This window comes from Ambystoma mexicanum, chromosome 11 (genome assembly GCF_040938575.1).
Source record: "Ambystoma mexicanum isolate Mex_15411 chromosome 11, UKY_AmexF1_1, whole genome shotgun sequence".
Lineage (NCBI taxonomy): Eukaryota > Metazoa > Chordata > Amphibia > Caudata > Ambystomatidae > Ambystoma > Ambystoma mexicanum.
The window spans coordinates 640,266,014-640,554,371 of record NC_090934.1 but is presented as its reverse complement, the minus strand read 5'-3'; the positions used below and the strand labels follow the sequence as shown (position 1 = coordinate 640,554,371).

General features: G+C 44.6%; 1 long non-coding RNA gene across 1 annotated transcript; it reads left to right on the top strand.

Moving 5' to 3' along the window:
- The first annotated feature begins 196,802 nt into the window (after positions 1 to 196,802).
- Positions 196,803 to 197,571, top strand: LOC138504755 (uncharacterized). The gene is made up of 2 exons (XR_011279948.1): positions 196,803 to 196,873; positions 196,978 to 197,571. It is a non-coding gene; the product is annotated as an uncharacterized lncRNA (long non-coding RNA).
- The last annotated feature ends 90,787 nt before the right edge of the window (positions 197,572 to 288,358 follow it).

The window sequence follows — 288,358 nt, the reverse complement described above, 5'->3', positions numbered from 1 at the left end:
TGGGCCTCATTACGACCCTGGTGGTACGGAGTGAACAGCGCCGTAAAAGGTGCCAGAGCCATTCACTCCATAACGCTGCATTACGAGTTCCCCTCGTGGGACACGGTAAGCACGCCTGGGAAAACCAGGCATGCTTACCGGGTCCCGCGAGGGGAAGAGGGAGCAAACAACGGGCCATCTCGTAATGGCCCGTTGTTTGCTCCCTCTCCCATTCCCATTCAGCCCTATGGGGGCTGAAATGGGAATGGGGAAGGACCGTGTCCGGGTCCTTGGAGGGAGGAATTACCGGGCCTTTCCGAACTCGGAATGGCCCGGTAAATCCTCATTCCGAGTACCCGGACCCCGACACGATTTCGGCGGCAGCCATGCTGTCAATAGCGGCATGGTTACCGCCAAACTCATAATGAGGGCCTTTGTGTCTGCTCGTAAAGGTCAGGCTTCTTTGCAGAGCTGAGCGGGTGTGAGCCGTCGCCGCTAGCCCAGACTGCTGTTTCCAGCCCAGCACGGTCCCTGGGCCTCCAGTGAGTGTTTTTGATTATTTATTTTATTTTTGCAAGCTCCACGCTCTGAGCGCGTTGTTTCTCCACATCCCCTCTACCCCTGCAGCCACTTCCTGGTCCTTCACTCCCTCCCGCCTACCTGCCTCCCCCCCGATCTGATTGGTGGCTTCTGGTGTCCCTCCTGGACTAGTCGACGGCTGCTCTCCCGCTTGCTTTTTTGCAGAGCTGAGCCGGTGTGAGCAGTCGCCGCTAGCCCAGACTGCTGTTTCCAGCCCAGCATGGTCCCCGGGCCTCCAGTGAGTGTTTTTGATTATTTATTTAATTTTTTCAAGCTCAGCGCTCTGAGCGTGTTGTTTCTCCACCTCCTCCTCCCCTTGCAGCCACTTCCTGGTCCTCCACACCCTCCTGCCTACCTGCCCGCCCCTCCACTCTGATTGGTGGCTTGTGGTGTCCCTCCTGGCTTGTGCTGCTCTCCCCGCTCGCTTCTTTGCAGAGCTGAGCGGGTGTGAGCAGTCGCGGCTAGCCCAGACTGCTGTTTCCAGCCCAGCACGGTCCCCGGGCCTCCAGTGAGTGTTTTTGATTATTTTATTTGTCAAGCTCCATGCTCTGAGCGCGTTGGTTCCTGACCTCCCCCCGCCCCCTGCAGCCACTTCCTGGTCCTCCACTCCGTCCCGCCTACCTGCCCGCCCTACCTCCCCTCCCTCTTCTCCCTCCCCTTCCTCCCCTCCTATTCGGTGCTTTCTCTGGTTTAAACTGTCCCTTTTGGGTAGCCTCCCTGCCCGGCAGCCCCCTTGGCTAAGGGCCCCTTAGGCAAAGGGTGGCTCCCTGAGAGGTGGCTCCTGGTGGTGTCTGCAGGTGTCCGCAGGGGACACCTGTTGCCTATTGCCACCCTGCTCAATGGTCTGGGCCCCCTGTCAAATGTGTCAACCTGGTTTGACCAACTAACGCAGCTGTGATGTCACTTGTTTCAACTATGCACTGTCACCATATTTAAAGTTGCTCTGTGAAACCTAGGCCTTTTTTCTCCTTCTTTAGGATTCTCAAATTTAGGTGGGATTTTTACCTTTTATAACATGCACTGTCACCGTATTTTGGTTGTTCTGTGAAACCTAGGCCTTTTTCTCCCTCTTTAGGATTCTCAAATTAAGGTGGGATTTTTACCTGTTAGAAAATGCACTGTCACCGATTTAAAGTTGCTCTGTGAAACCTAGGCCTTTTCCTCCCTCTTTAGGATTCTCAAATTTAGGTGGGATTTTTACCTGTTAGAAAATGCACTGTCACCGATTTAAAGTTGCTCTGTGAAACCTAGGCCTTTTCCTCCCTCTTTAGGATTCTCAAATTTAGGTGGGATTTTTACCTGTTAGAAAATGCACTGTCACCGATTTAAAGTTGCTCTGTGAAACCTAGGACTTTTTCTCCCTCTTTAGGATTCTCAAATTTAGGTTTGTCTTCTTTCCTGTCTTAGAATGTCCTGTGCCTCTCTTGTGCTTGCCTCGTAAGTACCGTCGTCCTGTGCCACTCTCCTGCTCACTTGCCTCTCGCTGTCTTGTCTGCCTACCGCTGGCACCCCCTCCTCTCCCACCTACTCTATGGTGCTCTCTGTCTCCCCCATCTTTTCAAACTGTGTCACTATTGACTATCCTGCTCTCCTCACTAAGTCTGGTAGGAAAAAGTTTAAAAAAGACATCCTGGTCTCCAACCCAGGCCTCCCTATCACTGACACCTACATCAGTGCCTCCTCCAAGGAAACTCTCACCGACATCCTCGTTCCTTCTCCAGATCTATGGACCCCACATATGGTCTCTGTTCTCTCGCCTTTCTCCTCTTCTCCCATTAATGGTGGTACCCTTTCCTCTAAGGTCATCATTAGTGTCTACTCTAATGGAACCATCTTGGTCCAAGGCCCTCAGGCCAAACATCATCTCTTTGATAGATGCTTTCCGCACCTCATCAACTTCCTTTCTTCTCCTGCTGTCCCCTCCCCCCTTTCCTTGGCTACCTTGCCTTCCCCCTCCCTCTCTGCCCCCTCTCGGGCGCTTTCTACACCTCCGCAGGGCGTACCTCTGACCTATACCCCTCCCCGGAAGTCCTTCAAGGAGGGCAACCTTCTCCACATTGCCACTCTTAACTCCGGCTCCGCTGTCAAACACTCCTCTGATATCTGCAGCCTTCTTGAAGAACTTGACCTCGATGTCCTCGGTCTCACTGAGACTTGGTTTACGGCCAGCTCTGTCACCAGCTTTGACACGCTCCTACCTGATGGCTACAAGATCCTCGCCGCAACCAGGCCCAACCGATCTGGTGGGGGCGTAGCCCTTATCTTCCCTGAGTGGATTCCTGCCTCTGTCATTCCTACACAGGCCTGCTCCTCTTTTAAATGCCTCGTCTGCAGGCTCTCCCTCTCGCCTAGCCATTCCCTTACTGTGGCTACTATCTATCGGCCACCTGGTCAGGTTTCTTCCTTCCTCTCTGAATGGGCGGACCTCTCCTCCTCACTCCCGGCCTCAACCACTCAACTCCTCCTTCTCTGAGACTTCAACATCCACCTGGATGCCTCCTGTCCCCCCTCTGAACTCTTTCGCGACCTCTGCGACTCTCTCTCACTCACCATTCTCCCCTCTGGCCGATTCACTCTGCAGGGCACACTCTCGATGAGCTGATCTCTTCAGACCTTCCCCTCTCTATCCCTCTCTCTGCTCCTCTATCCTGGAGTGACCACTTTCTCCTATCCTTCCACCTCACCCTCCCTACCCCACAGGCCAAGCCACCGCCACCTTCTCGGTCACCCGACCCATGAAGCGCGTGTCAGTTGAGGCTTTCGCTGCCACCTTCTCACCACCTCCTCCCCCCCTGGCTGACTCTCACCCTGACACAGCCCTCTCCACTCTCTACTCTGCTATATCTCATACTCTTGATATCCTTGCCCCTGTCATGAGAATCCGCCTGAAGCCCAAAGCCAAGTGCAACTCCTGGTATGACTCAGACCTCGTCAGCCTAAAACGCAAGTGTAGGGTTGCCGAGAGGAAATGGCGTGCTTCAAGTTTATCCTCTGACAAACTGGCCTGCCGCCTTCTGCAAAGGCAATACCAGCTCTCCGTCCTCACCAAGAAGAGAGCTCATATCCAAGCCTGCGTCTCTGCGGCATCTAACAACTCGGCTGAACTCTTTAAAATCTGGAAGGAACTGGCCAATCCTGCTGCAGTCTCTACCTCTCCTGTCCCTTCCCAGGCCGTCTGCACGGCACTGGCCTCTCACTTCATTTCTAAAACTCAGGACATCCTGTCCTCACTCTCCTCCTCTCATCCCCCTCCCGCTATTCCCTGCTTTTCCTCTGGCCCTTCTGAAGCCACCCCTCCTCGCTCCTTCTCTACCTTTCCCCTTTTCTCTCCAGACGAGGTTTCTAGACAAGTCCGATCTATAAAAGTCTCGTTGAAACAGGTTCACCCCTGTTCCTCCAAAACTATCAAGGATCACATCGACTCCCTGGTTCCTGCCCTGGCGGATTTCTGCAATCACTCCTTCGCCACTGGAGTCTTCCCTTCCCCCTGAAGCACTCCCTTGTGCACCCTCTTCTTAAGAAACCCTCTGTCGACCCCTCCTGCCCGGCTAACTGTCGCCCAATCTCCATAACTCCCTTCCTGGGCAAGCTCCTGGAGAAACTGGCCATCTCTTAACTCAATCCCCACACTGAAACTGTTGGTTGTGTTCATGACCATCAGTCTGGCTTCAGAGCTGCCAGAAGCACGGAAACTGCTCTCCTGAAAATTTGTGAAGACCTGCTCTCCAACCTCAACTCTAACACCCCTTGCGTTCTTATCCTGCTTGATCTCTCTTCTGCCTTTGACACTGTCAACCATGCCATCCTGCTCAACCGTCTCTGTGATAACCTCAGTATCTCTGGTCAGGTTCTGGCGTGGCTGACTTCTTTCCTCTCCGACCGACCCTCCCAGGTCCAACTTGGGTCCTTCCTCTTAGATATCTTTTTCTCTACCTGTGGTGTCCCCTAGGGATCTAACCTCTCTCCATGGTTGTTCAGCCAATAACTGGCACTCCTTGCCCACCGCATCGCCGCTCTCTGTCCCAACTTTCAGTGCTATGCGGATGATACCCAGCTCATTTTCAGGCTACCATCGGCCTCCTCCTCCTCCTCCTCTCCTTCCCTCATCTCTGACTGTCTGTCTGCCATCCAGGGTTGGTGTGCCGCCAACAACCTCTGCCTTAAAGCCAGTAAGACTGAGATTATACTCATCGGCACACCCACTCCCTCCATCCCTGCAGCTATCTGGCCGGCCTCTCTTGACCCCCCTCCCTCTCCCACCTGCAAGGCAAAAAACCTTGGTGTCATCTTCGACTCTGCACTCTCCTTCTCCCCTCACATCTCTGACATCTCTAAGAGGTCACACTACCAGCTGTACCTCCTTAGAGGTATTCTTCCTTTCCTATCCTTCCCCCAGAAGCTCACTGTCTCCAGAGCCCTGGTCCTCTCCAAGATGGACTACTGGAACAGCCTCTATCTAAATCTTCATGTCTCCACTCGCCACCCCTGAGAACCCTTCACACCTTTTCCCTGGACAAAGGAAGCTTCCCCTGCCCTTGGCCAAGAGATTGACAGGCTGGTGTGAACAGGAACTAGCAGAGGCACCCTAGCCTGTTGCTCTCAGTCAAGACAATGGATTCTTTGGAATGAATAGGAATATGCTAAATTCGGGTGTAACTGTCAACAAAGTGTTGGCAGGAAACAAGACATGTGACACTCTGAGTCAGCCCAGCTCTAGGAGGCGGACCAGACTGAGATGTGAATTGAATTGAAAGCAAATGTATGTTTTATAAAAATGCTTATAACAAATTGTACCAAGCTGACAAAAATGGGAAACTTTGAGGTTCTTAAAATGGAAAATTCCCTCACGATTTAAGACTAAGCTGGACGCCGTGTGATGTTCTGAGACCAAACCCCAGAATGTATTCATATTGTGGCTGCTGTGTTGTTGCTATGAACATAAGAAATTACAGTAATATGCCCAGAGAGGATATAAATGCCTGTCTAAAAATGTGTGCAGAAATAATATTGGGAAACCCACCAAAAGCGCAAAAAGTGGTCATTTCTGAACCTAAGCTCGTAGAAACATGGGATTTGAACAGAACGGTAGTTTAAGCAATCTGCCATGCAATTTAGGTAGCATTAACAAGTTGTGTAGATTGTGAATATGTGTTTTATGAAAAATCAGATATGCTGGACAGACACAAAGGGGAGTGTTTTCACCTAAGCCATAAACATGACATCCGGTGACACGCTGATCCTTTCTTCAGTCAGGGGACAGGAAATCCTCTGACCAATCACATCCTTAGAGGGTTGGGCATAGAGAATCAGCCTCCCCACCCACTTTGGAAATACATAAATAAGGACTGCAATGACAGATAGGACACACACACATTTTTCCACTACTCAACCATCCTTGGCAAAGCACCCTGCAGGAAGACTCCAGACTACAGATAGATCCAGAGACCAGGCTCTAGAACCAAACTCTAGAACTTTGAAGCAGAAAGGCCTAATTCACAAGCTGAACCCTTCTCAGCAGGCCTGCAGAATCTAGCAACCTGATTCTAACCCCTAAACTCCCTAGGGGCTCTCACCTTCAACAGCCGGGCTGTGCTGTTTTCTTCTAGCCAAGAACCCTGTGCTAGAACCAAGGTCCAGACCCAGAAAGCAGAGCTGTATCCAGAACCCACCAGATCCAGTCCAACAGGCCATCCAGACTGCCGTGCAGTGCTGAAGGCAGAACCCAGAGTGCCTGAGACCTGTCCTGTGGCGAGAGAACCCAGCCAAGCCCTTGACCAGATCTTGACAGGGCCCATTCCATTCCAAAGCCTAGGAGTGAGTATTTAGTCTAGAACTGTCCCTAGTCATCTCTTAGTTTAAAGTAATCTTATTCCATTTCAACCTGTCCAGAACTGCATTACAGAACCTTTTGTCTATCCTAAACTCTTCTCTCCTCCACATACGTCTGTGATAATTGTAGCAATAATCATCTTTGCACTGATATTTCTGAAGAGGGAAAAGTGTTTTGACGGACAGAGATCAGAGCGGTGGCGCCGCTGTTCTGGTGGCTTCCCGTTGAGTGTCTTGCTTCTTCATAGCTCCTTAGTCTAAGCCTATCCTTGTTGGTAAATCTTTAAAGTGCATCTGTCATTTCTGAAATCTTGATTCTATTTCTGAAAAATCTACCTTCACAAAAACCTCCATAACTTTTGAACTGCACGTCCTAGAACCGAAATGTAACTGTCATTTTGAAGCTAAGATCCTAAGCTTCCCAGTAGTTTTGCCGTAATTGCGTTTCACGCACGCAGAAAAATTGCTGCGAATTGCCATTAGCTCCATTTCAACACATGCCAAAATAGCTGTTTCTTCTTTACAACTGCTGAATTTCGTTTTCCATCTGATAATCATTCATGAATCATTGCAAGTGTTGACTTGTACCAATCCAAAGTAATTTTCACTAGTGCTGAATCTCCTTTAGTGAATTAAAATCATTTTAGCATATTTTTCACCTTCATTGCAATCACATTCAAAGGTATTTTGCCTGTTTAAAATCATACCTGTTTTCTCTAAGCTTGCTGGGGGAACTGTAATTGAACTGCATTGTTGATTAATATTCCTGAAACCTGTGTGCCCTCATTTCCATCTCTTCATATTGCATAGTGGGGGGAGTGAGTAGTCACAGGGGAAAGAGTGATCATATTGTCTTTTGATTGAAACCATATCAAGTTTATTTTTGTGTTGCATTTTCCTCTCATTGCATTTCATTGAACCCATACCAAGTATTCTCTGCTACCTTATCCTTTCTATTCCTACTCCTAAGTGATTAAAGAGTTGCTGATATTGTGATATTACCCATTACTGATTACTGTTCATATTCATAAGTGTGCTATTCAGATATTATTTTATTCATAAAAGTGTGATATATATATATATATATATATATATATATATATATATATATATATATTGTTCAAATATTCAAATAAACCTTTTAATTTAGAAAACAAACCTACTTCTTGGCTCAGTGAGGTCGGGGAGATTCGAAGAGAGGGGCGTTATATAAGGGTTCATCATCCAGATTTAAAGAACTTTGACATACAAATATATAAATAAGGGCTTCCATTGGGCATCGCAGATCAGGCATTGATTTAGTTGGAGTGCTGGATTGAAGTCACTTACAGATTGAAATCTCTGCACTGGCTCCCAGTGGCTGCGAGGATTAAATTCAAAACCCTCTGCATTGTACACAAGGCCTTCTGGGAAGTGGGGCCGCAATACCTTCAACTCTCTCTTCCTAAATATCTTCCTTCTCGAGCTCTTCGCTCATCTGCCTCCAACTCCCTCAGGGTCAGTCGCTTCTCCAGCCAATGAGTTGGTGGCAGATCACTCTCTTCGGCAGGGGCCTCTCTCTGGAACAGCCTTCCTGCCTCCCTGAAACTCGAGGAAAACCATCTCCGGTTCCAGAAACACCTCAAAACCTTCCTCTTTGCTCCTGCTTTCTCTCCTCCCCTCCCTTGCTGAATTCCTGACTGAAATTGCACTGGTTACCTGTCCACCCTTTTCTGATCTCTGGCCCAGGCCCTGTCAACTGCCCACCTGCACTGCCTCCCTGGCAACCTCTGCACTAGGGGATCGTTTTCTGTATCCCTGCAGCCCCCTTTCCAGCACTTTGTCTGCACTTCCTTGCACTTGCCACCAGCTGGCTGTTTTATGTGTTTCATTTATCTTATTTATTCAACTTCACATGTACTGCACTTTCCCCTCTCCCTTCCCCCCTCGCAATTTTCCTTTCCCCCTTCCCATGCACTTGTGCAATCTGAATGACACCTGGCCTAGTAGGATCGCTGTCTGCCCTCCCTTTCTTCCCGCCCCTTGCCTCGTCGCGCCTTGATGCACTTGTGTATAGGCGCGTTATAAATGCCATATCATATCATATCGTATCATATCATTACAAAGGATTTTTTTGGGTTTATAGTCAATTGGTTTGTAAGTAGATAGCTCTCCAGACCCAAAAAATCTATGTAGACCTATCTCCATTGAGTCCACCAAGACCAAATCGTTGGCGTAGGTGATAATATTTGGCCTAAGGTCTCCCCATTTGGGTGCGTAACATTTGCATGATTTACATTCCTCCCATAGATCTGCGAGATAAAGATTAAACAGTGCAGGCGCAACGACATATCACTGCCTTACACCTTTGAAAATTGGGATTGACCTAGATACATTTCCCTGCTTGTTTAGTCTAACTTTTATTGAATTTTCTGTATACAGAAGTGTCATCATACGAAGAAGCCCCATATCGATGCCCCATAGTTTCAACTTGTGCCAGAGGTATTCAATGTCTATATTATCAAAAGCTGCTTCTAGATCAATTACTGCAAAATAGATTAATTTCCTAATGATCCCACCTGTGTTGGAGGTACTAGCGTGAAGTGCTTGGTCACACAGTGTGGTACCAACCCCTTTACGGACTCCTGTTTGGAGAGGTCTTAGCACCCGGGTGGCCTCCGCCTAGTGAGGTCCTTTAGGGCCAATTTAGAAAAGATATTTGCAGCCGAATCTAAGAGGGCGATGGGTCGATAGTTCTGGGGTTGTGCTCTATCACCTCTTTTAAAGATAGGGACTATAACTGCACTTCTTGATGAGGTGGGACAAGGTCCTCCTTTTGCAATATGAGTGAACATTTTGAATAATCTTTTTGAGCATAGTGTGGGATTCTACCTGTATATTAGATTGGATATCCCATCTAGAACTGTTTAGAACTTCAATAATCATGGATATATCTAGTTCATCAAATGAGAAATCCCATACATCCTTAACATTATTCCTCCACCCTTAGATGTCAAATACCCCTTTCTCACCTCGGACTTCTTTGTGAAGTACTCCACCCAATCCCCTTCTGAAACACAGCATGGCTGTAGGTTTGACCATTCAGGATCCCCAGATAGATCTAGAGTCCTTCACAATGATGTGCTTAAACAGTATCTGATTTTTAGGAATGCATGTTTGTATTCTCTATGTCTTAAGCCATCTCTGGATACCTGTTTTGCACTTAGTTTCCCCTTTATTATTTCCGTTCTAGATCATTTTGAAGTCTGGGTGGACAGTGCTTTTGATAGTGAACCTTAGTAACTTTTTCCTTGCATTCATTTTGGGCAACAAAGATATTTTGATGCACCGGGACAAACCCCCTGAATACTGTATTGCCCAATTAGGTGGAATTTGCATTTTGGAGAGCAGTGAGAGAAAGTTGCCTGCCTAAGTTACCTTGTCCTTATTGTCATCTGATAAAGATTCCCACCAGACCCCTAATCTGATGTTTGCTTTGTGGGGGTTTCCAGTTTTACTTATCTTTTTGTTTTTCCCAGTTACTATGAGGTTGGTTATGCCCCCTTTTTCTGTTATTGTCTCAGAGCCTATTTTGTCCTCTAGACTTAACATTGCGTGATCACTCAATGTTGTTGGTATAACATCAAATGTGTAAACATTCTCAGGGTCTACATTCTTCAAAAGAATATTATCAATTGTTGAGTATTTACCTCCAGCTATGTACTGAAAGTAATACCTCCACTTTACCTTTGAGGTCTAAAGTCTGTGGAGTGGGAAGCTGGAGGTAATGTGGCTGTAAATCTGTTGATGCCATTCAACCACCATTCTTCCTGTACTGATGTTGTTGTAATGAAGCCCATTCTGCCCACTTCAAAATACATTATTTCATTTGCAGAGATAGTTGTATCCCTATGCACCCTGAATGTGCCTGCATAACCTGCATTTCACTCTGTGTCTAGATCTGATTGCACAGGTATGTTGTTAGGGTAAGGCAACATTTCATACTGGAAAGCATTCACTACAGCAACTGAAGACAGGTTGTTGGCCCTTAACTTACTTGAAACAGAGGAAAGAAATCTGCAAGACTACTGGGTACTTTGAAAGCATTAATTGCCACGTTTATCAGTCCAGAACTAGTATTACTTTCACTTGTAGAGTTTTGCTGGACTATACTTTCTAAGAAATAGATGAGCTGGGAGCAGTTGGTACCTACAAGACTTTTTTTGTATCTAGAATAAAGAGACTCAACTACCAGGTTTTGAACTGGAAATGAGATGACCTATCACGTCCAACAATTCCATCTCTCATTGGACATGGATGGAAAATAGTGGACAAAGAAATTGCTCCCATTCTCTGTGAAATGTCATGTGCTACAGACCCCTTTGTTCAGTTGAGGAGATAGTTCATATGTGAAGAACATATGTAATCAACTGTGTAAATGGTTAGCAAACATCCTACATTGTACAGTCATGCAGGTGTGGAGGAAACAATGGACTATGAGCCAATAACCCTCACTCTCTACCGAACTTAACAGACTCAGACAATTAACATGCTTTTTTAAAGTTAATAGTGTATTGTAGTTACTATTATAACTTTTCACACTGATAAAATGCTAATCCGTACCAATAGAAAAACATAGCAGGAATATAATACATAATTTAAAATAATATTACAAGCTTTTTGACTAAATGTTATATAATAATGTAAAAATGCATATCTATTTGGTATTACAGCCATGCAAAACTGCCAACAATTTATAAAACAGTAGAAACGTAGCCAATCAAGAAAAAACATCCGTGCCCACAAATGCAGATTCTCCGGAGGGGCAATATATGTTTCCCCAGTTGTAGTTCTATTTCGTTTAAAAATGCTATTAGTGCTAATGACAATGACAGTTGACCAGTGTTCATTAATCTGTGCCATAGTGCATCCAAGCGAACCGCTGCCCTAGAGTGAATACATTTATCCAGATGTAAGAATTAGGTCACATAACGTCTCAGAGGTCCCAGTGTCGCATGATCTACATGTGTGTTGTTCTAGCGAAATACTCAAGCAGGGACTACCTACCAATCGCCAATGTATGTTACAGATTAAGACGGAACCTGAGGAGCCATTGCCTGTGCGATGGTGAAGGGAAGTTGATGATATATGGCTTGTTAACATGCTTTTAGCAAAGAGGATGCTGATCACATTTAGTGACCTTCTGAAGTATGTTCTTATACGTATCACATGTTGGGTAATTTCAACCGGTCAGACCTAGTATATAATCATAATTCATAAGTTAAAAACAAAAAAAAATTGTAAAATGTCCTATTGGTAGATTTCATTTCCTATGGAACATCCAATTAAACACTACAAACGAGTATGATTATGAACATTTTTGAGACACTGGCTGCAGTTGAAATGCTGTTAGGGCTACGCTTTTATACCTGAAATATCTTTTGAACATGATCTTATAGCTACACAATCCGCCCACCATGGGGTCTGGTCATCTAATTGGTACTTTCTGAGCTTTCCACAACTAAAACTGCCACAAACTTACACATGCTCCATTTCTACAACGATCAAAATGTCCTAGTAATATTGTGTTATGGCACACATTTCCCAAACCTTCCTGTATGCATGCACACCCCACCCAATGCATTTGACAACCATTACCAGAGGTCATGTGTCCTCCTTTATAGATCTGCAAACATTCAATTTCAGCGCACTTTCTCATTTACATTACATGCCATTTTCCCTTTCTCTGACATGTCTCTTTTGCGCATGAACATATATAGGGCCTCATTACACGGACGGCGGTGGACCAAGTTGCTATTAGCACCTTGGTCCATGCCGGTAAAATACCGGCACCGCCTTGGTTGAAAGGGGAATTACCGCCCTATTCCAAGGTTGGTGGGGCGGTAATTCCCCGTTCCCCCATTGCCCTTCCCCATTCCCATTTTTGCCCCATAGGGCATAATGGGAATGGGGAAGGTGCTAATTACGGCACAGCAAATTGCAGTACCGTAATTAGCTCCCTGGTCCCTTTGCGGGTTGGTTTTTAACGCCTGCAAAAAGCAGGCGTTAAATTCTCCAACCCGCAAAGGGACCTCGTAGTAAGGCGGTAAGGTTTTACCGGTACCGGTAAACCCTTACCGCCGTCCGTGTAATGAGGCCCATAGTGAGTTGACAATTATAGTGCTTCATCCGCCTACCATCTGGCATCACCTTGAAGGAGTGTGGACTACTTGCACTTGTGTAGCACATGTACAGCATGCACAAAACACATCTGTAAGAGTGTATGTAGGCCTTTCTAACCCAAAGTATGAGCCTCATTTCAAAGATGGGCAAGTTGCACTTATGTATGATAGGAACCCCATTTACCAGTAAGAGAATGCAATGCACTTCTGGATCATAGTTCCACGACAGTGCTTTACAACCCAGAAGGGACACAGAAAGCACATTCACACAGTTTAATCATTTCTGAGTCAATCTAATATATAAGGTATATAATGGCAGAGGTAAGCTCTAGGGACCACATTGCTAGTTGTGCAGAACTGAGATCAATACTGTAAGCCAGGATTCCATACTTGACCAAAGTATGTCATCATAAGCACATACAATTTCCTACTTGTTGCTCTGGTCCCTGATCTCATCAAATTGGGAACACTTAGAAGCATGCAATGACCCCTTCCCCTTAGACCCCCTCCACACAACCCTGTACTAAGAAACACATATAAGCTGCATGCTTACATTTTAAAAAGAATAAGACCATATTTGTGTTTTGGTTTTCATAGTATTGCAATTTTGCATGCACCGAGTTTTAAAAACAGAGGGACTCAAAAGGTCTTGTCCCAAAATACGTTACCAGGAACAAGTCTGATTAGCTCTTGATATACATATGCATAGGATTATTGGTTCACAAAAGACGTTATTCACTCACTCACTCTCACCTTGTGCATAGTAAGCCAGGAGTAAGTCAGAGTTAGTATGAGGAACAGGCTTTTGTGAATCGAATATATCTTTGCAGATATAAGTCAGAAGTAAGTCAGGTTTATTCCTCATAACGTATTTGTGAATGGGGCACTAATCACATATGTACTTTAAATATAAACAATCTATGAATGGAGAGAGAGTATGAAGAAATGTTCTGTTTTCGATATGCTTTGGTTGAAGTGATCTAGAAATATTCCGAGAAGGAAAGCCAGTCAGTGTAGGCCTGCGATGACCTGCAACTTCAGTACATTTCTCCCAATTCACAAAGACTACAGAAGTCCAGCTACTCAAACATTTTCAATGTGGTCATATCCTGAAGTGCGGGCTCAAATATTTTCTAACGCGCCCATAACACATCAGGATGGCCAGCTCCCCACCTACGGTTGTAACCACCCACTGCTGTTCACCATGCTGTCATATTTGGGGTTAAACTGCAACTCCCCCCAGCTTAGTGTGGTTGATGGATGTACTCACTACTGCAGATGTGTGATTTAGAAATACCAATCAACATACACATTAAACAGCATACTCGCTGTGTCTTGGCATGAGGCAAATGTTTAAGTGTGACACTTCATCAATCACCATTTACATGTTGCTCTGATTCGATAGGTGTTTGTTATGTGACTGGCAGTTAAAATAATAAAGTTACCAAAACACCACATGATGATCAAGCTTAGTCTGAGACAGCAAATGCCAGCACACAGAAATAAGTGCCAGGGCTGAGCCCTGACAAACACCCTCACAAATTAAGCACTGGATGTTCCTCTATTTATTCCACATCACACCATGTGCATTTTCACGTATGTTTTATAATCACGCTACTTTGAATTCCATATCAAGAGAACACAGTCACATTACGCCCAAATTAATGTACAATGCACTCTTTGGCATAATGAGAGCGTGGCATTCAAGTATGCCGGCAAGATGCATCAATTAGAAAGCCTGGTTAAAGCGATTGGCTTATCCAAGTTAAAAAAAAAGGCAGCTAGAAAAACAAGAGTGTTTCTAAATACAGGACAATGCTCCAGACCGTATGCCATCGAGTTGTTTTACATGCAATAATTGCTAATCTTGTTTTCGCAAGGGCATCATGTTTTTCTTTCTAAAACCAGGACACTATTTTTCCTTTTGGCTGGGTGTGCACGCACAGTGACTTTCTACCAACGACTTGCAGGAGTATTCCCTCTCACATATGCACATAAGGGTGGATGCACCTGTCAGCGTTCAGTGCTGTGATGAGACCAGTGCAGAGAGTCCCCGCCCACTCATGTATTCGTACACATGGATTTCTATATGTTGCGCGAGTCCAACATCACACTGCAAACAAACAGGACTTACCCCACGGTAGCGAGCTTGCAGACTGCAGCTCGATAAAGCAGCTGTCGGCGTCTGCTTCACTGATGTTGGAGATTAAATCCTCTTTGGAAAGTTGCGCGCACTCGATCTCCTCTACCGACATATTATCCAGTTCTGACATTATGATGTAAACTCAGCCAAGACTTTCAAGCCCTGCAAAAAGAAAGCAGCCGCCTCATATATGGCAACGAAGCCAAGTTCAAAAACGCGAAGTCTCTTGCTGTGGGAGGCACCGCGACGGTATATTTATAGAATTAAGGTAGTTAAGAAATGCTTCAGTCGTTTTTTCTAAATCCCTTCTCCAAATGGCTTGAACGTTTAGTACATTTACTTAGGCTTTCTCAATTTTTCAGTTCGGTTCTGTCTTGCTTTCTCTGAATGCGTCGGGACGTAACAGAGCTGTTTCACACTGCTGGTCTTCACCGGCTGCCCTTCGAAACTTCTGACTTTTGTGTATAATGGATTACCTGGGTGGGGCTACAGAATAGCGGTGTGGCAATGTGATACCGTCTGAAGATAAACAGTTTGGTGCATTGACAAAAAGCATGCCAGCACAATGTGCATTAGCTAACACACGCCCTGCCGTATCACGTGGGAAGTAGTTGTAACAAGATCACAACAGTGTGTATTGTTTTGTGGCAAACCTCGTCATCGGTGCCCCGTCCGCATTGATGTCTGGTGTGCTATTCTACTTTTTCAAGAAATGTACTCGAGGATTCCGCTAATAGTCACAATTCTGTTATCCAAGGGGGACTACAAAAGCAGAGTGTTCAATTGATTGCTTAAACTTTGCGGTTCCGCTTTTTAATCAACCTCTATCTTAAGCATGGGATTCTTATTTTAAAAAAAGGCCAATGGAGGCACCCGCTGGTGGTGGAAGGGGTTGGATATCCATCACCAAAAGTGGTACCAAAAATAAAAGTAAAAAAAAAAAAACATTAAAATGAAAATATAAAAAGGATGATTTTCATGGGAGACCCAACTAGCCAATGCAATTTCTGCATTGCAAACACAGGAATGGGCCGCTTCTTTGCCAATACTAACACTTCTGTGCCTTCCTCTCCTCCTTCTCTCTTATCACATTGGATGAGGTTTCTAGGCGTGTCCGCTCTATGAAGGTCTCTTCCAAATTGCCCCCACACACCCCCGTTCTTCCAGAACTATTAAGGACACCATTGGCTCCATTGCCCCTGCACTTGCTGATTTTCGACAATCACTCACTTGCTACTGGGTCTTTCCTTTCTTCCCTGAAGCACTCTCTTGTGTGCACCCTCCTTCTGCCGACTCTTCATGTCCAGCTTACTATCGCCCCATCTCTATCTCCAGCTTCCTTGGGAAACTCCTGGAGAAATTGATCCTCCCACAGCTGACTCAGCATACTGAGCTGGTCGGTTGCCTACTTGACCATCAATCTGGATACCTTGCATCCAGAGGTACGGAAACTGCTTTCCTGAACACCCATGAAGAATTGTTCGCATCTCTGAACTCTAACTCTCCTGCTGTTCTCATTCTACTTGATCTCGCCTCTGCATTTGATACAGTCAACCACTCCATCCTCATAAAAACGACTGCATAATACCCTGTCCCTGCAAGGGTATCTTGGGCTCTTTCATCTATTCCACCTCTAGTTTGACCAGTGGTGTCACTAAGGGCTCCAACCTCTCACCCTGGCTCTTTAACATCTATCTTGCTCCATTTTCTCACCTTATTTCCACATTCTTCCCCCAAGTGCAGTGTTATGCAGATGACACCTGTTAGGGAAAATTATCCAGAATGGCTAATTTCCCTTACCTACTGAGTTCCTCAGCAGCTTTGCTGGATTTCTAGGATTTTTTTTTTCCACCTGGTAAGAGTGTGAACCTTTTTTCCCATTCTTAGATGTGTTTTGCTGTGTGTTTTACATGTTTGTGTTCATAGACTGTGGAGCATCACCTATTCCATAGGCATCATCTTTTTACTGTGTGTCACACAGAACCTTTAGTGCAGTGACACATGGTTGTCTTTTTCAGACTTCCCACTTTAAACTCCATTTTCTGGGACTGACTACAGTCTCCCAGAACATGTACAGTTGCCATTGACTTTATTAGTCAATTTAAATTCACAGACCCAGTACAACCTATCTTCCATAGAGTACTGGAAATGGCTAATAGTTATCCCTTGTTGTCTGCCTCTCATGGAACACTATTTCGTTCCCCTTTCTTTAAGATTTGGCTGGTGGCAGTGGTATCTACCATTTTTTCCCTACCACGGTCTATGAAAATAGCCTTGGTACTGTTTTAGGCTAAGTTAGTAGCCTCAAACTTTAATCCGTTGGACCCCTTTTAATTTTATTTGTTTCCGGCTGGGCTTATTTGCCATTTATTTTTGTAAAGGTCTTTCTCATGTTTTACTCTGCTTGCCAGGTTTGGTTCCTTTGTCCCCCATCCTTTGGCAGGCCTCTGCACAGAAGTCCTCCTTAGGTCCCTGAGAGTCTAGGTAGACAGCATGTGAGGGAGGGGTTTTAAGCCCCCTGCACAGGGTCTCCTTGGAGACTCAAGTCAGACTCTTGTTTGATTGACTACCGTGCTGTATGATTGACAGACAGGCTGCGTGAATGGGAGAAAACTGCATAAAAAGCAGGTCTCTGGGACTTGGAAGTCAGAGTCGCCACTGGATCGAGAGAACTGAAGAGAAGCAGAAGGAAGAGGGCGACTGCAACTACTGAACCTCCCGGTGAAGCGCTGCTGCGGGTCCGAATCTCCTGAACTTCGACGACAGAGAAGATCTTCAAGGAATCTTCTTCCCTTGAGCTGGTGGGACCAATCAGTTTGCCAAACTCCAAGCAAGGCCTTCCTCCCCTGGTCGAATTTGCTGTGCTCTGCTGCAGTGAACCGGATAGCCAGGAGGATCGGACCCTGTTTGGGTTTTAAGGAGTGCACCTTTTATTTGTTGCTTTGCTCTGCTGCTGGTTTCTTCCCTGGGCAGTGCAGGACCCTCCAGTCTTCCTCCTTCTTGTTACTCCGACAGTCGCTTCAGGAACCGTGAGCCTGCAGGACCTGCCAGGAACTTGTGCCTCAGCTACAGCATTCTTCTTCTACTAAGGTACTGTTCAAATCCGGTCGTTCGTTCCGTCCGACCGCGGTGAAAGAGTTTGAAATCTTTCGCTAATCCGAGGGCTTGTCCTCCTCTACTCTTTTAAATAACTTTTCTTCCGACCAACTTCATTTCAAACTTTTGGCAAAGACTTAACCGCAAACTACTCTAACTGTGTGATCCTTTGCAAAGACTCTGAACCATTAACATTGGCCCAGGCCTATTGATTTGAATCCTAGTTGTAGTAAGCCTTTTATAGATTGCCCTGCCTACTTACTTGTTGGTGCTGTTTGATTTTGAATAACCTTGTCTTTCCCTCCCTTTTTAAATTGCTGGAGTGCCATTTGGCTCACACTTCATTTTGAGCTTAACTTGTCCAGAATTCATTGGGTGATGTGTAGTGTATTAAGATATTGATTTTCTGGTGCTTTATATTAGTGAACTGTTTTACAAATGATGGTGTAAATAAATGTATATTTTTTCACTCAGAAACCTGAGTTAGTGTTTGTTTGAACCATAGCAATTGTTGTCCTTCTGATACTGCTCACTTTACTCTTGCGATGAGTCTGGCTGCTCAGCCATCGCTACCACTTTACTGTGTAGTACAGGCTTGTACTAAAGGTGACTTTGTGCTTACACTTGTAGTCTTAATTGTATGTGGTGTTCCCAGAGGGTACTGCATATGATTCTGCCTAACAACACCCAGCTCTTCTTCTAACTTCCCTCTGACCCTCTTGCTACCTCCTCTACCATTCCTGACTGCCTTTCCACTATCCAGTCCTCATGTGGCTCTAATAACCTCTGCCTCAATGCCAGCAACACTGAGATCCTTTCTCTCGGGATTCCTGCTCCTACCTTTCTCACTTCTCTCTGGCCACCCTCTGTGGGCTCCCCCCACCTCCTTCATCTGAATCCAGAAACCTCAAAGTCATCATCGACTACTCTTTCTTTCCTCCCTCACATCATGGACTTTGCCAAGAAGTTACCTCCAGAAAGTTAATCTCCCAAAGTTTTTTTGTCACAGGGGATCAGTTTCTCGAAACAAGAGAACAGGAATAGACTAGCTATACAAAAGTGAGAAAACAGATTACCCCGCCATATGTCAATACGGATCAAGGCTTGGTGATAAATTGTACTATACCAGGCTTTAGTACATATATGTCATTTGGGTAGCAAAACAAACTTATTTACCTAGTACCACCTCAGGAAACTAGGACCACATTTCTATATCTTATAGAACCACATATCTATTAAACACTTAGAGATTCATGAATCAATCCATACATTTTTATTCAATATATCAATATAAGAAAAATAATTTGAAAATTTTAAAAAAAGAGAGAAGGATTTTTATACATGTATGCAATAAAAAACAATACATAGGTGGTCATTCTGAGTTGGGCGGTAAGGGTTACTGGGCACTGGTAAGAAGACCGGTGCCGGTAAACCCTTACTGCCCAATTCCGAGGTCCCTTAGCGGGAACCGCAAAGAACGTGTGGTCTGAACACACGTCCTTTACGGGTCTCGCTAAGGGACCAGGGCGCTAATTACAGGTCTGCTATTCGCGGGCCCGTAATTAGTGCCTTCCCCATTCCCATTGAACCCTATGGGGGCTCAAATGGGAATGGGGAATGGTTGGTTGAATGGGGGCTTACCGGGTCCGCACAAGTCGGAATGTCCCGGTAAGTCCCCATTCAACCAGACCGGATACAGACCCAGTATTGGAGGCAGCCATGGTGCCAATAGCACCATGGCTACCTCCAATCTCGGTATGAGGCCCATAGTCTTATCAACCAATTCCTAAAAAACAGTATCATCTGTAAAGGGGTTAGATAAATCAATGTGTTTTGTATAAGACTTCAATAGTTCATAGGTCTTTTGTCAGTTGTCAACATGTTTCGCCCCTACTGGAATTTTAAACACTATGGGCCTCATCACAACTTTGGAGGTAGCCATGGCGCTATTAGCGCCATGGTTGCCTCCAAAATCGTGTCCGGGTTCCCTTAATGGGGATTTACCGGGCCGGTCCAAGTTCGGAGGGCCCATTAATTCCTCCTTCAGGGAACCCTGGCCCGGTTCTTCCCCATTCCCATTCGAGCCCCCACAGGGCTCAATGGGAATGGGGAGGAGCTAACAATGGGCCCGTCAATTACGGGCCCGTTGTTAGCTCCCTGGTTCCCTTGAGGAATCCGCTATGGACGTCTGGAAAAACCAGACGTCCTGAGCGGGTACCAGGAGGGGACCTCGTAATAGTGCGGAGCGGGTTTAACGGCGCCGGCACCATTACCGGTGCCGTTAAACCCATTCTGCACTAGTCGTAATGAGGCCCTATCTCTAGTGTCCATTCAAGCGTTAATTTCCGCTGCCTTCTTCAGGACAGACAATTTATTCAGTGTAGTAATTAAACTTTCATATGCCCCATAACAGGTTTGACAATATATCCAGTGCGGACATGAGCACAATAGCAGCACAAGTGTCGACAACTGACGAAAGACCTATGAACTATTGAAGTCTTATACTAAACACCTACAAATTGGATGTAGTTTGTTTTTCGTTGATTTAACTAACCCTTTAAAGATGATACTGTTTTAAAAAATCCTTCTCTCTTTTCTAAAATGTTCTAAATGTTTTCTTATATTGAATAAAAATGTATGGATTGATTCATGAATCTCTGAGTGTTTAATAGATGTGTGGTTGTATAAGATATAGAAATGTGGTCCTAGTATCCTGAGGTAGTACTAGGTAAATATGTGTGTTTTGCTACCCAAATCATATATATGTACTAACGCCTGGTATAGTACAATTTATCACCAAGCCTTGATCCGTTCTGACATAGAGTGGGATAATCTGTTTTCTCACTTTTGTATACCTTGCCAAAAAGGCCAATTTCCATCCAAACCACCTCCGAGGCATCCTTATTTTCCTCCCTTTCCCCAGAAGCTCAATGTCTTTAGAGCCCTGGTACTTTCTAGGCTGGACTACTGCAAGCGCCTCTTCACTAATCTGCCATCTTCCTCTCTCCACCATCTCCAGCGTATTCAGAATAATGTTGCAAGACTTATCCGTGGTCTCAAGCCCAGGGACGGTATCTCTCCAGCCTTAAAATCTCTCCACTGGCTCCCTGTTGCTGCAAGGATCAAATTCAAATCACTCAGCATCATCCATAAGGCTCTCTGGGACCTGGAACCATGCTATCTACAATCTGCTCTCACCAATTACTCTGCCTACAGGTCTTTATGTTCCTCCAGCTCCAGCTCTCTGTGTGTCAAGTGCTTCTCTAAGCAGTGAGGTGGAGGCCGATTACTTTTCTTGGCTGGCTCCCTCCTTTGGAACAGCCTTCCCCTCCCTCTCGGTCTTGAGCCGGTTTTCCTCATATTCTGGAAGCGCCTCAAGACTTTCCTCTTCACCTCCTCTTTCCCTCTCGCCCTCTCATGCTAAACCCAACAGTCACCAAGATTGGCCATGGTCTGTATGTGTCCTCCTGGGTCATAGCCTTCCTCCCAATTGCCTTCAGCCCCTCCTGCTCCCTGCAGTTGCCCTTGGGACCCCACTGGCATGTGTTCCCTCAAAGGACTGCACTTTATATCAGCAGATGAGCATTCTTACTATGTGACCTCTTCCAAGCACTTTACCGGTTCCTGGAAACCTGCTCCTTGACCCTTCCCCCTCTGCACTTGCATGATCTGAATGCTCTCATAGGCTAGCAGGACCAGCTAGTAAGACCAGCTCTATCCTGTTCATTATTGCATTTTGTTGCCTTTGTCCCATGGTCTCTCCCTTTGCCCTGTGGGTGCTTTCAAACACAATTTCTTGCTGTATAAGCGGCTTACAAATGCACACAAAAATAAATAAAATAAAAAGCATTGACAAAGTCAATAGGTTTTGGTGTTTACTACTGTTCTTTGCATTTTGTATTTATAGTCACCAGGATGTAAGGAGGAGAGTGCAAAGTTTCAAAGGAGGATTTGATTAGGAGCGTGGGTGTATAAACACATGACATATTGATACCAACAGGTTAATCCAGAACACTCCAATTGGGGATCCCCTTCCCTTGTCTTTACTATAATCTTATTGTGACCAAGAACCATTTTTAACCGAAACACAGTTATCACATTTATTATTAAAATAAATAAAAATGCAAGTTTAACAAATTATAGATTCAAGTTGTGTGATTTTCTTCACAATGCACTCATATTGAACTACAGACCTCCCATTTTGTGTTGCCAATGATCTTGATCAACAACCAGCAACTGTCTCGGATGCATGCTGTAGAAGCATACATAGACAGTGGAGCAGTAGGGAACTATATGGACCAAGATCTTGCAGCAAAGATGGAGCTTCCCTTATGCCCAAAGTCGACCACAGAAACGGTCACCACTGTTGATGGTACGGAAAAAGCTTCCGGTCCAGTATCCCAATGTACAGCAGTCTCAACCCTTCTGTGCCAGGATGGACACCAGGAATCTATGGCTTTCAACTTCATCAAGGTGCCTCAGTTTAGGTTAATCTAAGGGATGCCGTGGTTGGTAGCTCACAATCCTCAAATAGATTGGCGTGCAAAGAAGTTGACCTATTCCAATTGTTGAGCTCTCACTTGTTACCACAGAGAAAAGCAGCAAACAGACACAAGTACACCTGCCCATGGAACAGCGGCAATCATTCTGGGCGTAACCGGTACCCTACCAAGTGAATACCAGGACTTTCAAGATGTATTTCAGAAAGAACAAGCTAATACCTTACCACCGCACAGGCCATATGACTGTCAGATCGACCTGGTACCCGGTGCACAAATCCCTTGTGGTGGAATCTATACACTCACCGAACCAGAAAACCACAATTTGAAGTCTTATTTAGATCAAAACCTGGCAAATGGTTTTATCCGCCCATCTAAGTCACCAGCAGCCTCTCCTCTATTCTTCGTGCCGAAGAAGGAAGGAGATTTGAGGACTTGCATCGACTACCGCACATTAAACCAAATCACTGTAAAGAATCTCTACCCATTCCCACTTATTCCGGAACTGTTAGATCAAGTCAAAGACGCCAAAATCTATACTAAAGTGGACCTTAGAGGAGCGTACAATCTCATTCGAGTAAAAAAAGGGGATAAATGGGGGGACAAATGGAAAACCGCCTTTCGTACCAAATATGGCCTATACAAATACCAGGTAATACTCACCAGGTAATGTCCTTTGGGCTTTGCAATGCTCTCTCTGCATTCCAGTACTTCATGAACGACGTCTTAAGAGAATGAATCGACGTGTGTGCTCTACTCTACTTTGATGATATCCTGGTCTATGAAGCTTCAAAACAGGACCATGTCAAACATGTTCGCTCTGTTCTTGCAAAACTTCGCCAACATCAAATATATGCCAAACGGAAAAAAAAATTCATTCCATGTCGCCGAAGTGGACTTCCTCGGTTCCATCCTCACCCCAAAAGTAATCCGAATGGACGTGCACAAAGTAGATGCCATTCTTAATTGGCTGTCGCCAAATTCATTCAAAGGAACCCAGAGCATGCTGGGATTTGCAAACTTCTACCACCGATTCATCCCAGGGTTTTCTCAGATAGTGCATCCGATCACATCATTATTAAGAAAAAAAGATAAGAAATTCCAATAAACAGAAGAAGCAGAGAAGGCCTTCCAAGAACTCAAAGTGAGGTTCACTTCTGCCCCGATTCTATGACATCCTCGTCCGGATCTCCCTTACGTGGTGGAAATGGATGCATCATGCGTGGCAATGGGAGTTGTTCTCTTGCAAAGGGACCCCAAAACTGGTCAACTGCACCCTGTAGCATTCTGGTCATGTAAGTTCTCACCACCCGAACTCAACTACGCTATCACAGACAAAGAACTTCTAGCCATCAAGTCAGCCTTTAAGGCCTGGCGACATTATCTCTTAGGTGCCAGGCATACAATCACCATAATAACTGACCATGGAAACCTACAATACCTGAAAAAAGTGAAGGCTCAGTCTTCACTTCAACTATGCTGGGCCCTCTTCTTTGCAGAATCTGATTATGTAATAACATTTTGACCGGGAGTCAGAAACGGACCCGATGCCCTTTCCCGTATGGGTATTGAGGAGAAGGTGTACATGACCCCAGATCCAGTGGCCATCATTCCAAGTGACAAACTCCCGGGCTTTACAGCAACAATGACTCAGAGCGAACTGAAGGAGAAGATTCAACACTTGATGAGTCCTGAGCTATTACAAGAGAGGAGTACACAAGGAGAATACCCTACAGACCAACTACAGTATTTGCGGAACCGTTTATACCTACCAAGTAAAGAATTACAGGAACAAATCATCTCTGGCTATCACGACTCTTTAATTGAGGGTCATCCTGGAATTGCTAAAACTCTAGCCAAAGTAAAACGAAGCTACTGGTGGCCCACTTGGTGCAAGGATGTTATTCAATTCATCCTATCCTGCGCGGTGTGTGCACAAAATAAATCACTGTAGCAAAAACCAGCTGGATTCCTTCGACCATCGGAAATTACACCAGCACCATGGCATACATTGTCTCTCGATTTCATCACCGACTTATCTCCCAGTCAAGGATTCAACACCATTCTATTAGTTGTGGACTTATTTTCAAAAATGGCACATTTCATTCCTTTTAAAAGTCTCCCGAATGCATCTAGCCTGGCAAAGGTATTTCTTGAACATTTCGTGCAGCTACATGGGTTTCCTTCGGTGCTGATCTCAGACCGAGGTACTCAATTTGTGTTCAACTTCTGGAGGAAGTGCTGTTCTATGGCCCAAATATTCGATTATCGACTAGTCACCATCCCCAAACGGATGGTCAAACAGAAAGAACGAACCACACACTCGAACAATACCTATACTGTATGCTACATCAAGTGGAAGGAAGTTGGAAGGACCTGTTATGGATAGCAAAAAATGCCTATGCCTATAATCATTCTTTACATACCAGTACTGGGAAGACTCTGTTCTATACCATATATGGCAGACATCCACCACTTCCGAATTAGATGTTCAAACTACCCTGGAAATTCCAGCAATTAAAACCTTACACACGATCATTTCTCAAACCTTCAAAAAGGCAGCCGAACATTTACTCCAAGCTAAGAACCGACAAAAGAAATGTGCTGACCAGCATCGTGGAAAGGCTCCCAATTACCAAGTTGGAGACGAAGTCTGGTTAGCATCAAAACATGTGCCCATGAAAGGAACCTGGACCTTTCGCCCATGATACCTAGGTCCTTTTACCATCAAATATGTAATAAATCCAGTAGCTGTTAAGCCAGCCTTAACATCCAATATGCAGATTCATCCTGTATTCCACATATCTCTTCTGAAATCTGTCCAACCTGGGACTCGTGTTACAACACCACCAAAACCAGTAGTGATCAACGGAGAACCGGAATTCTAGGTTAAAGACATCTTGGATTCAAAGTACACCAGATCTAAGCTATACTATCTAGTAAATTGGAAAGGGTACAGCCCGCAGGACAGAACGTGGGAACCTTGTGAATATATCCATGCTCCACGCTTGATAAGACGGTTCCATCAGAATCACCAAACCAAATCAGGACCGGGCAGAAGAACTACCGTGAGAGGGGCCGTGGGGGGAGTGCTGTCATGATCGCTGCACCCAACCCTCATAGGCAAGTCACTGGAGCCAGGCTACAATTCTCCATTATGGCCATAAAGGCCTTTCCACCTCATCAAAGACTCTCCTGGAGTCATTAATGGCGCCTTTGGCGCCAGGCTCAGTCTCAACGTGAGGATGACAGGGGATCTGGACTTGTTAAATGAGCTTTTGTGCAACATGGAGGCGCCCACATGGCTTAGTTCTACGAACTGTGCTATGCGGTCTAGTGTTTTGGGTGTGGTCAGGCCTTGGAATACCAGGGGGCTATATAAGCCACGGCCAGGCAGAGGAACATGCTTTGCGTTACTCTGCGGTTAGCAGCGTGACGTTCACCATGCTCAGCTCGGTCTCCTGAGTTCCTTACCTGCCTTCCTGGAGCCGCGTACCTGAAAGAACAACAAGAACATCTTCAGTGTGATACTTACCTGTGTATCCTGTTCACAATCCATCGCTCTCCCAGTCTTGTGAACACAGCATCTCGACGTTACATCCATCTCCGGAATGCCGCAACCTGGAAAGAAGGGAGCAAAAACAGCATTAGTAAGCATTTCCATATTTCAATATTTTAATTCAGAAATCAGCAAGAACCATCAAACGCTTACCTGAATTCGAGCCGCTCTTGGTCAGCACCCGTTCCGGAACCTCACAACGATCTACAAAAGAGAGGAAACACAGGTTAGAAGTCCAGAAGGTGCTGCGCATCGCGCATTCCCTCACCGCTTAGTACTCTCTCAGTCAGCATCCATTCTGCGACATTACAGTGGCCTACAAGAAAGTGGAGAGACACAGGTCAGCACAAGAAAAGACAAATAGCACTGCACATAGCACCTCCACTCACCGCCTCGTGCTCAATCCCAATCAGCACAACAATAACCTCTTTTTGCACTTAGGGGAAGAAACAGAGACATTATCAAGGGACAAGAGAAAGATAGAGGGACGGATCATCAAGACTGTAAAGAAACAGCACACTTATCTTAACAGACTGGCGTCACAGCAGGTCTGGACTCAAACAGGGCCCACACCAGTGAAGCAACTAGGTTGTGACGAACCCACACCAGCTACGCGCCCCTGCACCGAGAAGCAGGACAGAGAGCACATCATACAGAAAATCAAGGCCCAATCCTCGACTGAACACATTCCAAGGGAGGGTTTCGAGAGTGGAGTGGTCCAATCAGGGCTGCGTTGCGTCCCCGTGGATATCAGGAGAGCGTTACACATTCTTATTTACTCTCTTTACGCAATGCTCTATGTGCATGCATGTTGCTCAAATACACGATTTGCCATGCAGCCAATCCCTGATGTTGTCTAGCTATCTCTCGACTTCCTCACTTCCACTATTGATCATAGACCCATCTATGAAACATCTATGTAATGCCATCTTAGCTCATTTGCGTATGTGTACACTGCATCACGTTAACTTAGCAAGCACTATTGACGTGTGCAACAGTTTCCCATCAAAGTAACAGATCCACATGTGCCCAATCGTGAGCATATCTTTCCAATGTATCACATGCATAACAATATCTATTTCTTCACTCTAAGTTATCCTGATTAATCTCCCTATTACACTAGAAAGTACTACCTGCTGTGGTGTGCAAGAGAATGTGAAGGGAGGAGAATAGAGGAAGCTATAGACAGAGGGTTCCCTTGATGAGGATCAAGAGGACATCTAAGCAAACAAAGGTTAGGATTGAGAGGCTAAGCAATGAAGCAAGAGTTTGAAAGGAAGGGTGAGAGGGTCTAGGGAGTGGGGGGGTGGAAGAAAGCATTTGGGTAGGGTTGGTGAGATTGAGAGAGTGTGGGTAAGGTGGGTGAGGATAGAGACAGTGGTGATAGGATGGGTGGATGGGGTGGAAGGATTGGTGATAGGGTGAGTGGTTGGGGTAGGAAAAGTGGAGGTAAGTTGGGTGGTTGGAGGTGTGAGAGTGGAGGTAGGGTGGGTGGGGGTAGAGAGAGTGGAGGTAGGGTGTGTGGGTGGGGGTAGCATGTTTGGAAGTAGAGTGGGTGGGAAGGGGTAGAGAGCGTGGAGATAGGGTGAGTGCGTGTAGAGAGAATGTGGGTAGGGTGGCTGTGAGTAGAGGGAGTGGGGGTAAGGTGGGGTTACAGAGAGTAGGGGTAGGGTATAGACAGTGGGGTTAGTGTGGGTGGGGTAGAGAGAGCTTAGGTAGGGTGGGTGGGTAGGTCTAGAGAGAATGTGAGTTGCATGGGTGAGGGTAGAGAGAGGAGGTGAGCAGGGTGGATTTGTAGAGAAAGTGGGGTATTGTAGGGTGAGTAGGGGTAGAGAAAGTGGGCTTACGGTGGGTGGGTTTGGGTAGAGAGAGTGGGGGTCGTGTGGGTGGGGTACAGAGAGTGGGGATAAGGAAAGAGTGGGGATACAGTGGGTGGGGTAGAGAAAGTTGGGTTGGGGTAGGTTGGGTGGGTGGGGGCAGGGTGGGTGGCAGTAGAGAGCAGGGGTGGGTTAGGGGAGTAGAGAGAGTGGGGCTAGAGAGAGTGGGAGATTGGGTGGTTGGGGATAGAAAGAGTGAGAGCCTAGGGGGTGGGTGGTAGTACAGAGAGTTGGTGTAGGGTGGGTGGGAGTAGATAGAGTGGGGTACGGTGGGTGGGGTAGAGAGAGTGGTGTAGCGTGGATGGGGTAGAGAGAGTGGGGATAAGGATAGAGAGAGTGGGGATAAGGTGCGTGTTTCAAGAGAGAGTGGGGCAGGGTGGGTGGGGGTAGAGCGAGCAGGTTTAGAGTGGGTTAGGTAGAGAGGGTGGGGATGGGAGGAGTGGGGTCGAGGGAATGGGAGAAGGGTGGGTGGACGGGGTACAGTGAGTAGAGGTAGGTTGGGTGAGGCAGAGAGTGTGGCAGCATGATGGGTGTGTGGGGTAGAGAGAGTGGGGTAGCATGGTTGGGGTAGAGAGAGTGGGGATAAGAATAGAGAGAGTGGGGGTCGGGTCAGTGGGTGGGTGCTGCAAAGAATGTTGGGGGTGGTTGGGTGGGGGTTGGGTGGCTGGCGGTAGAGAGGGGGGTAGGATGGGGGAGTAGAGAGAGTGGGGCTAGAGAGAGTGGGAGATTGGGTGCATGGGGATAGAGAGAGAGAGAGAGAGAGAGAGAGAGAGAGAGAGAGAGAGAGAGAGAGAGAGAGAGCATAGGGTGGGTGGTAGTACTGCTAGTGGGTGGGGGTAAGTTGGTGGGGTAAAGAGTGGGGGAAGGGTGGATGATGGCGGTAGAGAGAGTGGGGGAAGGGTGGATGTGAGTTGATAGTGGCGGTAGGGTGCAGGGTGTGTGGGGGTCGACAGAGTGGGGGATAGCATGGTGGGGTAGAGATAATTCTTTTGTGGAAAGAAAAGAGTGCATTCAGTAATTGGTATGGGTGAGCAGCACATAAAGCATTGTCTAGTGGCTACCAGTACTAGGGAAGAGAACATCCTTATGACAATCTTGTGTAACATGCATGCATGTAACATTTCTGTCACTGGAAGGAGAAATATTCCCATTTTGAAAACATTTTTGGAGCTCCTAATGTTTGTCTCAGAGAGGTGGAGGAATATTGTGGGGGCCTTTTTAACATAAGCTGCAGATGTTGCTTTGTGCACAAGGCATGCCAGAATTCAGTGTAGCAACATGGCAGTTTCAAAGTCCCTTTAAGCATCATATCCTGCTCAGAAGACAGTAGTGCTTACTTAGTTATGTGCAGGAGGAGGGTGAGGTTATCTTTATTGTCTCTGGGGCATAAAGGGAGAGAGGTGCAGATTGCATCCATTGATGAACCAGAAAAAAAACACACGGAATGTAAAGGAGCTGAATATGGGAAGTTCATCATCTGCAGCATTACCCATATTTAATGTATCTAACAATGTAAGTAATAATGATAATAGGCTAATTATAGATCATAACCCATCTAGCTCTACTTGTCCACTCTACTACAGATACTCCTCCACTCTAGTACTACTCCTCTACTCTATTACCACAACTCCCCCCTCTGCATTACTATACCCTCATCCACACTTCTACACCATCTTCAACACTACTATTCAGTTGCCCTCCTTTCACACAGTATCATATGCTTCACACTCACTGCTTACACTGACTCACCTAACCCCACTTGCCTCGCTATCAAACATCGACATTGATGCATTTGATATTATCTGCCTCCAGGCTCCCATTTTGGAAGGTTTTACTGTCCATGTTAACCCTGGTGTGAAAGGAGACAAAGGGAGGACTATGGCTGGCTTACTGAGTGCTGTGAAGCAGGACACTGTCTTGGAAGTCTGATCGGCTGTGAATATCAATCCTTACATCCAGGTGCTTACGATTGGGAGCAGGGAAGGCCAGTCAATCTCCTCGAAAAATGCTGACCCTAATTAACCTATATTGGAATACCTCTACCCATGAGTGTACTCAGTTCTCAGAACTAATGACAGATCTTTTGGATGACGCCTTGGAAGCTTGGCTAGATCCTCATATTATAATCTGTGGAGACCTAAATTTACATTTCTTCGAAAACAGAAATGCATGATCGAAGATACTACACCGGTAATAACTGAAGCTGAACTCAGAGGTCTCAGGTGGCGTGAAGACCTTCTACTAAGGAACATCCATGTGCTTAATGGAAGCACAAAGGTGTAACCTGGGCTAAGGGTCTTGATGGAAAAATCCTAGACTATTTCTTTCTTTCGGATAACATTCTAGGACAATTTTAACAGCTAACGGGTGTAAACACGAATCACCCGTGTTGAAAGTAGTTTGCTTGGCCCAAGCCACTAAAACCCCTGATTATTATTCAGCAACTTTGAATGTGACTACGAGGCGAAATCAACTTGATATCAATGCAGCGAGAATTGATCTCATGACCAGGACACTGAAAAATCAGGTGTTCAGTGATTGATCCTTGTTCATTGAGCACGTCCTGGACTATTGGCAATTTATGTGGGATTTTGTTGAACATAAAAACGAAACTCCAAGTCGATCATTCACGTCATTGCAAAGTTTCGACAAAATAGTGGCAGCCAAGAAGAAGTGCCTAAATTCTAAAATGAGGCGCTTAAAAAAAACAGGGCTCCAGTGAAGCAATAGTGAGCTGCAGGAAACTAAAACAGACTTATCTTAATTAGATCCGTGCACACAAACATGTGCAGATGAAGTGTAAAGGGCTTTGTTCCTATGCCAGTCTTTGCGCTTTTTAATTCAGCTGTCCTCACAGGTTGCCAACTTATGTAATGATTGTGAGGTACGCACTTGTTAATGTTTTACATACAATGTTTGCACTTTATTTAATTTGTTTTACTTTCAACTCATAAACGCAGGTTGCTTCACCTAGTGCTTGCTCAAATTGTTAAATGTTCATCATTTAAGACACAGGTTGCTTCACTTACTATATGTACTTCAGTTATTTGTGGTGACTTTTCTTGGTGGGAGAAGTATCATACTTTAAAAAGCATTTGGGCCACTGAAAGATGTGTCATTCGTTACAAAATCCGTTGTGCTAACATTTCTTTGCACATGTAATTGTTTCTCCCATCCTGGGGCTTTATCAAGGCACTTTATTTACTTTGTTTTGTGTGTTACATAGTTGTACATTGGTGATTCACTGAGGTGCCTCAGCTTTGCGTTCTCTTTGCAGGTTTCCCTTTCCCACTTCGGATCACAGGATACTGGGGCAAAGGTTGTTGATAAATGAATTTCAACTTACCCGCTATGAATGTAGGATGCTGGGTTTTCATTCTGAGGTTTCCTCTAGTTGCTTGGATCATATGTCTCTAAATGAACAGTAGAAACAGTGGCAATCATCTTGTACAGGGGGCAGTGGTTGAGACAGGGGTGTACTGCTGAGATTCATGCTGGCAGTAGGGAAGGCTTCAGCAATTGGAGCCATCTCAACTGCCACTGCCCTCAAGGTTAGGACTGCCTAGTACTTCTCAGTCGGCCTTCCGAACCTGGCTAAAGGGGAGCTTTTGTCCCCTTTTGACAAGGATAATGTACTGCTTTACCACATATATCAGTGTACACTACTATATTTTGACGTTGAAAAGCATATATATTAATATGTTCGCTTGTGCAGCAGTTTACAGATATGTAGAGAAATATATTGTTAATTGCCAAGATATCTTTATCCATTCTGCCTGTATGCGCACACTTTCAAAATGGAAGCTTTCTTCAGCTGCATTAAGCCAAATACTAATAATGCATTTTGGTCTTTTTCACACAACATATGTTTTGCAGTTATATTAAATTAACTTACAATTACATTTCCCATCAACATTATCATTGCATATATGTTCATGTTTACCTGAGAGATCCCCCTTGAGGCAAAGCATCATCTAGTGGCACACTGTTAAATGTACTGAATAATCAGCTCTAAGAAGCAATTATAATTTTAAATATCTTCCGCAGTTTATTTCTTGAGCTGTGAAGGGTGTCATGAGCTAAAATGTGGTTGTAGACTCTAGTGTAAGAAATTCCATAAAACAGGGTATGTCACCCTTATTCGTTCTCATTACAGGGGCTCACACACTCCTTTTCAATTTTGTAAAACTTTGGGTTTCACCCTAGGTAACTAAGGGTAATCCAGATGTGGACCCCTTTCTTATTGTACCTTAGAGAGGCTCAGCTTTACCTCAATGAGGAGGCCCAACAAGGCCAAAACATGTGTCTGGGGTTGCTGATGGCACTCTTGCTCAGAGGAGAATTGCCTAGCATGTCAGTGCTCGATTGTGCTTGAGGGTCGGACAAAGACTGATATGAAAATGGATATGTCTCCTCTGTGAAGGATGCAGTGAGCTAAAACATGTTGGTAGAACCTCCTGAATGGAAGATATTCCATAGAACAGGATATTTGACCCATGTTCATTCTCAGTAGAGGGGATCCCACGCTCCTTTTCTATTTCTTGAGATTTGACTTGTCCTTAACCTCCAAAGCATTCACAGTGCTTTTCACAGGCTACACATCTGATTAGTAGATACACGAACTGCATAAAACTGCATTGAGAAATGTATAGAAAGAACCATTACGATCCCATGAAATATAGAAGCTCCCAAAGATGCAATTAAATCAGTAACCAGGACCAAAGACCCCAATCATTGTAAATGTTCTTTTTTATGAAGTATAGCAGCAGATTTAAAAATATGAGTGATCATATTTGTGAGGTTCTCTCCATAATTTGAAAATAAAGCAGAGGATTATGACCTGCCAAGGGCACACACTCTTCTGTTTGAGGCCATGATGTCAAATGCCAAATGACTTTGCCGCATCATAGTACGCACAGCCAGTTGTTCATCGTTCATGTATAAAACAGATGGTGACGTGTTATGTGCCACCTTTTCTAACAGTTGTAATAATTTAAGAATTCTGTCACAAGTAATGTGCACACTGACTCCAAGCATCATCAATTGTCTCCCATCCTGATTCTCTCACATCTCTTATTACAATCTAGTAAAGTGTATAAGAGCAAGTAGGACAGACCCCATATTACACCTTCTATCTTAATACATTGGAGGCTAGTTAACAATTTAAAGTCCACATTTGAAATAGGTGGCATGGTAAATTGCAAAAGCGGATTACGTATTAAGTCAAATATTGGCTTCTATGGAAGTATATGCTGTTCTGCACAATAACACATGCAATAGAGCTGAGATAGTGATACACATGACAACAGATCATGGTCGCTGCTCAGTTGCCATGCCACGCTCTACACCATTGAGAGGCAGTCTATATCCAAGTTATGAAAGAAGACATCTTTATATATACATAAGGGTAAAAAGGGGAAACGCATGACAATATCCTGATGCCAGTTTAGGACATCTAGAAATATGGTACTGGAAAGGGGACTAGATGAGTGTCTCTGTCAAGAGTGAATGAATCCTTTACGAAAGCCTCTGGAACTGGGGCACCTTAAATGAGTGTGGCACCTCCACCAGAGAACCATGAAACTGAGGCAACCCGAGAGAAAAGAAATACAGTCGTCACCAGAGCCACATAAGCCAGGACGTCAGAACCGTGGATGAACAAATGAATCAGATTTGTACACAGTGAATGTACAGACAAAACAACTCTTTCACACAATCACTTTTCAGCACAAGTACAGGCTTCTCTCCTGCCAGATCTACATGACTGCCTATTCTCTGTTATATGTGGTGGGACTTAAAGAGTAATGTGAGACAGTCCACCAGTTTTGAATTGTGCAAATGCAGATTATATACATGTTTACTTTAAAAAGCACTCATACAAGAATACTGACTCCCTACACAAACACTTCTAAACGTAGCAAATGGATTCAAATGCACAATTCACCTGATACAATGCACATCAGCAGTTGAAAAAATCCCATGCAACAATTAATGAAAGCATGTAGTCTGCAACACCTGCATCCAACATCATCTTCTGCAGCTCTTTCCTAATCCATCGTTGATTAGGATCATTTGTACAGACACCTTTGTAAAAATCAAGATTGCTGGAAAAATGTTGAGGCCACTTCAGAAAGAGAGTGGGAGCTGTTTACAGTAGCATAAAGAAACACATAATGTTCAACAGTAGTTCCTGGCATGGCATATTCAAAATAAATATTGTCTAGGGAGCTGTATTACTATAGAGTGTGTGTGTGTGTGTGCATGCATATGTCTTTGTGTCAGCATTAAAATTGAAAGTGCTACTTAGAAAATATGGTTCTAAATAGATATATATTTTATATTTTGATGTTGATGGTTGCCCTCTATACACAAATGTCAAAAAAAGTCTATATCATTGAAGTGCACATTCTAATGTCAAATTGCCTCCTGTGGAAAATTGCATAGAATACGGGATGGTGGGGGTGTTTCTGCACATTTCAAATAATGTCCTGAATTCAGAAATTGGATGAACTGTAAAATGCATAGCAATGAAACACATCTCCCTGTGGCTGTTTGGAAGGGCTTTCAGCATTCGCTCCTTTTGCAGATATAGTACAGAGACCGCCAGTACGCCTCAGGGTGAGGACTGTAGGGTATTTTGTGGAGATTTGGGGCCTGACGGTATTTTATTACCGCCGGAAAATAACTTAGCAATAATCACTCTTTGTATTCAGATTTGGCCATGTGCAACAATAATACAATGGGCATGCATTATTTCAGCACCCAGACCTGCATATTTGGTATACGCGGTTGGTGGTATTTTGGTGAGCATAATTCCCTTGTTTTATTTGTGGCCCCAATGACCAGAATCCCTTATCTTCGCTTAGATTTTTCGTGTGATCACTAGAGAGACCTCAGACCTGCATTCTAGGGATACCACATTTTCCAGTGATAGTGTTGGTGCGCCACCATGGGCAAACTCACTGACTTATTTACGACAGAGAGCTATATGTGGTAGTTTTGTGGTAATTTCCACTACCTTATATACGGTAGGGAGCTATGTTCAGAGAGTCTCTCTTCCCGTTGGCTCATGTACCTCCAACAAGTTATACTACAGTCACTCACAATTATTCATACTGATTCTGACATGCACACATCTGTCTTAAAATGACCATTGCACTGTTTAAAAATCTCCCCACATCATTGGCATTGTAATGGTAAATAGAAAATAAACCACCCGTCTGTTTTCAAATATTTTCTGTATTATAAAAGTTGCATTTAGACATGATCTCATTCTTTACAGAAATAAATAAAATGGTACAGTAAAAGCATTTTCTATGACACACTGCAATTATAGTGGCGGAGAACAGAACTTAAATTGCAACATTAGCACTTGATTAAGACACGCACGGGACTTTCATTTTTCTACACTGACTGCATATTTCCGTGCACACACACAGCTCCCCCAGTTAGGTAATTACCTTATCTGTTCAGAGGCTTCTCTCTGTGAATGTGGCTCTCTTGGATTAACTCCAGCAAAAAGGAACGCTTGCCTTCTCAAGCCGGGGTCATTGCCTGGAATTCTCAGCTTTTTCAGATAGGAATGCCTCTGCCAGTGGAAAGGTTTTTCTTTCAGCTTTCCCCAGTCTCGACTGCAGCAGGACACCGGAATTTGCATTCAGTCAGGACCCCACAGCCAGGTCTTCTCCCCAGTAGTGCAGAAAGATGTCTCCCTGTCTTTTTCCCTGCTACTGCCCACTAAAACTTTCCTCTCAGCCCTCTTTATGACGTGTCCCAATGAAATTCATCATCTCTCATCCTCCTACTCTTCAACAATAGCTTCGCTTATACATTTGCAATTGTTGCAAATCTGACTTCCTCCTTCCTGCAGTTACTGTGCACAACAACACGGATAATCAGGCAGAGAAGAGAAGAAAAAAAAATCTGCACACTCATTTAAATGGTTTTCAGAGTATGCCTAATTCTGCAGTAGAGAACACATTTTATTAGTGGGTTATATTAAAATAAGGTTTTATTAGTCAGGTTAATGGTTAATAGGTTAGCTGTTAATTTTCAAATGTGTCTCTAGCAATATAGGCATTTCAGGTGAAAAATAGTGTGCATTTTTAAATGAACACGTGTGCTTTTAACTGTAAAAATAGCTTTGCATCTTGTATGTTAAAATCGTTTTTGACTGAATAGCCTGTCTTTCCTTGTTAATCTGCTAACCCATATAGCAATGCACCGCACCCTTGTGGTGGTGGTGCTGCAAAAATTTTGTGCTACTTGTGCAGTATTGCTGTACTGTGTACTGTAACACGCCAAATATCCTTACATATACCCTCCTTTTGTTTTTAGAACTTGGCTATAATCCAAGCCAATTCCTAAAAACAACTTGTTCTATTTTTTTTTTTTTACAATATAGCAATCCAACAAAATGAATATTCATGTGCATCAATGAAAATTTGCAATCAACATTTCACCTGAGTCCATCAGTTCATAAAATGTTCCACATTTGCCTTCTCAGTGGAAGTGGCATTACTTTAAGTTTAAATTTTCCAAGTCAATTAAAAACAATGAAATAAAACAACTAACTAAAACAAATAAGTAATATAACAAGTTAAAATAAATAATTAAAATAATAAATACGTGGAACTTCATATGCCGGAACTTTTGCTTTGTCTCTTTTGGTATGTCCCGACCAGCGATGTTATTCGGTTCATTCGAGTACTCTTTCATCTTGGCAATCTTGAATCCACAGTAGTCATCTCTTTTGGCATTCCGGTTATTTTGTCTTCACCTCCACCTGGAGGCAGGCATCTTTTGGTCTTCATCCAGGGGACTCCAGGACTCCATCGTCTCCCGTGGCCTCTGATCCCGGAACCTCCGACCAAATAATGTTAATTGTCTAAATCAAAATAGAAAATAAACAGATTAAGTACATAGCACAATACTAACTTCATCCTTTTGCCAAAAATAAAACATGCTTGGTAAAAATACTTCGTTTTTTTTTTTCTTTTTTCTGAAATTAAACACAAGTTAAAAGAAAACAAACACATATAAAACAGCATTCAATATTTAACACACTTTCTCTCTGCACACCAACCACGAGCTTCCGTTATATGTGCATTTATTTATTTATTTATTTATTTATTTATTTATTTATTTATATTATATATTTTCACATATATTACAGTGTTTATGTGCCATCATAACAATCAACTTTTTTTTAACTTCTTTGTCACTGCCTCCTGATCACACCCATTTATTTTCTCAAGGGACTCTATCCGTTTCCACATGCTCAAGCTGCCTGATCTCATGTCTGGGATGGCATGGTTTGATTTGATTTACATGGACAAACTGCTCTATTGCTGTTTCACCTTCATTTTTCAAAATTTTATACACTACAGGAGAGACTTTATCTATAATTCGAAATGGCCCCTGCCAGGCTGCTAGAAATTTAGAATTTTTCTGTTTACTTTTTCCAAAATGAAACTTGTACACCTGATCCCCTACATTGTATTCCTTTACTGATGTCTTTTTGTCATAATATGACTTAGCACTGTCAGCAGCTCTTTCCAGATTTCTCTGCACAAAAGCAAATGCATGTTGCAAATGCCTCCTCAGTTCATCAATATATTCATGAACTGTGGATGCACTCACTAGAGTTTGCTCATGTGTTCTGTATAGTAGGTGTTGTGGTAACACCATTTTCCTACCTGTTAAGACCTCATGGGGGCTAACACCTGTTGCTTTGGCAGGAGTCGACCTGATTGCCATCAAAACCAATGGTAAACGCAAATCCCAGCTGGAACCTGCTTCTGCCACAAATTTCTTTAAAATATCCACAACAGACCTATTGCTTCTTTCAACTGTACCTGAAGACGCCGCCCGATATGCGATATGTAGTTTCCTTTTCACACCTAGTATTTGCCATACCTTACTCATTAGAGTACTTGTGAAATGACTTCCTCTGTCTGACTCAATTCTTTGTGGCAACCCAAACCTTGAGAACACATGGTTCACCAGCAATGTGGCTGCTGTTTGCGCACTACAATCTGGTGCGGGAATGCACTCAATCCACTTTGACATCAAACATACCACACTCAAAATATAGCGGTGTCCCCTGCTCGACCTTTTTAAAGGACCTACATAGTCTATTTGCAAATCTGACCATGGGAGAGTTAGGCCTCTTTTCATCAATGGTGCTCTATGCATTGGTGAAGCAGGTTTAAATTGGGCGCATACTAGACATCCTCTAGTATATAATTCCACATCTTGGGACATATGTGGCCAGTAAGCATAATCTTTTAGTATTTCTAATGTCTTTTGTGAACCCCTATGGCCTGCAGTTATGGCATCATGTGCATGGTGTAGCATTAGTCCTCTGAATGAAAGGGGTACTACCCACTGTATTTGCCCTGTTATGGACTCTCTAATCATGAGCCCATCCTGTAATCTAATTCGTGTTTTGTTCTTTAATAACACCCTCAACTCTTCTTTTCCCATACAATCATTTTCTGTTAAAGGATTTTGTTCAGGATCTATCAAATGATTATAATAGATTCCCAAAATTTGATCATTCTTTTGTGCCTCAATCAAATCTTGGTCTGGCGTGTCATGACTCCACTGCACCACCGGTTGATCTACCTCCTTTGGTGCTTTAGAACGTGTGACTGCATCAATTTGTATTTCACCCATTAAATAATCAATAGGTAGCAATTCTCCCATCACAGCCCCAATCTTAGCCAGATGGTCTGCCTTATCATTTCCCTCCTTATCCTCTCCTGGTGTTTTTAAATGCCCACGAATTTTTCTCCAGTATATTGTTAAATTATTTTCTGACACCAATTTGTCTATGGCTTGTATCATTTTTCCATGTTTAAGTGGCTTTTTGTTGTATGTAACCATGCCTCTTGCTTTCCAACCAGGCAAATACTCCACAAAGCTATTCCGTGCATAGTCAGAATCAGTCACCAGGACAATTTCACTGAACTTTTTATCAACTGCAGTAGCAATTGCTTTATAGATGGCTGCCAATTCCGCCACCTGACTGCTCCTATCTCCAATCCTCATCCCTATACTAGGAACGCCTTCACATTTCAACCAGACATTTCCTATTCCTGCCACTAATTGTTTATTACTGTCATTTTCAATGTGAAAAGCACAACCATCCACATATACAGTTGGCAAATCCTTGCATGTTTTTTCATCAAAAGCTTTGTGTGGTGATTGTTCAAATCCCTGTAAACTAGCTTCCACATCCATTTCATTTGTTATTTGTTCAGCTGCACAGTCATGTAAGTCAGCTAACCCTTGAGCAATTGGGCTCTTTTTATTTTGTCCATATCTTACTTCTACGGGAAAACCTTGTAATGCCAGCGTCCATGAAGTGATTCTGGATTGCGCTAGATTGCCTGATCTAATTCTTTTACTCTCTAAAAATTGCAAAGGTTGATGATTTGTTTCAATAATCACCTTTTCTCCCTGAACAATGGGGCGGAAATGTTGTAGCGCCCACACAGTGGTTAATAGGGCCTTTTCGCATTCATTAAATTTCATTTCAACTTGGGAAAATGCCTTACTTGCATATGCAATGGTTTTGTGATTCAAATCGTGTTTTTGTGATAACACTGCTGACATACAATGTTCAGAAAAGCCTATTTCTATAAAGAAATCCCTGTCCTTTATGGGGTATGCTAAACATGGTGCCTTTACAAGACATTCCTTCAATCTAGCCACTGCATCAGACTGCTCTCTTTCCCATCTCCAGGGAGTATTTAGTTTAAGCAGTTTAGTCAATGGTTGAGTGATTTCTGCATAATTCTCAATGAACTTTCTGTTATAGCCTGTCATCCCTAATAAACTTTTTACTCCTTTCACATTTTTAGGATCTTTTAATCTTTGTATGGCCTCTATTTTCTTCCTTTGTGGATTTAGCCCATGTTCAGTCACTTCATGCCCTAGAAAGTTCACTTTTTTCTTGCACCATTGTGCTTTTTGCAAAGATACTTTGGCGCCTGCTTTCTGCAATTGGCCAAGCACATGTCTTATTTCATCAAAATGGCTTTTAAGGTTTTCATTTTTTATCAAGACATCATCCACATAAACTATTGTTCCTCTTTCCGCTGCATCTGGCATGGCCTTTCTCAAAAATATGCCAAATTCACTCCCACTATTGATGTACCCGAACGGAGCTCTAAGCCAGGCATATTGAGTCCTGTCAAATGTAAAGGAAAATAGGTGTTGTATCTCCTCTGCCAATGGCACACACCAATATCCAGATGTGAGATCTAACGTGGTAAATACATTTGAACCATGTATCTGAGCTAGGCCCTGATCAATGAATGGTAGTGGCCATCTAGATACTGGTACTCTTTTATTTAACTCTCTTAAGTCTGCACACAGCCGCCATTGACCATTTGGCTTTAACACACCTAAAATAGGCGTATTGGATGTGCTATGAATGGGCCTAATTATTCCCCGTGATTCCAAATTTTTAATAATCTCTGCCAATGATTCTAAACATGCCAGCGGTAGTCTATACTGGCGTACAAACACTGGATTTCTGCTACAACCTTCTGGTAGTGTGGCCACATGTAAATCAGTTAAACCACAATCATAAGCATCTTTTGCAAATACATCCTTAAACTCCATAAATATTTCCCTCAGATTGCGTCGATCCTCATCGCTGTCACATGCATCCGCTAAGGAGATCTGCTCTTCTACCATTCTGGAAAATTCTGGAAACTCTTCTGGTAAAGGAATCTCAGCGCTTTCCTCTAACTGTGTGGCTGTGTCTTTTTGTAGAGCTGCCACTTTCAAATATTTTGGCAGATCAGCTTCCACTTCAATGGGCTGATTTCCTGTTTCATTTTCATTTAAATTAAATATTATGCAATCCTCTTGATGGCAGCACACTGTCTCATTTGAATCATAAGGATACACAGAATGAATTTTAAATATTCCTTTGGGCTGAGAGTCCAGGTGTTCTGGCAACTCGCCCTTGGCATCTACATATTTTTCAGGAATATTCCCAATCACCATGTTATTTAAATCTGCCGTATAATGTGATTTTTGTATGGCCATTCCTAATGGGGAGTTTTCCTCTAAATGAATGTCCTGACAACCTTTATTATTTACCATGATTTTTACAGATCCTTCACCAATGTCTACCAATGGAATGTATTCATAATCCAGGCCTTGCTGTTTTATGGATTCATTCAGGCATACAAATGCATCAGAGCCTTTCATCTGCTGTCCATTTTTGCATTTCAGTGTTATTGCAAACTGTTTTGTAAATGCAGGAACAATAGTATTTTTCCTCATTTGTAATTCGACTGCATAAGGAACTAGTTGTGCACAATGATAAGCCCTTCTTTTGTCTTCAAATTCAGGTGCCGGACCACCTAGGCGTGACCATATTTTTTGATTAAGGAAATCTAACACCATACACATTCTGTGCATGATGTCATTGCCCATGTAAAATTCATGTTGTGCTCCATTCACTATCCATACATTATGGTAAATTGTTTTCTGCCCAATGCTAATTTTAAGCATGCATCTGCCTGTAATTCGGTTTTCAAAGTCTGGACTGTCCAACCCAGAAACATATTGGTTTTTAATCCTAAATTTCGGGATTTCTTCCCTCTCCATAATTTTTTGCAACAATTTCTCATTAATGAAACTCCTTTCATGTTCAAGCGCTAAAGTGGCTTTTATTGTTTTAAGATAATCATTTATACCAACGTGAACCCATGGTTGCTCATCTTCCATGTGTATCTCTGCCAGAGTGGTAATGTGTTTTTCTGAATCTGTTTTAGGAACAATATTCTGTTTGCATGTATTCTCTTTTAAGTAAAAACGTAATGTGTGCTCATCTATAGCAGTCTGCCAATCTTTCCTTGGGTCCAAGTATATTTGTACAGGTAGTTTTTCATTGTCGCTCTGATCTTTGTCTTGACACATTAATATAACAGTGACACTAGGTATGCAGCTATTCTGGAGATATACCTCCACAGCATCATTTGTTTTGGCAACGGTGTGACATTCTTTTATATTGCTGTTTTGTGATTTTAGTTTCTTAGGCCTCAATGGTTTTTTGGTTAAGGACCACAGCACTCCATTCACCCCATCTATGAGAGGAGACAATCTTTTCAGGCAATCTGTCCCCATCAGAAATGGAATTTCACAAATAGATGTGATCAATACCTCTTGTTTCATTCTGTGCTTTCCTATTTTTATGTCAACCTCAGTTACACCTATGATGGGCACCTCCTCCCCATTAAAGTTATGCACTGGGCCTTGATTTGCCTTCACTGTGATCTGACTCTGTGGAGGCCTCCCTTCATTGATACTCTTTACCAGCTCCTTGGACATAATTGTGGCCTGTGCGCCAGTGTCAATCATAGCAAAGGTGTGGCATTTTTCTTCTACAGTGATGGGTGCATAATATCTGTCCTCAACTTCCTCTAATACACATAAGAAATGTGAATTCTTACTGATTTCAGGGCTCACCTTTCTCAGGTCTTTTTCACTTTTGGCTAAGCACATTGGTAAATGAAAAGACATTTTTCCCTCCTTTTTACCCATTTCTGTGCGAGATATTTTATTCATTTCTCCATGTTCAGAGGTTTTTTGGAGTGTGGCCACCGTTCGCCCATCCATCTGGGTAACATCAGAGACCACATTACAACCTTCCAACTGAACATGTGTAACAACATCATTCAGCAATTTGTCATTTTTTAATTCTGTGCATTTGTGATCATTTAGTGTAATACCAGCCCTTTCAGCCTCTTCAAAAATATGTGGCTCAAAGAATTTTTCAGGTGATAGACTTGTACCCTCCTTGTGAGTATTTCCTTTTTCTGTCTGTGTTTGGTCATTGTTTTGCTTGCCCAGGGAAGGAGCTATGGCATCCCCACTTACTCCCTGTTCACTGGTATTCCCCATGCATGAGTCATTTTTCTTAAATCTGTCCCTTTGTTCTTTTGGAATTCCTAATGTTTCTTTTTCATTTGTGCAAATCTTTACTGTTTTATTTAGCTCTAAGTTAAACCGTACCTCTTTTTTAGAAGTATTTACACTTTCTATCACAATTTCATTTACTGGTACTTTCATTTTTAATCCATTAGTCATCTCAGAGTCGTTATGCAAAATTATATCAGAGCAATCTGTCATTTTGGCACTGCAGTTATCATGAGTACTTAGTCACTTTTCGGAAGCCCCCCGGTCATTGCTATGGCCATCAGCCCCCTCTTTGGAAGGTTGTTTTTGCGCTGTATAGAGCTTTCCTATTTGCTCAGCTAACATTTTCACTTGGGCCTCAAGGCACTGGAACCTTTCCATCTCTCTAGGATCCTCTTTCTGTGGCCTAGGTCGATATTGGTTGTTTTCCCCCTGATTGGATCTATTCTGATACCTCTCAGGTGATTGATACCGGTTGGGATGGTTTCTGAACTCTTGATTCATTTGTGGAGGGGAGCGGGTTGCACCCATCCTTTGATTATAGTCCCTTGGTGGGGAATCATCGTACTGGCGTGGACTGTAGTTCACGTTTTGCCTCATGTCCTGTCTCTCAGATTGTAGGTACTGGCCCCTATGTTGATTTCCATTATCAGTAAATCGATCCACATATCGGGGCCTATCCTGATTACCATATATCATGGTGCTGGGATCAAATCTGCTCTGTGTCCCCAATGACTGGTAGGGACCATCATTTCTTTGATCTTGATTTTGTCTCTGGTTATTGTTCATACCTGCCATATCAGACCGGTATCTTACCCGGGGTCTATCTCCTAAATATCTAGGGCTGATGTAGCTCTCTCTATTACTAGGATCATGTGATTGGAACATTGGTACAGGAAATGGCGATCTTTGTTGATTACCCCTTTGTTCAGGTGTCACATTATTTTTACCTTGGCTTTGAGCAGACTCAAGGGACATTTTGGCTGACCTGATTTCCATTACTGTGGCTGAGGGTTCTTTAGATCTAGGCCTAGTATCTTTCATTTTATCACTTTCTCTACCCTGACAATAGAGTACCTCATATAGCTTGGTGCTTTGATGTACAATCCATTCAAGGGACTTGTCACGGTCAAATTCACGGACCAATTGGGATATGATGTCTTTCTGTAGCCCATAGAAGTATGCGGTTTTAAACTCATTGGAATTTGAGTCAAAAGATACATCAAAGCGAGAGAATGCTCTTTTTAAGTCTTGTAAAAATTGGCGAGGTGATGTATTAGGTCCAGCAGTAATAGTGTACGCGACTTTCTTTGCCTCCTGCAATGACTGAAAAGGAGAAAAATGACGCCTAATTTCTTTTTCAAACTCCAGCCATGTCATATTTTGCTGTTCATTTAATCCCCTTATGATGCTGGCCGTCGGGGCATCTAAAGTTAAATGAAAATATTGTCTGTACTGTTCCTTAGGTATCTGGAGTGCTTTAAAAATGTCATGCACCGCTTCTAAGTGATCCTCAATGCAGCATTCACCTCCCTTTTTAAATGGTTTGATCAGGGCTTTAATGGATTTCATTATTTTTATGGGGCTACTTGTTGCAATGCATGGAATTGCACTATTTTGTGATTCAATCCTGTTTTCAGGTGTATGAGATTGGTGGCTGCCCCCAATGGGAGTATCAAATCCCCCAAGGGCGCTGCAACCAAGTTCAGTCACCGGCCCAGTCACTGGGGCATTAGCTCTTTGGGCAGAGCTAGAATTCACCTCCACTCCATTGAATGTGGTACCCTGCCGCCTCTCTTGGGACCTGGGAATGCACATTTGCTGTTCTAAGTCCTTACACTTTTTAAGGAGTCTAGTTGCTTCATTCTGCAAATAATTATTTTCATCGCTCATTTTATTAATCGCCTCCTGCATGTCGCACATTTGCATTTGGCATTCATTGAACTCTTTATTTCTTTTGTCTCTTTCTTGAATCATTTTAATCATTTCTTGTTCTGCACTCTGGAGATCACCTTCTTTTTCACAATGTTCTTTTTGTAAAATCTGCATTTCTGAAATAACCTCATCTTTATCCTGCCTAATGTGATCCACTAATGCTTTTAAGTGTGTCAATTCTTGCTCACTATCTTCAAATTGTTTCTTGCTTTTGGATAACTGAGTATCAAAGTCTCTGCATTTTAATTGCATGTCTTTTTGGCATACATCCAATTCTGCTCTCAACATTTCCTGATTTTTACTTGTCCCATCTAATTCAGTCTTTAACCTGTTAATTAGCTGAGTATCATTCTCTTGCATTCGCAGGGACTTGTTTAAAATAAACCATATTTTGCCGCATAGCCGTATTAAACAGTCTTTCTCTGCACTTTTATCGGCTGCATTCAATAATCTTGTAAGGCAGACCTGAATTATGCTGCCTTCTGCAAAAATATTGTCTAGTTTTTCTTTCTGCACCTCACCTTGAATGCGGTTACTCCATTCTAACGTGGTATTCGAAGACCAATTCCCATGTGCAAATAACTTTGCCTCTAAATATTGCACTAGATCTGAGAATGTGGTTTCCCTTTGTGACATTCTGAAATTCGTTTTTAGTGGCACACTGCTATTATAAAATGGGTTCCCTTTAATGTGCAAATGGCAGTGTGAGACACGCTTGCCACGCCCAGTAGGTACTCTGTGATCACTTTCCCGGCCAACGCACCATAAATATGTAGGGTATTTTGTGGAGATTTGGGGCCTGACGGTATTTTATTACCGCCGGAAAATAACTTAGCAATAATCACTCTTTGTATTCAGATTTGGCCATGTGCAACAATAATACAATGGGCATGCATTATTTCAGCACCCAGACCTGCATATTTGGTATACGCGGTTGGTGGTATTTTGGTGAGCATAATTCCCTTGTTTTATTTGTGGCCCCAATGACCAGAATCCCTTATCTTCGCTTAGATTTTTCGTGTGATCACTAGAGAGACCTCAGACCTGCATTCTAGGGATACCACATTTTCCAGTGATAGTGTTGGTGCGCCACCATGGGCAAACTCACTGACTTATTTACGACAGAGAGCTATATGTGGTAGTTTTGTGGTAATTTCCACTACCTTATATACGGTAGGGAGCTATGTTCAGAGAGTCTCTCTTCCCGTTGGCTCATGTACCTCCAACAAGTTATACTACAGTCACTCACAATTATTCATACTGATTCTGACATGCACACATCCGTCTTAAAATGACCATTGCACTGTTTAAAAATCTCCCCACATCATTGGCATTGTAATGGTAAATAGAAAATAAACCACCCGTCTGTTTTCAAATATTTTCTGTATTATAAAAGTTGCATTTAGACATGATCTCATTCTTTACAGAAATAAATAAAATGGTACAGTAAAAGCATTTTCTATGACACACTGCAATTATAGTGGCGGAGAACAGAACTTAAATTGCAACATTAGCACTTGATTAAGACACGCACGGGACTTTCATTTTTCTACACTGACTGCATATTTCCGTGCACACACACAGCTCCCCCAGTTAGGTAATTACCTTATCTGTTCAGAGGCTTCTCTCTGTGAATGTGGCTCTCTAGGATTAACTCCAGCAAAAAGGAACGCTTGCCTTCTCAAGCCGGGGTCATTGCCTGGAATTCTCAGCTTTTTCAGATAGGAATGCCTCTGCCAGTGGAAAGGTTTTTCTTTCAGCTTTCCCCAGTCTCGACTGCAGCAGGACACCGGAATTTGCATTCAGTCAGGACCCCACAGCCAGGTCTTCTCCCCAGTAGTGCAGAAAGATGTCTCCCTGTCTTTTTCCCTGCTACTGCCCACTAAAACTTTCCTCTCAGCCCTCTTTATGACGTGTCCCAATGAAATTCATCATCTCTCATCCTCCTACTCTTCAACAATAGCTTCGCTTATACATTTGCAATTGTTGCAAATCTGACTTCCTCCTTCCTGCAGTTACTGTGCACAACAACACGGATAATCAGGCAGAGAAGAGAAGAAAAAAAAATCTGCACACTCATTTAAATGGTTTTCAGAGTATGCCTAATTCTGCAGTAGAGAACACATTTTATTAGTGGGTTATATTAAAATAAGGTTTTATTAGTCAGGTTAATGGTTAATAGGTTAGCTGTTAATTTTCAAATGTGTCTCTAGCAATATAGGCATTTCAGGTGAAAAATAGTGTGCATTTTTAAATGAACACGTGTGCTTTTAACTGTAAAAATAGCTTTGCATCTTATATGTTAAAATCGTTTTTGACTGAATAGCCTGTCTTTCCTTGTTAATCTGCTAACCCATATAGCAATGCACCGCACCCTTGTGGTGGTGGTGCTGCAAAAATTTTGTGCTACTTGTGCAGTATTGCTGTACTGTGTACTGTAACACGCCAAATATCCTTACAGGACCCGGCTCCTTCCTCTTCAGTCCCGTCCTGTGAACTCAATCTGGCGGAATGTTTATATTCTATTCTGTTGCTAGAAGGTCTGTAAAAATCTGCTTTACAGCATCATCAAGTTGAGATCTAACACTGATTCAGGAAGATTTTTTAATTGAATATTAGAATGTCTAGGACGGTTTTCTAGGTGTTCATATTGGATTTCCAAGTTCTGTGTTTTCCTGGTAAATTCCTCAAGAGCAATATCCGATAGCTTGGTATCCTGTACTAGTTCCTCAATGGCTCGCTCTTTGGAGTCCACACAAACTTCTAAAGAAGAAATTTCTTTGCAGAAGTCCACCAAGGAATGTCTTTTTTCAGTGGTGAACGTGGTGAACTGTGTTCTTGTGGGGTAATTAATATTTGTGCTTTGGTTGGTATTAGTTTGGGATTGTTGTTTGCCATCCAGGTTTTTATGTTGGTGATGCATTTATTGTTGTCTGGGTTTTTGCCGTTAGTTATCTTGATGAATTGGGTTGTGTCTGCGTAGATGAAGGCTGTCAGTCCATGGGTTTAAATGAGTCTCATTAGGGCAGTCCTATGGATGTTGAAGAGGTACAAGGAGATGCTTGTGGTAAAATGCATGTATTTATTTTTTGTTTTCAAAGTGAATGCTGGAATGTGTCCTCTTTCTGTTTGGTCAGTGAGGAAAGATGTCAGCCACAGTAATAGTATACCTTTATATTTTGGATTGCTTAAGTCTCTTCATTAGGATTGTCTGATCCTATCGACAGCAGCTGATATGTCCAGTAGTTTGAGGACCAATTATATTCCTCTCATAGGTCTAAAAATGACCTGGAATTTGTCACATATTCCATTGCTTTCTACATCTCTTTCTACATGATTCAGTAGTTCTTTGTGCATGTGAATCCCCAGGACTTTCACTGGGAAAAGTAGTTTTGAGTTGGGCCTGTAGTTATTAGGGTCATCTGTACTTCTCATATCATCTTTAGAAAAGGTTTGATGTACGCTGATTTTAATGACTTTAGTACTATTCCAGCGTTTAGTGATATGTTCATTGGTAGTCGGATGTAGAGGGCAGGTGTTTTGTGGGAGAGTAGCTTATTGTAGCTATCCGTAGCACATAGGTCGCTGTGTTGGTATTTTTTTAAAGGTTCAAATTGTCTGAGTGTTGTGTTGGTTGTTGGTTGTTGAAATCTAATTTCGATTTTTTTTTTTTTTTGTTCAGTTCCCTTAGTTTCTCTCTGGGCCATATTTCTTCAATTTTCTTTTGGTCTGCATTTGAAGAGCTTTAAGGGTGTTAGTTTGTCTAAGACATCTGTGATCCAGGTATGGATATTCTCTTCAACTGAATGTGGTGTTATTTCATGAAGGTGGAAGGTGTCTGGTTTGGTAGTTTCTAATATTTTTGTTAAAGTTTCAAGGTCAAGTCTTTTCCAGTTTCTTTTGCTTGTTGCTGACAGTTGAGTGTTTATGGGCACCATGGAGCTCAGGACTTTGACAGTGAAAGGGATCATATGATGGTCGTTGCGTATGATTGGAGGGGCAGCGGTTGAAAGCCCATCCCTGCAGAAAATTGTGTGCAGCTCTGTGAGTGGGTCCTTTCGGGCTGTTTGTTGTGGTTTCATTTTCTCTTTCAAAACACATGTTGAAATCTCACAGAACAATTATGCTATGTGATGGTGATTTGTTGAAAGGTTAGCTATGGCATCATTGAGATTTGCAGTGAAATTAGCAATATATGTGGGTGGCCTGTAAATCAGAAGGAAGAGTATGTTGAATTGGACGTTGAGCTTGAGGTTGACTAGGAATGATTCACAGTCTTATATATCTATTGAGGGTAATGGTGAGGAGCTCCTCCTCTTTCAGTTTCTCTGTTAGATTGTAATAGTTTGTAATTGCGGGGGATGGCTTCTTAGGCAATTACTTGTAGTTGTCTGAGTGACATGTTTCCGTGAAGAATAGAGCATCCATTCCTCCTTCTCTTTGGAGGTTATAAATATATGTTTTGTACTTTGCCATAGATCACACATTGAGTGAGCTGCAGTGTGTGTGATTTGGCTTGTTTTCATTAGGAGTTATTTCTGGTGTTTCAGTAGATGCAGCGTTCACATGTACTGCTACTGACGGGTTGGCCTTTTTTTTGTTGGGTGTGCTGTTCTCTCATCTGTCCCATCGTTGAGGAGTCCCATCAGGTTGTGCAATGGGTTTCTTCATTCCAATTCTTTGCAATTAGATGTTTGGCTGTCTTTGTGGTCTTTTTTCCAATCTCTAGTTATCCTAGGTTGTGGTTGGTAAGGGATTCCAGACTAGCTTTGTTTCTACTAGTTGTCTTTCTGATACTGTTTTCTCTGTTGCTGGGTTCTGTGTGTTGTAGTTTAATAGTATACAGTGGTCTCCTCTAATGTTCCCTGGGTCCTTACTTGTCAGCTGTTGGATTTCTGATGTGGCAGGCCTGTAGGTGGAGAGTTAGCAAAAGATGTATCATCTCTTTGTTTCACGCTCTGAAACACCTGTGTATGAGCGCGATATAAATAAAATATCATTATCATTATCATTAGTCTTAGTACGGATCTTAAGCCAGTTTAGTGGGAGTTGGTGGTGATTTAGGGGTTTTGTGAATTCCAGTATGATGTTTTTGTTTTTTGGTGGGGGTGTGGTTTCTTTTGTCTTTTTTATTCTGTATCCCATCCAATGAAACACATTGTGTATAAGCGCTATATGAATAAACTATCATATTGTATCCTTGTTCATTTGTCCTTCTTGTATTGGGACATGTTTGTAGTTGTGGATGTTTCGTGATTTTTATGGATCAGTGGTCTATTGATGTTGTGGTTGTGCGTCAAGCTGTTCCAGTTGTAGGCCTCCTGGCTGGGTGGGGGTTGCTGAGTCCTGTTGGTTCTAATTACACTGGTCATGCCTTATTATTGGGTATATACTAAAAGGCATTGAGCACATTTGTTAGTTAAAGACAGCAGCAAATGCAAACCTCTGGTTATAGAATGGTGGAGGCCTGCGTTTGTCAGGGCCTCAAATGCTTTTTGGTTAATGGGCGTCTGGTGAGTTGTTTCTTGGTCTCTGGAGTTTTCTGAGGTTTGTAGTAATACGCTTTGGAAGCGGTTGGAGTCGCAATGGGAAAGCTTGTTCTGCAGGGGCACAGGTCCAAAGTGTTTAGGTTCAAGGTGTCTGAATTCAGAGATCATGAAGATTAAGAAAGGTGATTAATTGAAAGTCATAGAGGTCATTGTGGCTAAATTAGAGCAGGTATAATTCCGGGTGTCAAGGTTCAGAGGTGGGAGGGTTTGAGCAGTGACAACTCAGTGTTTGCATTGTTAGTATTAATAAGGTTTGTGGGAACGGATGAAGTAGGGGTTGGAAGTTGGATTCAAGCACCAGAGCTTGCGGTAAGTAGGAACATTCAGATCAGAGAGGTAAAGATTAACAGTCTCAAAGTTCATAAAGGCTAGGTTCACAAGGTAGAGAAATCAAGTGACAGGATTTGATATGGCAAACTTCAGATTGTCAGCGTTGAGGATGGCTTAGTTCAAAAGCAACAGAACACAACAATGCCACAGTTCAAAGTGGCACAGTATGCAAAGTCTCGAACCTTGCCCACAAGAAAAGTATTTGTCATGTATATTACACATTTTGGGAGACACATGTTGTGCCTTTTCCTGCTAAACCATAGCCTGCATTTTGACAAGCCACCTATTACACTTTCTTGACCCTTGCATATGCCTTACAAAAGAGAAACTGGGTAGCTCTCCTATATCTATGTAGTGGCACTAGTCAGGGCAAAGAGCTTGGCTAATGGGCACATATTTAGCAATATCCAACCTGCACGATTATCTATTTATTACCTGCACCACAGGCACAGAACTGTCGTTCCAAAAATGTCATGCAGTGATTCCTCATATGCATACTTCATACATGTTCATATATTGCATGGCAATGATAACTAGAGCTTTCATAATGCGGATTTGATGACACTGAGCTTTGAAAAGGAAGCAGCCACAGAGCTTTGGTTACTGCATTTGTTTTTCTTTTTCAAATCCTTCAACGTTCTTAGGCAACACAAAAAGGACAGATGCAATGTTCTAAACTTAAATCACACAATCTTTTATACTGTGACAAATTAGCATTGAAGTGATTTGATCGTACGGGAGCATGTCTGGATGTTTGTTTATGGTACTCCCATTTGGGCTATCCAGTCTGTAGTGCATGGAGGAAAAGAAATTCAAAGGGATGAAGTGGTGGGGTAAAGTGGGTCAAACAAAACAAACAAGGGTGTTCAACTAAGTGGCACAATATTGAAACATTGTTACTGATGTTTTTAAACTCACTTAAAATCCTCATCTGGCATCTGGATTTTGTGTGTGGATGCCAGACGAGGGCTGTGGCCTCGGTATGAGAGAGGACCCACTATGGAACAAGGCATATACATATGACATTGGGCAACACTTACAGCTGCGGAAGAATGTCTAAATTTTGAGGAATGTATGAAGTACATATTGATGATCTCATCTAGCTCTTCTACTCAGGGCAGTTACTGCACTTCAATATAAATCTGGAAACCACAATATTTCTCACATAAGCCACGGAATGAGATTGTGATTGCAAATGCTGGAAACTTTAGATTGAATAAGATGATCTTGGACACTATTAACGTTTTGCCTTGAAAAATACCTAACTGGTCGAAACACGTGTCGGCAACTGTAGTAAAATCAATATGTTGATACATTTGGGAAACAAACATTGACTACTGTAGAAACACCAATGTGCTCAAACGTTTGGGCAACTGTAGAAAACCATTGTATTGTAACCTTTCAAAATCAATATCTTTTTCAAATAAAATAAGTTAACATTGCTAAGAACATGAACTTTTTTTGATGAATGTGGTAATTATAGGATCATATTGGAACAAGCACATTGAGCTTTGCACAAAAGTTGTTCACTTTTATAACACCATATGTAGAATTACCATACATTTAGAATTATATTGTTGGTGAAGTCATTCATATAATGCCACATTAACATATTTAAAGTAGTTAGTTTTATGGTAAACTTATTTTCAGAGATTCAAATGAACATACATCAAAAATAGCTATCATGCTGAGTTCAGGGAAAATGTGTAAGATATAATTTGAATAATGTTTTAATGTTACATGATGTCAACACCTTGAACTAATGTCCACTTAATCATTCAGTCCTACCACACAATTCTGGGCAAGAAACAGGGGATATAATCAAAACTCAAATTTATTTTAATAAAGGAAATACAGATGAAATGACTGCAAAAGTGATCTCCAGCTGTATGCAGGGAAAGTCAACACATTATTACACAATCATAGACAGCTGATCTACACAAATAACATGACCTGCCTGCATTGTTCTCAGTATTTCTCAAACACAAGCAAGTATTCCCATAATGAATTCTATATACACATTGAGGTCTGAAAAACAAAAACTTTCTAATTGTGACTTTGCCCCTTACTTGCCCTTAGTAGATGGGTCATAATAATAACAGGAACCTTGAAAATATTGTACTTTCTCGAGTGGTAGCATCTTTAAACTACACACACAGTTACACTTACATGTGTCCCAGGAGGATAGCTCAGCGGCAACGAGCAAGACAACACAAAGCAACACAGGTTCGATCCCTGGGTCCACTCTTAGAAACCTCTGTGTATTTAAGCGCATTATAAATATGCAACTAAGACTAATAACTACGCAACTAAAACAAACCATTCCTGTAACAGCACTTTGATGCCTGAGGGCTGTGTGAGCGCTTTAAACATGCAAATAAATAAATATAATACATAGGGCTATTGCTTTCTCATATCTTACCAACAAACGCTGTTATCAAGGAACTGTTGCATGTCTCCCTTTTCCAATGTAAATGCAGTGCCAAGGTTGGTTAATAATTGTTTGCTATTTAAAATAAGCTTATAAAGAATGGCATCACAATCGGGCATGTATCTGGTTACGGAATCATTGTCACCGATTTACCAGCCATACAATTTCAGCTCTCTCACCCCAACCGGGGATAAACATTTTTTTTTTTTAAAACATATAAGTTTTTCTTTCCTTTACCCTTCAAACAGTAAGTGCTACTAGCACATGATTATTTTTCTGTACAATGTGTTCAATTATTAGGTGTTGCATGAAATGTTCTTCTCACTCATTTTCTAGGTGAATAGAAATGACATAATTCAACTTGTTCTCACTTCTAAATGTAGTTTGAATAGCTGCAACCTTCACAAAACACACATTAAACAATATATCCTCATTAGGCTCTGCTATGACCCTCTTCAGATCACAGCCCAATTTTAACTAGTGCAGTGAAAACAAAACAAAACAAACTGAAATGTAATGAGATTATGATCTTTAAAGAGTGGTACGCCAGCTGCACAAAGCGTTATCTATTTCATTCTGCACAAAACTTTTAAGTTGGATTGAATTGCATCTCACTTAGTATTGCATGCATTGAGATTGCACATTGTATCTACCAATACAAATCAATGTATTTTGATATCTCCTTTCCAAAAACACCTCCCGTATATGCAATTTAACAAGTACAATATAAACAGTGGTTAGAGAACAAATATCATTTCATTTGGGGAATTGTCATATATACTTTTCAGAAAAAGTGTTCCGTTTTAGGAGCAGCCTGGGTGCTTTAGATTGGAAATCTCCCAGTTAGCAGGGCTCCCCCAGGTCTGCTCCCGTTAAGTCAGGACTCCATCATATTCTTCTTTGCATGTTCCATTGTGAACGGAATTTGTCCCCTGTAACAGAAATCTTCCTTGCTGTAACCCTTAAATTGGTCTTTCTCTGATGCATTTATTCAAAATAATCATCACAGGTGTTGTTCTTTGCTGCTGCTTTTCCAATGTCAGAATGCTCTCCTTCGTGCTCGCACACTATTTAAAGTGTCTTAATTTCCCATGCTTATATCAAAATATTGCCTCACTACGCTATTGGTCCATTTTCCATTGGCTTGACTCATTGTTAGAAACTGCAATTGAATACACACCCCCAATTTTCCTTGGATGATTACCATTTCTCTATGTTTGACATGAGCAAAGGAGGGGGCTTATTTCACTACTACACTTCTGAATGCCATTTTGTTCTTCTTCCATAATTCATGACTACAATATGCAAATAAAGCTTTATGGATTCTGTTCTTACAGACACACCCCTCGGTATGTGACACACCTATTTTGCATATTGCTTCTATAGTTAAGCATTTTTCTCATGTATATTTCTGATTAATCTATACAATTTGAATGTGTTCTAAAATTAAAAAGGAGACTCTTATCTTCTCTCAGACTCATGTTTTTAAGAATTTTAATTCCCGACGTATGATTCATATTGACTTCTGCATATACAGTCATAGACAAATGATCTGTGCTCTTTTAAAGCAGTGAAATACATGATCAGACATTCTGTGTAATTTAAATTGGGGCATCATGCTCAGCACATGAGGTATATGTTAACAGCGTCTGTGAACCCTTAATGTTAGATCAGGCATTTTGACAGGCTCCACCCTCCTGTTTGCATTGATTCTAGCAAATGGCTTCTTCAAATGAGATCGAGGCTGAATGGTGATAGCTAATGGACTGTGAAAAATGTACTTCTGCCCTGCAAGATTGCAAGAATGAGCAGAGGCTGACACACCTAAAAAACAGGCACAGTTAAGATATATAACTCCCTTGCTTTTTGTGGTAAAGCGGGCAGAGGGAAGTGAAGGAGGCTCACCTAGGTAGGGGGCCCTTGGGGCTTGGGGGAGTAGCACCCGATGGTGAGACATGGTATCTCCCATTTCCCACAACTCATGTAATCCCTAACTTGGTTTATTTTGTGGAAAACTACAGCTCCCATAATTCCTCCCCACTTTGCATTGACAAGACTAGGAAGATGGGGAATGAGGCCAGAAATATTACCTCTACTAACTTGAAATGGCTCTGTCCCTGTAATGAGGTCAGGCAGAGTCAGGCATGGTTCCTAACTCTGCACACCTGCAACATGTTAACACTCCCTGTCAGGATAAAAGGTGGCGTGCACAGGCACACTCTGAGCAAGGCTGGGTACGAGAAGGAACAGCTCTTTCGGGGCTCATGCGAACCAAGCTATGGAAGATGGAAAGCCAAGGGGCTGATCGGCAAGTGCAAAGAACAAGAGAGAGCTAGGTGAGAATGCCACACTTTCAGGAAGCCGTAGGTATTCCAAGATTGAAACCAAGAGAGTGGCAGAGAGAAATCTTCAAGGTGCTTTAAAGCGGTCCATGACCCTCCCAGGTGAAGGGCAGTGTTGGGGAGGAACAGAGGCGGCATTGATAATAGCCTTGACTGCAGCATGAAGAGCACTGATGAAAGAAGGCCAATTAATACGACCAGTGAGTTATCGAAGGCAACACAATCCCGGTTTGTGTTAAAAGCAATTGTAACCCAAAAGTTTAAGGTTGTGCTTGTGTTGGTAAAATGTGTAATGGAAAGGACAATCACTGAATTGTAAAAGGAAAGGATACAAAGTAACAAGGTGGTCCTGCGAGGTGAAATCACACATTCAAAAGTCTCTGTAAAAGGTTTTGAGTTGAAATTCCAAGAAGTCAAGAGGGCAAAGCAAGGAGAATAAGAAACTACAGATTACAAGGAGTATTTGTGTTGCTTATGAATTTTGAAAGAGTCCAAGAGGGCAAAGTAAAGAGAATACAAAACTACAAGAACCAAAAGGCATTGGTGTTACACAATGAGGAAGATTGTTGATTTTAGAATTGCTTAAAGAGAGGTTGAAGTGGTCATGCAGAGTTCTATGGAACATTCTTGCAGTTTCGAAGATCATTGACAGTGAAAAGACACTTAAGACAAAACGTGGGGAAGGGGATCCCCACAAACTGAATAGACAGAATTCAGCCCAGCAGAGGAAAGTCTGTGCAGAACTGTGTGATAAAGTGAAAAGGTGAATAGACAGGCTCAAGCCCAGCAGAGGGAAGCCTATGCAGAACTGTGATACAGTGAGAAAGTGAATGTGAAATGAGAGGCAGGCAGAAGGAAGCCTGTGTTGAATTGTGGGAAAGTGAAGGTCAAAAGTAGAACTGTGTATTTTTGAAAAGACGCACAAAGACTAAGGACGGGATTGAACTGCAAGAAGCCACTCCCAAGGAAGTGATTGAACTACCAGAAGCTTGGAGCCCAAACATGAACAGTTGAATTGTACCAGTAAGCCAAAGGGCCTCATTACGAGTAGCCCGGTAAAAACGGGTTCATTACCGGCATGCCGGTAAGAGTGGGTCCATGCTCGTATGAACCCGTAATAGCTGGTGATTACGAGTGCGCGAGCACGCGCAAAGCCCCATGCCGGTAATGGTAATACCAGCATGCCGTTAAAGGCCCTCCAACCCCCCGATAGCGGCATCACGGGACCCGCCGATACCGGCACCGCCTCAGAGCAACCCCTAAATACCGGCCCAGTAATACCACCATGCTAATACCAGGTTAGCAAAACCGGACCCGGAAATTACGTCATCGTGCAGGAACGTGAAATGGGCCGGCAGCCATCTTTAAAAACACAATCCATTGCCATCCTCCCTAACCACAAGTCTTTCGTGTCATGCTGTGTTGGAAAACCCTGAGGATGTCCAAGGCCACACGGAAGACGACCACCCGGCTGCAGAAACAGCGTTACTCAGATGCAGAGCTGACCATGTTAGCGGACACTCTAGCTGCACATGCAGACATAATCCAATCCCACGACAAGAAGCGGGAGATGCAGCAACAAAAGAGGCAAATCTGGCAGGAGGTAGCCCGCAAGGTATCAGCCGTAGGTACCACCCCGCGCAGTGTGAAGGACTGCAGGAAGCAGTGGGATGACCTCCGGTTGAGGGTACGCAATATCATGTCCAACAATCAGAGGGAGGCCATGGCCACAGGCGGGGGTGCCCACTCCCCTGCCAAATTGATGCCCTGGGAGAAGACGGCTAGCAGTTTCATCAGTCCTGAGTCCATCAAGGGATTTGGCGAGATGGAGACCGGTGTGGCATCAACCGCGAAAGGAGGTGAGTGACCCTGCATATCCCTGTAGGGGAAACCATGACATAGCACAAGTGATGTGGTAGAGAGTCTAGGCAAGGCAATGCATGTCCCAACACCCACATGACCATATCGAAGTCCAGCTGGCGGGCCAAACGTTGCCACACTGAAATGCAGGCTGAGTGCCAATCCCATAACCAACACACAGCCAACACACCTGGACCTTGCCCATGTAATACATCATACAAACCCCAAATCAACGGCATGCCACCTGCCATGCAGTGAATGCTAACATGCCCCCTCTGAATACCCTGCGGGACACAGCTGTAAGACATGAATGCATGATCAAATGAATAATGAACAGTACCATTGTATGCCTCTGCCATGTCACACAATCACTGATGCCCTGCATCGCTTCTACCCCCCAGGCACCGATGAGGAAGATGCAAGCCAGGAGACCACCGCAAGGGCATCCACCTCACACCCTAAGAAGAGGGCTACCACCACCACCACATCCGCTGGAGGCAAGCAGGCCACATCCACTGCCAGTGTGCCTGTGCGAGCTGGGACACAGCCAGCAACACCTGCTGCCAGTGTGCCTGACACACTACAGACGCAGCAGGCCACACCCACACCTGTCGAAGGGGAGTCCCTGGAAGCACACGCCTCCACTGTGGATGAACTGAATGCCAATGTGGAGCCGGAGGGAGTCACCGAGGTGACACGTCCACCCACCCTGAGCCCCGTGCCCACCCCCTCGGCCTAAAACCTGCACTCATCCACCTGCAGCGAAGCTGATCTCTGCCTCCGTGACTGTGACCTACCCATCTCTGAGGAGTACAGTCCCGAAAATGCTGTCCCCGTGACTGCACAACCCACCACTCCAGCTCCCTCCAACATCCTGGAGACACGATTGGCGACGGTGGAGGCCCGACAGGAGGCCATGTTAGATCTACTCTGCCAGTACATAGTGGACGGGGAGGAAACCAGGCGGGGTATTGCCACAGCAATTGCAGGGACCACAGCGGCCATCGCAGCCAACACAGCCGCTGTTAATGCATCAGCTGTGCTCATGAGGGACTGCCTGGGGGCGGTGACACAGGTGCTGACTTCCATGCTGCTCCATATATAGCGGCCACGTCGGTGTCCAGTCAACTCGTCGAAAAAAAACTGGTCGACTGCAATTTGGTCGACGCAATTTGGTCGAAAACCATTTCGTCGAATTTTTTTTTTTATTTATATATTTATTTTTGGGTTTTCGTTTTGTTAAAAAAATGGGTTTTTAGAGAAAAAAAGGGGGTTGGGGGGGGGACCCCCCCAGAAAAAAAAAAAAAAGGGTTAAAATAGAAAAAAAAAAAAATTCGACGAAATGGTTTTCGACCAATTTGATTCGACCATTTGTCTGGTCGACCAATTTTTTTCGACGAATTCACTGGCAACCGCCACGTCTTGCAGGAGGTGTGGAACCTGCCACCGACTCACCTTCAACCTCCACACCAGCTTCATCTGTCCCCACCAGCCCAGTGCGCCAGACACGTAGGAGTGCAAGGCACACTGAAATGCCACCTCAGGACAGGAAGAAGTCCCGGAAGTAGTGTGGGCGGACAATGGGAGTGGGACAAACGGTTGAGGATGAAGGGGTGTATCTTGTGGAGTCTACTGGAGGTTATTGGTGTTGGTTGGGGGGGTTTGGGAGTTTGTTGCGGGGGTCTGGGAGTTTTTTGGGGGGGTTAGGGAGGGGAGAGTTGGCTCAATTTTTGCTGTTGGAAATAATACACACGTTGTGATAAGAAAAATCCATGGCTGGACATTGTTATTTTCGTGTGCATCCATTAAATGTGTTACGGTGTTCAGTGTCCAACTCCCAACATTCCCTGTGTGCATGTCCACATTGGCCCAGTGGCTGACTGACATATGTCTTTCATAGTCCCTGTGGGTCGGGAGTATTCGTGGATCTGTGCTTGGCGTACTGCATGGCCATCCCATGTATCACGTAGTGGCAGGGGGGCTACTTCACCTCCGTCTACATCATCATCATCCTAACCCAGTGCATGCATGTAAATGTCAGGTGGCAGTGGGACATGTCCCCGGGCGCACATGTTGTGCAGTATGACACAGGCCATGGTGTTCTTTGCCTCCTACTCAGGCCCATAGAGGAGTGCCCCACAAGACCTGAATAGGCAGCGGAAACGCACATTCAACAGGCCAAAGGTCTGCTCAATCACAACATGCATACAGGTGTGTTCACTAATTTACTCCTCTTCATGGCTGTACCGTGGGTTCCGCAAGGGGTAGGTAGCCACGGCGTCAAGGGAGGTCCTCCATCATCTGCACTGCAGGTGGAAACGAATGGGGTTGTGTCACTCAGAGCTGCCACCTTCAGGAAGCACAGTGATGGCCGCACCTATACGGTGTGGACATGCACATGTCCCTGTACATATGCAAGGATGTTACCACGATGCATGCTATACTGCTATGAGGTGTGGTAGTCTGGATGGCGCTCAATAGATGATGCAGGGTGTAATCATGCACGCTGAGGCGGATGTAATGTGGTAGTACGACAATGTTTAGCCTCCCATTCAAGCAGTAAATTCTACACTATGCATGGTCAAACTAGCCACATTGGCACAGTTGCCATCGTGTACAGTCATGCATTGCTTGCCATCACCATGGTGGCCTGGTTGAGCCTCCTACTTGTTGTCATCGATATGCATTATTTGTTTAATTTGTGCCAGTGATGTGTCATGTTCCGTTCGGGAGGTTCAGGTCTGGAGTGTTTAGCTCTGCATGCATTCTCCAATCACCAACAATTGCCACCCAGGTGGAGTATGCTTCCCCCCCACCTTTCCCATACAGGTGGAATATGCATCCCTACACATCAGTACCCCAAAGCACTGCCATGGCCCAGTTGTGCAACTCACCAAGCAGCCAGGCACGTGGTCCAGCATGTCGCTCCATGTGACGGGGTAGGGTGGAGTTGCGCAGTACCATGGCATCATGTGTTGATCCGGGATATCGGGTGCAGCAATGTGTGATGAACTTGCTGGAGTCACATGCCATCTGCACATTGATGGAGTGGTATTGCTTGCGATTGCAGTACACCGCCTCTATGGCATGGGGGACTACCAGTTCAACATGGGTGCAGTCCAGGGCACCAACACAATTGGGCATGCCTGCCAGTGCATGGAAGCCTACTTTGGTGTTGGCTATCTCCTCAGCAGTCCGTGGTAGGGATATGTGGGTGCTTGCGTGCTTCAGGAGGGCATCCAGCACTTGGTTCAACATGCGTGAAAAAAGTGGTTGTGAAATGCCCTGCAGCTGCCCCACTGTGTGTTGATAGGTGCCTGTGGCCAGGAAGTGGAGCACGGAAACCACCTTTAGTAGCGGGGGGATGGCAGTATGTATTTCTATGAGGCTGCCTATATCGTTGTGTATCATGTCCACTATGTTGGTGATGGTGTCCCGGTCCAACCGGTAAAGGGCGTGGATCTGCTCAGGGGCTAGGGTGAATGGGCTTGGTCTGGTGTGAGGGATTGGTGGCTGCGCTGGTGGTATTTGCTGGGCCTGTCTCACCCTCCTTCTCCTCCTGCATCGCCTCTGTGCTGCCTGTTGTTGCTGCTGTAGTTGTTGTTGTAGTTGGTGTTGTTGCTGTAGTTGTAGCAGTATTGCCATGTCCTCCAGTGCCATGATTGCAACAGCTAGTGGTGGCATTTTGGTGTTGGAAGGGGTGTGGTGTGTGGGTGTGCTCATTTAATACTGTCCAGCCTCCATTGACTCCACCTGTGGGGATTGTGTGCACCTGTGGCAGTTGGCTTGTTTACTGATTGCTGTTTGCGGGTGGTCCGCTATGCCTGTATGGCCGGCATTGTGCAGCCCGTGATTACCGGCTTCGCGGTGCCGGTATTTGCATCTCCGCGTGGGGTGGGATGTCCCCCTTTTACCGGCATGTCGGTATTTGCTCCCCGAAGGGGCGCGTGTACGCTCCCATGCCGCTATTAGCGGCACCGTTATTTAGGTTGCCGGGTCAGAATACACCAGATCGGTAAGCAATATACCGGCATCTTTTTCGCTTACCGGCAAACTTGTAATGAGGCCCAAAGTGTGCAAGACTGATAGAACTGATCCATCCACCTATCCTTTTTAAGAAACTCTATTGACCCTGTGGTGCTGAATGTGGGGAAGGAAGTTGTTACTTAAGCCATTCTGACATTTCTTTTGAGACACTATTTTCCTTTTGTATTCCCTTAACATAATTGTTATTTTGAGAAGGAGAGCAAGGTTTGTTTTTATTTAATATAGGCCTTTTTATTTTGACTAGACTGACTTGGACTTGTTTGTTATTTATTTAATGATCAAAACGACTCCCATTCTAGAGTTAGGACCAGTTAGGAATTCTTTCAACCCAACCAAAATAGCAAATAAAGGTTTCCAAAACTTGTATCTATTGTGTCTGTGTCTACTACCTGATACCATGCCTTCCTTGCACAACACAACAAGCGAAGTATAACAGTTCAAAATAAAGGAATGTCCAATCAAGGTTCTATAATAAGGGACGTTATGGTTAAGTTGCACTACTAAAAACCTATGAAATTCAGTAAAAAACTTGGTTAAAGGAACGTTATGGTTTCAGGTAAAAGCGAAAAAACCCTGAAATTCGCCAGTTATGGTAAGCTAAGCAACCATAGCTCACACCACCACCGTGCATTGCTAAGACTAACACCCAGGACATCAAAGATGACATCACAACTGTCATTGATGACATCACTGATGACATCACATGTGCATTTACTTTTCATTAAAACTCTGTACAAGAGATTGATATTATAATGTTGACAAAAAAGTATCAAGGTTCATTGGAATAGATGTCTTGAGCTATGTAGTGCATTAGGAAATGCATTGATATAAATAGCATTCTATTATGAAGTTCTTTACAGTACACTAAGTACACGACAGTACACTAAGCTACTCATGTATAAATATAAGCATTGTGTGCAGCATACATGATGGAGGTGCAATATTCATAATCTTCCCATGTTGAATAGTAAAATGATAAATGATAAATGCTTTCTTATTACAGTTTTTGTGTACTGTGTAAAATGTAATAAGTAGCTAATAAAACCACTTACTGCATCATTTCATTATTACATACAAAACACAAAGACACAACAACATATACAAATATGAGTATATATAGAGATAGTGAAGTATGCAAAAAGGCAGCAGTAGAAGTAGAAAGTGTTCACAACCTAAATGATTATCTTTATGCACAGAAAGTATTGCTCTGCTTCAAACATACTATTTCCCTATGTACACATATCACAAGATGTGACTGAACCCTAAAAAAAGTAATGCAAATACAAATATGAGCACATCAAATAATAATAAACTATCCAGAGAAAGTACAGTAATTAAAAAACAGCAGAATCATAAGAAAGTGTTGATAACCTTACTGATTGTCTTCATACACAGAAAGCATTGCTATCTTTTAAGTGTCTATGTATCTTATGTATATGTTTCATATGCTGTGAGTGGACCCTAAATGAATTATTGTAAGAACATATTTCAAGTATAAGTCTACAAGTATTGTACTTTTTGATTTCTTTGTTCCTAACTATTACTGTCTAAGCTATATCACTAAAGGAAATAACAGAGAGTCAGACATGTGATGTCATCAGTGATGTCATCAATGACATTTGTGATGACATCTTTGATGTCCTGGGTGTTAGTCTTAGGAATGCACGGTGGTGGCGCGAGTTATGGTTGCTTAGGTTACCATAACTGGCAAATTTCATTTTTTTTTAAATTTTTACTTGGAACCATAACATCCCCTTAACAAAGTTTTTTTTTACTGAATTTCCTAGGTTTTTAGTAGCGGAACTTAACCATAATGCCCCTTTATCAAAGTTTTTTTTACTGAATTACATGGACGCAGTAGCATCCATGTAGTTATGGTTAAGTTGGTGTTTCCATAGGGAGAACATTTTTTGGGCGGCTTATAACTTCGCTCCCTCTGGACGAATCCTCACCAAACTTTGCAAATAAAGTATATGGGCCACTCTGAATTTATTTGCAAAGTTTGGAGAGGTTTGGTCCAGGGGGGAAAAGTTATAGGGGGGTCCCAAAACTTTTGTTTTTTCCCATAGACATAATGGGAAAAAACTTTGCGCTTGCCTACAGCCCAAACCGCGCGTCAGATTTTTGGTGGCGCCTGACATCTTGCATTCGTGGACAACCGCGGACAGCGAGGTGAAACTTGATTTAAAAATTGTATTTAGTGGAGTGTGTTGGTGTGTAAGAGTGTTTGGGGAGGGTGGGGGAGTATGAGATAGGTGCAATGTTGTATTTTTTTTTATGTGCTAGATGCTTTTGTTGTGTTCGATTTGTCTGCGGACAACACGGCTGTTCTGAAATGTTTGTAAATAAGCAGAATGGATTCGGTGTCAAGTTGAAAGTGTTCTAAGAAGACTCGTGGGGTCCTGGAATGTTCACAGGGGGTGTCCTGAAGACGTTGTCTGTATTGTTCATTGTCAAGCTGAAAGTGTTCTAAGAACACTCGCGGTGTCCTGAAATGTTCGTACATAAAGAAAATGGGGGTGTCCTGAGGACGCTGTCGGTATCGTCCTCTGGCAAGTTGAATGTGTTCTAGGAACTTCCTTGTGTCCGCGGACATTAAAATGGTTGCAATGCTTGAATCTATGGGTGTGATATGCTGCGGTGGTTGTGGCCAGGGTATAGAATGTTGGGTGCATGGCCATTTGGCCATGCACCCAAGACTCTATGCCCTGGCCACAACCACCGCAGCATATCACACTCATATGCCATGCACCCACGTGTCTATGCTCTGGCCACAAGCACCACAGAATATCACACTCATAGTGGCTTATAACTTTGGGTCAAAAACAAATTTATAAGGAACATTGTTATAAGCCATATGGTTGTAATATGCTGCGATGGTTGTATTTATCATGTTATACTTACTATTTGGTTTAGTAACGGGAGTCATGTTTTTCTTGTTCATTTCTGTGATAAAAGAAAATATCATGTTAGTATTAGTATTTTATAAAGACTTATTACATTGTACAATCAACATTTTCTTCTTTTTTTACTCTCATATTTAGTAGATGACAAACCAGAGTACTGTGCAATTTGCTCAGTTTCTGTGTTTGTTGCTAAAATCATTGGGTCTGTGGGAGAAAAACCTTTTTGTGTTATGCTACAGTTTATTTGTTTGTTTGTTTTCAGTGTTTACATGTTGTTTCTGGCTAATGCTTTATACATTGGATTGTTCCAGTTTTTGGGAGCAGTAAGATATTAGGTATTTGTTTGGATATTGTAAAATTTTGGAGCAGTTAGATACCAGTAGGCGTGTTCTAACTGTTTATTTTTTTATATAATTTCGTGGTATTGATTTATCTGTTTGGATATTTCTAAATTTTGGGACAGTTAGATACCAATTGGCGTATTCTAACTGTCTGTTTTTTTCTCTATTTGAGTGGTATTAATTTATCTGATTAGTTGTTGTAGCATCTTTGGGCAGTTAGATAGCTTTTGGAATATTGTGACAGTTTATATTTTTTTACTACAAGTGTACTTAAGGTTTAAGTACAGTTTAGTTATCAAATTTTGGTTTTAAGAACATTGCATAAGCATTTGTAAGATTTGCTGGTAATCTCTGCTTTAGAGTAATGGTACTATCATTACATTCAAACCATCCACATTTCTTTTTTATATATGCAGTGTAGTGCCCTGAATTGGTTGTGGCTCCTGCGTGGAAGAATATACCTATTGTTGTGAAGGTTTTCCTACCAAGTGATATTTGACCATGTGTGAATCCAGTCAGCTTGCAGTTGTTTTTGGTACCATCTGCATTGTAACGTAGAAGCATTAGTATTACGTATTTACTATGTGTTTGTGTTACTAACGTGGAGCGATTATCTGAATTGCAGGTCGAACATAATATACCATGGTTTGCATTTTGTACAAGTTGCTGAAATGGAACAGATGCACAATTAGGTGTTGATATATACACAAAGCGTTCATTGGGGATTTGTTCTTGTGTCACATTGTTGCAGAGAGTGCATGTATGTTTCCACATGTATGAAATCTGGAAGATTTCATTTATAGGTATGTTTTTGTTTTCCAGTACTAATAATAAGTACATTAGAAATTCTTGTGGATCTTCCTGTGAGTTTATAGTGAATTTCACCATTCCAGCACAGTAGTCCAATTGTTGTCTTATTCCATAAACACTATACGTGTTGTCAGGATTGTTTGCTGCATTTCTGTGAAGTCCTAACATTTGCAAACACAATGGGTTTGTACCGTGTAAGTAAATGTTCTCAACAATTGGTGGTAATTGAAATAGAATATTCATTGCTACATTTGCGTAGCAACTTACACCAACTATATTTGAGAGTTTAAATGGACCAGGTAGTTCTGTATCTGAGTGCTTTTTTTGTTTGTCTTCCTTCTTTGAAGAATTACCTGGTTTACTTTCCCTAATTGATTCTTTTTTGCTTGTGGCACTTGATGAAGTATTACTTTCTGTTACTCTCTTTGGAGGATTTGCAGTGACATCCTGTTGCTTTTCTGTTTGATTTATTTTTCTTTTATAATGTTTTACTTTTTGTGGAACAGAATATGTGTTTAGATGGGGAGTGTATAGTGAACAAAGTCTATTGTATTCTAAAATGCAAGGAATATCAGCATTTATTTTACTTGCATCAAAGTTGATTAGAAATAGTCCGTCAAGTGTACGTAAGCTTGATAGTGCTACGTAGCTCATGCATTCTTTAAAGACTGTGTTACCAATGTCTATCATTGCTTTGTCTAGGGTAAGACCTTCTGATTTATGAATGGTGACTGTGTATGCAAGAGTTAGAGAAAATTGTTCTCTGCGTACATACATTTCTTTGAAGAGAAGGAATCGAGCTGTTGAGCATCCTATTCTTTTTACCTCTGAAAGTTTGTCAAAGAGAATATTTACAAACTGAATTTTGTTGTCACGTGGGTTTGTTTGAAAGCCAACAACTGCACCCAGTGCTCCATTAACTAGTCCTTGGTCCACGTCAAGGTTACGTTTCAGCATTACTCTGCAATTTAAGCATAATTTTAATATCTTTTCCAAGCCTGCTGTGTTTGAGATTGATTTTTCTAAACTATTTAGTCTTGTTGTGGCTTGGTCACACATGGGTAGTGTCATTCCATATACATCTAGTTTGTCTGTGGCGCTAATTTCCATTATTGGTTGCATTTCTTTACTTAACATTATTTCATTGAATTTGAAACAGCTTGCAAGAGTTGGCTTAAGGCCATACAATTGACATTTTTGTGGGCTAATTGTTCCATAACATCTGTAGCACATGCTTTATCACCATAAAATGCATGAATGTGCCGGGCTTTCAATATTGCTTCTGCTTCTTTAGAAAGTATACCAACTCTGATACTTTTTAAGATGTTGGCATAAGGGAGATCTGCAGATTGGCGCATGTTTTCTGTTAATTCTCTGTATTGGAAAGGTTGCCAAAGGTTGCATTTCCTATGCTGCCAACAGTTTTACGGCAGAGTTTGTGTCCTAATGTTTTAAAAATAGGCTCACCTTTTACTGGTGTCAATTGAAGAAGATCTCTGAAAACAATAATGTGTTTTCCTATAAAGAGCTCTTCATAGTTTGTTTTGAGTACTTCTTGTAATCTGAGGTGAATCAAAGCCAACATTAGGTTGGACACCATGCTCACTTCATCTATTAGTAGCATTTTCATTTGTTTCAGTACTCTGCATTGTTCCACTGCAGCTTCTGCAGAAAGTTTGTAATAATCTAATTTGTTTCGGTGTTCTATTGGCAGGAGTAGTAATCAGTGTAAAGTGACACCACCTATGTTGTAGGCAGCTAAAACTGTGGGGGCAGTGACAACAGCTGACAGTTTGTTGTTTGTCAATTGTTGAAGGAACTTACTGATGATTTTGATTAGGAATGTTTTGCCAGAATCAGCTTCACCACTGACATACAATACTATAGGTTTGTAATTTTGACAGGTGCATTCTTTGTTTTCATGTTGTACACCATGTGTAATTTCTTTTGTGACTTCTTGAAAAATGCTACGTTGCTCATTGTTTAGCTTTGATTGTAGTATAGTTAAGTCTTCTTTATCTTCATACCGACACATGGTGTTTTCTACTTCTATAATAGTTCATTCTGCCTCATTTGTTATTAGTGGGTCATCCAGTGGTTCTTGGCTTCCTGTGACAGAAGGTTGACTACTGTCAGGAATGTCCTTATCTAGTTGGGCCTAGATTTCTTCTTCGTGTTGCTGTTCATTGTGCAACATTGTTTTGTACTGTGCAAAGTTTACATCAGTTATACTGCTTTCATTTGCTTTGAAAGCATCTTCATATGAGTCATAGCTATCTAGTATTTCTTCTTCTTTTCTCCATGGTTTAAAGAGTTGTAGCAGGGACATGTAATATACCTCTTTATGTTGAGGAGTATTTAATGACAATTTGATATGATTAATTAAATTTGGTTTGGTGAGTTTTCCTAAGCTGCCTTCACAGTTTGTCACTTTGTATTTACGGTTTTGTTCATCAGGTTTTATATTATTTTTGTATGTGTAGTTGTGGGCTATGTGGTATAGACACATGATTTCCAAAGTGGTACTCCTGTTTGGGTAGTATGTGTCCAATAAATTGTTTTTTAAAATGTCTTGGCTATTGGGATCATGTTTGGCTATTGTTTATATATTTTCGTATGATTTTAGAACTCTTTTTCTAGATTTAGCTGGACCAAGACTTAGCCATACTATATTTGCAGATTTGCCATACAATGCAGTACCAGTTAATCGATCAGCTGCTTCATAGGATCCACATTCTCTATGGGACAGCGTTTTTATGCCCAAGCTGCATAATTTCTGGGACACTGTTTTATCTGATAACAGGTCATTCCAGAGGTCTTGGAGCTCTGTCTTTTCTGATTTGGTTAAGTATGCTGTGACATATCGTGCAACTGCAGTAGAATTGTCTGCAATGTACTGCACATCTATGAAATTATTGCATTGTAATCATTTATATATTTTTCTTCTTTTCTTTTTATGCAATATGTATTTTTAGGTGACTTACCTTTAACACTATCTAACTGAAGACATGAGGTTGTTCACTTGACCTGTATTTGTAACTGGTCTAGGGAAACCAAATATGCATTTGGTGTAGTATTTCCCTTTGTTTTTGTATTTGCGACAACATTTGCTACATTTGTGTCTTTGGAATTGTAATATTTTTGCATGAAGATCACTATTTGTGGATTCTGATGGAATTTCACAAGTGACATATTTTTCAATAAACTGTAAAACAGTGGCATCACTGTCTTGACCAAATTTAGGAGCATCTTTAATCCATAAAAGCATGTGGACATGTGGTGCTCCTCTGGCTTGGTATTCTTTTCTCCAAAAGAAGTGTTGCACTTCTCCAAGGGGAGGAACAGTTTTATTACAAATAAAATGTAGCATAGCAATGAAGCGATGTTGAAAATATCTTGAAACATTAACAGGATCCTGAGAACAATGTTCTCCAGGTGTTAGTATATCTATGTTTGTTTTGTTTTCGTTTGATATGTGTAGGATAGCATGTAAATCTTCCCATGCATATTCTACACAACTTAATGTAACAAACCAAGTGGGTGGGCCAAGTTTTCTGATCATACAACCTACATCTCCATGATGTCGAAATCAGTACTCTTTAGTACCACGCATATTTGCTAATAGATTTGTAAGATTTGCTTGTAAAACCTTATCTTTTTGTTGAACTTTTTGTAATAATTGTGTAGCTGTCATATTTTGAAAGTGTGATCCTGATTTTAATATGTGTGTAACTCTGTAACATAAAGTTGCTATTTCACTTTCAAAGAGTAGGTGGAATATGTATTCCACATTTTTTCGAAATCTGGGATCTTTAGAATCAATTCGTAATGAGCGATATTCTGATGCTGATATTTGAATAGGTCTATCATCGTATCTTCCTCCTTTGCCAGTCGGAAAGAGTAGAGGAAAAGCATATGCTTCTATACTTTTTTCCCATATGCCGATTGATGATCCTTTTGTTTGACGCATTTAATATGTTTCCAGAGCATCTTCTATGGTGTCATTAGAGTGCAATGGATGAATTGTATAATGGTCTAAAGTGTTTGATATTGTAGCAGGATCTAGGAGCTCAAATTGACCAGATTCTTGTGTCTCTTGAATTATTTCAGTTGTATCTTTCAAGTTTTCTTCAATATTAATTTCTTTGTAATAGTCATTATTCTCTTTAAGATATTGCAGGGCTTCTCTAACTTTATGTAAATCTACCAGTTGTTGCCAAATTTATTTGTCTTTTGTAGGTACTCCATTTACCAAGATAATTAAAGATTGTTGCATTGGACGTTGCACTCCTAGAGGGTGCACATTTTCTTTTAGATCTAATGGTAAATACACTACTTTTCCACGAATACCTTTCACTAATTCAGAGGGAGGTAATTTTGCAGTTTTTGGTTGAAGGCGTATTATTGCTTGAAATGGGTGCACTGTTTGAATTATGATGCTCTCATATAAATTAAGGTGTTGAAGGGGTTTTGGTAGTGGATATAATTCCAAGTTATTTGTGATAGCATGTGAAGGAGTTTGGTTGTTGTCTAGTTTTGTAGTGCACTAACTGCAAAGTATTATGGGGTCAGTTATTTCGTATTTGTTTTCTGCTATAAGGTAGAGAGCTAATTCAAACCATTTAGATTCTTCATTGTCTTCTATTTTGTATGATAGGTCTACAGTTCTTGTGTTACTTTTATAAAAAGTTCGGCGGAAACATACACACACGTGGTTTGGTACTTCAGGTGAAGTACTTTCAAATTTTAGTATGTCTTTTTTGTATGTGTGTAGTGAAAGGTTGCCATGTGCATAATTGTTACGAAGTTGGTTTACAGCTAATTCATCTTGTAAGTGGGTTTCACTTCCAAAATATTTTGTCTGTATATAGTCGATTTCTTTTAGTACGTCTTTTGCTGTACCATGTAGAAGAATGTTATTTAAATTGGCTAGTGCTAAATCAGGACTTTTAGCATAGTACAGTTTATAAACTAGATTTCTTATACTTGCATGATGTGTTGATATCCTTTTGATATCATGGAAGGTTGTTTTGCAAGTAGGTCGTGTAATGCAGGCCAATGAATGTCCTTGTAGTCCTGTGAACTTGCGTACTGGACAAGCATCCATATTTTGCAGTAGTTTAATTTTGATTTTGTCTTTGCTTTTCACATATTGATTGAGGAATTGGCATAAAGACTTGAACATTTTTTTGGGAATGTTACACATTGACGTGCATGGCCATTTGTACACTAGATGTTCTGATTCAGTTGAATGGAGGGGTAAATCTACGTTTTCTGGGCTTATTTTTGTAAGGAGTTCTTCTAGTTCCATTATGGTATTATTAACGTGTTCATAACCTCGACCACTGCTATGTATGGCAATTGTATTTGTTTGCTTTTGTTTGTACGCTTCTTCATTAAAGTATGGTTCTGTGCTTGTAGTGTGACTCCATTCACCTCCACAGATATTTAAGAAGTTATTTCTGTTGATATTTCGTTTATTGAGAAGTATTTTTTGTAATTTAGTTATTAGTTTTGTTAGTGGTTTTATTCTGTTTAACACTAAAATAAATAACTTTCTTTTGAGAAGAATTGCACTGTCTATCTACGCTTCTAAGATTACTTTTCTACGATAGGTTTGTTTCATAAGATTTTGAAGGACCTTGTGACAGAACATTTTGGCTAAAATACTTTTCTTGGCATGCTTACTTTGTACTACATCAAGATTTATAGAATAAGTTTTATTTGTAGTGATAGTTGATTTTCTGTTAATTGTTTTTTGGTTTGTTTTACTTTTTGACAGAGGAGGAAAAGTTTTTGTACTAGAAACGTCTTCTGTTTCACTACATGATTGTATTAGTTGTTGTGTTTCAACTTCTTTTTACAAATTCTGCTATAGATGGATTTTTATGTTGGAGAGTTTTCTTTTCATTTGCTCTACTTCTGCGTTCCTTTCTACGGAGTTGCTTTTTGGTAGGCATTCTTTAGGGTCTGTTGAAAAAAATACAGAAGGTATGGGTTGGGGTGTTCTGGAATGCATGTGTGTTGTGTGCATGAGTGTTTGAGTAAGATGATAAAGATGTATGTAATGGTGTGTGATTGTGCTTTGGGAAGTACAACTACTAGGGATGGGTATTCTTGAATTAATGTGTTACTAAACTGGGGTTCTGATGACAGAAAAAAGTAAGCCAGTGGTTTGGAGAAGTATAAATAGGATATCTAAAGCTATACAATTAAAACAGTTGTTTGTTCTACAACATCTACATTCTAGCGGCTGAGTTGGGTAATTTGTGTGTTGAAAAATAGGTAGTTGTGTGCCATTCCGCCAGTAAATCACTGTTTAAGACGGGGGGATTTTTGTTCAGAATTGTGCAGAATCTCTATTTTTAGGCACAGAAATAGCATGAATTAACCTTACAGTGTGTTTTAGTAATAATTCAAATATTATGGTAACATTTTACTTACTTTTTTTCTAAAATGAGCAATTTGCTTCTTAGTTGTTCTTTGTACTTCAAATTCGGCTGCTTCTTTTCTGGAGAATGGTCTTCAATGTAATTGTAAAAGAAAGAAATTAGTAATTTGGTTTGTATATAGCACTGTTTTTAATTTAGACATAGATTTTGAAATGCTCAGCACCTTCCTCAAAACCATTAAAACTATCTTATGACTAACTGTAGGAAAGAAAATATCTTTACTATCGCTTGTGAAATTCATAATGTAGCACTGTATACCACTATTCCTGTAACTAAGCTTTTCCACGTAATAGTGAGTCAATGTCATAGCCTGCTTTTCCACATAATAGTGAGTCAATGTCATAGCCTGCTTGTCCTATTTAAATGTAAGTAATTATATAAATTGAAAAAATTAAAACCAATTATGTGTTTGTACAAATATTATTTTTTGAGATTTGATCATAGAGTGTGCATGTAATTTTGTTTGATTATATGTAGTCTATATATTTTATTTTAAAAATGTTGGTTTAACATTATTTGCGTGTGTGTGTGTATGAAGAAATTAAATGGTATAAAGGTATGTAAGTCACAGTTCATTTTAGGACAATCAAAAAAAGATTGTAGATTCATTTTACAGATTATACAAGGTAAAAGTCGGTTAGAAAATGTGTTCATGTACTGTATAGAAAATATGCATACCTATAGTTTGTGTTCATGCATATGGATATGGACGAAGCTGCAAGTAGAAATCTTGGAGACTTGTATAGTATTTCTCGTAGATTGTGCTTGCCAATGGTATGAGACTTGTACTCCGAGAGATTCACCGTACATTTGCAGTGCTGATCTATGATGATGCAGTTACATGTAGAGGTCTTGGATTTGATTGGTGGATGGTCATGTGATTTCTTACCTACATCCAATGAGGGAATGGTACAGAGTGTGAAGTGGAAATGGTAGAAGTGATGTCAATGTTACAATATGTTCGCGGACATGGCGGTAGTTCTAGGACACCGCGTATTACATCCAGGGAATTTGGGGTGGGGAGGCATGCAAATGAGAATGAATGTAGCAAGGGATTGGTCAGTAAAGTTTAGTGAGTGTGTTGTGCTAGGAGAGGTTTTCTCAGATATTCTTTTTGCAGAGAGAAGAACAGATAGCTATGGCTGAGTGCTTCAAAAAACAGATTGTGTGGATTTTGGGAGACTTGTGGATACATTGGTTAAAGGTGCATGCAGAAAGCTGTGGAGTATCTATAGATCTTGGATTCCCACATGTGGAAGTGCACTGGCATGGAGTGCGTGGAATGAAGTGGTTGGACTTGCTACCTCTCTGTGCAACTTTGAAGATAGAGGAACATCCAGACATAATTGTAATTAATTGTGGAGGGAACATATAGGACATGTGTCTGGAATTTCTTTGCAATTTGCAATGAAAGAAGGACTTCAGAAGATCATGGACATGTTTCCAAACTCCAAAGTATTTTTTTCACGGATTGCGCAGGGACAAATGTGGCTTCGTTCTTTCTCATGTGGTCCACAAATGGAGAAAGCAAGTCGTAATGTCAATAAGGCTGTTTGTGCCTTCGTAAGAGATTTTGGCATGTCCTCTTTTCACAATCAAAATATTATGTTTCGTAGTACATACATTTTTCGCAGAGATGGAGTCCATCTTACTTATGCTGGCAATCAGATTTTTCTGAGAAATGTACAAAATGCATTGCAACCTTTTTTAGAAATACAGCATCCATTAATTATTATCAAGTATTTATAATTTTTGACATACAAACCCCTCCCAAAGGCTCTTTTCAGAGCCACCACTTGCTCCCAGAGAAAAATGCAATGGTTACAATAGGGTAGCACCCCAATTTTTTTAATGTTTTTTTAATGTTCGCAAACTTTGTATATTAAGATATACAAAGGGCCCTGCTTTATTTATCTTCACTTCTATTTTTTAACTGTGAAAGGTGTCTCTGAAAAGAGCCTTATTTTTTTATGATTTTTGTTATTTAGTATTTTTTGGGTTTTTTTATACACGACACACTAGGAGAGGAGGGGAAAGGAGGGTAAAGGGGGGAAACCAACCACAGGGATAAGAAAGGGCGAGCTGAGAGAGGAAGATGTAGAGAGGGTTTTATTTGGGTAGTGAGCAGATCTTCTCGTGCTCTGAGACGATAGTCTCAAAAGCGCTCCGAAGTCGCTCCCCCCTGCAGAGTACTGTGTCACAGTACATACATACAACTGTGACCCTCGAAAGGTAAGGGTCATCAGAATTCTGTATGGCCTGTGAGGCAGCTTGAGGAAGACGCTGTCCCACAGGGGTGTTCCTTGTGGTGACAGGATCAGAAACGGAGGATGAAGTAGAGGCAATCAACCTACTACGCTCTTCGCAAGGTACAACCTGGCGAATGGCCCCAGTGTGGAATGAGTTCAGGTGTCGCTTCATGGTCGTGGTCCCAAAGCTGTACGCACCATGCCTCCCGCAACTGAGTACCATTTTGCACTCATTGCAGGTGACACGGTTCGCACGAGCCTTAGGAACATTCCCATGAATGGTAAACAAACGCCACACCCAAGAATCACGCCAAGGGCGGGTAGTAGGGATTTCCTCTACCTCATTCTCGTCATCCTCTTCTTCCTCCTCTGTATCCTCACTCCTGTTCCCCTCTTCAGGCCCTTGGAGAGATGGTGGTGTTGGAGGGGGTGGTGGTGATGCTGAGTAATATGTAGCACCAGGTGGCAATAGTGGAGCCATGGATGTCATCGTCTTGGAGATGGAAATCTCAAAATCTGCAAAGTATGCAGCAAAATGCAGTGTGCTCTATGGAATAGCCAGAAACACAATGAGAATGAGCTCTAGGGCGTGGTCTTTTATAGGGGTGCTTGTACGCGCTTCGCGGACATGTGCGCCATCCGCAAGACAGATCAAACACCAAAAAAGGTTCAAAAAGTCACAAAAACTATGTGGAAATTTAGGATTAGTATGTGGGATTTGTGGTATGGTGAGTTTTTAATGAGAAATATTGTGGATTACTTGGAAATGTACTTTTAAACTGTTCGGGGATACGAACAGTGTCCGCATTCAGAACACGCGATCAGCGTGGGCGCGGTCACATGATTGCTTCGTTAACATGTTCGCTAAGGAAGCGGCCGTCCGCAGGACATCCAATGTACGGACATTGTTTTGCGCATGCGTGTTGGTGTTCTACGGACAGTGTTCGGGTCCTGAACTAATTAAAAGTGCGTCACACGTAAAACGAACAGTTACGGACAGCCATTTGTTCTTAGCACAGTTTAACTTACTTGCGAACAATACGGACAGACATGGCGACCCAGCACACCTCCATTTTTTCATTTATTTATGAACAATTCAGGACACCAGGAGTGTTCTTAGAACAGTTTCAACTTGCTAGCGAACACTACAAACAGGCATAGTGTTCTTAAGGACACCTCCATTTTCGTTTATTTACCGACATTTCAGGACAGTGCGAGTGTTCTTAGAACAGTTTCAACTTGCATGAGAACATTACGGACATGTGTCCTCAGGACACTTACATTTTCGTTTATTTTCGAACATTTCCGAACAACCGCGCTGTCCGTGGACACCTAAATTGGTTTTAACACAAATAACTGAAAGTAATTACAACACAATATAAAAAAGCAACTTTATTTGACATATATAAACAATTTATGACTGAGAAGGTGGGGCAGAAACGGAAACAAAAACAGGAGAACTAGGGATTTCAACATAATTGGGATCAGGTGAAGAAGGGATGGAAATTTCATCAAAACGTTTTGGTCCATTGAGAGGGTTTGGGGTTAAATGAGTGGGATATGGTGAGGGGGGACATGTACAGGTGGGACAATGGTATGTTGTTGGTAGTTTTAGGTGATCTTCCACAAAGTTCTTTAAATCGTTAAAATTTGCCATAAGTTGGTCCATTTTTTGGTTAATGTGTTCCAGAGTGTTATCCACTGCTTCTTTTTCTGTGGTAGTGGCAATAGTAAAGTGTGTACCATTAGGTGCACTATCTTCTGACATTTCGTCTTGTGGGAAATGCTCCTCTAGCCACTCCAGAGTACTACACATTTCTGTGAGAAAACAAAAAAGTAATATTTTTTTTATATCTAATGCAGAAAGTTTATAAATATATGAGTAAAATGAAGTGCACTTACTATTTCAGGAAAGTATGTGATGAGTAGTCTGTACGTCTGGTCTTGCTCTTAGTTGTGGAGTGTCTGTGAGGTAATTATGTTGGAAGCCACTTTATCTTCTTTTGGTATATTCCATTTTAGAACATATTGTATTTAAATGAATTGTTAGTGTGTTACATATATGGGTTACATTTCTTAAGTATTACTACATATACTTTGTACGTGTGCTGCTTTGTGAATTTGTTAAATGTTCCTATGTTATGATATAACAATTACACATACCCCGCCAGAGTTTTTAGGTAGTGGTACTGTTGTTCGAACATGTCCGCGGACAGTCAAATTCAGTAGAAAGGGTTCAGTATGTTCCATATTACATGTACATAAAGTCAACGTTATTATTGTTAAGTTGTGCTACTAAAAAACTATGAAATTCAGTAAAAAAACTTTGTTAAAGGGACGTTATGGTTAAGTTGCGCTACTAAAAACCTATGAAATTCAGTAAAAAAACTGTGTTAAAGGGACGTTATGGTTAAGTTGCGCTACTAAAAACCTATGAAATTCAGTAAAAAAAACTTTGTTAAAGGGACGTTATGGTTAAATTGCGCTAATAAAAACCTATGAAATTCAATGAAAAAACTTTGTTAAAAGGGACGTTATGGTTAAGTTGCACTACTAAAAACCTATCAAATTCAGTAAAAAAACTTTGTTAAAGGAAGGTTATGGTTCAAAGTAAAACCGAAAACCCCCTGAAATTCGGCAGTTATGGTAAGATAAGCAGCCATAACTCGCGCCACTGTGTACTGCTAACACTAACACCCAGGACATCAAAGATGACATCACAAATGTCATTGATGACATCACTGATGACATCACATGGCTAGCTCTCCCGTTTTTCCCTTTACTGACATATCTAAACCACATAGTTTTCTTCAGTAACAGTCAGGAAGTAAACATTGAAAAGGTACTATATTTGTAGACTTAGGGTCAAGTCATATCATATGAAACATATATATAGCGGAAGACACAGGCTTGAAAGAGAGCAATCCTTTCTGTGCATGAAGATAATCATTAGAGTTATCAGCACTTTCTCATAGTTTTATTTTTATTACTATACCTTCCCTGTATATGCTCATATTTGTATACATTGTACTCACACTCCTTTCCTTACGGTTCACTGACATCATTTGATACACATACATACAGTAAGTAGCAGCTTTGAAACAGAGCAATCATTTCTCTGCATAAAGATAATCAGTTAGGTTATGAACTCTTTCTGCTACTACTTATGCTTTTTTTTTTTACTTCTCTGTCCCTGTATATACTCATATTTGTATGTGTTGTTGTCTATTTGTGTTTTGTCTGTATTAAGTGTAATTATGTATTAAATGGGTTTTATTAGATACTTATTACATGTTAGATTATGAATACTGCACCTTCATCATGTATACTGCACACGCTGCCTAAGTTTCTGCATGAGTTGCTTAGTAGACTGGATAGAACTTCATAATAGAATGCTATTTATATCAATGCATTGCTTAATGCACTAATTAGCTCATGATATTTATCGAAATGATCCTTCACACTTTTTGGTCAACATTATAAGAATTCCTCCTACAGAGTTTTCATGAAAAGTAAATGCACATGTGATGTCATCTGTGATGTCATCAATGACATTTGTGATATCATCTTTGATGTCCTGGGTGTTAGTGTTAGCAGTGCACTGTGGCTCGAATTATGGTTGCTTATCTTACCATAACTACCGAATTTCAGGGGTTTTTCGGTTTTACTTTGAACCATAACGTCCCTTTAACAAAGTTTTTTTACTGAATTTGATAGGTTTTTAGCAGTGCAACTTAACCATAACGTCCCTTTTAACAACATTTTTTCATTGAATATACATATACATAGGGCCTCATTACGACCCAGGCGGTAAGGGGTTTACGGCAGCGTTAACAGCGCCGACCCTTACCGCCTGAGTACGAGGTCCCTTAGCGCCATGGCGCTTTTAACGCCTGCTTTTAGCAGGTGTTAAAATCCATGGCGCTAAGGGACCATGGAGTTAATTACGCCACCGTAATTTACGGTGGCGTAATTAACGCCTTCCCCACTCCCATTATGCCCTATGGGGCAAAAATGGGAATGGGGAAGGGTAAATGGGGATTGGGGACTTACCGCCCCCGCCAACCTCGGAATGGGGCGGTAAGTCCGCCAACCACCATGGCGTAAACATAGTTTACGCCATGGTGGTAAAGTCACGGCCCAGGCGGTAACTTACCGCCTGGGTCGTAATGAGGCCCATAGTGTGAATTTGATAGATGTTTACTAGGATTCCCTTACTTTATATACATATAACATGCTGAACCCCCTGCTAGTGATTTTGATGTCTGTTGACTGTGCGTATGTCCGCGGACAGACGGGGACAACATCAACAGTACCCAAAATCTCAGGGGGCATCTTAGATTGTTCTATCATGCCATATAAACACTGAACAAGTTCAAAAAGCAGCACATACACACATTATATGTAACAATAAATAAGGAGTGCAACCTATATATGTAACACATACACCATCCATTTAAATACCATGTGTACTAAAATGGAATATAGCAAAACAAAAAAGATATCCTTCCAACATAATTACCTCACAGAAACTGCACAGCAAGGAGCAACAGCAGAACTACACAACAGTAAGAACACAACTTACCAGAAATTAGTAAGTGAACTTCATTTTTCTTATATATTTCTAAAGTTTCTGTATTTGGTACACTAAAAGTAATATATTTTGTTCACACAGAAATGTCCAGTACTTTGGAATGGCTTGAAGAAAATGTCTCTTGTGAGAAAATGTCTGAAGACAGTGATACTAATGGTAGACACTTCTCTATATAAGAGAATTAATAATCATTAATGTATGTGTACTTAACATATATATTTTTTTAACAGACCATACAAACATTGAAAATAATACAGCAAAAGAGACGTTAGAAAATACTCTACAGCGCATGGAACCAAAAGTGGATATGCTTATGGACAATTTCAATCTTTTGAAACATTTTGTAGAGGACCACATAAAAAAACACATTAAATATCTTTGTCCCACATGCACCTGTTACCCCTCTCCATGTCCCAGTCAACTATCCCCAAACCCTCACCACCAAGAAAAACGTTATGATGAGACTTCCATCCCTTCATCCCCTCACATCGATCCTCTCCAAACCCCTAATTCCCCTGTATTTGTGTCAGTTTCTGCTTCCCCTCTCTTTTCTAAATGTTATATTTGTATATAATAACAAAATATTATGTGCGTTGTTACTTCATTCAATTGTATCTTATTTTTTTTAAAAGGCAGTTAGGGTGTCCGCGGACAGCACGGGTGTCCGGAATGTCCGTAATTAACCAAAATGGAGGTGTCCTAAGAACACTATACCTGTCCATACTGTTCGCAAGCAAGATGGAACTGTTCTTAGAACACACTCGCTGTCTGGAATATCCACAATTAATCAAAATGGTGGTGTCCTAAGGACACTATACCTGTCTGCACTGTTCCCAAGCAAGATGGAACTGTTCTTAGAACACACTCGGTGTCCGGAATATCTGCAATTATCCAAAATGGAGGTGTCCTAAGAACACTATACCTGTCCATACTGTTCGCAAGCAAGATGGAACTCTTCTTAGAACACCCTTGCTGTCTGGTATATCCACAATTAATCAAAATGGTGGTGTCCTAAGGACACTATACCTGTCCGCACTGTTTGCAAGCAAGATGGAACTGTTCTTAGAACACACTTTGTGTGGGTAATATCTGCAATTAACCATAATGGAGGTGTCCTGAGTACTATCTGTAGAACAACTACACACATGCGCACCACACCCATAAGTCCTACGAACATTGCGCCTATCCGTGACTGTCTGTCTCACTTGAGTCACACTTTTAATTAGTTTTAGGACCCGAACACTGTCCGTAGAACACCCGCGCGCATGCGCAGGACCGTTCCTATGCATTTGGTGTCCTGCGGGCACCCGTCCCATTCACGGACATGTTTGTGGCGTTATCACGTGACCGCACACACGCTGAGCGTTTGTCCTGATTTGCGGACACTGCTCGGGTCCCCGAACATTTAAAAGTACGTTTTTAGACAATCCAAAGTATTTTACAGTAAATTTCACCATTGCACATGTCCCAGACAATGACTCTGGCTTTCTACATACTTTTTGGAAATTTTTGAGCCTTTTTGGGGTGTTCGATCTGTCTGCGGACAGCGCAGCTGTCCGCGGAGCACGCACCTGCACCCCTATAAAAGGCCACACCCTAGAGCTCATCTTTATTCTGTCGTCCTACTATTGAAGATTACCTACCTGCTTTTGCTGCCTTTGCTTTTGCATCATCAAACATGTTGGCATCCATGGCTGCTGTTGTTCCAGTTGGTGCTGCTTCTGCCTCAGCACCACCCCCTCCACCAACACCACCTCCCCAAGGGCCTAAAGAGGGGAACAGGCATGAGGATGTAGAGGAGGAGCATGAAGAGTGTGAGCTAGTGGAAGTCCCTAATACCAGTGCTCACCGTAAGTCTTGGGTGTGGCGGTTGTTTATCATTCATGGTGACGTACCAAAAACACATGCGAACAAGGTCACCTGCAACCAGTGCAAAATGGTGCTGAGTCGTGGGAGGCATGGTTCGTACAGCTTTGGTATGACATCCATGAAGCGACACCTAAGGTCGTTCCACGGTGGGGCTATTCGCAAGGTTGTACCTTGTGATAAACGTAGTAGGTTGAGTTCCTCTACAACATTCTCTGTTTCCGCTCCTGTCACCACAAGAGACACTCCTGTGGGACAGCGCATCCCTCCAGCTGCCTCACAAGCCATCCATGATGCTGTTGACCCTTACCTTTCGAGGGACACAATATTGTGTATGTACTGTGACACAGTACTCTGCAGGGGGAGGGTCTTTGGAGTGCTTTCGAGGCTGTGGTCACAGAGCATGAGAAGGTCTGCCCACTACCTAAATAAGGCCCACCCTACATCTTCCTCTCGCCACTTGCCCTTTCTTATCCCCGTGGTTGGTGTCCCTTCCTTACCCTCCTTTCCCCTCCTTTCCTTGTGTGTCATGTGTAAAAAAACAAAAAAAAATCAAACAAAAACCAAAAAAATAAAAAAAGGCTCTTTTCAGAGCTGCCTTTCACGGTTAAAAATTAGAAGTGGCAAATAAATAGAGCAGGGCCCTGTGCATTTTTTAGAAGTCCACCGACAGTTCGCGGACACCTAAAATTTTGGGGTGCTGTCCTATCAAAACCATTGCACTTTTCTCTGGGAGGAATTGGTGGCTCTGAAAAGAGCCTTTTGGTGGTGTTTGTTTGTGTTTGAAAAACTTCAAATGGTCAACGCCTGCTGCCAAATGGATGGCTGTAATTCCAAAAAAGGTTGCAATCCATTTTGTACATTTCTCAGAAAAATCTGATTGCCAGCATAAGTAAGATGGACTGCATCTCTGCGAAAAATGTATGTGCTACGAAATATATTATTTTCATTGTGGAAGGAGGACATGCCAACATCTCTTAAAAAGGCACAAACAGCCATATTGACATTGCGCCTCACTTTCTCCATTTGTGGACAAAATGAAGAAGAACGCAGCCACATTTGTCTCTGCGCAATACGCGAAAAAATTACTTGAGAATTCGGAAACATGTCCATAACCTTCCCAAGTCCTTCTTTCATTGCAAATTGCAAAGACATTCCAGACACATGCCCTAAAGTGTTCCCTCCAAAATGAATTAAAATTATGTCTGGATGATGCTGTGTCTCCAAAGTAGCACAGAGAGGTACCAAGTCCAGCCACTTCATTCCACGCATTCCATGCCAATGCACTTCCACATAAGGGAATCCAAGATCTGCAGCTACTCCACAGAGTTCTGCATGCACCTCCAACCCATGTATCCATGAGTCTCCCAAAATCCAGATAATCTGTTTTCTGAAACACACAGCCATAGCTATCTGTCCTTCTCTGAGAAAAAAATACTTTCTAACAAACTCTCTCCTTACACAACACACCCAGTAAGCTTTATTGGCCAATCCATTGCTCTACTAATTCTCATTTGCATGCCTCTCCACCCCAAAATCCCCATTTATAATACGCGGTGTACGCGGACAACCCCCATGTCCGCAGACATATCGAAAATCTGAGCGTGGTGAATGTACATTTAAATAGTGTGCCGATTTCCCCTTTGAGGTTGGCTCTGAAAAGAGCCGTTTTTTAATTTTTTTGTTTTTTTTGCAGTTGCTTGACAGACACCTGTTATTTTGTAATTTTTGTTCTTTTTTTTCTTAGTTTACTCCTAAAATCTTCACATAACCTTTTCTAAAGCAACCCTTACATTCCAGAGCAGCATGGCATTTCCCATAAAAGATAAAGAAATGCTGTTTTCTTTAAAATAAACAGCATTACTGGAATCAATATTCTCATTATTACACAAGAACATACCAGCTCTAAGCATGAAAGCACACATGCCTCAGTTTATTGCACACCTAGCAATGTTTTGCTGAGGACAAAACACAGAACTATTGTCCCATATTGCCCTAGGTACTAATCCAGAAAAAATAAGTTTGGCATTTGGAAGGATGTTTTATTACTGCTTGAACCAAGTGTTCCAAATCTGCCAACAACGTAGGGGCGCTGACATAGCCCAAATGGAAAGCACCACAGTGCAAAACTACCACACGGGGACTGTTTATCCTTCCTATATCTTCACAAACGTGTACAATTCCTGGTACATTGCAATCAGGCACTGTGTTCCACACCACCTCCACTTCTTTAACATCTAAATTGTTTGCCACATGCCAAGCATTGATCATACTGCTGTAAACCATGCACAAACATATCTCCAAGCACCAACACCCTGACTTTCTGTACCTCTGCCATCTTCACTGCACACAGCCTCTTTCAACACAAATCCACAACCTCAACACCTGATTGGCTAATCCCTAAAGTACCCTTTCCATGCTGGATTTTCTGGAAAACCCCAGATGTGGCACGCCCTGTCCACGGACAACCGCAGTGTCCACGCACCGCGTAACTCTTGGACAGCCCTTCTACCCTTTCCACTTCACTCTCTGTGCCATTCCCTTATTGGATACAGCTAAGCAGTCACACAAACATCCACCAATCACATCCAAGACATCTACATCTAACTCTATCATCAGAGTTCAGCACGTCAAATGTACTGTTGATCACTCTCAGTACAAGTCTCATATCATTGGAAAGCACCTACTACAAAAACGACTGTACAAGTCTCCAAGATTTCTACTTGCAGCTTCATGCATATCCACATGCATGATTACAAACTACAGGTGTGCATATTTTCTGCACAGTACATGTACAGGTCTTGTATAAATGCATATAAACAGGGTAACTGCCACTTAACCTGGATAACCTACACAATGACCTTACTGTCATTTTTCCCATCTGCTATAATCAACTGTCACTTCCAAACTGGTTTCCGATCAAAATTCTTTTTTTACACACACAGCTATCTAAAAAAGTGTAATTTAATATTAAAAGATGGGAGAAATAACAGTATAATCGTAGAAAAACATTTAGTAGTGTATTATAAAATTACACCCAGCCAGGATAAGTTCATACATGTTATACACTCACACAGATAGACACTATCATTGAAAATCACACAGCTGAAATAACACCACTCCCTGTAAATCAAATCCTTCTGCTTTATTACCTACACCTTCACAAACACATACATTCTATGTTTTTCTATGCAGTTTTTGCCATTTACCTTACAAAAATTGCAAAACAAGTACATCATTATTTCTTCTATCTCCTAACATGCAGTAACACAGCACTAAGAAACCAAGTGAGTTTCATATAGTTAGTATTCTAATCATTTGCAAAGCATGTTGAACTAACATATTGTAAGTAAAATATAAAGGCTGCACATAGTCAAAGGAAACGGCATGCACACACTATGTTCAGTTATCAAACAAGAATACTACTACAAAAACATAAAAATCAACATCTAAATTAACATCAGTGCTATAAACACACAAAATTACTAACTTCTTTCGTTTACAATTGCAGTGAAGACCACTCTCCTGAAAAGCAGCAGCATCTGAAGTACAAACAACAACTCAGAAGAAACCTGTGCATTCCAAACAAAAATGGAAGTACAATACTACAATAATATTCTTTCTGTTACTGAAACACACTGTGGGGTTGATTCATGGAATTTGTGTGCCAAAAAACAGAGATTTGTCCACCATTCTGCCCACAAATCCCCATTTGTTAAACAGGGATTTGCAGGCACAATGGTGCACAAATCCCAGTTTTTCGGCGCACAAATGACATAAGTCAGCCCCTAGAATATTAGTATTGCAGAACAAAGAACTGTCTTACTTCTATACCATTAGATTTACTGTTAGAGCTTCTCCTCAACACTAGCTTACTTTCTACTGTCATCTGAACCCCAGGATACTAACACACAGGAATAGCCTTCCCAACTAGTTGTAGCTGTCCAATGCAAAATGACACACTACCACATCAATCCTTAACATCATACTCAGACACTAATGCCCACAGCACACATACATTGCAGAACAGCCCAACTCATACCTTCTTTTTTTTTTACAACAGACCCCGAAGAATGCCTACAAAAAAGCAAGTCCGTAGAAAGCAACGAAGAAGTAGAGCAAATGAAAATAAAAGTGTCCAAAATAAGCATCCATCGCTAGCAGAATTTGTACAAAAAGTTCAAATATAAGATCTAATCAAGTCATTAGCGAAATAAAACAAGCTTCCAGTAGAAATTCATTCCCTCCTCTTTCAAAATGTAAAACTAAACAGAAAGTGATTGACAAGAATGCAGCTACCACTACTGCTAACACTGCTCCTATGAATCTTGATGTAGTGGCAAGTATCCATACCAAAAAATGAAGTATTTTAGAACAAAATATTCCGGCACAGAGTCCTTCAGGATCTTATAAATACAGTAGAGAAATCATGCACAACCCTTAAAACCTACTGTAGAAAATTAATCTTAGAAGCTCTCATAGACAGTGCAATCCTTCGCAAAAGGAAATTATTTATTTTAGTGTTAAACAGAATGAAACCACTAACAAAACTAACTACTAAATTACAAAAAAGACTTATCAATAAACGGAATGTCAGCAATAATAAATTCTTAAATGTCTGTGGAGGTGAATGGAGTCACACCATGAGCACAAAACCATATTTCAATGAAGACGCATACAAACAAAAGAAAACAAACACAATTGCCACACATAGCAGTGGACGAGGGTATGAAAAACCTCACAATACCATAATGCAACAAGAAATACTGCATAAAAAATATCCCCAGAAAACTCAGTATCACCTCTCCTTTCGACTGATCCAGAACGTCCAGTATACAAATGGCCATGCACGTCAATGTGTAACATTGCAAAAAAATCTTTCCGCCAGTTCCTCAATCAGTATGTGAAAGGCAAAGGTAAATTCAAAATGAAATTACTATTAAATATAGATACCTGTCCAGTGCGCAAATACACAGGACTATAAGGACATTCATTAGCATGCATTTCAGTACCTATTTGCAAAAGCACCTTCCATAATATCAAAATGATATCAACACATCATTCAACTATAAGAAATCTAGTCTATAAACTGTACTATGCTAAAAGTCCTGCTTTTGCACTCGCCAATTTAAATAACAATCTTCTACATGGTACAGCCAAAGACCTACTCGAAGAAATAGAACATATCCAGAGAAAATATTTTGGAAGTGAATGCCACTTACAAAATGCAATAGCTTTACAACAGACTAGCAACAATTGTACAGATGGCAACCTTGTACTATACACATACAAAAAAGAAATACTAACATTTAAAAGTACATCCGCTGAAGTACCAAACCATGTGTGTGTGTGTTGATGCAGAACTTTTTATAAAAGTAGCACAAAAACTGTAGACGTAACATACAAAATAGAAGACAATGAAGATTCAAAATGGTTTGAATTAGCTCTCTACCTTATAGCAGAAAACAAATACGAAATAACTGACCCCTTAATACCGTGCACTTATTGCACTGCACAACTTGACAACAACCAAACTCCTTCACGTGCTATCACAAATAATTTGGAACTATTCCCACTACCAAAACCCCTGCAACAACTCAATTTATATGAGAGCATCATAATTCAAACAGTGCACCCATTTAAAGCAATAAAACATCTTCAACCAAAAACAGCAAAATTACCTCCCTCTGAATTAGTGAAAGGCATTTGTGGCAAAGAAAATCTGCACACTCTGGGAGTGCAACATCTAATAGAGCAATCTTTAATTGTTTTAGTAAATGGTGTACTTACACAAGACAACAAAAATAAATGGCAACAACTTGTAGACTTACATACAGTTAGAAAAGCCTTGCAATATCTAAAAGACAATAATGAATACTACAAAGAAAATGAATATTGAAGAAAACTTGAGAGAAACCACTGAACCACTGAACCACTGAAATAATTCAAGAGTCACCTGAAACTTGTCAATTTGAACTTCTAGATCTTGCTACAGTATCCAATATTTTAGGCCATTATACAATTCATCCATTACCCTCTAAAGACACCATAGATGATGCACTAGAAAATTACCAAATGCAAGAAACCAAAATATCACCAATCGGCATATGGGAAAAAAGTATAGAAGCATGTGATTTTCCTCTACTCTTTCCTACTGGGAAAGGATGAAAGTACGATGATAGACCCATTCAGATAAGAGCATCATAATATCGATCGATACAGATGTATTCTGAAGATCCCAGATTTAGACAAAATGTGTAATACATATTCCACCTTCTCTTTGAAAGTGAACTAGCAACTCTATGCTACGGAGTTCCACACACATTGAAATCAGGTACTCACTTTCAAAATTTGTCACCTACGCAATTACTACAAAAAGTGCAAGAAAAAGATGAGGTCTTACAATCAGGCATTACAAATCTGTTAGCAAACATGCGAGTACTGGTTCCGACGTCATGGAGATGTATGTTGTATGATAAGAAACCTTGGGCCGCCGACTTGGTTTGTTACATTAAGTTCTGCAGAATATGCATGGGAAGATGTACATGATTTCCTATGCATATCAAACAAAAACAAAACAAACATAGATATACTAACACGTGGGGAACTTTGCTCTCTAGATCCTGTTAATGTTTCAAGATATTTCCATCGTCGCTTCATTGCTATGCTACACTTTATTTGTAATAAAACTTTTCCTCCCCTCGGAGAAGTGCAGCACTTCTTTTGGAGAAAAGAATACCAAGCCAGAGGAGCACCACATATCCACATGCTTTTATGGATTAAAGATGCTCCTAAATTTGATCAAGAGAATGATGCCACTGTTTTACAGTTTTTCGAAAAATATGTCACTTGTGAAATTCCATCAGAAGCAACAAATAGAGATCTTCATGCACAAATTGTACAATTTCAAAGACACAAATTTGGGAAATATTGTCGTTGCATATACAAAAAACAAATGTTAATACTACACCAAATGCCACTTTGGTTTCCCTAGACCAGTTACAGAAACAGGTGAAGTGAACGACTTCATTTCTTCAGTTAGACATAGTGTTAAAGGTAAATCACGTAAGAACACATATTACATAAAAAAGTGCAGAAGCAAAATATATCAATGATTACAGTGCCATCATTGCCCTCTTATGGAATGCAAACATAGATGTGCAGTACATTGCAGACAATTCCACTGCAGTTGCACAATATGTTACAGCCTACTTAACAAAAGCAGAAAAAAACAGAGCTTCAAGACCTCTAAGATGACCTATCATTGGAAAAAACACTGTCTCAGAAATTGTACAACTTGGGCATAAAAATGCTCTCTCATAGAGAATGTGGCTGCTATGAAGCTGCAGATTGTTTAACCGGTACAGCTTTGTATGGAAAATCTGTAAATATAGTATGGCTAAGTCTTGGTCCTGCTAAATCTAGAAAAAGAGTTCTCAAATCATGCAATGGCATAGAAACAATAGCCAAAAATGATCCTAACAGCCAAGACATTTACAAAAATTATTTACTTGACACATACTACCCAAACAGGAGTACCACTTTGGAAACCATGTGTCTATACCACATAGCCCAAAACTTCACATACAAAAATAATATAAAAGTGGATGAAAATAAAGGTAGATACAGATTGACAAATTGTGAAGCAGCTTAGTGAAACTTACCAAACAAAGCTTAATTAATCATATCAAATTGTAATTAGTAACTCCTCAACATAAAGAACTACATTATATGTCCCTGCTGCAACTTCTTAAACCATGGAGAAAAGAAGAAGAGTTACTAGATATCTTTGACTCCTATGAAGACACTTCCAAAGCAAATAAAAGCACTATAACCGATGTAAACTTTACACAGTACAAAACAATGTTGCACAATGAACAGCAACACGAAGAAGTACTCCAGGCCCAACTAGATAAGGACACTCCCAACAGTAGTCAACCTTCTGTAACAGGATGCCAAGAACCACTGGTACAGACACTAATAGCAAATGAGGCAGCATTAGCTATGAGAGAAGTAGAAATAACCATGTCTCACTATGAAGAAGATACAGAAGACTTAACTGTACTGTACTGCAAAAACTGAACAATGAGCAGCATAGCATTTTTCAAGATATAACAAAAGAAATTGCATATGGTGTACAGCATGAAAATAAAGAATGTACCTGCCAAAATTACAAACCTATACTACTATATGTCAGTGGTCAAGCTGGTTCAGGCAAATATTCTTAATCAAAATAATCAGCAAGTTCCTTCAACAAATGACAAACAACAAACTTTCAGCTGTTGTAACTGCCCCTACAGGTTTAGCTGCCTACAACATAGGCGGTGTCACTTAATACCGATTACTACTCCTTCCAGTAGGACACCAAAACAAATTAGAATATTACAAACTTTCTATAGAAGCAGCAATGGAATTACGGAGAGTGTTAAAACAAAAGGAAATGCTACTAATAGATGAAGTGAGCATGGTCTCCATCCTAATGTTGGCTTTGATTCACCTCAGATTACAAGAAGTACTCAAAACAAACTACGAAGAGCTCTGGAGGAAAACACATTATTGGAGATCTTCTTTTTCAAACCTTAGGACACAAACTCTGCCGTAAAACTGTTGGCAGCATAGGAAATGTTAACCTTTGACCACATTTCCAATACAGAGAATTAAGAGAAAACATGTGCCAGTCTGCAGACCTTACCTACGCCAACATTTTTAAAAGTATTAGAGATGGTGTACTATCTCAAGAAGCACAAGTAATATTAAAAACCCGGCACATCCATGCACTTTATGGCCATAACTCATGTGCTACTGATGTCATGGAACAATTAGCACACTAAAATGTCAATTGTATGTCCTTGATGCCAACTCTTGCAAGCTGTTCCAAATTCAATGAAACAATGTTGAAAAAAAAAGCAACCAATAATAGAAACTTACACTACAGACAAACTGGATACATGGTATGACACTACCCATGTGTCAACAAGCCACAAGAAGACTAAATACCTTAGAAAACTCTATCTCCAACACAGCTGGTTTGGAGAAAATATAAAAATTATCTTTGAACTGTAGAGTAATGCTTAAACGTAACCTTGATGTGGAACAAGGAGTAGTTAATGGAGCACTTGGTACAGTTGTTGGCTTTCAAACATACCCACGTGACAACAACAAGCAGTTTGTCAATATTATCTTTGACATACTATCAGAAATAAAAAGGATAGGACGCTCAACAGCTCGATTCCTTCTTCTCAAAGACATGTATGTATGCAGAGAACACTTTTCTCTAACTCTAGCATACACAGTCACCATTCACAAATCACAAGCTATTACCCTAGATAAAGCATTGATAGATATTGGGAACACAGTCTTTAAAGAAGTCATGAGCTATGTAGTACTATCACGCTTACGTACACTTGACGGTCTATTTCTAATCAACTTTCATGCAAGTAAAGTAATTGCTAATATTCCTTGCATTTTAGAATACAATAGAGTATGTTCACTATACACCCCCATCTTAAAACCTATCCTGTTCCACAAAAAGCAAAACGTTGTAAAAGAAAACAACTTCAAACAGAAATGCAACAGCATCTCACTGAAAATCCTCCAAAGAGAGTAAAAGAAGCTAATACTTCATCAATTATTGCAACCAAAGAAGAATTTACTACAAAAAGTAGCTCAGGTACTTCTTCAAAGAAGCTACACACACTCCGAAGAAATGACTTCGACACAGAACTATCTGGTACATTCAAATTTTCAAATATAACTGGTGTAAATTGCTATGCAAATATAGCAATAAATAATCTATTTCAATAGCCACCAATTGTTGACAACATTTACTTACAGAATACAGACAAATTGTGTTTGCAAATGTTGGTCCTTCATAGAAATACAGTGTTCATGGAATAAGACAAGAATTGGACTACTGTGCTGGAATGGTGAAATTCACTATAAACTCACAAAAAGATCCACAAGAATTTCTAATGTACAAGTACTGGAAAACAAAAACATACCTATAAATGAAATCTTCCAGATTTCATACATGTGGAAACATACATGCACTCTGTGCAACAATATGGCACAGGAACAAATCCCTAATGAACACTTTGTGTATGTATCCATACCTAACTGTCAATCCATTTCATTTCAGCAACTTGTACTAAATGCAAACCATGGCAGATTATGTACTACCTGCAATTCAGATAATCGTTCCACCTTACAAATATAAAAACATAGTAAATATGTAATATTAATGCTTTTATGTTACAATGCAGATGTTACCAAAAACAACTGCAAGCTGACTGGATTCACAAATGGTCAAGTATCACTTGGTAAGAAAACATTCACAACAATAGGTATAATCTACCACGCAGGAGCCACAACCAATGCAGGTCACTACACTGCATATATAAAAAAAGAATGTGGATGGTTTGAATGTAATGATAGTTCCATTACTCTAAAGCAGAGATTACCAGCAAATCTTATAAACGCTTATTTAATCTTCTTAAAACCAAAATGTAATAACTAATCTGTACATAAACATTGACAAAACTTCACTTAGAAAACTATAAACAGGTAGAATACGCCAACAGGTATCTAACTGCCCCAAGATTCTGCAACAACCAAACAAATAAATCAATACCACTTAATTATAAGATAAACAGTTAGAATACGCCAACACTCAAGACTCTAGGCCCTTGCCAAAACCACTGCAGCATATCACACGCAAAGATCACACCCATAGAATCAAACTATACGGGCTACTGCATTGCATGTTTTATGACCACCGTGACTGCGGACATGACAAATACATCAGGGGAGCCTGCCACCAAAACAAATACAGCATTTCACCCATCTCTTACTCCACCACCCTCCCCAAGCACTCTTACACACCAACACATTTGCCAAATTTGTATTTCTTCCCCGTTCGTCGCCGCGGATCCAAGATGGCGGGCGCATCAAAACAATGCAATGCACCTCACTCTTCATTCCAGCCAATCAGTGAACACGTCGCATGTCCGCGGACATGACCCAAGCCGATTAGCCAATATGTGTCCTGTCCACAGAGCGAACAGGGAAGTGTGTCTGCGGAGCGGACATGAATATCACTAATTTTTTGTGACCTACTTTTTGGTTGTTTTTAAAAAAACTTCTGGACTGATTTTCACCAAATTTACAAAAACACGCTTTCGGGAAAAGGACGCTGCTCCTGCCGCTAATTTGGAGAAAACCCATCCTGAGGTTTGGGCTGTAGTGTGAGCAAAATTTTTTCACCATTCAGTCTATGGGAAAAAAAGACATTTTGCGACCCCCCTATAACTTTGCCCCCCGCTGGATCAAACCTCGCCAATCTTTGCAAATAAATTCAGAGTGGGCCATATACTTTATTTTGAAAAGTTTGGTGAGGGCTCGTCCAGGGGGGGCGAAGTTATAAGCCACCCAAAAAGTGTTCTTCCCATGGGATTAGCAACTTAACCATAACTACACAGCCACTACTGTGGCTGTGTCATATATAAACAGACTCATAAATAAAAAACTGGACAGCCTGGATGCAAAAATGGAGCAATTACTAAACAATTTTGCCAGCTTAAAAGATTTTGTACAAGGACATATTATGGAAAAACTAAAATACCACTGCCCCACCTGCACTTGTACCCCTTCCCCCTTTCCGAGCCAACCATCTGCACAAATTCTCTGTAAAGAGAGAGGTTACGATGAGACCTCCATACCTTCCTCCCCTGATGCCCAACCTGTACAAAACCCCAATTCCCCTGTATAGGTCTCCATTTCTGCTACCCCATCCCTTTCCTAATTGTGTCTATGTATGGGTGTAAATAAAGGTTTATATTTATAGTGTTGCTGTGTGTGTGTTTTCCTTTTTTAATAATTATGAGTCCTCAGAGCATGGTACTGTCCGGAATGCCCACAATTAAGAAAAATGGAGGTGTCCTATGGCCAGCTCGGCTGTCTGCCCTGTCTGTAATCAAAATGGAGGTGTCCTTAGTATGCCAATCCTGTCTGCATGTCCGCAAACTTGTGATGCACCGTTAATTACTTGTGGGAGCCCACACAATTCCGGTGCACATCTACGCGCATGTGTATCTCATCCTCTATGTTCTGGTTACAACTCCCCTGTCCGGCCTGTCCAAAAAAAGTTGGGACATAATTTGATTAGTTTGAGGCGCCGACCCATGTCCAACAGACACCTGGACTATTACACAAAGTGTAGGGTTAGCCCTTAGTGCTAATGTGTATTCAGGGCAGTAAGTAATGATTACCAAAAGAAATGGGGATCCACATGTAGGACAAAACAATTTGTTTGTATTTTTCATAACAATTTAGCTAGATTTGTTCTGTGTTCTAATAGTCACCAATGGGGAAACATCAAAAAGTGTCTGCAATTTGTCAACATTTATTGATGATACAAAAGATCATTACAAGGACGTGATTAAGTAACAAACTCAATGAATGGTTAAAAAGGTATATACAGGAAAATGTAAATACAGTAAGCACTAAAACAATAATGAGTGAAAGAAATGAAAATGTTTTGACTTGTAAAACAAAAATCAAAAATACAATCAAATGAGCATGAACATTTAGAAATTGCTTTACAGAAAACCACATTGATTAGGATCAAGTCATCATGTGTGTTCCTCAGTAGTAGACTTATTCCTACTATGATGGAGTTTATATATTCCTGAGATACATGATCAATACATGATCATGTCTAATAATCTGCCAATTTGCCAACGGACACCTGGACACATGCGCATCCCACCTCCTGAGTCCTACAAACACTGCGCCTGTTTGGAAATGTCTGCCGCATGTGTGTCGTACTTTTAATTAGTTTGGGGAGCCCAGCCCAGTCCGTAGGATACTTATGGACATGCGCACAATGTATACTGCGCAGTAGATGTCCTGTGGCCAGCCGTCCCATTCAAGAACGTTTGCAATGTCACTGTGTGACCGCACCCGCGCTGCGCACTGCCCTTATTTGCGGACACAGTCCAGGTCCCTGGACAACACAAAAGTGCTTTCTTGGGCAAGCCAATGTGTTTTACTGTGAAACTACACTCTTAGAGCGGTCCCACACTGTGCCCCTGGTGATCTGGACATCTTTGTGAACTTTTCTAGGGCCACTTTTGGGAGCAAACCGCTTCCCAGCATCTCTATAAAAGGCCACACGCCAGAGCTATTACTCATTCTGTTTTTGACTGTCCAGAACAGAGCAGTGGACCAGATTGCTCTTTGCTGCTGCAATTCTTGTTGCCAAAATCTGCTCTGCTGTGCTACTTTTGCTGCTATGCCAAAACCGTGTTCCAGATTGCTCCTTTCTAGATTTGCTTTCTGCTCAATTCTGCTGTGCTGTACTACCTATGGAGCAAATTGCAACCATGGCTGCTGCTACTGCCCCAGCCACAGCAACACCCGCACACTCATCCTCACCACCACCACAACCTCCCCAAGGGCCTGGGGAGGGGAACAGGTGTGATGATGTAGAGAGGGAACAAGAAGAGAGCGAAGATGAGGTAAAGGAATTCCCTATTGCCTGCAGCCAGTGTGAGTCTTGGGTGTGGAGGCTATTTAGCTCCGTTGGAGACATGCCCAAAGCTTATGCAAGCAAGGTTCAAAGCACTGAGTACCAGATGGTGCTGAGTCGTGGTAAACCATGCTTGTATAGCTATGACACCACCTCCATGTGTGACACCTGAAGTTGAACCACAAGGCAGCAGTTTGGAGGGTCCTCCCCTTCGAAAAAGGCAGTAGGTTGAGTTCCTCTGCAGCATCCTCTGCATCTGCGCCTGCCACAACAAGGGACACTCCTACGGGGAAGTGGATCCCTGAACCAGCCTTGTAGGCCATTCGCAACACAGCAGACCCTTACATTTTGAAGGTCACCATATTGTACATCTACTGTGATGTGGTAATCTGCAGGGGGGAGCAACTTCAAAGTGCTTCCAAAGCTTCAGTATGGGAGCATGAGAAGGAGTGCCCCCTACCTAAGTAAGGCCTACTCAACATCTTCCTCTCTCCACTTACCTTTTTTTATCCCTTTGGGTGGTGCCCCTTCAATACCCTCCCTTCCCTTCCTTTCCTTGTGTGTCGTGTGTAAAAAAAAAACAGAAAAGAAAAACGCTCTTTTAAGACCCACCTTTCCCAGTTCAAAGAAATAATTGCCAATGAAAATCTGCAGGCCCCTGCACAGCCTGTAAGGTCCGCGGACAGCGCGGTAGTCCGTACACATCTAAAATAATGCGAGGGGTGGCTCCATCAAAAACAGTGCACTATTTTCCAGTAGAAAGTGGTGGCTCTGAAAAGAGCCTTTTTGTGGTGTTTGTTTGTTTTTGGAAGGGTTGAAGTGGCCAACACCTATCGGAAAATGCTTCCTATACTTGCAAAAAGGAATACAATGAATTTTGGATATTTTGCTGAAAAAGCTAATTGCCAGCATCAGTTAAATGCACTCCATCTCTGCGAAAAATGTTTGTGCTACGAAACTTAATATTTTCATTATGGAAGTGGGACATGCCAACATCTCTCAAAAAGGCGCAAACAGCTTTGTTGACATTGCACCTCGCTTTCTCCATTTGCGGACTAACTGAAGAAGAACCCAGCCACATCTGTCTCTGGGTAATGTGAGAAAAAATGACTCGGGAGTTTGGAAACATATCCATGACGTGCCCAAGTGCCTTCTTCATTGCAAACTGCAGATAAATTCTGGTAACATGTCCTAAACTGGGCGTCAACAATGAATAAGAATAATGTCTGAATGATCGAGCGTCACCAAAGTGGCACAAAGAGGAACAAAATTCAGCCACTTCATTTCAAGTACTCCATACCAGTGGACATCCATATGATGGAATCTAAGATGTGCAGCCACTCCACAGTGTTTTGCATGCACTTCCAACCAATGTGTTCAGGAGTCCCCCAAAATCCATCACCCTGCCTCCTGAATGGCACAGCCATAATCATAGCCATCTGCACTCATCTCTGCAAACAGACCTTCTGCCACAGTCTCTCCTTACACACCACAACCAAGACAAATTATTGACCAATCCCCTGGCCTCCACACTCCCATTTCCATGCCTGCCATCCTCAAAAGCACTGATGTGGCATGTGCGATCCTCAAACTACCATGTTGTCCACTGCGCATGGGTGGGGTAACACATTTCAACCATGGTAGGAGATTTCCTCTGTAGTGGTGACTCTGAAAATAACATTTTTTATTTATTTTTATTTTTTGTAGGTTCTACTGAAGAAAAAACTTTTATTTTCTAGTTCTGTTCAGCTTTTGTTCTCTTCTTTTCCACCTTACTACCTTACATCATCTTCTGCAAAGCATCCCTTAGATTTCCAAAAAAAACAAGCATGTCCAAGGAATGAAAAGGAAACACCATCTCCACTAAAGTAGTGTGCACTAAGGGAATCAATGTTCTCATTGGAGAAAACAGACATCTCTGCATATCCCAAAACCACATTCATGCCAATATTAACATGGCACCTTGCAACATTTTGCTGGGGACTGAAGACATTTGGATCATTCATTTTGCTCTTGTTATTATTTGAGAAAAAAAAACCTTTGCCTTAGGGAAAAGCACCAGTAGATCTTCCACGAACGACTTAAATACAGGGATCTAATTTGGTGCACTGATGTAGCTCAAATGCTCTCCTCCACAGTGCACCAACAAGACATCAGGATGACCAACAGTAGCCATGTTTCAACAATCAGCAAGCAGTGCCTCCAAATTGAGGCCAGGTACACTGCACCATAAAGCCTCCACACCTTGAAAACCAAGATCTGCAGAAAACCCTCTTGCCTTTGCATAGCTCTCCAGATAACATACAAGTGAATCACCCACGATCCATACAGTAACTTCATCCATCTTCACTACACAACCAACACAGCAATGAAACAAAGTATTGCCATCCTTTCCTGTTAAGCACACCCTGAACACTTGATTGGGTAATCCCCATAGTACACTCCCATTTCCATGCCAATCATGCTAACAAGCCCCAGATGCAGCATGTGCAATCTGCGGACCACCGCAGTGTCTGCAGACCTCATAAAACAGGGGCAGCCCTTCTTCCCTTTCCACTTACACTTTACACCATGACTTCATAGGCTACTTGTAAGCAGTCACCCAACCATCCACCAATCACATCCAAGACCTCTACACCTAACTCTATCATCTCTGTTCAACACTCCAGATTTACAGTTGCACACACAGAGTGCAGGTCTCCTATGATTGCAAACCCTTCTAGCAAAATGTACTGTAAAACTATCCAAAATGTCTGCTTCCAGATTCATTTACATTGCCATCCATCAACACAAAATACAGATTTGAATATTTTGCCTCTGAACAGGGTACCTGCCACTTACCCTCCATAACCTATTCAAAAAAGCATATTGTAATTTGTCCCATCACATATCATCAAGTGGCAATTACAATGGTATGTGATTTGAAAGTTTGCATTTGGCCATATCAACTATTCTAATGTGCAAACTGTTATTCCCTTCTTTCCTTCTATCATTTTTAAAATCGATTCCCCCACTAACACACCTCCTATAACATTCCTAAAATGCAAACAGAAAAGGAAAACTGATTGCATCTTACCAAAGCATACCCAGTAGATACAGTGCATGCATGTCAACAGGGTGCCTGCCACTTACCTTGCACAGTTAACAGAATGCATTTTTTAAACAAAATGCAAACAATGTATGTGTGCCTTGAGAACAGTACCATTAATAAATGTAGATAGATTAATCAAACCACTGAAATGATTGCTCCACTCATATAGCAAGGATATATCTGCAGAAAAGTTAATGGAATCGCACACACAAAAACATTCTCCTAAAGTGCACCTCATACAGCACACTTATAAATAAACCACTGAACCCCTAACCAAAAATGCCGATGCTCCCAAGTCCCCATTCATATATAAAGCTATCAAATTTCACACATACACTAAATCTTCCTGCCAAGACATCCTCCTACAATGTTAAATAATGTACTCTCCAAATGCAATCACTATGCCATTAACAATCATATGTTCTTACTTCCTTCTTTCGCAGTTGCAGTGAACACCTCTCTCCTGGAAAATAAAACCTAGAAGAAACCTACTCTCAACATCCAACAAAGTAAGTGCAATACTATTGTAGTGTTCTACCTCTTACTCAGTGCAGTGTTCACAATTCCATCAACCCAACAGTATTTGCTTCATTCTTACTCATTGTACCTCAAGTGTCCCCTTCCTAATGTCATCTGACCACCATTATAGTAACACACAGATAACAATACAACCTTCCCAGTCAAAAGTAACAACCCATTACACAATCACACACAACTATGTGTATGACTACCCTCATATTCAAACAATCCTGAACAATGCACACATATACATTGCACAAACTGCACAGTCACATTTTCTTTTCTTCTACAACAGATACTACAAAATGCCTACCAAAACGCAACTCTGTAGAAAGCAACGCAGAAATAGAGCACATCGACCTAAAAGCATACAAAATAGACATTTACCTCTAGCAGAAATTGTACAGAAAGTTCTAACATAACAGCTGATACAGTAACTAACGACGACGGAAGCACCTAAATGGAAACAAACTTTAACTCCTCTTTTAAAATGTAAAAATAAAAAGATATGTACTAAACAGATTGCAACTACCACTACTGCTAACAGAGCACATACAAATGTTAACATAGCCACAAGTAAGCTTTCCAAAAAATACATTTCATAAAAAATGTTCCACCACAGAATTCTTCCGAACCTTACAAATACCGGGGGAAAATCATGCTCAACCCTTAAAACTTACCCCAGAAAACTGATCATGTAAGCTCTTGTAGAAAGTATAAATCTCCTCAAAGGGAAATCCTTTATATTCATTTCAAACAGAATGAAAGCACTAACAAAATGAATTAGTAAACTACAACCAGTACTTTGCAACAAACACAATATCAGCATAGATACCTTTGACAACATCTGTACAGATGAGCGGAGTCACACCGCCAGCACAGAGCCATGTTTCAATGAAGAATCAAACAAACAAGAGAAAGCAAACCAAATTGCCATGCATAGCAGTGGGAGAGGGTATGAAAAGGTAAACAATACCATAATGGAAGAAGAAACACTGCTTTCACAAATATCCTCATCAAACTTAGAATCAACTCTCCATTATACCGAACCAGTACGCCCCATCTACAAATGGCCATGTGCATCAATGTGTAACATATGCCAAAACCCTATAAAATCTTTGCAGCAGTTCCTCAACCACTATGTGAAAGCCAATGAAAAAAGAAACATTAAACTACTACAAACTATGGACTGCTGTCCTGTGTGCAAATACACAGGACTATGAGGACATTCATTAGCCTGCATTTCTGGACCTGCTTGCAAAAATATCTTCCACCATATCAAAATGTTAGCAACACACCATTCTACTCTAATAAATCTCGTTCACAAACTGTACTATGCAAAAAGTCCTGCTTTAGCACTGGAGCATTTAAATGACATACCCCTACATGGTACAGCCAAACAACTGCTCGAAAAAATAGACCACATCCAGAGCAAATATTTTGGAACCAAAGAGCACTTACAAAAACCAGTAACTTCAGAAAACAGTAGCGACAAAATTACAGATGTCAACTTTCTATTACACACATACAAAAAACAAATAGCCAAGCTCAAAAGCATATCTGCTGAAATACCAAACCAAGTATGTGTCTGTTGTATCAGAACTTTTTTATACAAAGAACACGAAAACCATTGTCATAACGTCCAATTAGCTCTCTACCTTATAGCAGAAAGCAAAGATGAACTAACCCCTCTATACTGTGCACATGCTACACTGAAAAACGTGTCAATAACCAAATTCCTTCACAGGCTATCAGTAATAATTTGGAAATATTCCCACTACCAAAAGCACTCCAACAGCTTCATTTGTATGAGACTATTATAATCCAAACAGTACACCCACTTCAAGCAATAATACGATAAAACAAAAATGCAAAATTGTCCCCCACTGAATTACATAGAGGGATTCATAGCAAAGTAGTTTATTTGCCATTAGATCTCAAAGATAATGTAGACACTCTAGGAGTGTTACGGCCAATAGAACAATCTTTGATTATCCTGGTGGATGGTGTACAAACAAAACACAAAAATAATTGGCAGCGACAAGTGGACCTAAACAAAATATGAAAAGACTTGAAATATCTTAAAGACAACAATGAATACTACAAAGACATAAACATTGAAGAAAACCTGAGAGAAACGACTGAAATCATTCAGGACTCCGCAACAACTGGCCAATTTGAACACCTAGACCCTACTGCAGCCTTCAATATTTTAGACCACTATACAATTCACCCACTGCACTCCAAAGACATCATAGACAATGCACTGGAAACATATCAAATGCGGCAAACCAAAGGATCAGCAAGAAGTATATGCGAAAAAGTGTAGAAGCACAAGCCTTTCCTCTAGTTTTTCCTTCTGGAAAAGGTGAAAGGTGCAATGAAAGATGCCCACAAATAACAGCATAAGAATACCACTCTTTACTAATGTATTCTGAAGACCCTAGATTCAGACAAAATGTGGAATACATATTGCACCTCCTCTTTGAAAGTGAACTAGCAACTCTATGTTATGGAGTTTCACAGACACATTGAAAACTGGTTCCAATTTTCAAAATATGTCTGCTATGCAGCGACTTCAAAAGGTGCCAGAGAAAGACAAAGTTTTACAGTCAAGTATTACAAATTTCTTGGCAAATATGCATGGTACGAAAGAACACTGGTTCTGACGGCATGCAGATGTAGTGTATGCTACACATCCTTGGCCCGCCCACATGGTTTGTCACTTTAAGTTGTGCAGAGTATGCATGGGAAGACTTGCACACTTTCCCACGCATAGCAACAAAAAAATCAGGTTAGGACATGAAAACACCAGGAGAACTCTGCTCTCTTGATCCTGTAAATATATCGAGGTGCTTCCATCATCTCTTTAACGCCATGCTGCACTACATTTGTAATAAAACACTTCCTCCCCTCGAAGAAGTGCAACACTTTCTTTATTTGGAGAAAAGAATATCAGGACAGAGGAGCGCCACACATCCACATGCTTTTTTTACAGTTCATTCACAAATATGTCAGTTGTGACATATGTCACGTGTGAATTCCTCTCAGAAAGTACATATAGCGAATACATGCACACATTTTGCAGTTTCAAAGACACAAGTGTGGCAAGTATTGTCGGCACAAATATAGAAACAAAGGCAAATACTACACTAAATGCTGCTTTGGTTTCCCTAGACCAGTTTCAGCAGCAGGACAAGTAAACAACTTCATGTCTTCAGTTAGACGGCTCAGACCAGTTGTGTTTATAAATGCCACTCCTTCACAGAAACGCAACAAACAATCCTGAGAACACTTACAGTGTCTCAGGAATAAGGCAGGAATTGGACTACTGTCCTGGAATAGTGCGATTCGGTATAAACACACAATAAGATCCACAGGAAGTTCTAATGTACTTACTACAAGTACTGGAAAGCAAAAACATACCTACAAATGAAATCCTCCAGATTTCATACAAGTGGAAACATAGATGCACTCTCTACAACCATGCGATGCAGGAATAAGTCCCTAACGAGCGCTTTGTCTTTTTATCTATACCTACTTGTGAATCCATTCCATTTCAAAAACTCGTACAAAATGCAAACCATAGCATATTATTTACTAGTTGAAATTTTGATAATCGTTCCACTTTACAAATACAAACACATAGCCAATACGTAATGCTAATGCTTTTATGATACAATGCAGATGGAACCAAAAACAACTGCAAGCTTACTAGCTTCACACACGGACAAGTACCACTTGGCAAGAAACCCTTCACAACAAAAGCCATAATCTACCACACAAGCGCAACAACCAATGCAGGTCACTATACTGCATACATTAAAAAGCCATGTGCATGGTTTGAATGTAATGGTACTTCCTTTACTCTAAAGCAGAGATTACCAGCAAATCTTGCAAATGCCTTCTTAATATTCTTGAAACTAAAATGTACTCACTGATGTACAAAATTAGAATAACCTACTCCCTAACACCCACCAATGCATATATAATTTCAAAAACAAAAAAATGACCTTCTACTCTGTAGAACTGGAACAACTTAGCATACAGCAACTATTCAACAAATACATCAGTTTGCCTGTTATACAATTTGTTCCCCAATGATCCATCCCCAAATGACCCAATGATTACAGTCACAAAGTCAAGAAGTGTGGAAAAGACACACTTATATTGTTTCCTACGTGGCACTTCAAACAAAAGTACTGAGTATGAGGGTTTAAAACTGTCTTCAGTAACCTCTGAATCCACCATCTACTAGAATAAGGCAACACTGTCTAACAATCCCTATACCAATGCAAGACATATTGCAAATATTATCAAGCACAAATAGTACTTTCAAAATATTGAAAATGTAAATGTACCAACAAGAATGCACAAGCTTCGAAACATACCCTGCAAAAATGAGAAACTGTGCACAGTTAGAATACACCAACTGGCATCTACTTGCAGCATTCAAACTGCCAAACTCAACCTTCAGCAACCACAGTGCTACACACATACCCTCAACAATGTCCAAACTATCAACAGTTGGAATACACCAACAGGTATCTAACTCCTCACACAATTCTGCAATATCACAGTGTAATGCCACAATACTTACAAAACATCAGCAACAACCAAATTAATAAAGACATACTAAAAAGAGCAAACACATAAACAGTTAGAATATGCCAACTGGTATCTAACTGCAACCATACTACCACCACTTCCAAAAGACAAATCATACACCAATTCAATTCCTTCTGCTGCAACAGTGCACCACAAACATTGCTGTAACTAGTGAACATGTAACTAAAACCGACTGTGCAACATAACAACAAATGAATGTAGATGTTTTTTTTTAATCCTGAATGGATTTCTTTTCCTCCTACCCAATGATTATATATAGAAACACAGCAACTGCACACATTGCACAGTACACTTGTTTAAAGCATGGTAGTTGTGAAGTACTAATTATGAGGGCCCACACAGTAAACAAATGTATGCAATACATTGAACTACAAAATGACGAAGTACCTACCCTAAAGTTTTAGGTATTCTTTTATCACATAGAATGAAACAACAATTCATCCTACATTTCCACATGCCATGCAAAAGAACTGCATAGGTCCTCAACAATACAAACAGTAAGTATAAAATTATTGGTGTCATACTTCATTATAATCTCCAAATTGCAATCTGTATACATACTTCTGCAATTCATATACCAGTATCACAATGTTGAATGCATAGGTATATTATACTGTGGTGCTTCTACCCACGGCCTAAACTCTTGAGTGCATACCCTACAATCTATGGCCACCAGACATGCACTGAATAATACTCTACACCCTGGCCACAACCACCACATCATAATACAACCATGCATGCAAACATCTACACACTTAACACAAAAATAACACAGCCAACTAACCCCTATCCACTTCAGTTCACATAGTATTGCAGTACATCCAGCCAATGGACAAACTCTTTGATGAATGGCCTCTGCACCCAAGGCTCTAATACCTGCCCACAACCAATACATCATAATGCAGTAAACTACCAAATAATATGCCCAGTACCCGCAACCCAAACACACAATGCATCCATATCTCGCACATAACAGTACTGTGTTCTGTAAGATTTGCCTCCTCGCATACCAGTGGCATCGTTTAGCCCATTACTAGATCTTTATTCTTATGTAGGCCATTTGACTGGAACAGGTAGAAGACAGAATGGACTGCACCTCATGGTGCAGACCTTGGGCAAGCATATTTTAACATCTGCTCTACTCTTTAAAGATTTTAACTTCTGCTTTACCTTTTTAATATCTAATGGAAACACTATTTGAAAACCATTTCCCACTTATAATCTTTTTAATAGTTTTGAAATAATTCCTTTCGTTTGCTGAAATGGGGCCCCAAAAATGTCCATGCCCAAGGAGCCAAAAGTGCTTAACATGCCCTGCCACCCACGTATGCTCAGCCGTATAACACACATTCTGTCACACACAGTGTCCATACATGCACTGTTAATTCTTAAGACACTGTACATAACACTATTACATAGGGGGCGTAATTCTACAATTGTTTTTTTTTCTCATCTGTCTATTCATTGGACCGTGCGTAAGGTAGGATCATATCTCCATGTACCTAATCTAAGATCTATTTTACTGCGCTACTTACATTACGAAATACACAATAATATCCGTGTTCCGCATCAATGGGCCTCATTGCACGTATGGCAGTAAGGGTTTACCGGTATTTTACTGGTACCGGTAAATCCTTGCCGCCTTACTACGAGGTCCCTTTGCAGGTTGGGGAATTTAACACCTGCTTTTTGCAGGCGGTAAAAACCAACCGGCAAAGGGACCAGGGAGCTAATTACGGTACCGCAATTTGCGCTACCGTAATTGGCGCCTTCCCCATTCCCATAGAGCCCTATGGGGCAAAAATTGGAATGGGGAAGGGCAATGGTGGAAGGGGGAATTACCACCCCGCCAACCTTGGAATAGGGCGGTAATTCCCCTTTCCACCAAGGCGGTGCCGGTATTTTACCGGCATGAACCATGGCGCTAATAGCGCCATGGTTCACCTCCAATCGTGTAATGAGGCCCATTCTTTTTTTTCCAGCATTCTTTACGGAAATCGAATCCTAACTTGTCTGCCCTTGTACAGTGCAAATACTTATTGTAATTTAGCCGTCAACCCTATGCATCAATTGCTCAAAAGACATACATTGGGGGTCATTCCGAGTTTGGAGGTAGCCATTAGCACCATGGCTGCCTCCAAACCCGGGTCTGTGACCGGGTAGACGGAATGGGGACTTACTGGGACATTCCGACCTACGCGGACCCGGTAAGTCCCCATTCCGAAAACCATTCCCCATTCCCATTTGAGCCCCTATAGGGCTCAATGGGAATGGGGAAGGAGCTAATAACGGACTCACAAATACCGTTATTTGATCCATGGTCCCTTAACGGGTCCCGCTAAGGGCGGCTGGTCAGACCAGCTGTTCCTGGTGGGACCCGCTAAGGGACCTTGGAATGAACCCCATTGTGCAGAATAGAAAAAAAAGAAAATATAACTTTAACTATATTCAGAGCAGCCATGTACCGCCAAGTTAGTCTGAAATGGTGTGATTGTCATACAGAGCGATTTCCAGTGGAAACAATCTAAGCAAGGAATTTGCAGAAATTATGTAAATTGAAGTTTACATACCATTTTTATTGGGATTAAAATTTAGAAGGATAGTGTCTGTATGCACAATTATTAATGGACGGTGGTGTAAACGTTGTTCGTGTGCGATGTGCTTGGTTTTCCAACAATAATCTTGCACGCTTCATCACGGGGTTCAAGCTGAATGATTGCTATGATTGTTCTTCCTTTGCTCCATGTGGTTCTCCATCCCATTCGGAGCTATACCTAATTGACAGCTCTCAAATTGTATGCAACTCGTGGTCTCAAACAGTACACCTTTTTTCATTTGAGTGTTAAAGATTGCTATGTTGTGTTTACTATTAGGTTCGAAACAGTTATGAGCTATATGCTAAATTATTGTATTAAAATAAAGAACGGCTACTTATATGTATTGTTATTGGGTTTTGTTTGCAGATACTTTCTACCATACTGCCGTACTGCACGTGTCACAGCTTCCAAGTGCCAACATGTGGATTCTGGATTCTGGAACCAACATTGCAGGATTACCATAAGCAGTGTTTTTTTCTCTCACCGTTATCTGGGACGATCGATATGGCCCTCTGCGTCCATTTGAATTTCTGGCCATAAGGAGCAACATATCAGCATTCATGATGTAAGAAGCTGCATAAACAAGAACTTTCACCGTTGAAAATCCATAGAAGACGTCTGTTCTCCCACATGGACCACCAACTACCATCATTTAATTGTTTTGCTAATTTACAATACTGCAAGACAAAGAACCAAAAGGACAAAAAACATTGTCAGCTCCAAGTTACCCACAAAATGTAAAAATCGTTAGTTTCATGGAGCTTACAATTTCTTGTGAACATTCTTTGAAAAATAAAAGCATGTGCACAATTCCACACTAGTGTTGATGTATTACTGAAATATTCACTTACAAAGTACTATTTATGATAAGTCACAGAAGGTATGCTCTGTGTGAGCAGTTCTGTTTTATCTTGTGTTTATCTTGCTGTTTGCGCGGGTGTGGGTGATGACGTGGCACATTGGGCTACGTTGCCCACAAACATAATGAAAATAGCTGCAGCAGATCATTGGGACAACTGATGTCAGCTTTGGGGGCTGTTATTTTCATGTATTGTTGCACCCTCACTTAACCTTAAGCCGATCGATCCACGCATAGGATCAGCACAAGATTGCCATGCCCAACACGTTCTTTTCACATCTGTAAAAGTGAGCAAAACTAAGGTATGATGCTAAGGAAAAATTGTGTTAAATCGATCAACAAATGTTTATAACGACTTGCCCAAACAATTGGTATAATAAAATTGCACTCTGTACACATATTTGTCGAATCCATATACCAGTGTAACAATGTTTGCAAACATAGCTATATCATGTTGCGGTAGTTGTGGCCAGGGCCTACACTCTTGGGTGTATGGCCTATGGCTTCCGGCCTCCAGCCATCACCCAAGAGTCTAGGCCCTGGCCACAACCACCACAACATAATATAGCCATGCATGCAAACATCTGCCCAGTTACCAAAACCCACAAACATAATACAGCAATCGATCAACGTATGGTTATAATGACTTGCCCAAACGGTCGGTAAAATAAAATTGCACTCTGTACACATATTTTTCAAATCCATATGCCAGTATCACATTTGCATGCTTAGCTGTATTATGTTGGAGTGGTTGTGGCCAGGGCCTAGACTCTTGTGTGCATGGCCTATGGCCTACAGGGAGGATGGTAAATGGTGATAGTGCAAAAGATGAAGGATTATATCCATTAAGGGAATTAAAGGCGGCAACAGGATATAGAAATATGATACACAAACCACCTGCATATAGCAATGATATTAGTTCAGAAAGTATTAAAGGAAAAGAGGAGACCTTTAAGGTTTTGCAAGACAAAGAGGAGAAAAGTGAACGACCAAATGTATCCTTATATATAGAAGGAGAGATTTAGAGATGGAAAGGAGAAAAAGATAGAGCTGATGAGGTTACGCTAGTACAAAGCAAATGGATGGGTGGACAGATATTGCTCAAGCTTGACGGGAAGAGTTTCGAGCAAGTAAGGCAAGGGGAAGCCCAAGACGATCAGGATAGAAAAGGCAGATAACGAGAGAAATGATTGAAAGAGGATGAGCAGAAAAGAAAAAGTAGACCAAGACAAGAACAGATGTATCAGGAGGTACAACTAAGAAAGGAAGAAAGGACAGAGGAGCAAAGGAAATAAGACAACAGGCAGAGAGCAATCGAAGAACAAGACAGGCTATAAGAAAGAGAGAAGAGAAAGAGTCTCAGAGATTATGGGTAAAAGAATGCAAAGACAAAGAGAAAAGGAAGTGCATAGGGCAAGCGAAAGAAGGGAAGAGAGAAGACAAGAAGAGAAAAGGGCTTAGATGGGAAGCAAAGAAATTAACGGAATAAGACGAAGATATAGAGCAAAAAAGAAGACAGAGGGCATGTGATATTGATCACATTGAGAAAGATCTAATGGAACCAAGTCCATTAATATCATGGGGCGAAATAGAGGAGTTTCTCCCGTCACAAGGAATTATGCCAGGACCATCTAGGGTAAACCTTGATGGGGATTTTGAGATATGAAGTATTAGAGATAGGATCGATAAAGCTTATCAGGAGATGAGGGCAAAAGGAGAGCAATCTATTGTTGCCCGGTCACAAGGCAAAGAAGGAAGCCCATTTAGTATCGAGCATAGAGACTTGTCTTTGGACAGGCTGACCTTAAATAGGGATGAAAAAGATGAAAGCCATACAAGTTTGGGACTAGATATGTCAGACGAAGACAGGGAAACCTTACATGGGGAGGAGGGAGAAAGTACATGTGGTCCAGAGGGATGTTTAAAGACGGACAAGGAAGTGAGATGGTTGGATCTAGAGCAACCTAAAGATAGGATGCCAGACCCCATGGAATACCCAGAGAGACCTAAAGGATGATCGCATAATGAGACGGGGGAATCACCACCCTATGTGAACAGGTTGAGGTCATTGCCAGGTAGAAGGAAATCAGGAACCATTGTCCGCATTATGGAACGACAGACAATGGGAGCTGATTGTGGGAGCTGATTGTGCATTTTAGTTCACATAATTCCCCTTATTGAAGAAGGGGGGGGCTAGCCCACAGTATATGTCCTGGCCCTAGATGGACAAGGATAATTTAAGAAGTAAACTACCTAGTTTAACGGCAGCGGTGGGAAAATTGAACTAGGAAAGATGACAGGTGGAAATGCTCTAGCTATACTGGACATTAAGGGGGTAATTCATAGAATTCAGCGCACAAGTGGCGCATGCGGCTGGCGTACAGTGTGCGCGTGCGAATCCCTGCGCCAATATAGTGCGCAAAAACCCATTTCCGCGCACAGTGTATTCATGGATACCAGCTACCAAAACCAGCCGTGGCGCACAGTGGCGCAGCGACCCTGCAGCAGCGCCAGTTACGCCCCCAAGAACGCCTCTCTTGCAGGGAAAAGCCATCAAAATCCCCAATCCAGCGCAAAGGGCTGCGCTAACCCTGTACCAGCACGGCAAGCGGGCTACGTGTATCACTGGGGTGCGCGGGAAGTACCTCACGTCATTTCAGCTGGGTACGTGCATTTCAGGGGTGCGCGGGAAGTTCCGCACGCGAATGTCCTGGCTACGTGTATTTCGGGGTGCGCGGGAAGTTTCACACGCGATATCAGCAGGGTACATGTATTCCAGGGGGGCACGGGAAGTTCCACACGCGAATGTCCTGGCTACGTGTATTTCGGGGTGCACGGGAAGTTTCACACGCGATATCAGCAGGGTACGAGTATTCCAGGGGTGCGCGGGAAGTTCCACATGCGAATGTCCAGGCCACGTGTATTTAGGGGTGCGCGGGAAGTTTCACACACGATATCAGCAGGGTACGTGTATTCCAGGGGTGCGCGGGAAGTTCCACGCGCGATTTCAGCAGGGTACGTGTATTACAGGGGTGCGCTTGAAGTTCCACACGCGATTCCATCAGGGTACGTGTACATCAGGGGTGCGCAGAAATTTTCACACGTGAATTCAGCAGGGTACGTGTATATCAGGGGTGCGCGGGAAGTTCCACACGCGAATGTCCTGGCTACGTGTATTTCAGGGTATGCAGGAAGTTTCACACGCGATATCAGCAGGGTACGTGCATATCAGGGGTGCGCGGGAAGTTCCACACGCGAATGTCCTGGCTACGTGTATTTCGGGGTGCGCGCGAAGTTTCACACGCGATATCAGCAGGGTACGTGTATTCCAGGGGTGCACGGGAAGTTCCACACGTGAATGTCCTGGCTACGTGTATTTCGGGGTGCACGGGAAGTTTCACACGCAATATCAGCAGGGTACGTGTATTCCAGGGGTGCGCGGGAAGTTCCACACGCGAATGTCCAGGCCACGTGTATTCCAGGGGTGCGCGGGAAGTTCCACACGCGATTTCAGCAGGGTACGTGTATTACAGGGGTGCGCTTGAAGTTCCACACGCGATTCCATCAGGGTACGTGTACATCAGGGGTGCACGGGAATTTTCACACGTGAATTCAGCAGGGTACATGTATATCAGTGGTGCGCGGGAAGTTCCACACCCGAACGTCCTGGCTACGTGTATTTCGGGGTGCGCGGGAAGTTTCACACGCGATATCAGCTGGGTACGTGCATATCAGGGGTGCGCGGGAAGTTCCACACACGAATGTCCTGGCTACGTGTATTTTGGGGTGCGCGGGAAGTTTCACACGCAATATCAGCAGGGTACGTGTATTCCAGGGGTGCGCGGGAAGTCACACACGTGAAGTCAGCAGGGTACGTGTATTGCAGGGGTGCGCGGGAAGTTCCACACGCGATTTCAGCAGGGTACGTGTATCACAAGAGTGCGCTTGAAGTTCCACACGCGATTCCATCAGGGTACGTGTATTACAGGGGTGCGTGGGGAGCACCACACGTGAATTGCACATGTGGGTCCTCCCAGGTGCTCCCTCTACACCCTCCATGGCCCCTGCAGGTGGCTCACACCACAGGGGCCTTCCCTGCACATGTCCTGCAGGCACCCCATCCACCATTGCCATGCCCCCCAGCCAACCCACATGTCAACTTGCACTACTGCCCACCAATGCATGTCCCCTGCACCCCCAGCCACCAGGGGCACCCTCCACCAGGCCCCCACCCATGATTCCCACCCCCCCCACCCCCCAGCAGTGCAGGGGCACCCTCCACCAGGCCCCCACCTATGTCTCCCACCACACCCACCCCCCATCACTATGGGGCACCTGCCAGCAGGCCCCCACCCATGTCCAACTCATGTCCCCACCACCCCCACCCCCCAGCACTGTGGGGCACCTGCCAGCAGGCCCCCACCCATGTCCAACTCATGTTCCCCACCACCCCCACCCCCCAGCACTGTGGGGCACCTGCCAGCAGGCCCCCACCCATGAACAACTCATGTTCCCCACCACCCCCACCCCCTAGAACTGTGGGGCACCTGCCAGCAGGCCCCCACCCATGTCCAACTCATGTTCCCCACCACCCCCACCCCCCCAGCAGTGCAGGGGCACCCTCCACCAGGCCCCCACCCATGTCTCCCACCACTCCCACCCCCCAGCAGTGCAGGGGCACCCTCCACCAGGCCCCCACCCATGTCTCCCACCACCCCCACCCCCCAGCAGTGCAGGAGCACCCTCCACCAGGGCCCCACCCATTTCTCCCACCACCCCCACCCCCCAGCAGAGCAGGGGCACCCTCCACCAGGCCCCAACCCATGTCTCCCACCACCCCCATCCCCCAGCACTGTGGGGCACCTGCCAGCAGGCCCCCACCCATGTCCAACTCATGTCTCCCACCACCCCCCAGCAGTGCAGGGACACCCTCCACCAGGCCCCCACCCATGTCTCCCACCACCCCCACCCCCAGCAGTGCAGGGGCACCCTCCACCAGGCCCCCACCCATGTCTCCCACCACCCCCACCCCCCAGCAGTGCAGGGGCACCCTCCACCAGGCCCCCACGCATGTCTCCCACCACCCCCACCCCCCAGCAGTGCAGGGGCACCCTCCACCAGGCACCCATGTCTCCCACCGCCCCCACCCCCCAGCAGTGCAGGGGCACCCTCCACCAGGCCCCCACCCATGTCTCTCACAACCCCCACCCCCCAGCAGTGCAGGGGCACCCTCCACCAGGCCCCCACGCATGTCTCCCACCACCCCAGCCCCCAGCACTGTGGGGCACCTGCCAGCAGGCCCCACCGATGTCCAACTCATGTTCCCCACCACCCCCACCCCCCAGCAGTGCAGGGGCACCCTCCACCAGGCCCCCACCCATGTCTCCCACTCCCCCACCCCCTAGCACTGTGGGGCACCTGCCAGCAGGCCCCCACCCATGTCCAACTCATGTCCTCACCACCCCCACCCCCCAGCACTGTGGGGCACCTGCCAGCAGGCCTCAACTCATGTTCCACAGCCAACATGTCATCACAATCTAGATCCCTGGTCCCTATGGTCAGCCTCCAAATGCAAAACACCCACCTGAGTATTGCATCCACCCAATCATAATTGTCAATTACATGACAGAACACCAATTGCAAGTTTCGAAACAAACACATGTCCCTCACATACACCCAATGGGTGTCAGTGAATCTCAAAACCCATATCATGATATGCATGAAACCAATGAGATGATTCTACACATTGAAGTTCGATAAAAAAATATGTATTAAAGGAAACATAAATAGATTCCAAAATAAATAAACAGAAATGGGAATGTACAAAAATGAAAAGAAGCATGTCCGTGAAAAAAAGCAAAACCAAAAATCATAATCCAAAGTAATGGTGTCCAAAGTCACTGTCCACAAAAGTAAATCCAATGGGAAATAATAATTGAAAGCCATTGCTCCATGGGTAAATTGTGAAAGAAAAATAAAATCCAACAGTGAACTATGTACAGACGAACAAGCCAGGGTCCATTATCCCAACAAAAGAAATGAAACCTATCTAACAACACTAACTAATAAAATGAACTATATACAAAAATGTGGCCAATGTCCAAAAGGTCCAAAATAAATAAAAAAACAAAGGAAACCTAACACTACCTACATAACTATGTACAAGGGCAGCGGGCTAGTCTGACGGCTCACTTTTGGATGTCCCGGGCCAGGGCATCATCGAACTCCTGCTCAATGTCCCGGAGGCGGTCCTCCTCCATGGCCCCGAGGGTCCGCAGGGCCGTTGACGTGTCCACCTCCAACCCCTTGCGGATTGCCTCGAGGCACTCGGCCCGCCTCAGGGCCCTCCGCATGGAGTTCTCCGCCCTGACCATTGTGAGCCATGCCTCTTCCGCCCGTTGCCGCTCCGCATCTATGGTGTGGCCCAACCGCTGCCACACGGAAGACACTCTCTGTCCTGGGTCCTCCTGCCCTCCGGCCGATGCCTGCCCCTCCGATGTTGAAGGCCCTGAGCCTTTATGGCTCCCACCACGTTGCTGCTGCTGCTGTGCCTCTGCCCGTGCACTGCCTCCTGCGGCCTGCACATCCTCCGCCGGCTGGGGTGAAGTCGTTGATGTGACCACCCATGCTGGACGTCCGACTCCCGACTGTGGCAGGGATGCCTCCTCCACCAGCCTGGCCGCACCGTCAGAGGCAGCTCCACAGGGCACCCAGGTGACTGATGGGTGGGAAGATGGCACGGAGGAAGACTGGCGTGTAGGGGGTTCAGTTGAGGAGGGGGTCGTAGCAAGCCCCATCAAACGGAGGAATCCGGCCTGGGTGACCTGTCCCAGCAGGCTGATGTGGTCAACGAGCCATTCGAGATGACGTGCAGTCTCCTCGTGAAAAGACTGCAGGTCACCTCGCATGGCCCGTTGACGCAACGCCACACCAGTGAGGACAGGCTCAACCCGGACCCGGATAGCCACGTCCGCAGGCAGAGGAAGGCCAGTTGTCATTTGCTCATCCCCTGCCTGAAAACGGGTCTGGACGTAGGCATCCCTGCTGGTGCAAGATGATGCAGGGACAGGATCAGGGACAGGATTGCACACAGGCACCTCCGCAGCGGCCTGGGCTGCCTCCTGTCCCTGGTACTGCACTGCACCACTAGCACCAGTGGGATCCCCACCTCCAGACCCCGTCTCTGTTGCTTGCACGGCCTCCTCCTCCACCAAACCCCCCACCAACCTGGATGACTCCGTGCCATCTTCCCCCGTTGAGCCCTGTGGGGTCCCAGCTGCCCCTTCTGCTGCCGAGGAGTCCAACTCCAACCTCTGCCTCTTGGACCTCCACCCGGCAGCTGCGGCCTGGGACGCGGCACCGGACTCCTCACTCCCCGATGAGATGACAACATAGGAGGGGAGCCGGGCCTTGCGTCTCCGGCTGGCGGTGGGATCCCTGCTGCTGTGCTCCACAGCACCTTCTCCGCCCTCTTCATCAGTTGACGCTGCAGACAGGGAGAAACAAAACACAGGCATCAGGGCACTGTACAATGGACACATACACACATGACAGTTGTACATGAGTGGCATTGGCAAACCTCAGACATGCCATCACAATCCCCAAAACACATGTCATTTCAACTCACACACATGAGCCATACCACAGCCATATCGCAACTGCCAGCACCATCCATACCCATACAACAGCATGAGCAGGCAAAGCTGAGCCAGACATCACATGCAACACAGGAAGTGCACCACACATGTACACACACCACCACACTTGCATGCATGTGTACACCTCTGCCAAGTGTCGCAGTGTTCAGATGGGCATCCATGTCACATCTGCCAATCAGGCTTCCACATCCCGCTGTCACATGCATCCATGTTGCATCACTGTTGCACCCTTGTCAAATACACACAAATGCACATGCACACTGTGCTGATACCTGATACATGCAGCTGAAAACAACATACATGCGTGACATCACGGACATGTCTACTTACATACACATTCATCCAAACATGTCTGCCCACACAACTGCATTTGGCATGCAAGCCTACACACACAAGCACCATCCATGTCTCACACGTTACAGCCCTCGCATGTGTTAGCCATAGGGCCCTGTACACCCCCACCCATACTCGATCCCATACAAACAGATGTGCAACCTGCACACTACTGAAACATCACCACACGCACAGCTCACAATCAGGATGCATGTACACTTACCGCTCAACTCCAGACGGGTCTGCCTCTCAAGGACCTGGACGTGGAGCGCTGGGGATATGCATTCCAGGACCCTCATCTGATCTTCCGACAAGTGGCCCCGGCGCCCCTTGGCATCCGCTGCCTTCAAGAGGCACCGGGCCTTGTTCAGGGTCCTTGTCCTGAAGTCCTCCCAGCGCTTCTTGACATGTTGGAAGTCGCGGACTGCCAACCCCTCCGCGTTGATGGCAGTCACGATGTCAGTCCAGATCCGAGTCCGTCCTTCCTTGTCGGCGCAGGAACTTCCGAAGAGGGCATCCTACTGCCCCAGGACTAGCTCCACCAGGACACCAACTTCGGCGGCACTGAAGCTGGTGCCCCTCTGCCTCTCTGGCCAGGGGTTGTTGGTGGTGCCAGATGTTGCAGTGCCTGACATGACAACCCCAGAGGCAGGAGTGGGTGGGCAACTGGGTCCTGGGGCTGGGCTGTGGAGTGATGGAATCCCAGTCGGGAGTCTTCGGTTCCAGCAGGGGTGGTCACAGCAACAGCACCCCTGGCTGATGTGCAGGCAGCAAATGGCAGGGCAGGCACGTGGGCAGCAGGCAGTCAGGCAGCAGCAGATGGCAGGTGGGAGCGTGCTCGGGGCTCTGGGGGGCAGTAGTTCGGCCTTCTGGGCAGGAGCGTGGTCTTCCGTGTGCTTACGCGTGGCCAGTTTGATACAGAGTGATTTGGCACGTGAAAATTCGGCACGTCAGCGTGTAATTCGAGGAAAGGCCCTTAGCGCATAAGCGCGTCTGCACGCATACACAATTTCATTGGACAGAAGGCCCCTCAAGCGCAAGCGCCCCTGTGACGTGACGCGCACAGGCGTGCAAGGGCATTTCAGCGCGTGTGAAAAACTGCACGTCCGTGTGTAATACGAGGAAAGGGCCCATGTGCGTAAGTGACGTGACGCGCGCGTGCGTTTCCCTCAGCACGGGTTAAAGGTGAGCGGGCCCAGCAGTTCCCTGTACGTGCCTTTCGTGGAGACCGACGTGTGTTGCTGCTTCCTGTTGTTTCGCACGCCATCACAACTTCACAGCTATCAAGGACGTATCTCTCCTTTTGGCGGGGGTATTGGCTACGCATGTTTTTCTGCATCGCGCTAGTCAGACGGTGAGTCGCACACACTCTTTTTCCCACTGCGGGTGCCCCTGTGTATCGCACCCATTTTCTATGTCATAGTAGCCTGCGTGTCCCACGCATACGCATTATTCGTGTTACTGGGTGCCACCGCGTACTGCGGGAGGTTGAATCCACGCACGTAGGCTGCAGGGTTGTGTGCACGGTTTTACTGCAGTTTTGGGGTGCCTGAGCGTTGCGTGACCCGTCACTACATCACCGGGGTCACATACAACCTTGCAGGTGCAGGGGGGCTGTTAACATCTTGCTTCCCACCCCCTTCACCTCAATTGCCCAGGTCAATTGTGGTGTACACCTCCCATTGGCACCACTCCATCTGTGCCGGCACTACTACATCTGTGCCATGGTTGGGAGGACACCAAAGGTGAGGGGCGCCTCAGCTGGGCGTACTCCTCGTGGCGGGCGTGGTCGGGGACGTGGCCGTGGTGACCAGGGAGTAGGGGGACTCCAGAGTGTCCAGGGCGGCCACAGAGGGGGAAGAGGCAGGGGTGCGCCACTTGAGCACAATGTTGTGCCATGTGTCGGTGCAGTCATGCCACCACCCCCTGTGGTTCCGGGGGATGTGGCTTCTGCATCTGGCACTGGCGTCCGTGTGACCCGGCAGTCCGTTCCATCGACTGCCACGGGCCCAAGGGTAGTGGTAGCTGCAGGTGCAGCTGTGGACACCGCCACCCAGGCTCGGGGTCTGCCAGCGCAGGCTGCGTTGGCACTTGAAGAGCCCTTGGTAGATCTCCAACAGGCCAGGGGGGAAACCATAGGGGCATGCTGGGCTGCTCAGACCAAGACACGTGTCCCTGGGGAAGTCATGTCATCTGGTGCCCCGAACAGCCGGGTGTTGGCAAGTGCAGAGGCAGATGCACCCAACAGCACCCCGGTTGTGAGTCTGCCAACCAGGACCATTGCGGTCAATGACCCTGCCACAGCTGATGTTGCTGCGCAGGGTCCATTAGTGGGCACCCAGCTGCCACTGACACAAGTCAGGCCTTTGGTCATCCCTCCACCTGCCACGCCCTTGGCTCAATCCACCGAACCCACTAGCCATACTGGTCAGGGTGGCATTAGCCAGCCAGGGTCTGCGCCACAGTCCAAGAGGAGGAAGGTTGCACCTGCAGCGCAGGCTGGGACCACGCACACAGCCACGACCTCCTGCACGTCGAGGAAGAAGCCTTTCTGTAAGCAGGAACTGGACTTCCTCGTGGACTACGTGCGGGGCCACAGCCGTGACATGCTAGTGGGTGCTAATAGTCAGACTACGGCTGCCCAACGTGACACCCACTGGAAGCATGTTGCGGAACATGTCAGTTCATTCGCCCATGAGGTGCGCACGGCGCAAGAGTGCAAAAAGCGTTGGAATGACATCAAACGCAGCACTAAGGCTAAGCGTGCCTCTAATTACAACTTGACTCTGGTGACTGGTGGTGGGCCTGCACCAGAGGAGGAAGAGCTCACTCCGCATGAGGCAATCTTTGTGGAGTTCATACCACCTGAATTGGTCGAAGGAGTGGGAGAGATGCTGGACTTTGATGCCCAGTCCAGTGAGTGTTGATGCGTGTTTGTTGAGGACGTGTGTGTTTCACTTGTGGGATGTGTTGTGCATGAATGCCGCTACATGTGACGTGTACATGGTTCTGATGTGTAAGTAATGCAATGCTTCCGTCATGCATGTCTCCTCTGCCTGCATGCGGGGACTCCATGTAGGCATGCTCCCTTGCCCCTCCTCCGCCACTCTGCACCCCAGTTCCACCTTTGCACTGGTGTTCTTCAATCTTGCCAATGTGTACTTTCTTGTTCATGCGTCCTGTGTAGATGCTAACTTCCAGCGTAGAATCTGCCAAACATATGCCGTGTGGTACAGCCTTAGTACTTGATGCAGGGTATCTCACTTGTACTGTGCATAGGTCAGATGTCCCTCCGGGACATGAGTGCCCATTCATGCTCCATGTGGATTGCACGCATGCCCCTATGTGTCCTTGACTGGATGATCACTGTAATAGTCCTTGGTTACATACATTGCCTGCCATCTCATCAGCCTTCCCATGTCAACTGTGGCTCAGTCCTGCGTTGCACACATGTTTAGTGTCTGACAATCTGTGTTGCTCACAGGCCTCAGCCTGTTCAATGGCCAATGACTCTGTCCAACTGTTGTTGTGTCTTCTTCACACATGGGCGGAATCCATAGTCTTCATCATGTGTCCTGCTTACTGTCCCAGCATCATTTGCAGTGTTGTCACTTGAATCACATTAAGCTGTTGATGCCAGTCAACACTGCCTGTCAATACACAGGTGTATGGTAAGCCTTTTGATACCATGCTAGGCATCCCTGCTTTGGTACTGGGGTGGAGGGGTGCTTGGCTTCTAGATATGGTACACATTGAATGCACAATGAACGTGATGTCTGAATTTGACATTGCACTGCCTTCACATTTCCTGGCACACACCATGGATTCCTTGTACATGTAGGTAGTGAGTGGAGTACACATTCTCTGCACTGCATAGACCCACTTCTATGGAAACTGCCACCTTTCAACAGGTCTGATCACAGAAGCAATTCAAAGTTGACCCAGCAGGCATGCCAGGTTATATGTTGTGTGTCACATGTCTGCCTGATGCGTTTTCTGTCGGTGTGTGTGTGTGTGTTGTGTGCTTCTGGCATGTGTAGTGACCTTCTTTCTCTCTATTTTTCAGGTGATGATGCAATGGAGGCAGAGGATGGTGTTGTCATGCCAGACACAGGGTTGTTACCACTACATCAACCCGGCACTAGTGGGGGTCGTGGGGTGGTAGGCCACGAAAACCCCCAAGTGCTACAGTCCATCTTGCCTCTGGCTGCCTATGAGTCCAGCCTTGATGACGACTCTGACGTCCATGTTCAGTTGGATGAGCATCAAGTCCATGTGTCAGGGGTGAGTGATTCTGATGTGGACACTCCTCTTTCTGCGACACCTGCACTGACGGATCAGACAGTCTTGGTTCCTCCGACCGTGGTGGATCGGGAAGCGGGGTCACCCTCCACACCAGTCACTGATGTGTCTGGGACATCACGTCGACGGGGGCATGTAGTCGTGCAGCCGCGGGTGGTGCCAACACAGCAAGGACCCACGGTCCTTGGGTCCCGCAGGGGTCAAGCCCGGCAACGCAGTTGCTGCGCGCAACCGCAGTATACTGAGTGGGAGCAAGACATGACTGCCAATTCAGAACGGCAGGGGGCAGCAATGGAGAACATCGCTGAGAGCATGGAGCATGTGGCCCGATCTGTGCTCCCCCCTGCTAGGCAGGTGCTTCTCCAGCAGCAGGCGGCATGGTCCACGGCCCGCTCGCTCAGGCTGGGCATGGCGGCCTCAGACAGGGCACGCCAGGCTGAAATGCCCTGAGGGAGGAGTATGCTTCCCTCAGATCCACTCTGGGTGTCCTTATGATGTCCCAGAGGCAGCAGGCAGAGGAGAGGTTTGCACAGCTTGAGCGTACCATCTCGGCTGAGCTACAGGCTTGCCGGCAGGTGCAGCGGTTGTCCAGCCAGGCCTTGCAGGAGGAACTCTGTGTTACACGTGCTACCTTGCAAGAGGAAGCACGTGTATCACGTGAGGTTCTGCATGCAGACCTATGTCACATCGCCACACAGAACCAGGCTCACCCGTCCGGCAGACTTGCTGCCGACGAGGGGCAAGCTGCGGCTAGGTGTGGCCAGGCTACTGTGCCACGTCCTCCTTTCCAGGATGAGCCAGACTCGGACGACCATCTATCTCCCACATAGGTCGGGCTGTGCAGGCGTTGAGCCCATGGAGGTTTTGGCTCAGCATCATCGCATGTGGATGTTGAGCAGCACCCTGTACCTCCCCCCTCCTGGGTGCCTCCCCTCACCCCCGGGTCGTATGTGGCCATTTTTGATTTTTCTTTTAGTTTAGTTAGTTAAGTTTCTGTTTGATAGTTAGTTTAATTAGGTAATGTAGGTTTTCCATAGTTAGTGTAATTAGTTAATAGTTAATATATTTTAAAATTGCTTGTATACTGTGCTTTCATGTGACGGTGCAGTGCTTTGTGGCTTTTGAAGGCATCCACTGTCTGTTCCAGCTGGGCCCTTCAGGCTTGTCTTGTGTATGTGTTTGCTGCTTGGGGTCCTTGACTCACATATGCCACTCCTGCCTCCCTTAACCATGGGCTCGCAAGGATGGTTCGGTGTCACAAACATTTACACAAGGGCTTTGGACTGTCATATCTGTGGCATGTCTGGTGCTGTGTGACTTGTGTTTACACCCCTAGTGGGGATGATTTTGGTGTTATTGTCCACTGTTCAGCTTTTGCTAGATGGGGTGTTTCATGATTAATGTGTACATTAATTGCTATGCATTGTGTAGTATGTTTCTTATCTTTACTGTACACGTGCTTGTTGCAATTCATGCTGTAGATAGTGTTCCGCACTTTGGATGTGAAAGACGGACTGATGGTGTGATTTATGATGTTACTCTCTGACATGGTCAAGTGATGAGATGCCTGAAGAGACACACACAGATGACTTTGAAGCATTAAATCATGTGTTTCATGCCCTTTCTGCAGGGGGATAGAGCCTCCAGAGCACCTTTGCCAGCAGACATGGCCCATTGGACGACAGAAGTCTGGACACGTTTGTTGGTGCCCACATGCACATGTGTGCAGAAGCAGAGGCACAGGGATTGCAGACCTACATCCTAGAACTGCTGACGTGTTCCAAGCAACTCCAGGCAAGGTGAGCAGCACAGGGGGGCCACAACACAGCAAAGCTTGCACCAGGCGAGTTGCACATGCAGGCTTAGTCACAGCACTGAGGGTGAGCTTGGACGAATATTGGTGTTGAAGCACACAATGCAGCTCAGATTTGTTGGTGGACTGATGGCTGTTGATTGTAAGGTTGTCTGGGACACCTGCAGGGGCAGTGGCACATAACCTCAGGTACACCAAGGTCCATTGAGGCACTTGTATCAACCATGTAGCCTTCCGAGACATGGAAAGGGGCAGCTCACAGGGACATACAGCAAGGGACATACTAGGGTGCAGTGCATTTCATTTCCATGTACTTAATGATACATGCATTGCCAACTTTGTTTCGGTCATGGTGGTACACAACTTGCTCTTAAGTCATGGCTTGCTATATGGGTCTGTCTGCTTACCCAGGGAACATTGCATGTTGTGTGAATTGTGACACATTGGTGTTCCATTTGCCACGCACCCACCGGCGGCTGACTTACTGCATTGACTGTTTATGACCCGTCACAGGGGTAATGTTATATATGGGTACAAAGCATCTACACCAGATTGTCTGTTTGTAGAGTAGTTTGTTGCTATGGGGCATGTTTGGTGGTGTGTTTTTGTGTAATTGGCACGTACAGGTTGTTGACTGTGGCTCTCTTTGCATCATTGCAGTGCTCCTGTAACCGGACCTGAGAGTGCGCAGGCAGGAGGCTAGCACTCAAAACCAGAGCTAAGTGTCTTGTTGTTTTTCTTTCAAACTGCTCTGCATAGGCTTGCTGGGGGGTGCACTAATGCATGGATGTATGTGTGATTCAATTTGGTATGTTTTTTTCCCCCTAATCACCCGGAATCCTATGCAATTTTGAACCCTGTACCCTCTACCCGGTGTTCCTGCTTGCCGTACCTATCCAAGCAACGTTCCCTAACCCTCTTTCCCCGCTGGGGTTGCGGATGCCTGTGTAAGCCCCGAACTTGCAGGCGCCAAAACCCTAGAGGGGGTGGCTGGTTCGTACCACTCCTAAGCCTGGTCTACAGAAGGCCATGACAATGATGTCCAAGTTTGTTTGGATTGTGTATGTTTTCATGCAGGTAGTACATTTTCGTGCATTCCCTACTTTCATGTGTCATTCCTCCTCCCCTCTCCTGCCACTCATTCCAGTTATCCAGTGTGCCAACACCTGTCCCGGCTGCATATCCCTGAACCTCCTTCCCCACCAGGGTCTCAGGGGCCTGTTTGAGTTTGACCTTGCAGGCACCCAGGACACGGTGGGGGTGGTTGTTTCGTGACACTCCCGCGCCTGTACACGGGAGCTGTGACAGTACACATCCGTTCATGGTGCATCATCCTATGTTATGTACCACACATGGTTCACATCCTGTTGTGGCATTGTTTTACTGTTCTACCTTGGTTGTTGCATCATTGTGGTGGTACTTGGCCTTTGTGAGGTACTGCTACGTCAAGTCATCTACTGGAGGGTGTTCTGGTTCGTTTTTATGCCTTGGATTTTGTGATTTTGGAAATGAGTGTGGATTCTGAGGATGCAGGCACCTTTTTACACACAAGGTTGGAGATGGTGACGAAGGGTAAAGGTGATCCTGTGGCCAGGTGGAATTGAGGGTTGAAGGCTCCATGACCCAGGTGCAGTTGTTCAGTGGTCATTTGTGAGGGAGGGGGGGTTGTTGTTGATAGTTGCCTTGCCCTGCAGTGTGATGGGAACTCTGACATTGTAATGGTGGTATCCTATGTACATGTTGTGTTCTGCTGATCAATGCCTGTTCATGTGTTGTGTTTACCTTTCAGGTGCGAGGGGATAGTTGTGGTTTGACATGCTGGGGTGTACTTGAGTGCACATGCATATGTTGAGTGCATGTCCTTGCAGACCCACACACTTGCACTCTGATGCACTACATGTACTCCCACCCTTGCATATCCACGTGTACACTGTTTGCCTTCTGGTGGCCACTGTGTCCCTGCAGCACATGTTCTGTGACCAATTATGGATCCCGTACATGCCTAATTTGCTTTTTGATGTGGTCTGTCACTTAGATGTGATGCTCAGGGTGTGCATCACACACAATGACTGTTCACTGTGCTGTGCGCTGAGCAGTGTGTTGCAGGAGTAGGACACAGCACACAGAAGTGTTGATTTTGCAATGCACAATGTGCATGTAGACAGGCATTCATTGTTATGTTACGTCTACAACTCTTGTAATGCATTTGGAAATGACTTATTTTGGGTGGGAGGTTGTTGGTCTGTAATTTCATCTGATTCCAGGTCAGGCATCATTGTCTGATGCCACTGTACGTTTTGGACATGGCAATGTGTACCTTATTGTTACTGTGTTGGTGTGTGGGTATTGCTTGCCATGTCATGTTGTGGTTTGGGAGGGTTTGTGTGACATAACAGTGATGGCCATGGCCTGTTTTGCAGGTGTGTGTGATGCACACCGTGCATGTCAGGGATCATCGGCTTCTCAGAGCAACTAGCTGGGGGTAGATCTCTCCCTCTGGAACAGCCTTCCTGGCTCACTTGAACTTGAGGGGAACCATTTCCGGTTCGGGAAGCACCTAAAGACCTTCCTCTTTGCTTCTGCTTTCTCTCTGCCTCTCCCTTGCGGAATTCTTCACTGGAACTGCACTGGATCTGCAACTGGGCCACTCTCACCGACCTCGGTCCCTGGCCCAGCCACTCTCCACTTGCACTGCCTCCCTGGCAACCCCTGCACTGCGGTACTGTCTCTCTATCCCTACAGCCCCCCCTTCCCAGCACTTGTCTGTACTTACCTTTGCAGTTGCCACCAGCTGACCTATGTATTTGTTTTTTGGTCTACTTCCCCTGTACTGCACTCCCCCCTCCCCTTCCCCTTGCACTTTTCCCTTCCCCCTACCCCTGCACTTGCACAATCTAAATGACACCTGGCCTAGTAGTACCGTTTTCTGTCTTCCCTTGTTCCCCCCTCCCTGCCTCATCGCACCTTGAAATACTTGTGTATAGGCCATATCATGTCATATGTCATATGTGTGCCTTTTGGTCGCACAGGATAGCTTGTGTTTAAGTAGCTAGGGATGCAGACGATGTGGCACTTCCATGGCAACTATCTCAGGGTGGTGGGGTTGTGACAGTTGACTGTCTCTTTGACTGTCTCTTTGTCATCATCAATTGTCACCTGGTATGTGCCAGGCCTGTGTGCACTCCGCAGGGGTGGGAGTTTAGGTGAAAAATGTGGCCACAAGCTGGGTCCGGGCTTCCTCGCCACGTGCCCTGTCCCCTCCCATGGGCAGCGCCTGTGCCTGTGGTTGGGGATGTGGGGGCACCACCATGTCCACCGGGACGCCCTGCCGTGTTGCAACATTGTGCAGGACACATGCTGCCACAATGATCTTGCACACTACTGGTGGTGCATAGAGTAGTTGCCCGCCAGAGCGGTCAAGGGAGCGGAAACGTGACTTGAGCACTCCGAATGTGCGCTCCACTATGGCCCTGGTTGCAATATGGGAGGCGTTGTATCTTACCTGGGGTGGTGTGTTGGGGTTCCGGATTGGCGTCATCATGTGGTTGCTCAGAGGGTAGGCACTGTCCCCTGGGGAGGTGATATTAGTTGAGATTATTAGGGTTTGGGTATTTGTCTGTGTGTGACTTGCATGCATGTGCAAGGGCATTTGTACTCACCTAGGAGCCATGTGTCACCATGCTGCCCAGCTTCCAGGGCCCGGCTCAGGGCGGACATTCTGTATATGAAACTGTCATGGGTGGAGCCAGGGTAGTTTGCATAGACAGAGGTGATGATTCCCTTTGCATCGCATACCACCTGTACATTGATGGGATGCCAGTGCTTGCGGTTTCGGTAGATGTGCTCAGTGGCCCTAGGTGGACGTAGGGCCACATGGGTGCAATCTATGGCACCGAGCACTTTGGAGAAGTGTGCCACCCTGAAAAAATCCAGGACAACGGCCTGCCTTTCTGCGGGTGTTCTGGGCATGTGTATTTGTCTGCGGACTGAGGGGCGCGCTGTCATGATTGCCAGTACCTGGTGTAGGCAGCGTGACTGCGTGGCCTGTGAGACCCCCCCCCACTAAATGGCCAAAAAATGCAGGACATTGAGCACCTTCTCCAAGGGGCTCAATGCTTGGGAGCAAAGGGTGGGGGATGTAAGGTCATCTTCCCACTCCCTGACCAGGTCTAGGATGATGTGGGGTGGAAACCTATACCTGCCATAGACCTGGTCGTCAGGCATCCCAAAAAGGCTTGTCTGTGGTGCGAAAATGCATGCCCTGGCTATTCTCCTCCTCCTGCGGTGTACCACGATCAGTGCTGCGACAAATGGGGCTTTCATCGTAGCTGTATATATGCGTTTGTTGTTTGCGCGCACTTTTGTACTGTACGCGGGGACGCTTCCACCTGCCTTCATGTGGCGGACGCGTTGACGCCTGTGTGCGTCTTTTGGCGTGCGCGGCTTTCCCGTATTCGGATCCATGAATACAGGTTGTTCGCGTGCGTGTGGGCGTTCCGTGTAGTTCCCTGCAGTACTTCCCCAGTTACGCCTTCTTTTTCACACGTTGTTCCCCATTCCACGTGTTACGCCCACTGTTCCGCCCACTTTGGTTGTGTGCGCCGCGCTATGTGCGCTTTTGCTGTGTGCGTAGCGCACGCCGTGTATGCCTGCATGCGCCATGGCTGGATTGGGCGCACGGACAGCGGGAAACACGCGCAGCGTCTTCCTTGAATCGCACGCGTGCGCGTGCGCTGCATTTCTCACGCTTGCGCTCCCTTGCGCCTGCTTGCGCATGGATTTTCGACGCACGTTTGTTCTATGAATCGGCCCCTAAGTGTCTCCTAGCAGCCATTCTTGGGGAAAAGGCTGATGGCATTTGGACCAAAGCAGGGTGCAATTATGGCTCATAAAATGAAAGATGATGACAATCCGCATGCTTATATTCAAAGTATTCAGGAACACTGGACTTTGGAAACACGGAAGCCATGGGAGAAATCAGTGCCAGTATTTTACCACATTTTGCATTAGGGATTGTCAGAGCAGGTACAGAGACATCTCAAGAAACTAGTGGGAATGGAATCGAAACCATGGGCAGAGATACAGTTGACTATCGATCATCATTGCCGATTATTGCAAGAGAAAAATACGAAGAAAGTTAATGCTAGAAAAATCGAGGAGGCTAAGTTTGTTCAAAAGAAATTGTCAAAATACGCCAAAGAATGGGCGATACTGACAAGCGGAGAAGGACTTGGAATGCAGCAAGCAGTGGGTATATCTCAGACAAATAATCAACACCAATCAGATCAAGGAGGGAATGGGTTTACGTCACGAGGCAGAGGAATGGGTTTCAGAGGAAGAGGTGGTTTCGAAAATGATGAGAGTGGTATTCAAAATAACCAAGGTGGGTTGTATAATATGCAGAATGACAATCAAAATATGCAAGGAGGGCAAATTAGAAGACTCCTTCCTGTATGTTGTATATGTGGCATGACAGGGCACATTACATAAACAGGTGGGAGCCAAGGGTATGTACAGAATGGGCAATTCTCAAGATGGGGGAAAGCTTATCCTCCAGCATATAGCCCACAGATTAGGGATGGGTTTGCCCAAGATCAGACAGTGTATTAAGCACAAGCGCCACCAAAGCAACACCAGAATGCAAATACGGGACAGTTGTTGACACCTAGAGTAGGGGGTGTCACTGTCATGGAATAAGCGTGTACCCACAATAGGACAGCTCACAGGGTAACTTTGATGTGTTCAGTACTATCAGTAACACCGAACCCCCAAGAGGAACCAAGGGTTGATGTAGCATGACAGAAGATGAGTGCAGAGAAGATTTGATTCAGTTAATGGCTATCCTAGCAGACAAGGGATATCAAGTAGACAAAGAGAAATTGCAATATTGAGGAGGTGTTGTAAATAGGCCAGTTAATCTCACATGAGGAAAAGGAAGTCTCACCTGAAAGAGCTGAGGTGATTGTGAAAACACCAAAACTGCACACGATAAACCAAATGCTGCAGTTTCTGGGATTGTGCAACTATGTTAGAGCATGGGTATTTGATTATAGTTCATAGATAAGACCCCTTTTTTAGGCTTTGAAAAAAGCCCAAGTGAACAAGGAGCAAATAGAAATGACTGAGGAAATGGAGGGAGGGTTTGCGGAATTCAAAAAAATAATTTGTACAGCTCCAGTTTTAGAAATTCCCAATTATTCTGAGGAGTTCTTCTTGTTTTCGTACACAAATGGGACAGTTATGACAGCTGTGCTCACACAGAGGATTACACTAGTGTACAAACCTCTGGTATGTTATAGTGGGGTTTTAGAACCAGTTATGAGAGGACTCTTCCTTGCGAGCAATCGCTGACAGCAGCAACGTTCGCTATTGAGAAGTCTACAAGCATTGTGATGGGGAATTCCATGACTTCATTTGTTGAGCATGCTTTGTTTGCTGTTTTGGAGAAACCTAAGGGTGCACTGACATCTAAAAGAGCTTCTGCATATGAGGTAGTTATATTGAATCCAGTGATTAAAATAGTCAGGTGCAGAATTGTGAACCCTGAAACGTTTGTAGCCGAACCTGTGACAGTGGACAAGCAAGTGCATGATTACTCTATTTATGAGGAGTTCAATGACAAGATCCCAATGGTGAAGTAGAATGCTCTATAGGGTGGGGCGGGTTCACTTCATTGACGGGTCATCAAAAAATGTATCAAACTGATGGGGAAAGGCATTCAGGTTCAGCCGTGGTAAGGCACAGAGCTAATGGGAAATTTAAAATTGGGGCAAGCATAAGGCTGCCGTGTCATTGTTCGGCACAGGGTGCAGAATTGGTGGTACTAATTATCTGGCTAGAAAAATATGAAGGGGTGTACAGTGACTCTGGCTATGTGACTTCAACCGTACATGCAGGGCTAGCACATTCAAAAAGGATGGGCTACCTCTGAGTGGACGGCACTCCAGTGCAATACGCTGCATTATTGTACAGGCGTATTAAGGCACTACAGCTCCCAGCAGCCATTGCAATTAAATGCACAGCACATACTAAGAGAACTGACTTTATCTCATGCAGGAACGAAGCCGCAGACAAAGAAGCCAAAAGAGTTGCAACTTCTTCAGATATCTCGAGTTTTGATATTCCTAATATAAGAAAGGGGTGACTATGGCTATGATAAGGGCAAGAAGGTTTTAATCATTTAACGAAAACACAATTAATGGAAATTCAAGGCAGTGCGCCGCAGGAAGAGCAAGAACTATGGAAACTGAGGGGGTGTTCACTACCCCCCTCTGAATCATTGTGGCGACAGGACTGCACTGGAAATCCGGTTATGCCTGTAGCCTTATTAAAGGTATTGCTTGAACAACTGCACTACCCTGTGCATGTAACTAGAGAAAGCCTAGCAGCAACTATTGCTGAGGACTGTTTTGTACCAAATTTGTTAGAACACATTGATCAAGTAAATTGCATCGTATGCCAAATGTTTACTGCGGGGCACACACTGCCAACAATCCGAGGAGTAATTCCTCGACCAAACAGTCCTTTTCAGCTTTTGGATAGTGACTACGTCAATATGCTGCAAGTATGTAGTGGATATAGGTATATGATAGTGGTGGTGTGCCCCTTTTCAAGATGGATTGAAGCTGCTCCATGTACACACCCAGATGCAACTTGTTTTTAGATCGAGAAGTCTTTCCTAGATGGGGAGCATCTGAGGTGCTGAGATCTGACAATGGCCCCCATTTTGTCAATGAAGTATTCAAACAGATTAGCCTCTTGCTTAGCATAAAACATATGTTTTCTTCTGCTTATCACCTGCAAGCAAATGAGGTATGTGAGAGACTCAATGGTCTTCTCAAAGAGAGAATTGCTAAACTTAAGAAGGGATAGCTGTACTGCTGGCCCCTTGCATTGTATGCATTAAGAAATCAGCCTGGGTCAGACCACCAACTCACACCCCATGAGTTAGTGATAGGAAGGCGATAGAGAATGCCCCTGTCCCGTCCATCGAGGAGTAGAAGTGATGACCAGACGACTGCAGAACTGTTAGGAAATGAGCTGCATGCATATTTAACATGTATGACCGCAAGTATCTCTGTCATTTCAGATCAACTCAAGCGTAAGGGGTGTTGGTTTCAGGATGCAGATGAAGACCATTAAGCAACCGGATCTAAAGAACTACCTGTACCTAAATTATTTGCCAGAGATCCCATTTTAATGCGCACCTTCACTAGAAAGTGACATGAGCCCTGTTTCAGTGGACCTTACATTGTTGAGAATTTCACTCCCTCAGCAGTAAAAGTTCAAGAAAGGTGCGTCTGGATATACTTGGGCTCCAGACTGGAACACACCCGCCCGATTTGGAAGCAGGACAAGAAGAAGCAGTTCAGCACTTGCAGACTCCATCAATGATGAGAAGAAGGACGTCAAGATTACTAATTAATTAAATGCAAGTGTGCATGTGGACTGTGGCTTACCCCGAAAACTTTTTATAGATATTTTAGCAGGAGTGCAACAATTAATGTTCTTAAGCCACGGGAATTTCTTTTGTGGGACTTTAGAAAATGCTGGTGTGCAAAAAATGCCAGACCTTGATTTCATATTCGATGATTGGAAGAGGGAGCAGTTCCCGATTCCTTCTTCACTATTTGATGTAGATATCCATAGTCTCCTTCTCGCTGTCTTCATTTTTCTATTCCAAGATTACCCTTCTCTTGTTGGGTGTAGCACTGACATACATACTTGTGTGCAGGATCCTGAGAATGGCTCTGCTATTAGAAAATTGCTGGCAGAAATAATTGAGCAAATTCGGCAGCTACCTGAGCATCTGACAAGGCTGCCTGCTTAAACAGGTTTTTTCCTTCCTTAAAAAGTAGTACACAGGCACAATGTGGAGTATTGAAAATAATGCAGTTCCATAAAATAAGCAGATTCAACGATGAGTGGAGAGACACCAGTGGTGGGATCTCATGTTTCTGGTGCATAATATATGTGTGCACATCTATTATTGTTTTTCTGTTTTTGCTAATGCACACTGCTTACCTTGCTGATTCCAGAAAGGTAGGAGTCCCCTTGATTCTCCCCACACCAGCGTCCTATGCAGAGTTAGATGTTGCCAAGAGACCAAGGCCGTATGTGATTATCCTTACACCAGTGACACATGCAAGATCGCCTAGTTCTCTGACAAGTGTTCCTATGATTACCCCTGCAGGAAGGTCCGTTTTTGATATACTCCATGATCATTATGTACATACTCATTATACAAGAAAGAGACCCAGAAGAAATGCAAGAGAAGATGATTATGAGTTAAATAATTATCTAGATAGTACAGCACATTTGGGGAACAACATGTGGTATAAACACATGAAGGAGGAAGGAAAGAGAACTCTGAGGAGGATTGCTATATTTATGCTCTCCTACCGTATGCTATGGGGAAGTCCAAGATATTCTTAGCTATAGAAATAGATGTCCAGACAGCTAATTGCTTGACTCACCTTGCACTCTGACATACAAGAGGTCAATTCCAGGGTTGAATAGCATCCTTTGCATGGGTGACGGAATGGTGAGCTCCAGAAGAAGATGATTATGTCCAAGATTTGAAGACAAAGCGAGAGCACACACCATAGATCATGTGATAAGATACAAGTAGCCTGGAAGGACAGGAGCAGGAATCGCTGGGCGATAAACAAGAGGCTCAATTGCCAGGGAAACATTGATGAAGAAATACGAAGATGCAAGGAGAGAGGACAGATGCAGATCTGGGGAACAGTATTTTCTACAGATGGCTGGGAAGAAGGAAAAGTCGTATGCAGAGCTGTGGCAGTAACAAACAGGACATCGAAAACCAGTGATAGATCGTGTGGAAAAAGGATGTAAACGTCAATGGCCAGAACATGGATCAAAGATAAAGGTGGCCTGTTGCAGATAGTGCATCTGGTCAGTGCAGAGATATGCTTCCAAACAATAGCACGAGAAAAGATGGAGAGAATCAGCTGCACAGTCGAATTTTCGATGTACCAGGAATGAAGGATGGAACAGTAGTGATAATGGAACACTACTGGGCCTGCGGATCCAGAGCATATATGAAGCTCCCCAGAGATTGGGAAGGACTATGTTCCATAGTGATTGTACATGTTCCAGCATTGGTAATATCAAAGAGCGATATGCACATCAGAGAACTTCCAAAGACAGATGCTCATCTGAGAAAGTGGGTGTCAGTTGGATTTTTCAATCGAAAAAAGAGATAGAACTACTTCTCAGCTAAATTAATAGAAGCTTTCAATGAACATCCATATGAACACAGTTTGTTCAGCCAGACTTCAGCAATATTCACAACAATCTTAATACCAGGGATACAGACAATGACAAATGTCACATGGTTACAGATAACCAGATGGGAGCTCCTGCAACGATCAACACTACAATAAAGGGAATCAATGATGTCAAAGAAGAGCTGAGAGCCATTACTCTTCAGAATGGATATTTCTTTGATATGATTACAGCTATGGATGGTGGTGTTTGTGCCAAAATCATAGAATCATGCTGCACATTCACACCTTCTCACAATAAAGAGAATGAGACCTTGACAGAGGCCATAACGATGCTGACAAACTTACATGTCAAGATGAAAGATAAAGCAGACGACATTGCTCATGACAGCTGGTTTGCATCTATCTTCTCATGGGTTCCACAGTGGATGGCGAATATCTTCACATTTTTTGCAGGCTTGTTGGTGATGATCATGTTTGGATTCTTTGTGATCAGAATAATAATCACACAGTGCAAGAAGACGGCAAAGAAAGCAACAGGAATGAAAATCATGATTGATGTCGAGTCAGGGTTTAGACCCAAGGATCTGACAGATGAAGAAATCAGAGACTATGTAAAGGCCAGTATTCATGCACCTGAGGGAATACAGTTCCTGTATCCGAGAGACCACATGAAGTATGTGAGAAGATGCATCTACTGCAACCTGAATGGACAGCGCAGTATTATGACCTGGAGTTTTGTTTGTTTGTTTGTTTATTTGGTATGGTGTGCAAAACCCAGCGGTAACGTGGGTCAACAGAGGGCATGAAGATAAGGTTACATAAAAAACTTAGTTGCAGGATAGGCACAAAAATGTACATAGTTGCATACAGTAATTACACTTCTGAGAGGTCAGTTGAATGGATAAAGATATATACAATTCAGATAGAAGACTTAGAACGCATTGGTCTGTGGGTATGATCAGTCGTGGGGATCATTGGAGCGTAACCAGGTTAGGAGATTGTGCCTGAAGCTGTGGTACGATTGGTCAGCTCTAGTGTTGAGTGGGAGGGCGTTCCAGTGTAGGGCTGCCATGACAGGGAAGCTACTGCCACCTGTTTTCTTTTGTCTGAATGTGGGGACCTGGAGTTGGAAGGAGTTAATCGTTCTGATGAGGCGGGTGGAGGTCTTTTTTATGATTCTGGCAGTGAGTTAGGAGGGGGCTGTGTTGTTTAAGCATTTGAAGGTAAGTGATGCTGTTTTGAGAGTAATACGGTCGCAGATTTTGAGCCATTTGTGTTCTCTTCTTATGTTGGATATGTGTTCTTTGGAAGGTAGGTTGAGGGCTGTTCTGAGAGCATTATTTTGAAGTGTTTGGAGTTTGTTGATTATGTATTTGTTGGCTCCTAAGTACATGACGTTACAATAATCAAGTTTGGAGAGTATTAGGGCATTGGCTATGATGATGCAACTGGCTTGGGAGAGGAATGCTCTACAAGCTCTGATTAGCTTGCAGGTGTAAGCGGTGGAGGAAGCTAGTGAATTGACTTGTTTATTTAGTGATAAGGCTGAGTCTAGGTGAAAGCCTAGGGTTTTCACTGTTTTGGCAGCTGGAATGGTGTTACCGTCGATGTTGAACGCTTTGTAGCTAGGGCACAGTTTTTTTAGGTTAGCAATGGAGCCGAGGAGCAGGATTTTGGTTTTCTCATCGTTCAGGCAGAGGCTGTGTGTGGCCATCCATGCCTGAATGATGAGATATATTTTGTTTACCAAGGCCGTGTCCGAGTCATAGTTGCCCGAAAGGGGTATGAGGATCTGGGTGTCGTCAGCATAGTTAGTGTATGAGACACCCAGTCTGTCCAACTTGTCGAATAGGGGCTTGGTAAATATGTTGTAGAGAGTATGGTAGACACTGGATCCCTGAGGCACACCGCAATTTATGCTGATGGGGTCTGCTGAGGCAATTGAGGAGAAGACTCTCATAGTGCTGTTGTCTACGAATGATTGTATCCAGTTGATGGCCTCATTCGAGAAATGGGCTGCTGAGGCCAGGTGTTTGCACAGGACTGTGTGATCCACCAGGTCGAAGGCTGCCGACAGGTCGAGGAGGAGTAACATGGCGGTTTTTCCTTTGTCATTGATTTCATTGATCTGGGTTTTTAGGTCGATGAGAGCTGTCTCCGTGCCGTGTTGTGGTTTTAAGCCTGATTGGTGTGTGCCTCGGAGTTTGTGGGTTTCTAGGTATTGCTGGATTTGTAGGTAAGCTTCTCTGTCTATTATCTTTAATAGGAATGGTACTGTGGTGATGGGCCTGTAGTTGGTGGGGATAGCAGGGTCTAGAGTTTGCTTCTTGAACAGAGGCAGGACCCAAGATTCTTTGAGATTGTTAGGAATGGTGTTAGAGGAGATGGATGCGTTAATCAATTTGGTTATAAAGGGGGATAGGTCCCTGGTAGCGTCCTTAATTATTTGGGATGGGCAGTTGTCGCCTTCGCATTTCGATGGTTTAAGTGAGGCTATGACCCTTTCAATTTGTAGCATAGATATTTTGGTGAAACTGAACATATTTTGGTTGGATGCATTGGATGTTTTAGCGTGGTGACTGGGTGAGGATGTGGTTGGGCTTAAGGAATCTTTTTTTGTTTGATTTTGGATTGGAGCGTTTTGATTTTGTTAGAGAGAGCGTTTTGTACGCTGGTGCACCATTACTTGTCCTTGGTTATATTGTCAGGCGGGGGTATGGAGGATTCTAGTTCCCTTAGTATAGCAAATAGCTCTCTTGTGTTGTAGTTGGAATTTTCTATTCTTTTGTTGAATATGTTCTTTTTGGTGAGAAGGATTTCTTTCTTGTACTTATTGTCGAAAAGTTTAAGTTGTAGTTTGTTCTCTTTTGTCAGAGTATTGCGCCATTGGGATTCTAATTGGCTTTTGTGCATTCTTAGTTATTTCATGTGGGGGGTGAACCAGTTGTTGAGGTGGGCTTGTTGTTTGCTTTTTGTATTTTTAGTGGGGCAATGATGTCAAGTCCGTTTTTCGTAGCATGGTTGTAGCTTTCTACAAGGCATTCTGGATTTAGATTGTCGGGGAGGGCATTCAGGTTGGGCAGTAGGAGTGGTAAGAGATTGTCAGGGGTTATGTGTTTTTTTGCTCTGGTAGGTAGAGGTGGTGCCATGGTCTTTTCTTTATTGACTTCTTTATTAAGTGATAATGTGAAGTCAATGAGGTAGTGGTCTGCCAGTGTTGATGGGTGGTTTTGATAATGGTGGTATAGCAGTTCAAAGTGGCGATCCAGTCCAGGGTCCTGCCTTTATTGTGGGTGGGGGTGAGTACCTTTTGGAATAGGCCATGTTGATGAGAATGTGAAATCAGCACGATGTCTGAGTAATAAAGGTATTGTCTCCAAAGAAGCACTTCTTCAGAAGAGGATGTCTAGATGTGAAGAGTGATTGGAGAGTGGTAGATAAATTAACCAGAGGGGGGGGTGTAGAGGAGCCAAGTACCTCAACTGGAAGTCCCGCCCCCATTCTGCCTATATGTTGGCGGCCTGAACTTGTGATATGTGCAAAGTAAAAAATGGTACCTATACCGCGAAGAGTCCTTGAAACAATGTATCCATTTAGAAAACCATATATGTATCCACGAAGAAATGATGGTCTTCTGAAGGAAGTTCCAGAAGCAGTGTGAAAATGAATGAAAGAGAAGACTGCTGACGTACAGGGGCGTAGGAGACCCATAAAATATGGGGGGGGCAGGGGACACCTTGGTACTTTGCTTTATGTATTTATTGTATTTTAGTGAAAGAACTCGACTTTTCACAAAATTAAAATAGCAGTAGGTATTAAATCACATATATCATCACTGTATAAAACAAGAGAAAAGAAGAAAGAAAACAGAAGAAAATTAAGAAAAAGAAAAGCAGTTCAGAGTACAAACTCCTTCAATTCTGTCATCCCTCTCAACACTACGTTTACTTTTTCAATGTTATAGTTGTATTCACCATTTTTTTAACAACACAAACACAATAGTTTCAGGGTGTTTAAACAGCCTGGGTTATTATAACATAACACAATGGTATTTATTTGGGCAACCTCAGGAATAAAGCACCAATTATATCCCACTTGTCATCAAAACTGTGGACCACATGATCTATAGATCTTTTATGTCTTCCCCGAAAACACCTGCTCTCAGGCTCCCTTCACTGGTGCGCAGCTAGGGGGAAAGCAGCCAATTTTGTGCCATGAGGGAGGGAGGCTCTGTCTGCTAGGCTCCTCTGAGCACACACCTCCCCCCAGCCACAGTCACTGTCTTTTCCTGTTATCATGATTCATGAAATTAAACGAGGGTACGGCCCTCATGTTTCTCAATTCATTAAACAGTTTAAGAGGCCAGGATTCCTTCCCTGAAGTGCCCATCTTCCTGTAAATACCCGAACAAGCAACTTGTTTATTGGTCTCAGTCGCATCTCACAATAACTCTGCACTCACCTACTACTCCATGCTCTCACACAAGGGTGGGGACCTCTCTACATGCTCCACTGGAGGCACCAATGTTTAAGCTTTAAAATACATATTTAAGGTCTCCACATCCTTATTGGAATCATCAGCCATGGGAGTGAATCAAACAAGGTCTCCTGTTGATACTTAAAAAGCTGCACTTGCGCAGCAGCATTGCCAGTGAATGTTCGCCTGACATTGCTGCAATTAGATAACAGAACCAGAACCTGTGTACATTCTGATTGGAATATAGACTCTGTGCGCGCTTAGCTTCTGTTGAGTTGATATAAGCCGGATGTGCTAAGCACTGGGAGTATCTAAGACTTCATAATGGTAGGTGATCCCCAATCAGGAAACACTCCTGGTTTCAATACATACAAAATTTTGAAAGCTTCAAAACAGTATCAAAGAGACGCATATAACTATTCAACATATTGCACAATAAGAGGCAACCACTTCTGACGAGGATACCACACTCAAACTCCTTACTCTGAGGCATGACTCAGCGCTTCCGATTATGGCCATTAACTGAGCTGAACTATTAATAAACTTTAGAAACATGATACACTGATGGAATGACAGAGCACGATGTTAGGCCGTGTCCTAGTGATAGATTTTCCTGTATGTGCAGGCAAATAAATAGCCAGTGGAAACAGTAAACAGCAAAATTGAGAGGAGAATGCTTGATGTAAAACTCGGGCTGAGCTGGTCTTTCGTTGTGGTGTGTGCTGCTCCATCTAGTCCTAAAATTGCCAGGAGAATGGCCCCTTTCAGCAGAGTTACATCTTGAAAGGATTTGAAAACACACAGCATTGTGTAGATGGTTGTTGTGGTCGCCCAGGTTTGTTGGTGCGCGGTGCGACATCTGCTTAATGGGTTTGAACTGTGCAACTTGAACAGAAAGCTTTTCGATGAAAGTTCACAATGTATTTCTCGCTTACACAGATATGAGTATAAATAGTGCAGGACCTGCACTGCAAATACGCTCAATGAATTTTCTTCAACTTAGTTGCCATTGACTCATCAGCGCATGATACATCTCCATGACTTGTGCAAGTTTTGCAGTTAGAGTGGTAGGAAGGCATCTACTGCAGCGTGCAAGGCTCCTGTGCCCTGCAAGGCCTGGGGCAGTTTGCCATCTGGCACCCACCCCATGACGGCCTTGTACATGATCAGTCACGCCATGATGTTTGCATGTGTCAGAATGTAAGCAATCACATTTTGCTTCTTCGCTAGCCAGTAGCAGATTGAAAAACCATGAGTACACTGTGCGCAGTGCCCTAGATAAATTGGGCGGGGAAACTTTCTAGTATATAGAACAGAACAACAGAACATCAGGACTCATGCCAAGGGTTGCTCCTAAGCAGTGGACATTGCATTGTTCGTGGGTGAATGTCTTCCTCCCATAAACTCACCTCTTCCAGCCCAAGTGTAAGGCCTGGCAGTGGCTCATAGCCAAGCTTGGGCTACAGTCCATCCAGCCTTCAGCATTCAGTGTTCTGGGGGTCCCAGGGCATTTGGTGCGGGGTGGGGTACAGGCAAGCAAAGGCGGGACAGGGTTCAACCAAACCATGGCCCCGGGAAGAACCCACCGGGGCATGGGCCTGTTCCAGCGCCCATTTTGGAGCTCGAGACTCATCCCGTCCACAGCTGTGCCAGAGAAGATCTTCAGGATTCTACTTGCCAACCACTGCCATCTTCTCTAAAGGAGGGGAGGCCTGAGGACACCTGAACGAGGGGCATCAGGGTACCCAATGCCCACAAGGAGAGTGGGGAAAAATGAAGGGGAGATTGGTCATCGCCTTTCTGGTGTTGTCTAGTTTCTCTTTGGGTAAGAACGATGCAATACCACTCTCGTCACCATCATTAGCCCCGATAGGGGTTTGGGGATTTATTGGCATGGTGAACGAAAAGAAGTTCCAATGGCTCTTTAACGTGTACCTTATTCTTTTAATGTGCAGCTGACATGAGGAATGAAGGAAGGGAAAGGAAGGAAAAGGAAGGAAGGAAAAGGAAGGAAAAGGAAGGAAGGAAGGAAAAGGAAGGAAGGAAGGAAGGAAGGAAGGAAGGAAGGAAGGAAGGAAGGAAGGAAGGAAGGAAGGAAGGAAGGAAGGAAGGAAGGAAGGAAGGAAGGAAGGAAGGAAGGAAGGAAGGAAGGAAGGAAGGAAGGAAGGAAGGAAGGAAGGAAGGAAGGAAGGAAGGAAAGAAGGAAAGAAGGAAAGAAGGAAGGAACCATTAGGACGGCTGTCCCTGCTCCCATTTTAGAGACATCAACTATAGTATTGCACCCTACATGAGCTCCCATGTACCTCTTTCCTTTTCTCTGAAAGCACAATGACGCATTTATCAACGGGATCACTATCATTGGACCTGATTCATCTTCTACACATGTCAGCAATTTAGCAGTTCGGGCCATGACTTTAAACACTCATCATTCACCATTTGTACTTCTCGCATGAATCCTGACTTCAATAGATGAGACGGATAGGACATCAGTCTCTCTTACCATCCTCTCTTTCCTTTTTGCTCATTCGTAGACTAATGTCTGAGTTTGTTCCCAGCATCCAGGTGCACAAGGCCTGTCTTCCTTGTCAGGATAGTCCATTCTCTTAATTTCCTCTACAGCCACTTCAACCTGTCCTGACCCTGAATATGTACTCATCTTGCTTTTCTATGCAGGCTTCTTTTCCATTTGTGCAGTCTTGATATAATCTTCCTGAAATTGGAGCAACCATCTCGCTCTCCATCGCAAAGTGGCCCAATTCACTTGCAACCGGCCTCTTGTCATGCATGCTGTAAAGTGAACGAGACATCTTGTATCGTACTCTGGGAAATCTCTGACAATGAAGGTTTGGGCTGCATTCATGGCATAAGGCATGAGAGCAAGAATATAGCAACTCTCTTTATCACCTCACACACTCCCCATCTGGAAAAGACTAATCGGGCTAAAAACTTTGCTGCATAAGTGGCATCAGGGTGTGTACAAGGACCTGCTTTGATCCACTTGGAAAAGGGATACACCACCACTATCATATACCTGTATCCACTATATACTTGCAGCATATCAACATAATCGATATGTAAGTGCTGAAAAGGACTGTTCGGTCGAGGAATAACTCCTCTGATCACTCATAGTGTATGCCCAGCAGTAAACTTTTGACATACAATGCAATTTACTACATAAACTGCAACGTGTTCTAGGAGGTTCGTTATGAACCAGTCCTCCAAAATAGCTGCTACAAGGCTTTCCCTAGGTACATGCACAGGGTAGTGCAGCTGTTTAAGCGCTACCCTTAACAATGCTATTGGCATCACTGGCTTTCCAGTGCTGTCCTGTTGCCATAATGCTTCTGTGTGGGATAAGTAGCACCCCCTTTGTTTCAACAATTCCTGCTCTTCCTGTGCTGCACTTCCTTGAACTTCCTTCAACTGTGTTCTCGATAAATGATTAAACGCTTCATTTACTGTCATGATTGTGACTACCTTCTCCTTTACATCTGGATTACCAAAACTTGAAATATCTGGTGAATATGCAACCCTTTTGGCATCTATGTCTGCGGCTTCATTCCTGTGAGAGATAAAGTCAGTTGCTTAGTATGTGCTGTGCATTTAACTATTGCAATGGCTACTGGGAGTTGTAGTGACTTAATAAGCCTGTCCAGTAATGCTGCGTGTTGCACTGGAGTGCCATCGCTCAGAGGTAGCCCCTCCTTTTCCAACTTGCTACCCCTGCATGCACAGATATCATCACATAGGCATATCACTTCCAGCCCTGCATGATTTTCGAGCGTGACAATAATCGCCACTTGCCCTGAAAAATGAGACAGTAGTCTTGCACTTGCTACAACCTCAAATTCACCATTTGCTTTGTGTCTCACCACAGCTGAGCCAGAATGCCTTTTCCCATCTGTTTGATCGATTTTCGAAGAACCATCAATAAAGAGAATCTTCCCCTGCTAACACATTTTCCTTTACGTGCGGGATGTCATCATAGAATTCTTTGTAGTTTGCACAATCATGCACATGCTCATCCTCTAACACGGGCTTGGCTACAAATATGGTAGCGTTCACTATTTTACACCGGACTATTTTGATTGCTGGATTCAATATAACCACCTCATATGCAGAAGCTCTCTGAGATGTCAATGTACTCTTAGGTTTTTACAAAATGGCAAACAAAGCATGTTCCACACAGCATGTCATAGCACACCCCATCACAATACTGGTTGACTTCTCAATTGCGAATGCGGCTGCTGCCAGCGACTGTTCCCAAGGAATGTGCCCTTTCATAACTGGATCCAGAATCCCACTATAATATGCCAGATGCAAATATCCCAACATAGTCCTCTGTGTAAACACTGCTGTCATGACTGTCCCATTTGTGTGCGAAAATGCAAATAACTCCTCATCATAATGATAAATTCCTAAAACTGGAGCAGTACAAATTGCTTTCTTCAACTCTTCAAACCCTTCCTCCATTTCCTCAGTCCATTCTAGTTTTACCTTATTCACTTGTGCTTTATTTAGAGCCTACAAAAGGGGTCTTATTTATGAACTATAATCAAACACACACGCTCTAACGTAGTTGCATAATCTCCGTAACTGTTGCATTTGTTTTTCTGTGTGTGGATTTGCTGTTTTTGATGTTTTCATAATCACCTCAGCTCTTTCAAATGTGACCCTCTTCCTCTCATGTGAGATTAACTGGCCTATGTTCAACACTTCATCTTGACAATATTGCATCTTCTCTTTGACTACCTTATATCCCCTGTCTGTCAGGATAGTCATTAACTGAATCAAGTCTTGTCTGGACTCAGCGTCTGTGGTATTACAAACCAAAATATCATCTACGTATTGTATCACAACGCTTTTCAAATCAATATTGCCTAGGTCCACCTGCAAGAACCTGTTAAAGATCAATGGAGACTCACAGTACCCTTGGGGCAAATGAGTACTTTTCAGTCTAGTTTGGGAAGACATAAATGACATAAGGTCTTGTGAGTCCTTGTGCATTTTTCAAGTCAATCACTGTAAAATATTGTGCTTCTGCTGGGGTGCTGCATAACATTGTCGCCAGATTAGGAACTAAAGGAAACTCTGTTTTCACAATCTGGTTAATTGGTCTCATAACTTATATGAAACTCCACAACCCCCCCTTTGATTTCTTGATAGGATACACCACGGTATTGCACAGTGACTCTGGACGCTGCCGCACTATTACCATTCACTGTGGGATCTCTCTTTTCTCTATTCCGATCCAATATGTATTACTCATCTCGATTATTACTTCATCAACTGGGGGACATCTCCAAGCATGTCTTCATCAGTGACGTCAGTCCATCTATACCCTTCCCCAATGGCAATCATTGTTCTCCCTGGCCTGCCCTCGTCACCTGTTCCTTCGAGCATGGCTGCATTGAACTCTAAGGGAATAGTCTGCACCCTCTCTTCATCCATAGGTATCCGTGGCCTGAACAAGAATTCATCAGGTATTCTCATTATCTTTCCCTCTAAGCCGGGTAGCCACGTCAACAGAATGTGTACCCAATTAAGAAAGACTTCTGGTTTGAGTGCCATTTCTCGCAGAGCCATTTGCCCTGTAAAAGCCAATATACATTTTCCCACATTCTTATAATGTATCCCTGGAGTAGAACACACTATACCTTCATCAGTAAAATAAATCATCATGTTAAGCTTCATCATTAAATCTTGTCCTAGAATGTTAACTGGTGTATGCTGTGAATACAGGAATGGAAGAGATATGTCAAACACTTGTATAAAGAGTGGCAATTCATCAGTGAAAGGAACTTGACTCATAACTCCAGAGAATCCTTGAGCATCCATGGCATTTCCCGACATTGGGTATTTTCCCTCTCGTGTACATGAATGAATAGCCTGAGTTTCTACTAAAAAAGACAAGGACTTGCCTCCTATTGTCACATCAACCCTTGGTTCGTCTTGGGGTTCTGGTGTCACTGATAGTATTGAACACATCAAGTCACCCCATGAGCTGTTCTATTGTGGATACATGCATATTTCCCGTACCTGTGAAAGGAATTCCTCCTACCACTCCGACACCTCCTACTCTAGGTGTCAATAACTGTCCCGTGCTTGCATTCTGCTGCTACTGCCCTTGCGGTGGATTCAATGGTGCTTGCTGTGGTTGCAATGCATGTTGCATTCACAGCGCATGTGCTTGATACACTGTCTTATCTTGGGCAAACACATCCCTAGCCTGTGAGCTATATGATGCAGAATAAGCTGTCCCCCCTCTTGGGAATTACCCATTCTGTACATACCCTTGACTTCCACATGTGCCCTGTCATCCCAGAGGTCCAGCATACAGGAGATTAAATCCTCCTTGCACATTCTGATTATCATTCTGCATATTCTAAAAACTGCCTTGATTGTTTGTGAAAATCACCCCTTCCTCTGTAGCCTATTCCTCTGCCTCCTGGAATAAACCCATTTCCTCCATGATCCATCTGGTGCTGATTATTCACCTGTGGTGCACCCACTGCTTTTTGCGTTCCCAATCCTCTGCTTTTCAAGACCACCCCATCTGTGGCATATTTTGACAATTTCTTCTGAACTGACTTGGCTTCCTCAATTTGTCTGCCATCTTCCTTCTTCCAATTTCTCCCTTGCAACAGCCAACAGTGATGCACTATGGTCAACTATATTTTTTCCCATGGAATCACTTCCATTCCCATTAGTTTCTGGAGCTTTCTCTGTACCTGTTCTGGCAATCCCTGACATAAAATGAGGTAAAATACTGCCATTGTCTTCCGCCACGTTTCCCCCGTTTCAAGAGTCCACTGTTCCTGAATACTTTGAATGTAATCAAGTAGAGCTTTGTCTTCGTTCATCTTACGTGCCATAATTGCACCCATGTCTGATGTGTCAGGATACTGCACCCTAAGTGCGATCCAGACATCTGCTCTACAATTGTTAAATGATGCTCCATTGTGCGCTGTGTTCTGTGCCATGATACTTGAATAACCTGCTCTCGTCCAAATGACATCAGCCCTTTCCCAAAGTATGGCTTCTAGTAGAACCTCAATGTCCCATATTGCTAAAGTATGTCCCCCTGTCATTTTCGTTAGCTCATAGATCCATAGTTCTGCACCCGCGTTAAACTACATCTCAGGTTATCTTTATCAATTTGTGGCCGTGGAATATACTGCAGTCTGACCCTTCTTTTCTACAGTAAATGGAACTGCGTGAACCCAAATCTACGATTGGCTGCCATTGTCTGCCTGTCCATAGTGGGGACGATGGTTCCCGATTGCCTTCTAGCTGGCAATGACTTCAGCCTGCTCACATATGGTGGTAACTCTCCCTTCTCTCTATGCAATCGTCCTTTAGGATGCTCTGGGCAAGCTAAGGGGTCTGATGTCCTATCTTTAGGTTGCTGTAGATCAGACCATCTTACTTCCTTTTCTGTCTGCAGGCATTCCTCAGGGTTGCATGCACTTCCTCCCTCCTCCCCACAGAGGCTTATCGCTCTTCATCTGGCATATCTGGCCCCCAGCTGGTATGGCTTTCATTCCCCTCAACCTTATTTAAAGTCAGCCTGTCTAAAGACAAGGCTCTATGGTCGAAACTGAACGGATCTCTTTCCTCGCTTTGTGATTGGAAGATCACTAATTGATCTCCCTTCCCTCGGCTTCCCAGTTTACTACCTTCCCTTAAGTGTTGATAGGCCTTATCGATCCTTCTCCGATACTCTCTATGTCCAAATTTTCTTCTAGGGCTACCCTAGATGGCCCTGATGTTGCTCCCTGTGACAGGAGGAACTCCTCCATATTGCCCCATGATATCACTGGGCTCGGTTCCATTACCTCTTTCTGAATGCGATTCATATTGCTCTCCCTCTGTCTCCTTTTTTGCTCCATTTCTTCATCTAACTCTCTTCGCTTTCTTGCATCCCATCTAATTCTTTCCTCTTCTTGTCTTTTCTCCTTCCTTCTTTCGTTCACTCTTCGTTCTTATTTTTCCCTTCCTCTTTGCATCCATTTATCCCTTCAATTCTTTGCTCCTCTGCCCTTTCTTCCTTCTTTTGCTGTTCTTCCTGATACGTCTGTTCTCACCTATGTCGATTCTTTCTCTTATGTTCATCCTCTTTCAGTCTCTTTGCACGTTCCCTGTCTTTTTTATTCTGTTCGTCTTGATCTTTCCTTTGCCTGACTTCCTCAATACTTTTCCCAGAGATTTTGAGCAATATTTGTCCACCCATCCATTTGTTCTGTACGAGCGTTACCTCGTCAGCTTTACCTTTTTCTCCTTTCCACCTTTTAATCTCTCATTCTATATCTGTGGTTACAGTCAACAATGTGCTTTTCTCCTTGATCTGTAAGATCTTAAAGATCTCCTTTCTTCTGGTCTCTTCTGGACTATCATCACTGCTATATGCAGGCAGTTCATATATCGGATAACTATACCCTGTTGCCGCTTTTAGTTCTTTTAACAGATTCAATTCCACATCTTCTGTACTATCGCTGTTTAATCCCAGTGAGGTAAAGGGAGAAGAATGCTCAACACCTTCCTCCTCATGCTGGCTAAGCATCCATTCCTCAGGTGACAGGTCTACCTGCTCCTCCTGGTATATTTTCCAGAGTTCTCAAATAGCTAACATTTTCTTCAATGTCTTCCCCATGTGCGCAGCGTGCAAGTATGTGGTCATGTGTTGCAGAACTGATTTTGACAGTGATCCCCCTTGCTGCCATGGCATGAACATATTATCTGCTGTGCCCTTTACCCATTCCGCACTATACTGTTTGAGCGTAGGCATGTGTTTTGGCAGCATATTACACAGGTGCATCAGTGGAGTAACTTCTGCCATTGTGACAAGTCTTAATTGACTGTTAATACTTACCAATGTTTACACAGATACGTTTCAGAAAAACAACAAATATGAGCACGCTCCAACCTTCCCTTCTCAAAGCCCCTATTTCTCAATTATCTCAAACCTTCTTTTCAGTCGGCACCAAGAATGACCTAAAATAGGCAATAACTTGTTATCTCTACTTCAACTTTACACAGTTTATTGTTGTCCCTCTTCAACTCCTCTTTTAATTTTTACAAAATACACAACACACAGACAAACAGACTAGTCGACTCTTTTTACATATATAGCATGGTACACCTGTTCACCTAGCCCCTAAAATACTCTGATTGGAGTTTGAGTCATTCCCTATCATAAAGCTGTTTATGTGCCGTCTATTTATACCCCGATTGGGGTTTGAAATGACTCCTTCTAGACCTGCCTTGAGGTAGGAAACCGGGCTCTTAAAATGCTCTCTGTTTTGCTTTAAATGCTTTTTTTTTAACCGATCTTCGTTATACTTTAAACGCTCTTTGTTCTACTTTAACCAACCCCCCATTACTTTTCTACGTTACCACAATCCCATCCCCTTCCTTTGCCATTTCCCTCAGTCTACTCACCATTCGCTTTTCAGCTCAAGGCCTTCTGTATCGTCTCCCCTCCTCCAATCAACCACTTTCACCTTCCGCCAGCAAAGCGCCTGTGGAAACCAGGAGGGATTTCTTGAAAGAGGGACCCATCCCAACTGTATCAATTTTTCTTGCAAGAGTTCAATATTGGCCACTCTCCACAAGACACCTTGCGATCTTCCAGCTAGATGGCAGAGGGTGTCCGATCGTCCCAAATACTGAAAACTTACTAATCAATGGGTCTAACCATCCTATCTCTGCTATCACGTGAACCTGTAGGCCCTTTTAATGAGGTAACATTTTATTGGCTGGATGGGGATGCAGAATTTAATCTTACACTGATAATAAGACTGACTCAAGAAGTTGGCAAAACATAACTGTTTTATTGTCAATTGTCTAAAACAGGGAGTACAACAGACATCAACAGACGTCTCACATCATACCTCTCATGAAAAAATAAACTTTTATACCAAAAATGTGTCATCATTGATGTCATAGTACGTGGCAAACTAAGAAAACCTTTCTGGGATTGAGGTTGGTCTACGGGAAAATCTAGGTATACTTCCTATTGGGGATAGGATTATGATTGGGTCTCTATAGTCAGGTGAAAAACTATGCCCACCCCTAGCGCAAGACATCTTCATTGTAATCAAATACACAACATTTCATTGGCTCTCAAACTTTAGGGCTCTTTGCTATGTAGCACTCTATAATTGGTTGACATGCTTTTACACTTCTGGAATATTCCATGTGCTAGCAGCACACAAACTGGTACCCCAGGTGCGGGTGGGTAGACTTGATCATGCCTCCCCACCCAATTATTCCATCATCAATCATCACTCCTGCTGTCTGCCATTCAAATTGTCTTTGAACTGGGCCTTGTAAAGTATCAGTGCTCCTGTTAATAGAAGGGAGTGTGAGCATGCTGTTATCTTCAAGTCTCGATGTGGCTTACCCAAAGTCTATTTCAATCTACCCCATGTGACAGGAGACCGTGTTTTAGCTCCTTCTTCGCATTAATACTATTAAATATATAAACCTTGGCACTCACATTGTTTTTACATTGCACTTCAACGGGTGCGTGCCTCGCTTCTCACGTTCATTGTATCTTCTTGAATAGAAAACCAGATTCTTGGTTGCCTCCACCCTTGACACTGAGACAGACAAGCCTTCTCGATTCTTCCTCCGTCTTCAGCTGCTTTTCTCTGATGCACCACACTTTCAACCCTTTTACTAATGAGGTTGTGGTTTGCTAAAATGCGATGTGGAACATCGAGATTCTATACATATATGTATTGGCAGCACTGACTGCAGTCTATTCACTTCATTTTGCCTATGAAATGTTACTCGATTCTTTACTTCATCATCATATTCTGTAAGGTCTATTCACCTTCTCTCTTGGCATGTCTTCTTGGCGCAACGTCTTTGCTTCATGTGATGTCACTAATCTCCTCTTTCATTCATCTTAACACTTCTTACGGGATCTCACCTAAGAGGCTGTCAGCTCTCGGAGGATACATGAGAAGTGTTTTCTTAATGCATACCTTGTCTCAAAGGCTGTTCGTGGTATAGGCATCATTACTGGTGTTTTAATTGTCACAACTTCCGGTTCCCAAGGTATAGGCAAAACGGGGCAGAACTTCTGGTAGAGGAATTTGGTTCCTCCTCTACAATTTGGTTATGATTCTCAGTGATGCATTCAGGTCTAAAGTACCATATATTTTCCAGAGTGAATGCAATATGAGTGCTTCATACTTTACGTGGATGTATTCTGCTCTGATTTATTTTAAGGTTATTGTGTCAGTTACACACCTCTGGATTATTAGCATTAGTGCAGCCATTAGCAATTGTGAAGGATTTAAGATTACGGCTCCACCTTGTTTCAGACAGTCATGGAAGGATGGAGGTTACAACCATAGAGAGGCTGCACTGCAGAACATTAGTCACTAACAGCTTTTTATACTTTAAGAATGGAATGAGGGGGTGCCTAAATAACAAGAGGCAGAACCAACAGAGTATGTAAAATGGAGCAAGGTTTGTCAGTCTACGGATAAGGCAGTACCTCACAAGTGTGCAATGAGACAAGGATGAAAAGCAAACATAACCCACCTGAACGTCAAGATCACTAAGCTGTGAAATGTTATCAAAGTTTCGTCCTGAACTTTGTACGTGCATTTTTTAATTAAATCTCAACCTGTAAAATTATTTACAATTATTTTGTTTGCATAAATCATAAAAAATCCTAAACGGATTTAGGAAAGCTGCAGGGATGTCTCTAAATGGCTCTATCATGGAACACATCTTGGCAGAGGTAAGGAAAACATCTATAGGCACTATCTATATAGCCACTATATATGACCACTGCATTTGACAGAGCTGTCTGAGAGAAACCATGGGTCAAATTGCTAAAATGGTGCGCACTGTCCCCCTTACTTAAAATTCGTTATTGTTTACTTTTGAATAGTTGTATTAGAATTTGGTTGACGAGAGAAGGCACATTATCTAAGCCTATCACCACCTTTAAAGGTTTGCACTGGGGCTTTGTATTAGCACACACTCTCTTCAATCTTTACCTCACAGAACTGGATGACTTATGGCTAACTGATACTATCTACCCTATTAAATTGGGCGCAACAAGAATTAATCACCTTTCATTTGTCAATGATCTCCTGTCCTTTGATCAAACTCTGTTGGGGTTGCAAAGAAAATGTTACTTATTTTCTAAATAGGTCTTGGGGAATAATCTGATGATTAATGGGGTTAAGCAAAAGATTGGCATTAAATCAAAAGGAAACCCAAGACAATGAATCGAGTGGTTGGTGGCTCAAGGTTGGTGAGGGTGCCTTCCATGCACTATCTGGGATTGTGTCTCTCTAATATAGCCTCGATAGCTGACTATGAGGCCAAATTAAGAGACACATTTCATCCTATGTTGGCCCAAATTAAAATAATATTCTATACTATGTGTCACTTTTCACTCATTACCCTCTTGTGCTTTTATTTTTCCACAGTGGAACCCAATTTTACTTATGGGTTCGATATACCTCTCCTACTTATGGGTGATACCTTAATTCTATGCAAGGTATCGTACAGAAGTGGATGCTTCATCTATTTGCTCTATCCTCATTTTGCTCATCAGATTTGAATTTGGTTTAATCTCCTTGCATTTCAAGATTACATGGAAATAGCTATGTCTATTTTTCAAAATGCTAGCACCTCCTCGAAATTCGCTCTACGTTGACCTGGAGGCGATCTTACATGTGTGTTCAGTTCTTTTGATCAACTATTTCACAATCAAATGATTCACATTCTTTCTAAAATAGACTCCAGCCTGCTGAATTGATGAACAACCTTCTTACGACCAGGAATAAACTGTACCGTATGATTGGCAGATGTCTGTTGAACAGCTGGGATCAAATAAGCTGGACAAGGATTATGCATGCCAATGAGGAAAAGAGAGCAACGTCCTAGTTACTTGTATGTATTTCCATGTAATAGGGTAAGATCTTAATGCATGCGATTCAGGCTAAACCAACTTCCGACTCTGCAATGTAAATGCCCATGGTTGACCCTGTCTGTCTCTGAATGTACTTGTAGATTATGTACTAATAAGGGGGCCCTTGAAACCCCGAATCACCCGATGCTATTTCGTCCAATTAATTTCTCTTTTAGACATCAATATGTCAACTCGTTTATATATAATGATCATGACTGTCGCTATGGCCTAGCTTAATAGAGGGTCGAAGTGCTTACTTCCACTTGGCATTATGTAGTTTTTCGACTGCATTGTTTGGTATGTTGCATGAACAGGTGTGAAGTTGCATCCTCATTTCCTAGACATTGTAACTAATTAATTGTATAACTGTGCTATATTATTTGTGTAACTTGAATTTTAACTGTGTAACAGTTTATACTTTGTGAAACGTTTATTTTTATAAACCAAAACACACCAAAAAAAAAGATCATAAACATGTCTGGTTCCCCCTCTGAACATGTTCACTCCCTGTGTGTTGCCTTTGCATTGCCCTCTTTTGTGCTTGAGAGGTTCCTCTTCAGAACCTGTGAATTGACACTTTCAATGCTATTTCCCGCCCCCCCCCACCCCCCCGTCTTTCATCAAACCCCCCCACTGAACGGTTGAGTTGCCATCATGCCTGTGAGCTCTCCCATTTTAAGTCTTCTGGACCTATGACAATTCAAGAGAATCTACTTGTCCAGTGCAATGTGCGCTCATTGTCGTGTATGTTGTTTCAGTTTGCCATTGCACTTTACTTTGGCCACTGTAAATGCTCGTTTCTGTTTAGTTTGTGATGGCTTTCCACGAGCTATAACACTGCATTCAGATGCTTAGAATGTTTACATTAAGTCAATAACTACACACATTTTTCAGAGTGATTACTTATCAACTTTTTAATAATGGAGGGAAGGAAGGAAGTGTGTGTGTGTGTGAGAGAGAGAGAGACAGAGAGAGATACAGCGAAGAAACAAACGAATAAACTAGAAAGACAAAGAGCGAATACGCCTTGAATTGTCGACTACAGCAAGCGAAACGAATTGATAGCATTAATTCATGCCACTTAGACACTACGAAATAAACCAAAACAGAACACCGAATCGTCTTTAAAACACACAGAGCCTGAGTCACAAAGTTTGTTTAATGGGATTGAGCCTTTATGATGTGTTTCTGTGAAACAGGTCCGGGTGGTTCTTTCTGACTTGTGAGGCATTTCAGTTTATTGTAGATAAAAGGGGAATACGTGTGTATGTTATATTTTGTCTTATCAACACGGCTGGAGTCAGTTCAGAGTTCTGTTATGTCTGAATCCGTGTTTGGTTTATGTTCTAACTTTTGTATAGTCTCTGCCTCTTAATCATACGAGACCACATGGCCTAACTGTTTTTTCTACCGCTGAGAGCTGCCATTCCTTAAGGAAGTGTAGGCAGTGAACTTCTGCTGCTGGCAGATTGTTGCAGTTATTAGTGTCAGAGATTGCACTAAGCACAGAGAGGAATGTTTTGCCAACGCATTCCAGAATTTCAGCTTCACAGCAATTTATATTATAAAGAAGGAGCATATGATAAAACAGATTGCAGAGTTGTCTCTGATTCTCTCGACACCATTGCAGTTTTGAACTAGCATGTTTTTCTTTTATTAATGGCACAGCTTGGCCCCATTCTGGAGTTTTAGCTTCACAGCATTGCTGAAATAGTCTAACTGCTCCAATAATTTCAGGAAGCAATTCAGATTTTCTATACAAACGTAACAGAAAGTCATAATTCTATTAAAGACACAGAGGCAACGGTTTATTCTCAACTCTACACTTTACTTCTTGATCAGATATATTCAAAACTGTATAATAAAACAAAAACAAGTAAAACTACAACATCCAGAGGAAACAAATATGTTCTTGCAGTTTAAACTTGATAGGGTGTTAAAGTCCATGTGACATGACCATCCAATCCTGTTCCTCCCATGTCTTGAGCATCCCTGACTGACTGAACTTCCTCTTCTCTCTTCTGCTGCCTCTGTAAATGAACTGGTACCCCAACCGGTAGATGCTTTATTATCCATTGAACGCTAGCCTGCTGCCTCACAAGCCCACCATCTTGGACTCTGTACCTGCAGAAAGACACAATGACGGCACCGACACTGAGTGAAAGCTAGCCAGTGGGGGTGCAACCACAACATAACTGACGCATTTCTGTCATACATTCTGCTCACATGCGTACTCCTGTGTGATTGCTTTGGCGGGATAATCCTTTGCCTCTGTGTCTTTAATAGAATTATGACTTTCTGTTACGTCAGTATGGAAAATCTGAATTACATGTCAAGACCGGAGGCTCTGATTATGCTTATTTTAAGCTTACTTACCACTAAAGTTGACTCCTGATTAATCGGCCTAAAGTACTAGCCAGGAACCAGCTATGCCATTTCCCTCCGGCAACCTTGTAAGCTTTCTTTGTCTCTGGGGCTCAGGACTCTCTGATAAACTGCTCAGCCGCTCCTGAAATGACTGGTAGAGGCCATGCTCTCTGGAAATCGTCCACGCTCTCAGGCTCAAACTGCCACCTGCACTAGTGGATGCCTCTCGTCTACGGGGCCCCGCAGCATTGACACATCCCAAGACAGTAGGATGGGAAGCTTGCAGGCCATTTCTAGCAGGCTTGTGAAACAGGTTTGCCTTTTCTGAGTTGCAGTGACCAGCAACAGCCTCATTCTCTGCCTCATCGGTTGAGCTAGCGTCCTTGCTATCATGACGAATGGCGGAAATGCATACTCTGTGGCTGTTCCCCATGACTGGAAAAAGGCATATGTCACAATTGCCTGAGGGTCCGGCCTCCAGCTTGAGAAGCACTGAAGCTGCCTGTTCAGCCTTTTTTGATTGCATTGACCTTCACCAGGGGTAGAGTGAGAGTCTCTCGGGCCGAATCCACGATAAAGCCCAGGAATTCCATAATTTGGGATGGAGTGATCGCTGACTGCTCCCATTTGATAAGGAACCCCACATTTGGTGGTAACGCGAGTGTGTATGCTACTTGCATGTCCTGGCACATCAAGCACACATCATCCAGATAGATAATGGACAGGATGCCTTGTTCTCTCAGGTTTCTGAGCACTGGTTTCTGGCTGGTTTGGTGAAGCACCATGGTGCTGAGGCCAGTCCGAAGGTGAGGCAGGTGAACACACATCTCTGACCCCGCCAAAGAAACTGCAGAAAGCAGCGATACTGCAGCACAACAGGCACTGTGAGATAAGCATCCTTCAGATCTATCTATGCTAGCCAATGTCCTGTCTGAAGGATGTCTCGCAAGAGGTGAATACCCTCCATCTTGAAGTGTTGATACACTAGAAAAGCATTCAACACTCTGAGATTCATCACCGGCTGCTGTTTGAGTTTCATACTGACTAGGAACATCTTGCTTATGAAACTTCTTGCACCGGCTCCCGCCGGCGGGGTTCATTTTTTTTGCCACATCTGTACGATCTCTGTCCCTAAAAGGCATTTGTCTTCTATGGAAAACACCATGGGTTCCGGAGGCTATGCTTCCGTGGGTTCTTGATAAAAATCTATGCAGAACCCTAGGACTGTCTGAAGCACCCATGCATCTTTGATGAGACCTAGCCATTTCTCTATGTACTGTGCCAGACTCCCCCCCGACCAGAGGGACATCCATGCCTGCTTGCTCGATGCTCAGCTCATACAGCACTCTCACCTGGGTTAGTGGGTTGCTGCTTCCCCCTATATCTCCTGCCTCTTCTTCTACCTTTCCCCGGAGATGAGAAGAAGGTATTTGCTTTGCGGTCTTCTTGCTCACTCCAGTTGCCTCTGCCGGAAGTGGGCCTATAGAAGGAGTAGCGGCTGGCTAGCCCTCCCACAAACTCTACTGCCGAATGCCTACTTTAGGCAAGCTTGTGCTTTATCTAGCTCTGCGTAGGTGTTCGCCAACTTGCTCATATCTTTTATAAAAGCGTAAACATGACCCCAAAAAATGTCCTTTTCGTGGACCCTGCTGCTTCCAAAGAGGCAAGCTCTCCCACCAACTAATCAATTTGGACCATTATTCTCCTACATTCAGTAGCCAGAGTGCAGGTGGAATTCCTCAGGAGAGATATAGCCTGTTGCGCCCAGAACACTAGAATGGCTGGATCAATGGCTTGCTGTTTCTTCTTTAGCCTCCTCTCCAGCTGCCAGATCTTCGTGAGTGGACAGACCTAGTCCAGCATTTCGTCCTGGCACACCCTCCAGGATCTCTCAATATCCTTTTTCACATCTCTCCCGTAGCACCCTACAAAAATGAGCATGCGCTCATCGATGTCCAGACACTATGTCGGGATGATGTGGCTGGGGGCACACGGCCCCAAGCCTTTTTCTGGCATCTTTATCTAAGGGCATGCGCAGATTTTTCCCCAGGTGGCAGTAATCTTTGGTGGTGGCTCCCACTCAGCCAATCTGGGTTGAACAAGATTATCCGGGTCAAACACATCCTGGTCCTCTTTCCTGAGTCTCTTCCTTTTCTTCACTGCTTTACATGCTATTCCTGTGCCCAAGGATGATTTTTCCCCTTCTTCCTTATTTATCTCAGAGGGTCTGCCCAGATGTCGTCATCTTGTTCATCAGATGCAAGGTTTCCAGTTTGCGACCTCAGCCTTTGCTTCTGCTGCTCTTAATGCACAGTGAGCCCGGGGGGGGTCTGGGTGCTTCTGGTCCTGCAGGCCTCATGTCTTCCCCTTTCACTGCCATCTATCACAGGATCCTCAAAGGTTGTGCTCCCTCAGCTCTTGCATGCCTTGCGAAAAGGCCAGAAAGTCAGTCTTTAATCACACTCAGCTGCTTGCAGAGTGGCCTGAAGCCAGTCCTGATGGCCTTCTGCACAACACGCTCAATAGTGAGGTGCAGCTTTTTGCTGGAGTGCTGTAAGAGGATTCAATTCAACACTACAGCTAAATCAATGCCTAGTCTGGGATACTGAATGGAAACCCTTATTGATATATCTTTACGTCCAGTTCATGCGTTCTGGATGACTACCCCTATATAACACCCCTCTCTTGGAATCCCCCTGACCCCACTGAGCCACGAAGTAGTTCTGTTTTGCAAGTTTAAACGGTTTATTTGATAATTTAAACAATATATATATATATCACACTTTATAATAAATTAATAATTGAATATCACACTTAATCTGAGCAGTAATCAATAATGGATAGTCCGGCACTAGCACACTTCTTTATAATCAATGATGAGTGGTTATAGGATGGATACGATAGCAACAATACTTTTATGGTTTCAAATGGATGCAATGTGGAATGAAATGCAGTACAGAAAATAACTTGATAGGATTTCAGCAAAAGACAATGTAATCACTTTCTTGGACAATTCACCCCCCTTTTATGCACTGTAAGGAGATGAAGATGACACAGTTCTTAGTAATGCAATCAAATAGAATTCAGTTCAATTCCCTCCCAGCAGTTTATACTACAGATAGGATTTTTGAAACACAGGCAAAATGCTTTGAATATGGTGACAATGCAGTGAGAAATATGCTGAAAATGGTTTTAATTCCCTTTAGGAGGTTCAGGGTGAGTGAAATATACTAGGGATGAGTTCAGGCTCACTTTAGCAAGGATCTAGGAGTAACTAGCAGGTTAAACGAATTTTTGGCAAAGGAAAGCAATGAAGCTGCTGTTTTCACACGTGGCTGGATTTTTAACCAAATTGCAAATCGCGGTAAAATTCGCGAGTGCGAGAATCGTGATTACGGCAAAAGTATGAGGAGTAGGAAGTCCTAGTCCGAGTAGGCCTGCTGAAAAACTGAGATTCTAAGCTTTCAGAGGAAAGTTAAACCAAGTTCCTAGCCCAAACAGTTCCAGAGATACTGACGATTAAATAAAGGTAGTTTTTCAGATTTTAAATTTTAAAAGTTCAAAGCGACAGGTTACAGCTTGCAGCTAGAAAATGACAAGTGACAGCTTTGCAAATGACAGGTGACAGTTAGGAGGCAGTTCTGGTTAGATTAAAATAGATTGAATTATATTATTTCAACTAAGAGATTGGTTCTGCACAGTTCTGCTAGGTACTCACAATATATTTAGAAATAGGCCTCGCCACGGATCTGGTCAGGTTTTGGACTGGACTCCGGTCTGGTCTCGGCACTTCACAGTGATCTGGGTCAGCTCTCTGGTTCTGCTAACTGCGGTCTGGGTCAGCTCTGCTCTGCTGGTCTAGCCTCTCTGGATTCTGGATACTGCTCTGCTTTCTAGGTACTGCTACAGGTTCTGGAGATTGATGGATTTGAAGTCTGGATCTATGGATGTGAAGTCGTCGATCAGCATGCTCCGCAGCAAATGGAATTGAATGTCCCTATCTGTCCTGACTGTCTGCTTTTATGTGTTTTGAAAGTGGGTGGAGAGGCTAGCTTTCTAGGCCCTACCCCTCTCCACTTGTCATTGGCCACTTCCTCCTCTTCCCCTTGATTGGGGGAATGAAATGAAGTGTCATCATGATGAGGTCTGTTTATGATACAGAGAACCCACCCCTGTCAACTTTATACACAATCTATATTTGACCTAAAGACATATTTCATAGATACACAGTGGTTTGAAATTACATGCTCCCATCACATATCACATGAGGTAGCCCCTGTTCCAATTCTGCTCTTCCTGGGGGCTTGCATTCAGAAATGGCAACCTTTGGTGCTTTTTAGTGGGTTTTGCAACATCGGATATTTCTCCAGATTTATACACATGTACACGGCCTGTCCATACATACTCCAGTAAATTACCATGTCTCTAACTTAAACACAGAGTCTGTAGTATACATAAATAGCAGGGTTGTGCCCCAGAACATCACACAAATTGGAGTTTGGGCTTGAATCGAAGGTACATTTTTTAAATGAAGGCTCTCAAAGTTATACATTCCTGTCATTTGATTACAAAGAGTTATCAGTGTTTCTGTAAAATATATATTTTGCTTTCAATTCAGTTCTCAGAGTGTTGGAGTCCGCCTCCAAGACTTGGGTGGGTCAGTGATCACATGTGTCTTCTGGCAGGCAGGCCTTTGTTGACAGGAAACAGTCAAAATCAACATATTCTATTCAAGTGCAATAGCCTATTGTGAGGTCTCCAGGAGGTTGAGGTCAGCAGACCAGGGGGTCACTTTGCATTTGGTTATTATGACCATGTGATATCCTGGGCTGTGGTGTGAATCTCTTGAGGTGAGAGGGTTTCCCAGGCTTCTGGCCTCTGGGAACAGCAGGTGGCTAATTTTTAATTAAAATGCAGCCTTTGAAGTCAGCTGAGTCAAATCCCTTTGTCAGCAACTGCACTTAGTTCTCCTGTCAGAGTTTAGACCGCTAGCGCCGCCTTGAGGTTTTTGTTGGTACTGCATCCATTTTTGGGATCTTTCTTGGATTAATGCATTCCAAACAGGAATGGTTCTTACATGGTAGTAAATAATCCTTGCTTAACATTGTTTTGATGGGGCTCCTTACAGTAAAATGGTTATGTGGAACCCCACAAAAGGGTTGAATCTTTAAAGTGGTCCGGTGAGCCACGATTTCAGCAACTTTTTGATCAGTAACAGTGGATTTTGTTAACAAAGATCTTTCTTTACACTGTGGGTGGCAAGTGAGGTAACCATTTCATAGATTCTGGCGCACATGTGGGCTTTTTCGGCCATCTTGGATTTCCTAAGCCCTCAGCACCAAATGTTGTAGCATAATAGTCCAAACGTGGGTCAGAACACCCAACAGTGCGGCTCATCTGATTCCTCCCTACAGATAAGCTCTCTCCTGCTCATAATTTAGCTTGCACTGGCAATATCAAACAATGGGAATTGGGTATTAGCAGGTGTACCTAGGCCCCCATTGAATTACAATACTAGGTATCAGAAGCTACTGGAATCAGCTTGAATTCTTAGGACTGAGACTGTCTGTTGCTCTGGCCAATGACCGTTACACAGCGACTGAGGTTGCACTGGGTGTGAGTTTCTGCTCTCTTCAGTTGGAGGATATCCTCCAATTTGCACTGTGGACGTTAGGTGGCACTGCGGCGGTGCTACTAACCGTCCCAGAGCTTGACTAGATTCATGGCTGCTGGAGGGGATCCTGAGCCCTTCAGAGCGATGTGCTGCTGGAGCCCCGCTGTGTAAACTGGTGATTTAGGTGGGCACGTAAAGTGCACCGGTGAGCACAGGAACTGTGTGTGCCATCGCACGACACCAGTGATTTCTGTGTGCCCTGCACCATGTTTCTCACTACTGTTCAGAGCGCCAGAGCATCGAGGCCTTGTCACACCTCTGATAATAAACTGAGAGGAATCATTTTGCTTCGCAAGTGCCTCTTCCCTGATGCATAGCACTGCTAACATGGTATCAGGGCCGTGGGCGAACCGTCTAATTATCCCACACACTTAGGGCCTCATCACAACTTCTGCGGTAATGCTGCGGATTATCCGCAGGACGTAATTAGCGCTAACGCCAAGGCCCCCGGCGGATAATCCACCAGATCACGAGTTATCGTGCACGTGCCCCGGTCCATGGCATTAGCGCAAATAGCGCAAACCTTTAAATCCGGCGCACCGTGCGCTACCGCCATGTCGCGCTCACAGCGCACGCTATGAGTGTGCACTATGAGCACGTGCTTTTAGCGCGCGGGAAACGTGTCACCGCAGGAACGGGAAATAAAGTGGCGGCCATCTTGGAAATCACAATCCGTCGGATATCACAGCCCCTGGAAGCCATCCAGCGATCCAAGCCCAAAACATGTCTCAGGAGCGCACCACCCTGGATGAGAAAGCCCAAATTCAGTGACCAGGAGCTAGCAGTACTGGTCGAGGAGGCTGAGATACACCATGAGAAGCTGTAGCAGAGCAAAACAAGTGGCCAGCGCAGAGCCCAAATATGGCAAACCATCAGCCAAAGGGTCAGTGCTGTGGGGCGCGTGCCCCGGGATGGGGAGGATTGCCGCAAGCGCCTGAACGACCTGCGCGTGCGAGTCCGTGGCATCCTGTCACAGCACAGGAGTGCAAGCATGGCCACTGGAGGACGCCCACCCCCATCCCCACCCGAACTCACACCTTGGGAGGAGAAAATGACAGCCCTGATAGATGTTGGCACCATCGAGGGCATTGGTGGAGCAGAGGCAGGCACTGGCATCGACCCAACGGCAGGTGAGTCCCATCCCCAAATACATGCAGCTGAAAGTACCACACATGCAGACCCTGAGTGAATGAATGCAAAGATATGTGTCTGAGGTACTGTATACACCCATAAGTGAGGCCTACATCCATAGAACGGTAGTGCTGCCTAGATGACCCTGTACGTGCAGTGCATGAATGACAGGGGCAGGGGATAGACTTCCATAGCCATAGGACAGCTACGTAGAGTTGGAGTGTGCATGAATACACCCCCAAAACCCAAAGCGCAGTTCACCACAACCATGCATGCAATCTTGTCACTCCGACATTCCCATGCAGTGTACCTCCATACACATTCACAACAAGCACCACATGGCGACTGAACAGAATGCAAGTAGAATGCGTGATTGTTACTGCCTTCAATCACACTTGTTGGCATGACCTGCATCACACAAATATATGTAGCTTTGAACTCAAACCACACCCTATGTACCCCACAGGCACACGTCGATCCCAACAGGTTGAAGATGATGGGGAGGAGGCCACACCAACACAGCGCCCACGGCATCGCGCCTCCACCAGCACCAGCACCCGACAAAGAGGCCGCACCGAAGGGAGACGACCCAGGCCAACACCCACTTCACCCCAACGCAGCCCCACCAGACAGCAGCAGCAGCCACATGGCCGTAGGGAGGCGACCACCAGCTCGCCCCAAGCCACCAGTCACAGCCCTGATGCTGAGGGAGAGAGGTCTGCATCGGAGCCCAACGTGGGAGCAACACCTCCACGTGGCCATCATGCCGTAGGACAACACTCTCCCGGAAGCAGTGAGGCTGAAGGGATGATCACACCCCAGGGAGCCCTAGCCCAGGCACACAGCATGCAGGAAGTCGACATGTGCCTGTTCGTCGTGTCTGCACACCGCAGCCGGATGTGGACACGCCATCATATGGGAGCCCAGAAGACCGCACTCTGAGCCAGGCAGCCCAGTCCATGCTGGCGCCATGTCGCCATGCAGCCCCCCCCAACAGCACACAAGTCGCAGGCCACCACGTGACACACCAGGGGAGCCCTTCGTCACTGTGGCAGCAGTGATGGGCCGACTCGACATCATTGAGGCCTAACAGGCCAGGGTGGAATCGATGGCCAAGGTGCAGAGCCAGCACATCAAGGCTGTCAGTTCATCAATAAGGCATGGGTGCAAGTATATAGCGCGGGACAATGCGCGTACACACCGAGTCATCGAACAATGCACCGCTGCCCTGACAGGCTTCGGCCAACGAGTGAGGGAGTTGACTGAGGCAGTCTCAGCACTTGCTGAACAGACAGGGGAGGGAAACAACCTCATGCGACAGCACATGATGGCCACCGCTTTAGTCCCTTCGACATCGACCACACCCACGGAGGGTTCCCTAGAGCCATCTCCTAGGCGCTGGTCTATGTGCCACCTAAGGGCTCGCACCCCAGAGGGGCCCGGAAAAGGGAAGCGCCCGCGAACATCCTAGTGGTGCATGGCATCGTTGTTGGTGCCCTGATGAGACACACGTGCCTATCTGCACAGTTGGGGTAGTTTACCGGGGGGGTCGGGTTAGTGTGCTGGGTGTTTACTGGGGGGAGGCGGGTTAGTGTGCTGGGTGTTTACTGGGTGGAGGAGGTTTAGAGTGCTGGGTGTTTACTAGGGGGAGGGGGGTTAGTGTGCTGGGTGTTTACTGGGGGGAGGGGGGTTAGTGTGCCGGGTGTTTACTGGGGGGAGGAGGGTTAGTGTGCTGGGTGTTCACTGGTGGGAGGGGGGTTTGTTGGATGGTAAATAAATCACATTAGAAAATTCACAATGCATGGACAGTAGTGATTGTTACTGATGCTATTCAATGTTGAAGTGACATATTTCCAATTTACCCATTACTCATTTCTAAAAGAATCCATCAATCAATCCCTGTCTGGCCAACCTCCCCTCACTCAGCCCAATCCTCTTTGCATGTGCAACACCTTCTGACACTTCATCGCCCTCACTCCCATCCTCAGGTGGCTGCACATGAGCATCAGGGGGCAGTGTCACATTTCTGCGACAGCAGATGTTGTGTAGCATGGCACATGTCAGTACAATGTTGCCAACTTTTTCTGGTGCATACATCAATGCCCCTCCCGTGTGGTCGAGGCACCGGAAGCGTGCATTCAGCAGTCCAAATGCCCTCTCCACGCAGATCCGTGTACGGGCATGGGCAAGGTTGTATGCCCGCTCTGCCACCATGTGTGGGTGACACACAGGGGTCATGAGCCACATGTACTGGGGATATCCAGAATCACCTGCAGGGGACAGAAAGCCGGTATGGGTACAAGTTAAGTCCAGTGGGTGTACAGAGCTCTGTAATCGGTGCCATTTTGCCATTTTTAGCATTTGGCCTATAACATTGTGGAGTTTGTTGTCCTACGGGCACGATTGAATCAATGGGGTACTCTCCACTTGGTACGCCTATGTTTCTGTATGTAACAGTACTCATTCACTTGTCGCAGGATAAGGGGGCCCTTCCATCTACTTCTGCATGACAGAAGTGGCTGCCTCATGTGTCATTGCAAATCCATTTGGCTAATGTTACATTTGCTGGTCGTCACTATTCTGTACTGTTCTCCATGCATTTCCCTGGCCATTTGGGGGACAGTGTTTGTGGGATGTACATTGTCATTACTCGGCCTACTTATGTGTGGTTCATTTGTGGATTGGAATGGTTTGGAATTCCATTACTGTATGGTGGGCAGGGTGGGATTTCTGTACTGTGTCAGTGTTGGGAGCCATGGTGCCACTCACACAGGAGGCTTAATTGTGGTGGGGCTTCCATATATCACTGTGCTGCCACATGTCTTACATCCTGCATGGGTGTGTTCTGCTGTGTTGGACATGTCCAAGGTTTATCGTGCAAGGTGCTTGGATGTGAATGCTGCAGTAATGCTGCTGCCTATTGGGAATAATGGATTCTGTAACAGGCACCATCTGTTGAGGATTGATATGCTTTATGGTATACATTTGTACTCACCCAGTAGCCATGTGTTTTGGCCTCAATGCCTTTGCATGTACGCCGGCAGGGTACTGTTGCGCAGGACCATGGAGTCGTGGGTGGATCCTGGGTAGCGGGCACAGCAGTGGCTGAAGGTGAGGTCAGGGCCACACGTCATCTGCACATTGAGGGAATGGTACTGTTTCCGGTTTCTCTAGGCAGCCTGTTGTGCCTGGGATGGTACGAGTGCCACATGTGTGCAGTCCAGGGCTGATATTACATTCGGGACTTGGGCAATGGCATATAATTGACCCTTCAGCTGGTGCACCTGTGCCTGTGTGGCTGGCAATGCAATGTGTTCTTTCACATGATTCAACAGTGCATCAAGCACCTGTCCCAGCATGGCACTGAATGTGGACTGGGCCATTCCATGCATCATGGCAATGGTATGTTGGTAGCTGCCAGTCCCAAGAAATTGAAGCACAGACACGAGCTTCACTAGGGGAGGTACTGCCGTGCTGGTGGCTATGCGGCTGCAAATGTCACCCTGGATTGTGTCCAGCAACTGGGTGATGGTTGCCCTGTCCAGCCGATATTCTGTCACCAACTGACCATCAATCAGGACCCAGTGTGTTGACCTGACCCTGGGGATGGCTGGCCGCCTTGCTGGTGCTACTCTCCTCCTCCTTCTCCTCATCCCCACTGCCCCCTGCACTCCCAGGGCCCTGGCCTGGTTGGCTGGCCTCTGTAGCTCCAGGCGCAGCAGGTATAAGTCAACATCAAGGCTCCCGGCTCCAAATGGCAGCATGGTGTTGGGGAGGGTGTGTTGTGCATGGGTGGCTCCTTTGTAGGCATCTGATTTGCAGTGGTTCCACCTGGGCCCTTATTGCTGTCTCCTCCCTGCTCCTGCTGGTGTAATGGTGTTGGGCAGGGTGTGTTGTGCATGGTGGCTCCTTTTTAGGCCTCTGATTTGCAGTGGTTCCACCTGGGCCCTTATTGCTGTCTCCTCCCTGCTCCTGCTGGTGTAATGGTGTTGGGGAGGGAGTGTTGTGCATGGGTGGCTCCTTAGTGGGCCTCTGATTTGCAGTGGTTCCACCTGGGCCCTTATTGCTGTGGCCTGTGTTCTGTTACCTCCAGCTTTTTTGCTGGAGGTATTTTCGGCGGATTGTCCGCTGCTTTTCTGGAGCTAATAGCGCCTACGCCAGACTCGTGATTGCTGATGTTCTAGAGCGAATGGTTCCTGGCGCTGTTATGGCCGGCGCTTGTACAGCCGACTGTACTTGCGCCGGCAGTATTTGGACTTGTGATCCGAAGGACCCTTAAAATCAGCTAATATCATTACCGCTGATTTTAAGGGTTACCGCCAAAGTCGTGATGAGGCCCTTAATCTAACTCTCTCGCACCACATGCTGAAATAATGAACATTTTACTTATATGCTGCTTGAGCAGTAGAGAAAGAGGAGGACGTTCAGTCTGTCAGGGATGGTCAAGACATGGGAGGAACGGGATTGGATGGTCGTTCACATGGACTTTAACACCCTATCAAGTTTAAAATACAAGAACTTATTTGCCTCCTCTGGATGTAGGTTTACTTGTTTTGTGTTGTTATACAGTTTCGAATAATGCTGCGCGAGAGGTAAATGGTACAGTTGAGCAGGATCCAAGCCTCCTGTCTTGACATAAAATAACTTGCAAACACTGTTTGTAAAATGGTACTGCGTAGCCCTAGTTTCAGCACTCAATTGGTGAATCTGACTTGGGGCAACATCTGTGTGTTCAAATTATGTGCTTTCTGGCATTAACAGATGAAATATGTTTGCTCTGCACATTGATCCAAGAGAATGAAATCACCACATGCACACATTTTATACGGCAAGTTCATAGTGCTATCACGTCATCCACAATTTGGGATGTGTCTTTATGGCGGTCATTTTTCAAAAGATATACATGTTCAATAATCAGTGAATCCAAACATAAACAAGACACATTAAAATACAATGCTAGAATTTATGTGTATTACTTTTGAAGTGAATGACTAACATTGGCCACAGTCAACCACATTCTACATTTACATACTGTACCCCTTTAGCTTACATTCACCTCATCCTAGTGGAAAACATCAGTGACAAACCAAATAAACTGTAGCTAAAGGCCTATATGGATGTGATTTATAAAACACAGAACTAGCTGGAAAGGAAGGAGCGCTCTGCATATAGGACACACCCAGTGGGTTGCAGTAAAATGTGTGGTTAGCAGAGATAGCTTGTATTGGTAGTGTAATGTGGTAATCACACCAGGCCTGCTGACATTTTAATGATTCATGGGGCCACCAACAGAGCTCTAACTAAACACAGACACAATTATTTAGTCTACACGCATTGCCCTGTTTCCGGCACACGTGTGTCCTTCATTCTTTATCTCCCCTCCTCATCCTCACGCCACACCCCCTCCCATCATGTGATGCTTGAAAGTGCACAACACCATATTCTTCCAAAGCGTGCATTTGTAAAACAATAGTGTTATCACTCAACAGTTTGGGGATGTGTGCCCTGGGGTCTCTGACATGTCCATCACTGTGGCATCTCCTACTGTTGGTACACCCCATTAAGTACATACGCTTGCAGTCGGGATGATGGTTGAAGACGTTCTCTCTGTGCATAGTGAGATCCTTGCCTTCTCTCCCGGAGGTCAGCCTCTTCAATTCTTGGGTGATAGTGCTGAAGGCTTCATGTGCCTTCAGGGCATCATCCATACCAGCCCTTTCTTCACCACCTGGGGCTTCCTCTTGGTGGACTGGCACCTCTGCGCTCCTTGGGTTTTCTGCGACGCTCTCTTTCCACATTGTCAGAGGTACTTTATGGAAGTGGGATATGTTGCAGGTGACAACCTATTGTCCTCGGGCTGCTGTCACCATGCTCTGGTAAGTCTCCATGATGGTCCAGCGGTGGGACTCGTACAACATTGTCATCTTCTTGGGTGGAAATCGGTTAATTACTAATACGGTGGCGCCTGTTTGGAGCTCTCTGTGTTGGTCATGGCGGGCACGGCTCTCCTTCTCATTGTGCTGCCTCTGTGTCCTCTCTACTTGTTGCATGTCCATCTCTGGCACCCAACAGTTCAGGTGGATGGCTAGTTCTTCTTGGATTGGCACTCCGAACATCAGTGCCGTCGGGCATAACCAAGTTGCTGTGTGAGGGGTCTACTGGTAAGACCGCAAGAACCGATACATCGCTGGCAGCCACGGCTGTTGTTGATCCTTGGCAATTCGTATGATTTGTTTAATGACCCCATGAACCTCTCAGCGACCCCATTGTCCTGGGGCCAGCATGGGGTAATTTTATGATGACGTATGTTTAGGTGCTCCCGAAAGTTCTGCATCTCCCTACTGGTAAATGGGGATCCGTTGTCACTCTTCACTTTACTCGGCTGGCTGTGAACTGCAAGCATTTTCTCAATGGCAGTTATGACAGAAGATGCATCTGTGGACTTCACAGGTTTTACTTCTGGATACAGGTTTGAATTTGTCTGCAGCTACTAGTAGAGCTTTTCGGTTGATACCGTGCACAAGTCCATACTTATTGACTCCCATTTTTTCTATCTTCTGGGGGCACTGGCTATGTTCTGGGGCCATTTGCTGCTGGGAGGTTTGACATGCTACACAGGCCTCAATGAGGGCCAGGACCGTTTGCTGAATCTTGGGCATCTAGATTTTGGATTTTAGTTATGCTTGCATCTTCACTACTCCGTAATGGCGTTCATGTGCCAATCAGAGTGCCTGTTCCTCAGCACTTCGGATTGTATGATGCAGTATCCTTTTAGAATGACACCTTCAGTTGAGATGGTTAATTCATTTCAAATCCGGAATAGGGCCTGCAACTTTTCTTACACTGCTGACTGCAGTGTGTCATGGCTGACAGAACGTTCTTCCAGTCCCCTGACTCTATTGTTTGTTTCACTTGTTGCAGACACAAGTCTTTCTCTGTTGCTTCCACTGTTTCTGGTAGAGTCATTGCCTTTGGGAGGGCACAGGCCACTACGTGGCACACATGTTCATCAGTTTCTTGCGTGTGTTCTTGCTCTTGTATTGCTGGTCGTGGGTGCCGGGACAAATAGTCTGTAGGGTTGTCTGCTCCCACTTGGTATATGACTTCTATGTCAAATGGCTGCAATTTTAGCATCTTCTTTTCCAATCCGGCTTGTGGGTGCGGTGCTGATCCCTTAAATATCGGGATCAACAGCTTGTGGTGTGTGAATATTTTGGCAGGCTGACCTACAATGTACACCTGAAAATGCCAACACCCCCATACTATTGTCAGACTTCTCAATGTGTACATTGTTTTGTTCTCTTTTGGTGAGTGTTCAGCTTGTGAACACTATGGGAAATGTGGTGCCTTGTTGGTCTACTTGGGTTAAAACAGCTGCCAGGCTTACAGGGTTAGCGTCCACCAATAATTCTGTGCTTCATTCAGTGTTGAAGAACACCAACTTTGCTTTTCCTGATGCTGAGTCTTTGATCTGCTGAAAAGCCCTTTCTTGTTCTTCACCCCTTTCCCATGGTACTTCTTTCTGGGTCAGTTCTCTCAGCGGGTCTGCGACTGTGGCCAGATCAGGAACGAACCTGGATTCTGATTTTAGATGCTCATGTGGGGGCTTTGGCTCCCATAATGGCTGCGACTTCGGCAGGATAAGGCAACATTCACATTTCTCATACAATCTATGTGATTTTAAAAAAAGGATGCCAAAAGATCGAATTACAAAATAATGGAGCCCACTTGCCTGTAATTTGTAATTTGATATTTTGGGATTTCGACCCGTTTGCCCCCGCACTGCCTTTAATATATGTGGGGGATACCCCCAAAACCCCTGCAACCCATGAAGATTCTGATTTTAGATGCTCATGTGGGGGCTTTGGCTCCCATAATGGCTGCGACTTCGGCAGGATAAGGCAACATTCACATTTCTCAGTGTGCGATGTTACGGATGTGATTTTAAAAAAAGGATGCCAAAAGATCGAATTACAAAATCATGGAGCCCACTTGCCTGTAATTTGTAATTTGATATTTTGGGATTTCGACCCGTTTGCCCATGCACTGCCTTTAATATATGTGGGGGATACCCCCAAAACCCCTGCAACCCATTACCAAATTAAATAAAGGATGCCAAAAGATCGAATTACAAAATCATGGAACCCACTTGCCTGTAATTTGTAATTTGATATTTTGGGAAATTCGACCCGTTTGCCCCCGCACTGCCTTTAATATATGTGGGGGATACTCCCAAAACCCCTGCAACCCCTACCAAACAGGGGGAGTGGGGGATGCCCCGGCAAACGCCACTCCCCTGCGCTGTATTATGGGCAAAAGGTCTTATATACTTTGCCGAATGCACACTAAACATGCATTCAGCATTTCAGATTCAATCTTTTCGTTCATTACCCAATGTTAGGCCTCATTCCTCTAGACGCGGTAATACGACTCCTAGCTGGACATTGTGTTCTTGGGCCGTCTTTCCATAGACCAAGATGTCATCGCCGGCATTTGTCGTGCCTGCTAGATCGTGTAGCACTCTATGTATCTCATTCTGGAATACCTTGGCTACCAAGGATATCCCGAAGTTCAGCCTGTGATACCTCTGGAGGCTGAGATGGGATGAGAACGTTGTGATGTATCTTGATTCAAGTACTAGCAAATCTGGTGATAACCAGAACATAGGTCCAATTTACCTGTCACATCCATGATCAGCTGGTCAATGGTTAGTGTTATTTGGCGTTCAGACCCTAATGCCACATTTGGCAGCCACATATCTATATAAATGCGAAAGGCCTTTGGCTGTTTGGGCTTTTGTGTTACCACCATGGGGGATACCCATGGGGTGGGGCCAGACGTTGTCTTGATGATCCCATTGCTTTCTAATTTCTCCATCTCAGCTTCTGCAGCTTCCCATATCTGAAAGGGGACGTGACATTTGCCCTCATTATGGGTTAGGCAGAAACTGTGCTGGTAAAACCAGAAGGTTGCCACCGAACCCGTAATGATTTACCGCCACCTGACTTGCCGGAATCAGCGGGGCATTACAGCCCCGTAGGTCCAGTAAGTCAGGCGCTGGTAAAATGTTGATCCTCATTCCAGTGGAGTCCCACAGGACTCCATGGGAATAGGGACCATGGAAGCAACAGCACCATTAATAACGGTGCTGGTGCTTCCATGAAAGTCTACAGGCGGGTGCTGTTCCACCCGCCAGATCTGACCCTGGCTGGCAGAACGGCAGCCGCCCACAGAATTGTAGTTTGCCGGTACAGAAACAATGTTGCTGGTAAGCATACCGGCACCATTGTTTCCAGATCAGCAAATTTGTAATGACGGCCAATCTTACTGCTTGAGGTTCAACAGTGGGGTCAATACTGTCCGTTCCTTCAGACACCCAATACATTTGAACAACTTGGCATGTTTTCCCAATAGTCTATCAAATTTCGGCGGGTTGATGCTAAATGCAAAATGTATCAATTTGAGTGTTTCAGTCATCCTGCATAAGGGTCTCCATCCCCACGCTGACCTCATAAATGCGGATTCTGCAAGTGGTTCAGATGTGACCAGAATGATCATACTATGGCCAGAGGCTTCTTGCATCCATTGGTGAAAAGCTGAACTTTCTTGTTCTGGAGCTGAGGTAATGATTTTAGTTGTTCAAATTTCACTGAGGCATTGTGGTTACTGTTGTGCCGGTGTCTATCACTACTTTTGTTGGGATTCCGTCTGCTATGACCAGATACATTGGCTGAGCGGTTTTCTTCTTGCCATGTGACTTCCTGCCTGGCTCAATGGCTGAAATCATGTGAACCTCTTTGCAGTAGTCTAAATGCATTAATGAAGTAGTGGGACTGTGTTCCCTACTGGCCTGCCCCACTCCCCACTCACCCTATCACAATGCCCTGTACCACACACAATACAAACCCCTGAACAAATGTGCCTGCTGGTTAAGGGAACCTTCATTGCAGTGCACGTCACTGCAAGTTTTAACTGCTTACTACTCATTTATTATAAAACAAAACCATTCCGGAATGGTTTCTTTTTACAATAAAAGTATAGGAACAGTAAATAAAACTTGATTAAAAAAAAGTAGAGGAGCACCGCTCCCAACCGCTCCCGCCCACTTCGACCACTGCTCGTTTGCTGCGTTTCCTGGGCCAATTTCCTGGCCTTTTGGGCAAAGATTCTTCTTCCAAAGCTCCTTCTTCTTCACTGTCACTGTATTGTTTTTGATCCACTGCTAAGGTTCTCATCTTCCCATTGTCACGCCGCTTGTACGTTTTGGTGCTTGATCACCCTGCTTCGTTCCGAGGGGATGATTTAGGGCAAACTGCCACAAAGTGGTTGTGTCATTTGCACTTTCATCAGATGGTTCCTAGTGCTGGACATGCTTCCTCCACGCCATTGACAGGATTCTTTTCGCCTTTCTTACCAGCGTGGCGGTATGTTGGTGGCTCTTTTCCCTTCTGACTTGTATCGGATGGCTGCAATGTTTTTCTCTTCCCTGGAGTTGTCGATTGGCAGCCTACTCATGGACACTTCCATTGCTGTGACATGTTCGTCGGTGCTAGGATTTGGTCCAGCGGTAGGTTCTTCTCCGATAGGATTGCTCTCTGCAACTTCTCAGATGAAATCCCATGAATGATCTGCTGACGTACTGCAAAATATTCGTCCAGAAAGTCACATCCCAGGGCATTCTCCCTGATGCAGTAGTGGAAATCGTCTATATTCTCTCCAGGTCTTTGTCGGGTCGTGCTCAGCAGAAAAAGTTCATAGTCTCGGTTCAATTCTGGTTTGAACTTCCCATTCATGACTGCCTTCGCTGCTTCATACTCATCAGCCCTCCCTCTGCTAGACAGGGCGTTGTATAGTCTCAGTGCTAGCATGCCCAAATTGAGCATTAGTTACATTTGCCATTCCTCTTCATCTGTGATCTTCTTGGCTTTGACATGGATTTCAAACATTTTGAGCCATAGTTCCCACTGCAGCACAGCTCCCGTTGCATAGGGACAAATGGCCCCATGAAGGCGCCTTGGGTTGCATCCAACCCTGAAATTGGCCCTTTTTGTTCTCTGGCCATTCCTCTCGTGTCCCTGGGGATGCCTCCACTGGCAGGGCTTGCTTGCAGGCTGTCCATCATGTTAGCATGTCTTTCCCCTTCCTTGGGCAGTAGTAGCTTACTATTGGATCTTTGCATTGTTCGGGGTTGTTCTCTGCTTTTTACAGGTCATTTGGAGTCTCACGGTGTGCTGGGCTGATTCCTGTTCTGGGCTTGTCACTTGCCAAGTGTTTGTGATGCGCGGCAGCCTGCTTCACCTCTACAGGGATGCCTTCCTCATGGAATGTGTGCACCGACTGCCTCACGTGCCCCAGTGGCCGTGCATGCAGTTCAAGCATTCATTGTTCATAACACTGTGCCTGGTGCAGAGGAGGTCCCTTATATATTGGATTGTAGGTGGTTGGCTTCAGATTTGCAGTCCTAGGTTTGCCACAGGCTCTTACCACCATGTGGGTGGGGCTGTCATCAGCTGCTGGCTTGCGCATCGGTAGGGCTCACTTAGCACAGGTCATCATTGTTCTCCGAGATGCTTCCACTGGCATCAGGGTTGTTCTGAGCCTCTGCATCCTTTGCGCTATAAGTGTGTGCTGCTCGGAGCACCGGCACGAGCAGAGCAGAGCTTGTGTACTGTTGTGCACCTACATGACACTTTCACCCGGTGTTGCGTGGATGTGAGGCGCAGCGGTCTTCATTTCTGGCCACATTAACGTAGTGCATGATCATTCATAACTCGTCGACAATGTGATGTGCTAATCACCCAAGGCCTGCCGGCATTTTAATGATTCACTGTCCCGCCAACAGATCTCTTAAAAAACACACAACACTCGTGTTTAGTGTTCTACTCGCACTGCGCCTGTTTTCCGGCACGCGTGGGTCCTGTATTCTTTATCTCCCCTCCTCTTCCTCACACCACATGGGGTGGGGTCCCTTGCCCATCATGTGATGCTTGGAAGTGCACTACACCACAGGTAGAAGAAGAAGGGGGTAAGAGATTATCTAGAATTTGAGAAGTAGTGTTGAGGGTAGTGATCAGAGATTGGTGTGATGTTCTTTGAAGTATACATTCTTCATTTCAGCTCCTTCCTGAAATGTAGGATGTAGAAGCCGGCTAATATGCATTGGTAACTTTGTTCAGTGACGCAGTGGCAGCTGATTGCTGAAGTCGGGGGAGGAGGTGCTGCAGCTCTGTAGACATACTGGCGGAGGAAGTGTGCAGGCAGTGAAACACGTACTTAGTAACAGCAGCCAGAGATGTGTGTATTCCCACAGCGCGTGCTGGCAAAGCGCACGCTGCGTGAGGAGAACAAAAATGATTGCCTAGGACTGGGCGGCTAGAGTGTGTGTTGTCAAGGTGCAGAGATTCAGACGTGCAAGGATTCGTCCTATGCCGCAAATCCTCTCTTTGCTGTTCGGGAAAAAGCACTGAGCCCTGTGCAGATAACATTAAGGGGCTGATTCATGGAATTATTTACGCCGAAAAACGGGGTTTTGTGAGCCATTCTGCCCGCAAATCCCCATTTGTTAAACAGGGATTTGCAGGCAGAATGGCACACACATCCCCGTTTTTCGGCACAAATAATTCCATGGATCAGCCCCTTCATGTTTGTTTCAGGATTCCACAATTGCGACCAGCAGCATGTGGCTATTTGTTTCTGGAGTGGCTGGTTTTCTGGTAGCTATAGCCGGTAAGATAGCTCAGTGGGTAGAGCGCTCACTACTGCAATGTGTGTGATTTGAAGGTTGCAGATTCGACTCTCGACAAGGTCAACTCAGCCTTCCTTCCACCTGAGGTTGATAAATGAGTATCAACACAGGTTGGGTGATACTGTGTGTATATTTGCTCTATATGAAGCACTTAAGCGTAAGTGCTATATAATAACACATCATTATCGTTTGGCCTTGGACGTCTGATTGCATTCACAGTAATGTGTTAAAATGGGCCTATATGCACTGATATTAACGCTACATATGGTGATCCATTCTTGTATGCAATGGATATCACTTTGCAGTGATACCATTACCATATCTGTCAGAAACAATGCTATGTGATGCCACTTCATGTTTTGTCAAGGGGTGAAAGCTCTGGTTCCATCGCTTCCCGTGATGTCACTTTGTGGTGGGGTCAGATGACAATCACTTCCTCTGATGTCATCAGAGGTCAAGGGTTGTGTGATGTCACTTCTGCTACCCCTGGCATTTTGGTGAAATGAATTCCCTAGCAGGGCCCTGTGAGCGGCGTGTGGATGCATGCTGTAAGCAGACTTGGGTGGGGCAGGTCAAGTCAGGAGGAATTTACCCACACATGCAAAAGGACAAGTGAGAAGCAGCAGCTTCGAAGACGACAGCAAGGTTTGTTCAGTATTTTTTAAATACTCAAGTCAGATTTTTCATGGTACCTGTTGCTTTCTTTTTGCTCACGAGCATGGGTAGTCTATGCTGCGTTCACATCATATTATTTTTGTTTTCTTAAACATGTCTATTGCTTGTTTTTAATATGCATGATTGTGAAAACAAACGTGTCCAGAGTCCAGTTGGAACTGAAGAAATGTGCTCTCTGACCATATCTGTGCTCCCACCTAATGTACTGATGATACCCTCAAAAATGGTCCACTCAGATATCTTTGAATGAACAATATTTCAGCTTTAGCCACCATCCATACAGCTCCACTGAGGCCAGCATACAAATGTCCCTTCTGATTGACTTAACGCTAACAAAAGGGCGAGGTCGACTGCTCTTGTGGAAACTAAATCACTAATCCTTACACATGCTTGCCAATCAGAAGGGGGTAACTTTCACTTTAGATTTGGCTAGGCGACGAGAGGATACCAGGAGTGGAGTACAGGAATGGAAGAACAGAACACAGTTAAGTGAAACACTAGGAGAATGAGACTAGAACCTCGAAATCTAACGAAGGGACACAGTGAGAGAAGAGAGAGTGCAGAGAAAGACAGACAGAGTTGCCTGGAAAGAAGGAGATTTCTCTAGAGCCCAAACTGGGAGCCAGTTTGGTTTTAACAGCTGTTTCAAGAGAATGAATAAAGCACACTAAGAACTAAGGCACACATAATTGGTTTATTTTAAGGAAGCATGCCACAAACTGGCTGAAAACACCAGGACAGATTATGGGGTCACTGGGGTTTATTATTGGTGGTCCAGAAATGCAGAAACAGTTCAGGAGTCCCTCACTGCTCTGTTTGTAGCTTCATATTTAGAGGATATGCCTTAAATCAGTGCAAAGTGCAGTTGTACTTTGGCACCACAACATGATCATCCAGAGGGAGATGTTAAGCACACCTGTAAACTTGGGTGCGTATTGCGCAGTGAAACAAGCGAAGCTGGATTCAGAATGACAACATGACACCCCCTTAATTCCTTATACATTATCTGCAGTGTGGTTTCAGACCCTGTGGACAGCTGATAGGCGGCATTCATGACAGTTTAAATACATTGAAGCAGGCAACTTTGGTAGTATTACGGTGGTAATGTTTACATTCAGAGTAGGATGTAGTCAACTTGGGTGTAGAGGACAATGAAGTGCAGCCATCTGATGCTGTGCCCTGCCCTGAGTATACGCCATGTCCCTTCTTTGTGCATTTCCTTTGTGACAGAGCTGCCCGGGCTCTCTGAGAGAGCAGTGCCTACTAACCTGTGGCGCAGGGTTGTCGTCGCCGAGGTTTCAAGTGTACCTCAAAGCAGCAGCGCAGTGGCGGCTTCGGTCAGTTTGCAGCGAGAACGCGCGTGAAGGTCGTTCATGCATGTTGTCACCACAAAGCTAACCGACGCAACACCATATAGTAGCGGGACAACCATTTCAACACAAGCAATCAATCACTCTTTAAAAGGAAAAAGATAAATCAGTCAAAACCGGCCAGGTGAAGGTGAGGCAAACCTTCCAATTAATCCCAAAATTGCCCAAGTGCGTGAAAGACAAGAAAGGTAATACACAAGCATAAGGATTGCTTAAGACACTCGCCTTTGCATCTCAGCATAAGTGAAAAACTCGCTACTCATTTTCTGAATATTCTAATGAAACTGCTAAAACGGAATGCTCTCATACTTGTTTTATTACTGATAATCTGACAAAAATAGGTTTTGATAGTTATGTGCGTGCATTTTGTGTGAGTGTATGTGTGTGTTAGTTTATTTGAAAAGGTTGACAGTTATGGATTGAGTGGGTGACACAGTGTGCGTGAGAGGGAGTATGTGTGAGCGTGTGTGTGCAGTCTTTTAAAGGTGCGAGGCATGCCCCCTCCCATTTCATGTGTTACAGGGAAGGGACCCCTGCCTTGCACCACGATAACTTCTTTACAGGGTACTAGAGCTCTATTGGGTATGCCAACAAAAGAATGCTCTGAGAGTAGTTAGACCTGGGAAGCTGGCAGTACTGGCCTTGGTCTCAAAGGGCGCTTCCGTCATTGGTGGTCCCGCAACAATCTAACGGCCCAATTGAAAGCCTGTCAGATGCTCAGGGTTTGTAGCTTCTCCTGCACTAAATCTCATATACACAACTTTCTACAGATCATTGATTCAGTTACAGCTATATTCTCAGTAATATTCTCTGCCACAAAACAAGGTGGGCACTTAGACCCCCTGTGTAGTGGAGGTTAGGTTCTGTCATGGGGGTATGATTGAAATCAAGACAGTGCATTTTCTTGAAGTGGGGGTGATCTGGTCAAATTAGCTTACTCATATGAAAAGTAGTGCTGCAGAGTGCTAATATTTCCGATTGGCCAAGGTGTCATTTTGGACTCCTACAAGTAGGGCACAATCTCCACTCAAGTGGCAGATGACTAGAGTTTGAATGTGTGAGCTATTTATTACTTTTCTGTTTGTGTATTCTTGGCAATGTGGCTTTGAATGAGAGATCACAGCAGATGGTAATGTACCGAATTTGAGCTCCGACAACTATCTCACAAGTGTGTTGCAGAGTAAGTTAATAAAAGAGCCTATTTGAAAACATCTTTAGCTGCACATATTTGAAGTCTGTCCTCTAAAGATTAGTGCTGCCAGTACTGATGTAGGATGCAGGAGTCACCAGTAAAACAAAGAATGGAGTCCTTTGTTAAAGAAGTGTGGGTTAGGGGTTCAGGTTGAGACCAAGGAGGCATTCATCTCCTACTTCCAAACGTGTGAGGGGCACCTGATTAAGGGCAGAGCGAATGTCCCTCTTTGTTGTCATAAACCTCAGTTTCTCCAGCCTTATCAGCCTCCCTTTGGACAACATTTAGAGTGGCAAATGCTGCTGATGAATTTAGGGCTGGGAGGGGAGAGCTGGACAGGGGATTCCTTAGTGATACATTTTATTTTATTTATTTACTATTGTGTTTATTTATTTACACGCTTTATACAAATATAAAACAGTGAATTTAAAACATTTGAATATTTAAGATTCGGAAATAATTCCAACTTCTATGTCACATAATTGCATATTACAGTTCCACATCTAACATATTTAACAGATTCAACAGTGCATGTTCTCAATTGGGAGGTGGATTTCAGGAACTTCGTCGATAATAATGGCAATTTATTTATTTGGAGGAAAAAAATCTACGTAACCATGGCAATGGGCATAATAAAAGATCATTTCTTGGTGTGTTTGTTATGAATTACTGGCTTGATATTGATGTAGCCTTTTGATTTAGTAATGTAGTCATGGTTCAGAATCCGATCCTAAGTTTCAAATCTTTATCTGCAGTTTTTTGCATATGAAATTCGATTTCACAATTTGGGTGTCAATCTATCGAAGTATGTGCCACCAAATTAGCATATGAATCACTTTGACTATTTCTGAGCAGTCTCTCAATGTTTTCAGTAATATGCATCTGGTACCCATTTTCGATTGTCGGTAAAGCAGACATCTAATTTTCAATGCAACAGCCTCGAAAGAGGTCAAACCTAGTTCTAAGAGCAGTAATTCAACAGACCCTGATGGGCCGACACCCAATACCTTCCTCCAGAACCTCCCTCCTTTCACTTTAACCCAGTGATAATCTTTCATAGTCAGGGCGTCTGTGCGATATAGTATGGTAGGGTAAAAACAATGTTCGTATAATATTTCCCTGGCAAACCTAGCGACAAGACCAGTTCATGTTATTGGTTTCCTACATTTAATGCAGCTTGGCTGCAAGCATTTGGTGAGGTATGGGGAAATCCTGTAGTTTTCCTAAGCTCGGGAGGACTGCTGGAGGTTGGCTATCACCACCACAAAGAAACTGGTGAACCCACAGATGGGCGACCTGCAAGGCAAGGATCACAGCTTGTGTGGAATTATAAACTATCTGTCTAGAATGTCTAGTCTGTCCATTTCAGGCTTGCTAGCCCGTTGTAAAAATGAGGCAGGTTTCCTTTCTCCCGGAATAGAAGTGAGGAAGCGGCGTAAGGGCCTGGCAGAACTGTTGCTTCCGCGAGTCCTCCAAATCAATACCTTGCCAAACCACAATTCTTTTCAAACATAATTGACACAACAAATGACCCCTAAAAATAGAGTGGATATTATTGAAAAGAAAATTCCACCATTTGGAAGTAAAATAAATGGTTTCATTTTTCAACTGATCTTTGGTGGAGTCACCAAAGAAATTGAAAGGACCTCTTGTGTCTATTCACACATACATGTTAAGAACATTATTTCTTCATAATCTACTCAATTTATATTTCAATTATTCAGTAAATATGGTTACAACCAATAAAGATAAGTCCATAGTAGTGTATTGGCAGTTGCTTTGTAGAACTCACCAAAAAAGTACAAAAGTAGTCAAAAAGCAGTGCATGCCAGTGCAAGAAGTAACGCAATTTTGTTTGGGGCCTCAGACGCAGCTTGGACAGCAAATTCAAACAGATCGTGGAACAGACATGCATGAAAAGGCGCTGTCAAAGAAACAGCCCTAAACTAGGAACTTTTATACAAAATAAAGTAATTAGCATTTACGATCATGCAACAAAAACAAATCTCCCCACGCAGAACTGATTGGACTTTGAAAGTTTTATCCTTATAGAAAAGCATACATTGTGATCAACCATTGGGTCCATGTACCTTCCCACACCGCCCTCAATTATACACTGTGATGTCACAATCCACCCCCAATTCCCACAGCACAAAGTTAAATCATTGAAACATTTGAGGCGGCCAGCAGAAATGTATTTAACTGCCTTGGTCGCCTCATCTTGTTTCCCATGAGAATGGCCCTTCACCATGACACCATCAGAGCCTTGAACCGTGGACATACTATCATACAATTGTTGCATATTGTGAACACTGTAACCCATTTCCCATGGAAGATGTCTTACAGGGCAATTTGAAACTGCTGTGGTTCTTTTCACCTCCATTAGAAAATTGTGTTTCATAAATGATTTTGAATTGTATAATGGTTATGTATTACTTAATCATTGGCGAAACCTGTGAGTTCTAATCTGTGACCTCAAAAAATAACAACCATTATGTTCTTCTGACAGTGCTGGCCTGGGATTGCAGACTCTGCACTAGATTACCAGCCACAGCAGCCTTTGCTGTGCATAACATGTAACAAATGTATAAAGTAAAAGTACACTTTTAAGGCCTATTTATTGCATTTAGTTATATCGCACAGTTTGGTTACCTGTGCTCCTGTACTTATGGATTAGATTTATTAAGAATGTTATTTTACAGATGATGAGAAAGAGCCCTCCCCTTTTAACATGCTACTCTCTCAGCAGATAAGTATGTTCTGTTATACCGCGTGAAGCTGACATTTTTATTATAGTGGTCAAAGGACAATGTATTGCAGAGACAAAAGCAATTTTTGGGGTCCAAATTCTTAACAACAATCAATTATATTTATGAGGGAGTAACCCAGAATTATGCAGACACAATAAAAGATTGCTAGTCGGAAATAGACAGGCAGGCATTGGTCCCTGAAGGTGGTCCATGGACCGAAATGCATTGGACCCCATAGTTTGTTTTTGTCTCTGTAATAAATTGTCCTTTGACTTCTATGGACTTATCTTTATTCGATATTGCCATATTTACAGAATAATTGAACTATGAATTGAGTAGATTATGAAGAAAAAGTAATTTTATTTACATGCATACATCCATAGACACAAGTGGTCCTTCCAATTTCTTTGCTGACTCTACCAAACATCATGTGGGATGATTCAACCCGCTTGTTGCTCTGCCATGCGGCATCACTGTGTTCTGATGGTGCCAGAAACATCAAAATGGCCGCAAAACCCTTGTGCGTGCCGAAACCTCTGAACATCGCGCTCTGCAAAGCACAAAACGATGACTGCCCAATCTACTACGCATGTTGTCAGTGGTGGAACAAAGATCTCACTCCTGAAATATGTCACTGGGATCCACAACAAGTGAAAATGGAGTACAGAGGGAAAAGCAGTGCTCTGCTAAAGGAAACCCAAAATCTTGCTGTAAATCCTTTTTTCTTTGGTGCTGAAACTGCAAAATGCCGGCACAAAAAACCCTTAAATATCAAAAATTCTTACTGGGTGCTACAATTCACTTAGTTCAAGAAATCATTATGAACATACAATGGGCCTCATTACGAGGTGGGTGGTAAGGGTTAACGGGCACCGGTAAGGAGACCAGTGCCAGTAAACCGCCCTATTCCGAGGTCCCTTAGCGAGTCCAAGCTGTAATGGCTGGTCTGACCAGCCGTTCGCTGCGGGTCCCGTTAAGGGACCTTGGATCTAATAATGGGCCTGCAATTTGCGTGCCCGTTATTAGCGCCTTCCCCATTCCCATTGAGCCCTATGGGGGCTTAAATGGGAATGGGGAATGGTAAACTGAATGGGGACTTACCGGGTCCGCACAAGTTGTAATATCCCGGTAAGTCTCCATTCTGCCAGACCAGACCCGGACCCGGATTTGGAGGCAGCCATGGTGCTAATACTCGTAATGACCCCCAATGTCCTGAAAAGCTGAAAAGCTGAAAGTATCAAAGAAACATCCACAGCAAAAGTTGCCTGCCTGTGGAATCTGTCAAAATTTGGGTGCAGTACCATCGGCCTCCTGAATGACAGCTGTCAGAAGCCTGCATGATAAACTTTAAAACTTGTATAAACTGATATCAAATGTGTGCAATCTAAGTGGCCTGTTACTGAGAGTAATCTATGTTGTAATTGTTTGAGCCCATGGTTTAAAATCTGGAATAAGTGTTCTAGCTGCTCGCTTGAAATCACAAGTGTGTTTTAAGCTAAGGAAAAATGCAACAAAATTAACATTTAAATTTAAGCCTGACTAAAATCCACCCCAACTGGAATAACAGCTTTCCTCACTGAGGCAAGGCCTCTCCCTCCAGCAGGAAATCACACCTAAGTGATGATTAAAGGATGGGGGAAGAATTTGGTCTGCAGTGGGGGAGAAGACAATGGACATGGTATGTTATGTTATTTTGCATTTATATAGCGCCTTATGTACCGTTGGTATGGTCTCAAGGCGCTGGTAGGTTGAACGCCCTTGGGAACCGAAGTTCAAGTCAGTAGAGAGAATAGAGAGAGTCAACGGTGCGTGTGAGCACCGGATATGTGTGCAGCTGATGTGGCATTCGCGTGATAGCTGCTTTTTAGCGGTAGATGTGGTGGTTGAGAGATCAAGATTATGTGTTTGTTCTGGCAGGTTTTTATCCAGACAGATTCTGGCTGAGTTAGGCCTGAGGGGAATGCCTAGTCTGGAGGGTGTATAACCAGCAGTGTTTAATTAGGGTGATGGGGAGTATGAGGCAGATGATGGTATGAGAACAGCTATACCGAATGGTGTCATAGTATCGCTGTGTTCTAGTTGAGTGGTGGTGTAAAGAAGAGAGTAAGCATGGAGATGTGGTATGGTGGTTTACCTTAGGTGTTTGCGATTTGGCCCACTCCAATAGTATTATGTATTCCATCCGTTCCATGTACTCGCACTGTTCCATGCATTACAGCCATTTCAAGCACTCAAAAACCGTTCACTGCCATGCTCTTTCAAACGTTCCCTGCACTCAAATCATTCCATCCCGCACATATATCACCCGTTTGCTCCACACTCAATATCCGCTCCACAATCTACACCCGCTCCGCACTCTACACCTGCTCTGCACTCTACACCCGCTCCATACTCTCCACCCGCTCCGCACTCGACACCTGCTCCGCACCCGCACCATAATCTACATCCATTCAGCACCTTACATTGGTTCAATACTACCGCATCCTACATCCGCTCAACACCCTACATCTGGTCAGCCCCATCACGCCCTACATCAGTTCAACACCCTAAATCAGCTCAACACTCTACATCCGCTCCATTGTATTATCCACTCACACAACCTACATCCGCACCACAACCTACATCCGCACCACAGCCTACTTCCGCACCACAACCTGCATCTGCACAACACTCTTCCATGCTCTTATCTGCTCCATGACCTCATTCATTTTGCGCTCTCGTCAGCTGTACACACTTATCGGCTCTACACGCTCATCGGCTCCACGCGCTCATCCACTCCACACGGTCATCCCCTCCACGCGCTCATCCGCACCATGCATTCATCTGCTCCACCCCATCGCCCACTCTACCCCCTCGCCCGCACTATGCACTCATCCGCTCTAGGCATGGTGAGCTCCAGCTAAAGAAAATGCAAAGTGTGAAGGGTCATTAATGGCCTCTGCCAAGTAACAAACAGGGAGGAGATGCTCCTGGGTCCCAGGGAGAGACCATAGGGGTGGAGCTAAACAACCATTTGTTGCTTAAAAAGGACAATAAACATATTTTAAAAAGACTGATAATTTACTGTGTAAAATTGTGCAAAATATGGAAATAACAGCATTGTTATTGTAATTTCTGGATGCACGGGTGAAAAGGCGCCAGAACTCTGTGACATGTTCTGGGAACAAACAGCGGACAATGTGATATTACACAAAATGTATTTCTGATAGAAGTATGAAACTTTATACACGTATGCCCATGTTCAATGCGCACACTTGTAGAAATGTGCTCCTAAATTGGACATTGTGTTCCGGATGAAAAGGGCAACATTCTGTGAAAAGCAGACACAAGATCCACAGCGATGGGGCATGGAGGATTATCTGCTACACAAAATATGTAATCTGTATATATGATTGTTATAGAGGTTGCACATGTGGAAATATGTATTGTACCAAAAGTAGATTTTGTGTTCAAGGAGCAAGGGGTGGACTCTAAGCCCCATAAACCCACACCATAAAGGTGACACTCTGTTTTTCTCCTCCTATCAAGGCAGAACGGAGGCCTTGACCAATCCCTGTCAAAGGGGTGAGTTTAGGATAAACCAGCACACAGCCCTTTATCTTAAGCATAAATATAAACAGCTCAGCACTCAGAAGGACAGACAGATTCAACCACTATCCGAATGCTGGAGTAGCACCCTGCTGCAGAACTTTCCATCTTCCCTGCTCCAGAAACTTGGCAAAGCAGAACCCATTGCGTAGCTCAACCACTTTCAGCTAGGCCTCAATTTCCAGAACCAGAATCAACCCCACAAACCTAAGGGGAACTAAAATACAGCCGGTCTGCACTGTACTGCTTGCCTGGTGAAATACTTATAATCAGAACCAAAAGGGGCAGATCCAATCCAGTCCTGTGCCGTGCTGTGACCTGAGTGCATTGTAGATCAGATCCAGACCTGTGCCATGCGGTGTCCAGAGCGCCTTGATGCTGCCCAAATCCGATGTGCCCAGCAGTTTGTCCTGACCAGAATCCCTGACCAGAATCCCTGACCAGAATCCCCGACCAGAATCCTGATGGTTCCATTTGAAACATATCTAGTGAGTATCTATAGATACAACTGTGTCACTAGCATATGTACCTTGCTTAGTCCAATCCCTATTTTAAATCCATTCTATCTTGTCTTCAGAACCTGATATTGTTTGGAGTATTTTTGAATTGTCAAAACTTTTCTTGCACTGAGTTTCTATTATTTGTATTCTAAAATCATAAGTCATTATTGTTGTGAGTAACTAAAGTGAATCCCAGAAGGAAACTGAGTATCCACCACGTGAAGGGTTCCCTGGCCAGGAACTGTGGAGATTCATGTGTAGCATTCTCTTTTTCTATAGTCATAATCTAGTGTAAGAAATCCCATTTGTATTTTTTCAAAGTGCATTCCTGCTTCCCATTCTTGTGCCTGTCTCGAAAAACGACCTCCACTAAAACGTCCCTAACCCATTCAATTCTTGTGCTAGAAACACAATTTCAATGTCTGCTTGTAGCCAACATCCTCAGTTTTAATTCACCCCAAATCCATACGGTTCTCCCGTAATTGCAATTACTGCATGCTGAAAAGTTTGCCGCAAATTTCGTTTTGGGGACATTCTGACAAGTGTACAACAGCGTTTGGTTACTCCCGACCTTAATTTTAAGATTTCAATTTGTTTCTTAGTATCACATCATTGCTAGTGTTTGTGTGTAACTATCCAAAGTGGCTCCCATAAGAATTTAAACAATTTCAGCAATTTATACCATATTTAGTGTTGTTACCCAATCCATTCTCAAGATAACTTTAAAACCATTCTGACCGCTTGCCAATCAATTCTGTTTTTCTATTGTGTTGCTGGAGGGATATTGGGATTGATATTTTGTTTGAATTCTGCCATTCCTGAATACCTGCTCTCTCCTCCTATCTCTTTACATTGCCTATTGGGGGGTTGAGGGTTGTGCAGGGGGAACTAGTAACCACACTGCTATTTGATCTGAACACACACAAAGTATTATTTCTGTGCTGAATTGTTTTGCTCGCTATTACTCCTTGTGTATTAAAGAGATTGTTTAGTGTTACATCACCCCATTGGTGATTATTGTGTACCCATTAAAACATAGTGTGATTGAATTGTGAATACATAACTACATATTTTAGCTTTCAAAACCAGCCTGATTCCTGGTTCAGTGTGACAGGTGGGGAGGGGGGGTCCAGGAGAGGGGTGTGAAATGAGTGGTACATCGTTCAGAATAAAATAACTTTTAGACGCAAATAAATAAGGATTTCAGTTGTGCATTACGTGCTAGGCGTCGACTTAGGTGTGTGCTGGATTGAAATCACTTACAATCAGTTGGAAAAAGTAACACTTTGGCCCAATAGTGCAAGGGGGGGTATTTTGGTGACAGGACCCCATACCATATAAAGCATTCAACAGTCATTATATCTATTTTGAGAACCATTCAGCAGTGCCCACTCATCAGTTTATTCAAGTAAAATAAATGGGCAAACTGCTAAAATGAAATGCATTATCACAATTGTTACAACAGAGGGTAATAGTTTACAGAAATGTATGTGAATAAGCAAAATATGGAACAATCTATTTATTCCCAATGCAGTTAATTTGAGTGCTATGGGTTTCCAGGTGCAAACTGTATAAAGGGATAGTATGACTTGCAAGTTGACTAGACAGACCAGATCTGAATTCAGGGCATTGTGGCAAAACATCCCTTCTATCCTATAAGACATGCAATTGAGATATGCTTACAGTTGACGGTTGGTCATGCTCTACAGCCTTGGATAAGCTCATCAGGAGTTGGCTGGTACAGTTACATGAGAATTAAAACAAACAGCTTGGCAAAGGCATCTTCAAAGGCAAATGCATGAGGCTCGTCTTTCATACACACACCGTTCTTTGCAAGAAAGAACCCTGGAGCTTTCAAATTAATCAGTGGGCATCAGTTTCAGGTGATTTCTGGGATGCAATTCATAGCATCAGATAAGGCTTTTGATGCATAAAATGAGCTATGTGGAAAAATAACCTCACATATAGCAAAGCATTTATCATGAGATGGTTCAACTGACTAGGGATGTTGTATATATGTATTTCATAATTTTGAACTATTCAGCAGTGTACAGTCACAGATCCTGACCACAAGCTTTGGAACGGTGGATTGAGGTTAAGATTGCCCACATGAAGAGTCTTTACTCGGTTAAAAAAAGTTCAAGTATAAACAATAACTGAATACTGGCTCAGTCTAGCAAGTTAATTTGTTTACTTCTTTGTTGGTAAAAACCCTGCTAAAAAGGATGCTTCAGATTTTAATATCTGCACATTCCATGGCACCAATTGAGGAAAAAAAAGATTGTACTCCTACTTTCCTGGGCAGGCAAAGGGCTTTGAACAAATCTCTTCAGCCTCTGCTCATCACACAGCTAACTTGGCAGTTCCTGGACTCGTCCCTTGTACTTAGGTTCTGCACAGCTTAAGACAAATACATCAATGTTGCTGGTAAGGAGTACAATATAAGCAAAACAATGCACGCTGTTCGGTAAAGATTGTTCGCCTTATGAAACAAACAAATCAATGTTATAGTGTCCAACCCTGCAAATCTATCTTATGGGGCACAAAGTCGAACATTTTATTTTTGTGGGTGCCCGTCAGGTGGAGAGATTATCCCTTGATAATGCACCATTTTGCCACTCCAGTGTGGCACTTTATCCTAAAATGAAGGTACACAGCTAGTGTAAAATCAAGTCGCTCTAAATCATCTATGTTAGCTTGACCGGCTTTGACTGTTGCTTTCTTTTTCAGGAATTTTCCAATGTATACTCTCGGGACATTAGTGTTGGTGATTCCAATTCACATACTGTTTCCCCTTCATTCCCCATGTATTACATTAGGTTATTCATCTAACCATCTAGGCTCAGAACATGTTTAGACACTCTGATTGTATAAAATGGATTTGATCCTATAAAATGAATGGGGGAGGTGCTAGTCATCTCTTTTGAGTTTCCTTATGATGATAGCAAAAGAAAACGGAGGTGTTGTCAAAATCAACACCAAAGAACTATCTGCTGCAGAGATTCCCAGATAATTTGCCCTTCAGCCACTGGCATACAGACATCTGTAAATGGGCCTAGCTGGATATGCTATCATTAGCATTAAGTCCTTGCACATTTTTTTAAGATACATTTATATATCATAATTCAGAATGACATTAAATTAATCGGTTTTTTTTTGTTGTAAATTAAACATGCAATGAACACAACCCTCTAGATGGGTAATAGTGAGTTTGAATGTTTATTTTATAGAGAAAATTTGAAAGTTGGTTGTTCAGCGGTCAAATAGTGTGAGCTCAATTAGTGACAGATGATCCTCATTTTAGAGGTTTGGGAGAAAGAGGATTCAATATCTTTCCACAAAACCACCTGGCAAAAGATGTGAACTGCAGGATTTAAGTGTAGCTACCACCAACAGTAAACTTTACAAAGTTCCCTAAAGTGAGACCAAGACAAGCTTATGTGAAGTATGGAGAGTTACTTTGAAATACATATCCCACTTCAAGAAACTTTGCTAGAGCTGCAGGAATTAAGTGCTAATTGCAAAGGGTCTGCCCCTTTACAACTAGGGATGTTCTGTCTTCATTAGCCTGTCGGTAAAACTAGCGATCATTGGTACCTATCAGTATTGACAGTGGAGGAGTGTGACAGTAAACATTCTTTAAATAGAATAAGGCAATAGTGTGAAAATCAAGAAATATCTAGCATCGAAATAGGACTGAAAAGTGTTCTGACACACTTGTAGGGTGTTTATTTAAGTGCAGTTGAATAAGGATCCTGAAGGATCTTACCCACATAAAGAGAAGAGAAATTAAAGAAGAAATACCTTATCTAGAAAAAGAGGTAAAGTAGATAGAATAGCCATCTGTATAATCATCCTGACACTCAATGGGAATAGATGAGAAATAAGTATGAATTGTACAAATTGCTGTAGGATGAAATTAAATAAACTATGTTCAAGCAGAAAAACTCACTATTGCAAAAAAGGAGAAAGATACAGATGATTGTTTAGTCATTGGTGGAAATGAATTGATTGTGGCAGTTCAACCCCTGCTTTCTATTAGGAATCTGTTGGACTCAACTAGATCTAATTTCTGGGAAAGAAACAGCCTTGAGATTCTGATGAGCAGCTCTTCGTCTTATAAATCATGCTCAAGGAACATTGCCTTCAGGTATTTTGTAGCAATTTGAGATTGGCCTCTCCTAGTGTGGTGGATTTGGAAGTGGTGGATTTGGAAATTATTGAGGTGTCAATATCATTTGAATACATATAGGGCCTGATTCAGAGAAACCAGTGCAGAAAAGGCGCAAGTGAGGCGCGCCAAGAATGAGCGTGCGCCACGCATGCGCCAGCCGGCTGGCACAAAGAAACAATTGCGCGGCATGCGTATTCATGGATTTCCCAAGGCATTACTAGCTGTGGCTAAAGGAACATCAAGCAGCACCAGCAACGCCCCCATCAAGCTCCCATGCACAGTAAATGGCAAGTAAAATACCAAAAACGGTGCAATCCCTGCGCCATCCCTGGACCAGCTAACAGCCCCCTCAGCCAAATTGCATGAAAACTCAATGCGGACGGGGTACGTAGTGAGTTTCCGCGCAATTTGGTGGGGGTGCGGACGGGGTACACGCTGAGTTTCTTCTCGATTGGGCTGGGGTGCGGACAGGGTATGCACTGAGTTTCCAAGCGATTTGGCGGGTGTGCGGACAGGGTACACTCTGAGTTTCCACATGATTTGGCTGGGGTACGGCCGGGGTATGCGCTGAGTTTCCACGCAAATTGGCTGGGGTCCGGACGGGGTGCATGCTGAGTTCCCAAGCAAATTGACTGGGGTGCGGACGTCCAGCCAAATCTTGTGGAAACTCCTCTGCATACCCCAGACATACCTGGGCCAAATTGTGTGGAAAATCCTGCACGTACCCCAGACACACCCCAGTGAAATCAAGTAGAAACTCCTACGCGTACCCCGGACGCACCCAAGCCCAATCACGTGGAAAGACCCATGTGTACCCCAGATGCACCCCAGCCCAATCGCGTGCAAACACCAGCTCGTACCCCACAATACATTCACAAATACACTGGAAGAAGATCCCTCCTGATTGGACTGCCACACCCCATCACCCATGACCACACCCTGCAAGCAGCCCACACCACATGGGACCCCCATCACCCATGACCACACCCTGCAGGCAGTCCACTTCACATGGGACCCCTCATCACCTGTGACCACACCCCGCAGGCAGCCCAAATCACAAAGTACACCCCATCACATGTGATGCCACCCTGCAGGCAACCCACACCACAAGGGGTGCCCCCATCACCTGTGATGCCACCCCACAGGCAGGCCACACCACATGTGACCCCCCCAGTCCCCATTACCCATGACCACACCCTGCAGGCAGCCCACACCACATGGGACCCCTCATCACCCGTGACCACACTCCACAGGCAGTCCACACCACATGGGACACCCCCTGCCCCCATCACCCGTGACCACACCCTGAAGGCAGCCCACTCCAGAAGGGACACCCCATCACCTGTGATGCCACCCCGCAGGCAACCCCCACCACAAGTGACCCCCCCAGCCACATCACCCATGACCTCACCCTGCTGGCAGCCCACACCACATGGGACCACCCCATTACCCATGACCACACCCCGCAGGCAGCCCACACCACATGGGAACCCCCATCACCCATGACCACACCCCACAGGCAGGCCACACCACAAGTGACCTCTCCACCCCCATCACCCGTGTCCACACTCTGCAGGCAGCCCACACCACTTGGGACCCCCATCACCTGTGACCACACCCTGCAGGCAGGCCACACCACAAGTGACCCCCCAGCCCCAATCACCCATGACCACACCCTGCAAACAGCCCACACCACATGGGACCCCATCACCTGTGACCACACCACAAGGGGCGCCCTCATCACCTCTGATGACACCCCACATGCATCACCCTCCTGACCGGACATCACCTGCATGCTGGATGTCTGACACATGTTCACTCCAACGATGGCGTGTCCAGCACCTTGACTGCCTTGTAGTGACACCACCTAGAAACACCTGTGAAAAAAATACCCTGCAATCAGAAACAAATGCATACACCTGTGCCACATCCTTCAGTGTGGCAGCTGGACAAACACAGTTCATGTCTGCAAACATCTCCCAACATACACATCACGCAAGTGAATGGTAAAGTGAGGCCCTGCAGTCCAAACTTATGCAAAGAATCCCCATGTTGAAATAGTCACACAATGACAGAATCCTAAGCACCCTCAAAATGTGTCACATGAACAGACACTGCACAGGCGTGTCATGGCCAGAGCCAAAATGAGCTGACATTACCCGAACAGATAACCTAATAAACACATCACTGTTCCTTCCATGTGTGAAAGACATGACATGACATGACATGTCTTTACTCTCTTTTGCATTGTGAAAGTGTTAAAAAAAATGCATTGTGAAACCTAGGCAATTTTCTCCTTTATTCAGGACACTCAAACTTAGGTGTGTTCTCTCCTGTTTTTACAATTGCATTGTGAAAGTCTTCTAATCTGAGCATCTGTCGTCTTGTTGTCCAACTTCTGCCCTCTCTCTGTCTCGCCTGCTTGCACCCTGCCCTGAGTCCTTCCCTAGTGTTCTTCCCCTTCCTCTTATCCCTCTCCATACCTATTCTATGGTGTTTTCTGTCTCTCCTATTTTCTCTAACTGCTTCTCTATCGACTATCCTCCTCACTAAATCTGGTAGGAAGACATTTAAAAATGACATCCTGTTATCCAACCCAGGCCTCTCTATCGCTGATACCTCCTCCAGTCAAACTTTCACTGACATCCTCTTTGTTGTTCCCTCACCAGACCTATGGACCCTACATATGGTCTCTGTGCTCTCTCCCTTCTCCTCCTCTCCCATTAATGGTGGAACCAGGTGGGATGCCCTCCTGGCCTCCTTCCTTTCCTCTAAGGTCATCATTAATGTTTATGTGAACGGTACCATGTTGGTCCAAGTCCCTCAGGCCAATCTTCTCCTCTTCGATAGACGCTTCCCGCGCATCATCAATTTCCTTTCTTCTACCGCTCTCCCCTCTCCCCCCTCCATTGCCTCCTCGCCTCCCCCTGCTGCCTCCTCCTTGGCTACTTTGGCCTCTCCTCCTTCCCTCACTGCCCACCCCACGGGCTCCTTCTACACCTCCGCAGGGCGTACCTCTGATTTGAACCCCACCCTGGAAGTCTTTCAAGGATGGCAACCTTCTCAACATTGCCACTCTTACTCAGCTGTGAAACACTCTCCTGAAATCTGCCGCCTCCTGGGGGAGCTTGACCTCAATCTCACCGAGACATGGTTCATAAGCTTTGACACTCTCCTCCCTGATGGCTACAAGATCCACTCCGCACCCAAGCCCAACTGCTCCGGGGGGGTGCAGCTCTGTTCTTCCTCGAGTGGATTCCTGCCTCTGTCATTTCTATGCAGGCCTACTCTTCTTTCAAATGCCTTGTCTGCAGGCTCTCTCACTCTCCTAGCCATTCCCTTACTGTGGCTACTTTGTATCGGCCACCTGGTCAGATCTCCTCCTTCCTCTCTGACTGGACGGAACTCTCCTCTTCACTCCTGGTCTCAACCACTCAACTCCTCCTTCTTGGAGACTTCAACATCCACCTGGATGCCTCCTGACCTTCCTTCGGACTCTTTCGCAACCTTTGAGACTCTCTCTCACTCTCTATTCTCCCCTCTGGCCCGACTCACTCTGCAGGGCACACTCTGGATGTGCTGTTCCCCTCAGACCTTCCCCTTTCTGTCTCTCTCACCACTCCTCTCTCCTGGAGTGGTCACTTTCTACTTTCTCCTTTCCTCCTTTCCTCCCAGCTCACCCTCTCCAACCCTCAGGCCAAGCCACCTCCATTAATGCCACCCAACCTCTCGGTCATTCGACCCATGAAGCGCGTGTCAGTTGAGGCTTTCACCGCCACTTTCTCACTCCTCCCTCTGCCTTTGGCTGACTCTCACCCTGACACAGCTCTTTCCATGCTGCGCCCTGCTATATCTAACACTCTTGATTTTCTTGCCCCTGTCATGAGGATCCACCTGAAGCCCAAAGCCAAGTGCAACTCCTGGTACAACTCAGTCCTCTTCACGCTTAAACGCAAGTGCAGAGTGGCTGAGAGGAAATGGCGTGCTTCATGTACATCCTCTGACAAACCGGCATGCCGCTTGTTCCAAAGGCAATACCGGCTCTCTCTCTGCACCAAGAAGAGAGCCCACATCCAAGCCCACGTCCAAGCCCGCATCTTACAACTCGGCTGAACGTTTTAAAATGTTCAAGGAGCTGGCCAATCCTGCTGCAGTCTCTACCTCTCCTGTCCCCTCCCAGGACCTCTGCACAGCCCTGGCTTCTCACTAAATCTCTAAAACTCAGGACATCCTGTCCTCTCTCTCTCCATCTCTGTTTGGGAGTGTTAATTTCCCTTACCTTTTGAGACCCCCAGAAACTTTGCTGGATTTCTAGGATTTGATTTTTTACCTGGAAAGAGTGTGATCCTTTTTTTTTCCCAATCTTTCATACATTTTGATGTGTGTTTTACTTTAGTGTTCTTTGGTTATGGAGTTTTAACACAACTCCATAGGCATCATCTTTTTCTGTGTGTCACACAGCACCTTCAGTTGAGTCCCTTTGTTTGTTGCCTTTGGTGGGCTTCAGTGCTGAAGCCCTCATCTGGCGCCAGGGTGTTTGGGGTGGACAGGATGTGAGGGAGGTGCCCGAAACTCCCAGTGCTTAGTCTCCTAGGACACCTGAATGCACTCTGGCGTGATTGGCTTGCTGTCTGTCCGGCAAGGACAGCCACCCTGCTGTGTGAGTGACAGCCACGCTGGAATGAATGGAGGAAAACTGTTTAAAAGCAGGTCTCTGGGACTTGGAAAGCATAGTCGACCACTGGAACGAAAGAAACGAAAAGGAGAGGAAGGAAGAGGACTGCTGCAACTCCCGGACGACTGGTGAAACCCTGCTGCAGGTCCAAATTGCCTGAAACTCCAACGACAGAGAAGCCCTTCAAGGTTAACTTCTTTCCTTGAGTTTGGTGGGAAGAACCAACTCACAAGCCACCTGGACACCATCCTATTCTGGTTAAATTTTCATCAGAGTGCTGTTGAAAACCGGAAACCCAGAGGGAAGGAAACCAGCTCGTGGACTTTAAGGCACTCACATCTTAAACCAACAGCTTGCTACAGCTTTTGGCCTCTTCCCTGGACAGTGCAGGAACCTCTCGACATCCTCCTTCTTGTCCCCATGACTGAAGCTCAGGAACAGCGAGATCTGCTCAAACTGCCAGGAAGAACTGCCTTAGCTACAGCTTTCTTCATTGACAACGTACTGTGCAAACGCGGTTTGGAAATCTTTTCGGCCATCGAGAAAGTGCATGAAACTTTCCTCAACTATGAAGGCTTGTCCTTGCCTTAACATTTGTCAAACTTTTCGCCTAGCAAAATCCTTTAAAAATCTGTGGCAAATAATTAACCGTTATATACCAGAAAGGTGGTATTCTATACAAAAGACTCTGAACCATTGACTTTGGCCCAGGCCTATTGAGAAGAATTGCTGGTTGTATTTAACTGAAACCCTTTGCCCTGCCTATACATGTATTGGGGATGTCTATTCTTATAACCATGTCTTTTACCTCCTGTATTAAGTATCTGAAGTGCCATTTTTCTCCCACTTCATTTTTGAGCTGAACTTGTTCATTTACTTACCGGTTGGATTTTTGTGGTGTATTAGTGTTTGATATTGAGCTCCTTATGCTAGAGTAATCTTTTATAACTGACTGAGTAAATGCATGTATATTCTTTTGCCAAGAAACCTTGAGTAAGTGTTTACTTGAATCACTGTATTGGTTGGTCTTTTGTGTAACTTGTTCTACTAATCATTTAAGCTCTTTAAATAAGTCTGGCTGCTCAGCCATCACTACCACTTTACTGTGCAGTACAGGCTTGTAACAAAGTTGAATTTGTGCTTACACGTGTAGTCCTAATTGCCTGTAGTGGTCCCCAAGGGTTCTGTAGGTTAATCTGCCTAACACTCTCCCCCTCCTCCCTCTACTCTCTTCTTTTTCTCTGACCCTTCTGCAGCCACCTCTCCTCCCTGCTTCTCTGCTTTTCCCCTATTCTCCCCAGACAAGGTTTCTAGACATTTCCGATATATGAAAGTCTCATCAAAACAGGTTCACCCCTGTTCCTCCAAAACCATCAAGGACCACATCGACTCCCTGGCTCATGCCCTGGCTGACTTTTGCAACCACTCCTTTACCACTGGAGTCTTCCCTTCCCCTGAAGCACTCCCTTGTGCACCCTCGTCTTAAAAAATGTTGCCAACCCATCCTGCCCGGCTAACTATCGCCCAAGCTGCATTATTCCTTTCCTGGGCAAATTCTTGGAAAATCTGGACATCTCCCAGCTCAATCTTCACACTAAATATGTTGGTTGTCTCAATGATCATCAGTCAGGCTTCAGAGCTGCCAGAAGCACGGAAACTGCACTCCTGAAATTCCGTGAAGACCTGCTCTCCAACCTTGATTCCCACACCCCCTATGTCCTCATCTTACTTGATCTCTCCTCTGCCTTTGGCACAGTAAACCATGCCACCCTGCTCAACCATCTCCGTGATAACCTTGGGATCACCGGTCAGGCCCTGGCGTGGCTGACTTATTTCCTTTCTGACCGACCCTCCCAGATTCAACTTGGGACTTCCTCTCCTCTATCTCAATCTCTACCTGTGATTTTCCCAGGGGTCTAACCTCTCTCCCTGGCTGTTCAACTAGTACCTGGCACTTCATGCCCACCATATTGCAGCGCTCTGCGCCAATTTCCAGTGCTATCTGGATGACATTCAGCTCATTTTGAGGATACCCTCAGCCACCTCTTCTCCCTCTCTCATCTCTGACTGTCTGTCTTCTATCCGGGAGTGGTGTGCCACCAATGATCTCTGCCTTAATGCCAGTAAGACTGAGATTCCCCTCATCGGCACAACCACTCCTTCCTTTCCTGTCACTCTCTGGCCGCCCTCTCTTGGCCCTCTTCCTGCTCTTACCTGTGAGGAAAAAAACCTCAGGGTCATTTTTGACTCCACACTCTCCTTCTCTCCCCACATCTCTGAGGTCTCTAAGAAGTCACACTACCAGCTGCACCTCCTCAGAGGTATTCTTCCTTTCCTCTCCTTCCCCCAGAAGATCACTGTCTCCAGAGTTCGGGTTCTCTCTAGGCTGGACTATTGCAACAGCCTCTTTCAAAATCTGCCTGCTTCTACTCTCCACCCTCTGCAACTCATCCAGAACAAGACTGCAAGACTTGTCCTTGGCCTCAAGTCTAGGGATCACATCTCTCCAGGACTGACATCTCTGCACTGGCTCCCAGTGGCTGCAAGGATTACATTCAAAACCATCTGCATTGTCCACAAGGCCTTCTGGGGCTTGGGGCCTCAATACCGCAATACTGCTGAAGAGGCTGTGACCACTTTCACCCTCTTGGACCTCCCCTCAGCAGTTGCGGCAGTTGTCTCGGACGCAGCGCCACTCTCCTCACCCCTCAAAGAGGATGTTTGCTGGGAGCGCGACTGGGTCTTGCGTCTGTGCCTGGTGGAGGTATCCCCACTGTCTTGCTCCACAGTACCTTCTCTGCCCTCTTCTTCCAACGTCGATGTGGATAGGGAGACAGAGAAAAAAAATACATCGCGGTACTATACTTTTGTGTGTATGGCAGAAAACATACGCACATGATTTGCACTGGCAAAGGCCACTAACATGATCACCCTCCACAACACACTGGTACATGCAATAAGCACACAAGCACATATATGACCATCCTTCACACCAGTCAATCACATCCATGGACAAGGGACTGTCAGAACCTACAATATGTGCATGCCCCTCACATGCATAATGGGACATACACATGCCATTCACACACATCACCTGACCATCCTGAAGCAGGATATGGAGCCATCACATCAGAGTCCACTCAATGTCAATTTGGCTGCATGAGTCAAGCACGCATTCAAATGCCCCAGTAACATCCATCCAGGAGTGTTGGTCAGTCACACACTCACTACTCAGACACATGCACATTTACACCATGCATGTGCTTGATGTTGCCGACAGCACCTATGAGTCACACCTCTCACACAGCCACGTCCATACACATGTTTGCACACATGTGCACATCATTACATGAAGTGGCGCATCACACATTGCAACTGAGCACCGTTGATGTCACATATGCTTTAATGGACACACATGCAGCACTATATGGGACATGCACACAGACATCCGTACATGAGGCATGCCTGACATAAGGTCAAGGTGCACACTCCAACCACACATCAACATGCACATGCAGTGTGGAGGACAACAACACATGGACACTTACCAGTCGACTCCAGATGGTGCTGCAATTCCACGACCTGGACATGCAGAGCTGGGTAGAACCGCTCCAGGATCCGCATGTTGTCTGTGGTCAAACGGCCCCAGAGCCCCTCTTGGTTCTCACCAGCGTGGAGGAAGCACTGGACCTTGTTTTGGTTCTTGGATTTGTAGTCCTCACAGCACTTGTGGACATGGTGGAAGTCCCGGGTGCCACCCCCTCAGCGTTGATGAAACCCACGATGTCCGCCCAGATCTTCCCCCATCCTTCCTTGCCGACTTGCGCTGGTCCATGGAAGAGGACATCATAATGCCGCAGGACTTGCTCCATCAGGATGTTAACTTCCCTGGCTGAGAAGCTGACAACCCTCTGCCACATGCCTCTGATGATGTTGGGTCAGACATGGCAACCCCCAAGGCAGATGTGGGTGGGCAAGATGGTCCTGCAGCTGGGCTGTGGAGCGGTGGTCTGGCACATCGGGAGGCTTCTGGATCAGCAGAGGTGGTCACAGGTCCGCCGACAGGAGCACTGGCAATGACTGTACTGCAGGCACCAAAATTGCAGGGCACGTGGGCATCAGGCACACACAGTGGGCAGGCAGCAGCAGATGGCTCGTAGGAGGCAGCTTGGTGGCACTTGGAGGCAGGTAAATTGGCTTGTAGGCAGGAGCGTGGTCCTTCCGAGTTAGTCGTGTGGGCAGCTGGAAACATAGTTACTCCACACGTACGGAAAGCCCGCATCTGCGTGAAATCAGAGGAAAAGGCCTAAGCATGTAAGTTACATGACACTCACTAAATGTTGGGCGTGGTGTTCAGGATCGGGATAAGATAGTGCATAGAAGAGCATCACACGCTTGCGCGACTAATAACGGACATACTTGTGGACTTCATTTAAAAGCAATCTCTTCACTGCGTGCAAGCCTCTTGTTTCGGTATCGGATTGCCTCCATGCACATGCGCGTGCACTTTTGAGGCTGACAGTGAGTTGTGTACGCATTTTGCATTCTGTGGGTGCCCCTGTGTGTCGTGAGTGGCCTGTGTGTTGCGTAACCCCTTAGTTAACATCACTGTAGCTCACGTGCCCTTCGCATACATATTTTTTGTGTTGCTGGGTGCAACAGCATACTGTGTTAGGTTTTTCCTTTACACGTGGGCTACCAAGGGGTCGCATACACATATTCTTCATATTTGGGGTGCCTCCGCATTACGCATCCCGTTTATTTTTCCCCAGGGGTTACATTGAGCCTTTCTGGGGCACACTGGTACATTTAACATCACACACACTGCCCCCTAACTCAAATTGCCCAGGACAATCGATAGCTGCAGCTGCCATCGCACTAATCCATCAGTGCCATCACTAGGAGGGCAACTAGTGGGAAGGGAGGCAAAGGTGGCCAAGGTGGTGGAGGTGGCTGAAATGGCTGAGGTGGGTGAGGTGTCCGAGGTGTCCGGGCCTGTGAGGGAGAGCTATGCCCCCCACCCAACAGGGTCAGGAAGCTGCAGGGGCAGCTGCAGCAACCACCACCCAGGCTCCGGGTCATCCAGCCATATCTACGTGATGCGACCACAGCTGATTTTCCCGCAACCCGAAAGTTTGCATTTCCCATGTGAACACACGTACACAACCCATACCCCCACTCACACCCACAACACACCCACGACACACCCCCACCCACACTCCCAACATAAACACACCCTACTTACCTTTTTCTTCATGCTGAGTCCCTGCAGAGCCAGTTCCCTTTCACTTTCGTGATCAGGAACAGGCACTGCAGGGTCCATTTCCTTTTTTTTTCCCCCGCAGCTCCCGCTCACTATAATATAAAGTATAGTGAGCGGGGTGTTGCGGGGGACACCCCCACAGCCCGTTTTTTTCTTTTTTCGGGTGTGCTGCAGGGGTGTCCCCCGCAGCACCCCGCTCACTATACCACACAATATAGTGAGCAAGGTGTTGCGGGGGACACCCCCGCAGTCTTTTTTAACATTTTTTATACTTACCTATAATGCTACCACCAAAGGTTCAAACTTTTGGTGTTCGAACCTTTGGTGGTAGCATGTTTCAGTCTTTTTGTACGGTCAGACCTTTTGTTTTCAGTACGATAGTACAAACCCACCCAGCCAGGCCTGTAGTGCTCCCCACCCCAGTCCACGGAGATGCAGGGGCAGATGCTATCTGTGCATCAAAAGGGAAGGGACATGATGTGAAGCGTCCTGACACTAGCACCCAGGGTCCAAATGCAGCAGTGTCAACTGCTGTACACACCCGCCAGGGTCAGGTAGCTTCATGGGCAGCTGCAGACCTCACCACTTAGCCTCTTTGTCACCCAGCCAGGCCTGTAGTGCTCCCCACCCTGGTCCACAGAGATGCAGGGGCAGATGCTATATATGCATTAAAGGGGCAGAGACATTCTGTGAAGCGTCCTGGCACCGGCACCCAGGAACAGCCACCTGCAAGGGCACCCACTGTCACACCTTCAGTGTGTGATGCCACAGCCCAGGACACCAGTGCTCCAGCCCTTACTGACCCAAGTGGCGCCAGCCCCTCAGGGTCTGCACAACCTTGCAAGAAGGCAAAGCAAAGCATGCAGTAGGCAAACAGGCTCAGTCCAAAGGCATGGCACAGGAGACCCACATGTCGAGGAAGAGGAGCTTTAGTGATGAGGAACTCCCGATCCTCGTGGACTATGTACAAATATGACATGCTTGTTCGGGCAGGGAGCACACATACGCCTGCCCAGCATATGGCCCACTTGCAGTGTGTCACCGATCATGTTAACGCTTCGGGCCATGAGAGGCGAACAGCTTCTGAGGCAATGAAGCGTTGGAATGACCTCCAGCACCAAGACAAAGATCAGCTGGGTGCCAACTGTGCCTCTACTCTGGTGACTGGAGGTGGGTCACCATGAGAGGACACAGAACTCATTCCACATGAGGAGATCAGAGATGCTATGATTGATGTGTAGCGGGTCCAAGGCATGGGAGACCTGCCGATTTATGAGGGAATGTCTGGTGAGTGGTGATGCGTTGTGTTGTCTGTCCAGGACATGTGTATGTTGCTTGGATGAAGTGTAATGATTGTCTGGCAGTTCTGCCTGCATTTACATTACTGCCATGTGTGAACCATGTCATGGTGGACTTACATGTGTCTGTTGTCCTGCAGACTGCATACACACGATGTGCTGTACACCGTGACATACCCCATCAGCACACCTGCTCACTCCTTCCATGTCACTCTGTCCAGCCTCTCTTGGCCCTCTTCCTGCTCCAACCTGCGATGGTGGGTAGCCTGTGATTATTAAGCGTGCTTACAAGAGGTCCTCGAACAATGTCCGAGGCGCACTTCTAGAATATCGGGACAGGTCCACAGAAAGTAAAAACCTAGTGTTTGTTAGTACTTTCAGCCCTTCAGCTAATCAAATTGTGAAGATTATTATGAAAAATTGGCACATCCTTCGTCAAGGCGAGTGCCCGTTGGATCCACCTATGTGTGCATTCAAAAGAGGACCCAACCTTAAAGAACTCCTCACGAAGAATGACATCTCCAAAGGCCAACACCGACAAAAGAGTGTTACTGAAATGTGGGGTCTACCCAAAACGGTGGGCCATGCCCCGTGCGGCCAGTGTACCAACTGTATACTTACCAGCAGAACATTGCAGGTCGACATCGGCCTTAAAAAACTTTGGTTACAGAAAACCTTTACTAACTGCAATTCTAGCAATGTGGTTTATGCAATCTGGTGCCCTTGTGGTAAAATGTACATAGGAATGACCAAACGCAAAGTGAAAGTAAGAATCTCCGAACATAGGAGTTGCATCAAGAATAAAGTAATGACAGCACCTATGGTAGGCCATTTCGTTGTTATGAACCATAAAGCAGATGAACTTAGATGGACCGTGTTATTGCATATTGCTGCTGGCTCGGACGGTGACTCAGTTACGAAACGACTATTGACTAAAGAAACCTGGCTAATTTTTCTGTGCAATACAACAGAGATCGGTTTAAACGAAGCCATTGATTGGAATAACATTTAAAATCCCAGGTCCGTATTTTCTAGTTTTCGCTAGCTTTGCCGTGCAGTACTGAATTGACATATAGTGCAAGTTTTCCACCGCATTTTCCAGACCAGAGCCTACTTCTCTCCAGGACGTTATTTGTGTTTGGGCTCGGCTCCTCGGCGTTCACTAACAGACGTTGCCCCTTTAATGATACAGCCAGCAATACCTTACACAGGTGGTCTTGTTTCACATTCTCCAACGCGGAGCCTTTATAACACGTCACATCCGCTAATACGGCTGACGACGGCCAGAATACGTAACCCGGAAGCAGACACTCGCGAGCTTGACAAACTGACAAGAAGTAAGTGGTGATCGAGTTTAATTACCTTAGAGATCACAGAGGCCAAACAACATCTTGTTGCCACTTTATTTAGTAGTCAATAAGACATTCCTTTAACAGCAACTTTTCTGCTACAATGGCCCTACTCATGGCGCTTCTCCTTCTTTTTATTTAGGAGTTTGCCATTGTATTCAATAGTAAACACAAGTAACGCATGCAACATAGATCCGGCCTTTGAACAGCCTCGCTACGCCGAGTGGTTGTTCCATCTTGTCCTTGTCGCCATCGGGGTTAAGTTTACAATGGGCTAGTATTAGTCCCCACACACTGGAGTTGGCGAGAGTGAACGGATAGGTGCCTAGAATACAAGGTAAATGTTGCTACATGCGAAGATGCTGATTACGAGGGCCTTCAAGCTTTGGTCGAACAGATGTTATACGTTTAACCGTCTCAGAATGTTTTCACGTGGACTTCAGAATAGGTGAACTAGGTATTAAATAACCAACTTTAGATTGTGATGAGTTCTAGTTATTTATCTTTTTATCCATTTTTCGGAGTACGCTCCGCCTGTAAGAGACCCTTCATTCATTTTATGATTTATCTGTTTTTTGAATATTTAGGTTAAAATTACAAAAGTTTTTTGTTGCGAATCCCGTGATGAGTTTTTTTTCCTCAACCGTTGCTGTATTGTCTGTTCTAGATTCACCTGTATCTACTAAGAAGATACCTTTATCCACCCGTCTCTTCATAGCTTATCTGATAACGTGGACGGTAAGCTCACAGTGGCATAATCTATAATTCCTGCTGTTTTTTGAGCTTTGAATAGTATTGATAGCTTTTACTTATAGCTGTTTTTTCCATATTGTTCCCCCTAGGTAAATGAAAATCACCGTGAAGGAAACCTAACTGAATTGTCTGAAGTTTTGAGTTTCAAGACCTATTACGTTTGTTGTTGTTTTGTTGCTCTACCCCTGATGAATTTCTCGCAATTGTATAAATCGTTGTTTGAGAATGAAACATGTAGGGTTTTTGATTATGTTGTATTACTGCCAACATCTTAATACATTAAAGTTATATTTAACTGTTTAGAACCGCCAATCATACTTAAGGCGGATTCACTGAACCAGGTATTTGTTATAGAGAGGTGGTACTCTGTAAAATAGGGACTCCCGCAGAGTTTAGTATCAAAACACAATTTTTTCATGAAATTGGGTCTTTTTTACTCTGGTCTTACAACTTGTTAATGAAGTCAGTTGTTTGTATCAGAGTTTATCTCCATTTTTTTAAAAAAATGTTTCCCAAGTGTTTTGGGTTCACTGTGCACTTTATTATGAGTGAGAATGTCTTTGAGATTCTTAATGTGATTTTAGGCTTCTAGTGAAAGTCATTGTTTTTTAACAAATATATTTTTTGTAAGAAAATTGAACAGTTTAATATGTCAATTTAATAAAATATTATACCGATTTAGACCACTCAGTGGTGTTTATGGTTTACTGTTTGTAATTTTCGATCTCTGGTGAATTTCAATGCCTAAGAGGGGGTCCTATATGGAAGCTGCGAGATTCTTTATGTTTTGAAACGATCGTAGGCTGTGTCAAGGGGGACGAACCTCGCAGCACTGTCTAGTAGCCCTTTCGTCTTCCTTTTGGTTAATGTTGGGTAGCCTGTGACAATCTTGCACTCCACACTCGCCTTCTCTCCGCACATCTCTGACGTCTCTGAGAGGTTGCCCTGCCATCTGCACCTCCTCAGGGGTATTCTTCCTTTCCTCTCCTTCCCCCAGCAGCTCACTGTCTCCAGAGGACTGGTGATACCTATGGTGCGTTACTGCAATGGCCTATACCAAGATTTCTGTGCCTCTACTCTCTTCCCTCTGTAACTCATGCAGACCTAGACTGTGGGAATTGTTCTTTTGTCTTGGGGCCCAGTATTGTATCTCCCTAGGACTGTGATGATGGCACTGGCTCCCAGTGGCAAAGACTGTTCATTTCCAATCCCTGTGCATTGTCCACAGGGCCTTATGGGCCCTGGTGCTGCAGTTCCTTCAACTCCATCTTCCAGATTTGCTTCCTTCTCATGGTCTTTGATCTTCCCTTTCCTACTCCCTTAGGGTCATGTACTTATCATAGCAATTAGTTGGTGGTAATGTCTATCTTTGGCTGGAGCCTCCCTCTGGTGCAGCCTCCTTCTACGGGTCTGGGACACTTCTGATACTTCCTCATGTGTTGTGCTTTTTCTACTCCTCTCCCTTGCTGGAGTCTTGGATGACCGAGAGAATGCACTAGTCACCTGCCCACATTCTGATATCTGACATGGGCCTCTGAGCCACAAGTTGTACCCATGCACTGCCTCCCTGCCATCCCCCGCACTCGGTGGCTGTTTACTGTATCCCTACAACTCTCTACCAGCAATTGACACCTGATGTCTGCACTTCCACTTCCACCAGCCTGCCGCATTTTCATTGCTGATTATGTAGTTGTATTTTATTAGTATGCCATTCTCATGTACTGCACTGCCCACTCCCACTTCCAACGCCAGGTCTCACCTTCACCATGCCTATTCACTAGTCTGATGTCAACGTGACCTGGCCTCATGGGAGGGGTGTGTGTGGCTTCACTCTATCCCACCACCCTTGCATTGTAGCACTGTGTGACACGTGTTTATTTAGTTTGTGAATTACATGTCATGTCACATCCATTGTACATGTCTCTGGGACAGTGGTCAGCAAGTTCCATCTCATGCAGTTTTACAGTTTAGGCATGGGTATGCTACGTGACATATGTGTATTTTCATCAGTGATGTTGGTTTATGAACTATGCCAGTCAGGTGCTTGTGTGTGTAGCAGGTGCTATTCACCGTGCACTACATGTTGTATTTAGCCCTTCCACATACATCCATGGCTGCTTTCTTGATACCTTTCACTGGCATTGACACTGCATATGTGCAGGAGTTTGTGACATGGCAGGTTGATGTGTTGCATGATGACATTGTGACGCCTATGTGTGTGGGCTATGATACTTACATGGCTCTTCATATATTTTTCTGTCCATGTGCAGGTGATGAGGCACTGGATACAGAGGAGGAGGTGTACAGGATACTGAGCCACCAATGGAGGACGTAGTTTGGAAGCCCATGAAGATCCACTGAGTCTGTGTCTGCCTCCGAGGAAACCTTTGGCTCTGGTGGTGAAACGGATATGGATACCTCTGTGCTGTCGCAGGTGAGTGCATCAACTGTGGGTTCTGTTGTATCCCAAACATCTGAAGTGGTTGGGGACCCCTTACAGGCCAGTCAGTGTTGGTATGTCTGTGTGTGGTGGTTACGGCTGCAGGGTCACGTTCCACAGTATTGACTCATGTTTCTGGGCCAGCTGATCAAGGGAGGGATGCATTCCTGCAGCCAAAGACAGTGCCATCACATCAAAGGGCCAGGTTACCTTGGCCCAGGCAGGTGTGGGGTCCGCCAATGCAGTGGCCGTGTGTTAGCTGGTGATACTTGTGGGAGCAGTCCAGTATGCTGTTGCACAACAACAGGCTGCTTCATATGAAATGCTGGCTCAGGGCATTGGTAGGGTGGCCAATTCCATGATACCCCCAGCAAAACAGGTGGAGCACCAGCAGCAGGCATTGCAGTCCACATGCCGCTCACACAGGTTGAACCTGGTGGCTAGTAACAGGAGCCGACGGGCAGAACTGAGGGATCTGCGCGCATCCATGGGTGCATTGGGTGGGGCCCACAGGGAAGCTGTGAGGTTAGAATATAGGTCCCTCAGGATTACACTGGCTGCACTTAAGGCAGCCAGCAGTAGACGGTCTGAACAGCAGATGCAACTGATGACTCGTACCATCACAGAGGAACTGCATGCATCCCGTGAGGGGTTGCATGGAGACTTCCGAGCCACCATATTGCAGATGCAAGCATCTCAGTTCTTCATGGCCACTGCCATCGAGGACCAGACCAGGGCTATATGTGGTGATCCTCCCTTACCACTACCACATTATGATGCAACACCAGAGGGTGACGACAGCAGCGGACAGGTCTCCTGATCCATGCGAACCGTGCAGCCCATTAACCCACAGAGGTTTTCTTTTCTCTCAACACTCAACATCAACACATGTGGGTGTTGACGTGCATCCTGCACCTCCCCCCGCACCCGGTCTCCCATGGGCATTTTTGTTTTTTAACTTGTTTTTGTCTATTATGCATTTATATGACAGTGTGTTGCTTTGTGTGGCAGCCAAGGGCATCCACTGTAGATTCCAGCTGGACCCATGCAGGCTTGTCTCGTGTTGGTACCCTCCTTGTTTGTGCCTTAGGGTCCAGACACATATGCCACTCCTGCTTCCCCTTTCCATGGGCTTGCAAGGAGTGCAGCGTGTAAAAGTAACTTACACAGAGGCATTGGGCTTCCATTGCATCTTTGAGCAGTCTCAAGTCTGACCCGTGTATACACCAATAGTGGGATTCATGATTATTTGTCCAGTGCATGGTTAGCATCCCTTTTTGTTTGTACATTGAGATCCATCCTTTGCTCATGTTCCATCTTCATGTATTGGCTTGACTATCTCCATTATTGCTACCCTTCCTGCAGTATGCGCTTCCCTGCCCCATTTCGATGGCAGTGCCACACAAATATGCAATAGTGCCATGTGCAAGTCGCAACACATTGAGGCAGATGTGCAATTATTTATGGTGACGGTCAGATAGATTCACTCTTGGGTCCTGTGTTTCTGGTATGTTGTAATTGCCAATTGATGTTCCTGTGTACATTGTTAGATTGATGAGTGAGAGTGAGTTTATTCTGAACTTGTTCCGTTGATTGTTGAGCGCTTTGTGACAGTAGTGTTATGTGTTGGCCAATTATTTCTCAGTTTGGACATTGCATGCCATGGCATGGTGTGTCATCCAGGTGACATGAAGTGTGGGAGGGTCTCAGTGACATAACGGCATTTAGATGTGCACTTTGGCATGGTGTTAGTGGCATTCTCCATCTTCCATGTGTTCCTTTTGTGCACACCTGATTGAGATAATTTTAGTACTAAGGGATGTACACAATGTAGCACTTCCAAGGACACATTCTCAGGGTGTTAAGGTTGGGAAAGATGATTGTCCCTTTGTCATCATTGATTGTCACCTGGAATGTGCCAGGGCTGTGTGTTCTCCGCAGGGTTTGGATTTTAGGTGAAAATTGTGCCACAAGCTGGGTACCGGCTGCCTCGAAATGTACCCTTTCCCCTCCCATGCACAAGGGAAAAATAAAGGGGTAGACCTGCGCTTTACCCCTGATCCTTCAGGTATAGTACAGAAATATCCAAGATTGGATCAGTGAGAAGAGATGACACTCTTTAGTACATATTCACATTTTATTAGCCAAATTTAGCATATAAGAAAACCATGTTCCACAATATAAAATTCATAAAAAACCTTTTCATATCAACATTCATAGCCACATACAGAGCTCATTCTTGCATTCACACACAATATCAACACCCATGATATTTCATCTCTCATTGGGTTTTTAAGTATACAACTTCATTGCCTAAGTACCCTAATAGACCCAGTCCCTAAAATTAGGTGTCGTGGTGTATCTAACACCAGTTTTTTGGGTCAGGTATTTGTCACACAGAAACGTCGACACGTGTTTCGGTCGGAGACCTTCCTCAGGACGTGAGGCAAAGCAAAGTTCTTCGCCCCGATTCTTAATATGGGTGGGCCCGTGACCAATCTAAAAACAACCATAAAAACAGAGTGTCATCCCATTTTGTTTTGTAAGGTGACTATTAGTGTCACAATGTGTTACAGATATCTCGACACATTCAAACCCTACTCACCCCCAAGTTCCAAGTCGAGGGAAGATGAACAGGATATCGGAAAATTAATCCTCCACTAGCCTCAGTGCAACTACTGAGCCTGTGGAACCAATACAAACATATACTTTAAAACTATCCAAATGGGGGTATCTAATTTCACCACCAGATTGTATCAATCATCGGCATCTACTAGAAGCCACACTTACTTGTGCCCATGGTACAGCTTGAGACCAAATGTCGTGATGTTTCTACCGCGACCTTCGGCATAGAAATTGCACGCTTGATGTCCCATTTACTGTATTTCTGCCAAAAAACAGCATAGATGCCATATGAGTAAAATTCCATATGTAACTCCACTACCAATTATATGACTTATACGTTAGTGCATCATGCACCATCAGACGCCAATGAAGATAGTCTGACGGTACGACAAAACGTACTTAAAATCAGTATCACCAGACCCAGAGAACAATCTGGGAATAAAAGACCATGTACCAGTGCTGAGAGTACCATCTCTTTTAAAGTAACCCAAAGTGACAATGTTAAACACCCCGCGGGAAGTGACGGAAAGTGAGAAGAACCCCCGTTGGACCAACTAATGGGAAGGCTCAATGCGAGTCCTGACATTATTAACTCACGGAAAATGGAAAATGTACCATAAGGGTACACTCTCAAACGCGCTGATTGTATCGCGCAACTCAACTTTCAGTGACCATGCACCACTGACACCAGTGAAAGAGAACAGTACTCCAAGCTCGTCCACAAGATCCACCTCGCCATGAGAGCATGTCCAACCCAGCGGTCTGGGACCCGCAAGTGTGAAACACCCCCAGCGTAAGGGAGTGCCAAGCAACAACAACAAAGATTGAAGGCACGCATATTATCATGTGTCAGTTGTTCACCCTCCGATAACTCGGCCCATATTCAAAAAGACTTGCATACTTGAACGTGTGTTCAACATGGCACATGTGTTCCTGAACTTACCCACACGGTAACCACGTCTGACTTCAAACCCTTTCAAAATAGCTGGATGCTAAACATAAGTGTTGTTGTTGCTTGGCACTCCCTTACGCTGGGGGTGTTTCACACTTGCGGGTCCCAGACCGCTGGGTTGGACATGCTCTCATGGCGAGGTGGATCTTGTGGACGAGCGTGGAGTACTGTTCTCTCTCACTGGTGTCAGTGGTGCATGGTCACTGAAAGATGAGTTGCGCGATACAATCAGCGCGTTTGAGAGTGTACCCTTATGGTACATTTTCCATTTTCCGTGAGTTAATAATGTCAGGACTCGCATTGAGCCTTCCCATTAGTTGGTCCAACGGGGGTTCTTCTCACTTTCCGTCACTTCCCGCGGGGTGTTTAACATTGTCACTTTGGGTTACTTTAAAAGAGATGGTACTCTCAGCACTGGTACATCTCTTTTATTCCCAGATTGTTCTCTGGGTCTGGTGATACTGATTTTAAGTATGTTTTGTCGTACCGTCAGAGTATCTTCATTGGAGTCTGATGGTGCATGATGCACTAACGTATAAGTCATATAATTGGTAGTGGAGTTACATATGGAATTTTACTCATATGGCATCTATGCTGTTTTTTGGCAGAAATACAGTAAATGGGACATCAAGAGTGCAATTTCTATGCCGAAGGTCGCGGTAGAAACATCACGACTTTTGGTCTCAAGCTGTACCATGGGCACAAGTAAGTGTGGCTTCTAGTGGATGCCGATGATTGATACAATCTGGTGGTGAAATTAGATACCCCCATTTGGATAGTTTCAAAGTATATGTTTGTATTGGTTCCACAGGTTCAGTAGTTGCACTGAGGCTAGTGGAGGATTAATTTTCCGATATCCTGTTCATCTTCCCTCGACTTGGAACTTGGGGGTGAGTAGGGTTCGAATGTGTCGAGATAGCTGTAACACATTGTGACACTAATAGTCACCTTACAAAACAAAATGGGATGACAGTCTGTTTTTATGGTTGTTTTTAGATTGGTCACGGGCCCACCCATATTAAGAATCGGGGCGAAGAACTTTGCTTTGCCTCACGTCCTGAGGAAGGTCTCCGACCGAAACACGTGTCGAAGTTTCTGTGTGACAAATACCTGACCCAAAAAACTGGTGTTAGATACACCACGACACCTAATTTTAGGGACTGGGTCTATTAGGGTACTTAGGCAATGAAGTTGTATACTTAAAAACCCAATGAGAGATGAAATATCATAGGTGTTGATATTGTGTGTGAATGCAAGAATGAGCTCTGTATGTGGCTATGAATGTTGATATATAAAAGTTTTTTTATGAATTTTATATTGTGGAACATGGTTTTCTTATATGCTAAATTTGGCTAATAAAATGTGAATATGTACTAAAGAGTGTCATCTCTTCTCACTGATCCAATCTTGGATATTTCTGTACCCTCCCATGCACAGCCACCGTGCATGTGGTTGGGGATATGGGGGCACCACCATCTCCACTGGTATGCCACGCCGTGTAGCCGTGTTGTGCAGGACACATGTTGCCACAAAGAACCTGCACACTACTGGTGGTGCATATAGTAGCTCACCACCAGAGTGGGCAACGGAGCGGAAGCGTGACTTTAGCACTCCGAATGTGCACTCCACTATGGTCCTAGTTGCAATATGGGCTGCGTTGTATCTTACCTGGGGTGGGGCGGTGGGGTTCCGTATTTGTGTCATCATGTAGGTGCTCAGAGGGTAGGCACTATCCCCTGTGGAGATAAGATGGGTTGTCAGTGGTGTGATTTTGTCTGTGTGAATCATGCATACATTTGCAGGGCCATTTGTACTCACCAATGAGCCATGTGTTACCATGCCTCTCAGCATCCAGGGCCCGGTGTAGGGGTGACATTCTGAATATGAAACTATCATGAGTGGACCCTGGATAGTTGGCATATACAGAGGTAATGATTCCCATGGCATCACATACAACCTGCCTGTTGATGGAATGGCAGAGCTTGTGATTGCGATAGATGTGCTCTGTGGCCCTAGGTGGACGTAGGGCCACATGGATGCAATCGATGGCACCAAGCACTTTAGGGAAGTGCGCCACCCGGTAAAAGTCCTGGACCACGGCCTGACTTTCTGCAGGTGTTCTGGGAAATTATATGTGCCTGCGGACTGAGGGGCGTGCAGTCATAATTGCCAACACCTGATGTAGGCAGCGTGACTGTGTCACCTGTGAAATGCCCCTGACTACGGCAGTTTGCTGAAATGACCCAGTGGCCAAAAAATGTAGTACATTCAGCAACTTTTCCAAGGGGCTCAGTGCTTGGGAGCGCGGGGTGGTGGATGCGAGGTCATCTTCCCACTCTGTGACCAGGTCTATTATGATATGAGGTGGAAACCTATACCTGCCATAGACCTGGCCATCAGGCATCCCCAAAAGGCTGGTCCTTGGTAACAAAATGCATGCCCTGGCTATCCTCCTCCTCCTGCGGTGTCCCACGATCACTGCTGCGAAAAACGGTACATTCATTGTAGCTGTATACATGCGTTGTTTTTTTGTGCGCCCGTTTTATGCATTGTTTTTAGTGCACAGTGACGCTTACGCCTGCATTTGCATGGCAGACGTGTTTTCGTATTAGCGCATATTTTTTTTGCGCACTGGTGGGCTCCGTTCGATTACGTGAATCCGTGTTGTTAGCTCGCGTGTGGGAGTTTTGAGTATTTTACTGTGGTACTTCCAACGTAACGCCCACATTTACGCTTGTCTTTTCCCAATCCACATGTTCCAACCCTTTTTTAGGTGACTGCACAAGACGGTATGCGCCTTTGCTGGGATTCTCACGCAAGGTGTTTGTGGTGGCGCATTGACGTGTTGGACCCGCAGGGATTTGGTGCAAGTTGCGGGTAAGTCCAGCGCATTGTGTTCCATGAATTGGCAAACGGGCGCTTGCATGCTTTTTGCACGCAAGCGCCCCTTTTTCCACGAAATTTTATTCCATGAATTGGGCCCATAGTTTGCTATTGCATTTGTTAACTTTATGAAATCTCCAAGCATGACAGCATCCAGACGTGAGGTTATAATATCCTACTGAAAGAAATACTCAACCAGAATGGCAGCTCAGGTGCAACGCTCTCGTCTAATAACTAAGATTACAATGAGCAGCACAGATATGGTACCCTGTCGATGTACCCTGCTGAGACCGGCATGAAGCGCAATATGAGAAACCAGTTCAATGTATTTTTCCGTTTACTACATGGAATGCTTGTTGTGTCAGCCAGAAAGCAATTCTTTGATACATTTACAACTATATTTCTTCAGAAAACCAAAGTCGCTACTTGCTATCAAATCAACAGACCAATAAGTCAGATTAACATAGGTTGTAACGTACTGGCACATGTCATTTTATTGGAGCTAGAAAATGATGTCCACTACTATATTTTTTAATTAATTCATAAACATCATGCAGGTTTTGTTCAGTAAAGGCACGTGGCAGACAAAATTAGGATACTTTTCTTTAGGCAAGGAACGTGTATTTAACTATTTTTACATTTATTTCTCAGAATGTTCAGTAAGCATGTAAACTCATTGAGATAAGGGTGCTTGAACTTCCCAAAATGCAGCCCATGGATATGCCAAGCATTCATCGGTGAAGATCTCGAGAGGTTTTAGACTCGCTTATCAATCGCAAGACCTGAAGCTAGAGAGGGGTGTTCCACAAACAAGATGGCTGGTGTTATTCTGCCACCGGTTCATGGGCCTTCGAAATTAATTGGTTGCTTCCTACTTCCTTTAAGTGTTTTGTTTGGCAGTTCAGTTAAGAAAATACAGTGCAGGGTCCAATGTTGTGACGTTAGAAGTGTTTAAGAGTGTTTTGGTGGAGTATGTTAGTAGTGTATGGCAGAGGAGTTGCTGGGGGGGGGGTCTTTCGGTTGTAGCCCCAGATACAATCTCAGGGGCTACAACCACAATTCTAATTAGCCCCAAGTCCCGGCAGTCCTGAGAGAAGCATAGCCCCGGATCTTTTCCAGTCCTAGCAATACCCCTGGTGTGTGGTGTTTCTTGATTACTGTTTATGACCATATGCGTGTTTGAACCCATTTTAAAACTCCCTATTTAATCTTCCCATACTCCCGTGTAAAAGCATTTTTTAAAAACCAAAATGTTTCTCATGTACTTTCCACTCTATCCTTTTACCTTTTTGTCACCAAAAAAATGTACATAAACACAACATATTTCAAAACACCATTTCTTTCCTGTAATTGCAGAGAAACCTTTGTGTGTGAATCTGAGGAGTCTTCGTACCCTGTGCTCAGGCACATTCCAAACTATTTATGTTTTGCGAAAATGTTCAAACCAGTGATTATTACATGATTGCCTTTGTTTGTCTTTGTCACTTGCTTTGTGTTTTAGATATTGCCACTTTCCGCACGTTTGTGTTGTTTTGCATTGAGACCTGATGTAACATGTCCTCGTATTTGGAGGGAGTATCAAAGGGAGAAAATAATTGAGGACCCAAGAACTCCACAATCTTCATATCAGAGGTTCAGAGGTTGAGGTAGTTAGGCAGGGGGTGGAGACAGAACTAGGGTTGAGACCAACAGAAGTGGATCAGGAGTGGGGTCGATAGTTGAGGGTATGGATACGGTGGATGAAGAGAAGCAGGGAGCATGTGAGAAGGAAGATGTGGTTACCCATTAGAAGGAGTCTGTGGTAGCTGCAGTGTCGCTTGAGAAGTACTTGGAGATGGTGTGTGAGTATCTTGGCCTTGGAATTGACAAGTAGAAAGTGGAACAAAAGCAGCATCATAGAGAAACAGCAACAGAGGTGCATGGGGAGAAAGGGAAGATGTGGGGGGAGGAGGCTGTTGTGCTGATGCTGTACATCAGAGAGTAACATGTGGAGGAGTCAAAGATGGTCCCTTAGCATATAACTCAGAAGGGGGACTAGGACCAGAGCAACATTGCCTGCCAGTGGGGAGGTGGCAAGATGGATTAAGGCTTTCCTCAAGCGTGTGTGTGGTCTGATTTGAACACATCACACCCCATGACATCACTTTAATCTGGCCATTGGTGTGGTATTACTTTAGCTCGCAATAGGATATGATTGTAAAGGTAAGGGTGACAGTGTAATATACAATCTCTACATAAAGACAGTTCATCAAGATAACCCAAGGAAGTCTACATCGGCCAACTCCTCAATGTGTAAGTACTGTAAATTGTGATGCAATGATGTGTTCAAGTAGCCCACATTATGTGCCACAGACCCAGTGTCGCAGTCCCTTCATCAATGCCAATAGCCAAAAGAAGGTGCAGGATAATGTTTCATCTCTTCCCCCATTAAACTCTAACAAGCAACTACCATGTCTCTGGCCAGCCCATGCATTTGCATATCTCCTCCCCCTTCCTTCAAGCAGCAAAATTTGACCTACCAGATTCTACTAGGCATACTATGATTTCTGTTTTTCGGAAGAAAGGAAAGGATGATACTCTGCCCGCGAGTTACAGACCTATTAGTCTTTTAAATGTTGATAACAAAGTTCTGGCAAAATTATTGGCAATTCGGATTGAAAATCTGCTCCCGACACTGATTCATGTTGACCAATCTGGATTTGTAAAAGGTAGAAAGACCTCTAGTAACATTAGGAAGGTATTGAATACTATTTCAAAATCGGAGGGACGTCAGGGAGATTGTGCTATGTTGTCGTTGGATGCCGAGAACGCTTTCGACAGAATAAATTGGGATTTTCTTTTTTCGGTTTTGTCAAGGATGGGTTTCGGCGCGAAATTTGTTTCTTGGATTAGGCTGCTGTATGCTGCTCCCACGGCTGAGGTTCACACTAATGGTTTGCGATCTGGGAGGTTTGTGCTGGAGAGAGGAACTAGACAAGGGTGCCCTTTGTCGCCGCTATTATTTGTGATTGCCATAGAACCATTAGCTGAGGCGATTAGGGAGGCGGATAAGGTGGTGGGACTTTCGAGTTGGGGTTAGAAGCAAAAGATGTGGCTGTTTGCGGATGATATGCTGTTGGCTCTGGATGATCTGGAGAGGTCTGTCCCGGCGTTTATAGGGATTATGGCTGATTTTCAGCTGTGCTCAGGATTTAAGATTAATTGGACTAAATTGGAGGTTATGCCTTTGACACCTTTTATGGACAAGAGATTTATGGTGGGCCTGGGATTTCGTTGGTGTCCTGATAAGATGCGGTACTTGGGGGTGTGGTTATCTCCCGTGGTTAGAGACTTGATCTCGGAAAATACGAAATCAGTATGCAGTGGGTTGAGGGTTGAGCTTGACAGATGGGGTTTATTGAATCTCTTGCTGTGGGGCAAGGTGAACGCCCTGAAAATGATCTCAGTCCCAAGGATTAATTATGTTCTGGGTATTCTTCCTTTGGTGTTACCATCTTCATTTTGGAAGGATTTGGACAGGATGCTTCAAGAATTTTTGTGGGATAAGAATCCTCCAAAATTAAAGTTGTGGAAATTACAACTGCCATTAAATGAGGGTGGTTTAGGGGTTCCTAATTTCAGGGCCTACCACTTGGCCTTCATGTCTGATTTTTTGGTTCCGTTCGTGGATGAATTGCAGGATGTGTGGGTGGAGGCTGAGACTAGCTTTGTTGGACCGTTGACTCCGCGGGCGGCCTTGACTTCGGTTTCAAAAAAGAAGTGTGGGAAAGATCCGCTGATTGAGAATTTGAGGAGCGCATGGAAAGGTATTTGTGAATGTTTGGGTGTGGACGCATTTAGAGAACCTGGTGCGTCGTTGTGGTTTAATCCTGCTATTCGGATAAATGTAATGTGGTTTTTTGGGTGGATTGGTTTTTGGGTGGAGTGCTGTGGGTGGCTGATCTGTTTGAGAATGGTATTTGGATGGCTGCAAGGGAATTGCAGCAGCACTTTGACATAGAGAATTTTAAGATCTCAGATTATATGAAGCTGAAACGGGCAATTGGGGTTGTGGACTTTGACAGTAAAATTGATCTGTGTTTGTTTACTAGGAAACCGATTGGGAGGGAAGGTGGCCTGGCCAGTCGAATCTATAAAGAGATTGTGTCGCACTACAATGGTAATGACTTGCTGAGAGAGGAGTGGGGTAGGAGAATTGGTTTGGATACTTCTGAGGATTCGTGGCACAGGATGTGTGAAAATGTTAAGTTATGTTCTTTGGGGCTCACGGAGAGGTCGAGACGGATAAAGATTGTTAATCGGGTTTTTTGGACACCGGAGAGAATGGTGAGTAGGGGGATGTCGGAGAGCTCGGATTGTTGGAGGTGTATTCATGTGGCAGGTACGTTGGAGCACATGCTGTGGGACTGCAGGTTGGTGAGATTGTTCTGGGGTGAGGTTGGTCGGGTGTGCGATGTGGTGATTGAGGGTTTACCTGCTTTGGATTTCAAAATGGTGATATTGGGGGGTGATGAGTCTCTGGAGGATCTTACTCAGAATCAGAAGAAGTGGTTGTTCCGAGGGGCAATGATCGGTAAGAAAATTGCTTTGCGGAACTGGAAGTCGGTATTGACTCTGAATATTGAGACGTGGTTGACTGAAATGCATGACTTGGCGGCTATGGAGAGGACACTTTACAGAAGGGAAGGGAAATTGGTTTTATTTGAGAAAATTTGTGGTAAATTTCTTCAGCTATACTAGACTTGGTGTTGTACTTATGTAAATAGGGGCTGGGGGGAGGTGACTGGGGATGTGGTGAATTAGGCTGGGGGCTATGTGTGGTTATATGCTTCAATGTAATTAGTTATTTTAAAAAAATGTGTTTTGATGGTTTCAAGTACTTTAAATGTCTTATGGAGTGTATTGTAATGTATGTGATTTTATAGTTTTGTAAATAAAGTTTCCAAAATAATAGAAGGTTCATTCAAGGTTCTAAACAAAATATATTTTATTTTAACACATCAATTCGAGAACTAACTATCAAAAACACTATCAAATAACCATCCCTGTATCAGAAGGCAAAAGATGCAGAAAAAGAAAAGAAAAGAAATGTATAATTACTCTGGATACAATGTCAGGGAGGAAAATAGGCAAGAATGCAATGATGTTGTTCAAAAGGATATTTCTTGATGAGAAACAGGTGTAAAAGGGATTAAAATAGTCTCCAGGGTCCTAAGGGTGTATGTTATGTTATGTTATTTTGCATTTGTATAGCACCTTATGTACCATTGGTATGATCTCCAGGCGCTGGTAGGTTGAACGCCCTTGGGAACCACAGTTCAAGACAGTTGAGAGAGAGTCGTAAAGTGCATGGGCGCACCAGGTATGTGTGCAGCCGGTGTGGTTGTTGCATGATAGCTGCTTCTTAGAGTTAGGTGTGGTGCTGAGGAGATCAGTTGAATGTGTTCAGTCTGGAGGGTTAACAACAAGACTGAGTTATGGCTGTGTTATGCCTGAGGAGATGCCTAAGCTAGCCGGTGTGTGCTAGGTAGCTGTGTTTTATTAGGATGATGTGTGGTTTGATGGGTCATGTTAGTATGAGAACAGCTTTACCGAATGTGTCATAGTACTGCTGTGTTCTAGTTGAATGGTGGTGTATAGGAGAGAGTAAGCGTAGTAGTGTGATATTGTGGTAATCAGTGAAGTGTTTGCAATCAGGCACAATGTACCTACTAAATGTAACTTTTAACACAGTGACGCTATTAGGGTACATTCGATGTTGTTGGTGATACTATCTTAATTCAACTCTAATACAGTGACTCTAATAGGGGATGCTTCTAGGTTGAACTTTAACATAGTGACGCTATTGGCGCACACTCAATGATGTTGGGAATAGCGTCTAGGTTCAACATTAACACAGAGATGCTACAAGGGTGCACTTTCTGAGTTCATCTTTAACACAGTGATGCTATTAGGTAAACATTCTAGATTCAACTTTAAGATAATGACGCTATTAGGGCACACACATTGATTTTCGGAATATCTTCTAGATTTAACACTGAGACAGTGACGCTAATTATAAGAGGGGCAGTTACTTGAAAGTACCTAAGTCCTATGTTAGGATGTCAAAGGTGTCAAATCAAGCTTCAAGGTGCCATAGCTGAGTCTCAAACTATGTTCAAGTGCAGTGTGTCACATTGGTCCAAGCAGCCTGCTAGTATGGAGTCAGTTTGAAGGGGTTGAATGGTACAATTTGGAGGCAGTGTTCTAACTTAACCTGCATCACTCGAAGGTCAAGACTGTTCAAAACATTTGTAACCTCTGGTTTGGGGCGACAAGTGATGCCATACTCCAGTGGTTCAATTTGACATTTGGGGGTTCAAAGTTCTGATCCTGATGGTTCGATGCAATGTTCAAAAAGGTGGTGGTTGAAGTCATCCACAGCGCTAGCTATATGTTTGAGCCAAACATGTGGCATTTTCTTCTTGGTGCAATATTGCAGCAAGCCAGTTGAACAGGTGAAAACAGCAGTTGTTAAAATTTTGAGTGAGTGCCAAATGCAGCACCCTTCTTTGAACACTTTATTACACCATAACTGTCCTAACACTGTTACGTCCCGAGCCTGCAGCTTCAAAGGCTCTCTGGTGTGCAGACCCCTAGTGTGAGGCAGCCCTTTCATGTGAAGATGGCTCTTTGAAGCCATACTCAGAGTATATCTCCAGCTGGGTGATCCCAGGCCTAGCACGAGAGGTGTTTCCTTTCCACTCAGAGAATTATTTGAGGAATACATCCTTACCCTGTTGTATCATTAACTCAAATGCAGACACGCAGCTCTATGAAATCCACAAAGCCGCACCTTGCTGTCTAAGATCACAAGGATTACATGATTATACTAAAAATCAAATGTGACTTAAATGATTAGGTGAACTACCAACCACTGTACCAAAATTAGGTATCCTTATATTTACAGATCATACTGCCACCAGGAATGTAGTTTATCCTAATCATAACAGATGTGAACAAGGTGTACACTTAAATGCACCCTCTGTAAGGTAGTGACTTGGCTTTCACAATAGGTGTCAAAAAGGACATCCATTACCTCTGAACATGGTATGTGTCATTAAAGGGCAAGGGCTGCAGAACCAGACACTGATGTAGCTGGGCACCGGTGTACACCATGCTTCTGACATGGAGCTTAATTAAATTAGGGTCTAGTTACCAGACAAACCTTTCTGATATAGATTAAGTACATTATTTTACTATGAATACACATCAATAAAGGTAGGGCTTTTACTAGCTTGCCAGATTCGGAACCTTCACATGCTCCTGCTGGTGGTAGTAGAATTCTGGCTGGGGCCGGACAGGTGAGGCAGTGTGACATGGAATGCAGGCACTTACGATGCAAATTTCTTTATTCTGTTAGTCAGTGGAGACATGCTTACTTTGGCAGTGATTGATACCATTGAGAGGTTCATGCATTCTCCTTTCAGTAACAATTTCATGCAGAGTCAAATGGTGATCCATGCTGTGGTGAATTACATAATGCAAACAAAGCAAGAGGGAGGCAATACAGCCAGTTTATGTCCAGTGTCATTGTTAGCTTTGCCAATCGCTCTTTAAGTAGGCTGTTTAGAATCTCAACCATACCATTGGCTTGAGGATGGTACACTGTACATAGGCAATGCTTTATCCCCAGGAGGGCTGTAACTTCCATGAACAGGTCATTGGAAATTGGTGACCCATTGTCTGCCCTTAATTCATCACAAATGTCCAATCTTGGAAACATGAAAAAGGGCAGATAACAAGAAGGCTATCCATGTAACAGGTGTATCTGTCTTCCATGTCAACATGGTTGATATACAAGTGCTCCAGTTGCGGTATTGTTGCTTTAACCATTTTTGGCATTTAATGTGACCTTTTACCTTCTGAGCTTCCTTGAGTGCCTGCAGGAGGGGCTTGGTGAATGTTGATTAATTAAACACCCAAGCCGTGCAGTAGTTGCATACTTCCAGGAATGTCTGCATCTCCTTCACTGTGTGCGGAGTGTGGGGTCCTGTGTATTGCTGCTTCCCTTTCTGGTGTATTCCTTTGCCGTTCCATGGATATTATCTTTCTCAGGTATACTACCTTTTCCTCGAAGTACTGTATGTTCTCCTAATCTACCATGAAACCCCCTTGTTGGCTAGCAGAGTCAAAAGAAGGATGGAATCTGCCCTGCACTGCTCCTCTGCCATACTTCACACTTGAAGGTCATCCACGTATTATATCACTGTGTTGGGATCCTGTAAATTGGTCATATCCATCTGGATTACTCTGTTGAACACACTGGGGGACACAGAGTACCCCTGAAGTAACCTTCTGTGTTCAAATAAGACCCCACAATAGATGGAAGTGGTGAGATACCTGGAGTCGGGATGGAATGGGATGGAAAAGAATGTTTTATTGACATCAATTATCGTTATACATATTTGGCATTTGCTGATATATTGCACAATATTGTGGCAGGGTTTGGTATGAGCAGAAATTCATCTTCTACCACATTGTTCAGGGGCAGATGTCCTGTATTAAGCCCCTCCATTTGCTTACTTAATGGGGTATATGACTGTGTTACATCGGAATGTTGATGTCTGTATCATGCCCTTTTGCCATAATGCAGGCAGCATGTCATAAATGCCCTCATTTGCTTTGTGAGAAAGTGTGTACTCTTTCACCCGGGGCAGCAGTCCTCCTTATTTTAATTTTATGGTGACAGCCCATGCTCCTTTAAGCACTCCAATATAATTGGGCCCCTTTGTCCACAATTTTTCGGGGACCCTTTTCATGTCCCCTTGACTGTAACTCACCTGCTGTTTTTCAAGTTGCATCAGTTTCAGTACTAACCATTCTGTCACTCATATGGTGCATAATATGTGTGGTTGGAACACCACTTCTGCCTCCTCACCCTCTTCCGCATCTGCAAAAACATCTGTGCCAGCTTAGTCTGCCAATGTCTATGTGAGATCGATATAGAGTAGTGTACGCCATTCCATGTTGTCCTCATCTGTCCCACATAATATAACCACCTTTTTGTGTGATCACCTCCTCTAAGTACAGCAGTTTATGTGTGCCTGGGGTAATGTCCTTGTGCCAACTGAAATTCTGAAGATAGTTGGAATGTCTTTCCCTTTATCTCAGGCACCTGATTCAATACTATCTGAACCCCATATAGGAACACCTCGGGTGAAGGTGTTACCATCGTAATGTACTGTGGGTGTAGTGGGCCCATTCAATGGCCACCACCCTCGCAGGATACAAGCCAGGAGTGAAACACACCATACCTTTTCTGTGAATGAGATAGTAGCATTCAGCTTGCTCAACAAATACCTCCCCAATATGTTAATGGGAATGTCTTTTGACTACAGTAGGGGAGCTCCATGTTGTTGTGTGCCTATCGTTAGGGGTAGATCCTTTGTAACTGGAACTGTGACAACAGTACCAGAAAATACCTGTGTCTCCATAACTTTGTTTGACAGTGGAAACCCCCATCCTTAATGCAAGATTTGGTGTCCCCAGTATCTATCAAGAAGGAGAAATCTTTCTGTCCTATCTTAACTCCTACCTTGGGTTCCTCGTCGGGGTTTTTAGTTACTGCAAGGACTGCACACACATGCACTCACTGTGACCAGTCCGATTGGGGCATTATGTTCTGTTGGAATGGGAAAGGGATCCCTCCCCGAACAGTTACTCCTGTGTAGTGGGGTAATATGTTCTGGCCCAACAATGTACCATCCTCTTGTGTATGTGTTTTTGCATGGGTGCTTTCGATGCCTGTGTATGTGTCCCCAGGATCCCTACTGGTCCTGCTTGGGCAACATTTCTGCGCTACCTGGGACAGGAGCTGCTGTTTCTGATCATTTGTGGGGATCACTTGCTGTGATGGAGGGACCTGCTGCTGTGTTGGTTGGTTCCTTAGCTCTGGACCCGCATGATTGTAACATGCTTGCTGCATGAAAGGACACAATCAAGCAAAATGGCCCTGGTGACCAAAAATAACTTCTCTGTCGGTATTATCCCATTTACTGATATGCCCCCTCTTGTGGGTAAAACCTGGACTGCTGGACTCCCACTGGGTATATTTTGTGGCTGTGCACACACCCCTTGAGGTGGTCCACTCCCTACTGGACAGAAGCCACTTCTACAAGTACTGCAGTGAGAACTGCCCCTTGCATGGAGAGATTTGCTAGCTTCTTTTGCAATAGCTTGTTCTCTGTCTTGATGGCATAATCTGCAGATTCCCTCTCCCTTCCTTGCTTTGGTTTGCAATGTACGATAGTTGCCTGAATCTCTGGCCACCCCTTCACTCTATATCCACTACCTTGACCAGAAAGGTCTGTACATCTTTTGGGAGCCCCTCGATGAACAGGCGATAAAATGCTATTTAACCAATATGTGATAAAAAAAGAGGTATGTATTCATTCCAGGATTTTCATGTTTCTAGTGTCCATAGCTCCTGTATCTGTTGTATATATTCTGCGGGGTCTTTGTCTGCTTTCATCTTTCGCCCTATTACAGCCCACAGATCCTATGTTTTGGGTTACATATTTCTCAATACTTTCCACATGTGTGCGCAGAAATTATTAAAGGGTGCCCCACCATGTATATTGGTACAAAGCTTTACCCTGTTGTATCCCGCCTCTTCCCATTTGTCTCCTCGCTCCACTTTTATTGCTGTAAACAAGCTTTTGCTATCCTGATTGCCAGGGTAACCCCTGCTGTCTCTTTTTCAAGAGCGTATATCCATTTGCTCGCCCCTGACATAAGGGAGGGCAAGCTGTACATCAATATGTCTCTATACATAGTCTTCCATGGCACATAGTAGGTGTCCCTCTATCTTCACCTTTCTAGGATTGTTGACCCCCTTCTTTCTTTGCTTCCGTCCCCTCTCTTTTTCCTTATCCATCATCCAAGGAGCATTGTCCACCACACTTATTTTTGGCTCCTCCTCCCCCTCCTCTGAATACTCTTGGTCTTCGTTGGATATGTCTATTCCTTCCTCCCTCTTGTTGGAATCCCCTTGTCTGCCATTTGGAGCTCAAATCCTGCCCGGTGAGTTATGCATGCAACCCCTGTGTTGGTGCCTGATTTGCAAGCTGTTTTAGTGTTCCCCTACCCCTAGCCCCCTTTCTCGCATCCCCCCCTGTGAATCCCTCCCCAGCCCTTGCCTCCTCCCCGCTTCCTGGTTGTCCTTCTCCCACCTCCCATCCTGCCCACCGTGCCCTGATTGGCCCATAGGCTGTGTTTGGAAAGACTCTCCCTCATTGCCGCGTTGAGGCCTCCATTTAGAGCTTGAATCCTGCCCGGTGAGTGTTGCCTGCAACCCCTGTGTTGGTGCTTGATATGCAAGCTGTTTTCTTGTTCCCTTGCCCCTAGCCCCCTTTCTTGCCTCTCCCCATCCTGTGAATTCCCTCCCGAGCCCTCGCCTTCTCCCAGCTTCCTGGTTGTCCTTATCCCGCCTCCCGTCCTGCCCACCGTGCCCTGATTGGTCCCGTGTCAGTGCTGCCTAGGTCATTACTCCCCTTCCCAGGGCAGCACTCTTTCTGTGCAGCCCTTCGACGAAGAGCCCAAGACAAAGAGCGGCTCCGACAGAGGCGGCTCCAGATCGTATCTGCAGGTATCCGCAGGAGAAGCAAGAAGACAACAATAAGTAAGTGTGGCAAGGGCAGGAACAGAAGCAATTACTTCAAGCCATACTACCCTACCACTCAACCCTGGAAGCTAAACTGTTGTAAACTCTTCCATCTTTGGTGTAATTGCATTTAGAAAGTTTGCTTAATAGCATATCTGTGGTGTAGTTGCATTTAAAAAGTCTACCTAATAGCATATCTGTGGTGTAGTTGCATTTAGAAAGTGTGCCTGATAGCATATCTGTTGTGTAATTGCATTTAGAAAGTCTGCCTACTAGCATATCTGTGTTGTAGTTGTGTTTAGAAAGTCTGCCTAATAGCTTTTCTGTGGTGTAGTTGCATTTAGGAAGTCTACCTAATAGTTTTTCTGTAGTGTCATTGCATATAGAAAGTCTGCCTAATATAATTTCTGTGGCGTAAAGAAAGTCTGCCTAATAGCATATCTGTGGTGTAATTGCATTTAGAAAGTCTGCCTAATAGCATATCTGTGGTGTAGTTACTTTTAGAAAGTCCACCTAACAGCATATCTGTAGTCCAGTTTCCATTTAGAATGTTGCCATAATAGCATATCTGTGGTGTAATTGCATTTAGAAAGTCTGCCTAATAGCATATCTGAGGTGTAGTTGCATTTAGAAAGTCTCCCTAAAAAGCATATTTGTAGGCTAGTTTCCATTTAGAAAGTCCACCCAATAACATATCTGTGGTGTAATTACATTTAGAAAGTCCACCTAATAGCATATCTGTGGTGTAGTTGTACTTAGAAAGTCTGTCTAATAGTATATCTGTGGTGTAATTGTATTTATAAAGTCTCTCTAATAGCCTATCTGCAGACTAGTCACCATTTAGAAAGTCCACGTAATAGCATATCTGTGGTGTAATTGCATTTTGAAAGTCTGCCTAATAACATATCTGTGGTGTAATTGCATTTTGAAAGTCCACCTAATAGCATATCTGTGGTGTAATTTCATTTTGAAAGTCTGCCTAATAACATATCTGTGGTGTAATTGCATTTTGAAAGTTTCCCTAATACATAACTGTCTCCTAGTAGAATTCAGAAATTCCACCCAATAGCATATCTGTGGTTTAATTTCACTCAGAAAATCTGCCTAATAGCACATCTGTGGTTTAGTGGCATTTAGAAAGTCGGCCTATTAGCATATCTGTGGTCTAGTTGCATTCTGAAAGTCTAAATAGAAACTGTGATATAGTTGAATTTACAAACTGTGAATAATCTCACCCTGTGGTATAGTTGAATTGAGAAATTGTGAATAATCCCACCCTACGGTATAGTTGAACTGAGAAACTGAATAATCTGAGCCTGTGATATAGTTGCATTTAGAAATGTGAATAATATCACCATATGTTATGGTTGAATTTTAAAACTGTGATTAATCTCACTGGCCCTCATTACGACCCTGGCGGATTTTTTCCGCCATCGGCGGACTTTTCCGCCATGGCGTAAAGTCCGTTTACGCCATGGCGGATGGCGGACTTACCGCCCCATTCCGAGGTCGGCGGGGCGGTAAGTCCCCATTGACCCATTTACCCTTCCCCATTCCCATTTCGGCCCCATAGGGCCCAATGGGAGTGGGGAAGGCGTTAATTACGCCACCGTACATTACGGTGGCGTAATTAACACCAAGGTCCCATAGCGCCATGGATTTTTACGCCCGCAAAAAGCGGGCGGAAAAGTGACCATGGCGCTATGGGAACTCGTAGTTGGCGGTAAGGGGTAGGCGCAGCTAACGCTGGCGCAAACCCCTTACCGCCAGGGTCGTAATGAGGGCCACTGTGTGGTATTGTCGAACTTAGAAAGTTTGAATATATCACCCTGCGGTATAGTTGAACTTAGAAACTATGAATAATCGCACCCGGTGGTATAAATGAACCTAGAAACTGTGAATAATCTCACCCGGTGGTATAGTTGAATTTAGAAACTGTGACTAATCTCACCTGGTGGTATAGTTGAACTTAGAAAGAGCGAATAATCGCTGTGGTACAGCCATAGTACAGGTAATCATAGAGAGTGTGTACAATTAACATACGGTGGTATAGTTGAAGCGGGAAGGTGTGAATGAAATCATCCAATGCCAACTATAACACAGTTCAAACTAATCCAAACCATGAGTCCACTCAACCCACCAAGGTCTGCCAAAAAAGACCCCCTTGTGCCCGCCTCCCTTCCCGTCTGCCCTACCTCCCATCTCCCCCGCCCCAAACCATCCTACCCGCCACCACATCCCCTACTCATCCCCTATCCAAACAACAAGCCAGAGGGGCACGATGGCGAGCCAACCATCCTAAGACCACTGCTCCTCCCATCCCCTCCACCCACCTGCCTACTATCATCAAACCCACTCCCCCTGCTCCCCCGAATAACAGCCCGCCTAGCCTCCCAGGCACACCCAACCCCAATACCATCCACCCCCCACTCCCCTCTTCAACTCCCACCATCATCCCCCTCCAACCCCATTCCTTCCCCTCCCTAAAAATTGCATGCCTCACCCTGGCAAGAACAGTAGCCGCTTCCCTTTGCCCCTCTGACCCCCCCTACCCTCTCTCAGACACCAACCGCAATAAAAACACTGAAGAGAGAACATACTTGGTCTCCCTCAATCTCTCAGTACTCATCGCCACTCCTGTCTCGACCCACCTCCTCATCCTCCCAATCTTGATCATCACCACCCTCTCCCCCTGCCTCACCCTACCTGAAACCCCTCTCCCGACCTCTGCCCAGCCACAACCCTCAAAGAAATTTATGCATCTACCTGCGCAGGAGAACATGCAAGAACCATCATAAATGACTCCCTCCTCTGGAATTTTTCCCGACGCGTTCAAAACTGTCCATGTCAAGCCTCTTCTAAAAAAAAACTCCCTCAAGCCCAAGAACCACCACCCCATCTCAAACACCAGGTTCCTGACCATACTCATTGACCAAATCGCCTACTCCCAACTAAATGCCTTTGTTGAAGCCAACAATCTCCTAGACCCGGCTCAATCAGGTTTCAGAGCCCGACACGGAACCGAAACCACCCTAACCTCAATCTGGGATGACCTTAAAAACACTGCTGATTCTGCGGGATGCGCCGCACTAATCCTTCTTGACCTATCCGCCGCCTTTGACACAATCAACCACTCAATCCCCCTTGACCGCCTCCACTCCCTGGGAATCCGTGGAAACGCTCTCAAATGGATAGCATCCTTCCTCGACAATAGGAACCAAATAACCCTACTCTCCACCTATGCATTCCACGCCCGACCAGTCAACACTGGAGTTCCACAAGGAGCATGCCTATCAGCCCTCCTGTTTAACCTCTATATCTCCACCCTCCCACGAATAATCCATTCACACAATATCCTGTGCTACAATTATGCTGATGACAAACAACTAATCCTAAAACTCCTGAATTCAAATCCCAACGGCCAACCCGACCTCGCTTCATGCCTCCTCAACATAGATCACTGGATGATCACAAACCACCTCTTGCTAAACCCCTCCAAAACTGAAATCATGGTATGTGGCAACACCAAACTTCTTCCACACCCGCTACCCTGGCCATCTGTCATGGGCAACTCCCTGAAACCCTCAAATTCAGTAAAAAACCTTGGATGCACCCTAGACTCCGACCTAACCCTCTCGCTCCAAGTCAACAATGTCTCCAAGTCCTGCCACTACCACCTTAAAACTCTTAGGTGCATTTTTCCATACCTCTCCTTCCCCAACAGACTCTCTGCGGTCCAATCAATTGTTATGTCAAGACTGGACTATGCTAACCCCCTCTACCTCGGAGTCCATGCGTACCAACTGACTAAACTACAAAAAGAGCAAAACCCTGCAGCCAAACTGCTACTAGCACTTGGCCCAAGAGATCACATCTCCCTAGCCCTCAAAAATCTGCACCTGCCTCCGGTTGCCCGAAGAGTGACCTTAAAAACCTTATGCATCTCTCACTGAGCATTGCGTAAAACCGGACCTCAATATTTTCAAGACAAACTAAAACCCTACCATCCTCCACACAGACTCTAAGATTAAGCTCTGCCGGCCTCCTAGTCATACCAAAAACCAACTCAGTCAGGTTAGGTGGATCTTCATTCTCATCCCTCGCCCCCAATGTGTGGAACGCACTTCCACCCCACATCTGACTCACCGAAGACCTCATGTCTTTCTACAAATTACTGAAAACATGGGTCTTCCCCTAAAATCGACTCTTAACTCATACTGGATAACAGCAATCAATGACCTTAGCCCAAAGCTGCTTTATCATAAATAACAATCCAGCATCATGATCCGAGCGATAAATCGAAAACTAATAACCGTTAATGTAAATTAAAACGGATAAACTGAATAGAACGAGTGATGTGGATGAAAGTAGTGAAGTGGATGAAAGGAATAAACTGGATGAAAGCAGTGAAGGGGATGAAAGTAATGAAATGGATGAAATAAATGCAATGGACGAGAGGAAAAAAGTGTATGAGAGGAATAAAATAGACGAGAGAATGGAAAGGATGAATACATGACACGGATGGAGTGCACGGAATTGATAGAGTAGAGGAAAGCAGTGAACTGGATGAAATTAAGGAAACGGATAAAATAAATGAAATGGACGAGAGGAACGAAGTGGACGAGAGGAATAAAGTTGATGAGAGGATGGAAAGTATGAATACATGATACAGATAGAGTGCACGGAATAGACAGAGTGCATGGAACAGATAGATGGCATGGTATGACAGAGTGCATGGAATGAACGGTACAAATGGAATAGATGAATCAAGTGCATGGCATGGATGGAGTGCATGGGACGGATGGAGTGCATGGGACGGATGGAGTGCATGGGATGGATAGAGTGCATGTGACGGATGACGTGGGTGGAATGGATGAAGTGGGTGGAACAGATGAAGTGGGTGGAACAGATGAGGAGCCTGGAGTGGATGAAGTGGATGGAACGGATGAAGAGTGTGGAGCGGATGCAGAGTGCGGAGCAGATTAAGAGTGTGGAGCGGATGAAGAGTGCGGAGCGGATGAAGAGTGCGGAGCGGATGAAGACTGCAGAGAGGATGAAGAGTGCGGAGCAGAAGAAATTAATGAAGTCTGCGGAGCAGACGAAATGGATGAAGTGTGTAGAATGGATGACACGGATGAAGTGTGTGGAATGGAAGGAACAGATGAAGTGTGTGGAACGGATGAAATGTGTGGAACGGATGACGTGGGTGGAATGGATGAAGTGGGTGGAACAGATGAAGTGGGTGGAACGGATGAAGAGCCTGGAGTGTATGAAGTGGGTGGAACGGATGAAGAGTGTGGAGCGGATGCAGAGTTCGGAGAGAATGAAGAGTGTGGAGCGGATGAAGAGTGCGGAGCAGATGAAGAGTGCGGAGAGGATGAAGAGTGCGGAACGGACGAAACGGATAAAGTGTGTGGAGCAGACGAAATGGATGAAGTGTGTACAATGGAAGGAAGAGATGAAGTGTGTGGAATGGAAGGAACGGATGAAGTGTGTGGAACAGATGAAGTGTGTGGAACGGATGAAGTGTGTGGAAAGGATGAAGTTTGTGGAACGGATGAAGTGTGTGGAAAGGATGAAGTATGTGAAAGGGCATGGAATGAACATTGTGCAAGAAGGGTTGGAGTGTATGGAACGTTTGGAGTGCATGGAACTTTTGGTGTGCATGGAACAGTTGATGTGCATAGAATGCATGGAGTAGTCACTATGGATGGCACAGACTCAACAGATGGAGTTGAACAGAGGAAGCCGACTGAACTGACTGAGTGAATAAAACAGATAGAATAAATGGTTCAGATGTGCGCTCAATCTCAAGCACCTACTGAAAACCACCATATCAAATCACCATGGTTACTCTCTTCTATACACCACCACCCAACGAGAAAACAGCGATACTATGACACATTCGGTATAGCTGTTCTCATACCAACTTCTGCCACATACTTCCCATCATCCTAACTAAACACAGCTAGCTGCACATCCTCCAGCCTAGGCGTTCTCCTCAGGCCTAACACAGCCATAATCAGTCTGGTATCACCCTGACAGAACGAACACATACTCCTGATCTCTCAACCACCACACCTACCGCTAAAAAGCAGCTAACATACGAGTGCCACACCTGCTGCACGCATATCCTGTGCTCACATGCACCTTATAACTCTCTCTCTCTCTCTACTGACTTGAACTACGGTTCCCGAGGGTGTTCAACCTACCAGCACCTTAAGATCATACCAATGGTACATAAGGCCCTATATAAATGCAAAGTAAAATAACATAATATTGTCCAGTTTGAACTTTAAATGTCCGGATGTCCACCCAGCACCACCCCAGGTGGTCCCCTGCTCCTTCTTCTTTCTCTGAACCTCATTTTCTATCACCCTCTCTGCTTCTTTGAACATAGCGTCCAACTGCCGCTGCATCCTCTTTTCAATGTCTGCCAGGTACTTTTGGTCACTGTTTTCTTTAGGTTCCCCAGCCTCATCTTCGTTATTACCCCTCTCCCCTTCCCCAAGAACGCCCTACTCAGGGATACATGCCGTCAGTTAATGTACCCTGCAGCATGCTTTAATGTTGGATACAGCCCATAAGTAGGAGGCGGAGCGCTAGGTTATTCTGTCATGTCACTGTCTTGCCCACCCTTATTCCCGGGCTTTCTTCTTCTCATAGAGCTTCCAGAGCCCTACAATATTGTGCCTGCTTTTGAGGTTCAATCCTTTGTATGTTGCTATCATGTACAAGAACATGTGTTCTATTATCCTGTGCAGTAGCACCTGGAGCATTTAAAGTGCTGGACAGGCTTACCATTACAGCTAATTACAGGCCCAAATAACCAGACAGACTCAAAGAATATAGCAAAGTACTACTTTATTATCAGTTCAATAATCTGGAAATGAGACTTCTTGGCAAGGTCAAGAATGTTAGGAGAGAAGGAAAGAGTGGAGTGGAAGATGACACCAAGGTTGAAACATTTCAGTAATGGAAATGTATTTGAGAGTGAGTAAGATGCGACTAGTTATGCTTCCTAGATTCCCCTGCTTTATTGAACTGATAATAAAGTAGTACTTTACCATATTCTTTGAGTCTGTCCAGTTATTTGGGCCCAAAATGCGTTGTTATGATAATCCCTTCCAGCACTTCATATGCTCCACTACTGCACATTTTGGTAGCGGTGCGGATGGCTCATGATCCAGACCCTCAGATTATTGATGTCTTTCACCATCAGCCGGAAGACCGCCGGAAGACCGCAGAGTTTCCTGTGGAGAGCGGAAGAAAAATACACGTGTAACCAGAGGCGGTTGGCAGGGGCCCTTTGAAGAAATTCCTGTCTGACCCACGGACTGAAGTCGAAGTGATCAATTTTGGAAGAGTCGATACCAAAGAGCTTGAGCTGATCAAACAGACGTAAGTCGAAGCATCAGTTGAAAAAATAGAATAAAATAAGATTCTTAGACTGTCAATAATAAAAGCAGGATAGTAAGAATCGATAGAACCATAAACAAAAAAGTAAAAAGAATATTAGTGTGTAGGCTTGAACATTGTCTGAAGAATTGTTTGGGGAAATTGGCAGTGACTGATAGTGCTTGCCCAAATTGATTGTTGTGGTGTAATTAATCAAAGTAATAACAAAATAAAAGAACTGATACGTATAGACAGTCAAAACCGACTTGGGGGGATTCTCCCCTTTTACACCTGTGCAAAACATTACCGAGGTACACACCTAAGATTAGGAAGTGCCATGTTGAGTAGGTAAAAGGAACGGCTGACAACATGCTCATGCCTTGGCCTCAAGAAGGTTGTTATCAAGAATAGTATTGCAAAACATGACAACACACTTACATGCTGCATACTCAGGGAAGAAGTTACAGAAATGGTTAGCTGTTTTAGAGCTATGGAAAATGTATCAGAGCGAGAGAGAAGATCTGCCTGAGAAGGAGTGGATGCTTAATCAGCATGAAGAAGAGGACGTAACGCCCTCGACTCCTCTTACTCCCCCTAAGAACGATAGTATAATTGAAGGCAAGCAGGGAATGTATCCTCTAAAGTAGTTCAAAGCATCAGCGGGGTATGTTAATCGATGTACCCACCCCCCGATACTAGTGGGGATAACATGGAAGAGAGCAAAATTAAAGAGGGAACATATATCCCAACACGCAATGAACATAAAGAGCGTGATGAAAAAAGGGACAGGCAAATAAGGATAGAAGAAGAACAAAAAGACAAAATGGAGAGAAAGAGTGAGCTAGTGGAGTGACAATAGCACATAAAGAGTGGATGGGAGACTCAACTCTGAAGGAAAGTGTACTGATGTCAAAGAAAGAGAGGAATGGGACAAGAAGGAATAGGAACAATAAAGGGTATATAAAGAGGAGAAGGAACAAGTGAGGGAGCAAAAGGAAGAACAAAGAAGGTATGACAAACAGAAAAAAGAGAGAATAGAACAGAAGAAACATGAACAAACAGAAGCACAGAGATTAGAAGATAAATTGCACAGAAGGCATGAGGAAGACAAGTAAATGGAGATGCAAAGAAGGGAAGAAGAAATGAGAAGGAGTAGGGGACAAAGGGATGACACATTATATCACATTGTTAATAGATGTATAATACCAATTGAAGCACAAGAACAATGGGAAGAAGAGAGAGGGTGACAAAAGCCCCTCAGGGAGCTGCAGGGGATACCAAGAATACAGGCATGGGCTGATGAGCAGAGCATGAGGCAGAAGGCACAGGGAATTGGCGATCTATATCAGCAAATGAGAGAGAAAGATGGTTACGAGACCAGAGGGAGTATCGAAGGATCTCCAATGAATGAAACAAGAGGCAGATTGGATGATGTGATGATGGACAAGCATATAACGCTGTCCTTTTTCAAATTAGATCTTGATGAGGAAAGGGAAAACAATAATACCAGTTGGGGAAAAATGATGTCAGCTGAAGAAAGGGAAGAAAACAAGAGAGCACTTTGAGTTCTCAATTATTTTCCCTCACCCTATTCCTACTTAATGCACATGGAGCTTTCAGTTTTTGGCCTTCTCCCATGTCTACCAAATGCCTTCAGGGGTACTTCCCCTTCATCCTAAATCATGCCTACAGTCTGATGAGTAAAAGTAATTGGTGATTTATGGAGGCATGGTGCAAAAAACTCAGGACACAAAAAGCTGCCTGTGAATGTACCACAATCTTTATCGGAACTAATAAATGCAATCTAAGCCTTTTTTAAATGTTCTGGTTATAAAATAAAATGGGCCACATTTGAAGTTATGTGGGTTGATGGTTTCAAAAACTCCTACTTTATGGATATGACTTGTTATGTCTCTCCCAAAAAAAAGGCTGAGTACTTAACATGGCAGAAGGATGTTTGTGTGTTGGTGTGTGTGTGTCTGTGTGTTACTATCCTGTGGGGACTTGGGTACGAAAACATGCACATGCTGTGGGGACCTGATTCACTGTGGGGACCTAAAGTCAAGTCCCCACATAGTAATACCTTCCAAATGAAATTAAACCGCCTAAAAGCCATCTGTGCCAACTTTTATACATTTTGAAAAAATAGCCTTGTGGTAGGAGTGTGTTTGTAGTGGGATGGGTCTCTGGAGGCACAGTGGATTGTGTGGTGTCTGTGTGTGGTAGTTTGGAGGGGTGTGTGTATGTGGACAGTGTGTGTTTGCGTGTCAATGGTGTGTATATGGGTGAGTAGAATGTGAGTGAGGGGGCATTGTGTGTGTTTTTGGTTAGTGTATTTGTGAGGCTATAGTGTGTGGTTTCAGTATGGAGTGTGTGGGGGCAGTGAGTTCGTGTGCAGAGTATGCGGTGACAGTGTTAGGTGTGTGTCTCTGTGTGTGTAATGTGTCTAAAGTGTTTATGATGGAAGTGTGTGGTGTCATGACAAGTGAAACTAAAACTATTTCTCTAAAGAAAACTAATGCATAAAAACGGTGCTGATGCTTCTAAATGTATCACTCACTTATGTAAAAAAAAGATATTACTTCAGAAAAAATGTGAGATGTGTAGATTACTCACAACCTGTTTGAAATGTTCACACACTCACGAGGAACATGAATGCAAGAAAGCCTAAAATGGGTGGGTTTGTATTCAACTTTAATTGCAACAACAGAAGATTCAGAAAGCCCCGTACATCCAAAACCTCCAAGGCCCAACTTCGCAGCTTGGCTAAGCAATGAAATCCGTGTAGTGAGCAATATATTCTGTAAGAAGAGAATAATATTGTCATGTTTTCAAGAGGTTTGTTTGTTTGTTTTATTGATTTGTTAGTGCACCAAACCCTCAGGTATCTGGACGCGTTGAATTACAAAGATTACATATACACAGATATGAAATTGCAAAGAAATATTTACAGACAGTAGGGAATGCATCTCTTAATATGCGTACTTTACCAGACCGTAAAGAGTGCATCTATTAATATACACGTAATATATGTACATAGCAAATTTGTTTACAATAAATATACAAGTGCTCTCATGACAGGCCTGAGTCAGGCGCGGGTATAGTACAATTCAGTATCAGGTTATTGGAAGCGTAGGGGGGCAGTCATGTGTAGCCAGATGTCATTTGATGCTAGCCACGTTTTGGTCTGTTTCCTGGAGCATTGGAAGGACTGGTCAGTTTGCAGATGAATGGGGAGAGAATTTCAGTAGAGGGCCACTTGTACAGGAAAGTTGGCAACCCCAGCCTTTTTCAAGTTGTATCTAGGCATTGTTATACAGTGCAAGTTTTCAGATCTTGTAAGGCGTAAGGATGGTTTCTTGCAGATTTTTTCACTAAGGTATTGCGGTGCACCATTATTAAGGCATTTATGAGTTATGGAGACTATTTTCAGATGGATCCTATCCTTGATGGAAAGCCATTTGCTGTTTCTTCTGGTCTCTGAGATATGCTGTCTCTTTGGGATATTTTGTGCCATTCGCAGCTTTTTCAGAATCTTCTTGTTGGCTCCTGCGTAGAGGGTGTTACAACATGGAGAGGATTAGTGCTCTTGCTAAAATGATACAGCTATTGGTGGACAGAAAGAGTTTGCATGCGTGTATAAGTTTACAAGTTTAAGCTGTTGCAGAAGCTGTGGCATTCACTTGTTTGGTCAAGTTTAATGCTGAGTCCAGCTAGAATCCTAGGGTTTTAGTTTCCTTTGAAACTTTGATATTGATACCATCATTATTGAACGAGGTATAGAGGGTGCCACATTTGCTAAGGTTGTCCAGTGCTCCTAGGATTAAGATCTCGGTTTTGTCATCATTCAGGCATTGGCCATGGGCAGCCATCCATGCCTGAATGGTTGAGTATATTTTATTCACTAGGCAAGGTCTGTTTCGTAGTTGTCCGAAAGGGGTAGGAGTATCTGGGTGTCGTCTGCATATTTAGTGTATGTAAGACCCAGATGGCCTAAGTCATCAAACAAGGGATTCGTGAATATATTATATATGGTTGGCAATACACACAGACCTTGTGGAATGCTGCAGGTATGGGGGAGGGCTCTGCCGTAGCTGATGGGGCGAAGACTCTCATTGACCTGTTGTTGAGAAAGGATTGGATCCAATTGGTGGCTTCTTTGTAGAAGTTGGCAGCAGTGGAGAGATGTTTGCAAAGCACTCTATGGTCTATCAAATCAAAGGCAGCCAATAGCTCTACGAGTAGGCTGTTTTCTTTCAATAGGTCGATTTGCATTTTCAAGTCTATAAGGATTGTTTCAGTCACGTGGAGTGGTCTGAAACCCGATTGTCTTAGTCCTAAGAGGTTATTAATGTCAAGGTATCACTGGATTTGGAGATATGCCTCTTTGTCGATAATCTTGAGTAAAAACGGTACAGTTGTGATGGGCCTTTAGTTGGTAGGAATGCATGGGTCCAGTGAAGCTTTCTTCAGTAGTGGTAGCGCCCAGGCATCCTTGAGGTTTGTTGGGACTTTGCAAATGCGGAATGAGGCATTTATTAATTTAGTAATAAATGGTGTAAGTTCTCTTGCGGCATCTTTGATGATTTGTGGTTGGCAAATATCCCCCTGGCATCTTAAGGGTTTTAGTGAAAGAATAATCTTTTCCACTTCCTTGGTATTAATTTGGGAGAGTTTGAATTCTTGTAGAAATTTATGTGGGTGGTCATGATGTTTGTCAGAGGTATCTAGTTTAGTGAGGTTAAGCCTCTTGGTTGCAATTTTGTTTTGCAGGGAGGGGATTTTATTAGTTAGTGCATTTTGGATGTTGGTGCACCAAACTTTGTCCTTTGTTCACGAATCCTTGGGTGGGAGAGGGGATTCCATTTGCCTCAGAATCACAAAAAGTTCCCTCGTATTGGAGCTGGCTTTGTTGATCCTGTTGTTATATGTTTCGTGTTTGGTATGTATCATTTCTGCTTTGTATTTGGTGGACAGTTCAATCAGGTTTTGTTTATTTTTTTAAGATGGCACATTTTTCCAGAGTATTTCCAGTTTTCTCTTCTCTAATCTCAGGGCTTTTAGTTGTGGTGTTAACCACGAGTTAAGGTGGGCTTTAAGTTTACCTTTTCGCATTTTCACAGGAGCGATAGTGTCTAAGGCTTGTGTGATAGTTGTATTATAATGGTCTGCTTATGCGGCTGGGTCTGAAGACTCAGTGGAACTAGAACAATTTCTCTAAAGAAAACTAATGCATAAAAACTGTGCTGATGCTTCTAAATCTATCACCCACTTTTGTAAAAAAGATATTACTCCAGAAAATAATGCGAGATGTGTAGATTACTCACAAACTGTTTGAAGTTTTCACACACTCACAAGCAACATGTATACAAGAAAGCTTAAAAGCGGTGGGTTTCTATTCCACTTTAATTGCAACAACAGAAGATTCAGAGAGCCCCCTGCATCCACAACCTCCAAGGCCCAACTTTGCAGCCTGGCTAAGCAATTAAATCAATGACCTGTGTTAATATCTGACAATATGCAAAGAAAATAATATTGTCATGTTATATTGTCATGTTTTCAAGACGTGCATCACTCTGACGTATTGAGTAAAGTGTCAAGGGTTTCAATGTTTAAAATGCTTTTCAATATAAATTGTGCATTTACAGAATGCTGTCAGATTATTGTACAAAGTCAAAATGACTCCTTAGAGAGGTGAATGTGAGAAAATGCTCTGAATAATTTTAGAATTGAAGCTTGCTTGTGGTACACAAGGAGATTATCATCTGTTTGTCTAAGCCGGTCTGATTCATAGGGAGCTTCAAAGCAGATGTGGCCATTATTAATAACCCTTTTGAACTTTGCATGGTAATGTGCCCAGCCAATTCCTGGCTTACAGATACAGCGAACAAGAGGTTTCTATTATTTCACTTACATCTATCACTGTCAGAAACGACCCATGAGGACCTGCATAACTGTGCTGGAGCACTTAGGCCCCTGACTGGTACCACAGGGCAGGTTAATTCTTATGTCAAAGCAAAACAAAAGATGTATATTTCACCATTTCTTTTACATGCAACAATAAATATTAATATACCTCAGCGAGTAGATAGTCAACTTGGGCCCAAGTGTGAACATCCTCCCTAATTTAATACCAAATATAAATTTTCCACAATTATGAAAATTAATAACAATTATGAAATTGTATAACACAAAAAAATATATGTCCTCAGGTCATCTCACATGTCTGAGCATGTGTCGTAGGTAGGAAATTGTAGAAATATGTATTTCAGTAATGTATCATATTTCTGCATTGAATTAGAAAGGAACAACATATTTTGCATCTAAGGAAATCGAGAGTACATCAGCCCTACCATTTTTCAGAAGTATAGAAATCATAACCATCCAATTGAGATTGAAGGTTGCATTCAATTGGATGGTCTGATTTTTAAAACAGCCAATGGAAAGACTGCTCACATAAAGAATATGTAAAGTAACTAGAGAATTTGGCAGAAGCCATAGACATTTTAAGATATTGGAAACTGAGAAGCAAGATTGGTATGTCACTTCCCAGTCCATAGAAAATTATGCTAATGTAAACTCCATTAATTTATGAAGTCAAAGGGGTATTCAAATCAAATTCAGAAATAAATTCTAATGTGTGGGGTGGGTGAGATAATAACTGGTGCACTTTTTATTGATAGTGTGGTGCTAATTGAAGCCTGCAGAAGTCTCATCCAATTAATTTGAGCCTACATTTGAATCTCATGCATTTAGCTTACAATGTCATGATCTCACACACATACAAGGTGTTACATTGAGGCCATTATGTGTATATACATGTACTTGGTCTATATATCTGTTCTCTAGTGCAGTCATTGCTTCTGATACTAAAATAAAATGTGCTGAATTTGTTTACAGACTGAAATTGATTTTGGTAAAGGTTAATTGGCTGATAAACGGCATTGTGGTCATAGAATGTTACACATTCTATGACAGGGACTGTCTATTTATTTATTCACATTTGTAGAGCGCGCAGCAGCACAGAGGCATTGTGGCACTTGCTACAGACATAATGCTTAGTTACAGAGTATGATACAAATGTTTACATTTCAGGAAAACAAGAAAGTTGTGCATTGGAGGAAGTTAGTGTGAGAGTGTTAGTTAGAGAGGGGTTTTTAGCATTTTCCGGAATGCAGGGAGGGAGGAGGTCTGAGAGCTGTACGTATTGTGTTCCAGAGTTTAGCAGCTATGTATGGGAATCCAATCCTGCCTGCTTTTGCCCTATAGATGAAGGGAATGTACAGTTGGTTAGAGTAGCAAGTTGTAATGGAACGAGTGGAGGTGGTTCTTGCAATGCTTTCAGATAGGTATGAGGGAGATGTGAAGTTCAAGCATTTGTGCATGAGGGTGAGAATTTTGAAGGTAATGCTGTCCCTTACGGGTGCCAATGTGCTTATTGCCTGGCTTGTGTAATGTGATCCCTCTTAGGAATACTCAATGCTGCTCTTAGAGCATTGTTTTGTTTGATCTGGAGTCTATTTAAGTTTTTTTTGATGTTCCGGCTAGAAGGGCGCTGCAATAGTCGAGTTTGGCCCCAATAGTGGCTCTGGCTATTGACAGACAGTTAGGCTTGGAAAGGTAGGGTTTGACAGCGTTAATGAGCTTGGTGGTATGAGCAGAGGCAGAAGTGATGGCGCTGACCTGTCTTGTCATAAATAGTGTAGAGTCTATTTATACCCCTTGCATCTTTACTGAGGAGGACACGAGAATGATGGAGTTGTCAATGCTGAAGTTCAGGTATTGGTCGTCAAGTCTGGCAAGCGTAGCTTTTTGACCGCTAATAATGATCTCAGTCTTATCTCCATTAAGACAGAGACCGCTGGCAGCCATCCATGCTTGGATAGTGGCTTAGATAAGGTGTAAGGCTGAGGCGTCTTGGTCGTAGGAGCCGGTGAGTGGTAAGAGAACTTGTGTATTGTCAGTAAAATTGGAATATGCTATACCAAATGCATCGAGTTTGTTGAAGAGGGGCTTTGTGAATAGGTTGTATAGAGTGGGAGGTGTGCAGGAACCCTGTGGGACTCTGCAGTGGATGGTGGTAGGGGCTGCACTGGCTTGATTTGAAAATACCTTTATAGCTCTGACTTCAAGGAACGAGGTAATCCAAGAGGCTGCTTCTTTGGTTAATTTAGCGCAGTGGGTGAAATGTGAAGTGAGTGTCTTGTGATCAACAAGGTCAAAGGCAGCCGAGAGGTCTAAGAGTAGGAGGAGTGCTGGCTTGCCTTTGTCCATGATTTGTGTGATTTGGTTTTTTAGGTCTACCAAGGCGGTTTCTGTGCCATGACCTTTGCGGAAACCAGATTATCTTTTTCCTAGGATAGAATTAGTTTTGAGAAAATGTTGAATCTGGCTGTGAGCCGCTTTATCCAGAATTTTTAGGAGGAATGGCACAGTGGTTATGGGGCGGTAGTTATTTGGCTGGGTGGGTTCAAGAGTGTTTTTTTTTTAGTAGGGGGCGTACCCATGCTTCTTTGAGACTTGTCAGGACGATGCCTGTTTTGAAGGATGAGTTGATAAAGGCCCTTAAGAGAGGGGCGAGTGAGTCAGCACAATCCTTAATAATGTTTGGTGGGCAAATGTCTTCTTTGCACATGGAGGGTTTGAGGTGTTGGAGGAGGTTGATGACTTCTAGTGCTGTTATGTCACGGAAGGAGAAAAGCAGGTCGTAAGGGTTTGAATGGTTAGGAACAGTCTAGGGGGGTCAGGTATTGGTAAGGTAGGGCTTTGTAGTGATCCTGAATTTTAATCTGGATTAGGTAATTTTTTTTTAGCATAGCCATTTGTATGTTTGCACACCAGGCCTCATCTTTAATATTCTCATCTGGGCTGGTGGGAAGGGTGATGAGTTCATTAAAGATAGCGAAAATGTCCTTAGTTTGGGAATTTGCAATTGCGATACAGGCGTGGAAGTGGTTGGGTTTGGCTTTAGTGATAGTTTATTTATATTGGGAGGAGATCTATTTGATTATTTCTTTTGGCCGTGTCGCTTGGGTTTGCGTGCCGATTGTTTAAGGCCTTACGTTTTCTGGTGCGCAAAGCCTGTAATTCCTAAGTGAACTGAGTTTTTGAGTGCATAGACTTTCTCTCTTTTTACATTCAATAGGGGCTATGGCATCGATAGCTTTAGTGAGTGTATCCTTGTATATGGGTACCAAGATGTTAGGGTCATTGGAGAAGAGTGGTGATAGTTCAGGGACTTCCAGGAAGGGGCGGAAGTTATCCTTATTTAGGTGTTTGGAGCTTCTTACCTGAGCTGGGGGAGCAGAGGTGAGCGTTTTGGAGACCATGGTTATGGGGACTGTGAATTGTATACAGTTGTGATCAGTCCATGGGTAAGCAACGTTCAAAGTGATGGTAGTAGAACAGTTGTGGTCAGCAACCCAGTCGAGGATAAGATCTTTGAAGTGGGTGGGGCTGGTGACATTTTGTGTAAAGCCTACATCCTTGAGTTCTTTGGCCAGGGATGAGGCTGTCTTGTCTTTAGGGTCGTTGAAACCTAGATTTAGGTCAACAAGAAGTAGAGTTTTAGGGGTGCTTTTGAGATTATCACTAAGTAAATGGATGAGATGTCCCTGAAAGTCTGATGGAAGGCCAGGGGGCCGGTATATGATGTGTATGTTGATAGTGCTGTTAGGGGACAGGGATCATTTGGCAGATGGGACATGTGAGTTGCCATCCCATGGGTGGATGTTCCGTCTAGAGGATAGAGCATCCTTGGTGATAAGAGCTACTCCACCTCCTGACCGAGATGATCTATCGTGTCTGAGGATGGAGTATCCAGGTGGAAGAGTTTGAGCAATGGCATGGCCAGATGCCTTGGGCAACTACGTTTCGGTGATGGCAAGTAAGTCAATGCCATGGATGGACAAGAGATTGTTGATTTCAAGAGCGTGGGCAGGGAGGGCGTGAACGTTAAGCAGTGCACATTTTGGGGGCACTGTTGCGCTCGATTGAAGATGGCCGCATAGAGGAGAGCTCCGTTCTGGGAAAAGTCTGCTTGCTGAATACCAACAAAACCTCCCCGAGGCTGGCTGCACTGCGGCTCCACACGGCGCGCCTCCACTGGCAGTCTAGAGAGGGGTGCTGTGGGCAGGTTGGGGAGGGGCGCCATGAGCCCCGACACATGCCTCATCCACACCCTGCAGGCCTTGGGAGCGGGTAGACACCTTGGATACAACAGCAGCCGATTATCTCCAGGGCGCCGTCCGCCACCATTGACGCCCAGACCAGGGTCCGGGCATTCAGTGTGGACCTCGCTGATCCTCCTTGATCCCACTGGTGGCTGATTGTTGTGAATGCCGGTGTGCTCTCCTGACCAGCGCTGCACCGGGGATCCCATGGAACTGCCTTCTTCGACTGTTGTTCACCGCAGTGTGCACTGCTGGGGGCCCTACAGGCAGACACTGAATGGTGGAGTAAGACTCTTATGGTGCCTATACTAGCACCCACCATCGACCCGCCTTTGGAAAACTACAACAAGGTAGGGTTTCCTCTGGCTGCACTGCAGATGTGTGCAGGCGGATGCCTGTGGCGCAGACTGGCTGTGCAGAGGCGAGACTGGGGTGCCCCTGTCAATTCCTCAAAACAAAAGAGGCAGTCATTGAAATATGAATGAACCGCTATAGCTGTATGAACTAATCACTGGGTGTATGCTGGAGACCACGACCGACCCGAGAGGAACAAGGCGACACATTTGGCGGCAGACTATGCCGCCCGCCCTGGCTGCAACTACTTAATTTTACAGTGGAGCGCCCCAAAGTGGGTCCCCCATTTCCACCTGCATAAAGATTTGTACAGCACAACGACTCTCAGGCCCCTTTGACAACACGAGCATCTTCATACAGGGCCGTGGGGTGAAGAGTGCACACTGCATGGCCTGATCCACCTATATTCCTCAGGCCCAACGGGACACAGTTACGGGCTTCCCCTCCTTTGCCTAATTACAGAGACACCATAGACATAGTCAACATTTGGCAATCAGAATCCTGGGGACAGTCAGCTGCACCCACAGATCCTAGCACTGGGGCATTTGGCGATCGCTCCTGGCTCATTTAGTACTAGTTCACCCTGTTGGAGACACCGTTGGGTGGGTTGCAGGAGGCCCCATTGCGATGGGTCTGCTTGCACCGTGATGATCGTTGGGGAACCTTCAAATTGTGATCTTTTAAACATTTGGCCCCCTGGTCCCGGGAAACAGGAGATGGATGTCAATACCTGCAAGACCCAAATCTTGTACTACCCCGTTGTTGCTGCCATACTGTCCCACATTCTGCTGACATTGTTAGATCTAATGAGATGGCAATTACCTTGCTAACGGGAACCTTGTGACTGCTCCCCTGGTGTGCAACCCGACGTAAGAGCCCGCAGCCCACTGGGAACACCCAGAACAATTCACTACAACCAGGTGCATCTCCTCTTGCTCATTATAGCCACTGGGCCCTGGGGTGGCGTGAATTCCAAAATGACTTCAAAATCGGCCATTGTACCACTTGTCTGGAATAGCGCTGCCCCCCTTCCTTCTACTTAAAGCTGAATCGCCTAGCCTCCTTCTGCCTCCCGGTGATCCCCAATGGATTCTCGTGGGCTAACCCCTGGCTTCATGGGCGTCGGAACCCTCTTTAGGTGCAACACACTACTGTCTATTAAACCCCTACATATGGCTACCATGAGGGCTGCATCCTATCTTCGACAGTCTGCACCTGCGAGGGCAACCTCACACCACTGAAGGTCGCAAACTAGTCTCATTATCCACAACCATACACTCAGACAGCATGACAAAAGGGGTCAACAAAAAGCTGAGCTCCATCAGAATGTACACGAAAACAACACAGAAATCAGCGGAGCCGCAGGCAGAACAGGAGGCAGCCATGTCGTCACTCCCTGACAACCCGGAGACATCGAAAATGTTTGAGTACATGTGCGAGGGGTTCCCCACCCTCCACTCAAAGTTAAACGATATGAGTGGGACCATTTGCTCAATCAAGGCTCAAATGGAAAAGACAGACAACCGAGTGACTGAGGTTGAAAACAGAGTGAGCACTGCAGAGGACAATATTGCCTCCCTACGGGCTAAAATTAATACGCTGTCCAGACGAGTCCAGGAGATCAGCAAGAAAAATGAGGATCTCGAATTGCGCTCTAGGCGCAATAACATTTGCATCATTGGTATTCCGGAGGACAGCATTCAGGGCCTAATGGAGGACTACATAGAGCAAACCCTACTGTCCCTGCTAGACTCACGAAATTGTCTCCACAATTCGTTATTGGAAGGGCCCATCGATCCTTAACAGCTAAGCCTAAGCCAGGGGCCCCTCACCTACCAAACATAGTCAGGGCTCTGAATTACCACAACAGGAACACCCTGCTACGTGCTGCAAGGATTAAAGGCGATCTGCTCCTGGGGTCCTCCAGGATTCCTCTCTACCCTGACTTTTCCACCGCTATCCAGCAGGAGTGGAAAACCTTCTTGTCCGCAAAGAAGAGACTGCGTGAACTGGGAGTTCAGTACTCTATGTTGTATCCTGCGAAGCTCAGGGTAGAACACCCAAACCAGGACTTTTTCTTCACCATCCCAGAAGAGGTGACAAAATTAATCGAAGAGCACTTTCTCGGATGACTGGCCCATCGGGATTGCTTCCAGGGACATTGCCCAATTATTCCTCTGTGAGGTTCGACCTCCTTCGTGGGCCAGGCCTCGTAGTGTCTCCTGACATTTACCCTTCGCTTAAGTGATTCCCTTGGTTTTTGTGCCATATCCAACATTTTAGACCTGTGTCATAGTAACAAAGGTTTTCTCAGTGAGCTTACGCCATAGTGATCTAGTCAATACCCCAGCACGAGCGCGTTCCAGCTCGGTTGGCACCAAGGCCCCCAGGGGAAGTCACCAATGGTTGTGTTTTGGTTTAGTTCCTGTTTGGGGTTCACCCTTCTGATTGGGAGAAGGGTGTGGGAGGGGGTGGAATGCATGGGGGTTATAACTGGAAAATTACTTGGCAAGCAACTGGGGACTGAACTCTCCTTTCTACCTTTGATGAGACCACTGAGCCTACTGCCTTGTACTCATTTACTAGGATAGAGGGCCGTGGCCAATATCCTAGACCACTGTCTACTAGTACTGTACAACTGGGGGCGTGATGGCTGACACTGTCACTTGCATGAGTTGAAGCATAAGGGGACTGGATAATTTTGCAAAAAATGCAGAAACTGCAGCACTATGCTTAGAGACACCATGTTAATGTGCTCTTCTTAAAAGAAACACATGCCCTCGCTGGCACTTGTGAGGGATTTGCTAAGTCTTGGGGCACTCAACAGTATTATACTGTCTACTCCTCTCAGAACTGTGGTGTCAGGACCATTGTGCACAAGAGTCTCCAATTTCAAAAGAAGGCAGTCCACATTGACCATGTAGGGCGGTATGTTTTACTGTTTGGCAGTTTGCAGGGCAAAGAGATAATTTTGCTGAACATTTATGGACCAAACATCGGTGACCCTGATTTTTATGAATATCTCTCCACACTTCTATCTGGGTTCCCACTTATCCCAATACTTTGGGGGGGGTGGATTTCAATACCATTCTTGATATCCACTATGACAGATCCGGCTCCAAGCCTCGCCAACTATCTAAAGCAGCTAAGACTATCCTAGACCTACAAGCCTACTTCGAACTGGCTGACCCATGGCGACTACTTCATCCCGACTCTCGCAAGTTCTCCTTTTATTCGTCAGTACATGACTCCCATTCCCACATTGATAGGTGGCTCATTACAGACACTTTACTTGCAACCATCACCCACACCTCCATCCTTGCAAGGACATTCTCTGATCACTCACCAGTGACAATATCCCTTAGATGGTCTGCAGATGAGCCTACGACCCGGTCATGGAGACTAAAGCCACACTCCCTGTTAGTTGTCGCCTTCAAAGCCGAACTAAGTACTGATATTGACGATTTTATGACTTTAAATACTGGCTCTGTCACATCTCAAGCCACCTTGTGGGAGGCGTTCAAGGCATACATTAGGGGAATGGCGATCTCCAAAGAAGCATGGGTGCTCCTGACTATTAGGAGAGACATTGCCAAAAGCAAAACTAATCGCACCTCCCTAGAGACACAGTGCGCCTCTACACCTGACACTCTCGCCGATATAGGTAATGAACTAGATGCGTTCCATGCCCATGCAAAACGCAAGCAGAAATTCCAAGATAAGCCCCAAGCAGCATAAAGATTCGGTGAGGGCGAACGCCCCCTGGTCAGGCTCTTGCTTGACTGGTCCGCCTCAAAAGGGGAACCTTGCATATCCCGGCGATAGAAAAGGCAGAGGGTATCCTGGCCCTATCATCACAGGAGGTAGATGCCGAATTCCGCTCCTTCTATGAGAAACTCTATGCCAACTTCGACACGGCTCGAATGCCATAGACTCGTTGGCCTCAGGGAAATCACTGGGATCCGATGGATTCCCAATCAAGTTTTCTAAGAATTACAAATCTCGCCTTGTTCCCCCGTTATTGGCCCTCTCGAACAATGCATTCTTTATGGATACACTACCCACCTCTCTTCTCGAAGCAATAATAATGGTGTTGCCTAAACTGGGTAAACCCACTACACAGTGTAGCTCCTATCACCCCCTCTCACTCATCAACTGTGACGCCAAGATATACACCAATGTTTTAGCCCTTAGGCTGACACCATATATGCAATACATTGTACATCCCGACCATTCCGGGTTTATCCCGGGCTGCTCCACCTCTTATAACCTGCACCAACATATAACATATTAATCAGTATAGATCCCAATACCCAGGCAGTTGCGGCAACCCTAGACATGCAAAAGGCATTAAACTCTGTTTCCTGGGGGTTCCTTTGGCAGGTACTTGAGAGATGTAACTTCGGTCCCCAATTCAGAACCTGGGTGAGACTATTATACTCCTTCCCAGTTGCACGAGTCCGCATTAACAATCTATGTTCTACTCAATTCCAAATAGGAAGAGGCAAGGGTGCCCCTTCTCCTCACTAATATTCGCCTTGGTCCAAGAGCAATTGGCCGACAATATACGATAGCCACATGCACACAGAGGACTGCGGTTATCTGCCCCTCCCCCCCGAGATAATCTCGCTATATGACAACCTGAACTAAACCTTTCCCGAATACTGGAGGACGTTATTCGCTTCGGTGAACTATCAGGCCTTAAAGTAAATTGCACTAAATCAATTCTATTCCCATTGACAGAAGCCACAATCCCTTCTCCGGACCTCCAGGGATTTGTTTGGGCCCAGTCTGAGATCACATACCTGGGCGTGGCAATTACACGAGACCCAATCACTCTGTATTATTCAAACTACGGCAAATACCTAACCAAATTGTCCCGGAAATGTGCAGGGTGGGCGAAACTTCCAATAACCCTAGCGGGCAGGATTGATGTTCTTAAAATGGTGATACTGCCTCAACTGTTGTACAGATTCTTAAATGTCCGATTTGGCCAGGCCGCAAATTCTTTATAACACTAACCCGAATCACCAACGATTTCCTTTGGCACTCAGGCATGGTCCGCCTGATGCTTACAAAGTTGACAACCCCAGTGGCGAGGGGGGGAATCAGTGCTCCCAACATTGAGGCATACTGGATAGCCGCCCAAATCCACTTTGCGTCATTCTGGTTTGTGCCTACTGACCCACCCCTTCATGTTAAACTGGAATGCCTAGCTATAGACAACTGTGATATCCGCTCCTTGGTTTTTCCCAACTGCGCTGATAGATTTGAACCTTCCGATCCCGTCAGTGCCACAGTCCAGGCCATAGCCAGGCTATGGAAACAAACTAGCAACTTGCACCTATTTCACTGGGATTTCCCCCTCTTGAACTTCCTCCCTCACTCCCCCTGGGTGGACACCGCGATTGTGGACCGCTGGGCAGCGGCTGGTTTGCTTACTGTCCGGGATGTATTTGAACAGTGTGGTGCAACCTCCCTAGACAGCTACACAGCAGCTCCACCTGTTGGCTGCAATACGCCGGTCTGCAGCACGTACTAAAATCCAAGCTCCCTGACCTTACCATCATCCCACATGATGATCCAACCCTATCAGAAATTATTAACACCATGTCCCTGAGGGGTCACAAGAATATACATCGCATTTCAAACTCTGGCATCCCCCCGTTTACCAAGCTCAGGGAATCCTGGGCCAGGGACCTAGAGGTCGAGGTGTCCGATCAGCATTGGGATTATATATGTTCCCGCCCACAGACAATCTCTTTTAATTCCTGTTTTAAACTAATCCAATTTAAACTTTTACACAGATTTCATTACACACCGGCCAGGCTTCACTGTATGTCACAGGATCATTCACACATATGCCCAAGATGTAACTCTGATGATGCAGACTGCATGCACATGATATGGTCATGCGCTCAACTCACTCAGTTCTGGACTACAGTATGCACATCCCTTTCAGACATGCTGGCGTGTACCATCCCCCATCCCCTTTAACCTGTCTCTTCTACGAACTCCCTGTACTGGGCCGGGACTCCAAAATATTGGCAAGCCTGGGGTTGCTCCTCGCAACCCGCTGTATACTCCTGTTATGGCTCTGACCCAGACCCCCTACATATGAACAGTGGCTCTGTGCCCTCAAGTGGGCCTCAGACACTGAGGAGTGCTGGCTGCTGATGCAACCGAGTAGATCCAGAACATGGGACATTTGGGTTCCCTTCCAACTCTATGTTTCCTCTTTGTCTTATGATTCACTGGAAGAGGCCAACATGCTGCCTTCCCCTATCCTCGTCATTGACTAGAAGGTGTGTGCAACGATTGTATGGTTGACTAGATGCTCACTCCCCCTGTATGTTCCAATGCAGCTCTGAGGCTTTGGTTATTTCATGTCGCTGCAAATGTGCCACAGAGGAACACACTGGTTTGAAATGTTAAGGTTGTTCTCTGTTGCGATGTCAAGCCAATTATAAAATAAAGTAAAAAAAAAAAAAAACTGCACATTTGAGGGGAGGTGGTAGAGTGCTGTCCTTAACGGAGTGGGTAAGGGGCATGACTGAGTTGAGGATGGTGCACTGAGTGGTGGGGGTACAAGTGGATTTAGAACCTAAGGTACCAGTAGGATGAGGAGGAAATGTTTCCTTCGTGAGGAGGTGAGTGTGTTGGGAAATGTGTGTCTGGGATGAGCGAGTGCCCAATCTCACGTCCCTGAAGGTCGTAGATATGGGACAACAGGTACATTGTAAAGGTAGATTATGAGCCCTAAGTCTGGTGAACCTAATGGATAGGTCGACTGGATAGGATGGTGTTGTTGAAGCAGATATGGTAGAGGCATGGCAGTGCCCAAGGGAGGCCATGTGTGTAGAGTGGGCAAGAGAGTAGTAATGCTCGGTGGAGGTGTTGCGAGGCAGAAGCAGCAAGTAGGAGGAGAAGATAGTGTTGGAAGTCAGAAGAATGAGGGAGATTGCGTGGAGGAGGGCAGTCACTACGGCAGAGGTGAGGTGCCATAAATGCGTGGTGAGGCAAGAGTTGCGTTGTGTGGAGATGTGAGTGGTTGTGAAGTGTGAGAAAGGGTACATGTGAATCTTGGGTAGCATGGTGGGAGCAGGTAAGATTGCAGGCCACCGCGCATGCAGTGTTCTTGGAAAACGAGGATGGCAGGCACCAGTGGTGCTGTGAGATATGTCAGAGTGCATATATAAGTGAGGGCAGGTGTTTTGTTGCTAGTAGACACAATAGTAGAGGGGACGTGCACTAACTATACGTTCACAATAGCTGTATTGGATACGGTAAATACAGTCACATTAGCTGTAATGGATACAGTAAATAAGTAGTCACAGTATCATGAAATCACAATAAGAGCAATGAATGAGGAATCACAGTAGCATTGAAGGAATGCGCAATGAGATAAGGCGCTGTAATGGGAGGCAGTTACAAAAGTAATATGTTCTGTATAGGAGTGAGGTATATAAGACTGGACACTGTTAAAAAGTTGATATCAGAAATTGCTGCATTGGCATAGCGCAGTAAAGTACATAGCGGACATGCTTGGAGTGGCAGAAGCTAGGTATGCGCTGCTGGGGTGTCGGTGCAAAAGGTACGCTATGGTGAAGGGCCGTGCCTAATGGGCAGATCGATTAACAAAGCAATGGAGTGGTGACAACACGATAGTGCGAGATCAGGGCTAGGCATGAATGTCATAGTACTGCGTATTTAAGGGAGAGGCTTACGGTCTTAGATGTATAGGCGCGCTGGATATAGAGAGCAGAGCAGCCTTCAGAGGGAGAAATGGGCGGGAGGTCACTGCCGAGAGAAGCGGCAAGTCATATTCATACTGTGGCACATACGAGAAGCAGGTTAGGTACAACGATAGGACATGAGCGTAAGGGACTGGCTCGCCTTACAGTGTACTGGCGGTCGTGATAAAGTACAAAAGTACAGTTTGAAAAAGGGTCTTGGAGACTTCTTACCCTTGAATGTTAGGTGGGTGTCAAATGGAGCAGAGTAGCTGGCCCCTTGACCCTGGGCGACCAGGACAGGTCAAGACAGGTGCACGGCCTTAAGTGCCCGGCCTTGGGTAAACTGGCCGGCTCATGCCTTCAGGCGCTCGCAGGACGGCAATAAAGGATTTGGGGACCAATATGGTCACTGCCTCGTGTTGCTTGGCAACAGTTCAAACCACAAAAGTGGCAGCCATCTTGGTAACAGCACACGTGTTTTCTGCAGAAGATCAGCTGTGTAGAGCGTTGCTGATGCTGAAAAATGCAACAGCTATAGGTAAAAGCACAAGCAAGAGTGTTAGCAGAGCCAGGGCAACTGCATCAGTATATTGCTATGCCTGTGTGCTGGAAACGTCCTCCGATGCGTCTTCATCGTCCTGATTCTAGCAGGGTGGCAGGGAAGATGGTGGGGGGAGGGAAGGGCTCCTTCCCTCCTCATTGATCTGACGAAGAGAACTGTAAATCTGTGGGTAGTGTGCATGGAGCAGTTTTAGTGGGCAGTGAGTGTGTGTGGCAGTGTGGGCATGTTGATATTTCCATTGTGTGGGCAATGGATATGGAGACAATGAGGGCCAGTCATGGTGTGTGGGTGGCAGTTTGAGGGGTCCGTTTGTGTGGGTCATTGTTTGTGGGTGGCAGAGTGGGAAGTCATGTGTGGACCAATGCATGTGTGCGAAGAGTGTGGAGTGGAAATTGCTGGGTGTGTGGGAGCAGTGTGTATTGGTAATGTGTGTTTTTATGTGTGTGTGGTAAGGGTCAGTGTTTGGAGAGCACTGTGTGTATGTGTGTGAGGGGGCAATGTGCATGTGGGGTCAGTGTTTGTGGGATTCAGCAGTGTGTTGGGGCGCAGTGGTGTGTGTGCCAACAGTGGTTGTGGCTTGTGGCTTTGAGGCATGTGTGTGTGGGGGGGGTGGTTACTGTGTGTGGTGGAGAGGGATGTGTGCGTGGGGTGAGTGTCAGTGTGTGGGGGTAGTTTGTGTGTTTGGGGAGCAGTGTGTATGTTTGTGTGTATGGAAGCGGACATTATTTTTGGTGGCTTTGTGTGCCAGTGTGTGGAGGGGGCTCTGTGATTTGTATGATTGTGGGATGAGTGTGTGTGCATTTATGGATGTGATATGAATACAATCAGCTCACAGCTCCCTATATCCCTATAATCTCCATAGTCTCTAGGCATGCCAAAAAAGCTCTATCAGTTAAACAAATATTCCATTCCAAAAAAACAAACCACATAGGCTAAAACAAATGCATTGAACTTTTCCTGCCAGTGCCGGCTTCCAGGTATCCGTAGTGATGTGCAAGAATCTCACTTAGTGGAGTCATTGATTGACCAATGTAAGGTTCTATTTCAACTTCCTATTTCCACTAATGTCAAACAGCTGCTTGTCACAGGTTTGCTGATGAGCCTGTGAGATATGCAGGTAAGTGACAACACACAAAGGTGTCTTTAACAGTCGTGGTTTATCAGAAAGGGGAAGGGATGGGGAGGGCTTCAGCACGGCCATGGACTGGCAGGGAAGACAACTAGCCAAAAGCCAAACGTCTGCAAGCTGTGTGTCCTTCCTCAACTGCCATCTCTCCCATACATGTCATTCCCATGCTACTAGTTTTGCCTTTATAGTTGGTTAATGTCAACTAATAGCAGACACTTAAAAAAAGATCTGATATGAAGGTTGATGAGCTCATTCTTAGGCTTGAGAAAAAATGTACCTAGAATCTCAATCATTGATTTCTTTGACAAATTATAGCAAGGAAAGTGTGTAGCTACCTGCCTAATTTCCAAGAGTAATGCTAGCACATGCCACACAGATTGAAGAAAGACCCCTCTCATGGACTTCCTTTGCCTTTGGTGGGGTTACCATATGGCAAGGCACTAGTAACAAACATGGCTTTTCCATGCAGCAGCATGCAAGCCAGTACTGCCTTTGATGTCAAAAAACGTATGTGCATATGCACAGGTTGATATGCATGAACAAATACGATCGACAGGTGAATTATAATATCTGATGACAGGTAGTGCATATGTATGGAAACATACAAAACCAACTTTATCTAATGATGTCATGGTCAAAGCATCCACTAATAACACATTTGACAATGGCTTCGATTTACAGTAATCAGTACATTAGTGTTTTATCTCATAACCAGTTTCTGGTCTGTGTGCTGTTTCTGAACTGGCTCAACTCCTATGGTGGGATTAATGCTACTCATTTCTCAAAGCTGTCATGAGCAGACCTAATGGTGCATGCATTCTTCTTGCTTGACATCAATAGTTTGTGGTGGACCTGGGTGTATTCTAGAAACATTGTTAGAACACATAACGCCTGCACCATTCCATCATCCACACTAAGTTCTTGCTCTTATTCATTATGAGATGAATAGTTGATTTGCCTGGCAACAGTGTCCTCAAACAGTAAGTGTGTACCTTAGATCCAATGCTATAGCATCGCAAGATGGTCCACCATTTTTATATAGATGAAATCTTAGTGGTGTGGAAGGGGAGCAAGGCCGAAGTTGATGAATTTTGAGTGGATTAACCACCAATAGAGGTTTCTTAAATTTACTCAGAACCACAGCAACAAATAACTAATCTTTGTGGATAGTACCATCACAGTTGTAGAAGAAAATAATGTAATTTTTGTAAAGCCATTCCATAAACCAATGGATCGTAACTCATTACTCCACTATGACAGTTTCCATCCGCGCCACGTAAGAGACAACTTGCCTTTGGAACAATTCCTACGGTTAAGAAGAAACAGCACTAACAAAAGGGATTTTAAGAAATAAACAAACTAATTGAGAACCAAGCTTACTAACAGAGGTTATCTGAGTGATCTAATGGCTAAAGCTCTGAAAAGAGCTACCAACAATAACCGGGAATCTTTATCTGAATATAAAGAACAACAGTCAACCAAAAAGGAAGATGAGCAATTGGTGCTCGTTAATACCTACATTAACCTATCTAACCCAATCAAACAAATTATCAACACACAATGGAAAGTTATGGAGAAAGGCAAAGGTTCAATTAATGAACCATTAATAGCCTTCAGAAGAAGTAAGAACCTTAAAGACCAGATCAACCGAAATGATATAAGTATAAGAACACAAGAACAAAAAATACTCACAGAAACATGGGGTATCCTGCCAGTAAAAGGACATTTTCCCTATGGTAAATGCATGTGTTGCGCACAAACTACAATAGCTGTAGAAATGGATATTAGACTCACTAAAAATTGAAAAAAAAATGATTTACAAATTGTAATTCAAAAATTGTGATTTACGGCATATGGTGCCCCTGCCAAAAACTGTATATAGGGAATACAGAAAGAAAGATTAAAACCAGAATTACAGAACACAAAGTTTGAATGGACCACTTGTAGCACATTGAATAGAAGCAATCCATATAGTAGAACGAATCCACTGGACAGTCCTTTTTCAGCTGAAAACAAATAATGACATGAATAACGACAAAAATAAACTGTTGATTAAAGAACAACAGTTGATCCTCCTAATCAAAAGTGCAGAGAAGGGTCTGAATGAACGCATTGATTGGTTGGAATTGTAAAGTAGACGAGATTTTTTTATTCTATGGCCCTTTCTAAGATGTGTAAAAAAGAAATAGCTATGCAAACCATCTCTCCTCCACTCCTTTTTGCATACGGCGTGGATTATTGTATGGACATATTACAGACTCCAAATTTGAGCTAGGTGGTTAGTAAACAGAATACTTTCCCACTATGTAATGTGTGCGATGTGTGACAACAATATACACGTGTTTGAAATAATATTAGGATAGGTTTCACCAATATACATTCCATGCATTTCAGTAAAGACTTTAGAGGTGAGAGACATTTAACAAGAGGTATAGACACCACCACATGGATATTTAAATATACATATACTAAACTGGTAATAATATCGAGCTTGGGTTGATAGCCTGATGCCCAGTTAAACTCACTTAAATAAGTGGTCGTGGAGATATGCAGTTTGAATCATTGACTGTATGTTCATTAAGTGAAGAGATTATAAGGACTAACTTGCCTGATGACCCGAAAGCTGTCTGTGAACCTTTTGAATCAGACTTTTAGCCAGTATAAAAAGAGGACTAACAGTAACCGACAACAAGGGAGTTCACCTCAAAGTGCATGCAGAGTCAAACTAAACAGAGCTAAGGGACTGCTCCATGAGAGGCCAGTAGACAACTCAGATTTTTAATATACTGTTGAACGGTGGACAGAAGAGCTTAAATTACCAGCAAGTGCAGGATACGGCATCAACTGCAGGCTCCACGCCAACCCGAAACCCTGATTATCTACAAATTCGGGTAAGGACACAGAGAAGTATATGAATGCTAGCGAGATAGGGCTAGACCAATGACCAATGCAGAAGAGTACACCTCCAGTATGTGGTGGTTCGTAGTCCACCAACTCTCTACAGAACCCTATCCCCAGTGGTACAGTGAAGAGCAGTATAGAACTTATGCTAATGGCGAGAACCACAGCATTGTACTTTCTGATTCCAATCCTGGTAGCCACATGACCCCAGATTGACAACAGGCTAAGGAAAATAATGCTACTTGTGACTACTACACCTTAAGGCTAGGAGTACTGAGCCAAGAACGTTAGAGTGGCAGTAAGGTAATCAGGATTGAATGGGTATGTGATCACCGCTCCCTTTCGATCCCGTTAGACTCAGACGAGAGACTGTGGGACACAATATACGTGAAGTTATTGAGACCCCACATCAGAACTTTACTTTAATCTGGAACAACGTGCAAGAGATTGTATTTGAGGAAATTCAGGTATGAGTAGTCATGTCTGTCTGAGTTTGACTATATGCACTAACTAATGGGTGTTTGTTCACCCAGACGCACTGACTTGCTCCATAACTAAGAAATAGAAATTTGATCTGCCCCAACCTGATTCTGCTGATCGCTACTTACTCAAGCTAAAATTGAGATGTGTTGGGGTTCTACTTGGAGTTGACATGCTAATTCACATTAGTAGTTGTTGGCAACAACCAACAGTGGTGTTTTAAGAGGAACAAGGAAACACAATTGAAATATGTTGTTAATAAGAGTATTAAGCAGTTTTAGAGCATATTTAAAATACATTACACATGGTAATTGATACCCAGGTTCATGTTGTTTCAGAAGAGAATGTTGGGCTAGCCGGCACCGAACAAACCCCGATCGATCTAGTTGAAGTGATCAAGGGACTATACTGCACTAATTAACACAACCCAGAGACTGTAAATAAGGGAAGGAGGAGATAGCAACCCATGAAGAAATTCATATAGTAGTTTTTAATTTAGAAGAAGGAATGAAACACCTTTGGTGAACAAAGTATGAGTAGTATGATTGAGTGACATTGGATTATAGAGCTAATGTATTGTATTGTGTAATTAACTGTATGCAGTAAGTAACCAAATGCACTGTAAAGCATGAACCACTTTAGTTGCTCTTTCGTGTTGTATTGCTATGTGGTCTTCCCCTTTGCAGTGCTTTAGAGATATTCAAATCTAATAAAAATATTTTTGTGCATTAATGAATTGACTGGTCCTTCAGAAATGTTGTAAACTAAGTGTTATGAAGGGTGTGACCAAATAACTTCTGAAATGACCCGACCCAGTTACACTATTGTTGATATTAGGTTATATATTAGAGAATTCTCCAGAATGGCTAATGTCCCTTACCTACTGTTAGGGAGAATTCTCTGTTTAGGCTGAATTTCCTAACCTAGTGAGTCCCCCAGCAGCTTTGCTGGATTTCTGGAGTTTGTTTTTTTTCCATCCTGCCAAGAGTGAGACCCTTTTCTCCCACTCTTGGACATGAATGTTGTTAATTCCTATGAATGTCAATGTGTTCTATGGGCTATCGGGTCTTTTACTCCATGGTCTCATATGTTTTGCTATGTGTGTTACAACGCACCCTCCGTGCCGTAACACTGGGGCGTCCTAGAGGACCCCCACCATAGACTCCATACCCTGGGACTGACTACTGTCTCCCAGGGCATGTAAAGTCACCATTGGCTTTACTAGACCTAAATTTACAAACAGAACTAGTACAAACCATTCTATTGTGGACGTACTTGTAGCGGTAATTCGATTACCCCTGGGTCTGTTGTTCGACGGGGCACTGTCCCGTCCCCCCTCGTCGAGTTTTGGCTGGTGGCGGTGGAAACTATTCTACCCCGAATATAACTCTATGGGATTCTTCCCATTGTTGGAGCTTAATAATTGTTCTCGTTAATCTCTAACATACCACCGGTTTATTTCTCTTAGATAAATCTATCGGTTGGTATTTTCTGCCAGAACTCAGTTTTTAAAATGGCGTCTGTGTTCGTCTCTGCAACTCCTAAACCAGAGGTTGAGCCCTTTGTTCCACTTTTGGCGGGCTTCTGCACAGAGGCCCTCCAAAGTGGTGCCATTCTGTCTGGGTACCACAGGGGGTGTGGGGGGGGGGGGGGTTTAGGCACCCTGGACTGAGTTGCCTTGCCAACTCAAGTCGCACTCTGGTGTGATTGGCCCAAGTGGTGAGCCACCCCGCTCACCACTTAGCGTGTTTTGATTGACAGCTAGGCTGAATGAATGGGGGTTTTCTGCATAAAAGCAGGGCTTTTGGGACTGGATCTTCAGAAGTCGCCACAGGACCTAAGAATCTGACGAGGGTAAAGCTGAGCCGACCTGCAACGACGACACCTCCGGTGGAGCCCTGCTGAACCGACTCACCACTTCCCGAGGACAGAGGAGATCTCCACGCCGGAGAGTCTTCTTCCCCTGACTGGTGGGCACAACCAGTCCCCTTTGCTTTTTCTTTGCTTGCAGGGCGTAGTGGTCGAATTGCCCGTGCTGAGCACCCCGGCAACCGGATAGCCACTAGCCCATACCGCGACCAAAAGGTTGTGCCTTGTGACGGAGTACTCCGCGGCTGGTCTCTTCCCTGGTGGTGCAACGATCTTCAACTTTCCTTCGACGACGAGATCATCTCTTCTCTTGGCAAAGCCCCGACTTGCATCCACCACCAGGAACAACTGCCCCCGCCGGAGCTGTCTCTCCACATACAAGCTACCGTGTCCGCCTGGCTTCCCTTGTGACGGTTAGCATTAGGGTGTCTTAATCCTCGCCTCTCCATTGGGTCGCCTCCAAGCTTTCTTAACTTTCTGTTCTGAACTGGTCCAATCTTTCTATAACAATTTGCGACAAAGACTTTTTGGGACATATCGCCTTGCCTCTCTCCGAGTGGGCCTGGCCTCTGAGCTTTGCGATCTACAGTAGACCCTGCGTTACTTGCCTTGCATTTGTTCGTAAAAGTGTTGGTACCGAGTTGATTTCATACCCTGCCTTTTCTCTCCCCTCCTAACGAATATTAGAGTGCCATCTAGGTTAAAGCATTCACCTCTGTCTGCAAATAAGTGGTGTGGTTGAACCTAGACTTGTCGAACTATTGTTAGGGGATTGATTTACTTATAGTAATTGTAATTGAAGTTGTTTGCCGTATTAGTGCCAGAGTTTTTTCCATAGATGTGTTGTTATAAATAAATACCTATATATCTTTACACCCAAGCTCTGTCCCGTGTTTGTTCTACTGTGTAAATTGCCCTATTTTGTATACTCCACATACTGCCTAACTTTTCGTGAGAGAGGTCTGACTGCTCAGCCACAGCTACCAGGTGAATCTGTGTGGTACAGACAGCTACCAAGTGGGTTTAGTGCCAACACATGTAAGCCTAAATCTTTTGCAGTGGTCCCAGAGGGAACTGCACAGGTTTTCCGCTTAACACCTACTGAGTCCCTCAGCAGCTTTGCTGGATTTCTAAGATTTTTTTTTTTCACCTGGTAAGAGTGTGAGCCTTTTTTCCCACTCCTACATGTGTTTTGCTGTGTGTGTTCAACATTTTTGTGTTCATAGAGTGTGGAGCCTCACCTACTCCACAGGCATCATCTTTTTACTGTGTGTTACACAGCACCTTCTGTGCATTGACACAGGGTTATCTTTTAGACTTCCCAAACTCAAACTCGATTTTCTGAGACTGACTACTGTCTCCCAGAACATGTAAAGTTGCAATTGACTTTATTAGTCTCTTTCAAATCCACAGACCCAGTACAAACTATCTTACATAGAGTACTGAAAAGGTTTAACACTTATCCCTTTTGGTCTTTTTCTCTTGGAGCATTGTTTTGTTCTGTTTTTCATCAGGACTTGGCTGGTGGCAGTGGTAACTACCCTATTTTTCCTACCGCGGTTATCTTAAATAATCTTGGAATTGTTTTAGGCTATCTTGGTAGCCTCGAAATTAAACCCGCTAGACCATATACGTTTTTATACGGTTCCGGCTGGGTTTATTTGCCATTTCTTTTTGAAAATGATTTTCTCGTGTTTTACTCTGCGCGCCAAGCCAGGTTGGTTCCTTTGTTCACTGTCTTTTCGAGGGCTTCTACGCAGAAGCCCTCCTTAGGTGCCTGAAAGTCTGGGTAGGCAGTATGTGAGGGAGGGGTTTTAGGACCCCTGCCATGTGTTCCCTTGGTAACTCAAGTTGCATCCTGTTTGATTGTCTAGGTGATTGTCCTGCCAGGACAGACACTCTGCTGTGTGATTGACAGCCAGGCTGTATGAATGGGGGAAAACTGCATAAAAATCCGGTCTCTGGGGCTGGAAAAACAGAGTAGCCACTTGAACGAAAGAACCGATGAGGAGGTGACAGAAGAGTACCCCTACAACGACTGAACTGCCCGTTGAAGCCCTGCTGCAAGTCCAAATCTTCAACTCCAATGACAGAGAAGATCTACAAGGAATCTTCTTCTCCTGAGATGGTGGGACCAACCAGTTCGACCAAACTGCAAGCCAGGACTCCCTCCTCTGGTCGAATTTGCTGCTACAGTGAATCGGATAGCCAGGAATGTCAGACCCTGCTTGGGTTTTAAGAAGCGCACCTTTTATTTGTTGCTTTGCTCTGCTGCTGGTTTCTTCCCTGGGCGGTGCAGAACCCTCCAGTCTTCCTACTTCATGTCAGTCCGACAGTCGCTTCAGGAACCGTGAGCCTGCTGGACCTACCAGGAACGTCCACCTCAGCTACAGCTTCTCCATTTAAAGGTACTGTGCAAAACAGATTGTTCGTTTCGTCCAGCCACGGTGAAGGTGTGTGAAACCTTTCACCAATCTGAGGGCTTGTCCTTCTCTACTCTTTAAACTAACTTTTCTACCGACCAACATCGTCCGGAACTCTTGGCAAATACTTAACCGCAAAATACCCTGAACTGTGTGATCTTGAGCAAAAGACTTTTGTCCTATTGACTTTGACCCTAAGCCCTTTTGATTTGGTTCCATCACCGTAGTTCCTCTTTCTAGATTGCCCTGCTTACTTACCTGTTGGTGCTGTTCAATTTGTGTCTAACTTTTTCTTTCCCTCCCTTTTAAAATTGTTGGAGTGCCATTTTGCTCACACTTCATTTTTTAGCTTAACTTGTCCAGAATCTATTGGGAGTGGTGTGGTGTATTAAGAGTGTGATTTTTCAACTGCTTTACTTTACTGAGATGTTATACAACTGATGTGTAAATAAATGTATATTCTTTTACCCAGAAACCTTGAGTTATTGTTTGAATCATAGTAATTGCTGTCCTTTGTGTAACTATTGATACTGCTCACTTGCTCTTGAGATAAGTCGGCTGCTCAGCCATCGCTACCACTTTTACTGTGTAGTACAGGCTTGTACCGAAGGTGAATTTGTACTGTCACTTGTAGTCTTAATTGTGTGTGGTGTTCCCAAAGGGTACTGCATATAATTCTGCCTAACACTAGTAACCTGCAGAGGGGTTGTTCAACATGGTCGCAATATTTTCCCTCTGTTCCCAATTTCTGTTTTGGACCACCGTTTTCGGGACCAGGTGATATGATATGATATGGTATTTATAACGCGCCTATACACAAGTGTTTCAAGGCGCGAAAAGGTGCCTAGACAGGTCTACCAAGGTGGTAGACAGGTCGTTCCGAGTCAGACATTCCAATGATTTTAACTTTTATTTTGACGGATGAAAATTGACTGGAATGTATGTATTATACCCAGAAGGCATGTTTGTAATGAACAGCCATGCCAGCGAAATTATAAAGCCTCCTTATCTTCTTTTATCTTCCAATTTCTTCACCCACAGTTGTATTCTTACGCCCTTCTACTCTCCAATTGACTTCCTCAAATACATCTTTTTTAAGCAAACTGTTCACTATTCTCAAACAGATATATTTTAAAGATTGTATGCATTGGAATTATTTCTATTAAACAAGCATACGGGAACATACCTTGGTAAAGAGACGTAGGGCCTGATTTACAAACACTTTTTCAATGGGACTTTCCCATGTTAAAACATGTTTGTGAATCAGGTCCCTAACGTGATAATTTGACTTAGGCATAACAGCAAATGTCACTATTATCTATTTCCTCTTGTCAATAATAACACACATGCTTTGTCAGGAACATTACATCTGCCAGTCCAATATAAACTTGGCAGATGTGTCTGCAATGTCAAATGACAAACGTCAAGGTCATTTTGACAGTGCTTGTGTTTTCACCTATTATTACTATCTATATCTATGCAGAGCATCACTTACAATTAAACTTCCTTACACAAAGAGAGCATGCATCAGGCGAAATCGCGTTGCCCAAAAGGGGATAGTTTGATGAGACCAGAAGATAAAACGGAGGTGTGGAACGTTACACTACGAATTACTAGAATTGGTTGGTTGATGCATACGGTTCATGAGTTGACATGAAAGGTCATAACATATTACTATGTAAAATAATGTTATTCTATGCACCAAGGGACGTCATTTCACCAAAGTGCCAGGGGTAGCAGAAGTGACATCACATAACCCTTGACCTCTGATTTACAGGAATTTGTCATTTGACCCCACCGAGAAGTGACATGATGGGAAGCGATGGAACACTACCTTTCACCGCTTGACAAAACAGGAAGTGGAATCACATAGCATTGTTCCTAAGTACACTACAAAAAATATGGTTACGATATCACTGTAATGTGATTTACATTTCAAACAAGAATGCATCACCATATTTATTGTTAATATCAGTGTGTATACGCCAATATTACCAAATGACTGTAAATGCAAGCAGACATTCAAGGTCAAATGATAATGATGTGTTATTAAATAGCACTTATGCTCAAGCACTTTTTATAGAACACATTTATATACAATATCACCTAACCTGTGTTGGTACTCATTTATCAACCTCAGAAGAATGAAAGGCTGAGTTGGCTTTGCCGGGATTCGATCCTGCAACCTGCAGATCCCACACACATCATAGGAGCCAACTCTCAACCCACTGAGCTATCTTACCAGCTATAGTAAAATGAGCAATTACATATCTGAATGTTCTCAAAGTCAGAAAGCAAATTAAACTCTGTAGTAGATACCATTAAACTGGTAACTGAAATTTAACAGCAGGCCAGTCCATCTGCAGGTCTGGTACAAAGTTGGGCAAATGTCAAGTCTGCACGGATCTACTTTTCAAGCTTCAGATGTTGGCAAAATTCATACCATTGGGAGGGTTCTTAAGTGTGTACTAAAGAATTTAGAATAGCGCCCGGAAAGCAGTGCACTCAAACACCATGCCATACTCTGGGCACTCGTTACCTCATACTTAAAAACAAACACCCTGAACAGCATGCCAGGGAGATATTAAAGATAGACACATTACAACTAAGCATTTAGTGTGCCACAATTAAATTAAGGGCCACTATATTTTCTATGGTCAAACATGTCTAGACTGTTCACAAGCTTTTAGTGATCGAGGACACCGAGATGGAATGTATTGTGATGATTGTAACAGAGATAACGGAAAAAAAAAACATGCTATAACTTCACAGTGTGAAAAGCAAAATACATAGGGGCTCATTACAAGTATGGTGGTGCGGTAAAAAAATTGGCAGTTAGGCAATTACTGCCCCTTTTCCCATGCCACCATACTTTGAGTATGGCCCTGGAGGGGGGGATTTACCTCAAGCATGATGCTGAGGCAAATCCTCCCACTTTCTGCCAAAAATCAGCAAAATCAGTGTAAGTAACGTGCCAGTAATTCGGCCATAAATGCCCCATAGAGTCCAATGGGGATTAACTCCTCCATCGGTAATGGTAATTCTGTTGGGTGGTATTCCGGTGGATTTTTCACCGGAATACCGCCCAACTCGTAATGAGGCCCATAGTCCAACTTGCATGCTTATTCAACTCTAAATGCTTTTTTGAAGTTTTTGTCAGCATTGTGAATTTGAGGTGTTTAAGATCAAACGAAATCAGTAACTCACCCCCTGAAGTGTGCCTGAAATAAAACTTTAATGAGTCTAGAAATGTATTGTATAGAATTCCAGAAAGGCACATTATTTCATATTCCTATTCTTTCTTATTTAGGGTCACTGCTCAAAGCTGTTACACTTGTAGAACCCCCTGTTTTGTTTAAGAGGCCTGATAAGGAAAACCAGACACTCGAGAAACAAAGAGCCACGTTCTAGCAAAATATGTTTGATGATTTCAAAATTAATAACAAAATCGGCTGCTGCAAGTTTCTGGAACATGCTTCAGGAAATTCTATTTGGAACAAAACAAATCAATAAGAATGGCTTTGCAGCCAAACTGCTCATACCTCACTGCAACACTACTTTATTATTCCCATGGAATCGATTCCATTTTTATTTTTGCCTGACAGTTTTCCAATGAGTTCAAGTTAAACATATTCACCCAAAGAAAACATGTCGAGATTTGAACGTTTGCTTTGCTCTTTCAACCCTAGACTACAGGGATTCTGATTTGCGTATTCACTTGTCTAACTTGAAAATGTGTTCCGAGAGTTGGACGCTGACATACACACTACACTTCAGTATTTCCTATTTGTAAAAATGGACTACTGGCAGAAAGCGAATAAATATGGGTTAAGATGGACGCATTCATGAACATGCTTTTAGAAAAGCTGGTTGTGTGTTGCTTGCTTGGCATAATGCCAGTGTTATTTGGATGTGCTCTATTATCTGCTAAAAAGTTTTTAGTGTTACACAGAACGCAAAAGGCAGTCTATTTACATATATTTAGCATATTCTATTCTTTTACCGACCACATGCTGTTGTTGAAAATTTGGCAGTCTAATAAATACTGATATACAGATATACAAGTTTCTGGTAAGGGGTGGTTTCTGCCCAGACAAGAGATCATCGGATGCTCCATAGAGCCTGGGCACTTTTAGACAACTACAGGCCGGATGGAAATGTATCACAGTGTGTAGATACCAGGAATAGGATTTGATCAACACTCCTTATACAGAAAAGTATAATTTGTGCAGTATATTCAACGTTTACTTTGGGAGAAATACACCTGTGATGCAGAGAACATGTGGCCATACTAGAGGAAATTCGCATTTGTGCACGTGTAATCAGCACTAAGGCAAACTTGCTCTAATGCAAACGCATATACTTTCATTGCATTTTGGTCCATGGCAAAGTCTATGACTAGGGGAAACAGACATGGCTCTGGTGCATAAATACATTGAAAACATTATTTTTGCACTAGGAGAACGGTGGCCTAGTGTTAATTGCAGTTGCAAAGAAGCAATATTTGTGTTATACAAATGTTGGGAGGCACTTGCAGCGTCCGAGCCAGGCAAAGAGGTGCAGGCTGGGAAACACCTACTAGCACGAACCATTGCATGAACAAGGTGAAATTTGCCTGGCAGAAGGCGCACATATAACTTAGAATTAGTTTTGACACATATTAGATACCCACATAGCAATACAGAAAGACCAACACATGTATCAATGTTGTGGTTGCAAAGGTTATAGATAGGGCAGTATTATAGGCCCTGTGGTTAGTAGTTGTATATGATGTTATGTTATTAGTGAGGTAGGAGGAAAGAGCTGACAAAGGTGGAAGATGGAGTCAGAAAGATACTGTGGTAGGAGCAAGGTCAGTGTTATGACATGGCAGGAGTGCCACCATATTGGATGTTAAGGCATAATACACAACAATCAGAATAGAATGGAAGCCTCAATGTCGAACTGTAGCTTGTTTAGCTCAGACCAAAACATAATCCCCTTTCTATACCTCCGGAGAAAATCCAAGGTCAGAGGCGCCTGCAGTGCCCAGAGAAACGCTAATTGTATCCAGCTGCAGGGCCTGAACTTGATGGGAAAGGAATGTTAGCTGCTGGGAGAGCAGGTAGGGATGCACCCTTTTTAGGACACATCCATGATAATGGGGAATGAGATTTTGTGATGCCAATAGGTTAGGCAAAGATTTAATGCACTACTGCCCTCTCCCAAAGAGCGGTTATCCCACTTGAATTGCAAGTAGATGCACAACCAAAACAAATAAATCCCTGAAATGCATACTCAAGAGCGGTGCCCTGGTCACGTCATTACTCGGCAACTGGGGCCTAAAAGAGATAAGGGGGAGCTGTGTCTGTAAATTTCTGTGATTTGGGAGGTGATGCCAATAAATGTAGTACAAGGTCGGGTATGCAGCTTGTGTGCGCTGTGGCGTCTTGTATACTGAGAAGGTCTATTGTCTTATCAAAGCAGAGTTGGCCATGCCAGTTTACTTTGATCATCATGTCTGTATCAGTGGGGTGCACATCATGTGACGGACACGGTGTATTAATGTGTAAATATTTTCATTGGCTAATCCTGTACCTGGATGTAATAGTGACAACGTAGTGGACCACATGTCTAGGGGAATGGGTTTTAACAAATTGTGGCAAACCGGTCTAGTGACCATCGGGTGTGTATTAGCATGTTCTATAGGTGTTAGCCAAATAGAGTTGTGGGATGACATTGTAACCTATGTATGCAGATTTGCGGCTTTCCTATATGTAACCTTACCTTCCTGGGGCGTGTAGGGCTCGGTGTTAGTTCAGTTCTACAGGAACGTATGAGACATTTTTGCATGTAATTAACCTTGTTTTTGATGTAAGTGCACCTTTGCAGGAGAAATCAACAGGAGGAAAGTTTGTGTGGTGTGTACAGACATGTAGCAATATATAGTGTTTTTTAGGCACCTCCACCACCACGGGGAAAGGTGACGTCACAACATACATTTTGAGGAAAAAGAGAAGAGAGAGGAAACGGGCTCTCCTCCATTGCAGAGGAAAGGCAGTGCTGCTAGTAAAAGCAGAGGTTGCATATATAAAGGACCTGGGATACCTCCATTCTGCAAAAGAGAGTGTGAGAAGGGGATATTCCCTTGCAGGAGGCAAGGGGACAGAGGAAGAGTCTAAACCAATGTGCAAATAAGTGTGATTTTGTTGTGTGGGTCCATTAGATTGCAGGCCTGGCATTCCTTCACCTGGTATAAGGGGGTGTAAGGAGGAACATTTCCTAGTCTCAAAGAGGATGGTGAGAAAGGGTCTAACCAATTGTGTATATCATTGTGTTTTACTGATTTGTGGTTTAAAATGTTTTGTGGAATTGTTATAGTGTGGAGTGGGGATTGTTGATTGGGTGGAGAGAGGTGCAGTGTAATAAGTGTGTGGGGCAAGAAGAAACGGCAGGGGAAACGGGACATGCAGGCAGCGTTGGGAGGGTGGGATACATTGGTGTCGCTGGATCAGTTTGTAAGGGTGCACAAGGCGGAGACTGACACACAGGTGGCAGAGTGTCTGCTATAGATTTTTATTCTGTATGAAAATAAAGAGAAACCCTATCTTTCCCTACATCTATGAGGGGTTTCCCTGCCTTAACTAAAGTACTAATGGGTTTGTCAGAATGTCCTAGTAACTTAAAATGTTAACTGTCCTGTGTCAAAACGTCCCTATCTCTGTCCCATATGTGTATAAATAAACTAAAGGATGCACCAATGTTCACCCTCCTCCTGGACTGGGTGGCACAGTTTTGATTGCAAGTACCTCCCAGGGGGAACGACTCCCTTCCCCTTGTCTTGGTTACCAGGAGAATTAATCCCTTTTCCTTGTCTCTTGACTTCCCAGTTTCACACAACCTGGGGTAATGACTTCCCCTGGTCTTTTTTGGATATTAGGAAAATGTCTCCCTTCTCCTCGTATCATGGTTCACAGTTCACAACACCAGGGGTAATGACTTGAGGAAGATGGCTTATTTTGCTCCTTTTGTTGGGGGCAGGTCCCAGACCCATCTGTGGTTGTTCCCAAAAAGGGTCCTGTCATTACTGAGTCACTGAGAACCAACCCAGCCAGTGTGTTGCCTTCTTTGTCCCCTCCAACTCTTTCGTATCTCCGCTCACCTCTTCCAGGCTTTAAATATGCCTCCAAGACTTCTAGGGCTCAGTGTGCACCTCTCTGGCTACGCGGGCTGGTCTCACACTGCAGTTGTGGTGCTGTTGTGCCTTCGCGTGGCAACCAGAGAACTCCTTTGGGTTCTTCCTGCCATACTCTGCTTCTCAGCAGTTACTATTCCGCCCTTTCCACTCTCACACTGGATACCAGCTGCTCTCCCCAACAGGACAGTGTATACTTAAGGGAATACCCCTACGCTGGTAGCTGGAGTAGAATCACCAGTATCTACATGGGGATGCCAGAATAATACCTAATTTTCTGATTTTCATGGTTATATCCTGGCCTCGTATATAGTGCTATTATGTTGGAGCTCAGACGTCTCACTGAACAGTGCAACAATTCAACATGCTAACTGTTTACAACTGAACACTGAGACTTAATATTTGTGTGTAAAAATGCTTTACTTAAATAAATTCTGTACAACACATGACAACCTCTATCAGTGAGACAGTAAATCATTACCAACACAGGCTCAATCAGAAAAAGAAGAAAGATAAGAAAGAATAGAACTCCACTTCCCCCGGGTGAATGTAACCTAAGAATGGTTGTGCTGTAGATACGAAAATATTTTAAAGTGACTAATTTGTTCAAAGGGTCCCCTATAGATGAATCCATAACTACCAGGTGACATCCAACAATGCATATCTGGAAACACGTTTGCATTTCATTTTGCATCAAGAGAAATAAACAATGTCCACAATATTACATCTTAAATGTACTGCATCATACATTTATATGTTCATTTGTTTGTGAACTGAAAATATGAATCCTATAAAAAGACACCTTATTCTTATGATGGTACTTTCTATAGAGGTCTATAGATCTATACTAAGGGTCACGTTAGGGGCCATCTTCTCCATAGGATTTCTTGCCAGCAGATGTTTTTTGCTGTGTTGAAAGATGTTTCAGCAAGATTTCTCTCCTCTCCTTCATCAGGCCGACTGAAAGAAGGTTGACCCTGTTCATGAAGCACATAATATCAACATTATTGTGGTGTAATCCTCACTGAGAGGTCCGGTCTATATAAGACAGTATTTATCCACTGACCCCATCTATGTGGTTGTGGTGTGTCTGCAAACACTGCCTGGACTGGCAAATGTTGAGGTTGTAGAAGGTTTGGTACACAACAGGACAAGACACTTCCTTGTGGACTGCTTCCTTGAGGCTTCCAGGTCCATGTTCTGCTTCATTTCAGCTTCCCGCTCCATGCTCTCTTTCCCTTAATCCTTCTTCCCTTTTGTAATTCCACGACTGGTTACTTGATTGCACCATCACCTGTGGAAGACTAGAATGTTCATCTTTGTTCCACAGGGTGTTCTTCATTACTCCACACCTCCTCCTCATCTCAGTATTTATTAGACAAGCCACCCTATGGCAGTCTATGTTCTTCTTCATATCAGTACAGATCAACTCCATGCCCCTACACATATACATGGGGTGTATGGGGTATGAAGGTGTGTGGGGTGTCGGGCGAGGGATGTCATACTACATTATCTACAGAGGGGATTCTCTCCCCATTTGATCCCAGCTATTTACTACCCACACGGTGACTATCGGGTAGCAGCCTAATCTCCCTGGCCTCCTGGGAAGTGTCTCCCCCTCGGGGAGAAGTCATGACATCTATGGATTTGTCATAATGTATAGGAAGCAAAATATCATTACGAGTGTAGAACTAGACGTAATTATGAGTACTCATACTTCACTGGAATACATGTGTTCCACTCTCCCGCTGTACTGGGTAATGAAGTACCATCATGAGTGGGTCGCAGACACAAGAGGGGGGATATATAAACCCTAGCCTGAAAAAGGAAAAAAATTATAAAGACTTTCTGGTCCACATGTACATGTACCTAGCACCGAAATATAAGGGGAAGAAGTTGAAGAGTAGGAAGGGCATTCTTGAGATTTGGAGTATAGTGGAGGATTTGGAAGATGTCCCTGAGGATTTTAAAGGGGGAGTAATTGTAATACCAGCTCCCTGTGACTCTCCCGCACCTTACATTTCCCCTGCATCCAGAGATACAACTACAACTCCCACAGCTCTGCCCCCACTGTGTTGTTATCCCATGCAAGCAGCCACAGGTAATACTAATCCTGAGTATGTGCCCCAGGCTGCCCCCTTGACAGAGTGCTCCCACCCCCAGAGAAAACATCCTGCAGCAGCGAATGCCACAGGCATGCTTGATCCATTGGTGATAGAGATCGAGAATAGGGCATGAAGAAACAGCACTTCAAAGGACAGAGGCAGAGCTTGCACCACTAACACTAGAACAAGGAGAAAGAAGAAGAGTGGCAACAGATGGAGAGCAGTTGACATTCTATTTTGAATTGACAGTGCTGCGACAAGGGACGTACATGTTGAGATGCAGAATGATAGCCACAACATTGAGAGGAATCGAGATGTATTACAAAGTGTGGAAAGTTTAGATTAAGAATTAATCAAGTCAAATGTACACACAGGAGTAGCAGAGGAGGACGAGTGGGGCACAGATGAGGAACAGGCAAAAAAAATATCACCCATGGTGACTTCAAGAGAAGAAGGTTTGTGGGGTCCAAGACTAAGGGCGTGACCAGGCCGCATGGAAGCGGTGAAGGAGAAGCGAAGGGGGAGAACATTACTGGCTATACCGGTGGAAACACAGTTTCCATTGTTACACAAACGTCCCAGAAGAGTACAGTACATTCCATGGCCATACATGGTTAGAAACAGTTTGATAAATTCACTGCCATCGCTCACACCAGGAGCAGGCAAGTTGATATATGCACTTGGAAAACAGACCTCAGGCATTACACTAGCTGTAGGGGATATGAAAACTGTGTTCACGGCATTATTAGGAGACCAAACTGATGGTATTTGTAGAAACTCAGGCTACCCAGGGCTACAATAATCATGATGGAGTACATTTTCTGCTTAAGGGCAGCCTATCCCAATACACCCGATATACATTCAATATGACATGTAAGATTAAAGAAGATGAAGACCCAGCACAAAACATACTTCAAATTCAGGTAATTTGGAGTGCAGAGACAGGGGAACCATGTTACAAAAATATAACAATATTTCATCATAAGTTAAAGAACGGGCTCCTAAAGGATATACAGAAAGATTTGGACAATCACCTGTGGGAGAAAGGTGTGTCTTGTACTATTTAGCAGTGCAGGGATTATATGCATCATATTGTGAAGAATCAACTGAAGCCCTGACATATGTTCTTTTAGAAAAGAGTGTGGCGGGTGGAGCCCCCTTATGAACTATCATCTATGGGGGTCAGTACAAACCTGGGGCCGTGCTAGATCCAGTGGAGGCCACAAGGACAGCCTGGATGAGACTGTAGAGACCATATGATAGACAAGCACCTATATGAGGGCTACAGGGCTTAGCACCTATGCTGGACCTGTTGACTGAATAAAGCTGGAGGGCTTAGGTTATAGAGATAGTTGGGTGCATGTACATAAAGGGAACGTTCATAAGCTCAAATGACATCAAGTGAAATATTGGGGATATCCCGCTGCAGGTTATGTTCTAATAGAGAATTAAATCTGCTTTTAAGGCACAGTGGCCATGCTTTCCACATGAGCCACAAATGAATCCCGGGTAGTCGTATATACACTAAGTCATGGTAGGTGAGAGGGCTAAATGCACTGGAAAAGATAAAAAATACTACTGTGTTAACTTTCCATAATTCCTGTATGAAATGATAATTGTTCTTACTGGGCATTTTAAGAGGACAAATAAGGTTACTACATGGGTTACTCATTGAAAATAGTATTTCATTCTGAAGTAACAGTTGAATTACTGGGGCTATGCCTTATTTTGCTCCTGGGTGTTACCAAAACTTGTTTCATTCTTGATAATTGATTGAAGGGGTCCACCCCTATTCATAGGGGCTCTGTATTGTAAATATTCTTTACTTTGTAGTCAACTGAGTACCATAAACAATCAGTGACCTGGGATAATAATTCAGTGGATTGTGTGGAGAGCAGAGCTTCTTTGGTGTCTCGGGGCTGGACCTTTTTGTAGAGTTGCTAACCCACCTTCAGTGTTATTATTGGGAAACTCAAGCAATCCTCCATCAGGTGTGCAACATATAGTTTGGTTTAATTTACACAATTATGCACTATTAATTTAACTGGGGATTAGACATGATTTTCTGGGATTCACCTTAATGAGCAAAATATAGTCGTAGTGAAACAGTGTGGTAAGGGATATTGGAAATACCAACAACATTAAGGGCCTAATGTACAACCATGTGTTCAATGGGACTTTTCCAGGTTATAACATTTGTGTAAATCAGGCCCTAATAGTCTGGGAAGGAAAGATGAATAGATGCATTTATTTATTTATTTATGTATTTATTTATTTATAGAATAGATGGAAATAATTCTGATCAAATGACTGACTCAGTATATATGAGGCATGAGAACGACAGCCCTGCTATAACAGATTGCACATGGAAACCCTCTTGATCAAAGGTTACCAGAGGACTTATGATGAGTTTATAATCTCCAGTCTGGTGGTCTTTGACCAGATCACTTAATACCTTTGGGATAATTGTCTTAGCGATTCACTACAATCTGGCTTCCATTGGAAACACTCCCCTGAGGCTGCACTCCTTCATGTCCAACTTTCTCTATAATTCTCACCACTCCAAACTCTCTTCTTTACTATTATTATTATTATTTTGGACCTTTCAGCCACTATTGACACTGTCAACCACTCCTTTCCGCTCATCACTATCCAGGACATTGGGTTTCACAAATCTGCTTTTGCCTTGATCGCCTCGTACCTGATAGGTCATACCTTAAATGTCTCTTGGAACTCACAAACGTCTGACCCCCATCCATATTTATGTCAGTCTATCCCAAGGATCAGTCCTTTGACCTCAGCTTTTCACCCTCTATATCTCAGCCCTCAGAAGAATCATCTCATTCTTTGGCTCCCATTATCACCTTTTCTCTAATGACGCTCAAATATGTTTCTCTTTTCCCTCCTTCCCCCCAGCCATCTCAGAACAGATTACGAACTGTCTCACTAAAATTCATCCCAGGATGGCTCTCAGTTGCTTTATGCTAAACCTTTCAATAAAGGAATACATTTTTCTCCCAGCTTCCAATGCCATCACTCCCCTCTCCAACAATCCCCTCTCCTAGCCTATCTCCTTCCTGCCTGACCATCTTGCTCGCTCACCCAAGACTTGCAATCTTGGGCTCCTCTTTGACAAAGATTTACGACTACAACAATTCATCAATAACCCTGCCTCTGTGGCTTGTATTGAACTTATCAACATTCGGAAAATGTGTCATTTTCTTATTAACCACTCTACAAAATCTCTAATCTCTGCTCTTGTGCTAGTAAACTAGACTACTGCTCAAGCCTACTTCTTGGCTTCCTCTCTACTCCTCCGTCTCTCTAGACAAAGTCCTAAACTTTACTTGATGCTCTCACTACAACCTAGAGAGAGAGAAAAAAACGACGCTAGACCCCGCTAACCCTAACAACTGCCGACCCATAACCACAGTCCCATTCCTCCTGAAACTACTTGACAAGGCCGCCCACAAACAGATCCAACTATACCTTGAATCGAACGCAATCCTAGGTAAAAGACAATCTGGGTTCTGCAAGGGACACAGAACTGAAACCGCCCTTCTAGACTTAAAAAACGAAATTACCAACATCCTAGACAAAGGCAAGCCCACCCTCCTCCTTCTCCTTGACCTTTCAGCTGCGTTTGATCTGGTAGACCACACTACTCTTACCAGTCACCTGACACACGCGGCACACTTCTCAAATGACGCAGCATCCTGGGTAACATCATTCTTAGAGGGTAGAGTGATGAAAGTGTTCTCTAACACAGCACATGCAGCACCCTCCATCATCCACTGTGGTGTGCCACAAGGTTTCTATACTGCCCCCACGCTCCATAATCTTTTTACCAAGCCACTATTTGATAAACTAGATGCGCTGGGGATCACTTACACAAACTACGCCGACGACACGCAGGTTCTCCTCCGCCTGACAGGGAATTATCACCAAGATGCCTCTACCCTACAGCAAATCTACTCTACCATACAAGCATGGATGGCTACTAATGGCCTCTGCTTGAACGGGGACAAGACCGAAATCCTCATTCTAGGACAGAAATCCACCCTCTCCAACCTCAACCCACTGTACATCAATTTCAACATAGACAATTGTATCATCCCAGTCCTATCCTCAGTCAAAACACTGGGGGTTCACATAGACGCAATGCTATCCATGGACAAACAAGTCAGCGCCATAGTCTCGGCCTCAGCACTGAGTACTAAACTCATTAACGCAATAAAACCATTCCTAACCAAGGATAGCTGCCTCTCCATCGCCTGAGCAACTATAGGAGCCAAACTAGACTATTGTAATGCGCTCCTAGCCAGCACCTCCCAAAAACTCTTATCTAGGCTCCAAACAACCCAAAACAACGCTCTCAGAGCAGCCTTCATCATACCAAAAAGAGAACACATCACACAAGCCAGAAAGGCAGCTCACTGGCTCCCAGTCAAAGACTGTATCTCTTTCAAAATTCTCACAACCACCCATAAATGCATCAACCTCACAGCTCCCTCTTATTTATCTGACACGATAGATAGATATTAATCCACAAGACCAAGAAGAGCACAATACACGAATCAACTAGCAATACCTTGCATCAACAGAACCAAAGCAGGAGGCATAGGCTTCCCTTTCCTCGCACCTAAACTCTGGAATTCCCTACCTTCTGACCTCAGAGCTGATGCATCTCTTTTCCTTCCGAAAAAAGCTAAAAACTGCCCTATTCAACTAACCCCGTTTTCATGTGCTCCTGCTGCTCTTGCATATCTGTAAAAAAAAGTATATCTCGTCCAATGTAACCGTACAGACATGAACTGTATGTAACTAAGTATAAGCAACACTGTAACTAGCGCCACAATGCCTTCGGTCTTATGTGTGCTCAACAAATGTGAATAAATAAATAAATAAATAAATAGCCTATCTAGAACCTCCCCCACTTCTATCTATCAACAGCATGATTTTTGTATCTCCATGCACTACCACTCTCGTTTCAATTCCTTCTCCTACTCTACAAATCTACCAATGGCCTTACTCCTCAATATATCTGATTGCATCTCAGTTTACTCACCATCTTGTCCACTCTGATCATAATCTGCACTCAACCTCACTGTCCCAGTCCATCTCTGTGCCTCCTCTCATTCCTGCTCTTTCTCCTTAACTGCCCAGCTCTACTGGAGACCACTGCCCTTAACCATCAAAGATAGCCCAATTGTGGATCTCTTCAAAGTGTGTCTTGAACTTCACATATTGCTAAAGAATGAGATCTCTATGCTCGCTATCCACACCTCCCTACCTGACCCCATTAAGGCCTCCAGTGATGCATAATAATGTAATTGTGTATATTTAATAATGATAATGACGTGTTATTTATATAGCACCTTAATCCAAAGCGTCAAAATTAATCCAAATTAGTACTCTTTTGTTTGAAGCACTTGCCCTCTTAGGATAAGGTTACCTTTGTAAGTCACCTGTTTTTTATATACATTTTCTTTCTGTTTGTTTTATTTTGTCCCTGGTATATGTCCTAATATTTTTACACCGTCATAAACTGCCTTAAAAACTGTTATCATCGTTATGCTATTGTGCATGCACCCTTCGTGTGAATGATTCCTCCATCTGTAAATGTGTTATTATATGTCATTTCTGTTCAAAATTGACATCCCTGTTCTTCAAATAAAGACTACCTAACAAACCAAAACATCCAGAAGTGTAAGGAGTAATAGAATTGTCGAAAACAGCATACTGAAAAGAAAAGGAATTATACTGACTGATTTAGAACACTGATAAACTCACTGGCCTTCACAGCATCTTCACATTCCAGCGCATCCTTCTGCATGTTCCCGCCGCACTCCGGCACCTAAAGGGAAGACAAGAACAGCAAGGTGAGCCAAGGGAATACACAGAGGCAATATTAGTTACCCCCCAGAGACTTACCTGATTTTACCACCGGGGGTACTATTCATCTTCACGGGTCGGCGCAGCTTCCACTGCATACTCGCCGAACCCCGCCCCTAAGGGGAAACAAAAGGACAGCAAGGTGAAACAAAGGGACAAACAAGGGGAAACCTCCTCACCACAATAGACTTACCTGATTTTACCGCCGGAGCCATTATTCCCTGAGACTTCATACTTTCTCTCAGCGCCTGAATAAGGGAGAAAGCAACAGGCTACATATTGACATTATTTTATCGAACTGTGTTGATACAAATCCTTACCTGAATATTACCGGTTGCCACGAGGAACTCTTCGATAGGGTCAAGCTGTAACCTGCAAGGAATCAGACAAGAGTGAAAGTCAGACATTTGAACTCTTACGAACTACATACTTACGGCGTCTTGCCGGGAATCTCAGAGTCAATATTGTTCTGGAACTCACCAATTCCTTCGAGCCAGTGAAGCAACTGGTTATCTATGCGCCCCTGCGCTCAATGCAGGATGGAGAGCTCATCTTTCCAAACCATCAGGTGAGACTATAAGAGGGGACATCAAAGGTGATCAGTGGGGAGAACAGCGGGAGTGGGGGGGGTTGATGCTCAACTCCACGGGTGGTTAATTCCCTTTCTCCATTTGCAGAAGAATATTCCTACGGGCCAATCAAACGAAGCTAGGTGGGCCAGTCCAGTCTGTCATCTCGGCACTACGCGTCACATTGGTGGAGACCGCAGCTGTCCATTTCAGATCGATGCCCCTGTGGGAGCCAGGTGAGCGTAACAGAATGCGAAGCCTACCCACAAATTCCCACCCGGGCGTTATGGATACCTCAGAAACTGACCAATTTGCCCAATTACTAGGGGAACTGAGGGCTGAAGTGCATTCTGCCTGTCAAGAAACCAATGCCCTTATGAGAGAACTGATTTTGTCAAAGGAGAGAACTGATGTCCTTGCTAAGCAACTACTGCAAAGCCAGGCTGGACAAGCACCCCTACCAGGTCCCGGAGGAAATCAAGCTCCTGTGTCATCGAGTAACCCTGTGCAAATAAACCTACCAGAAAATATTGCATTAGCTCCGCCCGAACGCTTTGCCGGAGATCCCAAAAGGTTTGCCGTGTTTATGAACCAATGCCGCTTGCAATTTTTATGCAGACCTGGAGCCTTCCCCAACAATCAACCCAAGGTAACCTTTGTATTGTCATATCTCAGCGGCAGTGCAGCTGATTGGTCAATTCCACAGTTACTCAGGATGACCCAATCCTTCGGGATTTTCAGGGCTTTCAAATGAGCATGGAAAGACTATTTGCCCGGCACTCCCAAGGACAGGCCCTGGATAATGAACTTTTGTCCCTAAAACAGGGTAACCAGGACCTTCTATCCTACCTCGCGATCTTTAATAGGTTGATAGTGGAAACTGGATGGCCTGAGGTAAAACGAATCACGTTATTTCATCGAGGGCTTCGAGGAGAACTCAAGGATGTCTTGGCTCAAGTCGTGAACCCACCTCAAGACTACGCTGAATATATAGACTTAGTGGTCCAGATGGATCACAGACTTCATAACAGAAAGGCTGATCAAGCCAAGTTTGAGAATTGGGTGTTGGTCAAAACCCACGCTAACCCCAAAGGAGCAGATGCTTCAGAACCCATGCAAATCGGAGGGGTTAAAGGACCCTTTACCCAGAAGGAAAGAGAAATGAGATGGCAAATGCAATTGTGTCTATATTGTGGAACTTCTGGGCATTTTTTATGGGATTGCCCTGTAAAACCACCCAAGAAGGTGGTAGGAGCTGCTGATAAAAACCATATGGAGTCAGACTCGGGAAATGACCACGCCCGACAAGCGTAGAGGTCCGCTTGCCGAGCTTGAAGAAGGATACTCAGACCTCGCATTTTATCATACCAGTGGTCCTCGTAGATCCAAGGCAGCCATCGCATATGCACGCAGTAAGGGCATACATTGATAGCGGGGCCATAGGAAACTATGTGGACTACGAATTGGCTTCCAGGATGAATCTACCTCTCTGTCGAAAAACCACCTCAGATGTCATCACCACAGGCGATGGAACTGAAATTGCCTCTGGGCCTGTAACTCATTCCACCGCAGAGATGACACTATTGGGTCAGGATGGGCATCGAGAGACTATTGTGTTTGATCTAATCAAAACCCCACAGTTCCAAATAATACTGGCGATACCTTGGTTGGAAACACATTATCCTTGTATTGATTGGCGAGAGAAGAGAATAACCTTCCCGGATTGTGCACAAACCTGTTACCCAAAGAAAAATCTGAACGCAGGCCTGGCCACAGTAACCACAGCAGTCGTGCAACTACCTCCAGAATACCAAGAATTCCAGGATGTCTTCCAAAAAGAACAGGCAAACACCTTACCACCTCACAGATCGTACGATTGTCAAATCGATCTCATACCCGGTGCACAACCCCATTGTAGCAGTATCTACGCCCTTACGGAACCTGAGAACATTCACCTACGAGAATACTTAGACCATTACCTTGCTAATGGCTTCATTCACCCATCCAAGTCCCCTGCATCTTCAGCTTTGTTCTTCGTGCCCAAAAAGGAAGGTGACCTCAGAACGTGCATAGACTACTGCGCATTGAACCAGATAACTGTTAATAACCAATACCCATTGCCTCTGATCCCTGAACTACTAGACCAAGTGAAGGACGCTTGTATATACACTAAGTTAGATCTCCGGGGGGCATACCATCTGGTACGTGTAAAAGAGGGCGACGAATGGAAGACTGCTTTTTGCACTATGTATGGGTTATTCGAATACCAGGTGATGCCTTTCGGTTTGTGCAGTGCACCAGCAGCCTTCCAATACTTCATGAACGATGTCCTTCGTGAACTCATTGACGTTTGTGTTGTCGTATATATAGATGATATTCTAGTATACTCCTCTTCAGAATCTGACCATGTGAAGCACGTCCGAGTCGTCCTTTAGAAATTGCGCCAGCACAAAATATATGCAAAACTGGAAAAATGCGTTTTTCATGCCACAGAAGTTGAATTCCTTGGGTTTATCCTGACCCCAAGAGGAGTCCAAATGGACTCACGAAAGGTGGACGCAATCCTTAAGTGGCCATCACCAAGTTCAGTTAAAGGAGTACAAAGCATGCTCAGCTTTGCCAATTTCTACCGCAGATTCATCCCGGATTTTTCACATGTTGTACATCCCATCACAGCACTCTTGCGAAAAAAGAAACGCTTTATGTGGACTGAAGAAGCTGAAAATGCCTTCCAAGAGCTGAAAGTGAAATTCACGTCTGCACCTGTATTAAAGCACCTGCGCCCTGAACTTCCATACATAGTGGAAACTGATGCATCCAGTCTAGCCATGGGAGCTGTCCTGTCTCAAAAGGATCCTGAAACTGGCCAGCTTCACCCAGTAGCATTTTGGTCCAGAAAGTTCTCGGCACCTGAGTTAACTATGCGGTTACCGACAAGGAGTTATTAGCCATTAAGTCCGCCTTCAAGGCTTGGCAGCACTATCTTCTCAGTGCCAGGCATACCGTTACTGTGATCATCCATCACCGGAACTTACAGTATTTAAAGACAGCCAAGGCCCAATCGTCACGCCAACTCCGATGGGCATTGTTCTTTGCCAAGTTCGATTTCGTGATAACCTATCGACCAGGTTGTAAGAATGGTAAAGCAGATGCCTTAACCCGAATAGGGATGGGAGAGGCAGAAATGAACCCAGAACCAGTACCTATAATTTCAGAACAAAGGATTCTTGGCATGACTACTCTACAGACACTAGAGGACATTCAGGTAAAGGTCCAACAACTCTTTGATCCTACAGCCCTGCAGGACTGGCTAAAGAAAGGCCCAGACTACTCTGTCACCAATGACCTGCCTTATTACCAAGGGCGGCTATTTCTGCCACATAAGGAACTACAAGAGCTAGTCATTTCCCCTTATCATGATACCCTAATGGAGGGGCACCCAGGTATTGCAAAAACTGAAGCTAAGATTAAGAGACAATTCTGGTGGCCCACCTGGCGAAAGGATATTAAATCATTTGTGATGTCTTGTGGCATTTGCGCCCAAAACAAAAGTCCAAAGAAAAACCAGCTGGACTCTTACAACCTTTAGACATTCCACCTACACCACGGCACACCTTTTCGTTAGACTTTATTACTGATCTACCCCCATGCAATGGATTTAACACCATTCTAGTTATTGTGGATCTTTTTTCCAAGATTGCCCACTTTATTCCTTAAAAGGGATTACCTTCAGCTTCAATCCTGGCCAAGGAGTTCCTCGAAAACCTTGTTCGCATACACGGATTTCCGTCCGTATTGGTCTCTGACCGGGGCAGTCAATTCATTTCATATTTTTGGAAAAAATGTTGTCAATTGGCGCAAATCGATGTGAGGTTATCGACGAGTCACCACCCCCAAACCGATTGGTCAAACGGAGAGGACCAACCAGACTCTCAAACAATACCTGCGTTGTATGTTACATCAGACTGAGAGTAATTGGAAAGACATTCTTTGGATTGCCGAATATGCATACAATAAGTCAGTACATTCTGGAACTGGACAAAGCCCCTTTTATACCTTATATGGGCACCATCCTCGAACCTCAGACCTTGACTCACCCCAACACTTAGAAACGCCCGCAGTGGACCATCTGCACGCTACGATTACACAAGCCTTTAAGGAAGCAACTGCACATTTAAAAAAGGCAAAAGAAAAATACAAGAAAGATGCTGATCGGCATAGAAGTGATACTCCACAATACCAGATAGGGGACCAAGTATGGTTAGCCACAAAACATATACCTCTAAAGGGAACACAGACCTTTAACCCCAGATATTTGGGACCTTACTCTATTAAGGCCATTATCAACCCGGTGGCTGTCAAGTTGGACTTACCTGCTAATATGCGAATTCACCCCGTCTTTCATATGTCACTTTTGAAGCCAGTGCAACCAGGGACAAGACTAACCAAGCCACCAGACCCCATCCTTGTAGACGGGGAACCCAAATTTGAAGTTAAGAACATCATGGACTCCAAGCTGATAAAGTCAAAACTTTTTTATTTAATCGACTGGAAAGGTTACAGACCACAGGAAAGGTCATGGGAACCTAGTAACCACGTTCATGCACCCCGATTGGTGAAAAAATTCCACCGAAATTTCCCAGACAAACCGAAACCACAGAGAAGAATGACCTTAGGAGGAGCCTTGGGGGGGAGTGCTGTCATGATGCCTACCCCTGGAGACCCAGACCAAGTCCAGCAACCCCGGCAAGCAGGCATCAAGTTATTCTTAGCAAGACCAACAACCCCTGCTAGGGGCTATTTGGGTGCAGTCCTGGCGCCTATGACGCCAGGCTCATATGGAGAGTCAGTCCTGGTGCCTATGGTGCCAGGCTCATAGAGTAGAACTTACCTGATGCAGACCATGCTGCAAACTCACCTGATGCAGACCATGCTGCAAGAGCTCCAAACCAAAAGAGTCTTGGAAGGGACTACTTTACCTAGGGACTTTTTTTTACCCGGGTGGGGCTGGGGAGGAATACTTACCTGGGACTACTTTGGAGGCTATTTAAACCACGCCCGAAGAGCAGCACACGCTTCGCGTTATTCTGCATCAAGCAGCGTAACGCTCACCGTGCCTGCAAGTCTGCATCCAGTCTTCTGCCACGCCCGCCTCGAGTCTGGAGCTCCTAGAAAAAGGGAGAAAGAAGGAGAAAAGGTTAGAACAAGAGCAGTACCTTTGATCCTTACCTGAATTCCCAATCCACCGAGCCTTCGAGCTGGAAGAAAGAAGTTATTTTATGCGCGTCGCCTCGCCTGCTGCAGCACCGCGCTGAACTCACTGGCCTTCACAGCATCTTCACATTCCACCGCATCCTTCTGCATGTTCCCGCCACACTCCAGCACCAAAGGGGAAGACAAGAACAGCAAGTTGAGCCAAGGGAATACACAGAGGCAATATTAGTTACCCCCCCAGAGACTTACCTGATTTTACCACCGGGGATACTATTCCTCTTCACGGGTCGGCGCAGCTTCCACTGCATCCTCGCCGAACCCCGCCCCTAAGGGGAAAAAAAAGGACAGCAAGGTGAAACAAAAGGACAAACAAGGGGAAACCTCCTCACCACAATAGACTTACCTGATTTTACCACCGGAGGCATTATTCCTCGAGACTTCATACTTTCTCTCAGCGCCTGAATAAGGGAGAAAGCAACAGGTTACATATTGACATTATTTTATTGAACTGTGTTGGATAATATAAATCCTTACCTGAATATTACCGGTTGCCACGAGGAACTCTTCGCTAGGGTCAAGCTGCAACCTGCAAGGAATCGGACAAGAGTGAAAGTCAGACATTTGACATCTTACGAACTACATACTTACGGCGTCTTGCTGGGAATCTCAGAGTCAATATTGTTCTGGAACTCACCAATTCCTTCGAGCCAGTGAAGCAACTGGTTATCTACGCACCCCTGCACTCAATGCAGGATGGAGAGCTCATCTTTCCAAACCATCAGGTGAGACTATAAGAGGGGACATCAAAGGTGATCAGTGGGGAGAACAGCGGGAGTGGGGGGGTTGACTCTCAACTCCACGGGTGGTTAATTCCCTTTCTCCATTTGCAGAAGAATATTCCTACGGGCCAAGCAAATGAAGCTAGGTGGGCCAGTTCAGTCCGTCATCTCGGCACTACGCGTCACATTGGTGGAGACCGCAGCTGTCCAGTTCAGATCGACGTCCCTCTGGGATCCAGGTGAGCGTAACAGAACCATGGACATGGAAACACCGCCATAAAAATTGCGGAAAAACCCTGACATAGAAACACTGCCATAAAAATTGCGGAAAAACCCTGGCCACGGAGGCGGTATCGGTGCCACCGCTAACATGACGTTAAAAAGTGCCTGGTGAGCTGAATCAGGCCACAGGTGCAGCAAATGAGCCCAGCTGGACCCAGCAGGCCACTGGGTGCCTACAAAAGGGCCACACCCAGGCTAACTCCAAACACAACTATGCAGGCAGCAGCTGCAGCAGCTTTGGGACTGGGCTATTGAACCTATTGGAAGCACTGCACATGGTGGCAGTAATGGTGCAGAGGAGGATGAGGCGGAGGCGGAGGAGGCGCAGGCGGCAGTTAGCAAATCCTGCATTCATGCTAAACCCAATTGTGCAGCTGGCACAATCCTGCAGGCAGCCTGCAATACCCCACATCAGGGCCTCACCCTGGAACCTGACCCCAGGACAGATCCACACATTATACCGGCTGGACCGTCCAACAATCATGTAAATCACCACCATGATTGAGGATGACATCAGCAGCCACATTGACATTTTGACGGCAACCCCCCCACCTGAAGGTGGTGTCAGTACTGCATTTTCTAGGCACCAGAACTTATCAGCACACAGTTGGTGAGCTGCACGGGCTCTCACAACCCTGTTTCTCTAAAATATTGGGACAGGTACTGGATGCCTTGATGCCCCATGTGTCGGAACACATCGCCCTACCCCATAGCCTTGCACATGTCATTGCCACCAAGTTGGCCTTCCACGCCATTGCACCATGCCAAATTGCATAGGTGCAGTGGAGTGCACGCGCATAGAACTGACAGTACCGCATGCAATGGAGATGGTGTACCGCAATAGGAAACTGTACCACTCACTGAATGTACAGATGGTATGTTACCCCGGACAAGTGATTACACATTGCTGCGCACATTTCCCGGGGTCAACACATGACTCAATGGTCCTGTGGAATTCGACATTGCCACGCTACATGGAATGCTACGCTGGACAAAGCACATGGCTATTGGGTGTGTACAACTGCCAATTCACAGGCCCTGTGGAAGGGGGGTGTGTGTCCAGGGCAATGACCTGTGTGAGTGGACTGCTACAACTGCACATGCATCACCCCCTGGCCCATGTAATGGACGGTCAGCATAACCCACACATCACAAAGCTAGATATGACAAGTTGCCACAGTGTGCCCGTACACACCCTGCCAAATGAGACATACAACCAATACTACCACAAGTCCATACAACTTGAGCCACTCAATACAGCCACCCACACTATGCACCACTGCCCCCCAAAGCACATGATGACTGCACATGAGACATCCTTCAACAACCACATCATCACAGTCTATTGATTAACTCCTCCATGTGTGTACATCATTGCACAATGCCATACTTACCAACCACTATTGTCCACAAGGGCAACTACATATGCACAGCAAGATGTTGGGCAATGTCCAAATGCCAACGTGTACAACAATTACCCATGAATGGTAATCACCCACCCGTCCGACCACTGCTTGGCCCATATGGATGAATGAATAATGACACAAGGTTACACTGCATCTGATCAAGAGATGATACCACAAATACTGACATGTCCCACACATTTCCAACCATGTAGGTGATGCTGGATGGGCACTCACGCCAAGGCTTATGACGCTTGTACGGAGGCCAAGGAACAGGCATGAGGAGACGTACAACAGGGCACACGTCCGCACACGTGGCATGATTGAGAGGACATTTGGCCTACTTAAGGCCAGGTTCCGCTGCTTGAGCAGATCTGGAGGATCACTGCTCTACAACCCAGTGAAGACGGGTAAAATTGTGCTGGTATGTGCCATGCTGCACAATCTGTACATGCGCAGGAACATTCCTCTGCCCCCAGATACAGAGGATGATGATGGAGGTGAAGATGGGGATGGGGATGGGGTGGCTCCACACCCTACCGGGGGTGCACAAGATGGCCAACAAGCACAGGATACATTCATTCGCATTTACTCTTGAGAGACTGCACATTGACAGCATTGCATGGATATGTAGATGCCAGTGAATAAATGGATTGTCTGCAAATGAAATGACGGATGTCCACTCATTATGTTTTTTTTCAAAGGTGTTGTATTATAAACAAACCAGGAAAGAAGGTTCATTGGACTGTACACCCATGCCCACCCACCACCCAAACATACACACCCCCAACCAGGCCCCAAACAACTAATCCCCCAATGGACCTCCCCCACCACCCAAACGTACCCACCCCAACTAGGCCTCAAACAAATAACCCCCTAATGGACCTCCCCCACCACCCAAACGTACCCACCCCCCTACACCCATTGTGTCCCCGACTGTCATGTCTATTGTCATCCCCACATGACACTATTTGTGGGGGTGCTTATGCACAGTAGTGTCCTTGCTGGCGGGTCCAGTCAGCCGACTAGAGCACCTCCGTGGGCTGTCAATGTCAGAGCTGGATGGGGTGGTGCTGGCTGAGGTGACTGCTGGTGTGACTATGGGAACACGTCCTTGAATTGCCTGCTGGGCAACCAACATTGATTCCGCTATGCTGGATTGCACATTGTTCCCTTCCCTGACATAGCATGCCGGGGTGATGATGGTGGTCGCAAATCGTCCAATGGACCTGGAGACCCGACTCACTAACGTCGCATTGCTCTCACGCTGCAGCCTGGCCTCCTCCCACTGATACATAGCCTCTTCACGCTGCAGCCTGGCCTCTTCGCGCTGCAGCCTGGCCTCTTCACGCTGCAGCCTGGCCTCCTCCGGCTGTCTTTCCATGAGCTGCATCAGGGTGGCTTGTTTTTGCTCAATGTGCTGCAAGGGAGTACTGAGCTCAGCCATGGAGGGCATTGGGGAGTGCATGGGGTTGTGCAGTTCTTGGGGGCTGAACTGCAGGCCATGGATGGATGACAGCTCATCCATGTTGTCCCCCTCACCCTGTTGTACAACTTCGGCCTGCATGGCCGGGGCACTGTCATCACTCGATCCAGCCTCCTCAGCAGTGCAGATGGGCTGCAAGATGGCATCTGGGGCCATGGTGGGTGCCTGCATGGGGATGGTGGCGTGCGCTGGTGTGCCCGATACAGCTGGGGCTGGTGTGCTCAATGCAGCTGGTGTGCCCGATGCAGCTGGTGCTTGTGTGCCTGAGCAGCTACCATCGTCCTCCTGGGCAGGAGAGCTGCGTTGACGTGCATGTGGCCGCTGCATCGCCACTTGGCCGTCGTCGCTGTCACTTGACACGGCTGTGGGGATACAGAGGGCGTGCTCTTAGTTGTGTGATGTTACTTGATGTGTCCATCACATGCATCAAACTGAACGATCCATGACCACTTGCATGTACACACTTTTGACTATTGATGCTTCCACTCAGGCACGCACTGTGTGCATTTCCAGGGGTCATGCATTGGGGATGTGTTACTTGTCATCTGAGTGGTCAGTGGGTCCATTGGGTCACTCCTGCCCTGGCTGGGGGGTGTCAGTGGGACCATTGGTCAATCCTGGGGTGCATTCACACTTATGGTTTTGTACTTTGTGCACTTACCGGCATCTGCAGGTGGGGTCACTCTTGCCTCTGCGTCTCCGATGCCGTGGATGCCCTCGAGGTGCAGGACACTGCTGCAGCGCTCCTCCCATGATTGCAACTTCAGAGGGGATGCAGGGCCTCCACCGGTGCCAGTGCTGTGTTGGCGGTGTGCAGCGATGGGGTGCGCACTGGGAGCCTGAGGTCATCCCACCTCTTATGGCAGTCCTTCACAGTGCGTGTGGTCACACCGACCGCTGTGCACATGCGTGCTGCATCTGCCCACACCTCCTTGCGGCGTTGCTGGGTAGTGTGCCGCTGGTCTGCGCTAAAGAGCATTTCTGCGTTGCTCGACAATGTGTTCCACCAGTACTGTGAGCTCAGCCTCACTGAAGCGCTGCATTCATTGTCTGCATGCTGGGATCCTGGATGCCATGGTGTTAGATGTGTTCTCAGTCTCAGGGAGGTGTTCTGACCTGTGGTGTCTGAGGATGGCAGTGGATTGTGCTTTATATAATGGCAGCCTCTCTGTTTCCATTTTTTTTTCACGGACATGGTATTTCTGCTTCCGGTGACTCCGTGTCCGTGACGGCGGAGGTGGACACGGGTTTTCTACCGTTTTTTGTGACATTATGTCCGTGTGCGTGGGTGTTTATGTGATGGCGGTGACACAGTTTCCGCCTCAGTTTGTTGCGCGCGACCCACGTGCCGAATCAGCTGTTCATTCCGCAACCTTGCGGCCGCAGAAACAGTATCACCATTGTCACGGAATCACCGGATTCCGGCCCGGCGGTCTCGTAATGAGGCCCAAGGACACCCTTTTTTGGGAACAGATCTCAGCAGGGTTTCCTGCAGTGTTAAAAATATGGTTGTGAGTTTAGTCTTTTTCAGGCATGAAGATAATTTATCAAGTCTTATAGGTTGGTTTGACAATTAGATTTCAGCAAAAAGAGAACACTCCAGCCCCTTCGATATTTGATTTTACAACTGAATTATTACGTTTTCTTTCATATTGAAATCTAAAGGAGCGTGCACCAACACTGGATGTAGCCCTTAACGCCCATGTCCTCTCAAGGACAGACTCTATGATTTTTCCACGGGTGTATAGTTTTCGTTAATGGATCCCACTGTTGTTGGTCATTACACAAACAGCAACATGTCCATTGGGGCAATGGTTGTTAAAAAGCAGGTGTCATAGGAGAATGGATAGTGAAGTGAGGCATTACAGGTAATTATGTCTCTTCTTGCTTGTCCGCAATAGCTACTTTTTCACTGTGCATTACCTATTTGAGGTGCCACGTTTGCAGATGCCCCTTTGCTACATCTTTTCCCCCGGGCACTTGGCACATGGGATGGGTAAGGATTTTTACTGTTCAATATCTGTTGTGGAAACAAGGACTTTGGGCTGGTCTCTGAAAGGATATCCTGTTTCTTATATGCCGTTGGGTCATCTGCATTCAATTTTAAACACTTGCAAAGCATGTTGAAAACTAGAACAGTAAATCCATGTAAAACACCACGTGGATCCGTAGGGAATATGTCTGTCCTTTAGCAGGTGTTAAATTGAAGCAGCTTGCGTGTGAATCTATTAGTTGTACGTGTTCAAGTGTAAAACGAAGCGTTCACACAGAACTGAGGAGGAAAGCATGGCAGAGATGTAAACACCATGCCCCTACTCAAAAATGGGTTGGAGCATGAAATAGGTTTGCAAAATCACTATGCTTCATATTTACCCTACGTTCCACAGAACGCCTGTTTGAAAATGACCACCATGTAATTTCTGACAGCATGACCGAATCAAGTAATAATTGTGCATCAGCAACCCTTCATAAACCTTTGTGTTTTTGATACTATCCTGCCCCTGATAGGCTGAGACAGGGACAGTAGCAGTCAAATTCTATCTACTTGGCACATGAATGATACTAGCTACGGCTAAACAACATGTCAGAAGACCTTTTAGGAGTATGAAAATATTATGCACCCTCTGAGAGCACCATGAGCAGGAGCCTTAGGAAAAAGGAAGATATTTGGCCATATTTCAAGGAAATGAGAGAGGGGAGATATAATTCGGCATAGGGAGCAAAATTTCATGAGGGCCATGCAGATTCATATGGTAGTGCATAGACGTAAGAAATAATGCTGTGTACTGGAGACTGGACTGGGTGCTAATGATATGATATGATATGGAATTTATAGCACACCTATACAGAAGTGTTTCAAGGCCCGACAAGGCAAGGGAGGGGGGCAGAGGGAAGACAAAGACAATGGCCCTCATTACAACCCAGGCGTTAAGGGGTTAACAGCGCCGTAAAAGGTGGCGGCGCTGTTAAACCCTTAACGCCTGATTACGAGGTCCCTTTGCGGGTTGGAGACTTTAACGCCTGCTTTTTGCAGGCGTTAAAAACCAACCCGCAAAGGGACCTTGGTGCTAAGTACGGTGCCACAATTTGCGGCACCGTACTTAGCGCCTTCCCCATTTCCATTGAGCCCTATGGGGCAAAAATGGGAATGGGGAAGGGACATGGCGGCATGGGGAATTACCGCCCCGCCAACCTCGGAATGGGGTGGTACTTCCCCATTCCCCCAAGGCGGAGTCGGTAAGTTGCCGGCATGGACCTATTAGCATGGACTATTAGCACCATGGTCCAACGCCAGGGTCGTAATGAGGGCCAATGATCTTACTAGGCCACGTGACATTGAGATTGTGCAAGTGCAGGGGAGGGGGTAAAGGGTTAATGCGGGGGAATGGGGAGGGGGCAGTGCAATACACAGGATCAACAGTAAGGAATAAATAAAATAAATACAACAATAGGTAAAAGTGCAGTCAGCTAGTGCCAAGTGCAGGAGTAAGTGCAGACATCACATGTCAAGAGCTGGTGGGGACTGTAGGGATACAGAAACAGCCCCCAAGTGCAGGGGTTGCCCGGGATCTGGGATGTAGTGCAGGTGTGCAGCTGGCGGGGGAGGGGCCTGGGCCTGAGATCAGAGGGTGGCAAGGTGACCAGTGCAGTTTTAGTCAGGAGTTCAGGAGGGGAGAGGAGGAGAGAAAGCAGAAGCAAAGAGGACAGTCTTGAGGTGCATCCAGAACCAGAGATGGTTCTCCTCAAGTTTCAGGGAGGCACATAGGCTGTTCCAGAGGGAGGCATCAGCTGAAGAAAGAGATCTACCACCAACTCATTGATTGGAGAAGCGGCTGACCCTGAGGGAGCTGGAGACAGATGAGTGAAGCTCGAGAAGGAAGATATTTAGGAAGAGAGAGTTGGAGGCTTTGAGGTCCCAGGCCCCAGTAGGCCTTGTGGACAATGCAGAGAGTTTTGAACGTTATCCTCGCAGCCATTGTGAGCCAGTGAAGAGATTTCAGTCCTGGAGAGTTATGATCCCTGGGCTTGAGGCTAAGGACACGTCTTGCAGTTCTGTTCTGGATGGGTTGCAGAGGGCAGAGATTAGAAGCAGGCAGATTTAGAAGGAGGATATTGCAGTAGTCCAGCCTAGTGAGAACCAGAGCTCTGGAGACAGTGAGCTTCTGGGGGAAGGAAGGGAAAGGAAGAATACCTCTGAGGAGCTTCAGCTGGTAGTGTGACCTCTTAGAGACATCAGAGATGTGAGGAGAGAAGGGAAGATTAGAGTTGAAGATGACCCTGAGGTTTCTAGCCTCATAGGTGGGAGAAGGAAGAGGGCCAAGAGAGGCCGGCCAGAGAGCAACAGGAAAGGATGGGGCAGGTGTGCCGATGGGGAGAATATCAGTTTTAGTGGCATTAAGGCAGAGATCGTTGGTGGCACACCACTCCTGGATAGCTGACAGACAGTCAGAGATGAGAGAAGGAGAAGAGTTGGCGGAAGGGAGCGTTAAAATGAGCTGAGTGTCATCCGCATAGCACTGAAAGTTGGGGCAGGGAGCGGCAATGCGGTGGGTAAGAAGTGCCAGGTATTGGTTGAACAACCAGGGAGAGAGGTTGGATCCCTGTGGAACACAATAGGTAGAGATAGAGATAGAGGAGAGGAAGGACCCACAATGGACCTGGGAGTGTCGATCAGAGAGGAAAGATGTCAGCCAAGCCAGGGCCTGATTGATGATACCCAGGTTATCACTTAGACAGTTGAGTAGGATGGTATGCTTGACCCTTTCGAAAGGCAGAAGAGAGATCAAGTAAGATGAGGACACAAGGGGTATTGGAGTCAAGGTTGGAGAGCATAGACTGTCTCTCAAGTTAATAGAGCACCACACATGGCGGATAGCCAAGCATGCCAGTATTGCTTTTAGCACCCCAGGTAAATGATGTCAGGGCCCTTTTTCTCTAGCAAGCATTGCTCATGACAAGCGAGTGAACTGCAGTTACAATATCAGCCAGGGAAATGTAATGGGGCTCTAGCCAGAGCCCATACTCCATGTGGAGAGTGCTTACAGTGATACGTGCAACCAGAGAGGAGGGGGGATGTCACTAGTGAACAGGTATAATGCAATGAATGGTGAAATATAACTTTTAGGCAGGAGACAATGAGAGTGGAAGCGGTCAAAATGCAGAAGCTTGGTTGGGTGCAAGTAGATGGGTTAATATCAGTAGGTAATGACTGTTTTCTGAGGATTCTGATTGCCTGAGGCAGCCACATGCGGTGCTAAAACAGCATCATCTATTTATTAGAATGCTTTCATTACTTATGTGCAATGGTAGACGTCCATTTTACAGTGCTAACTTCATTGACCAGCTACCAACATTATGCTACATTTCAGCACAGTGTTATGGAGTATAGTTCCAAGATGATTTAATGTACCACAGTCATATTGTTTATGATTTATTGACGGCAGATTTGAAGGCTGATTCCTCTTCCCAAGTACATCTATTTCCAGGTCAGAAAGTACATCAACGTATATTTGCAAATATTTGCATATGATAAACTCCATATAACATCTTCCTCCATTGATCCAATTCCGCAAGCCATGCTACATCTTACCGTAGTCTTCCAGCCATAATGCTGAGGTGATAATGATTGTAGGGTATCCCAACATTTCCCTCTAAAAAACCATCTGAGTGCATGGCATAAACACCAATTGGTGGACTGCAGGTGCAAAGGGGAATAATGGCTCAAGCCACCACTCTCAATGACGATATCCAGCATGGGTGAGATGAACTGTCCATCAGCGTTGTTCGGCATACACCCTTTCTGTCCCCCTTTTTAATCTCCCAAATTGTTCCTAGCTACCTTAATAGAGAAGTTGTTTGCAAATGTCATCATGTCAGCTCTGAAGAGACTTCTTGTTGTTTAGGCCAGTGGTGAAAGCACAATAAGTATACATGCACAAGCAACACCTAAACCGCCCAGTGCCATTTGCCAATGTTTTCTTCACAGTGCAATAGAGCAATGGATGTCTATTGTTGCATTCCTGGTCCAACACATGAACCTCGTACAAAGCCCTAAGGTAATTGCCCAAATCGTTTGTTTTCTACTGGATCCCAAATTCCAGTAATCCATTTATTTCACATACAGAGTTAGTGCAGGTTAAGTGTAATGTTTGTAAGGTGAGTACAGCACCCATTTACTTGGTTCCAGGATAGTGTGTTCTGTTGTGGCTTGCTGGAGGCTGTGACTAGTAACAACAGCAGATTCCCGAAGCATTTGATAGGAATGTAAGAAGTCCTCAGTTAAATGAGAATGCCAACCACTGGCACAGGTTACTGGCGTTCACATAAAAAAAATGCGGTTTCCGGAAGTCCCTTTTTCCTCTTGCTGCTGGCCCATTACGATGACTCAGTGGGCCTCATTACGACCCTGGCGGTAAGTTCCGTAAATTACCGCCATGGCGTAAATTACGTTAACGCCGAGTAGCGAAGACGTAAATAGCACCTAATACCGACCCATCGGGCACGTGCTTTACGCCATGGCGGTAATGTAAAGTACGCCATGGCGCTAATGGGCCAAAAACGGCCCTTACCGCCATCGCACACCGTCCATGGAGCACTACCGCCAAGCACACCATAGCGGTCACCGTACTTAGCGGTCACCGCAGTTAGCGGTCACCGTAAATAGGCGGAAGCGGAAATAGCGCCATCGCGCAGGAACGGGAAATGGCATGGCGGCCATCTTTAAAAACACAATCCATCGCCATCCTCCACTACCATAGCTCATCCGGCCCCCATAACCATCCACACCCATCACCCACCCCAAAACCACATCCAACATGCCCAAAGTTGTCAAAAAGGCATGTGACAGGCAGCGCCAAGACCGCTTCACCAAGGAGGAACTCAACATGCTGGCAGAGACCCTGCAAGAGAATGCGGAAGTCGTATTCTCGACACAGATGACAAGGGCGGCTATCATGAAGAAGAAGGCGATATGGGCCCTAGTGGCACAGCGAGTGAGTGCAGTGGGGGCCGCACCCCGCACAGCCCAGCAGTGCCGCAAGCGGTGGGATGATCTGAGGCTCCGTGTCCGTAGCATCATTTCGGCTAACCGCAACCTAGCCATGTCAACTGGCGGAGGCTCAGAATCACCTATCAAGCTCCAGGCGTGGGAGGAAATATGCGCATCCACCATAGGGATGGAGAGCATTGAAGGTGTCGGAGCCATGGAGAGAGGAGTGCCGACCCCAGGAGACGCAGGTAGGTGGCCAGAGCTATGCATGCCACACTCAACAAAGCCCCACTGTGCGAAGTACCCAGTTGCCCCATAGTGCACATGCAACACATCGACAGGCGAACGTGCACAGACACATCCCAACACCACCCTGCAAACAAGCAGCATGCACACCCTAACTGCTGGAACACATATAGCACCATGCTACCTCCACACAAAAGCCACCAAACCTGTATGAAATGCGCTGCATGCACCGACTGCATAGATGTCATCCCCTAATGCACGTCCAATGTCCGCGGACCCATCAATAACACATCCCTCCTTTGCTCCACCACAGATTCCGACACAGAGCCCCAGGAAGAGGGCAACACCGCATCCTGTTCCTCCAGAATGGCCAGGCCGCAGGCATCCACCCCAGCCCTCCGGAAGGGAACCCACCGGCAGCCACCAACCCTGCCTGGGGTAGAGGACAGGCAAGTGCCAGCCCCCACTACTGCTGACACAGACACAGCAGCAGCAGCAGACATGCCACTAGTTGTGGCCACTGAGGGGACAGCCTCTGCCGCAAGCAGCACCCTTGGGGAGAGTGCAGCCATAGCGGCAGACTCTGACAGCGGGCCAGCCAGCATTGAGGACATTGATGTAGAAGGGCCCACTGCCCTTCCACATTCCCCCACAATTTCCCTAAGCCCCCTGCAGGCGGATGCCACACAGGGGCAGTCCGACTCCGACGAATGGCCAGCCACCCCATCCCCCCAGCCTGAGGTGGGCATCGCACCGGAGATGCAAATGGCACTGGCCATAGGCCAGCAGAACCAGCAGGCACTACAGGACATTGCAACACGGCAGCAACAACTGTCTGACCTCCTCAATGCACATGTGGCACAGTGTGGTGGGCCAAGGGATGCCATGGAGCGGTCAGCTGACCGTGTCACAGCTGCCATAGAGAACTCCACAAGGAGTATATGCACTGAGCTAGCGGCTGTGCGCAATGTACTCAGTGAACTTGTGCACACCATCAGGGACATGCGACCGGATGTGGGGCGTGGAGCCTCATCAACCACCAGCTCAGCACAGAGCAGCCCCGTCCGTAGATCTGGGCGCACTCTCCGCAGCACGGCCAGGGGTGCCCCAGGGGCCATGGGAGGGGATACACATCCTTGACTTGCCAGTTCAGCAGGACTACTCCGCACCTTGTAGCACGGACACTACTGCACCATTGATGGGGTGTTCAGGGGGGAGGTGGGAGGGGGGAGGGGGTGTGTTGGGGTGTTCAGGGGGGAGGTGGGAGGGGGGAGGGGGTGTGTTGGGGTGTTCAGGGGGGAGGGGGGAGGGGGGAGGGGGTGTGTTGGGGTGTTCAGGGGGGAGGTGGGAGGGGGTGTGTTGGGGTGTTCAGGGGGGAGGTGGGAGGGGGGAGGGGGTGTGTCACAAGATTTCACTGTTGCAATACACATTTATCATTACCACAAACCAAATGTGTTGACATCTTTATTGCGTCCATGTGCTACATTGTTGTAGAGTCCACAGTGTGCATGTCCCACACACACACAGTGCGCCGAGTGCCGTCTCCATGTGACACGCAAACGCTGTGTGTGCTAGAAGCATTGGTCAATGAGAGTCTGACGCATGACACGCCCCTCCTGTGCATCGCTGCCTCCTTGAGGTGGTGCCCCATCCCCACCCTCATCATCCTCATCGTCAGGTGGTAGCAAATCTACGACAGGGGGCAGGGGCACATTTCTTCTGACGCACATATTGTGTAGCATGACACATGCCATGACGACCATTGCAACCTTCTCATGCCGGTACAGGAGTGCCCCGCCAGACCTGCTGATGCAGCGGAAACGTGCCTTCAGTAGGCCAAAAGCTTGCTCGATCACTACACGCGTACGGGAATGGGCACGGTTGAAGTCCTCCTCATGCTGGTTCTGTGGGTTTCGGACTGGTGTAAGGAGCCACCTCTTCAGGGGATAGCCTGCATCACCTGTATGTGGGCAAGAATGTATGCGTCAGGGATGAGCTTGAGTGATGTACATGTAATGCCACCATGAATTGCATTGAACATTGATTTTGCAGCAGTTTCTTCTGTGCTACTGGTTTCACACCGTGCAACCGCTATATTGTTATTGTGCACTTATATAGCGCCTTATATACCATTGGTATGGTCTGAAGGCGCTGGTAGGTTGAACGTCCTTGGGAACCGAAGTCCTGATCAACAGAGAGAGTAGGGAGAGTCAAAAGGTGCGTGTGAGCAGCGGGTATGTGTGCAGCTCGTGCGGTACTTGTGTAATAGCTGCTTCTTAGCGGCACATGTGGTGGTTGAGAGATCAGGATAATGTGTCCGTTCAGGCAGGATTTATCCAGGACGGATGTGGCTGCGTTAGGCCTGAGGAAAACGCCTGGCTGGGGGTGTGAAACCAGCAGTGTTTACATAGATTGATGTGGAGTAAGCGGTGTTAGTATGGGAACAGTTATACTGAATGGTGTCATAGTATCTCTGTGTTCTAGTTGAGTGGTGATGTAAAGGAGAGAGTAAGCGTGGTGGTGTGATTTGATGGGTTATATGCTCTTTCAATGTGCACATTTATTAATGCAACTTTTCCCAGAGAGGGTACCGGGCAAACTACAAAAATCATTTTCCCACGAGAGGCTAATGGGCGGTTTTCTGAATACTATTTTCCATAGAGAGGCTATTGGGCACACTTCTTAATTCAGTTATCTAGAGGCTATTGGGCACATTCCTAGGTGCAACTTTATGGAGCGTCTATTGGATATACCTCTATAATCGACTTTCACAGAGTGTGCCACATGTCTCACATGTGCCGCTTCTGAATTCCAAGGCACGAGGTATGCAGGGGTGACATGTGCCTTGTGAGTGCCGATCCACTGTGTCCGTTCAGGCTGTTTCTGTAGGTGACCTGGCACGTGTCCCATGAGGGTTGCATTCACATGATAGCGGGAATGCAGTCTGGCTCATCATTACCCCAGTGAACAAGACTGTTGCCCATGGGGACAGTCTGTGGGCCTTGCTGTCTGTGTTTTGGTGCATTGTTCTTCCAGTCCATCATGTGCCTCCTTTGGGCACAGTCATGGGGAACAGGCCTTTCTGTAGGAGCTGTTGGTGACGTGCATGGACGTACATTACTTTGGAGTGTATGTGGTCACGGTATGGTCAATGCACTTGTAGGTGGTTGTGTCAGGGTTGGGTGACACCTTCATTGACATGTCAGGTCTTCTTAGGTCAGGCCTCATGTATCCAGGTGTCAGGTGACGTGAGTGCTGCCTCAGGGTGTGTTGTGGCTAATGCTAGTCGCAGCCAGTTGGAGCATGCATCATTCCCCCCCCGCTTCCCGCCAGTTGGAGCATGCATCATTCCCCCCCCTTCCCGCCAGTTGGAGCATGCATCATTCCCCCCCCTTCCCGCCAGTTGGAGCATGCATCATTCCCCCCCCCTTCCTGCCAGTTGGAGCATGCATCATTCCCCCCCCCTTCCCGCCAGTTGGAGCATGCATCATTCCCCCCCCCCTTCCCGCCAGTTGGAGCATGCATCATTCCCCCCCCTGCATTGGTATGTCAATTACACACCCACTTCACATTTCAATGCCCATGACATTGGACTCACCGAGTAGCCAGGTTCTGGGCCCTGCCTGTTGCTCCATGTAGTGTGGTAATGTAGAGTTCCTCAGGACAAATGAATCATGGGTTGATCCGGGGAATCGGGCACAACAATGTGTGAAGATACTGTTGGAGTCACAGACCATTTGCACGTTGATTGAGTGAAATTG